Below are 288,358 nucleotides of genomic sequence, written 5' to 3' on the forward strand. Positions count from 1 at the left end.
ATAGCGAAGCGCAGGAGCTTGTCTCTCATATAACAGCTGGGCTCCTACTCTAATGGCCCGGACCGGCAGAAACGCTGATCTGGGCTGATTAGCCCCTTAGTTGCAGAGGTTTATAATTTCAGAGGGAGGGAGAGGGGGAGACAGAGACAATCCCACTGACAGTATAATACATTGCACTACATAATTAGTACAGTTTACTGTCTGAGCGCTTAAAGGGAACCTGTCGTAAACTTTATGGTGTCCATACTAACGTCAGAATAAAGTAGAGACAGGTGAGTTGATTTCAGCGGTCTGTCATTTATAAGTTAAAACAAAGTGGTTGCCGAGAACCAACATCACAATCATTGCAGACTGGGCCTGGAAAAGAGTCCCGGCCACCTGAGAAGAGTCCTGGTTATTCCTGAATTCCTGCCCTCCATACCGACCTGCTGATGACTGACAGTCTCCTACCTAGTTTTCTCCCTAGGAGAGAACTGCCAATCATCAGCAGATGGGTGAGAGAGCAGGAGATTATGGATAACCAGGACTCTTCTCAGGTAAGTTTGACTCTTTTCCAGGCCTGTGCTGCAATGGTTATGATGCTGGTTCTCAGCAACCACTTACTTTTAGCTCATGAGTGACACACCGCTGAGATCAGCATTTCTGTCACTATTTTAGGCTGCCCTCAGTGAGGTCAACAGAAAGTTGATGACAGGTTCCCTTTAAAGGATCACATGTTCAAGTTCCCTTATAAGACTAATAAGTGGTAAAAAAAAAAAAATCTGCAAGTTTAAAAAAATACTCCTTTTCCATAAAAATAATTGAAAAAAGTTTACAAAATAACAACCCTTCTACATACTTGGTATCATCGTATCTGTAAGGACCTGCACTGTACAATTATCAGATAATTTATCCTGCACAGTGAACCCTGTAAAAAGAAAAATATGCCAGAATTGTTTTTTTCACCACACAAATGTACTAAAAAAGTAGTCAAAAAGTGTTATGTACCCCAAAGTGACAGCAATGAAAACTACAAGATGTTCCACTAAAATCAAGCCCTTAGACATCTCTGTAGAATAAAAAATTTAATCTTTTAAGGATACGGAAATGCAAAACATTCCCAGAACCGTACATGTACAGTGGAAGGAGGGGTTTTAAATATGGTGTCCACTCGCGAGTTATGCTCAGGAAGCATAAGTACACAATAAAAATAACTGATCCGTTTTTTTTTGGAGCTTCAGTTATGGTCAGTTTGCATCAGTGTATGTCACTTCAATCAGAGATCTGCTATTTTTTACAGGAGAAGGGCGAGCTTCCATCTGAGATCCGTTATTTTAGACGGGAAAAAAAAAATCTTGCATGCAGGCTGTTTCACGCAATAACATGATCGGCCCGGAAAAACAGGCAGTGTGGATACTGGGCCAACCGCGCTCCCCTGAACTGAAGGTATCATAGTGTTTTTGTGATACGGTGCAGTACCCCAGAGCATGGCGTAGTTGCAAATTACTTGCTGCTTAATGCTTGTCATGTTATTTATTATCATTTTATGCTCTGTATTATTAAAGGGGTTATCCAATTTCAAGAAAACTCCCCCACATGTGCTGGGCCTCTGACCGGTAATTTACTTTCCACTCTCCTGGCTCCGCTCCTTGTCCCCGCACCACCGCTGCTGCTTCTCCCTGCACACGGATGAAAACATCCAGTGTCGGGGGGAAGCAGAGCTGACATGCTCTAGTACAGGGTTGGCCCGCGGCTCTTTGCTCCTTCGTTTGCGGGTTGCAGGGGAGCGGTCCGGACAGCTCTTACTTTCTAGGCTGCGCAGCCTAGTATCTCCTCTTATAAGAGAACATGGCGTGAAAATCACGGAAAACGGAACAACGGGGACGGAACACAACAACGGTCGTGTGCATGAGGCCTTAGTGTCCTGTCCTCAGCCCCGGAGTCAGTGTGCATTAGTGCCCAGAGCAGCCAGCATAGCAGGTACCCCACACAGTGCAAGAGTAGCCTGCCTCAAAATAGAGGCAGGCAAAAAACATATGTATCAGGCAGCCAATAAAATTGGGGTCAATGTGACTCATTAACTACAATCTTAACACTCCTCCCCTTAACACTCTGAGTAAAGTTCTGTGTAGAATTGTGATAGGGCGGAATCCCTCTACTTGATGTCAGGACTTCCCAGGGGCGGTCTGGAGTATTAATATGAAAAATGCATTGAAAACGCATCCGACCGCATGTGCGTTTCCTTTGCGTTTTTTCTATTGTATAAGTGTTTATGTTTGTGCATGTAGAGCCATGCATTTTTATGTAGAGCCTTATATTTTATCTATGTCTTTTTATATGTTTTTGCATATACTGAGTGATGGACTTCTCTATTGGAAGACTATTTGACCCAATGATTGGGGGCTGATCAACAATATGTGGGGTAAGAATCTGGCTTTTATGTGGACCATAATGGGAGTAGAACTCCAGATCGGACATTCCAGGTTTCCAATTAGGCCAGTTCCACCTACAGCTTGCCTCTGGAGATGTATAAAAGGGTGCTAAGTGCTCACTGTCACCACCACTGAGGAAGGGGTGTATACCCTGAAACGCGTCTGGATCTGTTGGGACAGTGAGCCGTTTCCCATTTACCAGGATTTACCTACAGAAGATACCTAAATTCGTAAAGGATTATTCCCCTGTAGATCATTCACATTGTCTCTAATTGGGTCCGATCCCCTGAGAAGAGGCAGGATCACAGGAAGCGTCTTACACTACACCGCTACTAAGCCGAGGAGTCACGTGAGACGTCACGTTAGAGACTCCATACCACGTGGGACGCCACGTAGGGTAAGATCGGCAGGAGGATTGAGCGAAAGATCCAGCAGGTGACGACATGTGGTAAGGGATATCCTTCACGATTATTAGTACCTGGCTATTCGATTGAGTTAGTGGGACATATCCCGGACATTGTGTGGCGCTATTACTGCCTTGAGCACGGAGTCCTTCGATACTATTTGGTTGAAGCCTCCTATTGGGCTGAAGATAAGGACTGCCATTCTGAGATCGCTGACATTTTTGTGATTGCTTGCAAGTAGAGTCGCATTGCTTTTTTTTTTTTTTTTCGATTATTTACAAAATAGAGTTGTATTGGGATCTTATCCATGATTTGAGGTCCAGACTTACAGAATACACTGTTTTATTTTATGTATGTTTTTATTATTGTCATGTAATTTTATGAATTGGCTCACCATATTAAATATTTGATTTATTCATATAGTACTTGCTGCCATTTCCTAAATTTGGAGTGCCCCTCATTATCTATTGCTATTTCATTAACTACAATATTGCCACTGCCTTGTTAGGATACTTTCACACTAGCGGTTTTGCTGGATCCGGAAGGGTCCAGCAAAAACGCTTCTGCTACTGATAATACGACCATCTGCATCCGTTATGGACGGAACCAGTTGTATTATCTTTAAACTAGCCAAAGCGGATCTCTCTTCACGACCAAAACCTTTACAGTGAACCAAATACTGCAAAGAATTACAAACTTTCCTCACATCAAGGATTCTAGAAATCTCGTATTCTAGTTGACCGGCAACTTCCACTGGCTGTGGAGATTCCTGCGCAGGAGATATGAAGATCCGTCTCAGTACAGTATTACAATGAATGGGCTCCGATAAGCCGAAGTTAGATAATCGTAAATTTGCGTGAGACTTAGGGTACTTTCACACTAGCGTTTTTCTTTTCCGGCGCTGAGTTCCGTCCTAGGGGCTCAAATCCGGAAAATAACTGATCAGTTTTATCCTAACGCATTCTGAATGGAGAGTAATCCGTTCAGGATGCATCAGGATGTCTTCAGTTCAGTCTTTTTGACTGATCAGGCTTTTCAGAAAAACGTAGCATGTTGTATTTTTACCTCCGGCCAAAAATCCTGAACACTTTGACTGAACGCCGGATCCGGCCTTTTTCCCATTGACTTGCATTAACGCCGGATCCGGCTTTTGCATGTTAAACCTGAAAAATGTGAAAAAAAAAAAAAGTTAAAGTCCATAAATGGCGGATGCGTTTTTTCCAATGCATTTTTTCATTGTGATCAAAATCCTGATCAGGATTCAAATGTAATCCGTTTTCACACGTTTTTCCGGATCCGGCGGGCAGTTCCGGTGTCGGAATTGAACGCTGGATTAAAACAACGCTAGTGTGAAAGTAGCCTTAGTTGAATAACTGCAGTAGTTGAATTTTAACGTGGAAAAACACTTTAAAACCAAACTCGGCTTTGGGTGCGAGTGGTACCTTGTGAATAAGTAACTTCGGCTCATCTGAGCCCATACATTCTAATACTGTACGGAGACGGATCCGCATACAGTATTGGATGTAGTATCCGTAGCTGGCTTCGCTCATCTCTACATGGGACAGACTTGGAGTACAGTTTGTATCTGGAGGCCCCAGCCAGTGTGGTCCATGTGGCCCTGGCAGTGGTTGTACTACATCTTCCCAGACAGATAATTGTGAGGTAAAGTGAAAGGAGCAGCTCCGTCCCTAATACACTAGCCCAACGTGCGGCGCCGCTTTGTTGTGGTCAGGTAGCCAGTGATGGGGGCGCCCAGGCTCCATCTCTTTCCCGCCCCCTGCCATTCCTCCGCACGGCCAGGCTGTAACCCGAGCCCGAGCTGAGAGGAGGAGGACTCATCTCTCCCTCGCTCCCTCTCTCTTTTCTCGGCTGGATTTTTTTTTCCGTTTCCTGTCTGGTATTGTGCTGGGGAGCGGATGTGTGCATCGCCCACAGGTGTGTCTGTGCCTGGCTCCTCTCATTCACCAGAAGGAATTCGCCGCACGGAGCTCTCCCCTCAGCTATGGGCGCCGCCGGCTGACTGACGCTGGACTACACAGGCGGGTGAGTGGTCATGTCGGACGGGTGCTGTCACCTGTTGGAGCCGTGTGTGGCCGGGCTCTCCTTCCTGGACTTTGACATGAACTTCTAGTGAGCGGCAGTGTGGCGCTCCCTCAGGGGGTGGGGAGAATGGGCAGCGGTTGTGGCTACTTACCTGGAGTCATTGGGTTGCATGGTGCACGGTCGGTGTGGGAAAGACATGTACTAACAGGGAGCCATCTGTGTGCGGAGTCTCTGGCAGGCAAGTTCTAATGTGGGATTCTTCTCCCCCCATGTACGTGAAGAGAACTTCTGGAGAACGATCGTCTGCTGATAATCCAGTGTCACAGTCATGTCACCCGAGGCTCGGGGACGTGTCTGGTGCCGGGCAGGTTACAGCAAAATGTCTGTGGCTGGATTTTATAAGAATGCCCTGTTATACAGGCAGGGTGACTGAGTGAGGGGCATGTTATTATCATGGGGTGGGTGTCAGATTGGTGAAACATGTGGTTACAGGGGAATATGACCCTGCCAGACTGGGGGGCATACAATTGTGAGGGGGATACCATGGCAGGTGAGGGTCACGTATGAGGGATGAATAATGAGGGCGATGCCATGGCAGGCGGGGGGCAGCTATAAGGGGTGAATAATGAGGGGGATACCATGGCAGGCGAGGGTCACGTATGAGGGATTAATAATGAGGGGGATGCCATGGCAGGCGGGGGGCAGCTATAAGGGGGGAATAATGAGGGGGATGCCATGACAGGCAGGGGGCAGCTATAAGGGGTGAATAATGAGGGGGATACTACCATGGCAGGCGGGGGGCAGATATAAGGGGTGAATAATAAGGGGGATGCCATGGCAGGCGGGGGGCAGATATAAGGGGTGAATAATGAGGGGTATACCATGGCAGGTGGGGGGCAGATATAAGGGGTAAATAATGAGGGGTATACCATGGCAGGCGGGGGGCAGATATAAGGGGTAAATAATGAGGGGTATACCATGGCAGGTGGGGGGCAGATATAAGGGGTAAATAATGAGGGGGATGCCATGGCAGGCGGGGGGCAGATTTAAGGGGTGAATAATGAGGGGTATACCATGGCACGTGGGGGGCAGATATAAGGGGTAAATAATGAGGGGTATACCACGGCAGGCGGGGGGAAGATATGAGGGGTATACCACGGCAGGCGGGGGGCAGATATAAGGGATGAATAATGAGGGGGATACCATGGCAGGAGGGGGGGCAGATATAAGGGGTGAATAATGAGGGGGATACCATGGCAGGAGGGGGGGCAGATATAAGGGGTGAATAATGAGGGGGATACCATGGCAGGAGGGGGGGCAGATATAAGGGGTGAATAATGAGGGGGATACCATGGCAGGAGGGGGCAGATATGAGGGGGATGCCATGGCAGGCGGGGGGCAGATATAAGGGGTGAATAACGAGGGGGATACCAGGTGGGGGGCAGATATTGAGGGGTGATACCATGGCAGGCGGGTGCAAGATGCAGGGGCATAAAACTGGGTTACAGTTGAGAGGTCATATCATTCCAGTGGGTCAGACCAAGGGGCATACAGGTCTAGGGAGTGAAGGAGGAAGAGGAACACAGTCATGGGGGTGAAGTTGGCAGAATGAAGGTCGTGTTATTACATGGGGTCACCAGAAAGATGGCGGCACGTCCTCTGACCAGCTCTAGAAGAATATCTTGTGCTGGGATTGTGGGTTTGTTTTGGAGGGTTGGGGGAGGACATCTGTGTCTGATGTGTGTAGACATGCTTGGTCTTGTTTGTTTTTTACCATTGCTGAAGTGTGATTCTCCCCCCCCCCCCACCCCCCCCCCCAATCCTAAACTTTGCAGTTTGACAAGTTCAGAGAAATGCAGATGTCATTTTCTGTTAAATATGTAAAAATATTCAGGTTTTGAGGTGGATTTTTACATGGTAACGGAGCACTTTGCCCATCTCTGCCCTCTGTGTGGGGGTCTGACTACAGCAGTGTTTCCCCCCGCACTGGTCATGTCATACACACATGGCTGTGGTGGGATTTTCAGGGATTTCTGGCGGACAATGGGCTTGTAATTAGTCTGAAATCTGTATTATCTGATCTGCCTGCATCAGGCCGGCTCTGTCTGAGCCTTCTCCTATGTTGTTGCAGCAGGAGGACATTTACACAGTACATTCACATTGTGGATGAAGATATGAAATACAGGCTGAGATCGCAGATCTTCTCAGTCTCTTCTGAATTTGGAGGGTGAAGTACAGTAAGTTAGGAGTGTCCTCCAGATATCAGAGGTTTTCCTGCCATGCAAGGTGATGGTATATGTATAGGAAATGCCATCATAGTGTGGCACCAGAGCAGGGCTTTACAGTAGTAAAAAGCAGCAGCCCCTTTGATGTAGGGCTCGTCAGGGGTTGGACCCCACCAGTCAGATCCCAGCTATACGTTATCACGTATGGTGATCATAGGTACTAGGTTGATGGTAACGCTGATGCAGCCATAAAGTGTCGGTACTCGGACGTGTTCTGGGACACCAGGCGTTAATAATGTACATACTCAGTCTAGAGCTAGTGTCTGTCAGGAACATTTCAGCATCCAGATTTGGTTATTCTTGTAACTGTCATAGAAGTGAAAGGAGAATTCTGGGAGTTGTAGTTTCAGAACTGGAGTGCTGGAGGTTGCTGGTCTGTCATCAATCGGCTGAAACTATTGTTTATTGTTAAATTTCATCCCATGAACAGTCGTATTAGTATAAATTTTCTATTAAAGGGATTAATATAAACATTTAAAAAATCAAACATCATATAGTAACAAAGCTAGAACCAGCCCTGTACCTCACATGGGTCCAGATCTCCCCATTCATCGCTCTGCTCGATTTATATCAAGCTTGCAGCTCAGAGGGCGTGTCCGTTCTGCTGCAGCTCAGAGGGCGTGTCCGTTCTGCTGCAGCTCAGAGGGCGTGTCCGTTCTGCTGCAGCTCAGAGGGCGTGTCCGTTCTGCTGCAGCTCAGAGGGCGTGTCCGTTCTGCTGCAGCTCAGAGGGCGTGTCCGTTCTGCTGCAGCTCAGAGGGCGTGTCCGTTCTGCTGCAGCTCAGAGGGCGTGTCCGTTCTGCTGCAGCTCAGAGGGCGTGTCCGTTCTGCTGCAGCTCAGAGGGCGTGTCCGTTCTGCTGCAGCTCAGAGGGCGTGTCCGTTCTGCTGCAGCTCAGAGGGCGTGTCCGTTCTGCTGCAGCTCAGAGGGCGTGTCCGTTCTGCTGCAGCTCAGAGGGCGTGTCCGTTCTGCTGCAGCTCAGAGGGCGTGTCCGTTCTGCTGCAGCTCAGAGGGCGTGTCCGTTCTGCTGCAGCTCAGAGGGCGTGTCCGTTCTGCTGCAGCTCAGAGGGCGTGTCCGTTCTGCTGCAGCTCAGAGGGCGTGTCCGTTCTGCTGCAGCTCTGTGTATTACAGCTGATGGGGTGTGCCCGTTCTGCTGCAGCTCTGTGTATTACAGCTGATGGGGTGTGCCCGTTCTGCTGCAGCTCTGTGTATTACAGCTGATGGGGTGTGCCCGTTCTGCTGCATCTCTGTGTATTACAGCTGATGGGGTGTGCCCGTTCTGCTGCAGCTCTGTGTATTACAGCTGATGGGGTGTGCCCGTTCTGCTGCAGCTCTGTGTATTACAGCTGATGGGGTGTGCCCGTTCTGCTGCAGCTGTCTTCCTGTAAGGCTACATGCACACGACCGTATGTGTTTTGCGGTCCGTAAATTGCGTATCCGTAAAAAAGAAAATGGATGACATCTATATGCCATCCATTTTTTTTGCGGATCCATTGTAACAATGCCTAAAACGGACAAGAATAGGACATGTGATATTTTTTTTGCGGGGCTACAGAACGGACATACTGATGCGGACAGCACAAGGTGTGCTGTCCGCATTTTTTGCAGACCCATTGAAATGAATGGGTCCGCATCCTATCCGCAAAAAAAACGGAATGGACACGGAAACAAACAACGTTTTGTGTGCATGTAGCATTACTGTCACAGTTTCTAACTGTAGATACAGCTGGTGGCAGTTGAGGGGTAGAACTGAGCATGTCACCTCTTTTATGCTTTATTTTAAGCGCAAAAACATCATAATTATTTCTGTAAGGCAATATTTCAGGCTAATTCCATGAATGTTTCTAGAAGACCTGTCATCTCTTCTGACATGACTGTTTTAGCAAGAACTTGCATTCCTTAAAACAAGTCTGGTGCATCTATCCTTATGACTGTATGATGTGCCATTGCTTTATTATTTCTACTAGAAGTTATGAGTCAATTGCGAGCAGTTTGATGGTCTAGCTGGGTATTACTGGGGGGGGGTTCCTGCACAGTCTGACATTATCCAATCAGTGCTGCTAGTGTTGGGCCTCTTGCACATGCGTGTGTCCCCCGTGGCCGTATTGTGGCCCGCATATGGCGGGTCTGCAATACACTGGACACCGGACGTGTTCATTCCGCATCACTTGAATGGGTCCGCAAATCCGGAGATGCACTACGGAGTGCTTCCGTGGAGTTCCGTTCCGCAAAAAGATAGAACTTCTTTTTGCGGAACAGACGAATGGCAGACCCCATTCAAGTGAATGGGGTTGCGATACGAATGCGGCTGGCCCACGGTCGGTGCTCTTGCATTGCGGATCGCAATATGTTTGTGTGCAAGAGGCCTTAAAGGGGTTGTCCAAGTTATATTTATTGATGACCTATCCTCCTGCTAGAAGTTATGAAAGAATTGCTAGCAGTTTGCAGTAAATGTCCAGATGGATGTTACCAGTTGGAGGTGTGTTTCTGCACCGATTAAAGGGGTTGCCCAAGTTATATTTATTGATGACCTATCCTCAGGATAGGTCATCAAATTCAGATCGGCTGGGGTCCGACACCTGGCACCCCCGCTGATCAGCTGTTTGAAGAGAAGGCGCGCGCCGTGCCAGCGCTGCCTCCTCTTCACTGTTTACCTTCTAGCCGTTGCATCTCCAGCGGTGAGCAGGTGTAATTACACCCAAGCCGTCCCATTCATTTCAATGGTACGGATCGCTGTATAGGAGCAATCATTCTTGTGCTGAGGTCCAGATCCTTGTGGCAGATCCAGATGCTTTATGATATTCTGTGGTTTGGTGAACACTGGCAGAATATAGTCTGTCTGCACATTGCAGGCTGCTGTTTATGCCAGATACACTGGACAACAGTATTGTCAGATTGCTTCTGCGGCCAAAAGGGACAAATCCATGCAAATGTTGTGTAGATTTATACACCATCCAGGATTCTACCTATGACGCTGTATTGACTACCACAATGTAAATTCAGTTCTAATAACAGGAGACACCTCCAGGAATTTTCTTACTGTAAGTGATGGCAGATGGCTAGAGTATACCATCACTGGGGGTCCCCACGCACATGAATTTGGTGGAGTGGACTTTATCGCACCCTGGACTCCAGATTTCTGGCTTTTAAAAAGTGACAATAGGGCTTTGCACAACTTTTTGGGATTTATTTTTTTAATGCCAAATATTTTCAACATTTTGCAGTTTTCCAGCATTCACTGCGGTTTTGAAAGTGGGAGAGAACATTGGCATTGTTAGCCTGTCAAGCTGTTTTAAACCAGATTTATTAACTACAACTTTTTAAAAAGTTCACAAAAATTGTCACAATCGTACTCCAGTAAAGGAGTATAGAACAAAAGACGTAGAACATGAAGTAACGTCTCAAGACAGAAGTTTTAGATTAAGGGCTCATTCAGACGGCCGTATGTTGCTTTTCGCTTTCTATCCGCAATTTTGCGGATTAGATGTGGACAACTATGGGGCCCCAAAAGATGCGGACAGCACTCCAGCTCCGCAAAACAAATTAAACATGTCCTATACTTGTAAGTGAAAATCAGGACGTGGCCCCATTGAAGTCTATGGGTCCGCAAAAATGTGGAATGCCATCAGTTTTTTTTTTGTTTGTTTTTTGCGGACATGCTGAACTTTTATGGGTTTTGTCCCTACGGCGTTCTCTATGCAAAAAAAACTGATGTAAAAACTCAGTGGCAGTATTGCTGTTTTTTCCTATTCCCCTCCCAGAAAGAGTTAATAAAAGTTAATCAGTACGTTATGTGTACCCCAGAATGGCACCATAAAAACTACAACTTGTCCTACAAAAAAAGGCCGTAAATGACTACATCAACAGTAAAAAAAAAAAAAAAAAGTTACAGCTCCTGGAAGGAAAAAATTCTTGGTCAGTAAAGCCCAAATCTGGCTGGTTAAAAATTCCCGTCATGATAAATCTTCCCCCAGTCTATAGATCTGAAATTCCTTCATACCTGCATAAAAGGTCCTTAAACAACCATCGATTGACTATGTAAGGGTACTTTCACACTAGCGTTATTATTTTCTGGTATTGAAATCCTCTAAAGGGTCTCAATACCGGAAAAAAACGCATCAGTTTTGTCCTAATCCATTCTGAATGGAAAGCAATCCGTTCCATCCCTTGCACGGTATTCAACCAGACAATTTATTTTTGTTTCAGTAGTGTTTTTGTTCCGTTTGTGATCCGTTTTTTGCGGATTGGAAACGGAAGCATACAATAATATTTAAACAGTAAGTACATAAAAAAATTGGACTGGGCATAAAATTTCCAATAGATGGTTCCGCAAGAACGGATACGGAAGATATACGGATGCATTCCGTTTTTGTTTTTTTTTTGCGGAACCATTGACTTGAATGGACCCACGGAATGTGATTTTCGGGCAATAATACGACAAGTTCTATGTTTGAATGGAAATACGGAAACAGAAGGCATACGGAGTACCTTCGTTTTTTTTTGCGGATCCTTTGAAATGAATGGTTCCGTATACAGAACGCAAAAAACGGAACGTAAACCGGAAAAAAAAAAGCAATCTTGGATCCCTGCAGTCTCCTGGATCGTCAGGACAACAGCAGGGATCCAAGATTGCTCATGTCCCACTAGCCGGTAGTGAGTTGTCACTGAGTCACCCTGTATTGTGCTATGCGTGGCCTTCAAATCCATGATCTAGACCATATGTTGCTGGTCTGTGGTTATACTAAATCTGTACACAAATCAGAATGATGTTTACAATGCGATCTCATGGACACAGCTGAATTATGTACTTGGAGCGCTAAACTGATCACTCTTTGGATAAAGGATTGGTATGTGGTGAGCATGCACATGGCTTTTTTATGGCTCCATACTACCTCAGAGGCGTCATAAAGCGACCATAGAAGTGTATGAGGCCTCAGTCAACCTCAAAGTACTTCCAGTTTCCGTTGTGACATGTTCCATCGAACGCTGTGCCATGGTACTATTCTCCCCTAGGAACACGGGGCACCATGCAGCCTCCTTCACATGGCTCTGCTGTGTGGATGTGGTCTAAGGGTACCCTGCAGGAGTACCAGGCTTTGTGCTGGAAGGCCCCCCCCCCTCCTTCAGGATGGCTGGCATTGCAACAAGCACTTGCCTCCGGATGCAATGCCTTTTTTCACTGAAGCCCCATTCACTTCTGTGCGGCCAGGGCTGCGTGAAAAACACAGAATATAGAACATGCTGCGTTTTTCACGCAACGCAGAACTGATGCGTGGAAAAAAAAAACCGCTGATGTGCACAGACCCATTGAAATTAATGGGTCAGGATTCAGTGCGGGTGCTATGCGTTCACGTCACGCATTGCACCCGCGCGGAAAACTCGCTTGTGTGAAAGGGACCTTATTGTGAATGACAATACACTGCAGTACACTATACAGTGTACTACAGTGTATTGTAGAGGCATCAAAAAAGTGTAAAAAAATAACCTAACTTCTTCCTATATCCGCTGTAAGTGCACTTAGATCCCTGGGCGCCGCTCTATCATAAAATGGCCAGCCTCTGTACTTACTTTCACAATGAATGCACTGCAGAGAGCGGCAGAGAGCGAGCCGGCCGGCGCGTGACTGACGTCACTGTCACGCTCCTCCCACTTAATTCAGGAAGCAGGAGCGTGACTAAGTGACGTCAGTCACGCGCCGGCCGGCTGCCTCGCTCGCTCCCGCTCGTCGCTGCAGTGCATTCATTGTGAAAGTAAGTACAGAGGCTGGACCTGTTATCAATAGGACAGAGGACTTTTTTATCAATAGGGGCCCCTTCATATATAATAATCGCGGCATTTTCGGCTCGGCCGAATCGCCAAACCGCATTTTCCGTTTATCGCGATTCGATTACTTTTGCGATATATCGTGCAGCCCTAATGGAAATCAAATTTTTCAACCCCTGGAAGTCTGGATTTGGAGTCCACACCTCAAAATTAAAGTGGAAAAACACACTACAGGCTGATCCAACTTTGATGTTAATGTCCTTAAAACAAGTCAAAATGAGGCTCAGGAGTGTGTGTGTGGCTCCACGTGCCTGTATGACCTCCCTACAACAGCCTGTGCATGCTCCTGATGAGGTGGCGGACGGTCTCCTGAGGGGATCTCCTCCCAGACCTGGACTAAAGCATCTGCCAACTCCTGGACAGTCTGTGGTGCAACGTGACGTTGGTGGATAGAGCGAGACATGATGTCCCAGATGTGCCAATTGGATTCAGGTCTGGGGAACGGGCGGGCCAGTCCATAGCATCAATGCCTTCGTCTTGCAGGAACTGCTGACACACTCCAGCCACATGAGGTCTAGCATTGTCTTGCATTAGGAGGAACCCAGGGCCAACAGCACCAGCATATTGTCTCAAAAGGGGTCTGAGGATCTCATCTCGTACCTAATGGCAGTCAGGGCTACCCCTGGCGAGCACATGGAGGGCTGTGCGGCCCTCCAAAGAAATGCCACCCCACACCATTACTGACCCAATGCCAAACCGGTCATGCTGGAGGATGTTGCAGGCAGCAGAACGTTCTCCATGGCGTCTCCAAACTCTGTCACGTCTGTCACATGTGCTCAGTGTGAACCTGCTTTCATCTGTGAAGAGCACAGGGCGCCAGTGGCGAATTTGCCAATCTTGGTGTTCTCTGGCAAATGCCAAACGTCCTGCACGGTGTTGGGCTGTAAGCACAACCCCCACCTGTGGACGTCGGGCCCTCATATCACCCTCATGGAGTCTGTTTCTGACCGTTTGAGCAGACACATGCACATTTGTGGCCTGCTGGAGGTCATTTTGCAGGGCTCTAGAAGTGCTCCTCCTGTTCCTCCTTGCACAAGCGGTCCTGCTGCTTGGTTGTTGCCCTCCTACGGCCTCCTCCACGTCTCCTGATGTACTGGCCTGTCTCCTGGTAGCGCCTCCATGCTCTGGACACTATGCTGACAGACACAGCAAACCTTTTTGCCACAGCTCACATTGATGTGCCATCCTGGATAAGCTGCACTACTTGAGCCACTTGTGTGGGTTGTAGACTCCGTATCATGCTACCACTAGAGTGAAAGCACCGCCAGCATTCAAAAGTGACCAAAACATCAGCCAGGAAGCATAGGAACTGAGAAGTGGTCTGTGGTTACCACCTGCAGAACCACTCCTTTATTGGGGGTGTCTTGCTAATTGCCTATAATTTGCACCTGTTGTCTATCCCATTTGCACAACAGCATGTGAAATTGATTGTCACTTAGTGTTGCTTCCTAAGTGGACAGTTTGATTTCACAGAAGTGTGATTGACTTGGAGTTACATTGTGTTGTTTAAGTGTTCCCTTTATTTTTTTGAGCAGTGTATATATATTATATAAATTTCAGTCTATAGAGCTGTATGAGGGCTTGTTTTTTGCATAACAAACTGTAGTTTATATTGGCACCATTTTTGTGGCATGTAAGACTTTTTGATCACCGTTATTCAATTTTTTTTGGGGGGGGACGGGACGGACAAAATGACAAAAAACACGCAATTTTATTTTTATTTTTTATATGTAATTATTAGCCCCCTTAAGAGCCTAGTACATGGGATCTTTTGATCCCCTCTCCTATTACCCTAATAGAGATCCATTAGGGTGAATAGGATTTTTAGACTCTCCATTCTGAGCTATGCCTCGTGCATAGCTCCGTATGGAGAAAGCCATGGTAGGCCTGGATAGCTTCAGCAGCATGCAGGCTGCCATGGCAACCGATCAGAGCCCCGCAATTTCACAGCGGGGGCTCTGATCGGAAAGCTGAGGGAGCCTCAGCTTTGATCGCGGCGCCTGAGGGGTTTAATGACAGTGTGGGGAGGGTGCCGGCTATATGATACAGCCAGCACCCGCCGTGTATGGAGTGAGGCCGCAATCCCGAAATAATACCGCACTCTCCGGATCCAGCATTAATTTCAATAGAGATGTATTAAGGCTGGATCCACTAAGGGTACTTTCACACTAGCGTAGCGTTGCTGGAACTGCCTGCTGGATCCGGTAAACAGGATGCAAACTGATATCTTTTTTTTGTGGATCCTTTAGATGGATCTGGTGAAATTCCGGATTCGTCTCATCCGGAATAACGCATCCGGTATGTACTGCATTACGACAAAACTTACTTTTTTTTCCAGTATTGAGACCCTTTACCGGATTTCAATACCGGAAAAGAATAACGCTAGTGTGAAAGTACCCTAAGGCCTCACTCACAGTTGAATGCAGCAGCTTTTGTCCTGCAAATCCAGTTCTAGTTGAATGGGGATCTAGCGGTACACTGTATTAACCAATGCCAGATACGGTGAGCTCCGGTAGCCTGATCCTCAGCTGGATCAGGCAACTGTGAACCGGGCCTTAATCTAGGTCTGTGCAATAAATTTAGAGTTGTATATCTGAAAAACAAAGCTCTATCCCTAATAAAGAAACATAATGAACTGAATCTACATTATGCATGTATATATAAACCAATAGTGGTCAGTGGTGGAAATTCTCTAAATTATTCAAAATTCCTCCGCGCATTGTGCGGCGGTAAGAATCTCCCCACACCCCTGTAGACCTGTGAGAATGAATCCTCCCATCCAGAATAGGAAATTGTACAGTAAGGACCCATCTGAAGAAGGAGATAGACTTTCTTGTAGCCATTACCGGGTTGTAAGAAAGGGTAATTCTGGACACGCAGCTGTTCAGCTGGCAGTTTACATGCTAAATCCGACCTTCCATTTCTGTTCCACCCAGCTGACCTGTGAGCTGACATAGTGTCCCTTTATAAGAAGGGATATAGCTTGGAAATCTCTTCTACAATCTGTACTCATGGTCTCGGTTTTCTACATGCCGATTGAATGCTGCAAAGCCATGGTAGGCCATATTCAGCTTACAGAGAAGTTCTGTAAATTAAAAGAGAGAAAGGCGCTATCGTAAAATGAGAAAATAAGTATTACCTGGAAAATTCACCATTGCTCTGGTGCTCCTGGCTGTGACCACTGCAGCAGTCACATGCGGGTGGTCACAGTGCCATCACAGTAGAACAGCAGAGGATTTCTAGGTCAGGAATACATTTATTTAATTTTTTATCTCCTTATCTAACCTTTTTAAAGGTTCTGGACAAGCCCTTTTAATTAGGATACATTTGCACATAGTAATTATGGTAATCGCTGAGCCTGGGACATTTTTACGAGCGCTTTTTTTGATGTTTGTAAACCTTCCGTTTTTTATGACGTGCGTGAAAAAAAACGCATTGCACCCACGTGGAAAAAACTGAAAGCAATCGCAGACAAAAATGACTGAACTTGCTTGCAAAATGGTGCGAGTTTCACTGAGGCTGGTTTCACTTAGGCTGGTTTCACACGGGCGTTGCGGGAAAAGGTGCGGGTGCGTTGCGGGAACATGCGCGAGTGGAAAACATTGTAATGCGTTTTGCACACGCGTGAGAAAAATCAGCATGTTTGGTACCCAAACCCAAACTGCTCCACAGAAGTTTGGGTTAGGTGTTCTGTAGATAGTATTATTTTCCCTTATAACATGGTTATAAGGGAAAATAATAGCATTCTGAATACAGAATGCTTAGTAAAATAGGGCTGGAGGGGTTAAAAAAAAAAATATATTTTTTTTTTTTTTAACTCCCCTTAATCCACTTGATCGCGCAGCCGGCATCTCTTCTGTCTTCTTCTTTGCTGTGCACAGGAATAGGACCTTTGATGACGTCACTGTGCTCATCACATGGTTCATCACCATGGTGAGGGACCATGTGATGTGACGTCACCACAGGTCATTAGCCGGCAGCTCAACATTACAGAAGAAGAGATCCGCAACTACGCGATCAAGTGGAGTTAATTTTTTTTTATTTTTAACCCCTCCATCACTATTTTACTTTGCATTCTGTATTCAGAATGCTATTATTTTCCCTTATAACCATGTTATAAGGGAAAATAATACAGATCGGGTCCCCAGCTCGATCCTCACCTAGCAACCATGCGTGAAAATCGCACCGCATCAGCACTTGCTTGCGGATGCTTGCGATTTTCACGCGGCCCCATTCACTTCTATGGGGCCTGCGTTGGATGAAAAACGCTGAATATAGAGCATGCTGTGATTTTCACGCAACGCACAAGTGATGCGTGAAAATCACCGCTCGTGTGAACAGCCCCATAGAAATGAATGGGTCAGGATTCAGTGCGGGTGCAATGCGTTCAACTCACGCATCGCATCCGCGCGGAATACTCGCCCGTGTGAAAGGGGCCTTAGTCTTTCAAACGCTTAAAATGATTATGTACAAGCGTTCAGTTTTCATCAGCTTTTATGGTTACTCTGGGTATAAATCACCTCTTAAAGAGCACCTTTCACCTGGATATCCTTAATCTAATTATTATCCAGCCCCCCACTGATGTCTCTGCACTTTTTTTTTTTTTCATCTATAGAACCCCCCGTTCGTCCACTGTGGTCCCCGTCTCTTGGCGCCTCATATGCTAATATACTAGGCGTGGACTGTGAGCGCATCCAATCAGAGCTCCCCGCTCTTAGCCAGGGAGGAGCTCAAGTTCTGGCGAGAATCGCAGCTCCTTCTCCCACGAGAACTTGAGCTCCTTCTCCCTGGCTAAGAGCGGGGCGCTCTGATTGGATGCGCTCACAGCCAGAGAGAAGATAACCGCGCCCAGGAGAAATACAAGTCCACGCCTAGTATAACAGAGTCGCCTCATGGATGCCATATTTTCTCTGGCCAAATACCGTAAGAGGGACTGAACTGAAGACATCCTGAACGGAATGCTTTCCATTCAGAATGCATTAGGATAAAACTAAACCGTTGTTTTCCGGTATTGAGCTCCTAGGATGGAACTCAATACCGGAAAACTTTAACGCTAGTGGGAAAATACCCTTAGAGGCTGGAGCAAGCTCGAAGCTACCAGCCCATTTAGCTACGTTTGCAACACTGTGTCAATAAGTGCTCATGCACACAAACGTATTTTCTTTCTGCTTCCGTGTTTTTTGGGTTTTTTTTGCGGACCGTATGCGGAACCATTCACTTCAATGGGGCTGGAGAAAATACTGAAGTTACTCTGTGTGCATTCCGTTTGTCCGCATGGCCGTTCCACAAAAAAGTAGTGCATGTCCTATTATTGTCCTCAAATCACGGTCCGAGGCCCCATTCAAGTCAATGGGTCCACAAAAATAATATGGAAAGCACACTGAACACATCCGTATATCATCCGTATTTTGCGGATCTATATTGTAGAAATGCTATGCCCAGACCATATTGTTCATGTGTTTGGTGATTAATAAGTTACTGTTTCCGATCCTCAAAAAACAGATCAAATACAGAAACCATACGGATATGTTTTGTGCAGTACCGGAATGGAAGAGGACTTAAATCGGAGAAAAAAAAACCTCAGATACTGAACAACGGATCTGTGAAAAACGGACCGCAAAACAACAGCTTTTGTGTGCATGAGCCCTAACAGTGTTGTATTCAAGTAATGCGATGAACAAAATGAAGCAACACAACTGAGGCTACTTTCACATTTGCGGCAGGACGGATCTGACAGGCTGTTCACCCTGTCGGATCCGTCCTTCCGCTATTTCGCCGGACCACCGTTCCGTCCCCATTGACTATAATGGGGACGGGACGAAGCTCCGGCGCAGCACGGCAGTTCGCAGTGAGAGGCCACTGGACTAAAAAGTTGGACATGTAGGACTTTTAGTCCGGCGGCCTTTCGCCGTGCACTGCCGTGTTGCGCCGGAGCTCAGCCCCCGTCCCTATTATAGTCAATGGGGACGGAGCGGATATGGCAGTGATCAGGCAGGCAGTTCAGGCAACGGAACTGCCTGCCGGAATCAAACAACGCAAGTGTGAAAGTACCCTAAGGCTGTTGTTTGAATCGGGCGTTGAATTCAGTCACCGGAACTGCCCGCCGAATCCGGAAAAACGTGTGAAATCGGATTACATTTGAATCCTGATCAGGATTTTGATCACAATGAAAAAATGGATCCGCCATTCATGGACTTTGACTTTTTTTTCACATTTTTCGTGTTTAACATGCAAAAGCCGGATCCGGTTTGACGGAACACACGGCACCGGATCCGGCGTTAATGCAAGTCAATGGGAAAAAGGCCGGATCCGGCGTTCAGTCAAAGTGTTCCGGGTTTTTGACCGGAGGTAAAAATACAAGATGCTACGGTTTTCTGAAAAGCCTGATCAGTCAAAAAGACTGAACTGAAGACATCCTGATGCATCCTGATTGCTCTCCATTCAGAATGCATGGGGATAAAACTGATCAGTTCTTTTCCGGATTTGAGCCCCCAGGACGGAACTCGGCGCCAGAAAAGAAAAACGCTAGTGTGAAAGTACCCTAAGACAGACCTAGGTTTTAGAGGAGGAAAATAAGAAACAGGCCTCCAATTTAATGAAACTTCAGATCAGATCCTCATATCAGACCCCCATATCAGACCCCATCAGATTAACTTACCGCTCCGCCTCCACTCTGCAGACACCGCTCCCTGGTCTTCTCTGGGCCTGCGCTGCTTACAGCATCAGATCATAGTGTGAGCCCTACCATCCTGATGCTGTACAGTCAGGACACGTGCAGCACCGCAACCAGAGGAAGAGCGGGGAGTACAGCAAGCGCTAGCAGTGCTACAGTCATGGCTCCCCTCGCCTCCTGCATAATAGAGAAGCGTTCACTAGTATTCGCTTTAACAGACGCATTGCTATTTCCCCTCCACTTTTTTGGGGGAAAAGTGTCTTATTAAGCAAAAAAAATGGTACTTTGCACCATTGCTACAGTGACAGTCTAGACGGGGCAGAGGGACACCACTTGCCTGAGCGCTCCCATCAGCTAAGTTCAGTTGTGCTGCACTCCACCACCATCAGTGTAATAGTACACACAGGAAGACAAGTGTACAAACATCTTAGGCTACTTTCACACTGCCGTTTCTGGGTCCGCCTGTGAGATCCGTTCAGGGCTCTCACAAGTGGCCCAAAACGGATGAGTTCAGCCCCAATGCATTCTGAATGGATAAGGATCCGCTCAGAATGCATCAGTTTGCCTCCGTGCAGCCTCCATTCCGCTCTGGAGGCGGACACCAAAACGCTGCTTGCTTCCGTCTGACGAAACTGAGCCAAACGGATCCGTCCTGACTTACAATGTAAGTCAATGGGGACGGATCAGTTTTTACTGACACAATATGGTGCAATTGAAAATGGATCCGCCTCCCATTGACTTTCAATGTAAGTCAAAACGGACTGGTTGCATAATCATGGTAATGTTCATGGTAATGCAAACGGATCCGTTCTGAACGGATACCAGCGTTTGCATTATAGGTACGGATCCGTCTGTGCAGATACCAGACGGATCCGCACCTAAACGCAGGTGTGAAAGTAGCCTAATAAAGCAGTCCAAATTAGAAGGAGCAGAATTATTTAAAGGGACTACTCCAGCCATTACATGTTCAGCATTGGTTATTGTATAGTTGGTAACAGTCCCAAACTATGATCGCCATATCTCTCCTTTTCAGAGGCTAGTTCGGGCTGCCCTGGTCAAAAATCAATGGGGCTTATGTAAACCTGACCAGAAATGGTCATTCCTGTGGGGGTTAGTGTATACGGCTTTCTGGAACCGGAGACTAACAGAACGGTCTAGAATTTCATCTCCACCCACATTCCTTTCTGTGCATGCTTTATTTCTCAACATTGAGTGAAGGACAATGAAGGCAAACAACCGGGAATTCACTTTCATTTTGTAATCTGCATTACCCTGGTAAAAGTTCATGGGTTGCTAGGCCTCTGGAATAGGTTGGCTCTATTAATCAGTATAGTATACGTACAGAAGCTGCTCTCCTCCAGCTACTCCGAACCATCAGAAACCGCGTCCTGGAGCTGCTAGAACTCCTGTTACTGCCGAGTGGCTTCCTTTACAGGAGCCCTGTCTGGATCCCAGCTCAGACTTGTCAGGTTAGCCATAGAGAATTGAATTTCCCTTGGAGTCTTGTCACTAGATTTGTTCTCTTTCATGTTGTAGCCATGTTGATTTTCAGACCTAACTCGGAGATCGCTCCTGAGTGAATAAAAAAATAAATCTATAAAATCCTAGCTAAGGGTACTTTCACACTTGCAGCAGAGGATTTCAGCAGGCAGTTCCGGATCCGGCAATACGGATGCAAACTGATGGCATTTGTCAGACGGATCCGGATGTGGATCTGTCTGACAGCATTTATTTTTTTCGATCTGAGCATGCGCAGACCGCAATGCCGGATCTGTTTTGCCGAAACACTCGGGGGCCGGCATTAATGCATTTTAATGGGAAAAAATTGTCCGGCATTCCGGCAAGTGTTCCAGAATTTTGGACAGAGATAAAACTGCAGCATGCTTCGGTATTTTCTCTGTCCTGAAAAGTCAAAAAGACTGAACTGAAGACATCCTGATACATCCTGAACGGATTGCTCTCCATTCAGAATGCATTAGGATAAAACGGATCATTTTTTTCCCGGTATTGAGCCCCTGTGACGGAACTCAGTTATAGAAAGTACCCTTAAAGGGGTTGTTCGTGTTCACAGCTGAACCCGGACAAAAGCCCATTTTCTCCCCTCCGATGCCCCTGACATGAGCATTGGAGCATTTCATGCGCTAAAGCCCACCCCTTAGTACCGGTGACGTCACCAGGCTCACTGCTGAACGGAAGCATCCCCATAGCAGTTCCTATGGAGAGCCCGGTACGACACCGGATCTCCTAAAAAAATAAATAAATAAAAAAGCCTTTGCCCTGTGTGATTCAGCACAGGGCAAAGATGCTCATACCAGGGGGGCTGCCTGGGTGAAAATGGGGGTACGTCCGGGTTCAGCTCTGAACACTGACAACCGCCTTTAAAGGGCTTCTGTCACCCCCAAAACTCATTTTTCATTTTTGGGCATACACATTAGATGAACACTGGCTGAACCTGCTGATTTCAGTATCCAACTCTCACGCGATGGCAGATGTTGGGAAAAGAAGGGCCAAGGCTAGATGAGAAAGTCAATGCAGTTCTGCACTTGTGACGTGGTGTCCCTGAACGTGAAGACATGTCCACTTCCACTTGATTGACAGGATTGAACTTCTTAGCCGGCCCTGACACTCAGGCACGCAGGTGTTCCACTACTGGAGCAGTGACTGTGCATGTGCTGCTACACAGTCGCTGTGCTGGAAGAGGAAGTAGAGCCTCTGTGCTCAGAGCAGCGGCACTGGTGCAATACTGTCAGGGCCAGCCAAGATGCCCAGCCAGGTCAATCAAGTGGCAGAGGGCGTTTCCTCGCCGCCACAGCTGCAGAACTTAATGAGATGAATCGATTTGCTAATCTTTAGACATATTGGTTTTCAGCATGCTCAATCCTTTGTTCTCAGGGAAGATTAGTCAGCGTCAGAGGTGTCTGACAGCGGTTCATTTCCCTCTCCCCATTTATTTGAGCACGTGTACTGGGAGTCGGGAGGAATTGCTGTCGACCAAACAAGTATATATGGTGTGTGGTCGCTTTAAATGTGTATGTGAATAGAGAGCAGAGGCCATTGTTACTTGGATCTGACTCCATGCAAAATCATTCTGTGTAATTCGAGTTAACTTTTTAGATTAGATTTACACATTCAGGTTTTTAGATGCAGTTTCTGAAGCAAAAAACAGGAAGGAATGGGAAATAAGTCCCAAGGCTTTATGATCCATACCTGGTTTTGGCTTTACAAACCGCATCTAAAACCCTGATTCTGTAAATCCGCCCTTAAAATACTACTTTGTGGTCATTCATTTCTAAATCTTCCTCTCTGACCACTTTTAGATATACATTGCGTGCTTGTTGTTGGAGGAGTGAACTGGATTCCTTAACAGTCGGCCAGGCAAGGCGGGGGATTTCCAGATGGAATGCACTGGGTTATGTTATGAAATGGTTAATCTTGCGCTTGGGTAGGGCAAGATATGAGAGACCGGACCTGTAAGGACTTGCCTGCTTTCTGTTACTAATGCACTTCTAGGATTCTCCCGTATTTTTAACCGTCTTTAGATCTAGAGGAAGTTACCAGTTGCCCTGTCTAATCACCTTTAAATTGTGCAATTGTTTTGGGATATATTGGGAAAATGGAGCAGCAAAATCCCATACTGAGGAATTTGGCCCAGCATCTGGATGTGTGTTGCTGCTTGTAGAGACAACCCTTTGCACAATCGGGTCAAAGGGCTCAACTGAAGATGACCTTGTATATTTTGGTTATTCCATTCTAGGACCAGTGTCTACAAATTCAGTTTCTTAGTGCATGTTGATTGTGGTTTTTGTGTATACATCGCCGTCTCCCTTGTAGCGACAGTGCCCGTGTAATTACAGCTGTTTGGACCATTCAGATGAATGAGAGGAAGCTGTAAATACCCTTCACCGCCACTACAAGGGAGACAGTGTGCAGATTATCCCATGAAGAGGATGCAGCTCTTACGCGAGAACACTCTTGGCCCCTTTAAATGATCGAAGGGGTTACTGGGAGTTAGACCCCATCTGGGCATTACTGCAGAGAAGGGGTCACAGTGTGGGCATTACTGCAGAGAAGGGGTCACAGTGTGGGCATTACTGCAGAGAAGGGGTCACAGTGTGGGCATTACTGCAGAGAAGGGGTCACAGTGTGGGCATTACTGCAGAGAAGGGGTCACAGTGTGGGCATTACTGCAGAGAAGGGGTCACAGTGTGGGCATTACTGCAGAGAAGGGGTCACAGTGTGGGCATTACTGCAGAGAAGGGGTCACAGTGTGGGCATTACTGCAGAGAAGGGGTCACAGTGTGGGCATTACTGCAGAGAAGGGGTCACAGTGTGGGGCATTACTGCAGAGAAGGGGTCACAGTGTGGGCATTACTGCGGAGAAGGGGTCACAGTGTGGGCATTACTGCGGAGAAGGGGTCACAGTGTGGGCATTACTGCGGAGAAGGGGTCACAGTGTGGGCATTACTGCGGAGAAGGGGTCTCAGTGTGGGCATTACTGCGGAGAAGGGGTCTCAGTGTGGGCATTACTGCAGAGAAGGGGTCTCAGTGTGGGCATTACTGCAGAGAAGGGGTCACAGTGTGGGCATTACTGCGGAGAAGGGGTCACAGTGTGGGCATTACTGCGGAGAAGGGGTCACAGTGTGGGCATTACTGCGGAGAAAGGGTCACAGTGTGGGCATTACTGCGGAGAAGGGGTCACAGTGTGGGCATTACTGCAGAGAAGGGGACACAAAGGGGAAATAATTACTATGTGGGAGCGTTAAGGTTACTGGGTGGGATTGGGTGTCTATAGTTATGTTTTGGGTGGAGTTAGTCGTGGCCTAGTATGAAAAGATTTGACACAGGTTGTCCCTCTTTGTGCTTTTCAAAAGTTGGGAAGTATGTATAATGCACAATACAGAAATCGCTAGTATAAGGCCTCTTTCACACAAGCAATACAGATTGTGTCAGGGTCTGTTCAGGAAAAAACTGGTTTTGCACGCAAGTTCCGTCAGTTTTGTCTGCCATTGCGTTCAGTGTTTCATTTCTTTCCCCTTGCGTGTGCAATCAGTTTTTGCTGCACAGTCCCATTAAAATGAATTGGTCTGGATTCAATCCAAATGCTGTGCGTGTGCTTCACGCATTGCATTCGGGCGGAAAACTCGCTCGGGTGATGGAGGCCTAAGGTGAAAATAGTAAGACACCCTAGCTACAGCAGAGATAGAGATATAGATAGAGATATAGATAGAGATATAGATAGAGATATAGATAGAGATATAGATAGAGATATAGATAGAGATATAGATAGAGATATAGATAGAGATATAGATAGAGATATAGATAGAGATATAGATAGAGATATAGATAGAGATATAGATATAGATATAGATATAGATATATATATATATATATATATATATATATATATATATATATATATATATATATATATATATATAATCTATTTCTATCCAATTTTTTAGTGATTCATTTTTCCATTGCGTTATACACTGCTTGTTTCCAGGGGTTGCGGCTAGAGATGAGCAAATTTCATATTTTGAAATTCATTTTCGCTTTGTGTTGTGGTATTTACTGGATTCCGTTACCACGGACCATAACGCAATTCTATGATGGAATGCCTTTAGAGGCATTCCGTTATTCATTCCGTCATAATAGAAGTCTTTGGGCTGCAAAACGGATCCGTCTAGTTTCCGTTATGCAGGAGAGGACTTCAGCATAACGTAAACCGGACGGATCTGTTATGCAGCCCACAGACTTCTATAATGGAACTGCCTTCCGGATTCTAACAACGCTAGTGTGAAAGTACCCTTATAAGTGAGCTTTAAGAAGTGTCAGTAGAATATTTCTTACATCTTTTTTTTAGGTCTCATGCACACAACTGTAGCCTATTTTGCGGAACCTAGCGCCCTGGCCTCTATAGAACAGTCCTTTCCTTGTCCATAAAACAAAAATAATAGGACATGTTCTATATTTTTTGCCATGGAATGGACATACGGTTGCGGATATCACATGGAGTGCTGTCCACATCTTTTGCGCCCCCATTGAAGTGAATAGATCCGGATCCGATCCGTATTTTGTGTGGATGCGGACTGAAAATAGTCATGTGAATGGGGCCTTATGTGCATAGTATTAAAAACACCACCAAAATGTTTCCAAAAGTATGTTGTTAATGTAATTTCTTCATGACACTTACCCTTTAGGAAACACTTTGTACAAGTGAAACTGTAAAAATTTTTATATTGTGCAAAAGTCCTTTTATTTCAGTAATGCAACTTAAAAAGAATTGCATTAATGCAACTTAAAATTAGAATGTTGTGAAAAGGTTCAATATTCTAGGCTCAAAGTGTCACTCTAGTCAGCTAATTAGTCCATACCCCCTTTCATAAGCTATAAGCCATAATCATCCAAATTATAACAAATAAAGGCTATAACAATAAAGTTGCATTACTGAAATAAATTAACTTTGCACGATATTCTAATTTTTCGAGTTTCACCTGCATATGGTGAAAATACACATAACTTTTCACATGCGTGTTTGTGGTTCCAGCCTAAACATTTGTCAAGTCTTGTCCTTAAAGGGAACCTGTCATGTGGATATTTGATTATAATCTAACTAATTATATACAATCATTAACTACTAAAAAGTACCTTAGATGTATTCACTTACTGATGTGACAGATGGTTATCTCATAATATACACACAAAGATGCCACATGCTAATGAGCTGATTTGAGTCCAGCGTGATGTCAGTGAGTCCAGCGTTTATTTAATTCAGAGCTATAGCCACTCCCCTGCCCACCTGCTGCTGATTCATATGGAAAATAACTGTCAATCAGCAGCAGGTAGGCGGGGAGAGTCAGGAGCTCATGAATATTCAGGACTCATCATTATCAGCTGGAGCTTTTCAATACAAGATGGCAGATTGACTGGGTCAATTAAAGAAAGTGACCCAGCCTTGTGCTAAGAGAATCAGTCACTTATTTATGTTGCCCTTAGTTAGGACACCATAAAACTGGTGACAGGTTCCCTTTAAAGGGGTTCTGCACTTTGTTTTAACTGATGATCTATCCTCTGGATAGATCATCAGCTTCTGATCGGCGGGGGTCCGACACCCGGGACCACCGCCGATCAGCTGTTTGAGAAGGCAGCGGCGCTCCAGTAGTGCCACAGCCTTCTCACTGTTTACCGCCGGCCCAGAGACGTCACGACTAGTATCAACTAGTGTGGGCGGGGCTAAGCTCTGTTCACTTGAATGGAGCTTAGCCGCGCCCACGCTAGTTGATACTAGTCAGTGGGCCGGCGGTAAACAGCGAGAAGGCCGCGGCGCTACTGGAGCGCTGCTGCCTTCTCAAACAGCTGATCGGCGGGGGTCCCTTGTGTCGGACCCCCGCCGACCAGAAGCTGCTGATCTATCCAGAGGATAGATAATCAGTTAAAACAAAGTGCAGAACCCCTTTAAATCTAATTCAGTGGATGATAAAAATGTAACTGAGTAAAATAATATCTGGATATTTTCCTGTAACAGTGGTCTGGTACAGGACTGCGTCTGACGGATGACTTGCACACCACAGAGTGTTTTGTACCATGCTGCCCAGCTATGCAGATTAGCATCAACTCATCATCTCTTCTGGGCTTCATGTAGTCTCTACTCATGCATATGCAATTGAATTGCAAACCTTAAAGTCTCTTCCCGGTGGTAACGCTGACAGTTGTTTAATGCAATCTGATTGAATGGCTGCAGCTATTTTACAGTCAGCATAATGCACTACAAAAAACCAGATTAAGTGCGGATGTCAGGCCAGTGGGTCACCTTTTACCAGGGCCTACAATTGTGTGTTTTATAGCTACCGGTAAGTTTTAAAGGTTTTGTCCAGGACTTTTTTTTTTTTTTCCTTCTCTTGGTACCTGCATGTAAACTTCTTGCACGGATAGGGTCATGTGCGTCGCTGCAGCCATTGACTGGACTCAGTGGTGACATGTTCCCATCACTGCTGGCTCAAGGAACATGTCACTGCTGAGGTCAGTCATTGGTTGTACTGCAGCAGCACACAAGACCCTGTCCATGCAGGAAGTTTACAGGCGGGAACTGGAAGTCAAGACATCATGGGAAACACAGAGCCATAAGAACTTGGTAAGTTTAGCTCTTTTCACACGTCTTGCTGGGTGGGATTTTAAGAAAATCCTGGACAACCCTTTAAGGACATGAGAATATGCTGGTTTATCTGTTTATCCACAAAAAATTATGAATACCGCACTATATAGCAGGTCTTCATTGTTAATGGCCACACAACACCTTCAATACCGCGTGGCTATTAACAATGAAGACCGGCTATACAGTGCGGTGTTGTGCGACCATTAACAATGAAGGCCTGCTATACAGTGCGACCATTAACAATGAAGGCCTGCTATACAGTGCGACCATTAACAATGAAGGCCTGCTATACAGTGCGACCATTAACAATGAAGGCCTGCTATACAGTGCGACCATTAACAATGAAGGCCTGCTATACAGTGCGACCATTAACAATGAAGGCCTGCTATACAGTGCGACCATTAACAATGAAGGCCTGCTATACAGTGCGACCATTAACAATGAAGGCCTGCTATACAGTGCGGTGTTGTGCGACCATTAACAATGAAGACCTGCTATACAGTGCGACCATTAACAATGAAGGCCGGCTATACAGTGCGACCATTAACAATGAAGACCTGCTATACAGTGCGACCATTAACAATGAAGGCCTGCTATACAGTGCGACCATTAACAATGAAGGCCTGCTATACAGTGCGACCATTAACAATGAAGGCCTGCTATACAGTGCGACCATTAACGATGAAGACCTGCTATACAGTGCGGTGTTGTGCGACCATTAACAATGAAGACCTGCTATACAGTGCTACCATTAACAATGAAGGCCGGCTTATACAGTGCGACCATTAACAATGAAGGCCTGCTATACAGTGCGACCATTAACAATGAAGGCCTGCTATACAGTGCGACCATTAACAATGAAGGCCTGCTATACAGTGCGACCATTAACAATGAAGGCCTGCTATACAGTGCGACCATTAACAATGAAGGCCTGCTATACAGTGCGACCATTAACAATGAAGGCCTGCTATACAGTGCGACCATTAACAATGAAGGCCTGCTATACAGTGCGACCATTAACAATGAAGGCCTGCTATACAGTGCGACCATTAACAATGAAGGCCTGCTATACAGTGCGACCATTAACAATGAAGGCCTGCTATACAGTGCGACCATTAACAATGAAGGCCTGCTATACAGTGCGACCATTAACAATGAAGGCCTGCTATACAGTGCGACCATTAACAATGAAGGCCTGCTATACAGTGCGACCATTAACAATGAAGGCCTGCTATACAGTGCGACCATTAACAATGAAGGCCTGCTATACAGTTGCGACCATTAACAATGAAGGCCTGCTATACAGTGCGACCATTAACAATGAAGGCCTGCTATACAGTGCGGTGTTGTGCGACCATTAACAATGAAGACCTGCTATACAGTGCGACCATTAACAATGAAGGCCGGCTATACAGTGCGACCATTAACAATGAAGGCCGGCTATACAGTGCGACCATTAACAATGAAGGCCTGCTATACAGTGCGACCATTAACAATGAAGGCCTGCTATACAGTGCGGTGTTGTGCGACCATTAACAATGAAGGCCTGCTATACAGTGCGACCATTAACAATGAAGGCCTGCTATACAGTGCGACCATTAACAATGAAGGCCTGCTATACAGTGCGACCATTAACAATGAAGGCCTGCTATACAGTGCGACCATTAACAATGAAGGCCTGCTATACAGTGCGACCATTAACAATGAAGGCCTGCTATACAGTGCGACCATTAACAATGAAGGCCTGCTATACAGTGCGGTGTTGTGCGACCATTAACAATGAAGACCTGCTATACAGTGCTACCATTAACAATGAAGGCCGGCTATACAGTGCGACCATTAACAATGAAGACCTGCTATACAGTGCGACCATTAACAATGAAGGCCTGCTATACAGTGCGACCATTAACAATGAAGGCCTGCTATACAGTGCGACCATTAACAATGAAGGCCTGCTATACAGTGCGACCATTAACGATGAAGACCTGCTATACAGTGCGGTGTTGTGCGACCATTAACAATGAAGACCTGCTATACAGTGCTACCATTAACAATGAAGGCCGGCTATACAGTGCGACCATTAACAATGAAGGCCGGCTATACAGTGCGACCATTAACAATGAAGGCCTGCTATACAGTGCGACCATTAACAATGAAGGCCTGCTATACAGTGCGACCATTAACAATGAAGGCCTGCTATACAGTGCGACCATTAACAATGAAGGCCTGCTATACAGTGCGACCATTAACAATGAAGGCCTGCTATACAGTGCGACCATTAACAATGAAGGCCTGCTATACAGTGCGACCATTAACAATGAAGGCCTGCTATACAGTGCGACCATTAACAATGAAGGCCTGCTATACAGTGCGACCATTAACAATGAAGGCCTGCTATACAGTGCGACCATTAACAATGAAGGCCTGCTATACAGTGCGACCATTAACAATGAAGGCCTGCTATACAGTGCGACCATTAACAATGAAGGCCTGCTATACAGTGCGACCATTAACAATGAAGGCCTGCTATACAGTGCGGTGTTGTGCGACCATTAACAATGAAGACCTGCTATACAGTGCGACCATTAACAATGAAGGCCGGCTATACAGTGCGACCATTAACAATGAAGGCCTGCTATACAGTGCGACCATTAACAATGAAGGCCTGCTATACAGTGCGACCATTAACAATGAAGGCCTGCTATACAGTGCGACCATTAACGATGAAGACCTGCTATACAGTGCGGTGTTGTGCGACCATTAACAATGAAGACCTGCTATACAGTGCTACCATTAACAATGAAGGCCGGCTATACAGTGCGACCATTAACAATGAAGGCCTGCTATACAGTGCGACCATTAACAATGAAGGCCGGCTATACAGTGCTACCATTAACAATGAATGCCTGCTATACAGTGCGACCATTAACAATGAAGGACTGCTATACAGTGCGACCATTAACAATGAAGGACTGCTATACAGTGCGACCATTAACAATGAAGGCCTGCTATACAGTGCGACCATTAACAATGAAGGCCTGCTATACAGTGCGACCATTAACAATGAAGACCGGCTATACAGTGCGACCATTAACAATGAAGGCCTGCTATACAGTGCGACCATTAACAATGAAGGCCTGCTATACAGTGCGACCATTAACAATGAAGGCCTGCTATACAGAGCGACCATTAACAATGAAGGCCTGCTATACAGTGCGACCATTAACAATGAAGGCCTGCTATACAGTGCGACCATTAACAATGAAGGCCTGCTATACAGTGCGACCATTAACAATGAAGGCCTGCTATACAGTGCGACCATTAACAATGAAGACCTGCTATACAGTGCGACCATTAACAATGAAGGCCTGCTATACAGTGCGACCATTAACAATGAAGGCCTGCTATACAGTGCGGTGTTGTGCGACCATTAACAATGAAGACCTGCTATACAGTGCGACCATTAACAATGAAGGCCTGCTATACAGTGCGACCATTAACAATGAAGGCCTGCTATACAGTGCGACCATTAACAATGAAGGCCTGCTATACAGTGCGACCATTAACAATGAAGGCCTGCTATACAGTGCGACCATTAACAATGAAGGCCTGCTATACAGTGCGACCATTAACAATGAAGGCCTGCTATACAGTGCGACCATTAACAATAAAATGCAGCTGTGGCCTAATGCCGAGGACGCTGTGTCTGACAGCACCCCTGCAGCATTTCAGGCTGGGAGTTGAACGGATTTTGGGAAGTCGAATTCCCTTGGCTGCTCAACATAATGCAGTAAACATAAATGACAACCCATTAATGACGTGTGTATTCTGTGGTTATGGACGCCTTCACATGTGGCAGATTGTGTTGCAGAAAATGTCTGCCCCTGAAAATCCGTTCAATTCATCTGAATGAGGCTTGCAGAAATCCAGACATTTTCTGCAGCAAAATCTGCCATGTGTGAAGGCACCTGAAAGAGGGCAGTGGGGCTGTTGCATTGTACCCATGGACATTGATAGTTTCATTGTAGGGCTAGATTGAATATTCCCTCTTTTCCTCCTCACTGGACTAGGATCACCCATACATGGTGTGGTGCCGATTGCCATGCTGAATTTACCTTGTAAAACAATAAGGAGCACCCCAAGTCACATAAGAACTTGTACCTCATTTTTATTTTTTTATCTTTTTGTTGGATATTTGACAGAAGAACATTCAGACTCTGCTCCAATGGAGAGTATACAGTGGTTACATACATAGCATTGGGTCTGCATGGTGTATCACAATCATATCCAAAGTTTCCAATAGCCATATTAAAGTAAACGACAGAAAATACACCATTCCCCAGTGCATCTCCTCGCCAATAAGTGTACCCCTCCTCTCTAGTCTCTCAATGTCTCTGCCTTCTCCACCACAGTCCAATTACTAGAATCTACCTCTGTCCCACTGGTCCAATAAATAGCCGTGTTGGTGTTAAGTAAGCTATCCATTTGGTGAAGTAAAGGAGTTCCCAGGCTAATTTGCAGAACTTACCCCCTTCTACAGACCCTGCACGGAAATAGACAGCACTGTGGGGTTCCTACAAGATATCGTTTAATTAGGAATGCGGCCTATAATTTGTGATTCCTCTCAAATGCCGCTTTCTTTGTTGCTGAGATATTCTTGGTTTTGTAAATCTCTTAATCTTTTAAAATGTACGTGTGATGAAGCTCTGGAAAGGATACATTAAGATACATATCGCTTGTGAAATACGGAGGTTTATGCAGGAGCTCATGTATGGGCTTAGCAACGCCAACTCCTTCATGTGGAGCGGTTTTATAGTGTCATTTGTAATGGATTAAAATAGAAGTTTGGAATTATGAACTCCAGAAATGATCTCGCTCACCCATAATTAACAGCTTTGGCAAGCGATTGTTCTCAGTCCAGCCCTTTATTATTCTACAGCACGACATTTCCATATTGTTTTACAGCCAGATATTGTCCCTTAATCCAGGGCTAAGGGTGTTCTTAGCTCAATGGGGTGGGTTTGTACTGCTATAATGCCATTGTACCATTTGACAGGGAACTTGCCAAATTGAGCCTGAGCTGATTGATTTAGTTTTGTGGGGAAAGAGTCAGCAAACTTTTATTAATTTAAAATCTAAAATCCCGTTCACTGTGTGTTTTAGGAGTCCAGTGAGTGGTCCTACTCGGTGAGTGACAGCCTTCCCTGTATATAGGTGTCCATACACTTTTTAATAGCTGTTGGCCTGCTATTATTCTGCTGACAGATATCTCTCCCGACTCGAGCTGAAAATCCATTTGTTTTCTTTGGGGATTGGGGAGAAAGCTGCAGCGTTTTTGGTATTTTCTTGAACAGACACGCTAGCAGAAATTCTGCAGAGAATACAGGGGTTAAAACCTGTCACCACAGAATGCTATGCTATCTGCAGAAAGCATGTAATAGAGCAGGAGGAGCTGAGCAGACTGATCTATAATTTTATGTCAAAAGGCTTAGCAAAACTGCAGATCTCCAAAACACCGATACCGGCCGTGTGTATGCTGACTTATTTTTTTTTTCCCCACTTCTGTAGAAGTGTCCTGCACAACGGACATGAGGATGTGTACACTTGTGTACAGAGATTGCTGTCATTAGCTTATCATTAGAGATGAGCGAATCGACTTCGGATGAAACATCCGAAGTCGATTCGCATAAAACTTCATTCTAATACTGTACAAGGAGCAGGAGCTCCGTACAGTACTAGAATTTATTGGCCGATGAGCCGAAGTTACTGCTTCGCAAAGTCTCGCAAGTCTTCAGGCAGTAACTTCATAAATGAATTTGTACTGTAGAAAACTGATTTCCCGAACCAGAGTTCGGTTCCAAATGGTACCTACAGCTCATCGGAGCCAATACATGCTAATACTGTACAGAGCTCCTGCTCAGTCTACAGTATTAGAACGAAGTTTTATGCGAGTCAATTCGCTCATCCCTACTTATCATAGCTGAATGGGCCGACTTGAGCTCAGAAATGGCAGAGATTAAAGGATAACTGTCATGTTTTCATAAAAAAAAATCTATTTTGGCATACGTTACTGCTGCAGCAGCATTATGCATAAAGCAATCTTTAGTTTATTCACATACCATTGTTGTACTTGAGTTTTCCCCTTAGTTACGGCTGTCTAGAATCCTACAATATGAGGATCTTCTCAGGATCGCTCTTCTGCCAGTTCTCTGAGGCCAAAACTGCCTTCCCTTACTTCCCATACTTCCCATACACACTTGCTGTACCTAGCAGCTTCCTGCCAGCCAATCAGATTGGATTACTGAGAGACATGCCTCCTCACTCTGAAGCCTAATGTAGGCATGCAGTGTGAAGGACCGCCCCTCTGTCTTCTGTTTACATTAAGTTGGGAGACAGATGAGCCATAGCAACGGTCTTTTAAGGGAGCAGTGGAAAGGGACAGAGGACATTAATGAAAGCTGTTATTATAAGGTAATTAGAGATCTTTTAGCAATCATTGACAGACTAACTCAGGTATACATGCCTAGCTCTAATAAACTAGCAAATAAAAAAAAAATTAGTTATCCTTTAAAATCTATAAATTATACATTTTATTGAATATTTTCCCACAAAACTATAAATCAATCTGCTCTATTGCACTGCAGTGGATAATAATAGATTTGTTCCTAATAACTGCCTGCTCGTCACAAGAGATGAGCGCTGCTTTTATATCCCGCAATCATATCCGCTGTTTGATTTATTGTTTCTGGGCAGAAGATCCCTATTTAGACAGCGCAATTTGCTGCCCAGAAAAGCTATGTACACCTTTGGTGGCATTTTTTTTATTATTATTATTGCATTGTATTCATTTTGGGCTAAAAATAATTTTTCAATTGGTCTTTATTAAAAATATTGAGCCATTTTCCCTGCACAGCTTTGAGTTTATCTAGTAGCTGGTTCAGAAATTTTTCTCTACTGTCAGGCAGGGAGCTGCTCCTTATCTGTGACCTTATAAACACTCATTATAGCTCAGTCATTATCTTACTGATAAGAATGTGGTTTAAGTGTTCATGACCTTTTAGTAGTTTAGAGATGAGGGTTATTAGATGACTGGCACAAAGTGAAAGTAAAAGTACCATTCCCACAGCTAGAAAAATGGTTAACCCTTTGTGACAGACTGGCTCAATATTTGTAATAAATATCAATTGAGAAAACTATTTTTATCCCAAAATAAGTAAAATGCATTCATAAGGAAAAAATTTCCCCCGAAGGTGTATATAGCCTTTAAAGGGATTATCCTGGAAAACATGATGACTATTTATTTATCCTCAGGATTGGTCATCATTATCACATCAGCGGGGGAAATTAGATGAATGTCCATTGAACTTGCTGAGTTTGGCAGGACTGGCTGATGTAAGGGAGCGCTCCCCACGTTAGACAATGGCGGTTATCTGGTAAGAAAAGGATTGGGCAGTTGGGTTTTGACGTGCCTTAATTTTTTTGTTCTTTAGTAGGGATGATTGACAGTGGAGTATTCCCAATCCCCCATGATGTACACCTGGATATCACAGTGGCTGATGCTAGAAAATAAATTTGATGCTAGAAAAGTTGACTGTGTAGCCTAACTTTACACCACCTATACGTTAGCTTAGTTTACTGGGGCATGCCCCATTGTGCAAAAGCACACCCGGGCGGAAAAAGTGACAAAAAAAAAAGTTCTGGTGCATTTTCAATAATTCAATCTGCCCCAATGACGTGAATAAATCTCAATCTTTTACCAAGAAGCTCCTGTTAGGATCCTCCTAGACCTTTTTAATATGGGATATTGTGGCTGTCTGAATATTCAGGTATTGTTGTAATATTCTACATAATTTGTTTTATATGCATCAGAAATCGTTTGCAGATTTGTGTGTTGGAAATAATTTTAAAGAAGGTAGAACTAGTTAGCATTTTTCATGTACTAGTCATTCCGGTTTACAAAATGTACCAATACTAGCATAGTGTGACTAATATTTAATTACAGTGTACAGGTAAACGCTATGTACTATCCATGACCAGGCTCTTCACCTCCCTCACTTACAGATTGGGTAAAGTCTGATCTGAAGCCATGGAAACTATTTTACAATAGTCTGGAATGCAAAGTGGAGTGAATGCCATTTAAACCTAAAGAGACATGTCCCACAAATAGAAGACTGAATTTATATTTTAAAAATTAGAAATTTGTTATACCTTTGTGTCGTTATTTGGCGACTACATAATTACAGTAAATTTCTTTCTGAGCTCCCAGAGAGACAATGTCATCGGTTCTGTTGATTGAGCATTTCTTGCTTTCCTATGAAGGGTAGTTTGTGAGCAGCAGATCATTTTCCTCCAGCTCAGTGTTGAAGCTGGAGGGAGAGGTGTGAGATGTGAAAACCATCACGGGGAGGTGTATGGCTGTTGCTTGTGGGAATTCCTTTTCGGTTGCCCATATCCTAAGTGAAATGACAGCGGATATTTGATGGTAGATTCAGCCGGCTGTGATTGGATATGCTGACTCATAGGCCCCATCTACACAGTGAGGACATTTTTGCACTGAAATTGAAATCCAGTGCATGTTAATGGTTTGTGCAGATCTGTCAAAATTCACAAGTAATACATGCGGAAGTGCAGCGAAATCTGCATAAACTTTACTGCTGTGCTCATGTATCCTAAGGCTTTGTTCACATTTCTGTTTTACACTGATGTGTGCTTTTTCTTTGGGCAGCACACATAGCCATTGGTTTTAATGTTTCTGTTCACATATCAATAGTTTTTTTTTTATTTACTGTGAGTTAGTGAAAAAATCACGGAGATAAGCACTACCTGATGTGGACCAAACGCGCCCATAGAAATCTATGGGTCCATGAAAAATCACTGACACAAGAGGGATGGAATCTGTTAGGTCCCTTTTTCCCTGACCACTGGTGGGAAATGCTCTGGAAACTAATTTTCAGCTGAGCAGTGTCCATGGAATATGGATAACACAGGGAGGACAAAAAACGGACACACCAAGCAAATACAGATGCTTGACGGACATCTTACCAACACAGAAATGTGAACAAGGCCTTATGTTCCTACACAGACATTACATTTGTTGGCATGCTTATACACACAGCAGATTTTTTGCAGAAATTTATCTGACTAAAAATCAGTTCCATTTATCTAAATCGGATTGTTTTCGTGGCAAGCACAAGGATTTCTAGATTCAGTTAAGTGGAACAGATTTTCAGCACAAGATCTGCCACATATTAAGGCTCCATTACCAGATTCACTCATTGAACGGGATTTGCGAACAGAGTAAGTTATTCTGATAATGACGTGTAGATTTAAAGGGGTTGTGTGCAAGAATGTGGTTGTTTTTTTTTGGGGCCCCCCCCCCCCCATTTGTCCAGACCTGTAAAGCTTAAAGGGAACCTGTCACCGGGATTTTGTGTATAGAGCCGAGGACATGGGTTGCTAGATGGCTGCTAGCACATCCACAATACCCAGTCTCCATAGCTCTGTGTGCTTTTATTGTGTCAAACAACCGATTTGATACGTATGCAAATTAACCTGAGATGAGTCCTGTACGTGAGATGAGTCAGAGACAGGACTCATCTCAGGTTAATTTGCATACGTATCAAATCGGTTGTTTGACACAATAAAAGCACACAGAGCTATGGAGACTGGGTATTGTGGATGTGCTAGCGGCCATCTAGCAACCCATGTACTCAGCTCTATACACAAAATCCCGGTGACAGGTTCCCTTTAATTACCTGCTTCCCATTACTGGCTCCCCGCTCTAAACATCCAGTTTGACATCACCTGCAACCAATCACAGGCCCGGGTAATGACAGACTGTCATTAAATCATGACAAATGTCACATGATGACAGGCCAGCCCCCCCCCCCCCCCCCCCCCCCCAAATTCTTGCACAACCCCTCTTTAAACTGATGTAAGATACACAGCCTAATAGGGAATCCAACTGTACCTATGCTGATGGTATTTTACGGACAAAAGTCCCCCAGATGCAGTAGGTAGGAAAAGGTAAAATCCTATAATATTGTCCACTTGGCCATTAACCATCAAAGCATAGCAAACACTAATGGATCGTAGCCTCATCCAAAGGAAACAAGTGGCCTGTGAAACGTGCAAAAACCGCACCAAATGACGTGTAACAATATAGGCGGTGTACTAAGGCATAGGAGTCGTACAGTTTTAAAGTCCCCCCATCTTTCCACCTCAGTGTGACTTCTCAGGGGTAGCCTTATTTTGTGGTTTGCATCAGGCCATCATATAGAAGACTTCCCAAATGTGACTGGAATGGATAGGTTCTGTATAGTGTGACTGTTTATATGCTATTAGTTTTAATTTAGAAAAATGTGAGAGTCTTTCAGGTCGCTGTTATGTAGAAACACTTGACATCCTTTCCAGATTTAGTTTCTCTTTTAGACTTGTATATCACCTGCATTATGTAGTTAAGCTTGGCACCTATAATTTCCAGCCTGAAGACTGTGGAAAGTATGATTATTATGGCTGCCAGCTCATGTCAAATCAAGTGTTGCTCTCGCCGGGAATGGTGGGAGGCTTCGTTAGAAAAGGTGTGAAATTGCTCTTCCTTTCGGAAGTGAGAAATCACCATTTTTATAAGCTTCAAATTGACATGACTGATGAAAATGGATTCTCCGTTTATTGCCTAGGAGTCAGGCCAATTTTTTTCTTATAGTTGGTTGGTCTGTCAGCAGAAAGTTTTGGAGGGGTCATTGTCCAGTCAGACATTAGCAGCAGTGCCTTGTCTTTGTCTTGGTTAAAGGAACGCTTTATCAGAAAGGGGGTTTTCTTTTTAAACTCAATGGGGGAGATTTAGAATGAGGGGAATTTTTTAAGTCCATTTTGCAATAGTCTCCATTGCTGTAATTTGCTCCAAATTGTGACATTGCATGATGGTGGCGCATCTTAAGGCTAGCACTTCTGGCTTGAGATGTTGCTCCACTATCTATATGACAAATTTACTGACGGTAAGATTCAGACAATTTTTGGCGTTTTTAAAAAAAGTCAGAGTTGATAAATCAGTTCGGCAGGCTAAACAAGCTCACTTTGCCACTTAGTTTTCAAAAAAGGGGTGGTGGGTTCACATCACGTTTTATGCCTCAAAAAAGGTACAAAAGCGCACCACAGCACGTTCTTGTATCCTGCACAGTCTGGTAAAAAAAAAGTGTAATATTTATTTATTTTCTCTATGGTGAATGGATGTCACTGTATGGCATCAGTCTGAGGCATCCGTTTAGCGTATACGTTTTTTGTATACATTAAAAGGATGGGAAAAACATGACGTGAACCCACCCTAAAATGCAAAATGTCTCCTATTAAAAAAAAAAAAAAAAGACTCTTTATACACCCAGATAAAGATGCAGAGGAGCAGTGCACTGATTAGTATAATGTGTAAAATCTGACCAGCCACACTGCCGGCCCTCTCTCTTCTCTGTTCTGATGAACTCTCTACCATGCCAGACAAAGAGGAACTTAAAGCTTGTCTGGGTGCTAGATATTTATCAGATCAGTGTGGGTCTGACAGCCAGGACCCCCACTGATCAGCAGGTCTCAGTAGGAGGTTCCAGAAGCAGAAAGCTCCATCCACTGTATAGTAGGCATGCAAAGTTACTGCAACTCGTGTTCTGAAGGTAGAACCCAGACAACCCCTTCAAGGACTCTGGGCAGGAAGTAGTGTATAGACGGTGCAGAACCATTCACCCAGTTTTTATCACAAGTAAATTACAATAGTATATTCCCATAAAGGTGGTGAATATGTTCTAAAACCTTTTGATGGAAGTGTTCCATTTAGACCGGGTTCACGCTGCTTTCTTGCTTATATGCAATATAATGGAGGCACTCTGAACAGTATTGCTCTTGGCAGAGATGAAACATAAGCAAATCACTTTCCAGCATATGCATTTGTACATCAAGTAAATGCATTAAAACCTATTCCTGGAGCATCTATAACATAGTCCAGAAGAGCACTCCTTTAACCACATTTGTGTAGACCTACTGTGTTCTTAGCATAGCATAGGACATGAGCGGGATCACAGCAGGGCTGCTGAAAGCTGGGGATTGAGATCGCACAGCACAAGTCGGTTTACAGTGGATTTTTTTGCAGTGTGTGGAAGTTCTCATCCACTTTGGCGCTGTCGATTTTCCACACGGAATTCCTCTATGGAGAGTCTGCAACATTTCCATCACGTGTGGCTGTAGCCTAAGATCTAAGGTCACCGAAGTGCAGTGAAAATGACGAAATATTGGCTGCGTTTAGCGGCTTCACTGTCTTTTATAAAGTCCTTGCAAAGAAGAGCTTATTGCGGAGCTCAAGAGACATTATGGTGAAGTGTGTCATATAGAAGGTCCAGGACATTTCTTCGTTCCCATGATCCCAGGAAATAGGAAGAGGTTTTTTTCTGAAGTAGCCGGGTCACATTGAGAGGCCTGTGATTTTGTAAAATAAACTATTAACTACTGTAAACAGGAAGGCCGGGTCATTCATATCATCATAGAGGCTTTCATTTACTTCAGTTTGTGGTCCTGCTATGAATAGCACCAGCTGCCTCCTGTAAGAGCCCTGACTAAAGGCTCGCTTAAGGTGCATTTACGCTCACCGACTTGGTAACCTCCACTGTGTGAGGATGAGCCATGGCCACTGCGACCTCTTGTCCTCACAATCTGCTGCCCAGAAACCATGATTTCTGCAGGAACTTTACACGATTATCGGAATTGGCATTAGTTCCCGATAACCTGCCCAGTGTAAACCCACTTTTACAGTGGCCACGCTCACGTGTATAAATCTACAATAAAACTCATAGCTTTGGTCGGATTGTGCCAGGGTATAAGCTTTCATCGTAGCAACATTTTCATCTACAATAACTATTGCTGAATAGTGCTTGGCAAGTGGCAGGCATCAGTGACCCTCCTGGCCTGAGGGAAACTCCTTCCCAGCGAGGACTCGCCACCATTCATGGATGAAAATGACTGCTCTGCTTGTTACTGATGCTGCTTTCTTGTTGTCAAACATCTACTGCATGCGTAGGAATGACGACGACTTGTCACCATGCAATTCAGGTGATCCACGTGACAGCTGTCAGGCGAGGAGCGTTCAGATGAGCGCTATGTATATGGTCAGCACTGGTGAAAGGAAAGGGTCAGCGCCCTCTGCCTTTTCACCAGTTCACTTGCCGCCTTTACAAGCTGAAATGTTGCTGGAAATGAGGGAGAGAATATGGAATATCATGGCAGACTAACCTACAAGCCGCACTGTTAGGGCTTGTTCACCTCAGCATTAAGGAGAAAAAAAGAAGAAAAAAAAACAGTTTTAATTCCCATTTGATTGAATGGGGTATTTTGAGCATCAGTTGTGCTCAGCTTTGTCCGTTCTCGCAGATGGAAGAAGTAGTCCTGTCTGCTGCCCTTTTTTTCTAGGAAGCGTGTCAGTTTATACCCCCCCCAATATACAAGTCAATAAATGAAAGTAACAGAAGGCTTTCCACTTGTATCCATCACTCCATCTTTCTAACACATCCACATCCAAATACAGAAAATAAAATGCTGATGTGAACAAAGCTCTAAGCTGAAACCCTTTGTTTCAGAAACCTGCTTCACAGTCCGGCGCCCGCATTTGGACGTTTCTCTGGCCACCTGCAGCAGTCAGCGGGCACACAATTTTACCAGCAAAACTGTGCGCCAATTGAACTTGTGTCCAGATGCGGTCACCGGAGCGTGTAAACGTAGCCTCCCTATAATCACCAGTATAAAAAAAAAAAGAAAGAGAAGCCATGCTGCCATTGGCATAGATGCGGTGGTCTTGTGCTGCCGTCTAACAATTTCTCATTAATACACTTGATCAGGTCCAGGCGCTTTCTCTCGCCGGCCGTGATCGGCACATGACTGTAAAGTCTGGTAGTAGGGAGTTAACAAGGCTGTGTTTTACTGTTGTGTTAATCCGCTGAAAGCAAGGGAGAAAATTGCCTTCACTTTGTTAAATTGATTCCCATTTTGTCTGTCTGGTACAGTAGCTGTAGTGTTGAATAACAATATTCGCCGATCTATAAATCAGACGCCTATCATGAATGCGTTTTTGAAGTGCTGCCGAATGATCTGTTCTCACTTGATGTTCTGTGAACGGCCAGGTGATTCCTTTTGATACCAGTGCTCCTCTAAAGCAAATGATGTTCCTGACCTCCCCGAGACGCCATCCTTATTGCAAATGCATGAGATCTCTAATTGGCTTTCATTATGGCTTCTCTTTCTTGTGCCGGAGGGTTGTTTAGGTCTCCGCTATAACCGATTCTTCTCCATCTAAATTGAATTATGCCATATTAATTAGACTTTTCCAATTGAACGGATAAAGATGAGAATTCGATTAACGATTGCTTGCCTAGCTTGGCTTGCATTAATCTTCTAGATTTTCTTCACAAGAACAGAAGATCTGCTGTGGATCAGGGTTCAAAAGGCTGGCTGATCATAACGTTATTAGAAATGTCGGATTAAGGGAATTAAACAGCATCAAGACAATGATATGTGAGCTAGAAGTAATAGCTCAGTGTGGCCCCTGAAATGTCCCCCTGCAGCTGTAGCGGTAGTGTTTGATGGGCAGGTTCAGTACCGTGTCTGAGAAAACTGATGGTCTGTTTTGTCTGCGATTGCGTTCAGTGGTTCCATTATTTTAATTTTATTTTTTACGCGGATGCTATCAGTTTTGATGCATTTTTTAAGCACGTGAAAAAATATATTAAGAATTTACAAACAACATTTCTTAGCAACCATAAGTGAAAAGCGCTTTGCATCCGGACTCGAGGCGTTTTTCATTAACTGCGTGAAAGAGCTGCGTGTAAAACGCAGGATATAGGACTATTTTCTCGTAGCGCAGAGATAAACGCTCATGAACACAGACCCATAGAAATGAATGGTTCAGGATTCAATGTGGATGCAATGCGTTCAATTCTTGCGTTGCACCCGTATGGGAAAACTCGCTTGTGTGAGAGGCCGTACTGGGGTGTGTATGAACCAACAGCATGGGAGTGAAAATCTGGGCTATAGCCTCTATGGATCTGTGTGGCCGTTCCGCAAATTGTAGAACATATCCTATTCGGTTCCATTTTGGGGATGTGGAATGCACAGGTATTTTGCAGATCCGTGGATTATGGACTAGCGGGCAATATTGGGACAGAGTGGTGGAGGATCAGTGAGATGAGTATCACTTTATAAAAATTATTTTTTTTTTCATGCTATTCTGTTCCTTTCTTCAAGAAAAAAAAAGAAATATTTTTTTCCACAAATCACTGAAACGTACACACACTTGAAATTCCTTTTCTATCATTTTCTTAAGTTATAAAAAGAGTTTATCTTCTATAAATCTGTCAATCTTCAAAGCCAAGACCAGCTCAGTGTGATACCAGTAAGCACCTTCAGCGGAGCTGCTCTTTCCAAGTTTCTCTCTAAGGATATTCTGTTTTATTATTCATAAAAGCCGTGTAATGGACAAGTCTCATAGTAGTTTCTTCAAACCGTTCAGTTTAATGCATTTGCTTTCTAAGGTGCACATAGGTTTACTAGACAATGCAGAGAATGTGATGTGAAACACGATGCTCAAGTAATGTCACAGATATCTTCCCATTGATTGAAAAAATCCCTTTAGAATGCACGCTTTACAACTGGGACATTTTTATGGGAGTGGGACGTACACAGAAACCTATTTTTGCCAGTCCGAACATTTTCAAGCCAGTGATATAATTGTATGGTTTAGATAATTGTGCAGAGAATTTATTTCTGCTTACTACTGTAAAATAGTCTATGGCTGAATATACTGTACGTGAGCAGATAGGGATTTTATGGTCGAGATGGCAGCTGTTTGGAATAGAAGTGGAAGCTGGCCAGATACCTCCAAGCCCTGTGAGGAAAGGCTGCCGGTAATGACTCACCACCCGCTTACTGATCAGTAACTAGTCATAGGCCATGAGCAGAAACTTTACTGATTAGCAGTATCTAGCAGCTTTTAGTTTCTCAAACAGGGAGTGGTAATCGGTCAGTACCCATGTAGCCGCCCCGTGGCTCTGCTAAATCCTATGTATGTTTTTGCATTCTAGGCAACCAGCCTAAGTGATGGCATCTTATTTCTCATCCCGTCTTACTCCCAGTAAACCATAATTATTTTTCAGCAGAAAATATCTATAAAGCTAGCTGCAAATTGGATATGTGTTGGTAAAGCCTGCCAATTTCAGCCGGACCAGTGGGTAATCCTGTGTGTATGGGGCCTCTCAACTCTCCCCCTGATGGCAGATGTTTGGGGAGAGAAGTGTCAGGCATATTGGATTTCAACATGTCCCTACTCATACACATGCATACATGGCTAAGCCCACAAATGTATGAGGTATAGTCATAAGGGCTTATGTTGTTTTGCGGTCCGTTTTTCACGGATTCATTGTTCTGTATCTGAGGTTTTTTTTTCTCTGATTTGTCGTCTTCCGTTGCGTTATTCCGCAAAACATATCTGTATGGTTTCCGTATGCGTTCTGTATTTTACGGATCAGAAACAGTAACTTATTAATCACCAAACACATGAGCAATATAGGCTGGGCATAGAATTTCTACAGTATGGATCTGCAAAATACGGATGACATACGGATGTGTTCCTTGTGCGTTCTGTATTTTTTGCGGACTTGAATGGGGCCTCGGACAGTGATTTGCGGACAATAATAGGACATGCACTACTTTTTTGCGGAATGGAAATACGGAAACGGAATGCACACTGAGTACCTTCCGTTGTTTTTGCGGACCCATTGAAGTGAATATTTCCGCATACGGTTGGCAAAAAAAAAAAAAAAAAGCGGAAAGAAAATAAGTTTGTGTGTTGTGCATGAGCCCTAAGAGATGGCTATCGGCTGAATAGGCTTTTGTCTTACAGCCAGATGAGTATGGCCAGCCTTGGTGATGGCTTCTTTAGCAGAATGTTAGAGAGAAAGTTACGTGATCTAATGACAGACCTGCAAGACAGAGGAAAGGATCTTGCTTAGTGTTTGGAAGGGGTTAAAAAGGGGTCAGTATATCTACAAAAAGAAATATAAACTACATCCCTCAGTAACTTTTGATGCTCTAGTTCTGACACTTCCCACATTGCCTGCCTTCTCTACATCTTGGCAGTAGAGACCAGTGGGGGCCTAAGAATAGGAGCAGGGGGGATTGGTGAGGTTACTACTCGCCGCTAGGGGTCTGCCAGAAATGGCCAAGCTCAACTTAACTCCCATAACCATGAACTGATGGTTCCAGCACATGAACAGCTGCTCTCCGTTCACTTTGAGGGTCTCACCTCTGGGACCTGCACCTATATGACATTGATGGCATACCCTAGCGATATGCCATCAATGTCCTAGATGGGCCAACAAATTTTAAGGCCTCTTGCACACAACCGTATGGCTTTTTCAGTGTTTTGCAGTCCGTTTTAAACGGCTTCGTTTTCATTTCAGTAGTGTTGCCGTTCCGTTTTTCCATTTGGTTTTAGTTTTTTGCGAATCTCAAACGGAAATGGAAGCATGGCCTATACCAGGGGTGGCCAACCTTACAGACACAAAGAGCCAGAAAAAAAAAATCGTATGACTGCCAATAGCCACAAGCTATCCGTTTACACAAATATGCGTGCACACGAAAGTATTACTGCAATTGAGTTATCAAACATTTAAAAGTGCATTTAAACCACCCTTCCTACCTGTAGTGTAGACAGCTTTAGTGAGAATTCTGGCAATCTTTGTTTTTCACAATGTGTTTCAAGATTTCTCAGATGACCGCCCCCTGCTCAGATGACCGCCCCCCTGCTCAGATGACCGCCCCCCTGCTCAGATGACCGCCCCCCTGCTCAGATGACCGCCCCCTGCTCAGATGACCGCCCCCCTGCTCAGATGACCGCCCCCCTGCTCAGATGACCGCCCCCCTGCTCAGATGACCGCCCCCCTGCTCAGATGACCGCCCCCCTGCTCAGATGACCGCCCCTCTGCTCAGATGACCGCCCCCCTGCTCAGATGACCGCCCCCCTGCTCAGATGACCGCCCCCCTGCTCAGATGACCGCCCCCCTGCTCAGATGACCGCCCCCCTGCTCAGATGACCGCCCCCCTGCTCAGATGACCGCCCCCCTGCTCAGATGACCGCCCCCTGCTCAGATGACCGCCCCCTGCTCAGATGACCGCCCCCCTGCTCAGATGACCGCCCCCCTGCTCAGATGACCGCCCCCCTGCTCAGATGACCGCCCCCCTGCTCAGATGACCGCCCCCCCTGCTCAGATGACCGCCCCCCTGCTCAGATGACCGCCCCCCTGCTCAGATGACCGCCCCCCTGCTCAGATGACCGCCCCCCTGCTCAGATGACCGCCCCCCTGCTCAGATGACCGCTCAGATGCTCAGGGGTGATTTGACATAGGGGAGATGTGAGCATGGGGTGTCAGATTTTTTGTGTCTTATGTGAGCACTGGGGAGACTTATTTTGTGGGTCTGATGAGGATTTGGGGGTCTTATCTGAGCTCATACTACCCCCATGTCAGATAAGACCCCCAGATCAGTACTTTAATAAAATAAAACTGTGTAGGAGGCTTATCCTACCTCTGCTGCCGCTGCTCTGAAGACTGTGGCGACCTCTCCACAGTGACCTGACGTGCACAGCGTCAGGTCAGAGCGCGGGCCTGCATGTATTAAGGGGGCGGGTGCCGGCAGAATCACATAGCCGACACCTGGCCTCTATGCTGCGTTCCCCGGCACTTAACCCCTCAGGTGCGGGCTATATGATTCTGCAGCCAGAACCCGCCTCCTGTATTTGAATAAATGAGTGAGTTAACTTCATTGGTGGCAGTGGAAACAGCCCCTCCCCTCTGCATTCTCCTTGGTGGCAGCGGCAGCACAGGGGGCAGGAGGGGACTGCTTTCTTCTTCTTTCTCCCCTGTGATGCTAATATTTTGAAACCTGCGACATCCCTGGAGTCGGGTTCCCACCCCTCGTATAATAAAGAAGAGAACTCCAGCAGTTGTGTTGCAAAATAGATGAATTGTTTATTTGAAGTGCGGCTTTAGCATACAGTAACTGCTGCCGCTATGTAGAAGATGGAGATGTGTAGTAGAAAAGGCTGCGCTCAGTGGGTGATGTTGGCGTGCAGTTGCACAACACAACTGCTGGAGTTCTCTTCTTTACTATACAGTATACAGTAATTACATAGAAAAATTGGGCCAGACATAAAATTTTCAATAGATGGTTCAGCAAAAACGGAATGGATTCAGAAGACATACGGATGCATTCAGTATCCGTTCCGTTTTTTTACAGCCCCATTGACTTGAATGGAGCAACCGAACTTGATTTGAGGGCAATAATGGGACATGTTCTATCTTTGAACGGAAATATGGAAATGGAATGCATATGGAGTACATAGGTTTTTTTTTGCGGATCGATTGAAATCAATGGTTCTGTATACAGAACACAAAAAACGGAACGTGTGCAAGAGTCCTAAAGCCATTTTGACTGGTCGGACAACTCATTTGTAGTTAGCAGCTTTTGATTCCTCAAGATGACAGGGATCTTATATGCGGCAGAAAGTGGAAAACGGTTATGGTGTATTTGTTACTGCTAACGTATAGCAGGAGCATACATTGCAGCATGTATTAAATTACAATGCTTGTTTGGAGTAGGGATGGGAGAAATGGGCTAGGTAATTAGTTGGTCACAGCATTGATCTGTAAAGAACATTGCACAGTGTGGAAATAATGGATTAATCGTTCCTCTCTAGCTGGAGCTGCCAGTCTTCTTCAGTCAGATACCTGTATGTAATGGTCTCCATACATTTTACATTGTATACCTGCTCTTTTTTTCTTTTTCAGCTCCCGCCGGTGTGGCATTTGGTAATTACATTTCTGATGAGTGACACACACACTAGCAATCTAATTAGCTTGGCTTGAACTGTATATTTCAACATGTCTGATAAAACACAGGCCTTTCATCTAAAAACAGCTGAAATAATAAACTTTCCATAGTCTGCCTGTGGAGGAAGAAAAAAGACTAAAATGGCCTTTATTGTTTGAACAAGATTAAAATCTAGATGTTAAGTGTTCTGGCCCTAGAAAAGGTTGGCTTGTGGTGTGGTCATGATGTGACCCTAGAATATGTATACCATTTAGCAGATATTCTACTACCACAGAGGTCAGGAATGTAGACGGTTGATGCAAAACACATGCATTGGTGACCTAGCCAAAGTGTCCCATACCAAAGGTCCTCATGTCTGACCAGACTTGTTACACACACACAGATATATATATATATAGCCAAATCTATGATGATCCCCAGGAGCACCATCAAATCTATCATAACCAAATGAAAAGAACATGGCACAACAGCAAACCTGCCAAGAGACGTCCGCCCACCAATACTCACGGACCGGGCAAGGAGGGCAATACTCAGAGAGGCAGCACAGAGACCTAAGGTAACCCTGGAGGAGCTGCAGAGTTCCACAGCAGAGACTGGAGTATCTGTACATAGGACGACAATAAGCCGTACGCTCCATAGAGTTGGGCTTTATGGCAGAGTGGCCAGAAGAAAGACATTACTTTCAGCTAAAAACAAAAAGGCACGTTCTGAGTTTGCGAAAAGGCATGTGGGAGACTGCCAAAATGTATGGAGGAAGGTGCTCTGGTCTGAGGAGACTAAAATTGAACTTTTCGGCCATCAAAGAAAATGCTATGTCTGACGCAAACCCAACACATCACATTACCCAAAGAACACCATCCCCACAGTGAGACATGGTGGTGGCAGCATCATGCTGTGGGATGGGACTGGGAAACTGGTCAGAGTTGAGGGAAAGATGGACAGGGATTTTCTTGAGCACAACCTGTACCACTCTGTGTGTCATTTGAGGCTAGGACGGAGGGTCACCTTCCAGCAGGACAATGACCCCAAGCACACTGCTAAAGCAACACTTGAGTGGTTTAGAGGAAACATGTAAATGTGTTGGAATGGCCTAGTCAAAGCCCAGATCTCAATCCAATAGAAAATCTGTGGTCAGACTTAAAGATTGCTGTTCAAGTGCAAACCATCCAACTTGAAGGAGCTGAATCAGTTTTGCAAGGAGGAATGGGCATAAATCCCAGTGGTAAGATGTGGCAAGATCATAGAGACTTATCCAAAGATACTTGGAGCTGTGATTGCTGCAAAAGGTGGCTCTACAAAGTATTGACTTTAGGGGGTGAATATTTTGTCCTATTTGTTTGCTTCACAATAAAAAATCTAAAAAATCTTCAAAGTTGTGGGCATGTTCTGTAAATTAAATGATGCAAATCCTCAAACAATCCATGTTAATTCCAGGGTGTGAGGCACCAAAATATGAAAAAAGTCAAGGGGTAAATACTTTTGCAAGGCACTGTGTGTGTAGATATATATATTCACAGGGAGCGAGTGTACCATTGTAAGTTAGGCTTTTCACTTTGGCTGTGAGGAGATGTAGCACTGTATGCAGAAGTGCCGTCAGTGGTGTACTCTTATGTGCCAATGTGGTCATTTATTCCTCACCGAAACGACCAATCATGGCACACTTTCATTTCTTATAGTGCCCTTGAAGCTGCACTGTGATTAAATGCAATGGGCAACAATGGCAGTTTCTCTTTTACACATTTCAAAAAATGTACTCCATTGAATTCCTTTGGAGAGATGCCCTAAGGCCAAGAGCAGAGGTCATTGTGCAGGAAGGACGATAAGTTGTGACAATTACCTATAACAAATGGTGTGATCCTGTGTCCTCTACATATAGCTCAGGGCTGGCCAACCTGCGGCTCTCCAGCTGTTGTAAAACTACAACTCCCACCATGCCCTGCTGTAGGCTGATAGCTGTAGGCAGACTGGGCATGCTAGTTGTAGTTTTGCAACAGCTGGAGGGCCGCAGGTTGGCCATACCTGATATAGGTGTTCCCCTCCATTGTAGTCCTACCTGTGGTAATAATGAGATGACTGCTGAGAAGTGATCTGTAAAGAACAGGCATAGTCAGCCTAATATGAGGCTCTGTGGCTATTATGAATGCTGGAAGATTTAATGATTACTTATTAAATACAAATAGACATGAAAAATGAAAAAATAAGAATAATAATCTTAAGAATATATGTATCGTATAGATGCTGTAAAGCAAATCTCTAGGTGATGTTCACAGGGCTATCCCTGTCATCATATAGAAGCAGAAAATAGTATTTAAAAAAATCTTAGGGGGAGATTTATCAAAGTGGTGTAAAGTAGGGCTTGCTTAGTTGCCCAAAGCAACCAATCAGATAACACCTTTCATTTTCCAAAGGAACTGTAAAAATGAAAGGAGGGCTAAGAGCAACTAAGCCAGGTCTACTTTACACTAGTTTGATATCTCCCCCTTTGGTAAATATAAAACAGATTGTAAGAGAAATAGTGTTAGGTTTTATCCAGTTTACAACCATGGTGTGTGGTGCTGGCATTTAATCCTGTGGGTTTAAAGGGCATCTGTCAGCAGATTTGTACATATGACACTGGCTGACCTGTTACATGTGCACTTGGCTGCTGAAGGCATCTGTGTTGGTCCCATGTTCATATGTGCTTGCATTGCTGAGAAAAAAATGAAGTTTAAATACATGCCAATGAGCCTTTTGGAGCAATGGGGGTGTTTCCATTACTCCTAGAGGCTCTGCTCTCTAGTGCTGCGCCCCCTGGCACTCAGTCTAGAAGAGAGACCACAGGCGCTTTCTTTACCGCCTTCTTATTGGGTCCTATTCAGTGCCTAGAGGAAGCAGCTTTCCTGCTTGTTCTATTGGATTGCGTGATTGCCGGGGGTTCTCAAGCATAGCAGAGCTGCTGGGTGTTAGCAGACCCAATTCTGTACTGCCCCTACAGGCTCCTATGGAGGCCCTAATTACAGTGGAACAGTGAAGAATAAAAGTCATTTTGTGACCTCTTGGAGGACATATTGTGTATGTACTAAAAAAAAAAAAAAAAAAGGCAACTGAAATGGTTGCCATAGCCGTCAGTGCACACAAGGCTTTGGGTATTATATACCAAAATAAAGAACCCCTTTTAATAATTTGTTTTGGTGTCAATTTGCACATTAAATAAATAAAGAGCTATGCATTTTCTGCAGTTTTCCCCAAAATAAAACTAAAAGATGGGAAAAATTAAAAAAAACATCAATATATCAGATATCAACATCAAATATTAATAAAGAGCCATATGGGTCACTTGAGAAAACGTTGCAAAAAATATTTTGTTAGCCCAACAACTGAAAGTCACCACATGCACTAAATGACAGTGTCTAGTCATAATGCCCTTTTAGGCCCGGTCATTAAGGGGATAATTACTCTAAATCTAGAGGAGACACATGCCCTTTAAATCGGCTCTCTTTCTAGGCATAGTAATGCTCTGTTGCGTAGAGGTCGGCCCTCTGGAGATGAATCCTCTTGATTTGACAGCACAATTTACATTACCAGAGTCTGCATATTATTTGAGCCCTTTACTGTCAGAAATCTTGTTTTCTAGCTTGAAAGTAGAATCTAATATTTTCCTAAATGTTCATACCTTCCTTATATATTCCGAGATTCCATTTTACCTGACAGGTTGTGCTAGTCTTTGTGGTTTATTAACTAAACCTTTCTATTTTATTTGTTTAGGGGTTATTGAGAATCCCAGAGAGACTCTAGTTTTCCTGCCTGATGTATGAAACTAGTCTGTAAATGTGTCTGTTGTCTACCGTACTTGTACCTCTCCCCTTTTCTGTGCCCCCGTCAATGTATCTACTTCAGAGTCCTGCCATTTCTGGAATGATACCTAGATGGGTAAAGGGGGAAACTAACTCTCCTTAGGGAGAGAGCACCTTAATCCGTGTGCGGAAACTTATAGGCCATACATGCTCTTCTGGGAGGGAAGGGATGCAAGTGAGCTCTTAACAAGCTCTGCCTCTAAGGCCACCAGATGTAAGGCAGCTATCCTAGAAGTCAATGTTCAGCTCTTAAAATAAGCCTTGAGACATCCCTAAGGAGAGTTAGTTCCCCCCCCCCCCCCTTACCCGGACACAGGCCTCTTACCCACTTAAGCCAGTACTCTCTTCTCTGCACTGATGAGGGGCAATTACCCCCGAAACAGCGGTCTGCAGATGAGGTGCTGGCTTATTTAATATCAAAGTCATATCTCAAGGCTTATTTTAAAAGCCGAACATTGACTTCTAGGATAGCTGCCTTACATCTGGTGGCCTTAGAGGCAGAGCTTGTTAAGTGCTCACTTGCATCCCTTCCCTCCTAGATGGGTAAATTCATGCTTGTGCCTGAATCATTTGGGGGGGGGGGGGGCGCAATATTTCATGTAGATGTTTGTTTGGATGTCATTCTGCTGAATCATCAGACCCTTTGTACAAGTAGTTAGTGAAATGTTTAAAGGGAACCTGTCACTGGGATTTTGTGTATAGAGCTGAGGACATGGGTTGCTAGATGGCCGCTAGCACATATGCAATACCCAGTCCCCATAGCTCTGTGTGCTTTTATTGTGTAAAAAAAACGATTTGATACATATGAAAATTAACCTGAGATGAGTCCTGTCCCTGACTCATCTCAGGTTAATTAGCATATGTATTAAATCGGTTTTATTACACAATAAAAGCACACAGAGCTATGGGAACTGGATATTGCGGATGTGCTAGCGGCCATCTAGCAACCCATGTCCTCAGCTCTATACTCAAAATCCCGGTGACAGGTTCCCTTTAAAGTTGGGGCAGGACATTTGTGTAACAGGCTAGAAAGCTTTACGCCTCCTCCACACGTTGCGGAATACATGTGGTTTATCGGCGTAGATTCCCATGCAGAAAAACCGCAACATATTACAGTACCAGCAAAGACAAATCTCATGTACACGTTACAGGTTTTTTCAGTGTGGATTTCAAAATCTGCAGTGTGTCAATTATGTTTGCAGTTTTAGCTGCGGATTTCACGCTTTTTAATGGAAGGGTGAGATCTGTGGCAAAACCGCATCTAATCCGCACCAAAAACGGCAATTAGACATTGCCGTTTTTGGTGCATGAATGCTGCAGAAACGGCAACGTCTGAAACTACAGCTCCTATAATCCTACTTTCACCCCTATGGGAGTTACAAGAACAGATGAGTAAGGCCTCATGCACACGACCGTTGTTGTGTTCCGTGTCTGTTGTTCCGTTTTCCGTGATTTTCTGCGGACCCATTGACTTTCAATGGGTCCGTTGAAAACTCGGATAATGCACCGCTTGTCATCCGCGTCCGTGATCCGTGTTTCCAGTCCGTCAAAAAAATATGACCTGTCCTATTTTTTTCACGGACAACGGTTCGCGGACCCATTCGAGTCAATGGGTCAGTGAAAAAACACGGAGGCACACAAGATGGACATCCGCGTCCGCGCGTCCGTTTTTTTCCTATCATTTGCAAGGCAAACTTGACTTAGATTTTTTTCCACTTTCCTTCATGTCTGGTGATCCTCCAAAAATCAAGGAAGACACATGGAAACGGATCACGGAACAACGGAACCCCGTTTTGCGGACCGTGAAAAAACACTGTCGTGTGCATGAGGCCTAAGAGTGCATGCTGGGAGTTGTAGTTTCACAGCAGCTGGAGTGCTGAAGGTTGCTGATCCCTGTTCTAGACCAAGCAAGGTCTTCTGTCGAGTCTTTTTCACTATGCTCTAGAACATGTTTATTAAAGGGGTTCTTCGGGCTTTTTCTATTGATGACAGATCCTCAAGATAGGTTATCAATATCGGATCGGCAGGGGTCTCCCTTCTCACATCCTGTCTGCTGCTGCTGTCCCATAGACATACAGCAGCGGACAGGAAGAGCGATTGGAGGCAGCACTGTGCACGCCGACTCCTCATACAGCTGATTAGTGGAGGTGCGGGGAGTCGGACCCCTGCCAATCTGATATTGATAACCTATCCTGAGGATAGGTCATCAATATGAAAAAGCCCGGACAACCCCTTTAAGTTAATCGATCTAGATAGAATCATTTTACATTAATAATGGTTATTTGGAATCCAGAAGTTATTGCCATACAGTGCTTGCACAATCTAATTAGTCTCCGCACCACTTTTGCTCACACTAGAACAGTTATGTACTGTAGTTTTACACCAAGACCGTATATCTCCTGTCAACAGTTCCCCAAAAGAACTCCACCCATTAGTGCAAACTTTTTACTGGGGCCCATACACCTTCAATTACGATCTATGCTGACTGCCTCACAACCCGCCAGTATATGTGTTTTTCAATGGAGAGAGAAGGGCACCGACAGATGCCTCTGGTGGCAACTTACCCCCCAGGAGAACAAAAGGTTCGGCCAACAATACTCTGTGTATGGAGGCCTTTGTCTGTAATATTGGTCCAGGTAAAAAGCAGATGCTTGACAAACCAGTTGTCAGGCAAGGGGTAGAATGATGGATTAGACCAGGTCCTTCATCTTGGATCCTTGATTAGTCGTTAGCTGTTCAATTATGGGTCCAGCAAAACTGGACCTGTGTAAACGGGGCCTAACTGAAGACTTGTTTTTTGTGTATTCATTTGCGATACTGAACTTTGCTAGATCTGTACACTGACATTTTTATATTTTAATTTTGCTTCTAGGTTTGAATCTACACAATAAAACTGGATATTACATGTCCAATTTTTCAGAATTTTTAAAGGTAGGTGTATTTTTCATTTTCATTTTTTTTTGCTTTTGGTCTTTTATGTATTTATGAAATCCTCATAAGATATTGTAAGAAAATTAAACTGACATTTTAGAACTAGGAGGATTTTGTGTGCAGTATATTCGAAGAGGACTTGTCCCCATTTCTGACATGTCCGTTTTAATAGATACTTGTATTCCCCATGAAATGACATTGGGCACTGTCAGACTGGGTAGTGACAAAGCTTTAAAGGGATTCTGTCACCTCTTTTTACCCTATAGAGATGCGGACATGCACGGCTAGATCGCTGCTAGCATGTCTGAAATATACCTGTCCCATATCTCAGAGTGGTTTTATTGAGTAAAAAATAATTTTATATATATGCAAATCAGCCTGGTAAGGAGCCCAAGGTGCTGCACTAACCGTTCTGGAGCCCAGCCACACCCCCTGTGAAGGAGACAAGCACCGCCTGTATCCAGGAATCTCCTCCTTGCTCACTAAGTCAGAACGCCGTAATCTCGCGGTGCGCAAGCTCGCGCATGCGCAATTCCATCCCTGAGGCTGATACCAGCACAGGGAAGGAACACTATTAAGATTACGGCGATCTGACTTCGTGAGCAAGGAGGAGATTCATTGATACAGGCGGTGCAGGGCTCCTTACCAGGCTGATTTACGTATATATAAAATCATTTTTTTTACACTCAATAAAACCACTCGGAGATATGGGACAGGTATATTGCAGACATGCTAGCAGCAATCTAGCCGTGCATGTCCACATCTTTATAGGGTAAAAAGAGGTGACAGAATCCCTTTTAACTGGTAATCATAAATGTACTCGACAGGGGAATAGCGCAATACAGAGTTATGAGAAAAGATGCTGCAGAATTGTTAATTTCATAGGACTTATAAGTATTTACTGAAAATAGACCTGTTTGGAGTGGTGACAGATCCTCTTTAAAAGGGGTTATCCTGTAAAAAATGATGACTTACCCTTAGTATACGCCATCATTATCACATCAGCGTCCCCGCCGATGAGCTGTTTCGGGGAGCTGCTGTGATCACCGGAGCTCTGGTAATCGATGCAGGCACCCGGCAGCTTTACGAGAATAGTGCCGTACATTCTATAGTGGCTGTGCTTGGTATTGCAGCTCATTGACTTGAATGGGGCTGAGCTACAACTAGGCCATATGACCAATGTACAGTGATGTCACTGGGCCATGATGAGGCTGCAGTGCTCAAGGCCTCTTCTAATAGCTGATCGGCGGTGGCCCCGGGTGTCACACCTAGCAGAGGATACTGATGACCTATCCTGAGGATAAGTCCTAAATATCTTTTCTTGGATAACCCCTTTAAGGATGTGCATTGCTTGCAATCTGCTGTGTAAAGCGTCTTCCATTCATTCAGTAAACAAAAAACTAAGTGCAATTAATTGTACAAAAGGGCTAAAAAATGTCCTGTCAGATTTGTATGGAATAAACTGTATGAAATGGTAGACATATGGAGGAACAGTTGAGGTCTTGTGGACCTGTTTTGCTATTTTATAGTCCTCTAGCAGTTGGTCATTGCGGAACCTAGCAAAAATAGTTGTCCAACTCCACATGTAAGTCTCTAAAGATCAAAATGTGGCAGTGAATCCTTAAAAGAAACGTGTCATCAGAAAATTACCTAATGTTTAAAGCACCTTTTTTATGTTTAAACAAGTTTTTAAAGAATTTTTTGTTATTTTTCATTTTCCGTGTCAATATCTATATTTTAAACAAAAAAATTTAAAATCCTGAAGTTTTTGCGCTGGCCAGTAAGCCTAATAATAGGAGCCACTTCTTGGTTATATATGGTATATATTTGTTATATATTGGTATGTGTGTGTATAATATATATACACCCACACACACAACACAGGATCCACCATTCACAATAGGTGATATCACAGCTTATCAGCTTCCTCGTGACCTGTACAGGTCACAGAGCATGCCTAGGAAACTCTCCCATAGAAGTCAATAGGGTTCCCTTCTGACCATTGTGTCTATAGTCCATGTGGCTTCCATAAAGCAATTTTCCTAATGCTTTGTAAATTCTGTTAAGAACAGCTCAAGGCAAAATGGAAGCCCCCATAATCATGTTAAGGAAATAGAATAAACAAATCTACAGTCTGAAAATTAACAGATGAGTAAAAAAAAAGGAGATGTGTTGCGATCTAGTTTTAACTGGCAGAAAGAAATTCCTTTTAAAGTGGTTGTCCGGGTTCAGAGCTGAACCCGGACATACCTCCATTTTCACTCCGGCAGCCCCACTGACTTGAGCATCGGAGCAATTCATGCTCCGATGCTCTCCTTTGCCCTGCGCTAAATCGCGCGGGGAAAAGGCATTTTTAGGAGTTCCGGCGACGTACTGGGGCTCTCCATGGGGCTGCCAGGAAGCCCGGGGACGTCAACGCCACTGATGGTCGGGCTTTAGCGCTGCCCTAGCAAGTAAAACGGCTAGGGCAGCGCTAAAGCCCGCCCATCAGAGCCGGTGATGTCACCGAACACACTGCTGGGCGGAAGCTTCCGCCCGGCAGTGTGTTATGATAAACAAAAGAGCCCGTGCCCTGCGCGATATAGTGCAGGGCAAGGGAGCGCATCGGAGCATGAGATGCTCCGATGCTAACCTCAGGGAGCTGCCTGGGTGAAAATAAGGGTATGTCCGGGTTCAGCTCTGAACCCGGACAACCCCTTTAAGTCGCCCAGCACAACGTTTCAGCAAGTTACATTGTTCAGGTTACAGCCACCCCCTGAAGAAGGGCTGATGAAGGGCTGATGGACTAAAAGATTCAGTACAAGCCTTTGGCTTTGTGGCTTTCTACATTGAATACTTTGTTCTACTACTGCCTGGATGACTACTCTTATATGATAAAAATACTGAAGGTGTGATTGGCAAGAAATGTGGACTCTTTACTGATGTACTCAGCGGCCTTCAAGAGCCTTCCATAAGCGCCAAAGAAGTTTCACGGTGTGTGGAGCATAATTGTGATTACTACGCTATTAGTGCTCTTGTTTTTTTCAGAATCCTGCCCAGTATCTTTTGTAAAAGAAATTAACATTCAGATGCATGCTTGACACCTTATGGAAATAAGAGGCATGCCATTATGCTGTGATCATTTTGGGTGAGGCGGCAATGCCATAGCGAACAACACTTGATTATGATTGTGTTTGTTCCCTAAGATATGAAAAAATGGTCTAACTTGTATTTTCAGTCTATTTTGCCTAGACTCACACTGATCAGTCTCAAGATAGAAGCACAAGATATGGTTGCATATTGTAGTAATGTAACAGGTTGCGCCTCACTGGTTTTCTATAAAGTATGGCTGTTATTGTGTCATTAGACACTACAATCGCTTTACAATCACTGTATCTAATTAGAATTGGAACTATACACAACATGGAGATCATTAGGCCATCACTGTTTGTGTTCAAGTGATTTAATATTAAAGTGCCTGCAGCATTCTTGTAAACTTTCAGGATGAGCTTGTGTATTATCTATTTATATATCTGAGATTATTGGCTTGGGATTAATTATACCGTCGTTAGTTGATTTACCATTGTAAATCTAACATTTGTCTCACATTCTGGAGCAGGTTTCTGCGTGTGTACTCCAGCCCCACAGTATTGCTGTTGGCCTTCAGCCTCTCATGACTCCTGCACTCTTTAAGGCTACATGCACACGAACGTTATTTGTTTCCGTGTCTGTTCGTTTTTTTTTTTTTTTGTGGATAGGATGCGGACCCATTTATTTCAATGGGTCCGTAAAAAATGCTGACACACGGTGTGCTGTCCGCATCAGTATGTCCGTTCCGTAGCCCCGCCAAAAAAATAGAACATTTCCTATTCTTGTCCGTTTTAAGCATTGTTACAATGGATCCGCAGAAAAAAATAAAAAATGGATGGCATAACGGATATCATCCGTTTTATTTATTTTTTTGCGGACCGCAAAACACATACGGTCGTGTGCATGTAGCCTAAGGCTCTGGACACCTATTGACATGGCAAAGAATGATGATTTATTTTATTTTTTTCATATGTTAGTGGTCAAAAAAACTAAAATATTTCAATGATCATTTCTTCACTCCTTTTCAGACACTGGCTATTCAGTTTACAACTTGCTTCTGGTTTCAGACTTTTTGCATTTGGATGTGACCTTTTATGTAGTTCATGCTGGATGGGAGGTCTGTAACTCCAGGATGCTATAGATTTCATATAGCGACACAGCTTCATCCCTGTATTGCTTTCCTCTTACAGTCTATGAGGGATCACCTCTCACTTGTGCTAACAGACACTTCTTTAGTCCTTACCTGCCTCTGAACTTCCTGCGCACTGCCATATGTGGTGCCCTTATATCTACACTATGGAACAGCTTGTGTTATCTGCCCTCTTTGGTTACTTTCCACCCTTTCCACCCTCTGATCTGCCATTTACAAGCAGTGACCCAACACTGTTAGGAGCAGTGTGCTGTCCGATCTAGGTTAAAACCAGTGGACAACCAGCTGCTATGTGAAAGGATTTGCTTAGGCACTACAACAGCAAAATGGCGGTGGAATAGTTTATTGAACACGTTTTTATAAAGTTACTTAATTTTTCATAACAAAAGCAAATTTACAATAGGAAAAGTCAATGCAAAGGTGCTTTAAAGTGTAGATTTGGCCAGAATGCTTGTTTAGGCATTCAGCCTTTCCGTTCACCTTCTCAGTTTAGGAGCAGGAGAACGGAAGGACGGATTCGGCACATAACTGAGCCAAACGGATCCTAAGGATCCCATAGACTATATTAGGGTCTGTTAGGTTTCCGCTCAGAGGAAGATTTTTGAAGTGGAGACAAAAGTCCTGCATTCACAACTTTTGTCTCCGCTCCAAAATCATCTTCTGAGCGGAAACCTAACGGACCCCATTATAGTCTATGGGTTCCTTTATAGGGTTGGGCGATATACCGGTGTTCACGATATACCGCTGTATTAAAAAACGGCGATATCGCTGTTTCCTAATTACCGCGGTATTTTGTGATGTCATCGAAATCGGTCATGTGCTCTGACCGCTTCTAAATCTGCGCCCGCCCCTGCACCTTGCATAGCGCTGAGAAGTACAACACATTACTTCCACTCGCTCCTGGCTCCTTCTTGCTCCGCCTCCCTTATTCAAGTCTCCAGACTCCACCTACCATCTGACATCACCGTCCGTCACCCACCCGTTCCGGTTTTATGTGGCGAACTCTGTGTGAGTAGGGTGTCTCTGGAGAGACTTTTCCTGCGGCTGCCTCGCTCGTGTGCTCTGATGACAAAATTAGAAACATACTACTTCCCGCAGTGGGCCGCCCCCGACTCTCCCTCCTCCTTGCTCCCATATTCAAATCTCCGCCCACCGACATCTCATGTCAGAATCAGAGCACACAAGGGAGGCAGCCGCGGGAAAAGTATATTGTAAAGTATTATTGTATGTGGCCCCCGCCCCATACAGTGTAACGTCTCCTTGTGGCCCCCATACAGTGTAACGTCTCCTTGTGGCCCCCATGCAGTGTAACGTCTCCTTGTGGCCCCCATGCAGTGTAACGTCTCCTTGTGGCCCCCATACAGTGTAACGTCTCCTTGTGGCCCCCATACAGTATAATGTCTCCTTGTGGCCCCCCCATACAGTATAATGTCTCCTTGTGGCCCCCCCATACAGTATAATGTCTCCTTGTGGCCCCCCCCCATACAGTGTAATGTCTCCTTGTGGCCCCCCCATACAGTATAATGTCTCCTTGTGGCCCCCCCATACAGTATAATGTCTCCTTGTGGCCCCCCCCCATACAGTGTAATGTCTCCTTGTGGCCCCCCCCATACAGTGTAATGTCTCCTTGTGGCCCCCCCCATACAGTATAATGTCTCCTTGTGGCCCCCCCCATACAGTATAATGTCTCCTTGTGGCCCCCCATACAGTATAACGTCTCCTTGTGGCCCCCATACAGTATAATGTCTCCTTGTGGCCCCCCATACAGTATGTCTCCTTGTGGCCCCCCATACAGTATAATGTCTCCTTGTGGCCCCCTCCATACAGTATAATGTCTCCTTGTGGCCCCCCCCATACAGTATAATGTCTCCTTGTGGCCCCCCCCATACAGTATAATGTCTCCTTGTGGCCCCCCCCATACAGTATAATGTCTCCTTGTGGCCCCCCCATACAGTATAATGTCTCCTTGTGGCCCCCCATACAGTATAACGTCTCCTTGTGGCCCCCCATACAGTATAATGTCTCCTTGTGACCCCCCCATACAGTATAATGTCTCCTTGTGGCTGACCCCCATACAGTACAACGTCTCCTTGTGGCTGACCCCCATACAGTACAACGTCTCCTTGTGGCTGACCCCCATACAGTACAACGTCTCCTCGTGGCTGACCCCCATACAGTACAACGTCTCCTTGTGGCTGACCCCCATACAGTACAACGTCTCCTTGTGGCTGACCCCCATACAGTAATGTGCCGAATCCGTCCTTCCCATTCTCCTGCTCCTAAACGGAGCAAGAGAGCGGAAAGGCTGAACAGTGATGTGAACGAAGCCTAACAGGACATCATTATTTGAAATGGTCACTTGAAAGATCTTTCTGCCAGAAGCGTATGTCTGGCCAACTTTAGTTTTCATTTTTCCTTTTCATTAGTGGTGTTTTTTTCTCTTAAGACAAAATGAGCTTTTTAGATTAAAGTCTGAAACATTCTGGAATCTTGTCAAATTCTTTTTGTTAAACTCTTTGGATCAACAGCATTTGCTGCTATAAAATAGTCTGTTTCCCTTCTCTCAACCATGTAAATTGATCTTGGCTGAGGATATGAAATTGGAATACCTCATTTTCTCTCACTCTTGGTGGTGAAATGAGGGGACTTAAACAGCTGGGACATCTTGAGTGCAAGAGTCTGGCAAGTGTAATGCTTTAGTCAAGGTGTTTCTTCTTCTTGGGAACATATTTAAGGTGCAAAGGTTGTCGCCAAAAACCGAAAATGAATTAATTTTTAACCTGAAGAATGCTGATACTTGGTATCCAACATTCTTTACAAGTCTTAGCGATAAGCAGACTGCTGATTTTGAAAGAAAAAACAAAGTATTACCTGACTTTATTATCTCTACATTTGAATACCGATTCCGGTTATACAAATGTATGATTCTGATGGAAAGGCCAGTGGGGGCAAGAACATGGTCTAAGGGCTGTGAAAATAAGTGTGTTCTTATTATAGAGCAGGGGCTGACTACATCCTTGTGACCAGACTCCATTGTCCATACACATTGGATGAAAGTAGATCAAACCCACTGACGTTGGCAGCATTGGCCAACTATCTAATATGTATAGGGATTTTTTGCGGACCCGTTGAAATGAATGGGTCCAAATATAGGGTCATGTGCATGAGGCCTAAGTGAATGTTCACAAGATGGATTTTGAAAAGTTTTTTCCCATGTTTTTCGTGCAGTGTTTGTCCAATTGGGGGTTCACTTCTATACAAAGTTGCATTTTCCACTCAAGGTTTTTGGATCCGTGCCAAAAATCGCATGGAAAACACACCAAAAAAACACTGACTAAGGCCTCCTGCACACGAACGTTGTGTGCACCCGTGGCCGTTGTGCCGTTTTCCGCTTTTTTTCACGGACCCATTGACTTTCAATGGGTCCGTGGAAAAATCGGAAAATGCACCGTTTTGCAGCCGCATCCGTGATCCGTGTTTCCTGGCCGTGAAAAAAATATGACCTGTCCTATTTTTTTCACGGCCAACGGTTCACGGACCCATTCAAGTCAATGGGTCCGTGAAAGAACACGGATGCACACAAGATTGGCATCCGTGTCCGTGATCCGTGGCCGTAGGTTAGTTTTTATACAGACGGATCCGAAGATCCGTCTGTATAAAAGCTTTTTCAAAGCTGAGTTTTCACTTCGTGAAAACTCAGAACCGACAGTATATTCTAACACAGAAGCGTTCCCATGGTGATGGGGACGCTTCTAGTTAGAATACACTACAAACTGTGTACAAGACTGCCCCCTGCTGCCTGGCAGCACCCGATCTCTTACAGGGGGCCGTGATCAGCACAATTAACCCCTTCAGGTGCGGCATCTGAAGGGGTTAATTGTGCTGATCACGGCCCCCTGTAAGAGATCAGGGCTGCCAGGCAGCAGGGGGCAGACCCCCCCCCCCCTCCCCAGTTTAAATATCATTGGTGGACAGTGCGGCCCCCCCCCCCTCTATTGTAATTATTCGTTGGTGGCACAGTGTGCGCCCCCCCCCCCTCCCTTCCTCTATTGTAATAATTCGTTGGTGGCACAGTGTGCGCCCCCCATCGCCCCCCCCCCCCTCCCTCTATAGCATTAACAACATTGGTGGCCAGTGTGCGGCCTCCCATCTCCCCCCCCCATCATTGTGGCAGCGGAGTTCCGATCGGAGTCCCAGTTTAATCGCTGGGGCTCCGATCGGTAACCATGGCAACCAGGACGCTGGTTGCCATGGTTACTTAGCAATAGTACAATAGTAGAAGATTCATACTTACCGGCTGCTGCGATGTTCGTGTCCGGCCGGGAGCTCCACCTACTGGTAAGTGTCATTGCTAAATGAACTGTCACTTACCAGTAGGAGGAGCTCCCGGCCGGAAGCAGACATCGCAGCTCCCAGGTAAGTATGAATCACTACTGCTAGTAACCCGCTGCCACCAATGAGGGGGGGGGGGGGGGGCTAGATGGGAGGCCGCACACTGGCCACCAATGTTGTTAATGCTATAGAGGGAGGGGGGCCAATGGGGGGCGCACACTGTGCCACCAACGATTACAATAGAGGGAGGAAGGGGGGGCGGCGCACACTGTGCCACCAACGAATTATTACAATAGAGGGAGGAAGGGGGGGGGGGGGGGCGGGGGGGGCGCACACTGTGCCACCAAGGAATTATTACAATAGAGGGAGGAAGGGGGGGGGGGGGGCTGCACTGGCCACCAATGATATTCAAACTGGGGGGGGGGGAGGGGGGGGTGTCTGCCCCCTGCTGCCTGGCAGCCCTGATCTCTTACAGGGGGAGATGATAGCACAATTAACCCCTTCAGGTGCGGCACCTGAAGGGTTAATTGTGCTGATCACAGCCCCCTGTAAGAGATCGGATGCTGCTAGGCAGCAGGGGGCAGTCATGTACACAGTTTGTAGTATATTCTAACTAGAAGCGTCCCCATCACCATGGGAACGCCTCTGTGTTAGAATATACTGTCGGAAATGAGGTTTCACGATCTAACTCATATCCGACAGTATATTCTAACATAGAGGCGTTCCCATGGTGATGGGGACGCTTCAAGTTAAAATATACCATCGGATTGGAGAAAACTCCGATCCGATGGTATAAAAGGGACTCCAGACTTTACATTGAAAGTCAATGGGGACGGATCCGTTTGAAATGGCACCATATTGTGTCAACGTCAAACGGATCCGTCCCCATTGACTTGCATTGTAATTCAGGACGGATCCCTTTGGCTCCGCACGGCCAGGCGGACACCAAAACGACTTTTTTTTCATGTCCGTGGATCCTCCAAAAATCAAGGAAGACCCACGGACGAAAAAACGGTCACGGAAAAACGGGACCCGTTTTTGCGGACCGCAAAAAAATACGTTCGTGTGCAGGAGGCCTAAGGACTCTTTCACACTTGCGTTCTTTTCTTCCGGCATAGAGTTCCGTCGTCGGGGCTCTATGCCGGAAGAATCCTGATCAGGATTATCCTAATGCATTCTGAATGGAGAGAAATCCGTTCAGGATGCATCAGGGTGTCTTCAGTTCTGGACCGGAACGTTTTTTAGCCGGAGAAAATACCGCAGCATGCTGCGCTTTTTGCTCCGGCCAAAAATCCTGAACACTTGCCGCAAGGCCTGATCCGGAATTAATGCCCATTGAAAGGCATTAATCCGGATCCGGCCTTAAGCTAAACGTCGTTTCGGCGCATTGCTGGATCCGACCTTTAGCTTTTTCTGACTGGTTACCATGGCTGCCAAGATGCTAAAGTCCTGGCAGCCATGGTAAAGTGTAGTGGGGAGCGGGGGAGCAGTGTACTTACCGTCCGTGCGGCTCCCCGGGCGCTCCAGAGTGACGTCAGGGCGCCCCACGCGCATGGATGACGTGATCGCATGGATCACGTCATCCATGCGCATGGGGCGCTCTGACGTCATTCTGGAGCGCCCCGGGAGCCGCACGGACTGTAAGTATACTGCTCCCCCGCTCCCCACTACTACTATGGCAGCCAGGACTTTAATAGCGTCCTGGGTGCCATAGTAACACTGAACGCATTTTGAAGACGGATCCGTCTTCAAATGCTTTCGGTTCACTTGCGTTTTTCCGGATCCGGCGTGTAATTCCGGCAAATGGAGTACACGCCGGATCCGGACAACGCAAGTGTGAAAGAGCCCTAAGGCTACTTTCACACTAGCGTTTGGGGCTCCGCTTGTGAGCTCCGTTTGAAGGGGCTCACAAGCGGCCCCGAACGCATCCGTACTGCCCTAATGCATTCTGAGTGGACGTGGATCCGCTCAGAATGCATCAGTCTGGCAGCGTTCAGCCTCCGCTCAGCAAGCGGACACCTGAACGCTGTTTGCAGCGTTCGGGTGTCCGCCTGGCCGTGCGAAGGCAAGCAGATCCGTCCAGACTTACAATGTAAGCTAATGGGGACGGATCCGTTTGAAGATGACACCATATGGCTCAATCTTCAAACGGATCCGTCCCCCATTGACTTTCAATGTAAAGTCTGGACGGGTCCGTTCAGGCTACTTTCACACTTAGAATTTTTTCTAAACTATAATGCAGACGGATCCGTTCTGAACGGATCCAAACGTCTGCATTATAGGAGAGGATCCGTCTGTGCAGACATCAGACGGACCCGCTCTGAACGGTAGTGTGAAAGTTTTACATGGAGCTCTTTTTCATGCTTCCCATTCATTTCGGTGGGAGATTCAGTGCAGATTCCGCACCAAGATAGGGCACTCTGCTTCTTATTTCCACATGGGGGGGGGGGGGGGGCCATTGAAATGAATGATAAGCTGTTTTGAGGCTTTTTCTTTTTTTTTTTTGGCTGGTCGGATGTGGATCCAAGTGCTGTCCGCTTTACGGGCAAGGATAGGACAGTTCTATAAAGGGCAGGACGTTGCGCAAAATGTGGAACACACAATGCCGGTATCTGTGTTTTGCAGATCTGAAAAAATAGCAACAGCCGTGTGCATGAGCCCTTAGACTGAAACCGGTCACTTTTTAATTTTTTTTTTTGCATTGATCACACCTTTTATGTTAAAACTAGCTTTTTGTTTTTGTCCACTTTTATCTTGTAAAATCTTAGGACAGTCTGCCAAAGAAATCTGACAAGTGACACCCAGACTCGGAGAGAATTTAGTCTTTTTATGGCTGGGGAGATAGATCCAGGACTTCTCGGTGACGTGCTATGATATTAATGACAATGTATACATGACTTGTCTGCGGCCTGGATTCCAGAGTTAACAGAAAACATCTGTCCAGCATTGTATACGCCACTTTGGCTTTGCAATATCTCTTGTCCTCAGGATGTATACTCGTGAATGGCTTCCTGTATTGTTCAGCTCCTTTGTCTCCGATTCTGTATGTTTGTTCCCTTTCAGTCGAATGGATGTAGCGTAAATTACAATGCTCCTGTGATTTGTTGGAACCACAGGGCGCAGGCGAATATTAATGTGGTGTTTTGTGGTAGAAAGTTGCAGCTGAAAACTACAGTACAACTGCACATTTCCACTGACTTAATTGCAGAGCTAAGCCTCTTCATTATCCGCTGACAAGTAGCAATGATGCTCTGACTTCCTTGATAACATAAGAATCTGCTCATGATAATGACCATTAACTCGCTTGACAGGGTGATAACGAGATTACAGGGTTCACTTTCCCTTTATAAATTTGGGCAGCACATGTGTTTCTGGAGGAGACGAGCTGTAATGTTTTGAGAGCATTGTGTGACTGGTAAAACAAAGTGACAATTCCGGCTTCTCCGTTCTCCTAGGCTTTTTGTTTGTGGATGAGCAGTTTGTCCCTTAAAGGGACATTTAACATAAAGGCTGCCTCATTTTCCTGCGGTGTCCTTCAGTGGATTACGGTCTGCCCCATAATCACTTTTTAACCTCTTAATGACACTGCCCGTTTTGGCCTTTTTATTCTTCCCCACCTTTCAAGAGTCATAGCTTTATTTTTCTGTCCACATTTGGGCTCGTTTTTAGCGGGATGAGTTGTGGTTTTTAATTGCGCCATTTTAGGGCACATTTCACAGACTCTGCAAAATCCTTTATTTTACATACATTTTTTCTTTTAACATTTTAGTTAAATGATAACTACTTTCACACTTGCGTTCTTGTCTTCCGGCATAGAGTTCCGTCGTCGGGGCTCTATGCCGGAAGAATCCTGATCAGGATTATCCTAATGCATTCTGAATGGAGAGAAATCCGTTCAGGATGCATCAGGATGTCTTCAGTTCCGGAACGGAACGTTTTTTGGCCGGAGAAAATACCGCAGCATGCTGCGCTTTTTGCTCCGGCCAAAAATCCGGAACACTTGCCGCAAGGCCGGATCCGGAATTAATGCCCATTGAAAGGCATTGATCCGGATCCGGCCTTAAGCTAAACGTCGTTTCGGCGCATTGCCGGAGCCGACATTTAGCTTTTTCTGAATGGTTACCATGGCTGCCAAGACGCTAAAGTCCTGGCAGCCATGGTAAAGTGGAGCGGGGGAGCAGTATACTTACCGTCCGTGCGGCTCCCCGGGCGCTCCAGAGTGACGTCAGGGCGCCCCAAGCGCATGGATCACGTGATCACATGGATCACGTCATCCATGCGCATGGGGCGCTCTGACGTCATTCTGGAGCGCCCCGGGAGCCGCACGGACTGTAAGTATACCGCTCCCCCGCTCCCCGCTCCTACTATGGCAACCAGGACTTTAATAGCGTCCTGGGTGCCATAGTAACACTGAACGCATTTGGAAGACGGTTCCGTCTTCAAATGCTTTCAGTACACTTGCGTTTTTCCGGATCCGGCGTGTAATTCCGGCAAGTGGAGTACACGCCGGATCCGGACAACGCAAGTGTGAAAGAGGCCTAAACCTTTGTTGCTCCTTCAACTTTCATCGGTTCTGCACGACTTTACAAGTGAAGTACGGCTCTGATATGCTTCCTATGGATCCATACTCCAGACATTTTGAAAAGCAAACAGGAGGGCTTCTCTGAGCAGCACTTTTGCACCTTTTGATCACTTTGCCACTTTGTGTCTGCAAACGATGGAGGGAATTTATCATGTTGGGACTTTTTGAAGTCAGTCTTGTTTTGAGTTTGCGTTGGCGAAAGTTGCTCCAAATTTATCAAACGCTGCATGTTTGGTAAATAAAGTTAAAACCTACTTTTGTCTAGAAATTAAACTCTACCAGCCCTTCCCCCAATGGAGACTTTTTTGTGACTTTTTTATTTTTTATTTTTATTTTTTTAAAGTGACAGATAAATCTGGACTCTGGAGTGAAACTACTTAACATAGCGACACACAGCCACTTTCCAACCCAGTTTGTAAAAGTGGTGAGAGCAGTGTAAAACAGCAAAAAGTGTCAGCCCGATGTCAGTCAGTAGCAGGCCACGATGGGGACGAGCCTCCCTAGCATCGTGGGTGACACTAGGGAGGCTCGTTCCCCGTTTCGGCCTGCTATTGGCTGCCAAACCAGATCAACGCCTGTCATCATTGTCTGATGTTTTGATCTGCGAGACTGGGAGATGCAGGGCCGGCCGTGTAGCCATCAGAAGCGACGTGGGTGACAGGGAGCAAGGTAAGTACAACCCGTGTGAGGGGCCTGGGCATTTTAGGGGTTCTCGGGGAACGATTTAAAATGGCTTCATTCAACCTGCCCTAGAATTGGAGCAGGACTGGTTGCCTCCACTTGTAGAACTGGCTAGGGAAGGTGAGGTTGTTGGGCCTCACTACACACTATGCTCTGGTATTGCACACTGGTGAGCATTCCTGTCAGGCTGCTCAGCCATGATGGCATATTGTAGGCTGCATCACATTACCATCTAGTGTAGAACAGTGTAGCGAGGAATCCTAGGCAGCTGTGCAAGTGGAGGCAACCAGTCCTGCTCTCATTCTAGGACGGATTGGTGGCAATTTTAAATCATTTCCCGAGAACCTCTTTAACAAGAAGTAGGGACCAGAATAAAGGGAATATCACTGCAACATGAGACTACACAGGGTCACTTCAAGTCTGTTTACAATGGAGGTGCATAGATGGGCCTGGGACATGTAGATGTAAAACAATAGGGGCCTCTATAATCAACACAGTTTGCAGAGTTGCTTAATTTTGGATGGATTGAGGCGCTGCAAGAACTTTGGCTCTGAAGGTTTACATATCGCCTCTGTCATATGAACGAATATCTTATTCACATCCACACGTTTATAAACTGCATTGTCAGTGGATTCTGCTATTTCTCCGGGGCACATGTTAGACTATGACTTTATTCCTCTGCAGCTGTTGGTGGACTTTAGACTTTATACTGAGAAAGGGTTTTCTTGGGTCTAATCTTGTGTTTTACCATAAATATACCGCGGAGCAGTATTATGTCATTGTGCACTCAGGTGCAGTCGCATACGATGGAGACAAGAATATTCCTGCTGCTCCTGTCATTGACCATCTTAGAAAATAAAAAGCACTCAGAGCTTAGCTGTAAGCCAACAATCATTCTTACTATTGCTAATTTGCACCATAATATAATTAAAGCCTAAGCTGGGAATTAAATGGGACTTATTTACTTAGTTATTAATATGGCATTCTCTTGGCATACATTTTATGAACCCTCCAAGATGTTAGCATTAAAATCTGTGGAATTTTCACGTTAAGGGCTTATGACCGTATTTTTTTGGTCCATGTCAGATACGCATTTTTTTTTAACAATCACACACAGACCAACTAATGAGAAAGAAGAAAGCAGCAGTGTGGGACCCCCGTTCTCAGAATTGGTGTGGGTCCCACAGTTTGGACACTCCGTTATCAGCTAGTTATCTCCTATACTTTGGATAGGGGATAACTTATATACTTGACACAACCCCTTTAAGATAGTTTGCATGGAGTTGGACATCTGATATTGATGAATAATCCTGAGGATAGGTCATCAGTATAGTAGTGCTGTACAAGCCCTTTAAAGATGGGATCAGGGAGGGTTCGGGGGATTTAAAAAAATTTGTCATGAGAAAAGCCACCCATAAAAAAAAAAAAAAAAAATTGTAAAAACACATTAATTTCATTTTTTTTATACAAGGCAGAAAAAGCACACACATTCAGCTGCTTTTATGAAAGAGTTTGTTCCCTGCCGATTCTGCTAAATATAACGTATTGATGAGCTGTCGCACACTGGATGTTTTTATGAAGTCCCTTAACTGGGGCCGGCTTAGGGTACTTTCTAGCGTTTTTCTTTTCCGGCACTGAGTTCCGTCATAGGGGCTCAATGCCGGAAAAGAACTGATCAGTTTTATCCTAATGCATTCTGAATGGAGAGCAATCCGTTCAGGATGCATCAGGATGTCTTCAGTTCAGTCTTTTTGCCTTTTCAGGATGGAGATAATACCGCACGTGCGGTTTTATCTCCGTCCAAAATTCCTGAAACACTTGCCAGAATGCCGTATCTGGCATTTTTTGCCATTGACATGCAGTAATGCCGGATCCGGCCCCGAGTGTTCCGGCAAAACGGATCAGTTTTTGCGGTCTGCGCATGCTAAGACTGCAAAATAAATGCCGGATCCGTTTTTCTGGATGACACTGGAGAGACTGATCCGTCATTGTAATGCATTTGTCAGACTGATCAGGATCCTGATCCGTCTGACAAATGCCATCAGTTTGCATACGTTTTGACGGATCCGGCAGGCAGTTCCAGCGACAGAACTGCTCGCCGGAATCCTCTGCCACAAGTGTGAAAGTAGCCTTAGTGTCCATTACAAGTGACAACCAGTTTCATGTAGTCACGTTTAATGCATTTGGAAAGTGTTGGTAATTGGGGAGGATGGCTGTTTATACATTCAGTTTCTTAGCCGTTAGTTTCCTTTTTTGCACGTACAGATATTTCATACATATTTTGTGGAATAATCACTGTGGTGATAACGAAGAGAGAAGTTGTTGACACCTGTGGATAAATAAGTCTCCTGCTGGAGATATCGAATTGTGGAACTGGATTCATTAAATGGAGCCTCTACCACACATTGTGCTGCCTAATAGCATTGTGTCAAGGGATCGGTGAATGCACAGCCCATTACAATATATGTAAATAGCACTTAGGCTTGCCGTGTGACAAAGCTGACATCTGGCACATGAAATTTACTGCAAAGACATGTAAATTTGGTGAAATTAACGCAAAAATAAAAGATTTTTTTTAAAGTCATTGTAAAATTTGACACATTTTGTTAAAATATACAAATACTAGAGAGGCTGAAGGAACCAATTAGTGTAAATGGGGGGGGGGGGGGGGGGGGGGGGGGAGAATGATAAAAAGCCTGCATTTTAGACAAAAGATCATTATTTGAAATTTCTGGTTTATTGCTGGCAGTGGTCTACACATCAACAGAGCGTGGTAGAGATGTTGGATACAGTGCACAGGACTGTTCGGTGACGCTGTTAATTCATATATACAGTTCATAAGGTGATGTGTAGCATCCCTCTAAGGGCTCTTTCACACCTGCGTTATTGTCTTCCGGCATAGAGTTCCGTCGTCGGGGCTCTATGCCGGAAGAATCCTGATCAGGATTATCCTAATGCATTCTGAATGGAGAGTAATCCGTTCAGGATGCATCAGGATGTCTTCAGTTCCGGTACGGAACGTTTGTTGGCCGGAGAAAATACCGCAGCATGCTGCGCTTTTTGCTCCGGCCAAAAATCCGGAACACTTGCCGCAAGGCCGGATCCGGAATTAATGCCCATTGGAAGGCATTGATCCGGATCCGGCCTTAAGCTAAACGTCGTTTCGGCGCATTGCCGGAGCCGACATTTAGCTTTTTCAGAGTGGTTACCATGGCTGCCGGGACGCTAAAGTCCTGACAGCCATGGTAAGTGTAGCGGGGGAGCAGTGTACTTACCGTCCGTGCGGCTCCCCGGGCGCTCCAGAGTGACGTCAGGGCGCCCCAAGCGCATGGATCACGTGATCGCATGGATCACGTCATCCATGCGCATGGGGCGCTCTGACGTCATTCTGGAGCGCCCGGGGAGCCGCACGGACTGTAAGTATACCGCTCCCCCGCTCCCCGCTCCTACTATGGCAACCAGGACTTTAATAGCGTCCTGGGTGCCATAGTAACACTGAAAGCATTTGGAAGACGGTTCCGTCTTCAAATGCTTTCAGTACACTTGCGTTTTTCCGGATCCGGAGTGTAATTCCGGCAAGTGGAGTACACGCCGGATCCGGACAACGCAAGTGTGAAAGAGGCCTAAGCTGTAAATCCAGAAACTACTCTACAAGTGGTTCCCTGGTACTGGTCCTAGCAGGCTGAATGTCTGACCATCTTCACACAGTACAGTTTTTGTTCACTGTGGGGGGCTCATGTTAACGGTGATAATACTTTTGCCGCTTTTAATTTGCTGTACAATTTGTACAGTTTAATAGACATTCCTTTAAAGGGACACTAAACCTGGATATGGATCCTAAAGGCAAACAAGAACTACAGCATTTCTGTATTATCCTGCCGGCAATACAGGGGTTAATCTCCTGCAGATCTCTTCCGTGTGTTGATCTGAAGGGGGTGGCTTAGCAGAGGGGTAGGGCTTAACAATATTTTTGGCCAATTGGAGAAAGGGCACAATGGGGAGGCTCCCGATCCAGCCAGTAAGGAGGATGGGGGAAATGTATATAGACTATTTCTCATTTTTAATTGTAGTATGAAACAAAATAGGTTTGACGGAAAGGAGATGAAGGGAGGAAGTATTGGCATATTTTTTTCATTCTTTCGAATGCATTTTCTGTGTTTCGTGTTGCTTTAACCAAAACGAGGTGCATTACTTTTAATTTTTAGCCATATTCAGTCTTTTTTTATCCTCGATTCTCCTAGGAAATATGTACTTTGTCTCCCTCTTCCATTTTTACAGGCTTCCGATGAGTTCTATTTGTGACTGGGAGGGATTCTACTACATAAGGAACCCCTACTGTCAGCTATGCTGGGCTAGGCTAAGCACCCATATGGTGGTCCCATGTTCAAAAGGGAGGAGTTAGAGGAGTTTTAGGGCATGTTTACATGGCAGGAATACAGTACATTTTTTGCTGTGGAACCTGTTGCATAAAACTGAGGCTTTTTTTTAAACCCTTTAATGACCACCCACTGACTTTTGTCGTCGCTGTTTTTGCAGGAAGCGCTCCTGCTCGATGAATAAACTGTAACTACCGTAACAGCTCAGAAGCTGAGTTTGGTTCCTAGTTTTAAAGTTTCCAGCTAGTCCCTCATGACGGCACAACAGGAGGTTGTTCACCTTTGACCTTCTTGGGACAGGAAACAGAGAGGTTAAAAGGTTCTCCCACCTCCACCCACCAGTGTTCTTCCAGTCCCTACAGGGGATAGACACAGAGAGGTTCCCTGTTCTATGGTTGAAGAGATTCTACAAGAACTTTTAGGGCTTAAGGCTGGGACTAGGATCGGGGGGGGGGGGGGGGGTGTCCGGCCTCTCCTTCCAGGTCTCGAATAGCCTTGTTAGCACCTCTCGGGGTAGAGGTCCCTTAGCAGCCCGGAACCCACCTGGTGGAGTCCGAGCCAATAGGTGAGTTCTCTGATGGCCTAGGTTCGATAGTTGGGTTCATCCTCATCCTTCCTACCCTATAAGTGGCCAATACCTCTTATGTGGAGGTCCCCTGGCATGTGCGCCTCATGGCCTCGGTGCCTGGCGTGTGCGCCTCATGGCCTCGGTGCCTGGCGTGTGCGCCTCATGGCCTCGGTGCCTGGCGTGTGCGCCTCATGGCCTCGGTGCCTGGCGTGTGCGCCTCATGGCCTCGGTGCCTGGCGTGTGCGCCTCATGGCCTCGGTGTCTGGCGTGTGCGCCTCATGGCCTCGGTGTCTGGCGTGTGCGCCTCATGGCCTCGGTGGCTGGCGTGTGCGCCTCATGGCCTCGGTGGCTGGCGTGTGCGCCTCATGGCCTCGGTGCCTGGCGTGTGCGCCTCATGGCCTCGGTGGCTGGCCGGCTGACACATAAAATTACCAAGGTAGGAGGCAGGAAGTTAAGTTAAAGCTAAAGGGGTCCTAAGGTCACGAACATTAGGGACCCTGCCTTCACTGCACCGAATACCCAGAACCTCAAGGGCACATCTGTTGCCTCCAGGAAGGAGACTCCCCTCACTGCACGCCAACCCAGGGAGCTACAAAACGGCAATAGAGACTGTGCATTCCTTTGTCCACATTCCCACTTACATCCATGCTTACACATATAAGCTGCGGCTATGTACGCTGCACAGGTCCTGTAACCTTTTGCCACTCCTCAGTCCCTGTGTCTCCTGGCTAGTGCCATTTAAAGATCTTGTGAAACCCTTAAGACTGCTTCTGACCTTGAAGCTATGCGGGCAGGTGGGTTCTCGGTTGGCCTGGTTTCGTCGGGAGGGTTCTTTCTCCTTTCTTCTCCCTTGAGTTCATACCAACGCCTCCTAGTATGGGGTCCCAAGCTTGTCCTGGACCGGTATGAAGTTAATAGTACAGTTTCGGTTACCTCACCGTTGATGTCCATGCTTGTCGTGTGCCAGTGCTGTCAGCTTGGCTTGGTTTCTTACATGTACCTTGTAGACATTTCAGAGTTAGTTGTTTATCGTATTATAACAATTTAGGCTACTTTCACACTTGCGTTCGGGGTTCCGCTTGTGAGTTCCGTTTGAAGGCTCTCCCAAGCGGCCCCGAACGGATCTGTACAGCCCCAATGCATTCTGAGTGGATGCGGATCCGCTCAGAATGCATCAGTTGGGCACCGTTTGGCCTCCGTTCGCTCAGCAGGCGGACACCCGAACGCAGCTTGCATTGTAAGTCTGGACGGATCCGTTTGAAAGTTGACACTATATGGTTGCAATTGCAAACGGATCCGTCCCCCATTGACTTTTTAGAAGCATTATACTTACCTGCGATATCTGTGACCGGGCCGGGCGCTCCTCCTACTGGTATGTGAAAGGTCTGTGCGGCGCATTGGCTTATAGCACAGACCTTTCACTTACCAGTAGGAGGAGCGCCCGGTCACAGACATCGCAGGGTAAGTATATACTTAAAATTCTAAAAGTAACCATGGCAGCCAGGACTGCAGTAGCGTCCTGGTTACTGATCAGAGTCCCAGCGATTAAACTGGGACTCGATCGGAACTCTCCGCTGCCACCAATGATGGGGGGGGGGGGGGGTCGGTCATTTTAATTAGAGGGGGGGGGGGGGGGGGGCCGGCCGCACTGGCCACCAATGAGTTAAATATAAGGGAGGGAGGGGGGGCCGGCCGCACTGGCCACCAATGAGTTAAAAAAGGGGGGGGGGGGGGGGCCGCACTGGCCACCAATGAGTTAAATACGGGGGAGGGGGGGGGGGCCGCACTGGCCACCAATGAGTTAAATACAGGGGAGGGAGGGGGGCAGTCATGTACACAGTTCTTTTAGTATATTCTAACTTGAAGCGTCCCCATCACCATGGGAACGCTTCTGTGTTAGAATATACTGTCAGATCTGAGTTTTCACGAAGTGAAAAATCAGATCTGAAAAACAGTTATGCAGACGGATCCGTTCTGAACGGATGCAAGCGTTTGCATTATAGGAGCGGAACCGTCTGTACAGACACCAGACGGATCCGCTCCGAACGCAAGTGTGGAAGTAGCCTAAGCTCTTGGGAATGAACTGCAATGGGGGTCTACAGTAAATTTTAGAGCGAGTTGCTTTTATGCAATTGTACTTACCATATAGACTAGGCTTAGAGGTAAAGGCATCCTTTTTATGGCCGATGTCTAAGACCATTTTTTCTTCCTCTAAGTATCCAAAAATTTCTGTCTCAGGTTTATTCCTGATTCTATGAAATTGTATTTTTATCTAATGATAAATATCCGAGATATGTTGTCCTTAGACTTGGTCCCCCCTAAATTATAATTTGGTACGTCTCCTGTTGTGCTGTCACGAGGGATGAGCTGGAAAATAGGAATTAGACTTGGGGTACTTTCACACTAGCGGTATTCTTTTCCGGTATGGAGTTCCTTCCTAGGGGCTCAATACCGGAAAAGAACTGATCAGTTTTATCCTAATGCATTCTGAATGGAGAGCAATCCGTTCAGTATGCATCAGTTCAGTCCCTCTTACGGTATTTGGCCGGAGAAAATACTGCAGCATGCTGCGGTATTTTCTCAGTCTAAAATTCCGTAACACTTGCCGGAATGCCGGATCCGGCATTAATTTCCATTGAAATGTATTAGTGCCGGATCTGGCATTAAAATTGCCGCATTGACCGGCCATCTCTAATCAGGTCTTTATGACGCAGCAAAACCAAACTGTAGTGTATTTAATTGTTTTCATTTTTAACCAATTATGAATATGCGGATATAGGAAAAAGTTATAATTTTTTTTTTTGGTTTTAACACTTTTTGTACCAGAGCCACCTGGTTCTTGATGGGCCAGTCAGGGTTAGATACCATGGCAAGCCAGGATGCCTGTCTAAGGTGCCCAGTTGCCATGGTAATCATTCGGGACGCTGCAACAGTGGTCTTGAATGTCCCGCTGTTAACCCCTTCCATACAGCGCTCTCTACAGACCGCGGCATGGAAGGGGTTAAGCAGCCAGCATCGACGTCGGGCGTTGCAGCAGAGAGTCAGCTGTATATTTGCAGCTGGCAATCCTGCTACACCGCTCGGCCACCCTGATGATGATTGAGGGGGGGGGGGTTTTTTGCTTTTGGGCCGCCTGCCCGATCGAGGACATTGGGGTGGGAGTTATATATACATTTTTACAGGTTCTGATCCCCACAGTGCAAAGACTAGCCAATCGGAGAGATCACCGGCTCGGGATCGCCCTCATTGGTTTCGGTCCGGTTAGCTGAGATAGCTGTCTGTATGTAACAGCCGCGATCTCAGCACTGTTACCAGGTACATAAACCTGGACGTCATGGTGGCTTAATGCACTGTAGTCTATGATGTACAGGTACATCATGGTGTCTTAAGGGATTAAAGTTTAGTAATCCTGCTGTGAGGTCCTGTTCACATGACCATTTACGTTTGACTTCCGTGGAAAAAATCTGTCCGTGTGTCCCTTCCCCCCCCCCCCCCATACATATTGCGTATTCCATGGACATTGCTCAGCTGAAAATTAATTCCCTGAGCATCTCCTACCAGTGGTCCATAAAACAGACCAAACACTGATACCATCTGTGTTCTGTCAGTGGTTTTTGATGGACCCATAGACTTCAGTGGGAGTGTTTTTGGCCCATAGACTTCAGTGGGAGTGTTTTGGTCCATATCAGGGACCAAAGTAGTGCATGCTCTGTAATTTTTCACTGATCTGAGAGCAGAGATAAGGTGCCATCAGCTCCCTGTCTGATGGAGCAGAGAGAAAATCAGATCCCTCTATGAAGACAATTTAAACATAATTTTTAGCTCAAAATGAGTACAATGCAATAATAAAAGAAAATTGCCCCAAAGCCTTTAAAATGTAAGACATTAATTCTTTTAATATGATTTTTTTAAGAAAATTAAAATGTTTAAAAAATGTTTATTTGAAAGCTTGCAGAAATAATAAACAATCATTTTACATAAAATAACACTTTCTTGCATACATTACCTAAAAGCAAAAAATAAAAATACGCTTATTAGGTATCCAGGTTTCTGAAATAACCTAAACTACTCACAACAGGTGGTTCGGTGTGAAATATGTATAGTGTAAACAATGTAAAAAATATATAAAAAATCTCAAAAATAGCTTTTTCTATATTTGCAATGCAAAACAGTATATAAATTACAAAATAATTTATATATACTCTCCAATCATAACATGGATACAGACCATGTGCCTGCCGTGCAACTGTGCGGACCCATTGACTTCCAGGTGAAGTATAGGGACACGTTTGTGGCATGGACCCTGGATGTAGAGGCACACGGCTGGTGTCCGTTACATAAATATGATCTAATATTACTCTCCATATTTCAGGACCCAGTCAGCAGATCTGCCATTGGTTTGGGTCCAGCCGTATGTACTTGGATAAAATCCACTTCTTTATCATTGAAGCAAGCTGGGTAGCAGCAGCTTGTAAAAAAAATTGTGCTTTACCTCCACAACTGGTGCACTACAAACTTGTGGCAAAGCTGTCCACCAAAACTGGGAGGCCCAGGCCCTGGGCAGTAGTTGCTGAAGAGCACAGTTTTCTACTACTTGCTGGCATATACTTCTGCTCTGTGGTGCAGTGATGGAATGCACACGAATCAAGACTTGCTGGAGCATAAGAGCTATAATTTAGCCAAGGGATTGCTGACTTCTCAACACTGGCGGTAGAGCATGCTTTTTCTGCTTACTAGTGACTGACGCAGAAGAAAATGCATTAATCCAACACGTCGTATTAAAATCGCTTTTCCAAATAACTCCTTAAAGGGGTTATCCCATCTTAGACAATGGGGGCATATCGCTAGGATATGCTCCCATTGTCTGATAGGTGCGGGACCCACACCCACACCTACAACGAGAACGGAGCCGGGGAGAGTTGTGGCTGGAGGACCCCGGGTTTCCCAGATCGTCCACCACCAGCGCAGCTCCCCGCCTCTCCCATTGAAGTGAATGGGAGCGCACCGTGCATGAGCGGCCTCGCTCCCATTCATTTCTATGGGGCCGACGGAAATAGCCGAGCCATCGCTCGGCTATTTTCGGCGGCTCCATAGAAATGAATGGAGGGCGGCTGCGCGTGCGCAGGGCGCCCTCCTCCACTTTCTCCGCCCCGTTCTCCTTGTAGGTGCGAGTCCCACCTCTGGGACCCGCACCTATCAGACAATGGGGGCATATCCTAGCGATATGCCCCCATGGTCTAAGATGGGATAACCCCTTTAAGGACACAGCCTTATTTCACCTTAAAGGGCTTCTGTCAGCCCACTAAACCGTTTTTTTTGTTTTTTGTTTAATAATAATCCCTACATTGCGATCTCTGCATACATAAGTAAAATAATAATTTTCGTTCAGTAGAATTTGATAAAACGCTATTTTTATAATATGTAAATTGCCTTGCTACCAGCAAGTAGGGCGGCTACTTGCTGGTAGCAGCCGCATCCTCCGATCCTAATGACGCCCCCTCCGCATTGTGATTGACAGGGCCAGGGAACGGAATCGTTCTCTGCTGGCCCTGCCTGTTTTCATTCAATATCTGGCGCCTGCACCGCGGCCGTACCTATCTTCAATCTGCGCAGGCGCACTGAGAGGCGGCCGCTCGCTCCTCAATGCGCATGCGCCGGGTGTAGATGTGACGTCATCGGCGCATTGAGGATGGAGCGGCCGAGTGAGTGGCCACCTCTCAGTGCGCCTGCGCAGATTGAAGATGGGTACGGCCGCGGCGCAGGCGCCAGATATTGAATGCAAACAGGCAGGGCCAGCAGAGAACGATTCCGTTCCCTGGCCCTGTCAATCACAATGCGGAGGGGGCGTCATTAGGGTCGGAGGATGCGGCTGCTACCAGCAAGTAGCCGCCCTACTTGCTGGTAGCAAGGTAATTTACATATTATAAAAATAGCGTTTTATCAAATTCTACTGAACGAAAATTATTATTTTACTTATGTATGCAGAGATCCGCAGTGTAGGGATTATTATTAAACAAAAAAAAACAACTGTTTAGTGGGCTGATAGAAGCCCTTTAAGGACCAGGCCATTTTTTGCAAATCTGACCAGTTTCACTTTAAGCGGTGATAACTTTAAAACGCTTTGACTTATCCAGGCCATTCTGAGATATTTTTTTCGTCACATATTGTACTTCATGACACTGGTAAAATGAAGTAAAAAAATTTCATTTTTATTTATAAAAAAATACCAAATTTACCAAAAATTTGTAAAAAATTGCTAATTTCCAAGTTTCAATTTCTACTTCTATAATACATAGTAATACCTACAAAAATAGTTATTACTTTACATTGTCTACTTCATGTTTGGATCATTTTGGGAATGATATTTTATATTTTGGGGATGTTACAAGGGTTAGAAGTTTGGAAGCAAATCTTGAAATTTTTCAGAAATTTTCAAAAACCCAATTTTTAGGGACCAGTTCAGGTCTGAAGTCACTTTGTGAGGCTTATATAATAGAAACCACCCAAAAATGACCCATTCTAGAAACTACACCCCTCAAGCTATTCAAAACTGATTTTACAAACTTTGTTAACCCTTTAGGCCTCTTTCAGACGGGCGGTTGCGGGAAAATGTGCGGGTGTGTTGCGGGAAACACGCGCGATTTTTCTGCGCGAGTGCAAAACATTGTAATGCGTTTTGCACTCGCATGAGAAAAATCACGCATGTTTGGTACCCAAACCCCAACTTCTTCACAGAAGTTCGGGCTTGGGATCGGTGTTCTGTAGATTGTATTATTTTCCCTTATAACATGGTTATAAGGGAAATAATAGAATTCTGAATACAGAATGCATAGTACAATAGCGCTGGTGGGGTTAATTTTTTTTTAAACTCACCTTAGTCCACTTGATCGCGCTGCCGGCATCTCCTTCTGTCTCCTTCTTTGCTGATTGTAGGAACAGGACCTGTGGTGACGTCACTCCGGTCATCACATGATCCATCACCATGGTAAAAGATCATGTGATGACCGGAGTGACGTCACCACAGGTCCTGTTCCTACAATCGGCAAAGAAGGAGATGCCGGCAGCACGATCAGTGGACTAAGGTGAGTAAAAAAAATTTTTTAACCCCTCCAGCGCTATTTTACTATGCGTTCTGTATTCAGAATGCTATTATTTTCCTTATAACCATGTATAAGGGGAAATAATAATGATCGGGGTCTCCATCCCGATCGTCTCCTAGCAACGGTGCGTGGAAAACCGCACCGCATCCGCACTTGCTTGCGATTTTCACGCAACCCCCATTCACTTCTATGGGGCCTGCGTTGCGTGTGAAAACGCAGAATATAGAGCATGCTGCGATTTTCACGCAACGCACAAGTGATGCGTTGAAAATCACCGCTCATGTGAACAGCCTATAGAAATGAATGGGTCGGGATTCAGTGCGGGTTGCAATGCGTTCAACTCGCATATCGCATCCGCGCGGATACTCGCCGTGTGAAAGGGGCCTTAGGTGTCGCACAAGAGTTATTGGCAAATGGGGATGAAATTTGAAAATTTTTTTTTTTTTTTTTTTGCCACATTTTCCATTTTAACCATTTTTTCCACTAACAAAGCAAGGGTAACAGCCCAAACCAGACTGTATCTTTATTGCCCTGACTCTGCCGTTTACAGAAACACCCCATATGTGGCCGTAAACTACTGTATGGGCACACAGTAGAGCGTAGAGGGAAAGGTGCGCCATATGGTTTTTGGAAGGCAGATTTTGCTGGACTGGTTTATTAACACAATGTCCCATTTGAAGCCCCCTGATGCACCCCTAGAGTAGAAACTCCATTAAAGTGACCCCATTTAAGAAACTCCACCCCTCAAGGTATTCAAAACTGATTTTACAAACTTTGTTAACCCTTCAGGTGTTGCACAAGAGTTATTGGCAAATGGGGATGAAATTTGAAAATTTCATTTTTTTTGCCACATTTTCCATTTTAACCATTTTTTCCACTAACAAAAGCCCAAACAAGACTGTATATTGCCCTGACTCTGCTGTTTACAGAAACACCCCATATGTGGCCGTACACTACTGTACGGCCACACGGCGGGGCGTAGAGGGGAAAGGAGCGCTGTGTGGTTTTTGGAGGGCTGATTTTTATGGACCGGTTTATTTACACAGTGTACTGTTTCAACCCCCTGATGCAGCCCTGGAGTAGAAACTCCCTAAAAGTGATCCCATTTTGGAAAACTACGGATAAGGTGGCGGTTTTGTTGAGGACTATTTTTACGGTACATATGATTTTTGGTTGCTCTATTACATTTTTGTGAGGTAAGGTTACCAAAAATTGAAATTCTGAAATTTCATCTCCATTTGCCATTAACTGTTGAGGAACATCTAAAGGGTTAATAAAGTTTGTAAAATCAGTTTTGAATACCTTGAGGGGTGTAGTTTCTTAGATGGGGTAACTTTTAGGGAGTTTCTACTCTAGGGGGGCTTCAAAAGGGACATGGTGTCAATAAAAAAGGCCATCAAAATCGGCCTTCCAGAAACCATGTCGGTCCTTTCCTTTTGCGCTCTGCCTTTTAGTGATACAGTAGTTTACGACCACAAATGTGGCGTTTCTATAAACTGCAGTATCAGGGTAATAAATATTAAGTTTTGTTTGGTTGTTAACCCTTGCTTTGTTACCTGAAAAAAACGGATTGAAATGGAAAAGTGGCAAAAATAGCTGTTTTGGCACCATTTTTTTATTTATTTATTTTTGACCGTGTTAATCTGGGGGGTTAGGTCATGGGGTATTTTTTATAGAGGAGATTCTTACGGACGCGGCGATACCTAATAAGGTATCTCTAAAGTCTGAGTCATTTTTATTTTTTAGCCAATTATCTTATGTAGGGGCTCATTTTTGGCGGGATGAGGGGACTGTTTTATTGGCACTATTTTGGGGGCTATATGACTTTTTGATCGCTTGCTATTAAAATTTTTGTTATGTAAGGTGACAGTTTTTTTTGCACCGTTTTTTTTTTTTTTGTTTGTTTTTGTTTTTTTTGGACCATGTTAATCTGGGGGGGTTAGGTCATGGGGTATTTTTATCGGAGATTATTACCGACGCAGCGATACCTAATTTGTATACTTTTTTTTAAAATTATTTTAGTTTTTACAATTTTTTTTTTTTTTTTTTTTTGGTGTCAAGTCTGAGAAACATTTTTTTTATCCGATAGTCAGTGGCTAAATTGGGATATAAATTTAGTACTCCATGGAAGTGTGATACTCCCTGAAGCAACCGTCAATGCAAAGGCCCGGATGATCGGGGCACGTGTCGCACTGAGTAGTGGTGTCCTTCCGTATCCCCCTCCTGCGACACACTCTGCACTTTTTTTGGGTTCGTCCCTTCTTTCCAGTATGGGGGACCACACCTGGAAAGTGTTGGCCAGGGACGATCCGGCGCCTCCAGTTCCCGAGATACTCTGGCCTGCTCTTTCCCGGTCCGAAAAGATCAGGGCCTTGAGGACTGCCTCCTACCAATCAGGATCACCATCACCATGTCACCATCACCACTCAGGATCGCAATATGGTGATTGGTGGGGTAAAATCACACCACTGATCACCATCCTGTTCCGGGTTATCGGGTCCTCAGAGACCCCCCAGGTGCCTGCTCAATGATTTGAACAGGCACCGGGTTCTGATCACCGCCCGCCGCGCGGCGGTGATCGAAAATACACAGGGCGTACTGGTACGCCCTGTGTCCGGAAGAGGTTAAGGACCGCTACATGTTTTTTGCTGGACAGGTTGTACTTTCTAATAGCACCTTTTTATATTTTAATAGTTTTGGAACATGACGATGCCAATTATCTTAATTTTTTGGGTTTGTTTATTTTTGTTACAGGAAATGGGTTGATTCGAATTTTTGAACCTTTAACTTTAAAAAAATAAAGCCTCTCCAGGTGTCTGCTGTGTAAAACAGCAGGCACCTGATGACTACAGCGTCCGTTCAGCTTCTGAGCAGGTGCCATGTTTAAAGAGCAAGCTTAGTCGCACATGTACGGTGGAGGTCCTTTAAAGTGGTTTTCCAATGAAAAATATTCTACAGTTTTCAAACCAGCACCTGGATCTGAATACTTTTGTAATTTCATGTAATTAAAGACTTATTATATTCACTGAGTTATTCAATGAAATATATCCGTATAGCACCGCCTGCGGTTTCTTATTTCTTTGGCTCACTGAGATGGCTGCACACATTCAGTTCGATCCTTCAACTGCCTCCTGTGCTGTGCTTGTGAGAGAACTGCAGCAGAAAGGACACACTCCTTGAGCTGCCAGCTTGATATGAACCTAGTAGAGCCATTGGAACAATGATTGTGGCGAACTCTGGTTCCATGTGAGGTACGTGGCTGGTTCTTTGTTAGAAAGCCCTTGTCATGTACTGTATGATGTCTGATTCTTAATTCCTTAATAATAATAAGCGGTTAAAGGGGTTGTCCCATTACAGAGCCGAGCTCTTGTACTCTATCTCCAGCAGTCCCATACGGTGGAGTTGTAGCACTCGCTCGCATCCACCACTTCATTCAGATGGTGAAAATAGGCTGACGCATGGTTATTTTTGGAACTCCCATAGCAGTGAACGGAGGGTGGCTGTGCGTACGCAGCCTCTCTATGTTCATTTTGGATCCTCTGCACTGGAGATTGGAGCAGGTCACAATGGTGGGACCTGTGCCTCTTTTAAGAGCCCTTTACACTGAACAATTTAGCAGGCCATTGTCGGTAGGGAAGCGTTCCTTCCTGACAAGCGCCTGCTTGTTGGTGAAGGAGACTGCAGCATTTACATGCAGCGATCTCCTCCACAGTATGGGAGGGACAATCACTAATGCCATCACTCATTCTCATAAAGAATCGTTGTTAGCCGGCAGCAGAGTGTGATTAGACAGTACAATCTGCCGCAAATGATGATTTAGGTGTCTGCACACAAACAATCATACCACCTCATGACTGAGCCATTATCTGGCCGATGGTTCAGCTAGAGTAAGGGTACTTTCACACTAGCGTTTTTAAGTTTTCCCGTATGGAGTTCCGTCATAGGGGCTCAATACTGGAAAAAAACGCTTCAGTTTTGTCCCCATTCATTGTCAATGGGGACAAAACTGAACAGAACGAAATGCTCCAAAATGCATTCCTTTAATTTACCGTATTGTTCGCCCTATAAGACGCACCGCCCCATAAGACGCACCTAGGTTTTTGAGGAGGAAAAAAATAAAATAAATTTTAACCAGAAGGTGTGCTTTTGGTGGGTTTTGAACGAATGGTGGTCTGTGAAAGACACTTATGGGGGATCTGTAGATGACACTGTTATGGAGGGGATCTGTAGATGACACTGTTATGGAGGGGATCTGTAGATGACACTGTTATGGAGGGGATCTGTGGATGACGCACTGTTATGGAGGGGATCTGTGGATGACGCACTGTTATGGAGGGGATCTGTGGATGACGCACTGTTATAGGGGATCTGTGAATGACGCACTGTTATGGGCGGCATCTGTGGATGACGCACTGTTATGGAGGGGATCTGTGGATGACGCACTGTTATGGAGGGGATCTGTGGATGACGCACTGTTATGGAGGGGATCTGTGGATGACGCACTGTTATGGAGGGGATCTGTGGATGACGCACTGTTATGGAGGGGATCTGTGGATGACGCACTGTTATGGAGGGCATCTGTGGATGACGCACTGTTATGGAGGGCATCTGTGGATGACGCACTGTTATGGGGGCATCTGTGGATGACGCACTGTTATGGGGGCATCTGTGGATGACGCACTGTTATGGGGGCATCTGTGAATGACGCACTGTTATGGGCGGCATCTGTGGATGGCACATATATAGATCCCCCCCTATAACAGTGTCCCTGTGTAAATAGTTAACGACCCCCAATACAGAGCGTGGGGGCCGGCTACCCGTGTTGGAATGGCAGTGGGGCCCGGTGCAGTCACTGTATTCTATTACACCGTGTCCCACTCGCTGTAGTATTCATATGTAACGTGTAGGCATGGGAGCTTTGTTAAACTATAGAAATCTTCTGCAGCAGTAGCAAAATCCACCTAGTACTCACTTGAAACTCCCGTAGCAGGCAGGCCGGGTGGCAGCGTAACGTCACGCGCCTGCTCCTCCCACTGCCAGAACTGCTGTTATGTTGCAGTAAGCTCTTCGGGTTCCTTGGAAAGGCAGGCGAGTAATTGCAGTTGGCTACACTAAGGCTACGTTCACATCACCGTTCAGCCTTTCCGTTCTCCTTCTCCGTTTAGGAGCAGGAGAACGGAAAGGACGGAAAAGGCACATAACTGACGCCAAACTGAGTCAAACGGAGCCCTTAGGACCCCATAGATTATAATGGGGTCCATTATGTTTCCGCTCAGAAGATGATTTTTAAGCGGAGACCAAAGTCCTGCATTCACTACTTTTGTCTCCGCTTAAAAATCATCTTCTGAGCGGAAACATAACGGACCAACAAATTCCTCAACAGAATCCATTTGGTGTGAATTTCCAACAGATGAGCTGCGGATTGTACCTTGGATCAGAAGAGAACACAGGGTTTTGAACTTTATGGGGCACAGTTATTAAGAGCGACGTCTTAATAAGCCCTATAGCGGGCAGTGGATCCGCCGTGGTTCAGTGCATCCAGCGTTGATTCTAAATGTAAGACGGCTTCCTAAAACAGGTGTAGAAAATAATGAATGAGACGGGCCTGCCGACCCGCCCATGCCACACCCAGTTTTTTTTAGACCTGGAGTGAGCGGGGAGAAAAGTCGCAGATTCTGCCGCAACATGGCGTGTGACAGAATATGCGCCAGATATACACCACTTTTGTGGTGTGTCTGGTGATAAATGACCCCCTATATTTTTAGAAGGCACATTTAGTTAGACCTTGTGCCTGAGTCCTGTACAATGTAGCCTATATGTACAAAGGTTTAAACTGGGGTGCAGCGTAGCTTATTGTCAGTTGTGAGTGCAGACAGTGTAACGTAGGCTATGTCTAGCGCGCCCGCCATGAACGGGTTAATGCGTGGACTTACTCATCTGCTTGCTTTGCTGCTTATTGGCTCCCAGTAGGATTGAAGCTTGGGAAGTGTGAAAGTCCTTCCTGCAGTCTGCTCCAGTGTGCTGCAGATTACTCCTCAGCCTTCTCCACCCCAAACTTGTTGTGACACATCTGCTATACATTACAGAGACTGGTATTCTCAGCAGCCGGCCTCCCTGCCCTCCTCCTCTCCAGCAACTTTCAGTTTCTGCAGAACGCCGGCTTATTGTCGCCTACAGATGGTGGGATCTTATTGTTTCTCCTCCTGCGAGTGGTCATGGATAGGGACGCACAAGGTATGAGGCAGTACACAGAAGTAGTCTCTTCTCTGCTTGTCTGGTTCCATGCTTACAATTCAAGCTGGGGGGGCAGAGGTCAAAGGAAAATATGCAGTCCCCTTTGCCTTCTGCTCCCAGTTGTGAAAGGCAGTAAATAGTCCTCACATGGTCAGCTCATGTTTGTTTCCTTTATTATGCTTGTATTTCCTCAGCAAGCCTCCTTTCACATGTAATATTCAGGATTCTCGTGTAGATAGATTATGATCGGCCCCAGCAATGAGCCTTATTATAGCAGATACGTTTTGGTATAGTACATATTGTTTGTGTTTTAACTATTGAGAACCAGTAGATGGGATGAGGGACGTGTTGTGTGGCCTCCTGAAGACCTGGACATAGGGTATGTGGTTTCCAGTGGATAGTTCATGAAATCCAGTTATACCAGTAGAATTAACTGGGAATGTTTGACTCTCCTGCTGTTTTCAGGCATTCGCTTGTCTCTGTGCTTATTACTTACCGGCTATAAAATTACCAGGGGGTGGTTGCCCTAGTTTCTGAAGTCACAATAATTTAGCTCGCAGTAAGGGGTAAAGGTAGGGTTCAGCATTTTAATGGTTTTCACTTTTAGTGGTTAAATATCATTGCTCTACCCACATGCTGTGTTCTTTTCACATCACTCTGTAGTACAGTGATCTGCAACCTGTGGCTGTTGCAAAACTACAACTCTCATCATGTTATGATAGCCTAGGCAGAGATCACTGCTATAGTATGTATGTATGTATGTATACGGTAAATCCTAGCACTGGAGTGAAAAGTGAAGAATTAAAGGGGTTGGTCATTTATTGGCCTTGTTGAAATTTTGTGCCATTTTCTATAATTTGTAAGGTATTTTTCCTTTTTGGCTAAGAGGTCCTGTCCATAAGATGGTTCCTTCCTTCCTGGTGGTCCTATGGCTCGGCAAATTGCCTCAAATGCTCCGCACCGTACCGTTGGGAGTTTAGTGCAGTGTGTTTGAATCGAGGAGGTTTAGTGATGTGTCTGGTCATCTTATGGACCCAGTTGTAAATAAGAGAACCTGTCACCATGAAAATGCAGTGTAATCTGCAGGCAGCTTGGTATAGAGCAGGAGGAGCGGAGCAGATTGATGTATAGTTTTATGGGAAAGGATTTAGTAAAATGTGTTCTCAGTCTAAGCTACACTTTCTGAGCTCAGTGGTCATGTGGGTGGTCTTACCAGTGATTGTATATGGATAATACTGCCAGTCACTGCTATGACCACCCACATGACCTCTGAGCTCAGAAAGTGTCGTTTTGTGGATTATTTCCATGAAACTATGTAACAGTCTGCTCGGCTCCTTCTTCTGTTCTTCATCATGCTGCCTGCAGACTGCACTGCCTCATGGCAACATGTTCTCTTATTTGTTGTTGGGGTACTTTCACACTAGCGTTATTCTTTTCCGGCATTGAGTTCCGTCCTAGGGGCTCAATACCGGAAAAGAACTGATCAGTTTTATCCCCATGCATTCTGAATGGAGAGCAATCTGTTTAGGATGCATCAGGATGTCTTCAGTTCAATCTTTTTGCCTTTTCAGGACGGAGATAATACCGCAGCATGCTACGGTTTAAACTCTGGCCCAAAAAAAACTGAACACTTGCCTGAATGCCTGAATGCCGGAGCCGGCTTTTTTTTTTTACATAGGAATGTATTAGTGCCGGCATTAAAAATGCGCAGACCGAAAAAAAATTGAGAATAAATAAATGCTGGATCTGTTTTTCCAGATGACACCGGAAAGAAGGATCCGGCATTTCAATGCATTTGTAAGACGGATCAGGGTCCTGATCAGTCTTACAAATGCCATCAGTTGGCATACGTTTTGATGGATTCGGCAGGCAGTTCCTCTGTCGCAAGTGTGAAAGTAGCCTTAGAAAAATAGAATAGTTTTCTCGTCAGCGCAAAACTTTTGCTGATCCACTTTTTCCTGCTCTCTGCACTTCTTTTTTTTTTTTACGTAACACAACTTTATTGATCCCGAAGGCATGGCACATAGATGGAAAAAGATAGCATCATGTAACTGACAGTATGAATTGGACTTGTAGGGTAAGGTGCACAGTTCATATAGCAAGAGATCAATAGTAGCCCTGCAATAAGGAGGCTCGTTGTAGAGTCTTAAAGGGAACCTGTCACCATGAAAATGAGAAATAATCAGCAGGCAGCAGGTTATAGAGCAGGAGGAGCAGATATATCGTTTTATGGGAAAGATTCAGTAAAAGTTGCTGCACAATTTGGGGTTATAGCGGTCAGTCACTGATAGGACCGCCTAGTTGACTTTAAACCCTAGAATGTGCAGAAATTTAAATGACTGAAATACAAGTTTTTCTGAATCTTTCCCACAAATCTATAGATCAAGCTGCTCTGTAACATGCTGCCTGCAGATCACATACATTGCTCAACCTGACAGCTTCCCTTTAATGACTACCTCGTAGACCCTGCTTTCCATGACAGGCCAGCAGAAGACAAGTTTTGGGGTGGGTTCAATTGGTACAAAAGTACACTAAATGTAAGTGAGGCTTTTCCAACCACATTTATGTGCAGGGAAGAGCACCGGCACAGCATTGTGGGCACGTTGAGGACATTTCTGTTGGAATGTGAGGAATTTGCAGCACGGTCTGCAGGCTGGTAACGGTTTCTCTGCAGATGTGTTCCATGGTAATTTGCCCGTAATGTTATCCTTCTTAGGCTTGCTCCAGATTAAAAAGAGGGCTTCTAATCCATGGATTTTGTCGTTGCCTGCGCTGGCAGCCAGATGTTGGCTAACTGCTACAGGTCTGTGTCTTATGTACCATCTCAGGGTGGTTAATAGCTCATCAGAGCGCCAGTGTATGACCAGGCCACGTTCTTCAAATTAAACGTTTTTTTATATGGGTTACTCAACTTGTTTTCTACAATTAATAATGGAATACTATTTTACCGACCAATCAGTATCTTAGATGGCAAACCACTGCTGATATTTAAGTGGCCAGCCGACAGTCCACCTTTTTTACCATGATTTCCCCTGATTTTGTATGGCTACAGTACTACTTACTACAAGAGGCGTTCGGGATATGTTCACACAGTGAAATCTGAAGCTGACCCTTGGATTCCTGCCACCATGTTCCAGTTTGAATGGAAAACAGTCCGTGGCCGTTTGATCGACAGTGCGGATTCTCTTTGGCAGCTAATATAGGAGGATTCCATGTGAAAATCCATGCACAAAAATGCTTCTAGGCACTTTAAAACTGCATGCCATGATTTTTGCTTCATTATATATTTGTGTGGATTTCCTGAGGAAAAGAAACCCCTCTTTGTATCTCATTTGTGGAATATGGAGGTACAGTATGGGCTCCTGGTAGGCTGTGGCTATCATATTAGGGGTGCAGGTAATATGATTCCAAATATGTCTATGGGCTCAAGACCCGAAGGTGTGCTAAAAGTATATATTTTAATTGGCTCGTGATGCGTATATAGATGAGGAATAGTCCTATAATAGAAGTGTATTTCCCTAGTCCTGGAACACCTTTTTCGCATTAGCTGTATTTTGTCTTGATCAGCAGGGTGCCGCAATATATGCACTGTCCAAATGAATACAGATCTCGTAAAACCCTAAGTGCTATACAAAGGCAAGGTTTGATGCTTCTTCATTTCAGTGTAAGGCTGGCTAATGGGGAAGCATTTCATTTTCTTGCAGTGTAACGTTGTCTTTAGTAACACTCTGAAAGGTGCCAGACTGAATACAGATGCAGAGCTGCAGCAGAACACCTGCTCCTGGATGACACTGAGCCTGCAGCTAGAGCTTCATCCTAGCACAGACAAAGTGTGCCGCCATTCTGTCAGCTGCTTTATGTCTTTGGACTCGCACTGTAAAATGAGTTGTTCCATGAAAAATATTCAACTGTTTTCAAACCAGCGCCTAGATCTGAAAGCTTTTATAATTGCATGTAATTGAAAATTTGGTGTGACCACTGAGTTTTTCTATAAAATGTATCTGTATAGCGCCACATGCTGCGTTCTTTTCCTTTTTTCTCAGTCCACTTCACTGACGTGGTCACACATGCTCAGTTCCATCTTTTAACTGCCACAAGACAAAAGTGATAGAAACTGTGACCATTACAGGGAGAGGGCTACGGCAGAAAGGGCACACCCCCTGAGCTATGATAGGCAAAGAGCTGGAGGAAAAAGACACACCCCCTAAACCTGTGAAAGGGAGAGAGCTGTAGCAGAAAGGACATCCCTCCTGAGCTGCCAGCCAGAAAAAATATTAGCACAGCAATGAATGAGTGGAGATCTAGATCCCTGTGAGGTACAGGGCTGGTTCTAGTTTTGTAAGGACTTTTTCTCATGGACAAATGTGAGCACATACCATCTGGACTGAATCCCGACTCAAGCATTGTTTTTCATGCATCATCTTTGCGCTCAGAAAAAAATCGCAGCATTTCCTATAGTGTGCGTTTTTCACGCAGCTCTGGCTCCATAGAAGTGAATGTGGTTTGCGTGAAACACCAAATGACGCCCAGATGCAATGCGTTTTCCACTGATGATTGCTAGGAAATATAGATGGTTATTCTTCAGGTGTTTTTTTTTTTTTTTTTTTTTCCCCCATGCCTTAAACTCATGTAATCCGGATTCAATCCAGAGGGAAAATACACAGAAACTGATTGAACTTGCGTGTAAAACCGTCAGATCCTGGCGCAATCCATATTGCTCATGTGAAAGAGGTTGACATGTACTGTATGATGTCCGGTTTTCATTTTTTATAGTAATCACAGGATAGCCCCTTTTAATGTCCAGCAGCAGAGTATAAGCTGTAATTTACTGTGCTCCACTTTTATAGAGAGAAGCCTGTAATCTGCTGACACCAGGGGCGTAGCTATAGGGGGCCCCAGACCCACAAGGGGCCCCCTCAGTAGGAAGACTATAAAAGATTTTATTGTCAGGGCCCCCTCAACAGTATTATACAATGAAATGATATACAGACACTGTAGGAAACGGTCGGAGGGGTATTTTCCTTGTCTAGGTTAGGCTACTTTCACACGAGCGTTCGGGTGTCCGCTCGTGCGCTCCGTTTGGAGGGGCTCACGAGCGGCCCCGAACGCATCCGTCTGGCCCTAATGCATTCTCAGTGGAGGCGGATCCACTGAGAATGCATCCGCCTGCCAGCGCTCAGCCTCCGCTCCGCTCAGTGAGCGGACACCTGAACGCGCGGTGGCGAGCGGATCCGTCCAGACTTATAATGGAAGTCAATAGGGACGGATCCGCTTGAAGATGACACCATATGGCTCAATCTTCAAGCGGATCCGTTCCCCATTGACTTTCAATGTAAAGTCTGAACGGATCCGCTCAGGCTACTTTCTGACTTAGAAAATTTTCTAAGTAATAATGCAGACGGATCCGTTCTGAACGGATGCAAACGTCTGCATTATCGGAGCGGATCCGTCTGATGAAACATCAGACGGATCCGCTCCGAACGCTCGTGTGAAAGTAGCCTTAGTCCTTCAGTACCGTCCTATTGCTTTTTCTCTCAGTATGCATTTAACAATGTCCCTCAAGTTTCTATGTTAATGAAGTGGTTAGGTCTTGACATTACAGCAGTAATTCTTTTGTTACCTCTAGGATAGTGTGAGAGAAGCACTTTAATTTGCCATATACCTTACAGGTCCTCTCCTTTGGGAACAGCAGTTAGAAATGTTAGTTACCAGAGAACATCAGGCAGTCAGATTGGCAAGCTTAAACGCTATATGCCTTCTTATAGCTATGATTAAGGCCTGCGTATAGGTCAAAACGCGTGAGCGCTTTACAGTACAGGTTTCTTGCTATAGATTTTAGCTTCCTTCAATAAAGGTTCTATATTTTACAGATGCCGGGTGCCTCCTCCATTTATGGAAGCAGATGAGCTGGTTACTGCTATTTTCCGAATACTGTGCACTAATAGGACATGTTCACACTTGTCAGTAAAGATGTATTGCTCATTATTGCCGTACATCTCAGCATGCCATTAACTAAGCCAGTGCTCCAGACTAAAAAAAATACCTAGTAGCCATTGGCTCCTGAACTGAAAAATTTAGGAGCCAAATTAAATTTTTAGCCGCCAAATCGAAACCGAATCAAAATTTTGGTATCGTGACAACGCTACGCCGATCAGATCGGCGTAGGGTTGTTTCGATACCAAAATTTTGATTCGCTTTCGTCACCGTAAGGCTACTTTCACACTAGCGTTCGGGTGTCCGCTCGTGCGCTCCGTTTGAAGGGGCTCACGAGCGGTCCCGAACGCATCCGTCTGGCCCCAATGCATTCTCAGTGGAGGCGGATCCACTGAGAATGCATCCGCCTGCCAGCGTTCAGCCTCCGCTCCGCTCAGTGAGCGGACACCTGAACGCTGCTTGCAGCGTTCGGGTGTCCGCCTGGCCGTGCGGAGGCGAGCGGATCCGTCCAGACTTACAATGTAAGTCAATGGGGGCGGATCCGCTTGAAGATGACACCATATGGCTCAATCTTCAAGCGGATCCGTTCCCCATTGACTTTCAATGTAAAGTCTGAACGGATCCGCTCAGACAACTTTCAGACTTAGAAAATTTTCTAAGTTTTAATGCAGACGCATCCGTTCTGAACGGATGCGAACGTCTGCATTATCGGAGCGGATCCGTCTGATGAAACATCAGACTGATCCGCTCCGAACGCAAGTGTGAAAGTAGCCTTAAAAGTATTGCGATACTCAATACCGCGCAAAGAAAAAAAAAAAGCCGCGTGCATTTCGTATTTTAGGAAACGTTCGGCCCATAATAGAACAGTCCTATCCTATTTTTGGGGGTGACAAGGTGACTAAAAAATGGCAAATGCTCACCGCATAGGAGATATTTTTAAATAATTTAATAGTTTGGACTTTTCGGACGCAGCGCTATGTAATATGTTTATTTATTTATTGTTTATAAATTTTATATGTAAAATTGGGAAAGGGGGGGATTTAAACTTAATATTTTTAGTGTTTGTGTTTTTTTTTTGCTTACTATTAGCCCCCTTAGGCCCCTTTCACACGAGCGAGTATTCCGCGCGGATGCGATGCGGGAGGTGAACGCATTGCACCCGCACTGAATACTGACCCATTCATTTCTATGGGGCTGTGCACACGAGCGGTGATTTTCACGCATCACTTGTGCGTTGCGTGAAAATCGCAGCAGGTTCCTCTTTGTGCGTTTTTCACGCAACGCAGGCCCCATAGAAGTGAATGGGGTTGCGTGAAAATCGCAAGCATCTGCAAGCAAGTGCGGATGCGGTGCGATTTTCACGCATGGTTGCTAGGTGACAGTCTATTCACTGTATTATTTTCCCTTATAACATGGTTATAAGGGAAAATAATAGCATTCTGAATACAGAATGCTTAGTAGGTGATCAATTGAGGGTTACAAAAAAATTAAAAAATTAACTCACCTTCTCCTCTTGTTTGCGTAGCTCCGGGTCTCTTCTTTACTTCTCAAAAGATGAACTATCGGCTAAAGGATGGTGGTGATGGACCATGTGATTGGAGCATGTGATCTGACGTCACCACAGGTCCTAGCCGATAGTTCATCCTTTGAGAAGTAAAGAAGAGACCGGGAACTACGCGAACAAGAGGAGAAGGTGAGTTAATTTTTTAAAAAAAAATTTTAACCCTCAATTGATCACCTACTAAGCATTCTGTATTCAGAATGCTATTATTTTCCCTTATAACCATGTTATAAGGGAAAATAATAAAATCTACACAACACCTAACCCAAGCCCGAACTTCTGTGAAGAAGTTCGGGTTTGGGTACCAAACATGCGTGATTTTTCTCACAAGAGTGCAAAACGCATTACAATGTTTTGCACTCGCGTGGAAAAATCGCGGGTGTTCCCGCAACGCACCCGCACCTTTTCCCGCAACGCCCGTCTGAAAGAGGCCTTAGGGGCTGAAACCCTTGTCCTATTCACCCTTAGGCCCCTTTCACATGGGCGAGATTTCTGCCCGGGTGCAATGCGTGAGGTGAACGCATTGCACGCGCACTGAATCCGGACCCATTCACTTCTATGGGGCTGTGCACATGAGCGGTGATTTTCACGCATCACTTGTGCGTTGCGTGAAAATAGCAGCATGCTTTATGTTGTGCGTTTCTCCGCTACGCAGGCCCCATAGAAGTTAATGGGGCTGCGTGAAAATCGCAAGCAAGTGCGGATGCGGTGCGATTTTCACGCATGGTTGCTAGGATGACAGTCTATTCACTGTATTATTTTCCCTTATAACATGGTTATAGGGGAAAATAATAGCATTCTTTAATACAGAATGCTAAGTAGAAGGTCAATATAATAAATATTATATACACCCCAGTATAATAAACATTGGTGGCGCAGTGTGCCCCCCCCCAACACCCCAGTATAATAAACATTGGTGGCGCAGTGCGCCCCCCCCAACACCCCAGTATAATAAACATTGGTGGCGCAGTGGGCAGTGCCAATGAGGGTTAAAAAATAAAATGAACTCACCTCCTCCAATTGATCGTGTAGCTGCCGGTCTCCTGTTCTTTCTTCAGGACCTGTCAAAGGACCTGTGGTGACAGGACTGTGCTCATCACATGGTACATCACCATGGTAATTGACCATGTGATGAGCTCAGTGACGTCACCACAGGTCCTGAAGAAAGAACAGGAGACCGGCAGCTACGCGATCAATTGGAGGAGGGGAGTTCATTATATTTTTTAACCCTCATTGGCACTGCCCACTGCGCCACCAATGTTTGTTATACTGGGGAGGGGGGGGCGCACTGTGCCTCCAATGTTTATTATAATGGGGTGTTTGGGGGGGGGGGGGGCGCACTGCGCCACCAATGAAGATAACTGAGCTGTTAATACAAATACAGGAGGCGGGAGCCGGAATCAAATAGCCGGCACCCGACCCCTATGACAGGGAGCTGCTATCCGCTGCAGTTAACACCTCAGCCCCTCAGGTGCCACACCTGAAGGGTTAACTAAAAAGTCTTGTCGCCATTTGTAAATTCTAAGTCTCATTGGCGACCATTTTGGTCGCCATCTGGAGCCCTGTAAGCTGTAAGAGAGTTCACCTGCTGGATAAGCATTAAAATGGCTTATCGATAAGGGTTTCAACTCTGGGACCCTGCTATTTGGGTTCATCACGCAGATGACTTTTCTGTAGGCTTTGTGTGAAAAAAGTTTGGGATCCAATCAGACAAACAAAGCTGTCCTTTGTGATCTTATCCACGCCTCTGTAAATGGACAGACACCTTCGAAAAAGTATTTTCCATATAATGAGTAAGAGATCCCCTCCAATGCCCGGCCCCCTCCTAGACATTATACTTACCTGCTCTCCAGTACCTGCGTCGCTACAGATCACTGCACAGCCACCCCTGCATCTTCCCGTCTGCGGATGAAAACACCGGGCAACAGCCAATAGCAGGCTGCAACTGTGATGAGCCCCCTTGAGGTGGGTCACAGTCACGGCCTGCTATTGGCTTGCCTGCCCCCCCTCCCCAATCGCCAGATGGTTTGATCCACACGATGGGGAGATGCAGAGGCGGCCATGCAGGGATCCGAAGCGACACGGGTGTCGGGGAGCAGGAAAGTATAATCCATAAAAGGGGCCCGGGCATTGGAGGGGATCTTTTAGAATTTAGGTAACCCTTTTAACCTTAAATGATTTGACATGAAATCCATGTCAGGCAAGTTAGGTTTGATTCATATTAGATAACCAATAAGCATTTTAAAATTTATTCTGCTGGAAAACAGAATTTTGTGTTTCCTGCGGGGCTCATTGATTAGTTACCTCTGATATAAAATAGTATTACTTACTATAGAACTACTACCGTACAATTCTTTTTATTTTTATTTTATTTATTTTTTTAATCCTTCAAAGATAAAATAGGTCCAACATTATGGAGAAAAAGGTATAGCATTTTATTTGGTAGTCCTGAGACTGAATTTTTTTGGTCTTCCACCATACAAAGGAAAAAATAAAAAATTATTAAAAAAGAGCAATTTTTACATATTTCCTGTCCACATGTTGACTGTAGATGTAGCATCCCCTACTGGTGTGCTTAAGCAAACTTTTATAATACGCTAACGGGTCACCGCATGTTGTGATTGTGTATGAAGGGACACGTCCGTCAGAAAAAGGTATTTTCGTAAACTCCATATTTATAGGAAACTACTTTTTTTTTTTTAAAATTCAGTTTTTTATTTCTGCAGTACTATGCCACTGAAAATTAATACATGATATTTTATTTCTGTAGTAGTCAACACAAATGGTAAGGGTAATCCATTGTCAATTTACTGCAATGGTGAGGGGAAGATATTATCTGAAATGTAATCCTCGTGATAATAGTAGTCATAGAATTGTGATAACCAAATGACAACCTTAGGCCTCTTGCACACGACCGTATGGCTTTTTCAGTATTTTGCTGTCCGCAAAAAACGGATCCGCAAAAAAAACGGATGACGTCCGTGTGCATTCCCTTTTTTACGGAACAGCTGGCCCCTGATAGAACAGTACTATCCTTGTCCATTATGCAGACAATAATAGGAAATGTTTTATCTTTGAACGGAAATACGGAAACGGAAGGCATACGGGAGTACCTTCCGTGTTTGTTTGTTTTTGCGGATCCATTGAAATTAATGGCTCCGTATACGGACTGAAAAAAACGGAACGTAAACGGGGGGGGAAAAAAAGGGTGAATAGGAGCTCACACTGTCCCTGCTGCTCTGTGCTTTGTGCACACAGCAGCATGGAGCTTACCATGGCAGCCAGGGCTTCAATAGCGTCCTGGCTGCCATGGTAACCGATCGGAGCCCCAGGATTACACTGCTGGGGCTCCGATCGGAGGAGCAGGGGAGAGGGGATCCTGTGGCCACTGCCACCAATGATTAATGGTGGGGGGGGGGGGGGCTTGGGTGGGGGTGCGCACTGCGCCACCAATGTTTTTAATACTGGGATGGGGGTGGGGGGCGCACTGCACCACCAATGATTAATACTTGGGGGGGCGCACTGCGCCACCAATGAAGAGAAATCTTTCATCAATTCATATACAGGAGGCGGGAGCTGGCTGCAGAATCACATAGCCGGCTCCCGACCTCTATGAGAAATAGCTGCGATCCGTGGCACCTGAGGAGTTAACTACCGCAGATCGCAGCTACCGCTCATAGAGGTTGGGAGCCGGCTATATGATTCTGCAGCCAGCTCCCGCCTCCTGTCTATGAATTAATGAGAGATTTCTCTTCATTGGTGGCGCAGTGGCCATAACCCCGCCCCTTCTCTTGTCCTCCTTCCTCTCACTGGCTGCAGCGGCAGCACAGGGGGAGGGAGACACTGCTTCCTTCTCCCCTGTGCTGCTGAGGGAACACGGAGAGCGCTGAGCAGCGCGATCTGTGTTCCCCATACATTATCGGAATAACGGCAAAATAGATGCCGATAACGATAACTGTCAAAATACTGAATATCGGCCGATAATATCGGTAAATCCCTAGGTTTTTCCCCGTCATTCTGCACTCAGTGTCCCATAATGAGAAAGTGAAAACAGAATGTTAAAAATCTTTGCTAATTTATTCAGACGCTTTACGTAGTTTGACTTAGTTGAAGCACCTTTGGCAGTGTCTCCAGTCTTCTTGGGTATGAGGCCACAAGGTTTGCATCTCTGGATTTTGGGGATTTTCTACCATTCTTCTCTTCAGATCCTCTGTCAGTTTAGATGGGGACTGTCAGTGGACAGCCATTTTCAGGTCTCCCCAAGTTAGGGCTCTAGCTGTGCCACTCAAGGACACTCGCAGAGTTGTTCCTAAGCCACTCGCGTTGTGTCCCGGCTGTGTGCTTGGGGTCATTGTTTTGTTGGAAAGTGAACCTTTGGCCCAGTCTGAGGTCCATGTTTTCATTAAGAATATCTCTGTCCTTTGCTCCATTCAGCTTTCCCTCAACCCTGACTAGTCTTCCTGTCCAAGCCCCTGAAAAACACCCCCACAGCATGATGATGCTGCCACCACCATGCTTCACCTCTCTGCCATAAAGCTCAGATTAGTGGAGTGCCATAGTGATGGTTGATCTTCTGGAAGTTTCTCCCATCTGCATACAGGATCTTAAGAGCTCAGTCATAGTGACCACTGGGTTCTTGGTTACATTTTTTACATAGGCCTTTCTCCCCCAATTACTTGGTTTTGAGGAGCAGCCAGCTCTAGGAAAAGTCCTGGTTGTTCCAAACTTTTTCCATTTAGGAATTACGGAGGCCAACGTGCTGTTGGGAACTTTTAGTGCAGCAGAATTTTTTTGTACCCTTTTCTGGACAATCCTGTCTCGGAACATTTTTTTAAATGCCCATTAAAATGGATGATTTTTATTGGCTTTTTTAATAAAATCCTAACCCCTGCAGTATTCATAATGTCCCCAGCAATAATAATGTCCGTTATAGTGTCTCCTACCAATAATAATGTCCCCTAGAGTGGCCCCCAGCATTCTAGGTATAGATAAGGTGATTTATTTTTTATTTATTTTTTTAACCCCCTAAAAGGCCATTTTGCTCTAGTGTACCAGTTTTTAACAGCCATTAGACAGGTGCACTCCTGTCTAAGCAGCCATTAAAAACAATCCCATTGATTTCATTGGGGTCCATCTGACTGTGCTCATGGACAAAAGCCTATTTTTGACGGCCGCTGTTCACTGGCTTTAAAAAAAAAACTGGATCCGGCAGGGTTCAGCAAAAACGCTTCTGCTACTGATAATACAAGCATCTGCATCCGTTATGAACGGATCCAGTTGTATTATCTTTAACATTGACAAGACGGCTCAGTCATGAACTCTATTGAAAGTCAATGGAGGACTGATCTGTTTTCTATTGTGGCAGAGAAAACTGATCCATCCCCGTTGACTTGCATTGGGAGTCATCCGTCTTGCTCGCCCCCCCCCCCAGATGGAGAGCAAACTACAACATGTTGCGGTTTGCTCTCCATTATGGGAACGCAACTAAATAGAACGGAATGCATTTTGGAGCATTCCGTTCTGTCAAGTTCAGTTTTGTCCCCATTGACAATGAATCGAGACAAAACTGAAGTGTTTTTTTTCCCCGGTATTGAGCCCCTATGATGGATCTCAATACCGGAATACTAAGGCCACTTTCACACTCACGTTTGGTGCGGATCCGTCATGGATCTGCATAGACGGATCCGTTCACATAATATAAATGTCTGCATCCGTTCAAAACAGATCCGTTTGTATTATCTTTAACATAGCCAAAGTCAATGGAGGACGGATCCGTTTTCTAATGTGCCATATTGTGTCAGTGAAAACGGATCCGTCCCCATTGACTTACATTGTGTGTCAGAACGGATTGGCTCAGTTTCGTCAGACGGACACTAAAACGCTGCAAGCAGTGGTGTCCACCTCCAAAGTGGAATGGAGACTGATCGGAGGCAAACTGATGCATTCGGAGCGGATCCTTTTCCATTCAGAATGCATTAGGGCAAAACTGATCTGTTTTGGACCGCTTGTGAGAGCCCTGAACGGATCTCAGAAATGGAAAGCCAAAACGCCAGTGTGAAAGTAGCCTTATCTCTAAACTACTAAAGGGTTCTAAACACTTACTTAAACCACATTCTTATCAGTAGGGTAAGGATTGAGCTATAATGAGTGTTTGTTTATAAGGTCAGAGATAAGGAGACCCTCTGCTCCCCAGATGACTGAAAAGACAGAAAATCCATAGGCTGCTACTACAGCATCTCAGCTCTGTACACAAAAAAGAATTCCGTATTGTTAATGAAAACCAATAAAAAAAAAAAAGATTTTTAGCTCAAAATAAGTACAATGCAGTAGTTAAAAAAAAATTCCCTCCAAAGGTGTACATAGCCTTTAAGTCAGGCATCTCAAACTGTGGCCCTCCAGCTGTTGCAAAACTACAACTCCCACAATGCCCTGCTGTAGGCTGATACCTGTAGGCTGTCCGGGCATTGTGGGAGTTGTAGTTTTGCAACAGCTGGAGGGCCGCAGTTTGAGATCCCTGCTTTAAGTGGTGTGGGTTGGAAGACGTTAAAGAAATTGGGGGAAATTTATCAAAACTGGTGTAAAGGAAAACTGGCTCAGTTCCCTGTAGCCACCAATCAGATTCCACCTTTTATTTTCCAAAGGAGCTGTGAAATGAGATTCCACCAATCTGGTTGCAATGGGCAACTAAGCCAGTTCTACTTTACACCAGTTTTGATAAATATCCCCCACTACTTTTTGTACAGCCTGAGATCAGACCCATCTCTGTATGTTTCCACATCATGACGGCAGGCTTTCCTCTTCCATTTGATTTTCATTGCTCCTTAGTTTACCATGAAGTCATTATGCATGAATAAAACCCAACACCAGGCGTGTAATTAACGCTTGATGTAAGGGTTAAAAAGGCATTCTTTCTGGTAATGATACATTTGTAAGGCCTAAACAAAGGCTTACACAAATATGAACTTAAAACGGCAATTTGTCTGCTCCAAGTCTTTTCAGCCGCGCTGGCTGGCTGCTATCATGGTTAATGAGTCTGCGCTCGCAGGCAGATGTGCTCGAGCTTGGTTTGTTTTAGCCGAATGTGGAATTATTATTAATGCTAACTTGAGAAACGTGTAATTGCAGCTGTCGGAATTGTAATAAAATCAGCCGCACGTGTAAATGAAAAGTGCGCATCGGAGCTGGACTGCTCCACAAATATTGCAGCCCAAAAGCAAGTATTATGAACTGCGCTTCTTCTCCAGTGTTTCACGCATGTTATTGGTCTCATCAGATGAGACGTTGGAGAAACGAGACCAAATGTTGATTTTTGTTTTCTTGCTTTTAACTGTTCACAACCGTAAAGCCTCATTCACACATCATGGACGTGTGCTGTGCATGTTCTCCAGTCACCATTCGTTTTAATGTAAGTATTCAGACATTAGTATTTTAGCACAGTCCATGTTTTTGGCACGGATACATGCTCTATTTTGTCCGTGTTCACGGATCTATCACGCCCATTATATTCTATGGGTCCGTGAAAGCCACAGATGTAACACTGATGCCATCTGTTTTGCATCCGTGTTTCACAGATCATTAGGAATAATTTTTTAGCTGTGCAGCGCCAGTGAAACACGGATGGCACAGGGACAGCAAAAAACGGACACACGGATCCTTCACGGACATCTTCACGGAGGAATCACTGACCAACCCCTCCCAGATTTGGGCACGGACGTGTGAATGAGGCTTTAGTTTGCACAGTGTTCTGCTCCCTTGCCTGTGAGATTAGGGTTATCGGGCAGTTTTTTTCCCCCCAGACTGTTAGATACTGGGTCATGGGAATGGTACTTCCATCCACAGTATCAGAGACTGGTATCTGAGCAAAGTTAGGCTGGGTTCACATTGCGTTCAGCATATATTTCAGAAATTACCCTACGTCCTCGCTAAACGTGTGCACAGGGTTACATTACCAGGTATGGAGTGTCTGGGACTTTATGGGTGACAAGTATCACGATCTGTCCTGATCTGCATAGGCCCCTCTACACTGCTCAATGGAGCAGACGATTATCTGGAAAGAAGCTTTACTTCCTGACAATCATCTGCTCCACAATGGAGGTGACCACTGCATTTACATGCAGCGATCTCCTCCACAGTCTGGGGAGGTGCCACGACTAATGCCATCGCTTGTCCCCATCCAGCCATACATACTGCCACGCCCTCTACACTTTATGGGTAAATGCACACGTTCAGGATTTATGTGCGTACAATCCGCACTGAAATCTGCAGGTGTTCGCAGGGTAATCCATGCGGTCAATCTGCAACAATTAGTGCGGATTTACTTGCGGATTTGCTGCGGATTTTACTCTCCCTATTGAAGTGAATGGAGAAAATTCAAGCAGGAAAAATAAAATTGACATGCTGCGTTTTTGAAAATCCGCATCGTAGTTCAAAATCCGCATGGAAAAAATCTTGCATCGTGTGCATGCGAATTTCAAATTCTCATAGAATACAATGTACAGGGTGGGCCATTTATATGGATACACCTTAATAAAATGGGAATGGTTGGTGATATTAACTTCGTTTGTGGCACATTAGTATATGTGAGGGGGGAAACTTTTCAAGATGGGTGGTGACCATGGCAGCCATTTTTAAGTCGGCCATTTTGAATCCAACTTTTGTTTTTTCAATAGGAAGAGGGTCATGTGACACCTCAAACTTATTGGGAATTTCACAAGAAAAACAATGGTGTGCTTGGTTTTAACGTGACTTTATTCTTTCATGAGTTATTTACAAGTTTCTGACCACTTATAAAATGTGTTCAATGTGCTGCCCATTGTGTTGGATTGTCAATGCAACCCTTTTCTCCCACTCTTCACACACTGATAGCAACACCGCAGGAAAAATACTAGCACAGGCTTCCAGTATCCGTAGTTTCAGGTGCTGCACATCTCGTATCTTCACAGCATAGACGATTGCCTTCAGATGACCCCAAAGATAAAAGTCTAAGTGGGTCAGATCGGGAGACCTTGGGGGCCATTCAACTGGCCCACGACGACCAATCCACTTTCCAGGAAACTGTTCATCTAGGAATGCTCGGACCTGACACCCATAATGTGGTGGTGCACCATCTTGCTGGAAAAACTCAGGGAACGTGCCAGCTTCAGTCCATAAAGATGGAAACACATCATCATGTAGCAATTTCGCATATCCAGTGACCCCCTTAGACTTTTATCTTTGGGGTCATCTGAAGGCAATTGTCTATGCTGTGAAGATACGAGATGTGCAGCACCTGAAACTAGGGATACTGGAAGCCTGTGCTAGAATTTCTCCTGCGGTGTTGCTATCAGTATGTCCGTTCCATAGCCCCGCAAATAAAAATAGAACATGTCCTATCCTTGCCCGTTTTAGGCATTGTTACAATGGATTTGCAAAAAAAAAACAGATGTCATCTGTTTTTTTATTTATTTGCGGACCGCAAAACACATACGGTTGTGTGCATGTAGCCTTACAGTAGAAAAACCTCAGCTCTTTCCGTCCGCCTACCATGGGAAAAACGGAGCACCTCTTGAGGTCGTGTGCCTGGTATGCGTTGCTGCTTCTTGTACATGCTCTTCTGGGATGTACGGCCTCCTCCATAGCATTAGCTCTGGCGTTCCCCTTGTCTTCCTGACTCATGAAGTTGACAGGGTGAGGGAAGAAACAACAGCTTCTGTTTATCCCTTCTGAAAGCCGACATCTGTTGCACTTCACAAGAGATTTCATAACCAATCTGGAGGAAATTCACAAATCTGTAATCTCTTTTAAGAGGATAAAGTAGATTTCTTATGCTCAATGTGTAGTGTAAAGTGTTGGAATATTGTCCGTGGTGACTTTAATGGCCTGCAATATGGCATTGAGGCTGAGGAGTGCTGCAGACATGTTCACATGCTGCCTCTGGTGGCTTGCCTTCTTCCCATGTGCATTCTAGTGCCATCTCGGCGCCCGCACCCGGCCATCCACATCATGTAAAAGGCCAGGCCACCTTCTTTCATTGCTTCATGATGGAGTCAGCATGGGCATAGCCCCTGTATTTTACTGCGTATTCTGGAACCATTCTTATAATGGGTACAGTTGTACAGAATAGTGTAGTACTGTACTGAATTATTCTGTGCGGTATATTAATGGATACTGACCAAACACAGGCGGCAGAGGGCACTCTTTTGGCCTCCATCTAGCTGATCACAGATGGAGTCCAAAGTTTAATGGTTTGACCTCTTTTGTTTCATTGACCACACAGCCGCTAACTGTCCACATCATCACTTCCGTACAGCAGCGCCAGGGCCTGGACCACATCGCTGGATTGGAGGAACCTTTAGCGGGTGAGTAAAGCTTTTTTTATCCTCAGATAATTTAAAAAACTCAGACAACCACTATAAATTGGGTTTTATTGAAAATTCACTCCATACAAATGGCAAGTATTTTTTCCCCACACCCATGACGGCACCCATGTGACCAGGACCTCCCATCCAGGACAGGAAACCTGAGAAGATAAAAAAAGGTTCACACCCGCACTACACCTCAGTTCAGGTTTCCTGTCCTCCGCATAGGAGGTACCTGAGGAGCTCTGGCTTTTTTTTTATAAGTTGGTTCTCCCTTTCGGGGGCTGGGGAGGTCCGGGTCTACCCTACCGTAAAGGGACCTATCCCTGGCTGCGTCAGTCTCTTTGGGGAGCCGTTGCCTGAGCCTGTTTCTTCCTCCTGCATCCCCGCTAGCCTCCCGGGGAGCCGCTGTGGCCGTGTTCAGGCGGCTCCCGGTCTGTTTTTGCAGGATGCCCGGGTCCCGCTTCCAAGATGGCAGCAATTTTTTTCCTCAGCGTTCTGCACATGCATGCGGGGACAGCCTCTTCCGGCGCTTAGACGTCATATCCGGGTACCTGCCGGAGGAGGTGTGGGCATTCTTAGGCGTGGATTTAGGTGTTCTCTGGGGACCTATGAGTTTAAAGGAGCTGAGGCGCGGTATATAAATCGACAGCAGGAGAAGACAAGCCAGCCTTGGATGCACACAGTGCTGTGCAGGATCTGGGTTTCCACCAGCATCACCTGGGTTTCCACCAGGTGATACAGGACGTGCTGACCCCCTGGAACCCTCAAGGTATTGGTCCTGAGGAGCGGGGAAAATCCTGACAGGAAATTTTTCATTCCTAATTATAAGAGAAAATATCCATTTGAAGAATCTCTAGGAGGAATATTGGATAAAGCTCCCTCCATAGATGCTCTAGTAGAAAAAATAGCTAAAAGATCGGCTCTACCTTTTTATGATTTGGGCTGTTTAGCATCCCCTTTAGATAAGAAAGCAGACGTCTATCTTAGACGTGCTTCGGAGCCTTCTTCAACTTGTCTTAGGCCGGCGATTGCCGCCTCTTGGGTCTCCAGGTCCTTAAGACTATGGTTAGATCAACTGGAGACTCATATTAGGGACAAAAATCCTAGAGAGGAATTATTAGCTTCCCTCCCTACCTTTCCCAAAGCTGCTGACTTCCTCTCAGACGCTTCTACTGATGCGATCCGTTTTTCTGCTAGAGCAGCTGCTATGTCTAATGCTGCTAGACGGGCTATTTGGCTCAAATCATGGAAGGCGGATCAGGGTTCCAAATCTAGACTCTGCTCTCGTCCATGTGAAGGATCTAGGTTGTTTGGTTCTTCCCTTGATGACAACCTAGAGGAAGGCCTCAGATAGAAAGAAGGGGTTTCTGGTTCCTCAAAAAAAAATAAAAAAAATTCCGTAAACCCCAAGCCAGTTTTAAAAGACAGAAGGGTAGACAGAGTGACAGGAGAGATAAGGATAGATTTCCTAAAAGATCTGGGGGGTTTTTGTCCAAGCCCCAGGACAGTCGTCCAAAACAACAAACAACAATGATGCCAGGTCGGGTGGGGGGAAGGCTGTCCCTTTTCTTCCCAGCCTGGAAAACAATCTCTCAGAACAAATGGGTCCTAGGTGTGATAGAAAATGGATTCCAGCTGGAATTCCTTTCTCGCCCACAATTTTTTTTGCTTAGACAGCTTGTCCCAAAAACCCGGACAAGAGAAAACCATTGGAATTGGAAGTTTTCTCCCTCTTAGACAAAGGGGTTGTCTGCCCGGTCCCCAAACCAGAAAGGGGTTCTACTCCCCGTTATTTTAGGTAAAAAAAAACAAATGGGACATTCAGAGTGATTTTGAATCTTAAGAAACTAAACAGATCCCTGATTTTACAAAAAGTTCCGGATGGAGACAATAAAGTCAACTGTGGATCTCCTCTTCCAAGATTGCTAGATGGAGAGCTTGGATTTGGAGGATGCATATTATCATGTTTCTATTCATGCATCCTCACAAAAGTATTTGAGAACAGCAGTGTGGGTCCGGGGAGAATTACTGCATCTCCAATACAAAGCACTACCCTTTGGGGTCTCGCTGGCTCCCAGAGTCTTTACCAAAATAATAGCAGAAATAGCAGCCTTTCTCAGACTGTCCGGAATTACTCTAGTACCTTATCTAGACGATTTTTTTTATAATCTCCCGATCAAAAGAAAAACTAGAAAAAGATATAAGATTCTTTTTGCTCCCTTTTAGAAAATCTAGGATGGAGGATAAACTGGAAAAAAAATAATGTCTGACTCCTTCGCAAGTTAGTACTTTTCTGGGGATTCAGCTTGATTCCCGTCTGCAAAGAAGTTTTCTTCCGCTTTCAAGAAAATAATTAATCAGCGAACACATATGGTCAGTGTTCCTTTCCTACCAGTGTACTTTTAGGGAAGCGATGGTGGTACTTGGGCAGATGACAGCAGCAATCCCTGCAGTACCTTATGCACAGATTCACTCAACAGAGCTGCAAGCAAACATCCTAAGATCATCAGTCTGCTAGACTTCTTTTGGAAATTCGGGCCTTCTCTGCCTTTCCTCCCTACACTACCATTTTAGATTTATTAGACCACTTCCAGCCTAAAGTGGTCTCAGATTTTCATAGAAGTCAGGATGTGATTCTACCCTCCTTCTGTCCAAATCCAACCAATCTGTTGGAAGAAAGATTCCATTGCCTTGATGTCTGAAAGTGTTTACTTTTCTACCTAGAATCCACGTCATCATGGAAGATAGACGAGAATCTCCTTATTCAGTTTGTGAGTAAAGTAAGGGGGCACAAAGTCTCTACTAGTGTTTTAGCTAGATGGGTAAAGAATTCCATTTCCCTGGCTTATTCCTCCCTTAGCCTGACTCCTCCTTCAGGATTCGGGGCTCATTCCACCAGAGCTGTGGCTGCCTCTTGGGCAGAAGAGGCGGATGCTTCTCTGGAGCTCTCCCCAGACATTACAGACTGCATCTTTACTCAGATGCAACCTTTTGGGAGAAAAGTGCCACAAGCTGTAGTCCCCCCTCTCTCTCCCCCCCCCCCCCCCCCCCCCCCCCCCCCCCTTCCTAAATTCTCATAGTTTATTCTCACATGGGTGACGGGAAAACAATCATTTATCTTACCGGTAATTGTTTTTCTTAAATACCCATGGCGGCACCCCAAAAATGTTTCCCTCCTTTGAAAAACAACAAAACAACAACATATATATTATTTTTTCATACTCGGTAACACAGTTTACCTTTCTAGTAGTTAGAAGGGAGATAATTTACCAGATTGGTTCCCTTCGTTTCCACTTTGGGTGTTTTTCTTCTTTTTCAACTTTCCTTTTCTTGGTAGTTGGCACGCCTCCGGAGGTCTGTTTATTAGAATCACTGAGGGGTGGTGGGGGTGTGAACCTTTTTTTTTTTTATGTTCTCAGGTTTGCTATCCTGGATGGGAGGTCCTGGTCGCATGGGTGCCGTCATGGGTGTAAAAAAAAAACTATTACCGGTAAGAGCAATTAATGTTTTTTTTTTTTAAGAAGATGTCCTTTTTTCAGGTTCAGAAGAACACATCAATAAAGAAACTTAAACGGGTTATGTAATGACTGATGTAAAAAGTGAAAATTAGACATTATACAGTACATGGGTCCATAATCACTGCTCCAATTGCTGTGCTAGATTATCTTCAGCCTGGCAGCTCATGGGGTGTGTCCTTTCTGCTGTATCTCTCCCCCTGTAACTGCCACAGTTTCTAGCAGAACATATGGTGGTGGTTAGTGTTGAGCGAAGCGAGCTTCCCATGCTTCATCCAAAGTCGCTTTGTTCAAAACTTTGGAATAATATTATACGGAGATCCATCTCCATACAGTATTAGAATGTATGGGGTCAGATGAGCCAAAGATGGTACCGCGTAACCGAAGCAGAGTTCGTTTTCAAGTGGTTTTCCACTTTAAAAATCAACTGCTGAGGTTATTAAACAAAGTCACGCACAACCTTATGAATAACTAACTTCGGCTCATCGGAGCCCATACATTCTAATACTGTACAGAGACTGCTCTCCGTATAGGATTATTCCAAAGTTTTGAACGACGCGACTACGGATGAAGCATCCAAAGCTCACTTCGCTCAAGACTACAGAAATACACACATGGGCAGCACAGCCTCACACCTTCAGATTCTGCATTACATTGTGAGACATTTGTTTTAAAAAAAAAATCTGTGACTTTTTTTTCTGTGCGGCATTTGAATTTAAAGATTCCCAGTCACCTCTCCTGACAGGTCTGTTTCAGTAGCTACTTGCATTCCCCATGTAATAACAATTGTGTTGCATCTGTTTTTATGACATGATTTCATTTCTCTATTATTCCTACTAGAAACTGAAGTATTTCCAGCAGACAGCAATAAAGGTCCAACAGCTTCATTCCAGTTGGGGGCACGTCCATGCACAGTCTGACACTATCCAGTCCGGGTTGCCAGTGTCGGACTGTGCAGGGACTTAGAGAGGAATGGCATAACATGCAGTTATAAGCATAGATTTTCCAGAATTGTGATTACACAGGGAATGCAAGTAGTTACCCAAATAGACAGGTCAGGAGAGGTTCTCTTTAAATGATGCATTCATATCAACCAGAATCCTGGGGCTGACTGTAAAGGGGAGCACAGTTATTGTCACTTGACACTTAATCTCCAAAGAAAACATTTTCCTGCAATTGGTAGCAGTACCATAGAGGCCACGTGGCATGTCCCACACTTTCTGGCTTTCCACAGTCTATGAGGGGGATATACAGTGGGATGCGAAAGTTTGGGCAACCTTGTAAATTGTCATGATTTTCCTGTATAAATAGTTGGTTGTTACGATAAAAAATGTCAGTTAAATATATCATATAGGAGACACACACAGTGATATTGGAGAAGTGAAATTAATTTTATTGGATTTACAGAAAGTGTGCTATAATTGTTTAAACAATTTTAGGCAGGTGCATAAATTTGGGCACCACAAAAAAGAAATGAAATCAATATGTAGTAGATCGTCCTCTTGCAGAAATTACAGCCTCTAAACGCTTCCTGTAGGTTCCAATGAGAGTCTGGATTCTGGTTGAAGGTATTTTGGACCATTCCTCTTTACAAAACATCTTTAGTTCATTCAGGTTTGATGGCTTCTGAGCATGGACAGCTCTCTTTAAGTCACACCACAGATTTTCAATTATATTCAGGTCTGGGGACTGAGATGGCCATTCCAGAACGTTGTACTTGTTCCTCTGCATAAATGCCTCAGTGGATTTTGAGCAGTGTTTAGGGTCGTTGTCTTGTTGAAAGATCCAGCCCCGGCGCAGCTTCAGCTTTGTCACTGATTCCTGGACATTGGTCTCCAGAATCTGTTGATACTGAGTGGAATCCATGCGTCCCTCAACTTTGACAAGATTCCCAGTCCCTGCACTGGCCACACAGTCCCACAGCATGATGGAACCACCACCATATTTTACTGTAGGTAGCAGGTGTTTTTCTTGGAATGCTGTGTTCTTTTTCCTCCATGCATAAGGCCCCTTGTTATGGCCAAATAACTCAATTTTAGTTTCATCAATCCACAGCACCTTATTCCAAAATGAAGCTGGCTTGTCCAAATGTGCTTTAGCCCACCTCAAGCGGCACTTTTTGTGCTGTGGGCGGAGAAAAGGCTTCCTCTGCATCACTCTCGCATACAGCATCTCCTTGTGTAAAGTGCGCCGAATGGTTGAACGATGCACAGTGACTCCATCTGCAGCAAGATGATGTTGTAGGTCTTTGGTGCTGGTCTGTGGGTTGACTCTGACTGTTCTCACCATTCGTCGCTTCTGTCTATCCGAGATTTTTCTTGGTCTGCCACTTCGAGCCTTAACTTGAACTGAGCCTGTGGTCTTCCATTTCCTCAATATGTTCCTAACTGTGGAAACAGACAGCTGAAATCTCTGAGACAGCTTTCTGTATCCTTCCCCTAAACCATGATGGTGAACAATCTTTGTCTTCAGGTCAATTGAGAGTTGTTTTGAGACCCCCATGTTGCTACTCTTCAGAGAAAATTAAAAGAGGAGGGAAACTTACAATTGACCCTCTAAGGCTACTTTCACACCTGCGTTTAGGTCGGATCCGTCTGGCATGTGCCCAGACGGATCCGCACCTATAATGCAAACGTTTAGATCCGTTCAGAACGGATCCGTTTGCATTACTATGAACAAAAAAAAATTTTGTTCATGATAATGTAAACGGATTCGTTTTGACTTTACATTGAAAGTCAATGGGAGACGGATCCGTTTGAAAATTGAGCCATACTGTGTCAACTTCAAACGGATCCGTCCCCATTGACTTACATTGTAAGTCTGGACGGATCCGTTTGCCTCCGCACGGCCAGGCGGACACCTGAACGCTGCAAGCTGCGTTCAGGTGTCCGCCTGCTGAGCGGAGGACAAACGGAGCCAGACTGATGCATTTTGAGCGGATCCGCATCCATTCAGAATGCATTAGGGCTGGACGGATCCGTTCGGGGCCGCTTGTGAGCCCCTTCAAACGGAACTCACAAGCGGAGCCCGAACGCTAGTGTGAAAGTAGCCTTAAATACTCTTTCTCATAATTGGATTCACCTGTGTATGTAGGTCAGGGGTCACTGAGCTTACCAAGCCAATTTGAGTTCCAATAATTAGTTCTAAAGTTTTTGGAATCAATAAAATGACAACAGTGCCCAAATTTATGCACCTGCCTAATTTTGTTTAAACAATTCTAGCACACTTTCTGTAAATCCAATAAACTTCATTTCACTTCTCAAATATCACTATGTGTGTCTCCTATATGATATATTTAACTGACATTTTTTATCGTAACAACCAGCGATTTATACAGGAAAATCATGACTATTAACAAGGTTGCCCAAACTTTCGCATCCCACTGTGTATGTATGTGTATATATATATATATATATATATATATATATATATATATATATATATATATATATATGGGAACACTTAAACAACACAATGTAACTCCAAGTCAATCACACTTCTGTGAAATCAAACTGTCCACTTAGGAAGCAACACTGAGTGACAATCAATTTCACATGCTGTTGTGCAAACGGGATAGACAACAGGTGGAAATTATAGGCAATTAGCAAGACACCCCCAATAAAGGAGTGGTTCTGCAGGTGGTGACAACAGACCACTTCTCAGTTCCTATGCTTCCTGGCTGATGTTTTGGTCACTTTTGAATGCTGGCGGTGCTTTCACTCTAGTGGTAGCATGAGACGGAGTCTACAACCCACATAAGTGGCTCAGGTAGTGCAGCTTATCCAGGATGGCACATCAATGCGAGCTGTGGCAAGAAGGTTTGCTGTGTCTGTCAGCGTAGTGTCCAGAGCATGGAGGCGCTACCAGGAGACAGGCCAGTACATCAGGAGACGTGGAGGAGGCCGTAGGAGGGCAACAACCCAGCAGCAGAACCGCTACCTCCGCCTTTGTGCAAGGAGGAACAGGAGGAGCACTGCCAGAGCCCTGCAAAATGACCTCCAGCAGGCCACAAATGTGCATGTGTCTGCTCAAACGGTCAGAAACAGACTCCATGAGGGTGATATGAGGGCCCGACATCCACAGGTGGGGGTTGTGCTTACAGCCCAACACCATGCAGGACGTTTGGCATTTGCCAGAGAACACCAAGATTGGCAAATTGGCCACTGGCGCCCTGTGCTCTTCACAGATGAAAGCAGGTTCACGCTGAGCACATGTGACAGACGTGACAGTCTGGAGACGCCGTGGAGAACGTTCTGCTGCCTGCAACATCCTCCAGCATGACCGGTTTGGCATTGGGTCAGTAATGGTGTGGGGTGGCATTTCTTTGGAGGGCCGCACAGCCCTCCATGTGCTCGCCAGAGGTAGCCTGACTGCCATTAGGTACCCAGATGAGATCCTCAGACCCCTTGTGAGACCATATGCTGGTGCGGTTGGCCCTGGGTTCCTCCTAATGCAAGACAATGCTAGACCTCATGTGGCTGGAGTGTGTCAGCAGTTCCTGCAAGACGAAGGCATTGATGCTATGGACTGGCCCGCCCGTTCCCCAGACCTGAATCCAATTGAGCACATCTGGGACATCATGTCTCGCTCTATCCACCAACGTCACGTTGCACCACAGACTGTCCAGGAGTTGGCAGATGCTTTAGTCCAGGTCTGGGAGGAGATCCCTCAGGAGACCGTCCGCCACCTCATCAGGAGCATGCACAGGCGTTGTAGGGAGGTCATACAGGCACGTGGAGGCCACACACACTACTGAGCCTCATTTTGACTTGTTTTAAGGACATTACATCAAAGTTGGATCAGCCTGTAGTGTGTTTTTCCACTTTAATTTTGAGTGTGACTCCAAATCCAGACCTCCATGGGCTGAAAAATTTGATTTCCATTTTTGTATTTTTGTGTGATTTTGTTGTCAGCACATTCAACTATGTAAAGAACAAAGTATTTCAGAAGAATATTTAATTAACTCAGATCTAGGATGTGTTATTTTTGTGTTCCCTTTATTTTTTTGAGCAGTGTATATCTACAGTACAGACCAAAAGTTTGGACACACCTTCTCATTCAAAGAGTTTTCTTTATTTTCATGACTATGAAGGCATTAAAACTATGAATTAACTCATGTGGCATTATATACATAACAAACAAGTGTGAAACAACTGAAAATGTCATATTCTAGGTTCTTCAAAGTAGCCACCTTTTGCTTTGATTACTGCTTTGCACACTCTTGGCATTCTCTTGATGAGCTTCAAGAGGTAGTCCCCTGAAATGGTTTTCACTTCACAGGTGTGCCCTGTCAGGTTTAATAAGTGGGATTTCTTGCCTTATAAATGGGGTTGGGACCATCAGTTGCGTTGAGGAGAAGTCAGGTGGATACACAGCTGATAGTCCTACTGAATAGACTGTTAGAATTTGTATTATGGCAAAAAAAAAAGCAGCTAAGGAAAGAAAAACGAGTGGCCATCATTACTTTAAGAAATGAAGGTCAGTCAGTCAGCCGAAAAATTGGGAAAACTTTGAAAGTAAGGGCTATTTGACCATGAAGGAGAGTGATGGGGTGCTGCGCCAGATGACCTGGCCTCCACAGTCACCAGACCTGAACCCAATGGAGATGGTTTGGGGTGAGCTGGACCGCAGAGTGAAGGCAAAAGGGCCAACAAGTGCTAAGCATTCTCTGGGAACTCCTTCAAGACTGTTGGAAGACCATTTCAGGGGACTACCTCTTGAAACTCCTCAAGAGAATGCCAAGAGTGTGCAAAGCAGTAATCAAAGCAAAAGGTGGCTACTTTGAAGAACCTAGAATATGACATATTTTCAGTTGTTTCACACTTGTTTGTTATGTATATAATTCCACATGTGTTAATTCATAGTTTTGATGCCTTCATAGTCATGAAAATAAAGAAAACTCTTTGAATGAGAAGGTGTGTCCAAACTTTTGGTCTGTACTGTATGTATATATGTATGTGTGTGTATATATATATATATATATATATATATATATATATATATATAATATGAGAGGTCTAGCGGTCCAGTTTATGTGCACTCCCATGATGTGGTCACTGAATTAAAGGGGTTGTTCGGCACCCCTGATCATCAGCTGTGTGACGGGGCCATCTGCTATGTATACACTATCTTAGTAGTGGCTTCTCACACGGGTAGATGGCCCCATGTCACAACCATGCAGCGTGGCTATTGAAGCGGCTGCTAGGCAAGGGTGGAGAGTGGGAGCACCACTTTTGATATTGAAGACCTAACCGTGGATAGACCCGCAGTATCCTGAACCTGGAAAGCCCCTTTACACTGTAGGCTCTGCATATTCTATAGTCCTGTTAGGTAGCCAGCGTTCTTCCTTCTTGTGCAGCCTGTTGGCCTGGGTGTGCATGGTTAATACAGCGTGAAGGTGACATTCTGTACAGTTGTCAGCAGCCCAAGGGACATGTTGACTTTCTTGAGGTCAGGAGTTCTTAGTTTGTGAAGAGATAATTTGTTTGCTGTCTCACTTGGCAGACAAGCAGCTAGTGATTGATCTCCGAGTATTCAGTAGACATGCTCCCATAACCAAACACAACGGGCACAATTATTAAATTATCTCACACTCTTAAAGGGGTTGCCCACTTTTTTAAAATATTGATGACCTATCCTCAGTCCAACACCCGGCATCCCCACCGATCAGCTGGTTGAAGGGAAGGTCCCGCTCCTACGAGCGCTGCCTCCTCATTGTTTACCTGCTCACTGTTGACATCTCAGCGCTGCGCAGGTGTAATTACAAGAGGCCGCGCCATTCACTTCTATAGGACGGCTCTGTAGTATCCACTTAAATAGGAAGGAGACGTCCCATAGAAGTGAATGAGGCAGCTTACACCTGCTCAGTCCTGCAACGACAAACAGGTAAGCAATGATGGGAAGACTGCGCTCGCAGGAGCATGGCATTCTCTTCAACCAGCTGGTCGGCGGGGCTGCCACGTGTCAGACCCCCACTAATCTGATATTGATGAATTATCCAGAAGACCAGTCATCCGTATAAAAAAAGTGGACAACCCCTTGCATCAAATGTACGTTAAGTGCTGCAGGCTGTCCTATGAGCAGGCATACATGTCGTCTTTTTTTTCTGTTTGAACATTTTATTATTTTTTTTTATTGAGGAAAAGAAAACATTCCTCCTCCAGAGCAAACAGTGTAGGATGAGTGGCGGCCATCCAGGGACTGTGCTCCATAGAAAACGCCATTGTTCTGTGTCCGGACATTGCCGCTGAAGTTATATTGCTTAAGAATTCCTCATCATAAATGCATTTCTAAAATAAACTTTTTTTTCAATTTTTGGCCCTTAATGTTCATATCTTTGTGTGGATGTGTTAGATAGATTTTAAAGCCGTGTATTAACCCCTATTGTAACTTTTGATTGTTCCTTTTAAACTTTCCACACCATGAAAACGCGCCTGTCTATATTCATATACTGTATATAGCGCACGCTGTGTACCGTGTCTGTCTATCTTAAATCAATGTATATAGTGGGACAAATATGTTAAATGTGCCTCCGAGTGCCACATAGTGTCCTTTGTTCCCCATAGGGTACCATAGTAAAAAGAGTATACGTTTAATATACCATTATATGTTTTTATCTTGTGGTATACTGATATATACCAGTCAGTTGGAGGACAGGACACTTTTTGGATGTTTCAGCGAATGTAACACTACGGACATGTTTTGTTTAGCAGTAACAAACTGTACGGCAACTGAACCCGTCTGTCTGTATCTATATCTCTCTGTCTGTCCTATCTAATATCTGTCTGTCTTGTGTATGTAGGTGCCTTATTAGGTATTGTGCTGCACGGTTTGTGTTTCCGCTGTTAGGAATAGTAGCGCCGTGGTTTACATTGGTGATATGGTGCAGACGTTGATTTAATTCACCATTACTTAATGCATTGTCTAAATCCATAAAATGCATCAACTGCTCTGCAGAACCAATGGCATTAAAGGCAGCGATTTACCATGATAATGAGCAGCTCTGCCTCCGTGTATGACTGACATAACCATTAGACAAGGGCGATTTAGCTTTTGAATGGTCTGCTGTGAGCTCTGCAGCTGAAGAAAATGGTTTGAGAAATAAAATCACATCTGCAGCCAACCTTCCTCCAGGGAAGGCCGGATGGCCTCTGATGTGTGCGCCAGGATATGTTTCACTTTTATTGGCCTTTTTTGGAGTCTCTGTTGTGACCTGTGATCTCTTTGGAGGGTATACTTCAACTTTATGGCGCAACGTGAGAGTGGAAAAGCTTAGCAAGCAGTGTTCAGATCCACAGGGGATGTGGTGATTGTGGAGTGCATGCGGGTGTATGTATGTATGGTAGGACTGAGGAGTAAGACTAGTATCATTTGGCTGTTGTGTTCTGCTTTCCTTTGCGGACTATGTGGACTCTTATAAACGTTGATTTGTCACATTAAAGGGTCACTGAGTTTTCAGGAAACGTTTGTTATGTCAGGGAGACGTATCAAAAGTTTTGATCAGTGGTGGTGTGCTGAGAAGCCCACCGTTCTCCAGAACAAGGAGCCAGAAGTGCTCGTTGGGGATGAGCGAACTTGTCTTTTTTCAAGTTTGGCGTACAACGTTTCAGGTGATCTAAGAATTCCGTTATGGATTCCGCTACCACGGACCAGAAGGCAAAAAAACGGATCCTCGAAAAATATGCATGACGTCCGTGTGCATTCCATATTTTGCGGAACAGATAGCCCCTAATAGAACAGTACTAACCTTGTCCATAATGTGGACAATAATTATAGGACATGTTCTATTTTTTTGAGGAACGTAAATACGGACATACGGAATGCACACGGAGTAACTTCTGTTTTTTTTTTTTGCGGACCCATTGAAATAAATGATTACGTATTCGGTCCACAAAAAGAAAAAAACGGAAAGAAAATAAGTTTGTGTGCATGACGACTAACTTGTGGTCCGTGGTAGCGGAATCCGTAACAGAAATCTTAGATATCTCGAACCTGAACCCTTGTATGCCGAACTTGAAACACAAGTTCGCTCAACACTAGTGCTCGTGTATGTCGCACTCTCTCCTAAAAAACCCTGTGTGAACCTACACATACTCTTGCCCAAAAGAACTGTTCCCTGACTGACTGCCAACTGACATGGTGTAATTATTATTATTTGTCTTCCAACATTAGTCAATTTCCGATCTGTTCAGGATGGAGAAGCTGCAGTGTTATGGATGAGCTGTGTGGCCGGGTTTATGTGAAAATGGGGCCTGAATGAATACATGTAGCGTACCTTCAGACAGGACACCGTTTCATTTTCTGTTGTTGTGATCCTTCAGAAGAAAATAAAAGTTTGATCTATTTCCATCCGAGATCCATTATTTTAGATGAAAAAAAAAAAAAAAGTACGTATGCAGGACTTTTTTCTTTAAAAAAAACTGGATCTCAGATGGACATGCCTCAAACGGCTGCCAAATGTGCATAACTCATGCTCAGGATCCCTTTTTTTCTCTTTTGACGGATCAAAAGATTTGAAAATGAAACGGTTATGTGAACTCAGCCTTAGGCTTATTGCACACGAACAAGTGCGCTCCGTGACCGTATTGTGGACCACATTTGCGGATCCGCAATACACGGGCACCGCTCCATGTGCATTCCGCATCACGGATGCAGACCCATTCACTTCAATGGGTCTGCAAATCTGCAGATGCGGAATGGTGCAGAACGGAAGCACGGAACGGAACTCTACAGAAGCACTACGGAGTGCTTCCGTGGGGGTTTCGTCCTGTACTTCGTTCCGCAAAAAGATAGGACATGTTATATCTTTTTGCGGAACGGCAATCCGCTGTGGCTGCCCCACGGTGGGTGTTCGTGCATTGCAGCCCGCAATTTGCCACGGGGCGCACACAAGAGGCCTTACACTTTGTATTATACACTGAATTAAAGTTTACAGATGATGTGAAACCCCTTAAAGTCTGCTTTTATTTATTCTTTGCTGTCTGTCCATTGCATCAGTCTAATCTAACCCTCGTTTTTAGATTTTTGGGCACCAAACTGATGGCATGGTGCTGTAGGACTTTTAACAGTAATCCAAATATGCCGTTGTTAAAGACTTTTCTGAAAAAATGGTTTAATTACTGCTTGCACTGTAAGTAGGCAGGATACCTGACGTCATGGGTGACTGCGTAGCACCGTCTAGTCATTGCGGTGAGCAGCCTATTCCTTGGTTATTGACATCTTAATTGTAGAAATCACTATTATCTATGGTAACATGTCCAACGATGCCTCGCCAGGCACCACATGGGGACGTGCTCACATTACAGTTCTATTGTATGGCTAGTTTTAGTGCTACATCTGTGGCCACCCGACATTCTCGTTCAGCCGACAACTGTTTCCCCTAACCCTACTATTAACTTCAACAGGGAAAAGGAAATAAGACGTATATGAGACATGCAGATGGAGCAGGCGATTGTCAGGAGGGAAGCGTTCCTTCCCGGCAGTCCTCTACTCCTTAGTAGAGGAGACTGCTGCTGTTACATGCAGCGATCTCCTCCTCGGTATGAGAAGAAGCGATCGTTATACCATCACTCGTTTCCATACTAAATCACTGTTTGCCGGCAGCAGATTGGGATTACACGGCATAATCTGCTGCTGGCAAAAGAGGATTTTTAAACCTGCTAAAAGATTCCAATTACCTGATGAACGAGCGATTGGTTGTTTATCAGGTAATCGGCGGCAGTATTACACTGCCAGATCATCGCTAACGAGGGTTCATACGAATGCTGTTAGCGATGATCTCCACAATTATCTGAACGTGTAACCACCTCTGACAGCAGAGATCACCTTCCAGAGCAAAGGGTCAGCCATATTAAAACCCAAAATGCCCTATCTCTCTTTTTGCACGGATCTGTGCCAAAAACCACAGGCTGAAAATGCGGGCTTGTATTGAAATAAACACCCATTGGTTTAAAAAAAAAAAAAAAAAGTGTTAAAAAAACCATGTCAAAAAACGGTTTCAAAAAATCGCCTGAAAAAAAATGTGCAGATGCCACGCTGAATTTTGTAGGCAGATTTTCAAAATACCTTGTGTGAACATACCCTGGTCAGGGGTGGATCTTTAAAGGAGAGACAAGTATAAACGGCAGATGTTTTTTTTTTTCTTCTTCTGGTTTTGGCTTCAAAAACTGCAGCAGAAACCTGAATGTGGTCGTACCCTGAAAAGAAGAAAAAATAAATGTTGCGGTGTCCTGTAATCTTTCTGACCTCGTGTCCAGGCTTGGTGTATATGTAATGTAATAATGCTTGTTGTGTTGATCAAGTCGTAATGGATTTGCCTAGCTGTTTAATGTCCTATTCTTGCTGTGACTTAATTTAGAGACTGTAGGGTTTTTTGTCTGCAAACTAATTGGCATTGACTGGTTTTTCGAGAGTTTAATTTTAAGCTGCAAATGATTCATAATTGCAGTAGTTTTTTTTTGTTCTGAAATTGTTTTTGCCACCTGCTGTTTGAGCTCCTTTTTCCTCTGCGCAGTCAATCATGAAGTTTGAGTCTGAATAAAACTTCACACGCAGACCTGATGCAGCACGTATTATACCGCGCGTTTCCATCAATGGGGTTAGACGCAACAATTTTCTTGTGATCCGATTTTAATTCCAATCTCAATGTAAATTACCTCAAGCAGTTTCCTCTGGCGATGATCACGGTCATCAGAATTTAACCCCTTCATTTCCGTTTGTGCGGTTTTGTTTTCCACTCCCTGCCTTCGCAAAGCCACAGCTTTTTTTTTTTTTTTTTTTTTTTCTGTTAACATAGCTCTATGGGGACTTTTTTGTGTGTGACAAGTTGTACTTTCTTACAGCACCATATAATATTGCATACAATATAGTGGGAAGCTGGTAAAAACTTCAATGGGCTGGAATTGGGGAATAAAAACACAACTCTACCATAGTTTTATGGGTTTGTTTTTATGGGGTTCGCTATGGAGTAAAACTGACCAGTTCCCTTCTTTCTGCAGGTAATCTATAGTTTTCAGTGATACCATTTTGGGGTGTGTATGACTTTTTGATCTTTTATTTTTTATTTTTTGAGGAAACGTGAAGAAAAACAAAGACAAATAAGTCATTTAGATTTTTTTTTTTCTTTTATCCTGTACATTCATCGTACAGAATAAATACATTTATCTTTTAATAGTTTGAGCGTTTTGGGACTCGGTGGTCTTTATTTTCTTTTATATTACATTTTTTTTATGCAACCCCCCCTAGGGATCCTAAACATGCGATGTTTAGATCGCTTCTTCCATATAGTACAGTTATTTACTACTGTAGTGTATGGAGCACTTTCACCTGCAGGCATCCCTGAGATTATGGCAGTTATAGGCTGGAGCCTACCAGGCCTATCACCGCCAATGAACGTCTTCCTCCTTAGCGTGGGTTAGCTGTTAGGGCCCTGGGAGTGCAACACTCCTGGGAAAGCCACCTCAGATGTCTTGCTCACAATTGACTATGGCATCTGAGGGGTTAAATGCCTGAGCTCAGCATTATCTCTGATCAGATACATTAGTCCCAGGTGTCTGCTGTGTTAAACAGCATAAACCCGACAGCTATGGTGCTCACTCCACTCAGAGGTGGACGCTATCTTTAAAGTGCCAACATCCGCTGTACGTGTACTGTGGATGTCGTGAAGGGGTTAAAGACTAAGTAGCGTCTGCACAGTTATGTGGATCTGGAAATTCCTGTGATTGATCCTGATCATCTTTTGCAGACCTGGTACAGTACTTCTCCACTGTGACCGACCACAGACAAAGGGCTCATGCACACAACTCTATTTTGCAATCATATTCAATTCTCATTTTTGTGTATTGCACGTGAACCTTTTCATTTCTATGGGTCCACCCAAAAAATACAGCACACAGGCGTTATCTGATTCCCCTTTATTAAAAGCTCAGGCAAGATGGCAGCCACCTTGATCAGTATCAGGTAACAGAATAAGAAAAATCTACAATTGAAAAACAAAAACAGAAACAAGGACCTGTGTCACAATCTGGTTTAATTAGTAGAACATTTAAGTGACGTCTCCCATTTAATGCAATGGATTGTTCAGAACTTTCTTACATAAATCAGTAACGAGATGCCCTTCGCCCATGTAAAGGTCAATTTTTTTCATTTATTCTTTACAAACTAAAATATCTTGTTCCTGGCCTACATTTTAATTGCTACTTCACCTATTGTACTATTATTTAAGAGGACAAAACATTTTTGTTACAAAACTCTTACTTGAAAAAAAAAGTGAACCAGAAGAGGTGTCTTACAGTAATTACATAAGTTGGCAGGTTGGCGCGGGCAGCTGAATTATACTTTGTACTGCATACTGCCTCCGTTATTGAGCTATACCATAGTAATTATCCAGCGTGAATGAACTCCTATAAAACCCTATGCTGAGTGTATGAAGTTGTGCCTCTTTCTTCACTCTGTAAAACTATCTGAAAAGGTTATTTTTATTACTAAATAGCTGGTAAAGTGCAATATACCAGTGGTTCCTGGGCGGCTGCGTCTTGAAGAAAAGTAACCTCTCATTAAAAGCCCAGGAAGGCTGAAACACAGATTGATTTACCATGAAAAAGTGGCTCTTCACATTGAAAGAACTCCACATTAAGGCAGTTGATGTTCCTTGATTGCTTGGCATTGTTTGACTTTGAACCAGTGTCCCTGCCATCTATTATCCAACAATATCAGACACATCCGTCTTTTCTGAAATTAAACAAAAAGAATGTATGTAGTTCTGATGAATACACTTAAAGGGGTATTCTGGTTTTTAGAAGTTGTCCACCTATCCACCAAATAATGGATAACTATTAGATCAGTGGGGGTCCTACTGCTGGAATCCCCACAGATCTTTAGAATGGTGACCCACCATACCTCTTGGTGACCCCCAAAATGAATGGAGCAACAGGTCGGTCATGTCCGCAGCCACTTCATTCATCTCTATGGGAGTTCCAGAAACAGCCAAGTGCTGTACTCTGCTGTCTCCAGGACTTCCATAGAGATGAATGGAGTGGCAGTTTGCATGACCAACCTGCCACTCTGTTCATTTCGGGAGGGGGGGGGGGGGGGGTCATTTCGGGGGGTCCTATCCGTAGGTATGTGTCTACCGTGTTCAATAAATAAAGCCTACGTCCTTCATTTGAGCTTGAGCGTATGTGTTTATGGTGGCATTGGGAGGAACGTGTGTCAGCCAAACGAGTGATCTTCAGGCTGACTGCTCGCATTTGGTATATTTGAGGCCAACCACACCAATTTCAATACCTACTGGTCTGAGTTTGCCGTTTACACAGTGTTGGAATAGATCTTTTTCTTGTCATTCTGTTTCATTCCTAAGCTTTGTAATGGAGCTGTGTGTAGCTCACCATTTACTAATGATTTTAGGTGTCTGTAACAACCAATTTGGAACAATTTTGTAATTCGGAGATTGTGTGACTTATGTATTCTTGGTTGCTGCTTGGGTGTTGTCTTCATAATTGAGAAATCTGCCATAATGAATGTCAGATAGGCGTAGGTATAAACTATCATTGCCTCACAAATATTCTCTTGTTAAGCCTATTCACCCATGCAAAGATCTAACGCCATTTTGGCATTGTAAAGATTGGCATGGTCATCCATACCCACAGAGAAACCAGATCCGCAGTGAAAGAGAAGTCATTAAAGGGCATCTGTCAGCAGATTTATACCTATGAAACTGGCTGACCTGTTACATGTGCACTTGGCTGCTGAAGGCATCTGTGTTGGCCATAGTGTTCTGTTATGGGTAGATCATGGAACACACCATATACAAATACAGTACTGCCACCTTCTGGCCTGTATTAGTATCAATCAGTGATAGGTATTGGAGCCTGCTTGAGGCTCTAAACTATCACAGGCATATAACGGGTTCCCCGATTTCATCCGGGGAACACTGTTACCGGAGTGAACGGCTCCCACGTCTGCACTACTCAGATGCCGTGGTCACATTTGACCACAGCATCTGAGGGGTTAAATGTATGCAATCAGCCTTATGGCCCCAGGTTTCTGCTGTTTGTAACAGTAGAAATCCGGTGAGCTATGGAGCCCGCTGTACTTGCAAGAGGGTTACCATCTTTAAAGTGCTGACTTTGTAAGGCGGAGGTCGCCAAGGGGTTAATGGCTACTTGGTGCAGAATCATGTATTGGTGATTTTTTTCAAAAGCTGTTTGCAGGTTAGGTGGGCCATACACATTATATTGGAGTAGGGTGATGGTTAAACAACCATTTGAATGAAGGTTGCACAGATACACATTTTAGTCCTGCTTCGCAGTTAAAGTCGGGGGTTATAGGATGAACATCAGGTCTCTCATCAGCTAGCCATCTGCCTCATTAACGAAGCCGAGTTCAGCTTCGCGTTTTGGCATTGTAATTTATGCGAGTAAATTAATTCTGCAAGTTAGCAAAGACACCTCCACAGAGCCCATACCTTTTACACTAGGACGGAGGCTATATTGTTAACAAAGTTTTCAGTCCAAACACAATTCGCTCAACACTAGTATCTGGCCACGTCTTCCTGCCTCTCTTCCTACTGAGAGCGCATGCATATTTGTCTGAGCCAAGCAGATGTGAGAGTGATACTGTATGAAAATGGTGATTGATCAATAGCCCATCAAGGATATGGTCACACTTGTGTTAGAAAATCCCGCCGTTTCTAAAAACCACTTGTGCCGTAAAAAAGTCACAAATTATTGTGCACTCCATATGTGCGCCATAACTTACAACTTTGTAACCTTCTCAATACTTTTCCGAAGTGTCAAGGAAAGGGGTCGTGGCTTATCGGGAGTGGGGAGCGGGGGCTTAGTGCAGCCCACCAGATTTACTTTAACTTGTTCCAGAAACTGGCAGACCTTAGGCTACTTTCACACCTGCGTTGTTGTCTTTCGGTATTGAGATCCGGCAGAGGGTCTCAATCCTGGAAAAAAATGTTTCCATTTAGTACGCACGTATTCTGAATGGAAAGAGATCCCTTTGGGATGTCTTCCGTTTTGTGACCCGATACAAAACCGCTGCTGTTCTGTGTCCGGTCTTAAAAACGGATCCGGCACTGAAAACAATGTAAGTCAATGGTAACGGATCCGTTTTTTTAGGAGCCTAAAACACCAGATCCGTCATCCATTGACTTTCAATGTATTTAGTGATTCATCAGTTTCTTTTACATTTTGATTTTTCACAATCCCATCCTAAAGGAACAGATGCATCCTGATGTGCAAAATGAGATCCTCTGCCAGTTCTCAATACTGGAATTAACAACGCAAGTGTGAAAGTAGCCTTCTAGCTGAAGTCTGCACCAGCTTCCAGCGTAGCCTGACATAGACTTCAGTTTCCGGCGCACAGAGTGCCAGAGGTGCGACTGATTTATTAAGAGGCACTTGGGATCAAGACTTGATAAATGTCCCTCATTGTGTTGACTTACCTCAATATTGCGCCGATCGTGGTTCATTAGACTACATCCTTGGTGGTCTGTTTATCTGTTTCAAAATAATTTGCATTATATAATTAGTGTCACTTTAAGCAGGAAAATTAAAAGTCGGTTCTCCGCTTTTCTAATTACAAGGCACTTGCAGACTGACAGGGGAACATTAAATGCAAATGTTACTATCCGCTTCTATCTTTAGTGCCCATTCAGATTTCTTAGGCTCTCAATACTTGGCTTTGTGAAGAGAATCATTTCTATGAAATAAAAATAAACGCATCCTGTTTTATTACTTACCTGTCACTTGTTCCCACAATGTTTTCTTTTCAGAAATGCGACTTTTTGACAAAAATTCGCAGTCTTTCTGCCATAAATGTGACTTTTTACACAAAACACCACGACATAAGCTGGCTTAATTGTCCATAACAATTTGAGCTATTTCTGTCAATAAGAGGATGATAAATGAGGAGTTATATGCGCCAATTTGATAGCCCCGCATTTATAACTCATTTCTGCCATGATGCATTCTTTATGCTGAAAATTCTAGAGAAAACTGTTGATTATATTTAGCGCAAATCAAAACACCATTATTTTTGGCGCATTTTACTCCATAATTCTGATACAACATGCTTAGTAAATGTCCCCCAATGCCTTGTAGACCTAGCTCACTTGGGCTAGTTTCACACTGCCGTTATTAGTTCCGGAACTCTCTGGAACCAGCATTGACGCAGCAGTTTTTCTCTGGCTGAATCCCGGCATATTTGCCGTGCAGTGGCCGGATCTCTGCTTATCCCCATTATAGGGGTCAGTGGCCATTCCAGTAACACATGGACATGCCGGATCCAGAGAGCAGTGGCAGGCTGTTATAGATTTAGTAGTATAACTTACATCTCATGCCCTCTTGCTGGCATAGATATAAGCCATTTTCCACAACAAAAACCAGCGTGGAAAATGATAAATGAGCCGGCCTACCAGCCCGCCCGCTTCCCTTCCCACGCCATTCCCCTTTTCTTGGCACTTTGGAAAAGTGGCGTGAACAGGGAAAAGTCGCAAGTTATTCTACACATCAGCTCCAAGACTTGCGACACCTTTTCGCCACTTTTGGCATGATAAATGTCCCCCGTACTCTGTTGGTAAGGATATTTTGTTGCTTTGTGTGGCCGATGACAACCTAGTAAAGTATTCACTTGTGTTTTCTTTATAGGGTGAAGTGCTGAGAACCAACTGAGAAGACGAAAATTAAGAAAATAAGAAATGTAAGTACCTGAACATTAGGCTACTTTCACACTCGTGTTTGGTGCAGATCCGTCATGGATCTGTACAGACGGATCCGTTCAGATAATTCAACCGTCTGCATCCGTTCAGAATGGATCCGTTTGTATTATCTGTAACATAGCCAAGACGGATCCGTCTTGAACACCATTGAAAGTCAATGGAGGACGGATCCGTTTTCTATTGTGTCAGTGAAAACTGATCCGTCCCCATTGACTTACATTGTGTGTCAGAACGGATCCGTTTGGCTCCGTTTTGTCAGACGGACATCAAAACGCTGCAAGCAGCATTTTGGTGTCAGCCTCCAGAGCGGAACGGAGGCAAACTGATGCATTCTCAGCGGATCCTTATACATTCAGAATGCTTTAAGGGCAAAACTGATCCGTTTTGGACCGCTTGTGAGATCCCTGAACGGATCTCAGAAACGGAAAGCCAAAACGCCAGTGTGAAAGTAGCCTTAGAAATTCCACTGAATACTTTTGTACTAGATCATTCAATAAAAACTGGACTTTAACTCCACATTTTAAAATATACTGAAACAAAATGGTTCTAGAACAACTTGTAGAAGCTTCATGCAGAGTAGCCTGATGTGCACAGAGCTAGCACTCAAAAATGTTCTTGAATCGGTCTGGTTGATTTCGGATTACATTCCCAGATATTTGTGCTCCTACGAAAGTACTATTGTCAAATAACTATAACTCACATTAACTACAGTTTGTACCGTACCTACGCGTTTCATCCTATTAGCTGGAAGTCATTAATGGATGACTGTTATACATTTTTGTACCGTAACCATCATTTTTGATGAAGATTGGTTTTGTTATACCCACAAGCCACATATTAGGTAAAGTTCACACCGAAGAGAAGCGAGAGCTCACAGATGGCACTTTATACTTATTTTGGTCTTGACCAGGCTTATTTGTAGCATATTAAAGTCTTATCACAGAAGAGCGTGTTCATTGGACAGAGGAGGGAAGGATGTGTCAGTCTGTTAGAAAACCGAAACAAAAAGCAAGGCCCCTAGTGAGTCCTCGTACTAAACTAGAGCTGGCCTTGACCACTAATTGCTGTCAGTCACCCTTTTACATGACAAGAAAGACTGCAAGACACTGACCACAGGACATATTTGTGAAAAATAAGTCTTGGCTGTTTTTTTGTCTACTGAGGTTGTACAGTATTCTGTGACTGCGATATCTAGGCTTCTTCCTGCATCCTTTTTGTAGTTAAAGGGGTTCTGCAGTTTTTTAAACTGATGATCTAGCTTATTATACTGGGGTGTTGGGGGGGGGCGCACTGCGCCACCAATGAACATAACTGACCTGTTAATACAAATAGAGGAGGCGGGTGCCGGAATCAAATAGCCGACACCCGACCTCTATGACAGGGAGCTGTGATCAGCGGGAGTTAACCCCTCAGGTACCGCACCTGAAGGGTTAACTGCCGCTGATCGCAGCTCCCTGTCATAGAGGGGCCACAGCCCCTCCCCTCCTCCTGTCTCTCTTCTCATTGGTGGCGGCGGCAGCAGCAGCACAGGGGGAGGGAGAGACTCCTTCTCCACTGCGCTGTTGAGAAGAACATCGGCGGTGGGGAAGAGAACTATCATCTCCTGTGCCACAACGCTGTATCCAACTGCAGAGCTGCAGCGGCGGGTCTAGTCACAAATGGAGACAAGACTAAAAAGTCTTGTCGCCATTTGTAAATTCTAAGTCGCTTTGACGACCATTTTGGTCGCCATCTGGAGCCCTGCAGTGACGTCACAACTAGTATCAATAGACTGGGTGGGGCTAAGCTCCATTCAAGTGAACAGAGCTTAGCCCCGCCCAGGCCAGTTGATACTAGTCGTGACGTCACTGGGCCTGCGGTAAACAGTGAGAAGGCGTTCTCAAACAGCTGATCGTGGGGGTCCCGGGTGCGGGACCCCCACCGATCAGATGCTGATGATCCAGAGGAATAATCATCAGTTTAAACAAACTGCAGAACCCCTTTAATGAGACACTGACCATCATCAAGAATCTGCATGACATGTGTGAATACTCTCGACAACTGAGTGGGTTGTGTAATGCTGTTCCTGTAGCTTCTATTGACTTGTATAGGAGTTACGAAAACCATGCAGAGTAGCCTATTTGTCTGCTCCAGGCTAGACGGGTCAGGGAGGGAGCCCATTCTAAAGATGGGTGTGCATCCCAGAGGTGGGACCTCAGAAACTTATCATGTACCTTGTGGATATGCACGCTGACAGCTGTCGTGGTCAAGATCACAATGCCCCTGCGATCCTGGTCACAACAGCTATCGCTGTCTAGCCGTACCCTGAATGTCTGAGATAGGACTGACCAAAGAACCCTTTCAGTACCGGGCCACTTTTCACCTTAAATCCCAGGCCGATTTTTGCAAATCTGACGTGTCACTTTGTGGTAATAACTTTGGAACGCTTTTACTTATCCAGGCCATTCTGAAATTGTTTTTTCATGACAGTGGTAAATTTGAGTCTATATATTTCACTTTTATTTATAAAAATAATAAAAAATTTACAAAAATTTGGAAAAATTCACAATTTTCTAAATTTGAATTTCTCTACTTTTAAAACAGATAATAATTCCTCATAATATCGTTATCAATCAACATTCCCCATATGTCTGCTTTATGTTGGCATAATTTTTTTAATGTCATTTTTTTTTTTTAGGACGCTAGAGGGCTAAGAAGTTACATTTCCAAAACCATTTTTTTATCCACCAATTCAGTTATGAAGTGATTTTGAGGGGGCTTACATAATGGAAACCACCCATGAATGACCCAATTTTCAAAACTACACCCCTCAAATTATTCAAAACTTATGTTAAAAACTTTGTTTACCCTTGAGGTGTAAACAAGATTTAAAGGAAAATGGAGGTGAAATTTCAAAATGTCACTTTTTTGGTTGATTTTTTTATGTTAATCAATTTTTTTCTTGCAACACAGCAAGGGTTAACAGCAAAATAAACCTCAATATATATTACTCTGATTCTGCAGTTTACAGAAATACTCCATATGTGGCGGTAAACTACTCTATGGGTACGTGGCATATGGCTTTTGCAGACCAGATTTTGATGGATAGGTTTATGGGTGCCATTGGTTTTTATCTTTTAAGTGATTGCCTTATGTGGGGCTCATTTATTGCGGGATGAGATGACGTTTTGATTGGTACTATTTTTGGGTCCATAAGACTTTTTGATCACTTGGTATTACACTTTTTGTGAGGCAAGGTGACCAGAAAATAGCTTTTTTGCCCCTTTTTTTTATTTTTTATATGGCGTTCACCTGACCGAGTGGATCAAGGGATATTTTTATAGAGCTGGTCGATATGGACCCGGTGATCCCTAATATGTCTACTTTTCTTTTTTTCTTTTCCCACTCTGGGACTTCAACTTTTGGGGGTCTGATCCCCTTTACAATGCATTACAATACTTCTGTATTGTAATGCATTGGCTGTAAGTGTATTACACACTGTAATACACTTACAGCCTGCATGCCTGGGGGCTGGATCTCACAGGCTCTCACGGAGGGCAGCCACGATGCCTAAGGAAGGCATCGGGCTGCCTTCCCTGCCATCGGTCCCCTTCACAGCTGCGCGGGGACCCGATGGACACCCCGCACCCGGCAGGATACCGCACGTGCCGTGGTCAGCGCTGACCGCGGCAGCGCAAGGTTTAATGTGCGGCATTGGTGTTTTTACCGATGCCGGCCCATACAACAGGGCTATCAGTGACTGTCGGACCCCTGCAGCTGCCGACCCACGCCCAATCGGAGTGCCGTAGCTGTATGGTGCTGGGATTTCTGTCCCAGTTTCCAGTGCCGTACATGTACGGCGCTGGGATTCTACTGGTTAAAGGGGTTGTCCCACCAAAAATTTTCTATAGTTTTCAAACCAGCACCTGGATCTGAATACATTAGTAATTGTATGTAATTCAAGAGTTTAGCATAGCCACTGAGTTATTTAATAAAAAGTATCTGTATAGTGCCACCTGCTGTTTGTTTTCTTTATTTCTTTATCCAACTCACTGAGATGGCCGCACATGCTCAGTTTCGTCCTTCAACTGCCTCCTGAGCTGTGATAGGGAGAACATGAACACGCCCCCTTATCTGCAGCAGAAAAGACACTCCCCTTGAGCTGTCAGTATGAATGGGGAGATCTTTGGACCCATGTGAGGTACAGGGCTGGTCCTAGCTTTGTTAGAAAGAGACTGTTGTGAACTGTATGGTGTCTGATTTTCATTTTTTACATTAGTCCTGGGATAACCCTTTTTACTACTGATATAGTATCTGCCATTACTACCTCTTGTTTGACTGCTCTAACTGTAAAGAATCCTTTCCCGGATTGATGTCTAAAACGCCTTTCCTCCACACATAATGAATATCCCTTGGAATGGATACATCCTGTGCCAGTACTATATACTGACCACACGTACATTAGATCACCTCTAAGGCGTCTTTTTTTTTTTTCCTAGACGAACAAGCCCAATTTTCTAAAAGGGTTATCCCATGACTAATGTAAAAAATCAAAATCAGACCTCATATACAACATAACTATTGCATCCTAACAAAGCTAGAACCAGCCCTGTACCTCACATGGATCCAGAGATCTCCCCATTCATTGCTCTGCCAGATTTATATCAAGCTGAGGGGAGTGTCTTTTCTGCTGCAGCTCAGGGGGCGTGTCTAGGCTGTGCCTATCACAGTTCAGGAGGCAGAAGAAGGATGAAACTGAGCATGTGCGGCCATCTCCGGGAGCAGGTCAAAGAAATAGGAAAAACAGCAGGTGGCGCTGTACAGATACATTTTATTGAATAACTATATTAAATAACAGAAATTTAAAAAACATTTTTCATTATATGCAATTACAATCATAATCAGATCCAGGTACTGGATTGAAAATATTTTTGGGGGAACAATACCTTTCCTCTCATAAGTGAGACCTTCCTTCCTATTTAGTAATCTGGTCTCATACCTCTGGACTTTTTCCTATATACTTTTTTTTTTTTTTTTTAACTATGTGAATCCCAAATTCAAGATGTAGCCTTGCCAGGGATTTATAAAAGGGTAACATTACACACACATATCTTGAGTTTTTAGCTCTTTATACACCCTAAAATGTTACTTGTATTTTCAGCTGCTTGCTTGACATTTTGGGTGGGTGGAAAATGTGCTGGTTTCCTGGCGAAAAATGAATTTTCAGTGTTTGGCCAAAAATTCAATTTAAGTTGCTGTTATCAGTCCAGGGTTTGACAACCTTTTCTGAAAACTGTGTGCACCAGTAGATTTAGCTCTCCGCAGTGCAATCATTGGAGAGGCATACTGAATTTCAGGAGCGCTCAGCCAGTCTGAACGTGCGGATTAAAATAACATGGGCCAACGCACCAACAGTAGGAAGCAAGCGGATATGGAAAAATGCCTTTTAAAATGGCTGTGTGATATTTTTCTAATTTAGTAGATAATGGGTCTCCTGGTGCGGTTGTGTGTAAAGCAGTGGCAAATGCCGTGTTTCTGAGCCGTCGGTAAATTGATTCCATTATTTGTGACTTAATATGAGGGCCCAATAACATGAATAAAGGGCCTCATAGCAAAACTTCTAATAAGGGCTTCCACATGTGGGTTTAAACACCATGCACATATACAGGTAAAAACGGCCTACAGATTTGTGCATTCACTCATACACGATTCCACATACTTGCATGTGTGTTTAAAGGGGCTGTCCAGCTTTTATAAAGTGGCCTATCCTACCACCGAAATACAAGTTCTCGAGTTGGGTCTTTTCTTTTGTGCCTACTGTATACCGAACTTTGACAGATTCAATATAATCAAGGATTTGAATCTGTTTGTTCGCAAGTTACGGTGTCACAAACATTTTCAGCACCAGGAGAGAAAACAGTGCTGAGAACTAGGCATTCCGTTGGACATTCTGCCTGATTTTCGTCTCTTATATGATCTTGAATCAGAAACTTTTCGTAGTGAGGGATTGGGTCCATTTACTAATCTCAAGCTAAAAAGTTACAAGATGCCACCTCTAACAGGGGAAATCTCCTTTATAGACTTTTTTCTAGAGCTTGTAACTAAACAGATTGAGGGATTAAGACTTTACCCTCTTCAATGTCTAACTGTGATCATGCCACAACTGTTGCGATCTCTGACCTGGAAAATGACCACTCTGTGGTAATCAAGCCATCTGATAAGGGTGGGAATACTGTCATGATGGACAATGATTAATTTAATATAGAGTCATGTGTGAGCCTTTCTTGAAGGACCCTGAGACTTATGAAGTACTCACACAGGATCCTACTGACAGATCTAACGGTGAACTTAAAGGGGTTGTCAGGTTTTTTTTCTTTTTTTTTCTTTCTATGTTTCTAACTAATCAAATGTAACAGCTTTACCATGCACTTACTTCATCTGTAGTTGCTCCTTTCTCAGATTTCACTGAGGGTCACATGACCTGTGATGTCAGCTTCTCTCCCTGCTCTGATCAGTTTTGTGCACAAGCCTGAGAGATCTGTACACAAGATGTCGCTGTGCTGGCCACGCCCTCCTGCACTGCCGACTGCTGCTTATTGCTCTCTCCCATGATTCTTAACCCCTTCAGCTGCACAGACTCAGGGCTGAAGTGTTTACTGTGTAGCTGCAAGCAGTGAGGAGACAAATGCTGGTCACAGGAGCTGAAAGAGAAGTTCTGCAGAGCATTGCAGGTAGTGGGAAGATCCTGTGTGTATTAGCAGTGTCATTGTACAGCTAGGACTTGTAGTTCTATGCATACAACATGCTGCTAAGTCTCCCAGCAGGCAGACATGTCATTCAGGGAAGTACTTGTATTCACTCCCTTAGCAGTGCAGGGGGAGGGGCAGAGATTGTTTTTATTGCAAATAAACAAAGGGCCATAAGAGAACCAGGAAAATGAGGAAATAGATTTTTTTTTTTTTTTTTTTTGCCTAAAACTTGCTTAGCTCGGTTATATATCTCTGACCATCAGATTTACAGTGCTATGTCTTTTTTTTCCCCATAACTCTGATAACCTGTGACTGGCCTCATCCAGAATGCTCTTAAAGGGGTTGTCACTCAGGATGAATATGATTATTTTTTTTGTTACCTTCATTCCTACGTATGTCTACTTTCTACTGTCTCCCTAAACTGCATAAGGGGGTTTCACCCCTTAAGGGTAGACAGATTGTCTCGGGTGTTGGGAATTTCTGTCAGAATTTGGGCATCTATCAGGTACTGGCCCCCTTCATGACCGCCTTACCACCATACACACGGGATACAACGGATCTGTTGAAACGTTTAGAAGGGGTCCAAGTTGAAGAGGGTAGTGTGCTCTGTAGCATTGATGTAAAGGCCCTATATTCTAGATCCCACACACCCTAGGGATTAAGGCTGTAGACCACTTTCTACAGTCTCGTGGTTGTCAGTACAGTGCCCACAGCCTTTTCATTCTCCGTATTCTGAAATTTACTCTGACCAGAAATGTCTTCTCGTTTAATAACAAACTATACCACCAGCTCAGGGGCACCGCGATGGGGAGTCCGTGTGCCCCGTCGTATGCAAACTTGTTCCTGGGCTGGTGGGAGGAGACTGTTTTTTGCGGAGGAACGGGTGAATGTCACAGATTCCATAGGACTGTGGGCACAGTACTTAGATGACATTTTTGTCATCTGGAATGACAACAAATTGGCCTTTCAATCCTTTAAGGATTTGAATGAGAACTGTATCAGTCTACGGTTTACCTGTGAAATGCATGAGGCGTCCCTACCTTTTCTTGATGTATTTATAACTAGGAATGAGGAAGGTGAGTTAGACACCTCAGTGTACAGTAAACTGAGCTCCACCAATTCCCTTCTGAGATGGAAGAGTAGTCATCCACTCCCACTCAGAAGAGGAATTTCTAAGGGGAAGTACCTTTGCCTTCGAAGGAACTGTTCCACCAAACAGGAGTTTATACGACATGCCTCTGATTTACATGAGAGATTTCTACAGCGTGGATATCCGGATAAAGTTCTTAGACTAGCATTTAGATCTGCTTTACAGGAAGAAAGATTAAATCTTCTTTCCCCCAAATCAGTGGGGAATCAAGATGTGAAATTGATCCGTCTCATCACTACATATGATAGGGCGGTGGCGCAGATACGGGGGTGGTGAACAAACATTGGGAGATTCTTACCATGGATCCTGACTTGAAGGCGGTTGTAGGCGACTATCCACACATTACTTACCGTCGTGGTCGAAGCCTACAGGATTGACTGGTGCACAGCAAATTTTCACCTTTGACCCCTTCTGGGTGTTCGTCGCTACATGCGCGCACAAGGGGTTGTTTTAGGTGCAGTGGCTGTGTTGCTTGTAAATATATCCAGACCGGTAAGACCTTCACAAGTAACATCACTGGGAGAGAGTATACCATTCAGTTATAGGAAAAGTTTCAAGCTGCTCATCCACCAAAGTAGAGATGAAATAGGTGCACTACCCCTCTGGCTCACCCACAGCCTGTATATATATATATATATATATATATATATATAATATATATATATATATATATATATATTAGGGGTGCACCGAAATTCCGGCAGCCGAAAATATCGGCCGAAAATGCACCTAATCCACTTCGGCCGATATTATTACATATCGGCCGAAAATATGGGGTGTGGGATTTGTCACCCACCATCTGCGGGCGGGCGCCGGGCGGGCGGTTTACTTTGTCAATGCATCTTTATTTTACCTTACAATCGTGAGGCTCCAGTAACTAACAACTCTGCAGGCAGAGCGGAGGCCGGCGTAATGTCACTTACTCACGTGACGCGCCTGCTCCGCCTCCTTCATTCATAAAGTGGGCGGAGCAGGTGCGTCACGTGAGTAAGTGACGTTACGCCGCCCTCCGCTCTGCCTGCAAAGTTGTTACTGGAGCGTCACGATTGTAAGGTAAAATAAAGATGCAGTGAGTGATGCTGTGAGCAGCAGGGCCGGGGCTGTTATGGGTAGGGGGATCGGTCTATGGCACTGCTATGGGGAGGGGCGATCTGTGCACTGTTATGGGGAAAGGGATCTGTGCACTGTTATGGGGAAAGGGATCTGTGCACTGTTATGCCCATAACAGTGCACATATCCCCTTTCCATAACAGTGCACAGATCCCCCTCTCCATAACAGCGCCACCCACAGATCCCCCTCTCCATAACAGCGCCACCCACAGATCCCCCTCTCCATAACAGCGCCACCCACAGATCCCCCTCTCCATAACAGCGCCACCCACAGATCCCCCTCTCCATAACAGCGCCACCCACAGATCCCCCTCTCCATAACAGCGCCACCCACAGATCCCCCTCTCCATAACAGCGCCACCCACAGATCCCCCTCTCCATAACAGCGCCACCCACAGATCCCCCTCTCCATAACAGCGCCACCCACAGATCCCCCTCTCCATAACAGCGCCACCCACAGATCCCCCTCTCCATAACAGCGCCACCCACAGATCCCCCTCTCCATAACAGCGCCACCCACAGATCCCCCTCTCCATAACAGCGCCACCCACAGATCCCCCTCTCCATAACAGCGCCACCCACAGATCCCCCTCTCCATAACAGCGCCACCCACAGATCCCCCTCTCCATAACAGCGCCACCCACAGATCCCCCTCTCCATAACAGCGCCACCCACAGATCCCCCTCTCCATAACAGCGCCACCCACAGATCCCCCTCTCCATAACAGCGCCACCCACAGATGAAATTCATTCATGAAAAAGAATTATTAATAAAATCATTTAAAAAAAAGTATTTTAAAAGTATTTGGGCAAAAAGGCAGTTTCGGTTTCGGACCAGAATTTTCATTTCGGTGCACCCCTAATATATATATATATATATATCTATATCTATATCTATCTCAAAAGTTAAAATAATGTGTGTGAGGCGGGCACTCTGTTATCAGGGCCACATAGACCATCAATCATAGATTAGATAGAAAATTTATTTATTGTGATGGTAAATACAAAAAATCAGCAGCAATAATTATAAATCAATGTAACCAGTTCAGCAGCAGATATCAAGCAACAATAGAAAAAGTTCTATATGAATTGGCAGCAATATACACTGCTCAAAAAAATAAAGGGAACACTTAAACAACACAATGTAACTCAAAGTCAATCACACTTCTGTGAAATCAAACTGTCCACTTAGGAAGCAACACTGAGTGACAATCAATTTCACATGCTGTTGTGCAAATGGGATAGACAACAGGTGCAAATTATAGGCAATTAGCAAGACACCCCCAATAAAGGAGTGGTTCTGCAGGTGGTCACCACAGACCACTTCTCAGTTCCTATGCTTCCTGGCTGATGTTTTGGTCACTTTTGAATGCTGGCGGTGCTTTCACTCTAGTGGTAGCATGAGACGGAGTCTACAACCCACACAAGTGGCTCAGGTAGTGCAGCTTATCCAGGATGGCACATCAATGCGAGCTGTGGCAAGAAGGTTTGCTGTGTCTGTCAGCGTAGTGTCCAGAGCATGGAGGCGCTACCAGGAGACAGGCCAGTACATCAGGAGACGTGGAGGAGGCCGTAGGAGGGCAACAACCCAGCAGCAGAACCGCTACCTCCGCCTTTGTGCAAGGAGGAACAGGAGGAGCACTGCCAGAGCCCTGCAAAATGACCTCCAGCAGGCCACAAATGTGCATGTGTCTGCTCAAACGGTCAGAAACAGACTCCATGAGGGTGATATGAGGGCCCGACGTCCACAGGTGGGGGTTGTGCTTACAGCCCAACACCGTGCAGGACGTTTGGCATTTGCCAGAGAACACCAAGATTGGCAAATTCGCTACTGGCGCTCTGTGCTCTTCACAGATGAAAGCAGGTTCACACTGAGCACATGTGACAGACGCCGTGGAGAACGTTCTGCTGCCTGCAACATCCTCCAGCATGACCGGTTTGGCATTGGGTCAGTAATGGTGTGGGGTGGCATTTCTTTGGAGGGCCGCACAGCCCTCCATGTGCTCGCCAGAGGTAGCCTGACTGCCATTAGGTACCGAGATGAGATCCTCAGACCCCTTGTGAGACCATATGCTGGTGCGGTTGGCCCTGGGTTCCTCCTAATGCAAGACAATGCTAGACCTCATGTGGCTGGAGTGTGTCAGCAGTTCCTGCAAGACGAAGGCATTGATGCTATGGACTGGCACGCCCGTTCCCCAGACCTGAATCCAATTGAGCACATCTGGGACATCATGTCTCGCTGTATCCACCAACGTCACGTTGCACCACAGACTGTCCAGGAGTTGGCAGATGCTTTAGTCCAGGTCTGGGAGGAGATCCATCAGGAGACCATCCGCCACCTCATCAGGAGCATGCACAGGCGTTGTAGGGAGGTCATACAGGCACGTGGAGGCCACACACACTACTGAGCCTCATTTTGACTTGTTTTAAGGACATTACATCAAAGTTGGATCAGCCTGTAGTGTGTTTTTCCACTTTAATTTTGAGTGTGACTCCAAATCCAGACCTCCATGGGTTAAAAATTTGATTTCCATTTTTTTATTTTTGTGTGATTTTGTTGTCAGCACATTCAACTATGTAAAGAACAAAGGATTTCAGAAGAATATTTAATTAACTCAGATCTAGGATGTGTTATTTTTGTGTTCCCTTTATTTTTTTGAGCAGTGTAATATATATATATATATATATATATATATATATATATATATATCAAAAAATCTGCAGCAATGGAAAAGTGCTATGTGCAGTAACTGCAATGCAATCAAGTAGATATCAAGCAACAATAGAAAACTTGCTATATATGTTGGCCGCAATATATCAAACAGCACCCACAATGCTATATATACTAGCAGCAATTAAGCAGCAGCAATGGAAAAGTGCTGTGTGCAATAGCAGCCATATAAATCAGCAGCAATATCAGTGGATCAACGGCAGTCTCATGTGCATCAAGATAGGAGAACCAGCAGCATCAAAGTCCCAATATAAAAAAATCGTGATATAGACAGAATCGTAGTAAAGACTATCCAGTAATAGTTAAGGTGCAATGTCCATCTGTATAAAAACCATGTAGTAAATCTATATCTAAATAGCCTTCTCTGTTCTATATTCGCATCCAGAATTATATTGCAAAGTTCGTATGTACTTTACCACTCCACGTCGTATGTAGCTTCTCAGATAATCTTTCTAACTTTTCAGCCTGCTAGGACCTCCGCGTGACGGCAGCAGGAAGCAGGGCGTGGTTTAAAGATCTCGTAAACTTCTCCGCTGCGCTATATCGGATCGATTAATAATTGTTAATCGCTCCTGTATCTGAACTGTATATCGTGGAGTGTAAATTCGATTGCTGTCCTTTACCAAACGCGTTTCAGTGTCAAAAGAACGCCCCTTCATCAGTGGTGGACAGCAAATGTGATAATGTTCTTTTTATAGGGTCAGCAATCTTTTCCTCACAGGTGATTTCGAGAATGGATAATCCACCAAATCTGGATTAGCGATCCAACTACTGGCATTATGTTCACCATATCACCCTCATTTCTTTGTCTTTCACTCATATATCTTTCATATTGTTGCTTATTCATACACATATAATAATTATATTGAAGATAGTGATTAAAATAAACATAGTAGTTATATTAAAAAATAGCACACATGTCAAGAGTCGAGTCCAAGAGGATTTTTGAATTTGACAGTATGATACCAAGAGGTTTAAATGGAGATATTCGGTTTCCTGTAGGTGGGGTGGCAGTCCACTGGTGACGAGACATCGGGTGTCTATCAGCACCCCGATCTCTCCTTCCCGGTGGACTACCCCCCATATTTACATATTATCAAAAGATTCATAGGCAGGAAGAAAATTGACAGAATATAGTGTTTATAGCTTTTTATAGTTTTTTTTTTTTTTAAATGTATGGATAACGCACTAAAATAGGCATGTGCGATCGTAGAGGTTTAATGGAATGAAAAATGAGAGTTGTATTAATATCGAATTTTAGAGATTGGATAAATATTACATCAAATTTTTAATTGAAATATATAAGTAAAAGAGCAACAAAATTGATACGAGTATATGGTGATCTAAGAACTATGTGAACATGGAGAGTGAGCGATATGGACAGGAAATTAGATATGACAAGAATGAGATTGAGACTAGAAAGATGAAGAGTGTCACAAAATTCCTGACTAACGCATCAAAAACGCACAAAAAACGCAGGTGCGGTTTTTAGTATAATTATTGATTAATATAACTACTATGTTTATTTGAATCACTATCTTCAATATAATTATTATGTGTATGAATAAGCAAAAATATGAAAGATATATGAGTGAAAGACATAAAGAAATGAGGGTGATATGGTGAACATAATGCCAGTAGTTGGATCGCTAATCCAGATTTTGTGGATTATCCATTCTCGAAATCACCTGTGAGGAAAAGATTGCTGACCCTATAAAAAGAACATTATCACATTTGCTGTCCACCACTGAGGAAGGGGCGTTCTTTTGACCCCGAAACACATTTGGTAAAGGACAGCAATCGAATTTACACTCCACGATATACAGTTCAGATACAGGAGCAATTAACAATTATTCGAAGCTTAACAATCGATCCGATATAGCGGAGAAGTTTACGAGATCTTTAAAACACGCCCTGCTGCCGTCACGTGGGACGCCGTGGAGGTCCTAGCAGGCTGAAAAGTTAGAAAGATATCGGAGAAGCTACATACGACGTGGAGTGGTAAAGTACATACGAACTGTGCAATATAATTCTGGATGCGAATATAGAACAGAGAAGGCTATTTAGATATAGATTTACTTCATGGTTTTATACAGATGGACATTGCACCTTAACTATTACTGGATAGTCTTTACTACGATTTTATCTATCACGATTTTTTTTATATACGATTTTTTTCTACAATTTTTTTATATTGGGACTTTGATGCTGCTGGTTCTCCTATCTTGATGCACATGAGACTGCCGTTGATCCACTGATATTGCTGCTGATTTATATGGCTGCTATTGCACACAGCACTTTTCCATTGCTGCTGCTTAATTGCTGCTAGTATATATAGCATTGTGGGTGCTGTTTGATATATTGCGGCCAACATATATAGCAAGTTTTCTATTGTTGCTTGATATCTACTTGATTGCATTGCTGTTACTGCACATAGCACTTTTTCATTGCTGCTGATTTTTTGCTATATATATATATATATATATATATATATATATATATATATATATATATATAATTTTTTTATATTGCTGCCAATCATATAGCTCTTTTTCTATTGTTGCTTGATATCTACTGCTGAACTGGTTACATTGATTTTATAATTATTGCTGCTGATTTTTAGTTTTAGTATTTACCATCACAATAAATAATTTTTTTATCTAATCTAGGATTGATGGTCTATGTGGCCCTGATAACAGTGTCCCCCTCACACACAGTATACCATTCAGCATTACATCAATTGTAGAACGAGTGGGGTCATTTACCGCTTCTCTTGTGAATGCGGTAAAGAATACATTGGCAAAACCACTCGCGAGTTTCGCAGGAGAGTTGGTGAACACCTTAACAATATTGCCAATATAAGGGACACACCGATAGCCCAACATGTTCATCGCCATCATAATGGCTAGGCCCGTGTGTCCTTTAGGCTCCATTCAAACGTCCGCAAATGGGTCCGCATCCGTTACGCAATATCGGGAATAGGTGCAGACCCATTCATTCTCAATGGGGCAGGAATGGATGCGGAGAGCACACTATGCGGACAAGAATAGGCAGTTCTATGGGGGGTGCCGGCCGGGTGTATTGCGGATCCGCAATACACTACGAATGTGTGAATGGACCCTTATGGGCATTGAGAAATTCATACCACCCAGAAGGGGTGGCAATTGGGATAGGGTAATCCTCCAGAGAGAGACTCGCTGGATCTATTACCTCAAGACTACAACCCCAATGGGTTTAAATGAACATCTCAACTTGGTTGTTTTGTTTGAGGTGTTTTACTCAGTATCTAGCCTCTCTCTAATATCCACCACCTCCTATCATCACTTTACACCCATCTCTATTTCTAATATCATTTCTATTATTAGTCTACATATCTCCCTTTTTTACCTTTCTATCTATTTATTCTATCATTATTTATTTTATTTTTTATCACTTTGGCTGAGTTGTCCTGTGATATTGGCCTCCTCCAGCCTATGTGCAATTGTATGTGGTCGGACTTCTGCCCGAAATGCTCCCCATTTATTGTTTTAGTGGAATATAGGCGGCACTATTAATTTGTGCCTATTTCGCAGCACCTGGCGCGTCCTGGACTTTGTCTTCGGGCATCCTGGGTTGCCAGGTATCCACCCCGCCTCCCTATTGCGATAGTTCTGCCCCTTGTGACCACTGTTGCATTCTTCCACGGGATGCTCTGCCGTTTTGGCCTATATTCTCTGGTGTGCGCCGTATAGGTCATGTGCTCCGAACACCTGATTGGATGGGCGGTTCCTGGGTTAAGGCCCGCTGGATGCGGCCTTTAAATACACTACACCGCACTCTGTCAGCGTCTAGACATGCAGCCCCTACCCACTGGCAGGACATGTATGTACAACCTTTATGGTAGCCCTTCTTTCACTGTAGGGCATGATTGATTAGGGGTTTACGTTGATCTCCCTTAGTGGATCCATTGAGCCTCAGGGAGTACTATGGGATGATTCTCCCAATTCCCCTTATATTATATATGTTTATTTAACCCTTGTTTTTGGGCCCTTTTTTGTTCAATCCGCATATCCTATATTGTATTCAGCATACCCTAACTTTGTCCATGTTCACTGATTCAATGAAACGTGGCACGCCGGGAACGTCTTTTAGGGTTTATTAGGGTTACTGTCCGGGTCTAGGGTCGGGTATCCGGACGGGGTCGCTCTGTATAGATAGGCGGGGCATTCCTAGTTCCTTCCGTCATCATAGGCTGTAATAGGGCTAGTTGTTCCTGGTGCCGTCTATACACTGAAGAAATGAGCAACCCACCCATTTGCCGGTTCTAAAATTCAGAGTACAAGAATCGCCTGTCTGTATGCCTATATCGAGTCTATTTGAGCACAACTGGGTACCATCTCAAGCTGGGGGTCCGTGAATAATCTACATCTTCAGGAAGACCTACAGCGTCTGGATTGGTGAGATTATTCCAATTTCCTTTTTCCCCCTCCATTGATTTCTATGGGCCCTGAAAAACTTAATGGCTGCGCAACATTCTAGGTGAATTTCTGATACATGATTTATGTGATTCTGTGTTCGGTATGTCTTCTACTGGTGCAGTTTTTGTTTTTATCTTAGTACTAGTAAAAGTTACGTTTTATCTCCCTTTTGCCTTAGTTTCCTGGGGTTTTGGTTGTTATATATTTGCTCTGGGAGTACTAGAGGGGTTCTTATTGCCTCTCTATTATTGTTTTTATATTTTATCCTAGGGACGGGCCATCACTAGCTGGTCAACAAGGGCCCGACACCTCGCACCCTGTCCAATCAGCTGTTAGGCAGTAGCACTGTCTGCTTTGTAGTGGATGGAGCTCTTCACTGCAGAGCTGCTCCCATTGTCTTCAGTGATGCCCTCAGTCCATGGAGCTATTGCCGAACATTTGGGAGGCAGGGGCGGCGTTCCATCAGACCCCTTAAATCAGCGAATGATGGCCTGTCCTGAGAATAGGCGATCACTGAATAAAAGGTGGACGACCCCTTTAACACCCACAAAGACCGTGTTGTAAAATATCAGATTGCAAAACCACTGTGTAACTGCAGTAAGTTGTTTTCCTCCGCAGGCCAAGCCATACCTTGCCCAATACGCTTTTCAGATTTCAGATCCGTAAAATAGGTCACATTGACTCAGTCAATTCATCTTGGACCCTGTAGTGAATACTTTGACACCAGTGTGAACAGGGCCTTATTGTCTTGCACATCTACACAGATGCATGTACAAACAGACATATACAGAAATGTTTTTAACAGTGATATTTCAAGAGGATCTGTCGCCTCTCCTGACAAGTGGTTTTAGTAACTACTTGCATGTAATATAACAGTTCTCTAGCATATTTTCTTAAAACTTTATGAATGAATCAGTGCTCAGTGTCAGACTGTGTAGGGAGTGGGACACATATATAAACCTACAATGTTGTTAACAAACAACAACAAAGAATGCCCAAAATATATAATTTATTTATTATGTTCCAATAAATACATAGCGCATCAAATATAAATAAAATCACCAGGAAAACCAGCAGTCAGGCATATGCCGGAACCCACTGGCCTATGCCACTAGCACCCACCAAAAGTTGTAGAACATGTCGAGCACAGATATATACATACCGTATTTTTCGCTTTATAAGACGCAGCCCAGATTTTAGAGTAGAAAAATAAGAAAAAATATTTTTCATCAGACCTCAGATTAGCCCATCAGTACCCCCCAATCAGACCTCAGATTAGCCCATCAGTACCCCCCAATCAGACCTCAGATTAGCCCATCAGTACCCCCAGACCTGAGATTAGCCCATCAGTACCCCCCAGACCTGAGATTAGCCCATCAGTACCCCCCAGACCTGAGATTAGCCCATCAGTACCCCCCAGACCTGAGATTAGCCCATCAGTACCCCCAGACCTGAGATTAGCCCATCAAACCTCAGATCAGACTAAAATAAAAAATCATCTTACCTGTCCTGCTCCGTGGCTCCTCTTCAGCTGTCGCGCTCCCATCTTCCCGGCCTGTGCGCTGCACTGTCACATGACTGCGTGCATCGTCAGGTCATAATGCGCGCACTACGTCCTGACGCTGTACGGGGTCAGGACAGAGCAGCGCAGGCCAGAAAGATGGGAGCGCGACAGCTGAAGAGGAGCCGTGGCGCAGACCAGGGAAGGTAAATATTACCTGCCCTTGTGGCGCTTCGCTCCCCGCTCCTAATACATACTACTGAGTGCTTCCATAATGGAAGCGCTCACTAGTATTCGTTTTATAAGACGCACAGACATTTCCCCCCCACTTTTTGGGGGGAAAAAGTGTGTCTTTATAAAGCGAAAAATACGGTAATACAATCATATTGATATAAACCAAGAATATAAGTAAAAGGCCCAGTATATAGCCTGCAAATGTCTACTGAACAAATAACAGTCCCAGAAAAAGAGGGGAAAAGAGAAAGATCTATCGCTCTGTGGAGACAATAGCTGAGGACAAAAGTATCATCAGAGCTTATTGTAAAAGCAGGAGGGGCAAAAATAAGTCCCTCAGAAAATAGTACTGCAAAACCTTATGGTATAAGGGAAAACTGAGCCAGATAAATAATTATGATGGAGGGTGAAGAGAGTAGCACAGGTCAGGGAAGGAACCTCGACGCACATTTCGCCCCAGCTTCATCAGGAGGTGAGTAACATGTAGCCATCAGCCCCTATTTATACCTCCCACAGACGCCGGGTACACATGATAGTAATATAAATCAAGATCAAAAGCAGCTGGTGCCTACTATCGAGTGCTTCATACCTGGTTCTTAACATTTTTAAGAGGAATAATAGAGGAACAGAACAATGCAGAATTCTAAGAAAAGATGCCCCAGAATTGGTATTTCATGCGGAATTCTAAAACGGACATATCAGGAGAGATTTAAAGCTACTCAACATTTCCATACAGGATCTGGCCACGTGTGTAAAAGCTCTCGATTTTCTTGTAAAGTACCATCCTTAACAATAAATGTGCCTCAGTCATTTTTACTGACTGCATTTTTATCACATTTTTCTGTGGCTGCATAATATGTGCCTGTCGTTTATTCCTTTTCCGTAACTTGTAGAATATTCCCCTTGGATACATGGTCTTTGCATTGCACTCATAATGCCTTTTTGGCTCCACCCTAAAAAAAAAAATATATATAAATAAATATATATGTATAGTAGAGGTAGTTCATAGATCATCGAGGTAGTATCATAGAAATCAAAGTGCTGGAAACAAGCAGTGTATAATATTATGGAAAAATGAATCCAGCCAGCAAGACATGGACACTCACTATACATTAGTAAGTGCCTTGTATTAACTTTCTCTACATGATAAATACAATTTGCTGAAGTGACAACCCCTTTAAGCACCTGCAGGTACTGGAGACTTTTTAGGGGGATGGAGCCATTGTTCACACTTCAGTTATTTAATCAGTTATTTCATCAGTTATTTCTATCAGTTAGGGCTCATGCACACAAACATATTTTCTTTCCGCTTCCATTCCGTTTTTTTTTGCGGACTGTATGCGGAACCATTCACTTCAATGGGGCTGTAGAAAATACTGAAGTTACTGTGTGCATTCCTTTTCCGTTTGTCCGCATGGCCGTTCTGAAAAAAAGTAGTGCATGTCCTATTATTGTCCGCAAATCACGGTTCGAGGCCCCATTCAAGGCAATGGGTCCGCAAAAAATACGTAACGCACACGGAACACATCCGTATGTCATTCGTATTTCGTCCGTATTTTGCGGATCCATACTGTAGCAATGCTATGCCCAGCCCATATTGCTCATGTGTTTGGTGATTGATAAGTTACTGTTTCTGTATACGATCCACAACAACGGATCAAATACAGAAACCATACGGATATGTTTTGTGCAGTAACGGAACGGAAGAGGACTTAAATCAGACAGAAAAAAAACCTCAGATACAGAACAACGGATCAGTGAATAAAACGGACCGCAAAACAACAACGTTCGTGTGCATGAGCCCTTATTGTGGGGCAAAACCAGGTTTGAATAAAAAAAAAAAAGGTACATATCTTTCCATTATACCTTTTCTCTGACTAGGCTTCACTACTGATTTTGGCTTACAATAACTGATGGAAATAACTGAAGTGTGAACTTATCCTTAACCCCTTAAGGACCCAGGACGAGAGTGCTTGTCCTAAATGGCCGGTACTTTGTGCCCGAGGATGAGCATTCTCGTCCTGCGGTCCTTCTCCCCACCATGTGCGGTGCCGCGATCAGCAGCAGGGATCCAGCTGTTACTGACAGCCGGATACCTGCTGCATCCACCAGCATCGGTGATAATGCCGGTGGTTTAACCCCTCATATGCCGTGGCCAGCGCCGAACGTGGCATATGGAAGGTTTGTGCTCCCTCTCCTCATACATCGGGTTGCCATGGCAGCCCCAAGCCATTCAAAGTCTTTGGGGCCCAGCAACTACGGAAGCTTATGAGGTCCAGTCCCCAAGCTGGGTCTCATAGGCAAACTATCAGTGTATTAGGCTTGCACACGACTGTAAGGCTTTTTTTTTGTATTTTGCGGTCCGTTTTTAACTGATCCGTTGTTCCGTTTTTTTGTTTCCGTTCCGTAGTTCCGCAAAAAATCTCTGTATGGTTTCCGTGTGCGATCCATTGTTTGCGGATCCCAAACAGAAACATAAAAATTTTAATCATTAATGTAATGTACAGTAATGTGTTTTAACAGTATACACATGGGCAAAGTGGGCATGGATCCGCAAAAAACAGATGACATACGGATGTGTTCCGTATGCATTCCGTATTTTTTGCGGACCCATTGACTTGAATGGAGCCACGGATCATTATTTGCAGGCAATAATAGGACAAGTTCTATCTTTCAGCTGAACGGATATATGGAAATATGGAAAATGAATGCATACGGAGTACATTCCATTTATTTTTTATTTATTTTTTGCGGAACCATTGAAATGAATGGTTCTGCATACGGACTGCAAACTGAATCTGCAAAAACTGAAGGGAAACAGGAAAAAAAATAAGGTATGCAAGAGGCCTTACACTAATAGTCAATGCAGTACAATACAGATGTATTGTGCTGCATTTTAAACAGGGATCAGACCCTGTAATGTTGAAGTCCCATAGTGGGACAAAAATAAAAAATGATAAAAGTGAAATAAAAGTGTTTTTAGCAACAAAAAAAAAGCTTCTTTCCCATAAAAAGAGACATATAAAACTGTAAAAGAAAAAAACAGGCTTATTAGGTATCGCCGTGTGTGTAACAACCTGCTCTATAAAAATATCCCATAAATCACCCCGTCTGGTCAATACCTTAAAAACAAATTCATAAAAACTGCTAAAAAAGCCATTTTTTGTCACCTTTCATCACAAAAAGTGTAATACGAAGTAATCAGAAAGTCATATGTACCCAAAAATGTTACCAATCAAACAGTTATCTCATCCCGCAAAAAATGAGACCCTAACTAAGACAGTCGGACAAAAAATAAAAAAGATATGGCTTTTATTGTTTAAAACCAAAATCTAAAAAACAAAAAAAAGACATATTAGGTATCGCTGCGTCCGTAACAACCTGCTCTGTAAAAATATCACATAACCTAACCCGTCTGTGAACACCGTAAAAAATTAAAGTGCCAAAAAATCTATTTTTTTGTCACCTTACATTACAAAAAGTGTAATTCCAAATGATCAAAAAGTACTATGTACCCAAAAAATAGTACAAATCAAACTGTCATCTCATCCCGCAAAAAATGAGAGCCTACCTAAGACAATCGCCCAAAAAATAAAAGATATGGCTTTCAGAAAATGGAGACCTAAAAACATGATTGTTTTTCTTTGAAAAATGCTTTTCTTGTGTAAAACCAAACTAAATATAAAAAAAATAGACAAATTAGGTATTTCCGCATCTGTAACAACCTGCTCTATTAAAATATCACTTGATTTACCCTGTCAGGTGAAAGCCGTAAAAAAAAATAAAAAACGTGCCAAAAAAATCTATTTTTTTTTTGTCACCATACATCGCAAAAAGAAGTAGACATATTTGGTATTGTCGTGTCCATAACAACCTGCTCTATAAAATTGCCACATGATGTAACATGTCAGGTAAACACCATGAAAAATAAAAACGGTGCCAGAACAGCCATTTTTTTGTTACCTTGCCTCACAAAAAGCGTAATATAGAGCAATCAAAATCATATATACCACACAATAGTACCAATAAAAGTGTCACCTTATCCTATAATTTCCAAAATGGGGTCACGTTTTTGGAGTTTCTACTCTAGGGGTGCATCAGGGGGTCTTCAAATGTGACATAGCAACTTAAAATTATCCCAGTGAAATCTGCCCTCCAAAAACCATATGGCGTTCCTTTTCTTCTGTGCCCTGCCGTGTGCCCGTGCAGCACTTTACAACCACAAACTGCAGAATCGGGGTAATAAAAAATATTGAGTTTTATTTGACTGTTAACCCTTGATATTACAGGAAAAAATGAATTCAAATGGAAAATCTGCCAAAAAAGTGACATTTAAAAATGTTATCTCCTTTTTCCTTTAATTTTTGTGGAACACCTAAAGGGTTAACAAAGTTTGTGAAATCAGTTTTGAATAACTTGAGGGTTTTAGTTTCTACAATTGGGTCATTTATGGGTGGTTTCCACTATGTAAGTCCCACAAAGTGACTTTAGAATTGAAATGGTCCTTAAAAAAGTGAGTTTCGGAAATGTTCTTAAAAATGTAAAAATTTGCTTCTAAAATTCTAAGCCTTATAAGATCCTAAAAAATAAAATTACATTTACAAATTGATGCAAAGATGAAAGTGGACATATGGGAAATGTAAAGTAATAACTCTTTTATGATGTATCATTATCTGCCTTCGGTTCCATTCACACGTCCGCAATTTTTTTCCGGACAAGAAAAGGCATTTTTTATTATAGTGCCGGCGATGTGCGGTCCGCGAAATGCACATGGCCGGTGTCCGTGTTTTGCGGATCCGCAAAACACCTGCGGACGTGTGAATGGACCCTTAAAAGCAGATAAATTAAAATTTTGAAAATTGCAATTTTTTCAAAATGTTTCGGTAAATTTGGGATTTTTTAGTAAGGTGAATTATATCTACTACAATTTTTCACTATCGTGAAGTACAATGTGTTGCGAGAAAACAATCTCAGAATGTCTTGGATAAGTAAAAGCATTTTGAAGTTATTACCACATAAAGTGACACATTAAAAAACAGCCTGGTCCTTAAAGTATAACTGTCGTATTTTTTTTTTTTTGGAGTATGGATTGTGGTGATTAATATCACCTTGGTGGCCCTATTTCAACTTTTCACTGTGCATTCAATTACCCCTTAAAGGAGTATTCTCAACACGCTATTTGATACTTACCTGCTCCTGGTGCGCTGTCCACCTCCTGGTTTCGGCACTCGGCAGGGGGCGGGCTCCATCTTGATTGAAGTCTTCTCCCGGCCGGGCCGCGCGCTGTACTGAACACGCACGTTCAGTACAGCACGCGGCCGGCCGGGAGAAAAGAAGTCGTCTGTGCACGCACGGCCACCGCGATTCCTGAGAAGAGCGGTGGCCGTAACCAGGGGAGCCAGAAGACAAGAGTCAGGTAAGTATATGTTTATTTACTTCTAAGGGGTGGGAATTTGTTAATTAAATATATTTAGAAAAATGATCACTGTTAAATCATTAACAGTTTTAACAGTGATCATTAAGATGAGAATACCCCTTTAATTCCACATTTTTGTTCCCTGTACTGCCTACTTTTACCTGTGCTTAAAATAGGGTGGCTAGGCATGGTCCGTCTATCTGTTGAAGGATGGAGGCTTCTGCGTGCAAGGTCAGATTACTGACAGCCAGGGACTGTAAGTAAATGATTAAAGCCAGGTCCTCCCCAGCAGCTGATAACAGTGCCTGGGCTGTGTGCACTTCTCCCTGTCCCTGCGCTTGGCAGATGCTCCCTCACTCAGCAGAGTTGGAGCAGCGCAGAACTCGGAAGGGAGATCTGCCGTCTGCTCAGTGTATAAATGAAAGCAACATGTGGTAAGAGGACCCCTTTGTGCTGCAGGAGATTAACCCTTTATGGGGGAGTGCTCTGGTTACTGACCCTTTTGGGGGGCTATTGTTACTGGCTAAGAGGGCAGGATGGGTTAGCCTCAGGGTGAGGGCAGTGGCGGCCATCTTAACTGAATAGTGAGATTGCAGTTTTATGCAGACTGGTTGCTAAGGGCTGAATCTTATTAAATATAGGGTAAGTCAGTCTAATAGTAACTGATTCTGGAATATCATGTTATTAGTAACTACATATATCAAAATTGAAATTAGGGTCTAAATGTGACAGTTATCCTTTAAGGTGAAAAATGGCAAGGTCATTAAGGTGTTAAGCCTCATTCACATGTCTATGTCCGTGCTCAAATCCGTGAGCAGGTGGTCAGTGATGCATCCGTGAAGGATCTCTGTTGGGTCCGTGTGTCCGTTTTTTGCTGTCCATGTGCCATCTGTGTTTCACTGACCCTGCACTGCTGAAAAATAATTTTCACAGTATCACTTCCTAATTATCCGTGAAACACGGATGGCATCCATGTTGCATCTGTGGTTTTCACGGACCCATATACTATAATGAACGTGATGGATCCGTTAGAGCATGCATTCGTGCTAAAACACTGATGTCTGAATACACACATGTGCAGTCCGTGGAGAACACGTACAGAACACATCCGTGAAACACTGATGTGTGAATGAGGCTTTACTCCCTTGAGCCTAGGATAGGTTTATTTTCCTTGTGCCTTTAGTAAGTTTTCTGTGAGCAGAAACTGCCATTTTCCCTCCTTTGTCAAACAGGAGTCTTGCTGGACTGGTTTATATTTGTCTAGTGAAGAATGTATGTGTAGGATTATGACACCCTTCACATTGTAAGCTGCAGCCCGGTTTACACCTGCTAGTTTCCTGTACTTACAGTATGCCGTTTAATAGCATTTTCTGGTGACTATTATGTCTCGGTTACATGACATGTTGATTTCCTAAAATTGTGGTGTAATTAAGGCTGGATTTACTTAACATATACAATAAAATGTATATGTTAAACGGATGCCATACAGTGGCATCCGTCACCGTACAGTTCCATTGTTCTCGTGATCGGTAGGGGTGCCAGTGGTAGGACCCCGACTGATGTAATAGTTATCCCCTTTCCTATCCTATGGATAGGGGATAACTTGAAACAACTGGAATACCCCATTAAACGTAGGGCAAAAACTTGATGTGAACCCAGCTTTAACCCCTGATGTAACAGTATGTCACAGTGGTTGGGGGAATGTATTGAGTGGGCTGCTGCATTGAGCCGCTCCATACACGGCGGGTGCCGGCTGTATCATACAGCAGGCATCCGGCTGCAATGACTGGGACCAGCAATTCCACCAAACCCTGTCATTTAACCCCTCAGGTGCCGCAATCAACACCTGTGAGGTAAGGCAGAGACATGTGGCTCCCTCTACTTTCGGATCGGAGCCCCTGCAGTGCAGTCGTTACCATGGCAGCCTAGACCCGGCTGAAGCCTTCCATGGTAAGTTCCCTGCTGCACTCTGCACGATACACAGCTCAGCAGAGACAGTGTAAGAATCCTATTCACCCTAATAGATCTGTTTAAGGCCTCTGTCACACGGGCGTTGCGGAAAAATGTCCGGGTGCGTTGCGGGAACACCCGCGATTTTTCCGCGCGAGTGCAAAACCTTGTAATGCGTTTTGCACTCGCGTGAGAAAAATCGCGCGTGTTTGGTACCCAAACCCGAACTTCTTCACAGAAGTTCGGGCTTGGGATCGGTGTTCTGTAAATAGTATTATTTTCCCTTATAACATGGTTATAAGGGAAAATAATAGCATTCTGAATACAGAATGCTAAGTAAAACAGGGCTGGAGGGGGTTAAAAAAAAAAAAAAAATCATTTAACTCACCTTAATCCACTTGCTCGCGATGCCGGGCATCTCCGTCTGACTCTTTTACTGTCTAGGACCTGTGGAGAGCATTAACTATAGTTTAAGGACCTGGGATGACGTCACTCTGGTCATCACATGGTACGTCACATGATCTTTTACCATGGTGAATCACCATGGTAAAAGATCATGTGACGTACCATGTGATGACCGGAGTGACGTCATCCCAGGTCCTTAAACGATAGTTAATGCTCTCCACAGGTCCTAGACAGTAAAAGAGTCAGACGGAGATGCCGGCTACGCGAGCAAGTGGATAAAGGTGAGTTAAATGACTTTTTATTTTTTTTTAACCCCTCCAGCCCTGTTTTACTTAGCATTCTGTATTCAGAATGCTATTATTTTCCCTTTATAACCATGTTATAAGGGAAAATAATAAGGTTCGGGTCTCCATCCCGATCGTCTCCTAGCAACCGTGCGTGAAAATCGCACCGCATCCGCACTTGCTTGCGGATGCTTGCGATTTTCACGCAACCCCATTCATTTCTATGGGGCCTGCGTTACGTGAAAAACGCACAAAGAGGAGCATGCTGCGATTTTCACGCAACGCAAAAGTGATGCGTGAAAATCACTGCTCGTGTGCACAGCCCCATAGAAATGAATGGGTCAGTATTCAGTGCGGGTGCAATGCGTTCACCTCCCGCATCGCATCCGCGCGGAATACTCGCTCGTGTGAAAGGGGCCTAAGAGTGAATAGTAGGAGAAGGGATCAAAAGATCCCAAGGTCTAGTGGGCTAATCATTATTAAATAAAAAGTGGGGAAAAAAGTAAAAAAAAAAAAAAAAACATTAAAATTTGAAATCCCTGTTTCCCAATTTCACATGTAAAAATATATTAGCAATAAAAAATAAACATATCAGGTATCGCCATGTCCGAAAATGTCTGAACTATTAAAATATTTAAAAAAATTCCAGTGCTGTGAATGCCATTTTTTTTAGTCCCCCTTTTAGAATAGTGATCAAAAAGATGGATCAGCAAAAAACAAGCCCTCATACAGCTCTGTGGACAGATATATTAAAAGGTTATGGCTGTCAGAAAATGACAATGCAAAGAAAATTTTGATGCAAAAAAAATAAATAAAAACCTTTACAAATTGGTATCGCCGTATTTGTATTGAGCTGCAGAATAAGAACGTCATGTCAATTTTACACCGTGATGTCAAAACTCCAAAGACCTTGGTGGAATTATTATTTTTATTTTATTTTTTTCAATTTAATTCCACAAAGGATTTTTTTCCCCCGCATTTTTCCAATAACAGATTTATCCCACTAAAAATAAGCCCTCATATGGCTATATGAACGGAGAATAAAAAATTTAAAATGCATAAACTTAAGGGGTTAAGGTAGTCTATCTTGTAGATTTTACATCTGTAACTAATGCCAATGTACTGTGATGCACTTATACGCCACTAAAACCATCCCATTTATTGCCCTTTTCCAGTTTCCGATGCCTAGAAAAATCACTTTAACCGCTTGCCGCCACGCTAACGCCGAAAGGCGTCATTGCGGCGGCTCCCCCAGGCTACGCTAACGCCAATAGGCGTCATCTCGGGTGAGCCGAGATTTCCTGTGAACGCGCGCACACAGGCGCGCGCGCTCACAGGAACGGAAGGTAAGAGAGTTGATCTCCAGCCTGCCAGCGGCGATCGTTCGCTGGCAGGCTGGAGATGTGTTTTTTTTAACCCCTAACAGGTATATTAGACGCTGTTTTGATAACAGCGTCTAATATACCTGGTCCTCTGGTGGTCCCCTTTGTTTGGATCGACCACCAGAGGACACAGGTAGCTCAGTAAAGTAGCACCAAGCACCACTACACTACACCCCCCCCCCGTCACTTATTAACCCCTTATTAGCCCCTGATCACCCCATATAGACTCCCTGATCACCCCCCTGTCATTGATTACCCCCCTGTCATTGATCACACCCCTGTAAAGCTCCATTCAGACGTCCGCATGATTTTTACAGATCCACTGATAGATGGATCGGATCCGCAAAACGCATACGGACGTCTGAATGGAGCCTTACAGGGGCGTGATCAATGACTGTGGTGATCACCCCATATAGACTCCCTCATTACCCCCCTGTCATTGATCACACCCCTGTAAAGCTCCATTCAGACGTCCGCATGATTTTTACGGATCCACTGATAGATGGATCGGATCCGCAAAACGCACACGGACGTCTGAATGGAGCCTTACAGGGGCGTGATCAATGACTGTGGTGATCACCCCATATAGACTCCCTGATTACCCCCCTGTCATTGATTACCCCCCTGTCATTGATTACCCCCCTGTCATTGATTACCCCCCTGTCATTGATTACCCCCCTGTCATTGATTACCCCCCTGTCATTGATTACCCCCCTGTCATTGATTACCCCCCTGTCATTGATCACCCCCCTGTCATTGATTACCCCCCTGTCATTGATTACCCCCCTGTCATTGATTACCCCCCTGTCATTGATTACCCCCCTGTCATTGATTACCCCCCTGTCATTGATTACCCCCCTGTCATTGATTACCCCCCTGTCATTGATTACCCCCCTGTCATTGATTACCCCCCTGTCATTGATTACCCCCCTGTCATTGATTACACCCCTGTCATTGATTACACCCCTGTCATTGATCACACCCCTGTAAAGCTCCATTCAGACGTCAGCATGATTTTTACGGATCCACTGATAGATGGATCGGATCCGCAAAACGCATACGGACATCTGAATGGAGCCTTACAGGGGCATGATCAATGACTGTGGTGATCACCCCATATAGACTCCCTGATCACCCCCCTGTCATTGATTACCCCCCTGTCATTGATCACCCCCCCTGTCAGGCTGCATTCAGATGTCCGTATGATTTTTACGGATCCACGGATACATGGATCGGATCCGCAAAACACATACGGACATCTGAATGGAGCCTTATAGGGGGGTGATCATTGACAGGGGGGTGATCACCCCATATAGACTCCCTGATCACCCCCCCTGTCATTGATCACCCCCCCCCCTGTCATTGATCACCCCCCCCCCCTGTCATTGATCACCCCCCCCCCCTGTCATTGATCACCCCCCCCCCCCCCTGTCATTGATCACCCCCCCCCCCCTGTCATTGATCACCCCCCCCTGTCATTGATCACCCCCCCCCCCTGTCATTGATCACCCCCCCCTGTCATTGATCACCCCCCTGTCATTGATCACCCCCCTGTCAGGCTCCATTCAGACATTTTTTTGGCCCAAGTTAGCGGAAATTATTATTTTTTTCTTACAAAGTCTCATATTCCACTAACTTGTGTCAAAAAATTAAATCTCACATGAACTCACCATACCCCTCACGGAATCCAAATGCGTAAAATTTTTTAGACATTTATATTCCAGACTTCTTCTCACGCTTTAGGGCCCCTAGAATGCCAGGGCAGTATAAATACCCCACATGTGACCCCATTTCGGAAAGAAGACACCCCCAGGTATTCCGTGAGGGGCATATTGAGTCCATGAAAGATTGAAATTTTTGTCCCAAGTTAGCGGAAAGGGAGACTTTGTGAGAAAAAAATAAAAAATATCAATTTCCGCTAACTTGTGCCAAAAAAAAAAAATTTCTATGAACTCGCCATGCCCCTCATTGAATACCTTGGGGTGTCTTCTTTCCAAAATGGGGTCACATGTGGGGTATTTATACTGCCCTGGCATTCTAGGGGCCCCAAAGCGTGAGAAGAAGTCTGGTATCCAAATGTCTAAAAATGCCCTCCTAAAAGGAATTTGGGCACCTTTGCGCATCTAGGCTGCAAAAAAGTGTCACACATCTGGTATCGCCGTACTCAGGAGAAGTTGGGGAATGTGTTTTGGGGTGTCATTTTACATATACCCATGCTGGGTGAGAGAAATATCTTGGTCAAATGCCAACTTTGTATAAAAAAAATGGGAAAAGTTGTCTTTTGCCAAGATATTTCTCTCACCCAGCATGGGTATATGTAAAATGACACCCCAAAACACATTCCCCAACTTCTCCTGAATACGGCGATACCACATGTGTGACACTTTTTTGCAGCCTAGGTGGGCAAAGGGGCCCATATTCCAAAGAGCACCTTTAGGATTTCACAGGTCATTTACCTACTTACCACACATTAGGGCCCCTGGAAAATGCCAGGGCAGTATAACTACCCCACAAGTGACCCCATTTTGGAAAGAAGACACCCCAAGGTATTCCGTGAGGGGCATGGCGAGTTCCTAGAATTTTTTATTTTTTGTCACAAGTTAGTGGAATATGATGATTTTTTTTATTTATTTTTTTTATTATTTTTTTCTTACAAAGTCTCATATTCCACTAACTTGTGACAAAAAATAAAAACTTCCACGAACTCACTATGCCCATCAGCGAATACCTTGGGGTGTCTTCTTTCCAAAATGGGGTCACTTGTGGGGTAGTTATACTGCCCTGGCATTCTAGGGGCCCAAATGTGTGGTAAGGAGTTTGAAATCAAATTCTGTAAAAAATGACCAGTGAAATCCGAAAGGTGCTCTTTGGAATATGGGCCCCTTTGCCCACCTAGGCTGCAAAAAAGTGTCACACATCTGGTATCTCCGTATTCAGGAGAAGTTGGGGAATGTGTTTTGGGGTGTCATTTTACATATACCTATGCTGGGTGAGAGAAATATCTTGGCAAAAGACAACTTTTACCATTTTTTTTATACAAAGTTGTCTTTTGCCAAGATATTTCTCTCACCCAGCATGGGTATATGTAAAATGACACCCCAAAACACATTCCCCAACTTCTCCTGAATACGGAGAATACGGAGATACCACTTTTTTGCAGCCTAGGTGGGCAAAGGGGCCCACATTCCAAAGAGCACCTTTTGGATTTCACCAGCCATTTTTTACAGAATTTGATTTCAAACTCCTTACCACACATTTGGGCCCCTAGAATGCCAGGGCAGTATAACTACCCCACAAGTGACCCCATTTTGGAAAGAAGACACCCCAAGGTATTCGCTGATGGGCATAGTGAGTTCATGGAAGCTTTTATTTTTTGTCAGAAGTTAGTGGAATATGAGACTTTGTAAGAAAAAAAAAATAAATCATCATTTTCCGCTAACTTGTGACAAAAAATAAAAAGTTCTATGAACTCACTATGCCCATCAGCGAATACCTTAGGGTGTCTACTTTTCGAAATGGGGTCATTTGTGGGGTGTTTGTACTGTCTGGGCATTGTAGAACCTCAGGAAACATGACAGGTGCTCAGAAAGTCAGAGCTGCTTCAAAAAGCGGAAATTCACATTTTTGTACCATAGTTTGTAAACGCTATAACTTTTACCCAAACCATTTTTTTTTTACCCAAACATTTTTTTTTTATCAAAGACATGTAGAACAATAAATTTAGAGCAAAATTTATATATGGATCTCGTTTTTTTTGCAAAATTTTACAACTGAAAGTGAAAAATGTCATTTTTTTGCAAAAAAATCGTTAAATTTCGATTAATAACAAAAAAAGTAAAAATGTCAGCAGCAATGAAATACCACCAAATGAAAGCTCTATTAGTGAGAAGAAAAGGAGGTAAAATTCATTTGGGTGGTAAGTTGCATGACCGAGCAATAAACGGTGAAAGTAGTGTAGTGCCGATTTGTAAAAAAGGGCCTGGTCTTTAGGGGGGTATAAACCTGTGGTCCTTAAGTGGTTAAGGCTCCATTCACACGTCCGCAAAATGGGTCCGCATCCGTTCCGCAATTTTGCGGAACGGGTGCGGACCCATTCATTCTTTATGGGGACGAAATGGATGCGGACAGCACACAGTGTGCTATCCGCATTTGCGGAGAGCAGCCCCGATCTTCCGGTCCGCAGCTCCGTAAAAAGATAGAGCATGTCCTATTCTTGTCCGCAGCTGCGGACAAGAATAAGCATTTCTATAGGGGTGCCGGGCGGGTGTGTTGCGGATCCGCAATTTGCAGGTCCACAACACAGCACGGACGTGTGAATGGAGCCTAAGCCTTTGTGGGGAAAATTGTCCTGGCTACCAGAGGTGCAAAATATCCAGATTTGACATGTTCAAATAAACACTAAGTAACAAAATAAAATATAAAAAACGTACAAAGGGTCCATTCACACGACTGTAAAAATTGCGGATCAACAAAACACGGGTAATGGCCGTGTGCACCCCAGCACATTCCGAGATGTCTTAGATTTCTGTTTAGGACATGGACTGCCAGAGAATGCACCTAATGTATGACAAGCGAGCACCACGTCATAAGGCTCCATTCACACGTCCGCAATTCTGTTCCGCATTTTGCGGAATGGAATTGCGGACCCATTCATTTCTATGGGGCTGCACGATGTGCTGCCCGGATACGGAACTGCGGGTCTGCAATTCCGTTCCCGAAAAATATAGAACATGTCCTATTCTTGTCCGCAATTGCGGACAAGATTAGGTATTTTCTATTAAGTGCCGGCGATGTGTGGTCCGCAAATTGCGTAATGCACATTGCCAGTGTCTGTGTTTTGTGGATCCGCAAAACACTTACGGACGTGTGAATGGACCCTAAATTAGGTGCATCCAGCAGCAGCGCAGGGGATAGATCTCACCCATTGTTCTGAATTCGAGGTGGTTCTAACCAAAAAATACCTCCTATATTTACTTAGAAAACATAATAGTGGGGCTTAATTTGACAAATTTTATGTGGTTTGAATAGTTTAGGACGTTTTTATCCCCAGTCAAAAATGAGAAAATATATGATGCATGAATATTTTAATAACATATGCAAAGTGGATATCCTACTAAAGCCTCAAACACATGTCAATGTTTCTTCACGGACAGCACACGTCCCTATTCATTTCAATGTGTGTATTCACACATCAGTGTTTAGCACGGTCCGTGGGTCAGTTTTTTTTAGCATGGATGCATGCTCTATTTTGTCCGTGTTCACGGATCCATCACGCCCATTATAGTCTAAGGGGCCGTAAATACCATGGATGCCATCCGTGTTGCATCTGTGTTTCATGGATTATTAAGAAGAGATTCTTTGAAAATTATTCAGCTGTTCAGTGTCAGTGTAACATGGATGCAACACGGACAGCGAAAAACGGACACACTGATCCTTCACGGACAGCTTCACAGATGCATCACTGACCACCTGCTCATGGATTTGAGCACAGACGTGTGGATGAGGCTTAAATGTGGTTACCAAAACCCATATACCACTATATTTTACCACCGTTCTACACATGCCCTGAAAACCATTCTGATCCTGTTACCACCAGTGTGGAAAATCCATGCGCAATCCCGATTGTGTGCATTTAGCATAAAGGGGTTATCCCATGAGTAATGTAAAAAATGAATCATACAGACCTCATATAGTACATGACAATACCTTTCTAACACAGCTAGAACCAGACCTGTACCTCACATGGATCCAGAGATCTGGAGCTAAGCATGTGCGTCCACCTCAGTGAGGTGGACAGAGAAATTAGAAAGAGAGAGAAAACAGCAGGTGGCGCCATACAAATCTATTTAATTGAATAAGGGCTCATGCACACAGCCGTTGTATGCCCGCGTACGGCGGGTCAGCAATACATAGGCACCGGCCCGTGTGCACTCCGCATCACGGATGCGGACCCATTCAATTGAATGGGTCAACAATCACGGAGATGCGGAACGGAAGCACTATGGAGTGCTTTCGTGGTGTTTCTGTCCGTGCCTCCGCACCGCAAAAAAATAGAACTTGTTCTATTTCTTCGTGGTGCGGAAGGATCACGTCTTGATCTGTCCCGGCTGCTGCACGGATGTTGCCTGTGCATTGGGGATCGCAAATTGCAGTCCCCAATGCACAACGGCCGTGTGCATGAGCCCTAACTCGGCTAAACTAAATATTAAATTATATGCAATTGCTAAAGTATTCAGATGGTGGTGCTGGTAGAATATTTTTCATTGGACAACCCTTTTAATGTAGCTTGTGACAGTTTGATCATTTTGGCACGGTGACTTGTTTTTCCTGTGAAGTGTCGTCCTTTGATAAATGTGCCGGTTATAGCTCTGCTCCCGATGGCTTCTTGTTCATCCTGAATATAGATCATATTTCAGACTGCATTTATTACTTTCACTTTCATTTCTGGAGCTGCCTGCCGTGTGTTTCCTTTTCTTCTGGTGCTATGTAACAAGACTAGAATTTCCCCTGGATACATGCCTGGATTTTAGGCTTGTACTATATTAAGGCCCATCATGTGCTGTAGGGTGCTGTTGTAGTACTTTCTCTATTACTACTTGTGTGTTAATACTTAGGTTTTAGATGGTGCTTTTTCCCACATCTTTGCATTGCATAACCTGAATTATTCTATTATTCCGTTTGCTTCTTATGCTAGTGCTCTGTGGAAGGTCATAACTAGGGATGAGACAACTTGTGTTTCAAGGTTCAGGTTATCTAAGCATTCCGTTATGGATTCCACTAGAACGGAAATCTTAGATAACCCAAATCTTTGAAAGGCATAAAACACCCGACAATGCAGTGTGTTACTAAACAGGCTGTTTGTTACAACCCACAGCTATGCTGTATACGCCACTGTCAGTTTGACATTACTAATGCTTTCTTGAATCCCATCCGCAGAGCTTTATGCATAGATTTTCAGAGCGATTGGGGGACTTTGGATGCAGGTCAAATTTATTCGGATCAAATCTGATGACCTTATAGAAATTTCAAGGAATTTGCTTAACTTTCGATCCAGTGTTCCCCACGGTCTGTCAGTCTGACAACTGGTATTTGCCAAACACACTGACATGCCTAAATATTTAATAGACTGTTTTGGGTTCTCATCCTCTTGGTATTGACTGAGTAGCAATGCATAGCTATAAATTCAGACTGCTTGCATTTTGATGGCAGCATTTCTAAGGCATTTAATTAACCCCTTAATGCATTCACATACATGTACATGATAATGTGTGAGGCAATGTATGGAGCAGGCTGCTGCAGTGAGCCTGTTTCATACACGGTGGGTACCAGTTGTATAATTCAGCAGGCACCCAGCCGCAATGATGGGATAATGATGTGATCACGCCAAACCCCATCATTTAAAGCCTCCGATGCCGCGAATTTGGCATCTGGGAAGTAAGGCAGAGGGATGCGGCTCCCTCTGCCTACCGATTGGAGGCCCTGCAGTGAAATCGCCGGGCTCCAATTGGTTACCATGACAGCCTGCTGGCTTCCCAGGGCTGTCATAGTAAGGCTACATTCACACGACCGTATGAATGAGTCCGCAAAATTGCGGAATGGGTGCGAACCTATTAATTTCTACGTTGACGCAAAATCCACAAAAAAAATAGAACATGTCCTATTCTTGTCCGCAATTGCAGACAAGAATAGGCATTTTCTATGACCGCCGTGGCATGTGCGCTCTGCAAATTGCGGAACGCAAATGGGCCGGTGTCCGTGTTTTGCAGATCCGCAAAACACTGCGTTCGTATGAATGTAGCCTAAGGCTGAGTTAACGCTTCAGTTACTTGATCAGTTCATCAGTCATTGTGAGCCAAAACTAGGTGTGGGTCAAAACACAGAACGGGTGCATATCTTTCCATTATACCCGATCTCTGAGTAGGCTGACAATAAGGCTACTTTCACACTTGTGGCAGAGTCATCCGGCAGGCAGTTCCGTCGCCGGAACTGCCCGCTAGATCCGTCAAAATGTGTGCCAACTGATGGCATTTGTAAGACTGATCAGGATCCTGATTCGTCTTACAAATGCATTGAAATGCCAGATCTGTCTTTTCAGTGTCATCCGGAAAAACGGATCCGGCATTTATTTTTTTCACCTTTTTTTGAATGCTGGATCCAGCACTAATACATTCCTATGGAAAAAAATGCTGTATCCGGCATTCAGGCAAGTGTTCAGTTTTTTTGTCCGGAGATAAAACCGTTAGCATGCTGCGGTTTTATCAGTTCTTTTCTGGTATTGAGCCCCTAGGACGGAACTCTATGCCGGAAAAGAAAAATGCTAGTGTGAAAGTACCCTAACTGGTGCAAATAACCATTTCCTAAACCCATTGCTCCATATCATATTAGAGACCACTGGAGAAGGAGGAAAGGAGGTGGCAGCTATTGATAGCCACCATAGAGGGACAGTTTTTGGGAGGTTTTTATGCTGCATTGTGGTATTTGGTTGTGTTATAGTATTCTGTGCTGCGCTATGGTATTGGTGACTCTGGCAACTTGTATTGGCCCCATCTACATGTGTTGCCCCACCTCTGTCAATTTGGACCCACCTACAACATTGGGGCCACTTTTTTTTTTCCAGGGCCACTTTAAGTTCCCAGACCTCCCCAGCATACATACAACGTAATAAAAGTTAAAGCTCCTCCCAGGGAAGGTGTTGCAAATAGCAAGGCAGTTCAACTAAAATATTTGAAAGCAATCATAGTTAAACAGTATAATATCGTAGCAAGGCATGTTGAGTGTGTTTTAAGGGCTTTTACAGTAAAATAGAGCCACTATATGTCACTGAAACTGCTAGCTGAATGTCGCATGACACATCATCCTATTTCTGTACCAATTTCAACCACTCCCGTGTTTTGGCATGTGGATTGGGGGACATGCGGCACGGTATATTGATACCTTGCTATATGTGGTGGTATGCTTTATCGCAGCCCATTATCTTTCACTTGGTCCTGTACTGGAATGTACTACCTAGTAGACAGGCCGAACCGTGTTTGTTATCTCTCTGTAGAATCTCTAAGACCAGCTGGGGCACAGTAATAGTTTCTTATTTTGGATTAGTTATCTTCCTTAAAGGGGTTGTGTCATCTCATACATTGGTGGCATATTGTTAGGAGGTGGGACCCGCACCTATCTCTAGAATGGAGCCCGGAAAGTAAATGTATGGGAGTTCCGTGCGCTCGGCTATTTTGAGAAGTCCTATAAAAATGAATGGCAAGCCTGGTCACCGCTCCAGTAACTTCTATGAGGCTGACAGAAATAGCCGAGCAAGTGCTTGGCCATTTTCGGCACTCCCATAGAAATGAATGGAGGGCGGCCACACATGCACAGTCTGCTCTCCTTCACTTTGTGGGCTCCGTTCTAGAGCTAGGAGTGGGACATGCAAATATCAAACATTGGTGGCATGTCCTAGCGATACGCCACCAATGTATGAGATGGACCAACTCCTTTAAAAACCCGGACCACCCTTTAAGTCACTTTCCAGTATTTTGATTTGTACATTTTGTCATTTAACATGTATCATATAATATGCTTTAATAAATCCGTTAATAGCAGAGAAAACTTCATCTCTATTCTCTAGGTAAGATGGTGAAAGCCCATCTCCATTGCTATATGGAAACCATCAAGAAGCAGGGCAGCTGCTATTGCCAGATCTTTATTTTTTTATTTATCCTAGCCATATGCCATAACTTTATAATGTGAGAATACCCCTTTAAGCCATGACACCAGTGTTAACCCATGCCTATACAAGGCCTCCTACTGAGGCTAGCCATATATAAATACACTATATTAAAACATAAAGTGCAAAATCTGGGTAGATAACATTGGAGCAAACCATTCCTGGCGTTTCTTCACTCCTATGTGAATAGCACTAAATCAGCAAGTAGTAGGCAGTTTGAAGTTAACACTAGTAATAAATGTGGCATAAACTCCATGTTTTATGGCTTTCAGAGTGCGCAGCCTGTACGCTCTTCGGCACTGCCGTGTGAAATATGATGGTCTGAAGTTGGCATAGAAGTAACCATAACCTGTCCAGATCATACCGAGAATTATTTTGTCTCCGGTCCCGAGAATTAAATCTTTGCCTCAGGGCTCATGTATTTTGCAGTCTGCAAAAACGGATCCGCAAAAAATACGGTTGACGTCTGTGTGCATTCTGTATTTTGCGGAACGGAAAAGCTGACCCTTCATAGAGAGCAGTACTATCCTTGTCCGTAATGCGTACCATAATAGGACATGGAACAGAAATACAGACATACGGAAATGGAATGCACACGGAGTAAGTTCCATTTTTTTGGCGGACCCATTGAAATGAATGGTTCCGCATATGGTCCGCAAAAGATGCGTGAGCCCTAATGGCGAACAGTTTCCCAGCAGTTGAATGGATTTAGTTTGAAGGTAATGTAGATGTAGTGACTCGGCAGGTGAACATGAACTTCTCCTCTGTGCAAATGTTTTGTGTGACGGGCGGGGACTGAAAGCTTTGTGCGTCTGTATGGCTGCCGGCTGCTTGAATAACTTTTTGTTTATTTTTCTTGCAGAAATTTCTCCAGAAATGGCCACATGGATCCAACTTGTAAACTTTTGCATCTGTATTGCTCACGTATTAACCCTAGAACAGGCTCGTTCTTTCTTGAGCGACACAGAGTTAAATCATCTAACAATTAACGTGGACTCAAGCAATGTATACATAGGGGCAGTGAACCGATTATACCAACTTTCTGCTGACCTGGAGTTACTAGTCAACGTTACTACCGGACCAAGGCTCGATCACAAGAAGTGTACGCCGCCCATCGACGCCACCCAGTGTCCTTCTGCAGTCCAGACAGACAATTATAATAAACTCCTCCTGCTTGATGTGCCACACGACAGGATAGTTGTTTGCGGGAGCCTGTTTAAGGGAATTTGCTCCCTGAGAAGTTTAACGAACATCTCGAATCAGATCGCTTATGACGATAGCCGAGGAGAGAAGACCTTTGTTGCCAGTAACGATGAGAAGGTTGAAACTGTGGGACTGGTGTCTGACATGAAAGACGGGGGCCGTCGGGTTCTGTATGTTGGGAAAGGCGCCAGCCAAGATGATAATGGAATAATTATCAGCACGCGAATACTCGATGAAATGGAAGATAAATGCCCCTTTGAAGCGTACATGGATTCCGCCACCCTTAAGTATAGTTACTCCTCTATGAGCATGCAGCAATTTGTCACCGTTTTTGAGGATTCTCAACGGATTTATTTTATTTCTAGTCTTCTCGACAAAAACAATGGTAGAAATCGGACATTCATTACCCGCCTCTGTAAAGCGGACTACAACTACTATTCTTATGTTGAGATGACTCTTGTATGTACAGATGGGAACATCCCTTACAACATCTGCACCTCTGCCTACCTTGAACGCCCAGGACAAGAGCTGGCAAATGCTATGGGGATTTCAGATACGAACGATAAAGTTCTCTTTGGGGTTTTCAGCACGTTTGACAACAATCAGGAGAAATCTGCTCTTTGTATGTTTTCCCTTGAGGATATTAACAAGAAGTTTGAAGAGAACAGAGAATTGTGTTACACTAGTACTTCAGAGCCAGTGAACCCCGATGGAGAGGCTATTTTCTCCAAACAGTTTGGTGATAAAAAAGGCTGTAGTGGGAAACAGGTAGAGTATCATAATCACGTTTCTTAGTCTTATTTAAGCCAGAAATGAGTCCTAAAGAGAGGAAAATTATAAAGGAAAGACTTGTAGAATTGTGCAAGTATGCCCTTATTAACGTAAAGGGGTTCTCTCATCTTGGACGTTAGGGGTATATCGCTAAGATATGCCCCCAATGTCTGATTGGTGCGGGTCCCACCGCTCCATTCACTCCTATGGGGCTTATGGAAATAGTCAGCGCCCCCATAGGAATGAATGGAGGGCAGCCGTGCATGCGCTCTGGCACTTTGTGGGCTCCGTTGTAAGTATAGGTACATCAGAACTTGGGGGCATATAGCTTCCGAATGTCCAAGATGGGAATACCCTTTTAAAGTGGTCGTGCCAAGTTTGAGTAATCCCCTGTCCAAAGTATAGGGAATAACTAGCTGATTTCTGGTGGTCTGACCCCTGGGACCTCCACCAATCCCGAGAACAGGTGTCCCGTTCTGATGGCGCAGCAAGTCGTGCCTGCACCCTGCAGCTCCATTCATTCTCTATGGCAGCGCTGGAGGTTGAGTACAGCACTTGTCACTTGTCTTGTGCTCCCATAGAGACCTGCCACTCCATCAAAACAGGGGAACAGGCCCCCATTCTCAGGATCAGTTGGGCTTCCAGCGTTGATCACCCCAGCGATCAGATAGTTGTCCCTTATCCTGTGGATAGGGGATAAATTATAATCTTGGCACAACCCCTTTCACTCTCTTTTAGGATTAATTTCTTTTGGATCCAGTCTCATTTTGGCTAAATGGAAAAAAAATGGATAAAAAATATAAAATTTGTACCCTTTGATTAAAGGGCATCTGTCAGCAGATTAGTACCTATGAAACTGGCTGACCTGTTACATGTGCACTTGGCAGCGGAAGGCATCTGTGTCGGTCCCATATTGATATGTGCCCGCATTACTGAGAAAAATGGCATTTTAATATATGCAAATGAGCCTGTAGGGAGAGTGGGGGTGTTACCGTTACACCTAGAGGCTCTGCTCTCTCCAACTGCCGCTCCCTCTGCACTTTAGGAGACGTCAGGGCCAGGGGTGATGATGTTTCCACTGCCTGGTCCTTTCTATCAAAATGCAGAGAGCTCAGCAGTTGCAGAGAGAGCAGAGCCTCTAGGATTAATGGCAAAATCCCCTTTGCTCCTAGAGGCTCATTTGCATATATTCAAACATCATTTTTCTCAGCAATTCGGGCACATCTATAGATGGGACCAACACAGATGTCTTCAGCTGCCAACTGCACATGTAACAGGTCAGCCAGTGTCATATGTACAAATCTGCTGACAGGCGCCCTTAAAAGCCTTATTGTGTTTTGTTTTTGTTTTTTTTTGTACATTGGCTGTAAGGGTATGTCACGTGGTGATTTTTTGCAGAAATCTCGGCTGGAAATTTCTCTGTGGATTTCTGCAACTCCTATTAAGATGAAATGAACAGTCTAAAGGTGCATGGGGCAGGCAATTATCAGGAAAGGACGGTTCCTTCCCAATAACTGCCTGCTCATCATTGGAGGTAAGAGCTGCCTTTACATACAGCGATCACCTCCATTGTATGGGGACGAACTGTGACTACTGCAATCACTTGTTCCCATACAGATTGACTGAGGGACATTTACAAAGGGCATTACCCCACTTTTGTGGTGTAAAAAAGTTGCAAAATATAGCACATGGCCTATATGCACCAGAATTTGACTTTTTTTAAGTTTCTTGGCACCTTCCTGAAGTGTTGAGAAAAGGGACGGGACTTTGCGCTGCCTACCTGGTTCACTATAACTTTTGCCAGAAGGTGGTGTAAGTTATAGCTGAAGTCTGCACCAACTAGTGGCAGGGCAGAGATGCATCTGCCTCTTAATAAACTAGGCGCATCTCACACCAGTGCGGGGAGATCAGGACGACTGGTTTATGGGTCGGCCAGTCTTGAGAAATGAAAAAAGGTAGCGGATCTGCGCAAACAATCAAAAGTGCAGTCTGTCAGTGTATGCTCATGCTCAACACAACTAACCAAGTCTGCGTGCTTTAAGAAAAGATGCATACATAGTGCTCACCGCGTATTCGGGACGTCACAAATGAGGAGGTTTAAATGCACCTGTACCAGAAGTAAATCTCGGCACGTCCCTGACGAAGCGGAGCGAAACCCCAGTCGGGCAGTGCTGTTTTACCGGTATATGATTTGATTAAAGGGTTTCTGTCACCAGATTTAACCCTATTAATCTAGCTGACATTAGCGATGTGCTAATGTCAGCTAAACCTAACTAGCCTATTCCTACTTTTATCTATGCCCCCGTTATGCCAGAAATCTAACTTTTATAATATGCTAATTAGCCTCTAGGAGCGGGGAGTGAGGGGGCGTTGTTCCTGCTCCTAGAGGCTCCGTTCTCCCACCTTTGTCGCCTCCCCCCAAGTCCTGATTGACAGGGCCAGGCAGCGCTCGCATCTGTCTGCCAGCCCTGTGCTCTGGTGAAATCTCGTGCCGTTCAGTATTCGGCGCAGGCGCGGTGAGGGAAAGACGCTCACAGGCTGCCAGCTTCCTCACCACGCCCCTGCGCCAAATACTGAACGGCGCACGATTTCACCAGAGCACAGGGCTGGCAGACAGATGCAAGAGCTGCCTGGCCCTGTCAATCAGGACTTGGGGGGAGGCGACAAAGGTGGGAGCACGGAGCCTCTAGGAGCACGCAGACTTTGTTAGTTGTGTTGAGCATACACTGACAGACGGCACTTTTGATTGTTTCACCTTCACCACTTGTCCAGTTTGCGCAGATCCGCTCCCATTTTTCTTTTGCTTTCTATACGGAGGACTGGGATACTCCAGACAGGATCTTGCAGCATTCAATACGCATGTGTTTTAAGAAATCGCCAATAACAGTCTTAATAAACAATCATTTAATGTGCTGCATAAAAGATCATTTCACCCGACGAACAGGCGTTTTGCTTGCAGCACCTTTATATGGGATTGAGCGTTTGTAGTAACATTCATTCCTGATAATCTGCCCAACAATCTGGCAATGTAAATCATTCGATTCCTGCAACAAATCTGCCACATGTGTCCATAGACCAAGAGTTATTGTTGGTGGTGGTACCGTTTTTCTTGCTGCTGCCTGTAAACACAGACTGGATGTTGGCATATGTTCTTTTTTTATTTTAACGTTTTTTAAGGGTTTTCCGAGATTATTATACTGATGATATATCCTTTGGAAAGGTCCCCCCGGGACCCCCACCGATCAGAAATCTGAGCGCCGTGGCCATCTCTCATCTTTTCCTAAGCCAGTGACGACATGTTCATGCGTCACGTGGCCTAGAAGCAGCTCAGTCCCATTAAAGTGAATGGGGCTAAGTGTAAAACCAAGCACAGCCACTATACAATGTATGGTGGGCTGCGAGAAGGCAGCGGGGCTCACATGAGCATGGTGCCTTCTCAAACAGCTGATCAGGCACGTTGAACCTCCACCAATCAGATACTGATCTCGAGGATAGGTCTTTGGTATTAACCGTCCTGCAATATCACATACATGTACGTGAGGGAATACAGTCTCTTGCCGCATCCTCACATGCATGTACTTGATGTGACTGGGCGGGGCAGGATGCATCCGCCAGCATCCCTGTATCCGGCGATGCCGGCGGATTAACCCTTCACATGCCACAGTCAGCGCAGCACGTGTGGGATTTACAGAGGGAGTGTACTGTATTGAAACGGGGATCAAACCTCGAAAAGGTGAAGTCCCACAGTGGGACAAATAAAAAAGTTTTTTAATAATAAAAAAATGTAAGTAAAGGAAAAAAAAATCCCTTTTACCATAAAATCGTGTATAATAAAAAAAAAAAAAAGACATATTAGGTGTTGCTGCATCCGTAACTACTGGCTCTTTAAAAATATCACATGATCTACCCCCTCAGAGGAGCGCCATTAAAAAAAATAAAAAAAATTGTGCCTTTTTTTGTCACTTTACCTCACAAAGTGTAATACCAAGCGATCAAAAATATATATGTACAAAATAGTCAAACCACCATCTCATCCCACAAAAATTGAGCCCCGACATAAGACAATCACCAAAAAAATAAAATAAAAAAGGCTTTCAGAAAATGGAGACACGAAGACATGATTTTTTTTTTCTTCAAAAATGCTTTTGTGTAAAACTGGACTAAATTTTAAAAAAGTAGGCACGAAGCACAAGGAAATTCAGCTTTGTGGTGAATTGAATTTTTCCTGAAATTCGGCACTTCGTGAACTTCAATTCGCTTAGACACTAATCCTGACACTATAATGTGCGGCCTACAGTAGCGGATTACTCTTTATAGAAATACTTTTTAGCAATAACATAGACATACTGAACTGTAGCCAAGCATTAAATGTTCAATTGTTTGCTAAAGAAGTCCCACAGGGGGTCATTTATTATGCCTCTTTTGCCAGAAACCGGTGTAAAAAAGTTGCAGATTGTGGGTTTATAACTTTTTAAATGCCACTGCGATTAAATTTAGTCCCAATTAGCGGTTTTACGCTTTCCTTACCTCTTTCTGAAAAGGTAGTGTGGCGAGGGAAGGGCCATGAACCCTGGCACAGTTTTCTGGGGTAGATGATGACAGAAACCTATGCCAGCCACAAACTAGTGTAGATTTCAATTAGACGCATGGACTGATGGAGGATGTGTTTATTTATGACAAGGTGTGCACCAGCGGCACGGGCAATATCAAGACCGGCGTAGAACGAATCCCCCCCATGTGTGTAAAACCAGTGCTGTAAGATTACACGCAACTTTTCAGAAAGAACATGAAAAGCTTTTATTCTTGTATCCGAAATGTTATTTTTAGGCCGCGTAATGGATAGATCTCCATAATAAAACAGCACGTAAGTGGCTCTGATTCATTTAGTACATGGTACAATCCTGGGAAGATGGACACATGAGAAGCAGACATGAGTGTTAAGTATCACAACTGGCTTTGCTTCAAAGAGAATCTGTCATCAGAAAATTCACTGTTAAATCAGGCACAATAAGGTGGGTGTACAGATCAGTCAGCGGCACTGCCACTTCCTGTTATGGTCCCAGCCATCACATGATTGCTGGGTCCTGGGCAACAGCATGAACTGCAGAGTCTTAGGCCCCTTTCACACGGGCCAGTTTTCCACACGGGTGCAATGCGTGAGTTGAACGCATTGCACCCGCACTGAATCCGGACCCATTCATTTCTATGGGGCTGTGCACATGAGCGATGATTTTCACGCGTCACTTGTGCGTTGCGTGAAAATCGCAGCATGCTCTATATTGTGCGTTTTTCACGCAACGCAGGCCCCATAGAAGTGAACGGGGCTGCGTGAAAATCGCAAGCAAGTGCGGATGCGGTGCGATTTTCACGCATGGTTGCTAGGTTACGATTGGGATGGGGACCCTTTCTTTTATTATTTTCCCTTATAACCTGGTTATAAGGGAAAATAATAGCATTCTTAATACAGAATGCTAAGTAAATTAGGGATGGAGGGGTTAAAAAAAATAATAATAAAACTCACCTCATCCACTTGTTCGCGCGCTGCCCGGCTCGTTTTCTTTCTTTCTTCTTTGATGACCTGGGAGGAAAAGGACCTTTGATGACGTCACTGCGCTCATCACATGGCCCATCACCATAGTGATGTACCATGTGATGAGCGCAGTGATGTTATCAAAGGTCATTTTTCTCCGAGGTCCTCAAAGAAGAAGAATGAAGACGAGCCGGGCTTCGCGAACAAGTGGATGAGGTGAGTTTTATTTATTTTTAATTTTTTTTAACCCCTCCAGCCTTATTTTACTATGCATTCTGTATTCAGAAATTTACACAACACCGATCCCAAACCCGTACTTCTGTGAAGAAGTTCGGGTCTGGGTACCAAACATGCCGATTTTTCTCGCGTGCAAAACGCATTAAAACGCTTTGCACTCGCGCGGAAAAATTGCACATTTTTCAGCAATGCACCTGCATCCTATCCAGCCCTCACACGCGACGCCCGTGTGAAAGAGGCCTTAGCAGACCCAGATTAGCTTCAGCTCGGTAGATATCATGTTAAAATACCCCCCAGTGTCTTAAAAGGTGTAAAATAAAAAATAATAATAACAAAATAACAAAAAGTTCATCGCCACTAGCCCACTCTGCAGCTACAAGCCTTGTCCACCACCGTAAACTGTATATAACCGTAACTGAAAGGGGAAATAAGGTGAAAATGTATTTTAGTTCCACAAAAAAAAGTGAAAAACATACTTTTTTTTTTTTTTACGTTTTCCCAGGTCTAATAAAAATAAAACCAAAAACACTGTAATGAAAATGGCATACAAATAGAAGTCAGAGGCGTCACCAAAAACCTGCAAAAAATAAGGAAATAATCAACCTGAAAAAAATAAATCGCTTTTCAAAGCCAGATGTACGGGGAAAAAAAGCGAAAATGTGTCTGGTCAGAAAAGGGGGTAAATAGCCAAGTTCTGAATTGGTTAAAATGTTCTAGATATATTGTAGACCTCTTTTACTAGAGATATAGATATTTATATCTATAGTTTAAAAGATTTCTCCTTATTGTTCTTAATCGACTCCTCAATTTGGTCGAAAAAACTTTATGAAAAACCAAATCTGTGAGTCTAGCCTAGTAGATACAAACCAGTAGGACAATTTTAATCAAAACCATTTGCTACGATGCTTAAAGTTTTCTTTCAGAAGTATTTGGAAGTTGTAACAATTCGGTGCCAACGTGGACGTGTAAATTACCAGAAAATGAAAAAAGATCACAGGCAAAACTTAATGTGATTGAGCTGAGATTGGTAAAGTGTGAACTGCTAGTGGTGCTTGGTGAGTGATCACACAACCAAGGTGGTGCCCCCAAAGTTCTGCAGCAACCCAATCCATCTGGTATTTGTGGAGGGAGTGCTGAGCAGCCTTTGCTATGTCCAGGACATTGAAGACAACAAAAAAGGCAGTAGGGCTGGTTCCACAAACAAGATAACACCCGCCCACACAACGTGCTCTTCAGGGTATTCAGCAGCTCAATCACCAGATCTCTCCCCATTGAGAATGTCTGGGACCAGATGAGGAGACGGATCTCCCATGCACAGCAGCCAACAAACACCTTGGCTGAATTACCGATCCAAGTATCCAGCATCTGTATGGCCATTACCATGCTAGTGTGGCAACCTGTATCACAGCAAGGGGAGATGCCACCCAGTATTAATGTGACCCTGCCTCAACATACTGCAGAACCCAAAATAAAGGGGGCACCACCTTGGTTGTGTGATCATTGACCAAGCACCACTAGCAGGTTCTTCTTTGTCAATCTCAGCTCAATCACATTGTTTTTCTAGGTGTTCTCTACTAGTGTATATTATGTAGTGTGTTCCTCGCTTCTTCTTTTTTTGGTTTGTAATCATGTGAATGAGAACTAATATGGTTGCCATTCCAGGATCCATAGGGTTTGTCACCCACTGTCTGTATTTTCACCAGCATGCCACGTGGCCTCTTGTTCCCCAACTCTGTCAATCAGGTTAACAGATTTGCTGTTGTTTGGAGGATTTGACTCGTCATTGTCTTACTTTACAGAATCCCATTCCAAATGAGTCTATCAAGTACCCATGTGGATCAGAACATTTGCCTTACCCTTTGCAAAGCAGGAATGGTGTAGAGGCGAAAGCTGTTCTTTTACGTGAAAATAACCCCTATACGTCTGTGGCAGTATCTGTAGAAAATGAGCACACTATTGCATTCCTTGGTACAGCTACAGGAAAACTGGTCAAAGTAAGTATAGATCATAAAGAATTATATATTTGCTCCTCGTCTAGAACAGGTATTTCTCACCTACATAGTCCTTATTTCTTCTGGCTTTTCTGTGATCTCCTTGCTAGGTTTTCAGAAAGATGCCATAGTCTTCTCACCACACTGCATTATATGGGGGCCCATTATAGCTTGGCGTGGTGATTGAGGGCACAGAGCAGGTTCAGGAGCCCTGGTCATCCTTGGTGAAGGACAGTTTCTTCTTTTCAGCCCATTTTCTTATCAATCTCTCTTTTGTTTTGCGAGGGAGCCTCTCAGTTGTGTAAAGCCGTTTTCTACCAGTAAATTGTGCTCCTGATTCACAATCAGTCTCTGAAAAGCCTTCCAACAATCGTATGATTTTGGATCTGGATGAATCTCGAGCTTTTCAGTGTATGGAATACATAAGAAATCCTTTAGGAGCCTGCAGTTGAGGTGCAGTACAGTGTGACTTGTCTTAAAGTACTTTTCTGTGAGGTCCCTGAGCGCGAAAATGAGAACAATAATTATGCAGATCTTCCTTTCATCCCACATTCTGCACAATCACCCCGTGTGCCAAGGACTAAATATAGCATTTTCTTGGCACTGATCAACCCACACAGCCTCTGTATGCCTAAAACAGAAGGATATCGGGTTGATCAGCAACACGTTTTAATCCAGAATATGCTTGTAGTAATGCAAGGGAAAAACACTAGTATAGCATCTCTGTTCGAGTCTCTGAATTGAAGCTGAAATTGTTGATTATTTTAGGCCTTCCTAGGCAAGCAGTCACGCGAGTACAGAGCTGTGCCATTTGAAACCAAAAGTACAGTGAAGAATGGGATGTGTTTTGATGCTACCAAAGAACACCTCTATGTCATGACGAAGAAGAAGGTTGGTAGAGTCTGAAGTTGACATGCCCATACACAGGCTGTAAAATCTTTCTTGAATGAGAAAAAACTGATCATAAAAAGGCAGCACACACTCCGAAAATATATACATTTTATTATAAGTGATGGCCTTTCCTCAGGATAGGCCATCACTAGCTGATCGACACGGATCAGACACCACACATCCCCGCCAGTCAGCTGTTCACTACACAACAGTCGTAGGGGATAACGCTCATCACTGCAACAACAGAGCTACACCCAAACAGCTGATCGGTGGGGTTGCGGGGTGTCGAACCCCTGCTGATCATCTAATAATGGCCTAGTCTGGCCCATCACTTAGTACAGGCTAGACAAAAACTCCTAATGTGGCCTGCACATCCCCGACAGAATTCTGAAAGTAGCATAGTAATGTGGGCATATACTTCCATTTCATATTTCATTGAGAAGTGGTTTTCACATTAAATTAAATTGTTCATTCTATTGTGGTTCCATGTGGATATCCATATGAATATCAACACATCACTGACATTATATCATCTTTAATGATCATGTCTCCTAGAGCTGTTAAGTTGACCATACATATAGCCTTCAGCCATCCGTTATTTCTACCAACCTCCCCAAACACGCTCTCCTGAGAATAAAGGTCAGCACACCACCATACACATTAGAAGGTCACAGGTTCAGCTGACATTGCTCTATGCATATGTTCACACATGGTGAATACAATGCAACTTTTCTGCCATGGAATTGCGTGCAAAAATCCCACAGCATATTATAGTGGGGGAGATTCAAGAAAATCTCATCCACAGGCTACTAAATGAAAATAAAAGTCCACAGCATAAACTGAGCAGCGGTATGGATTTTAAGTAGGCAGAGTTCCACTGCGGATTTTACGCTTAGCAATGCGGGGTGAACTCCATGGCAAATCTGGATGTGACTCATGCGGATTTTGCAGCAGATCCACTGTGAAATCTGCAGCTGTTGTTTTTGCTTTGCAAATTACGTCCCGGGTAGAAATACCCTAAGTATAGTTAACTGTAGGTTGATTTGTAGATTCCCAGTATTAGGCCTCATGCACACGGCCGTTGTTTGGGTCCGCATCCGAGCCGTTGTTTTTGCGGCTCGGATGCGGACCCATTCACTTCAATGGGGCCGCAAAAGATGCGGACAGCACTCCGTGTGCTGTCCGCATCCGTGGCCCCGCAAAAAAAAACTTGTCCTATTATTGTCCGTTTTGCAGACAAGAATAGGCATGTCTACAATGGGCCACCCGTTCCGTTACGCAAATTGCGGAAGGCACATGGGCGGCTTCCGTTTTCTGCGGATCCGTGGTTTGCGGACTGCAAAAAACGGCATGGTTGTGTGCATGTAGCCTTAACAGAATCGAAGTATACCCTAGTACATGTGGAATAGGACATTGTTTTATAGATTAGCGATATCACATTGTCTTGTCTGTATTGCACTGTAATCATTACATTACAGCTTTTCCTGTGTCTATAGGTGCATCGTGTTCCTGTTCAGGACTGTTCCCGATATTTGGACTGCACTGACTGTACTCAGGCAAAGGATCCTTATTGTGGGTGGTGTGTGATAGATGGAAAGTAAGTGAAGACTATTTCATTTTATTGACAGTTATTATATTTATTGGTTGATAGCGCCATGAGTAAATGGGAAAGAGCCCCTGCTGAGGGAAATGGGCCGAACATAATGTGGTGTACTCAGAAACCAAGAGGAGAAAGTTTGTATTGTTAGATGAGACTGACATTGTCCGTGCTGAGAACCACTTACCACTGGAAATATACCATTCCTTCCATACAGGTTGATGGCGGCATCATATTTTTAAAAAATATTTCTCTGCAGTGGGCTCTGGAAAAGTTATGAGGCAGGGCTTAATAGGAACTTTACAGTGGCAAGCCTGGGAGCCTTAAAAGGCCCTTGGCAACCATAGTAACCAAGCAGCGCCGGTGATCTTGTCCTGCGGGGGCCATTTGGTCACCAGAGGGAATCTCTTCCCCCTAAATGACCCCTCAGATGCCTTGGTCTCAATTCTCCATTGTTAACACCATATTTAAACACCTGGCATCTTTTGTACATGTACAGCCAATTTCTGGAAGGGGTTAATAAACCGCAGCTGGGTGTCACCAGTTTAGGGGGTGGCCTTGCAGTCTTCCACTGTCCATGACACTTGTATGTCTTGCAAGAGATAATTTTGTATAAGAAACGTTTCCCACCATAACAGGACATTAGCTACCTGCTTTATCCTCCACATGTATTGTTACTGAATTACTCATCCGTTTTTTTCCACACTATTACTTTCCTATTTTTAGATGCACCTTAAGAAAAGACTGTGGTCGCGCCAATGAGCCATACCACTGGCTGTGGAGTCCTGATGGTGTCTGCTTGAAGATTGAAAGTGCACAGCCAAGTAATATGAGTGTTAAACATCTCAGTAATGTAAGTAGTTAGCGTTCATACAGACCTGTACCACGCAGACATTGTCCTAATCGGGAGGGGGCTTCATCATAACCTGTACAACCCAAAACTCATTAGTTTTTCTCTTATAAAAGCTACTCTGGAAAGATTTTTACCATAGAAATAGGCTTACTTCTATTTTACCACTCGCTTATCTATGATCAACGTATTACGTGTGTTGCTGTGTGGAAATTGCCTCCTTCTTCAGAGAGTCTTTAAAGGCCCCAGAACTATCACAGTGGCTCATCTGTGGACTGCCTGTCTAAGGGCTCTTTCACACTTGCGTTGTTGTGTTCCGGCATAGAGTTCCGTTGTCGGGGCTCTATGCCGGAAGAATCCTGATCAGGATTATCCCAATGCATTCTGATTATCCCAATGCATTATCCCAATGCATTCTGGAGAGAAATCCGTTCAGGATGCCTTCAGTTCCGGAACGGAACGTTTTTTGGCCGGAGAAAATACCGCAGCATGCTGCACTTTTTGCTCCGGCCAAAAATCGTGAACACTTGCCGCAAGGCCGGATCCGGAATTAATGCCCATTGAAAGGCATTAATCCGGATCCGGCCTTAAGCTAAACGTCGTTTCGGCGCATTACCGGATCCGACGTTTAGCTTTTTCTGAATGGTTACCATGGCTTCCAGGACGCTAAAGTCCTGTTTGCCATGGTAACGTGTAGTGGGGAGCGGGGGAGCAGTATACTTACCGTCCGGGCGGCTCCCGGGGCGCTTCAGAGTGACGTCGGGGCGCCCCACGCGCATGGATGACGTGATCGCATGGATCACGTCATCCATGCGCATGGGGCACCCTGACGTCTTTCTGGAGCGCCCCGGGAGCCGCACGGACTGTAAGTATACTGCTCCCCCGCTCCCCGCTCCTACTATGGCAACCAGGACTTTAATAGCGTCCTGGGTGCCATAGTAACACTGAACGCATTTTGAAGACGGATCCGTCTTCAAATGCTTTCAGTTCACTTGCGTTGTTACGGATCCGGCGGGCACCTCCGGCAAATGGAGTGCATGACGGATCCGGACAACGCAAGTGTGAAAGAGGCCTAAAGCTGTTTAGTTGGCAAAGTTTTTCAGGTTTTTACAACAGAAATTTTGTTGCAAAAGGTCACAATTTAGGCCACGTATCCTTAACCACTAAGTCATGCCGCCTTGTAGAACATGATGTGACTTTTTTCACAGAAAATTTAAATAAAGTTAAGGCACAAAGTCTAACATGATCTGTGGTCAGAATTGTCATAGCCCATTAGATGAGATGCATTTATAATGGGAGAACTGCCTCCTCGTGTGCCCTCTTTCACACTTTGTTCTCTTCCACTAGGGCTGATGGTTGCATCTGAGCAACATATTAAGTAACAAGATAGGATTTTTATGTTCAGTTTAGTATCTTATTTCTTTAATTAACTTTCCTCCAATCATATTGAAGGTTCATTATTTTAAAAGGGTTTAATACAGGTATATTATTAGAGCCATAAGATATTAATTTCTTCTGCTGCTACAGGTTATGTTAAGAGTGGCACCACCCATAGCGTTGCATGAAGATGACAAGCTGAAATGTGACTTTGGAGGAAATGTCCAAACAGCTATTCTGGAAGAGGATGGATCTATTTCTTGTCCTCACCCTGTTCATATTCCTAATGTTGTGACTGGCCAGGGTAAGTAACAGTGGCATTAACACCATAAGGATGCAGCCTAGTCTGATACTTAAGGCTGAGTTTCTAAGAATTTCAAAAGCCATAACTTTATTACATAGCCATATGAGGGCTTGGTTTATGCGTGACACATTGCATTTTTTGTGCCATTGCACCTCTCTTCCTCTGTCTAACCACTGAAGTGCCACGGTGGCTATTGAGTAGTTAAACTGCTGGGATCTGAGTTAAAACTGGCGGGATCAGAAACAGCAATGAAAGCAGGGTGCCAGCTGTATAGTACAGCTGACATCTGTGAGTGGTTGCGCAGGCCTAGCTCCTGACTGTGTGTCATCACTGTGACATACTATCACGGCACTGAGTGTTAAGTTCATACACTCAGTAACTTAATAGTATGCCACTAAGCGTGAAGGGGTTAATGAAAATGTAAGAAAAATAAACTGCTTTGTACTGCGAAAAATAACATTTCTCTTTAAAATCTCTTTTTTTTTTTTATGCAGATTATGTTAATGTCACTATTGAGCTCTTTCTGCCCGGACAAGTGTTCTTTGCCGATTATACCTATCAGTTCTACAACTGTGAAGAGTCCATGAATCTTTCAGAAAATTTACCGTAAGTAATTTTTTGTATAATCTAGCTTGGAGCTTGCTTTGTCTCCTCTTTAGAACATAAGGTATAATACCGAGTATGTCTTGATCCCCAGATGCATTTCCTGTGTTACTACTCAGTGGGAATGTCGATGGGACATAAAAAATTATAGATGTGTTGACGCATCTCCAAGTAATGAACAGTCTACAATCAGCCAGGTAAGAACATTTCTAATGATTCACAAAGCACTATGCCTCAGTGGTTAGTGAGTTCGATTCCAACCAAAGTCAACACCTGCATGGAGTTTGTATGTTTTCTCCCACACTCCAGAAATATACTGATAGGGACCTTAGATTGTGACCCCATAGGGCACAGAGTGATGATAATGTCTGTAAAGGGCGGCAGAATATGTCAGCACTATATAAGGGAGTACAATAAATAAATAAAGACGTGTAACATGTTGTACATTTATGGACACATCAACCAAAACATTTTGAAATCTGACAACCTTTTTACACTAATTTCCAATTTAAAGGATAACTGTCACATTTAGACCCTAATTTCAATTTTCATATATGTAGTTACTAATAACATGATATTCCAGAATCGGTTACTATTAGACTGACTTACCCCATATTTAATAAGATTCAGCCCTTAGCAACCAGTCTGCATAAAACTGCAATCTCACTATTCAGTTAAGATGGCCGCCACTGCCCTCACCCTGAGGCTAATCCCGCCTGCCCTCACTAGCCAGTAACAATAGCCCCCCAAAAGTGTCAGTAACCAGAGCCCTCCCCCCTAAAGGGTTAATCTCCTGCAGCACAAAGGGGTCCTCTTACCACATGTTGCTTTCATTTATACACTGAGCAGATGGCAGATCTCCCTTCCCTGGTCTGAGCTGGTTCAACTCTGCATTCTCCAGCTCTGCTGAGTGAGGGAGCATCTGCCAAGCGCAGGGACAGGGAGAAGTGCACACAGCCCAGGCACTGTTATCAGCTGCTGGGGAGGACCTGGCTTTAATCATTTACTTACAGTCCCTGGATGTCAGTAATCTGACCCTGCACGCTGCGTGCTCCATCTATCAACAGATAGACGGACCATGCCTAGCAACCCTATTTTAAGCACAGGTTAAAATAGGCAGTACAGGGAGCAAAAATGTGGAATTAAGGGGTAATTGAATACACAGTGAAAAGTTGAAATAGGGCCACCAAGGAGATATTAATCACCACAATGCAATACTCCCAAAAAAAATATACGACAGTTATACTTTAATGACAATTAACTTACAGAATATAGCCATAGGTTAAGTTCTTTGCTAACATGTTTTTATTCAGGGAAATGTAGGTGTTTATAAATCATTACCAGACAGATCCATCATAATGTTATTCCTGGAAGCGATCCAGCAGTGCTGGTCTTGCTGCAAGGGAAATGTAGGTATGTTGTGGTTAGCGCTCTGTGTGACGAGCTTTTGGTGAACAGGGCAGGTAACCTAAGGGAACAGTATTTCCCAGACACCTTTGGAGTTCTCTGGCTTGGCCACCTGTGGTGAACATCTACCACACTTTCGGCGTGCATGGTAATCGCACTAGGTCAGAACAGGTGCACGTTTACACAGTCCTCTTCTGTTGTTTCACTTCTGCTTGCATGCACCCTAATTCCGGCTTCTCCATTTATCTTTCCCAGGAAGAGGATTGTCCACAGTTCTACCAACCAGATCCATCATTTATCCCAATGGAGTTAAAGAGTACTATCCAATTTTATGGGAAGAATCTTGAATTTTTCCAAGTAATGTACCAATTACTCTTTCTGTTTTTTGGGGAGGTTTCTTTTTAGTTTAACTCTGAATATAAGTATAACAACAGATAGACCTTTGGTAATGTTACATTGAAGTATCTATTTTCTAAAGTTTTCCCAAAAATACTATTTGGATCATTCCCTCCCCTCATTCTACCCCTAGGGAGCTGGTCTTTCTGTAGTTATGGAGTGTAAAAGGCAGATTTTTTTATACAAGGAGATCTGTCAGTCCCTATGTGTGGTGAGACCCATCACCATTTCATCAGCCTTTTACTTATCCTGCCCTAAGGTGGCATACCAGACCTGGTATAGCCGATGTAACTTATAAGTGCCAGCATTTCCCTGGGATATTTCAACATTTGAATTCTTCTTTTTGTTTTGTTTTCATTTCCATTCCTGGGAACATTTACAAAACATAGATATACCTACATTTGGAGAAATGTATATAGCTGATAAACCATGAACCCATATCAACTTAGAACCTGTCACGGTGGGGGGTCTCTTTAAATCAGAGTATCATTGTGATATCTCAAAGGTATGTTCTTGGTGGATTCTTTTACTGGAATGTCTCGGTGAAGTTTGTAGTTGTACACTGGTAGACCTCTATTGGTCCATCATACTAATGATGTTAATATTTGAAAATGTCTGTTATAGTGACAGGTTATTGTCAGTTGGTGAAATGCCTTCCAGTCTTACCTTAGTGGAAGGTTCACAAATTCTGTTGCCCTAAATGTATTCTTTTGTCTTCATAACTGCAGAGAAAATCTTTTATTGCTGGGAATGATAAGCTCAAGTTTAAGGCTCCTGTAGAACAGAAAGAGGACATGTTCTCACTCTCTATTCCAGAGGTATTCATTTTAAGTGTATTGCCTTACCTTGATGCACCATGTTTAGAGGTTTTCTAATGAGTGTTAGATGTCTTCGCTCTTCTTTATATTCACTAATAAAACTGTGTACATAAAAACTAAGTAGGTGGAACTTTTTTTTTTGCATAGGGTTGCCTGTACATGGCACAGTCCGGCTATGGAATCCGCATGCTGATTACCGCTAATTCCGAGGCTGCACCTGTACTCACTGTTTCAAATAGCAAGTACAGTTGCAGCCCAGCAATTAGCGGTAATCCATGGTCAGATCACATGTATGGGCACCACCCTAACGCAGTGTGGTCAGTCATTTCTCCTAATTAATAAGTTAAAGTGTTTTAGCCACACTCATTGAAAAAATGCATAAAATCAAGCACACAGTGATGCGCACCCCATATACAAACATTGTTAAAGTGCAGTTTCATGCGTACGTTTGAGTCGTGGTGACCTTGTACTTCCAGATGGAGAGGACAGTTATAGGTCAGAAACTCAAGGTAACTGTGGCTCAGCTGCACATATAATAGCACCTTTGGTATTATTAGTAAAAATATAATGCCTAGTGACTTTAACCCCTTAGTGACCACCTGTATGTGTTTACCGCTGGTCACTAAGGGCCTTTAGCTAAGCCACTGTAAAAAAAAGAAACTTTGTCTAGTCCAAGTGTTGCATAGGTGTCTAATGACAGTTGAGTTGCTCCTATTCCACCTTTTTTATTCCCTTAAAGGATTTCTGTCATCAGGAACATGGTTACTAAACTGGCTGACTTTAAACATGTCGTATTACCAGCTGAAGTTAACAGTATTTGTCCCTTCTTTCTATGTGCTTCCATTTTTGTGAAAAAGGACCTTGTGTTTTATGCAAATTAGCCTCTAGGAGCAATGATGGTGTTGCTCCTACTCCTAGAGGCTCTGTTCTCCCTCCTCTGGCCACGGCCTCATCATTTTCATTCACAGAACCAGGCAGGATGATGTGAACACTCAATCCACATGATGAGTGCACGGCTAGAGGAGGGAGAACAGAGCCTCTAGGAGTGGTGGCCACAACCCCATTGCTCCTAGAGGCTCATTTGCATAAAATAAAAGTTCATTTCATTTTTCACAAATACGGAGGCACAGCATCTAAGGGGTCTCAGATGGAGGGGGTTCCCACTGTCGCCTGATGGCCCAAACCCCCACTACCACCTTTTCATGCAATTGTAGGGAGTGCTGTTCGCTTGCTGTTTTTCATGACTGAACAGTTTCACTGTGTCACTCCAATAATAACACTCACTACGATTACGGCATTACCAAGTGGGCCAATCCACTCATTGGGAACGAACTGTTTCATTCCTGATAATTGCCTGATTCCCAGCAGAGCTGAGAGCTGCATTTACATATAGTAATGTATGGGGACGAGTGATCACTACTGTGATCACTGATCCCCATACAGTTTTATTGTTTCTGGGGAGAACATCCTCGTTTACACAGGGTGATCTGCTGCTGGTAAACAGTGATTTTATGTGTGCATGAAAGATTCGTCGGATGATCAGCTGTGTGTTTAAACAGAAATTATAGGGCACCAACACCGTTCCTTAGAAAGCTGGTTCCCGATAATTACTCAGATCCTCAGCCTCTGTCAAAGGATCTTTGTATTGTATTTTTTTGTTGTCTTTAAGTTTTACTTTTTGACTATAAATGTTTGCAACTGTTCTTAATTCCTGTTTAGTTACCTGCTCAAAATGAAGAATCTGTTGCCCTTGATATTTATGTTAAAGTGAATGATCAGAAGATTGACAGCAAACTGAATGGTATGTTTATTTGTCAGTCCATTAGACCTGAGGTAATCAGAAGGTTAATGCCCATTTATATCTGCCAGTTTTCCATAACCGCTATAAACATTTAGCGGTCTGCAAATCAGGATGCAGTCGTCATAAGCAATGTTTACACACTACAGTGTTTGGTCAGATGATGATGTTTTCTGGGGATAAATGATTCATTTTTGCAGATGATACTAGGCTGTTAGGCCATTTCCATAATTTATAGGGTGTCATTATTTGGTCTGATCGAATCTAAGTAGTCCAATTGGTACAATTACTCGGGGCACCTGTGGACTGAATTAACCCCTTCCCCTGCTCACTGGATATATACGTCCTATCTGCACATACCCCGTGCAGATAGCACATATATAAACGTTCAGGCAGAACTTTAATCCCAGCGCTGATCAGTGCTGGGATTAAAGCTCCTGCAATCTATCAGGTGCAGGTTGGGTCCCAGCTGTGAGACACAGCGGGGACCCTGAGGAGAGATACCTCTTCTGCCTTCTCCAGGAGCTGCTTCCTTTGTTAAGCCTCATGCAGACGTCCGTGGAACACAGTCTGTGAGATACCGGACTGGCATTGCAGGAGCGCACGGCGTCATTGTTGCTATGATGCCGTGCGCTCCTGCAATGCCAGTCCAGTATCTCATGGACCGTGTTCCACAGATGTCTGCATGAGGCTTTAGTCCCAGCGGTCACGTGACTTCCAGGGGTGTCTGGAGAAAGAGCAGAGCTGCAGGGTCTAAGGAGACCCTGAGCAGCTCTGCCTGTGTGTAATGCCCCTACAGGGGGCTGTTTTACCCCTCTAACTGGGGCTCCTGTGGATGCACCAGTTACAGTGGAAAAAAAAGTCTGTGTCCTCCAGAGGTTGTTTAATGGCATCCTGGGGGACATATTATGTGCCAAAAATAAATTAAAATAGAAGTATAAACTAGGGGTGCACCGAAATGAAAATTCTGGTCCGAAACCGAAAATTCAGGATGCCCTTGACCGAAAACCGAAACCGAAACTGCCTTTTTGCCCAAATACTTTTAAAATACTTTTTTTTTAATGATTGGCGCTGTTATGGAGAGGGGGATCTGTGGGTGGCGCTGTTATGGAGAGAGGGATCTGTGGGTGGCGCTGTTATGGAGAGGGGGATCTGTGGGTGGCTCTGTTATAGAGAGGGGGATCTGTGGGTGGCGCTGTTATGGAGAGGGGGATCTGTGGGTGGCGCTGTTATGGAGAGGGGGATCTGTGGGTGGCGCTGTTATGGAGAGGTGGATCTGTGGGTGGCGCTGTTATGGAGAGGGGTATCTGTGGGTGGCGCTGTTATGGAGAGGGGGATCTGTGGGTGGCGCTGTTATGGAGAGGGGGATCTGTGGGTGGCGCTGTTATGGAGAGGGGGATCTGTGGGTGGCTCTGTTATGGGGAGGGGGATCTGTGGGTGGCGCTGTTATGGAGAGGGGGATCTGTGGGTGGCTCTGTTATGGAGAGGGGGATCTGTGGGTGGCGCTGTTATGGAGGGGGGGGATATGTGCACTGTTATGGGCATAACAGTGCACAGATCCCTTTCCCCATAACAGTGCACAGATCCCTTTCCCTATAACAGTGCACAGATCCCCCCTCCCCATAGCAGTGCACAGATCCCCCCTCCCCATAGCAATGCCATAGACCGATCCCCCTACCCATAACAGCCCCGGCCCTGCTGCTCACAGCATCACTCACTGCATCTTTATTTTACCTTACAATCGTGACGCTCCAGTAAGAACTCTGCAGGCAGAGCGGAGGGCGGCGTAACGTCACTTACTCACGTGACGCACCTGCTCCGCCCACTTTATGAATGAAGGAGGCGGAGCAGGCGCGTCACGTGAGTAAGTGACGTTACGCCGCCCTCCGCTCTGCCTGCAGAGTTCTTACTGGAGCGTCACGATTGTAAGGTAAAATAAAGATGCAGTAAACCGCCCGTCCGCAGATGGTGGGTGACAAATCCTACACCCCATATTTTCGGCCGATATGTAACAATATCGGCCGAAATGGATTAGGTACATTTTCGGCCGATATTTTCGGCTGCCGGAATTTCGGTGCACCCCTAGTATAAACAAATAAAAAATATACAAAAAAAAAAATGCAGTCGTATACAGAAACCGTCACTATAGTTGCCCCGTTCGATAAAACCTATGAATGTTATATATAAAAACGATCGATCGTCACAAAATAGGGAACCCATTGCAATAATTTATTTTTGTCAGTTTTAATATTTAAAAAAAAAAGCTATAATTAAAAAAATATACTTTTTAATAATATTTTGCAGTTTAAAAATATACTTTTTAATAATATTTTGCAGTTTTCCGCCAAGTTAAACCTAAAAAATTAAAAAATAAAAACATTCTAATAAGTCCTAAGTGTCAAGTAAAAAAAATCACAAAAATTATTTTGGTAGTCAAACAAATAAAAACCACCACATGCACAAACGTTGCCTGGACATTCGGGCCTTTTCTGAGCCTGGTCATGAAAGGTTTAACCCGTTTAAGACCGGACGTATATTCAGTTTTTTTAATACATGCTTTGGCTGTTTTTTCCATTTGGTTATGTAAATAATTTTTATGCCTTTTTTCAGTCATGCATGGGACTTTGTCATTCTTATGTTACTGTTCTTCTGTTGTCTTTTTTATACCCTGGGAAGTGTTTATGAAATGGAAAAACCTTCTGCTTTCACTTTTGTTTTTTGCGTTTTTTTTTTTTTTTTTTTTTTACTAGCACATAGTGCAACTAAAATTATTTTTTTAAAGTTGCCGTATGTCCCCTCGTTAAGGTAGTTTTGATATTGGGGATGTATAGGTTATGGTCACCAGGTGCAGTTTGGTGCATGGTGGCTTTTTGTCATGGGATCCCTCTTTGTGATCATGCAAGTTATAAAGAGCTGCTATAAGAGTTTTTAGTGGTGTTTTTCAGCACTGTTACTTTTTTGTTTGTTTTTTGCATGTGTAGTGGATCACCACTTCTCAGTGTTCTTGACTCTTCACTGCACCTCTTTTAGTAAAGTTTTAGGTCCCATTTAATGTTAAAGGACTCTAAACCGAGAGTTTAAACCTAAACTTTTTTTAATCAGAAATTTTTTATTGCACTTTAGCATATAAAACAGAATTCCACAAAGCAAAACCCCAGCCCAAGAAAAAAAAGTAGAAAGCTTTTACATGTAGACCTGTTAACATTAAAGGGTTTCTGTCACCTGAAAATTGTTATTAATCTGGCTGACATTAGCGATGTTCTAATGTCAGCTGAACATAACGATATTAGTGCCACCTCACTGCGTGCCGCCGTTATTGAGAAAAACAAACTTTTATAATATGCTAATTAGCCTCTAGGAGCAGTGGGGGTGTTGCTCCTGCTTTTAGAGGCTCCGTTCTCCCACCTCTGGCCACGCCCAGTTACACTAGATTGACAGGGGCAGGCAGCGTGGGTCTCCTACCTCCAGCCCTGTCTGCAGTGTAAATTTCGCACCGTTTAGTATTCGGCGCAGGCGCAGTGATTAAGCTGGCAGCCGGCGAGCGCCCTTCACTCACTGCGCCTGAACGGCGCTAGATTTACACTGCAGACAGGACTGGAGGTAGGAGACCAACGCTGCCTGGCCCTGTCAATCTAGTGTAGCAGGGTGTGGCCAGAGGTGGGAGAACGGAGCCTCTAGGAGCAGGGGCAACACCCCCCCTGCTCCTAGAGGCTAATTAGCATATTATAAAAGTTTGTTTTTCTCAATAACAGAGGCACACAGTGAGATGGCACTAATATAGTTATGTTCAGCTGACATTAGAACATCGCTAATGTCAGCCAGCTTAATACCCATTTTTCAGGTGACAGAAACCCTTTAATTAACCCATTAATGATCAGCCTGTATTGGGCCTTACTGACCAAGCGTTTTTCTTCCTTTTTTCATTTCTGCCTTCCAAGAGCTATAACTTTTATTTTATTTTTTGTCTATGTAGCTGTAATGAGGGGTTGTTTCTTGGTTGTAGTATTTAATGGCGCTATTTTGGGGTACACATATCTTTCTGATCAACTTATTAACTCTTTGTGGGAGGGAGATGGGGAAAAAAAACTGCAATACTGCCACTGAGTTTTTACGTTATACATTTTGCAGTGTTCATTTTTCGGCATAAATAACATAATATCTTTTATTCTCTGGGTCAGTACGATTATAGTGCTACCAAATACATATTGTTTTTTTTACTTCTTACTATTTTTGTGCAATAAAACCCCTTTTTAAAAATGAAATGAATCTTTTTGCATCACTGCATCCCAAGACCCAGAGATTTTATTTTTGCAATTTTTTTTCATTGAAAAGTGGAATTTCTTTTATTTAATGCATTATATTTTTAGTTACTTTTTTTTTAACCACAAGGGGACTATACCCTATAGTGCATTGCATTTTAATGTCAGTGCTATACTGACATTCACCAGTAGGCTGTACCAGAGAGGCACAGCCTGCTGGAGAGCACTCAAGGCTGGCTTGGAACCTACACCAGGTCCCAGCCAACCTATACAAACATCGGCACCCTGGGATCTCACTTGCGGGGTGCCGACGAGAGACAGAGGGAGTCTCTGTCAGCACTAACATGCGTCGAGTTCCATTGCCCGTGGCATGTAAGGAGTTAAACAGCCCATATTGGCACTCCTGCTGGTCCAGGCAGTTAGAGCAGAAGTGCGGCTCTCGTGTGAGAGCCGAGCCCCCACTCTGCGCTGCACAGGGGAACCGTAGCGCTTAGACTGGGCCACCGTGAAAAGGCGGCGGCCCAGCCTAAGGCCCCTTAGTGACTGACGTAAAAAGGGGTGTGGGTGGTCACTAAGGGGTTAAGTAACCTGAAGGAAAGATATAATTCTATTAAAGGGAATGTATCATCAGAAAATGATGTTTTTAATTTTCCATATCAATATCTGTAGTTAATCAAAATCTATACAATTGTGCAGTTCTTGCACTGGCCACTAAGCCTATAATAGGCGCCACTTCAATGTAGTTACCTGCTTCTGTCATTCTAATTTTGCCTGTAACGATATCACCTCTGTGTATAGATGAGACAGGATCCACCATTGACAGTAGGTGATTATCAAAGCTGATCTAATCTTTCCTTGTACAATGACCTCTGCACAGGTGACAGTGCATGCCTAGAAAACTCTCCCATACAAGTCACTGAAGTCCCCTCCTGACCATCATGTCTGTGTCCTATGGGCTACTCTAAAGCAATTTTCTTAATGCTTTCTAAATGCTTTTAGGAACAGCTCAGGCAAGATGGCCGCCCCCATGATCATGTTCAGGATATAGAATAAATACATTTACAATCAGAAAATAAAAACTGATTAGAAAAAAGGATATGTTTTGCTATCTCTGTTTTTAACTAGCTGAAAAAAGTTTCCTTTAATGTTATGTTGTGTTTTTATATCTAGTAAGCCTATACAACTGCTTCTTTGGAAGAACGGATTGTAGTTTGTGTTTGGCCGCTGATCGAAAGTACAAGTGTGTCTGGTGTAACAACAAATGTGTCTACGAGGATATGTGTAAAGTACGAGCTGCAACAGAGTGCCCTGATCCTCTGATCACAGATGTAAGAAAACCATGTAGTATCTTTATCCTTCCTTTGTTTAACAGAAACCAATAATAATTGCCCCTATAATATCATTCTTACTTGAGTTAAACCTGCTTCAAAACTACTTTCAGTAATGTATTCAGAAAAGTTTATTGACGCCTCTAAATTTTTGTGGTGGTCGGTGCTGAAAGTCTTACTCTGAGAGTTAATTTTCTGAAATAGTTCTCCTAGTAAATAATTCATGCAGAGTTATGTTTTCCCCATTTCCCCTGCCTTGGGATTTCCACAGGCAAAGATGCTGAATTTTGTCTTAATTTAAAGCGGATCAATACAGTTGCCTGCTGATAAGTAGAGGAACAAACCTGAAGAGCCGCTGCACATCATCCATTTCACAGTACCACTGTGAGCCCCTTCTCAGCCTTGGGGAGCTGCGCTATGCTCCACTTAATATTCTGCAGTATTTTTTTCAGTTGTTGGAAGCTTCAGATGGGGAATATGGGAACTAGATCCTACTTTGAGTCTTGTCAGCAAAATCAGGGGTAAGCAACCTGCGGCACTCCAGCTGTTGTGAAACTACAACTCCCAGCTTGCATACTTGCTGTGCTCTTCTAAGAGCTCTCATAGAAATGGAGCATGCTGGGAATTGTAGTTTCACAACAGCTGGAGTGCCGGAGGTTGCTGACCCCTGGGTTACATCATTTTGTATGTATGAATTCTCAATTGCAATATTTTCTAAGCTATGGATATTTTATAAACTCTGGTCCTGGGTTAGGTGAGTGTTCACTGCAGTGTAGTCAGGATGCTTAAAGGGGTTTTCTAATCTCAGACAATGGGGGCATATTGCTAGGATATTCCCCCATTGTCTTATAGGTGCGGGTCCTCCAGCCACAGCGCTCCCCGCTCCGTTCTCGATATAGGTGGGACCCACACCTATCAGACAATGGGGCATATCCTAGCGATATGCCCCATTGTCGAAGATGGGAATACCCCTTTAAGGTTTGTTACAGTTTTGCCTACTTGTCACGATGAATATGCAAGTCAATCTGCAGGGAGCGTTACAGAACAAGAGGAGCTGAGCAGATGATTGATATATGGTTGATGCCTGTGGATTCAGGCCAAAGAAACTAGACCATACGACGTGGGTGAACAGGGATAGTTGCCATATGGTTGAGAACCACGCAGAAAAAGGCGTGGCTGGTTTACAGCAAGAACAATTGAAGTACATGAAAACCAAGTGATTCACTTGTACTTGCCATAAAACCACCGCAGTTGTTGGGAAGCTGCGTGGTTCTGGGCCACAAAGCAATTACAGTGTTCAGCATCTTTATATCTATATTCTCTTAAACCTACAAATTTGGTAGATTTCTGATACAAAATGTTTGTCTTCAGTTTACACCAAAAGCCGCACCCCTGAATGGAGGCATACTGCTCACTATAATGGGATCAAATCTGGGAATAACTGCTCAAGATGTGGAAGAAATTAAAGTTGCAGACGTGAGCTGTACATTCAAGCCAGAGAGCTATTCTGTCTCTACCAGGTGAGCTTATCTGTACTAATCTCAATCTCATTGTGTATGGCAGTAACTGAAATATACATTGCCCTCCCTATGTGCATGTTGAGCCCCGCCATATAACCGTCCAGAATTTCCCAGTGCGGGCGTTAGCTGCCATTCCTTTTGAGGTCTATTGCTCCTAGCATTCATAATGACACATGACTGAGATATTTCCTCTTGAAGGAACCTACCTAGCCTATCTTTATTCAATATCCTACAGTACTGCTCTCCTCCTGTCTGCTGTATGAACAGTTTCCAGATAATGAAGCTGACCATGCACATTCCCTTAGGGCTTATGCACATGAACGTATTTTCTTTCCGTGTCCGTTCTTCCTTTTTTTTTTTTGTGGACCATATGCGAAACCATTCATTTCAATGAGTAAGGATCTGAATTTGTAGATCTGAAACGCGTAGACCTGGTGTACATGTCCGGATTGTAGCACGTTTTTTCATTAAAGCATTCATATGGTCGCCTGGGAGCTAGATTTCCTTTTTTCTTGCATTCATTTCAATGGGTCTGCAAAATACAGAATGCACACGGGCATCATCCGTATTTTTTGCGGACCGCAAAATACATCCGGTCATGTGCATGAGGCCTTATATTGCAGAATAATTCTATTTCTCACATTGATCTACCAACACAGAGAAGAATTGTTTTGTACAGACATCCCAGGAAATCATTTATAATTGTCAGTAAAATAGAAAATGTAAAGAATGTGCCTAATTATTATGCGTGCGGTGGACTGCGGGCGTACTAGAAACCTGTGCAAACAGTACACGATGTTACATGTCCTGTGTGCGTGGTTCATGTCTGCCCCAGCAGTCCTTATAGCCTTCCAGTGTAGAAATAGACGGCAGTATCAAAGGCGTAATATTTTCTCGGCTGGTTTTTGCTACCTGATGCACATATTAATGTCATGTACACTGCTTATTTTACGTTTTGCTGCATCCTAATGTAAGTCATGCTTTGAGCTAAGAAAACGTAGCAGTGGATTGTGGGCTTTTCCTTTTGTAGCTGTGAGTCACAGGATGAAAAAAAGGTGTCTGTGAAGGGACTGAATAATTTGGTACATTTTCAGGAGAGGATTTGCAGATATCTTGCTAATTGTGTAATTTCTGTTGGGAATAACTTTACAGCATTTCGAAGTGAGAGACGCTGCCCTGATCGGGGAACTAACACCTCCAGAATTTCAGTCTGTCGCGGATCTATCTGTGGTTAATGAGCTACTACTATTGTAACACATCTGAATGCAGTGGAGGGAAGGCATTTGATCATTGCCATTGTTAACGCGACGCTTAAGAGGGATAGTGATTAAGTTTAGTGACGACTGTATTTTTCTTGCAGTTCTGTAGTTTAAAGTATGGTAAATGGCATCGCTATTACTTAGTCTTAGGTCAGAAGAGGGTAAGCACTTCTGTTTCTAATGGATACTACTGAATCAATGGTAACAAATAATGCAATGTCCTGTTTCCGTTTTCTGGGTGAAATGACACCATCTGTTTAGCTGTAAAAATCTCCCGGAACCATGATATTTGCCATCCCAAATATCTCACAGCCATTAACCCCACCAGGACGAAGCAAATTTTGGAAATAACATGTTTGATTTTTATTTTTTTTCCCCTTCCTCTCCTCCCATGGGCTGTAACGTTTTTTATTCTTTTGTCATTATAGCCGTATAAGATCATATCTTTGCAGGATGAGTTTTCATTTTTAATGTCACGGTTTAGTGTTTCATGTGTAATCCTTTATCATGACACTGTAAACAGACTATTTGTGGGGTGAAAAGAGACAAACACAATTCCACTTTTCTTGTTTGGGTGTTGTTTTTGCAGCTTTTACTATGCAGTCAAAAATGACAGTCCTATTTTGCAGGTCAGTATGATTATGGTGATGCAAGCTTGTAGTTCATTAGATACTAACGTGTTTTACTACATTTAAAAAATGAGAAACTTTTTCAAAAAAAATAAAAAATTCAAAGGTTTGCAGTGTGTTCCAATAGCTTATTATTTTCCCATTGAACAAGTAACATTTCATTTTTTTGATCTTTTTCAATTCCATCTTTGGAGAAGGTGCGGTGGACAAAAAAGTTTTTGCTTATGTTTTTTTTTTTAATGGGGCCACCATGCGGGACAAATCACTTGATATTTTATTAAACTGGTCATTTTTTGACTTTGCAATTTTTTTCATTTTTAATATGATAAATGACATATGGGCATTGCTTTAATTTGTAATATTTTGGGCTTTTTTTTATTTTTTTAGTAAAAAAAAAAAAAAACTGATTTTTAATTTTTTTATTTTATTTTTATTAATCACTTTAGGGAACTTGAATGTGCCATCATAGAGAGAGGCAGAGTCAGCCACAGACGCTCCTTCTATCTGTTTGTGTTTAGGGGAGAAAATTCTCCCTGTACAGTATATAGGAGACATTATAGCAGCTAGTGTCTGCCTACTCTGGAGCTAGCTGAGCTCAAGAAAACAGTTGATTAGTGATAAAGCCTGTATAGCATATAGGAATATAAAATCATGTAATGGGTAAATTGCTAATCTACACACAACAATTTATTGTTAAAAGTCACAGTAAGGATGTTGTCACACACAGCTTTTTTTGGCAGTTTTTGATGCAATTCTTGAGCCAAAGCCAGAAGTGGGATGGAAGGGAATGAGAATTATAAACTCATTTCTGCAGGGCCCATTTCTGGCTTTGACTTAGGCTACATGCACACGACCGTATGTGTTTTACGGTCCGCAAATTGTGGATCCGCAAAAAAAAAAACTGTTGACCTCCATATGCCATCTGTTTTTTTTTTTTTTGCGAATCCATTGTAACAATGCCTAAAACGGACAAGAATAGGACACGTTCTTTTTTTTTTTTTGCTGGGCTACGGAACGGACATACGGATATGGATAGCACACGGTGTGCTGTCCGCCTTTTTTGCGGACCCGTTGAAATTAATTAAAAAAACGGAACGGACACGGAAACAAAATACGTTTGTGTGCATGAGGCCTTAAACTACTGCTTGGAAAACTCTCATAAAAAAGCTGTGTGTGACTGCACCCCTATGTTTTAATACTGTACATTATGTATGAGGATGTCACATAGCATGACAGTATTTCTGAATATTGGATTGTTGTTTTGCCTGCATTTTATGTGTTTACCAGTCTTATATAATTCTCTGTTTTATCTTAAGGGTTGTGTGCGAGGTTGGACCAGCACATTTTGCTCAGTCTGGAATCATTAATATAATGGTAAATCAAAAGGAAGGAATCTCGCCGAACAGTCTTACCTTTACCTACCAGGTACAATTTTCTGATCTTTTATTTCTAGTTGTTTCTTATGTGTTACATCTAACCTATGAATATAATTTTAATAAGGGATTTGTCAAGTTTACAACACTGAGACTCTGCAGCATCCAGCAAACATCAACACTTTAATCTGGAGTTTGTAGTTTCCATATACGTTTGTAAGTGTTAAAGCGGTTATCCCATCTTAGACAATGGGGGCATATCGCTAGGATATGCCCCCATTGTCTGATAGGTGCGGGTCCCGCCTACAAGGAGAACGGAGCAGAGAAAGTTGAGGAGGGTGCACCACGCATGAGCAGCCGCCCTCCATTCATTTCTATGGAGCCGCCGAAAATAGTGGAGCGCTCCTTGGCTATTTCCATCGGCCCCATAGAAATGAATGGGATAGGTGACCCGCACCTATCAGACAATGGGGGCATATCCTAGCGATATGCCCCCATTGTCTAAGATGGGATAACCCTATCAAGTGCAATGCAGATATGACCAAGAGGAAATTGGGTTATGTTTGCACTTACTGCACGTCTGTATTTTCCTTTCATAATTCTTTTGGTCAGTATACTTCTTTGGCATATATTATTTCTGTTCTATCAAAGGTTTGTAATGTAAAACTTGAGCAGATGAAAGTTTAGATTTTTCAATGGCAGTCCTGTTGTATCTTTAACATTGCCGGGGAAGTGACATTAAAGAATGTCCCAGGATGTGATCTACGATGATCAAGATTCAGCTGCAGTTACGCTTCCCCAATCCCTATCATGACTAGAGGCAATGCAAATGAGTATGTGAGTTGCAGACTGATGCTGACACCGCTGCAGTGGCTGCTTCCGATCTGAGCTCTGTGCATCCTTTGTGTCAGAGGATACTGTCAGCCTCAGATGAGGGTACCAACAAGCTGTCTACTTCTCTTGGCTCCCCTCCTAGTACATACAGGAAGTGTGGAATTTCTGATGCTCTCTGGCACGGTAGCTTCAGATCAAAGCTGACATCCGCCCTTTTGGGATTGCTCAGAGCTTCTGTGTGCCTCTTCTTTCATTTATAAGATATGATAATATGGTTGTGTGTAACTTTACTGAAAGTTTTCAATTGAATGCATAATTTCTTCCAGACAATTATGGATAGGGAAAATTAACAGAAAGGAATGATAATAAAGTGTTTTCTGGAAATATATAACTTTTATATTCCAAACCAAAGAGGTGAAAATTGAGCTGTCCCTGTCAGTCAGGTGCATGTAGTTGGTTCATGCTATGTATAATTAACCCACAAGCCAACTTAAACTGACCGGTAATCAGTTATCAGGGATTTTCTATAAAACATTATGATTGCTACTGCAGAGGTGACTGCTCCATGGAAATGCAATCCCCATCTCTGCTGACGATCAGGCAATTATTGGGAACACTTGGTTTGTTCTTGGTAGTTTCCTGTAAAACATTGGTCTGTGTAAAAGGACCTTAAAGGGGTCGTCCCACAAAAAACATTCTTTAGTTTTGAATACTGAATACTTTTGTAATTGCATGTAATTAAGGATTTGGCATTGCCTCTGAGGTATTCAATAAAAATGTATCTGTATGGCGCCACCTGCTGTTTGTTTTTTTCTTATTTCTTTGTCCTGCTCATTGAGATGGCCGCACATGCTCAGTTTCACCCTTCAGCTGCCTCCTGAGCTGTGATAGGGAGAGCTGAGACACGCCCCCACGAGCTGCAGCAGAAAAGACTCTCCCCTTGAGCTGTCAGATTGATATTAATCTAGCAGAGCAATGAATGTGGAGATCTCTGCATCCATGTTAGGTACAGGGCTGGTTCTGGGTTAGTTATAAAGAGATTGACATGCCCTATATGATGTCTGATTTTCATTTTTTACATTATTCATGGGATAACCCCTTTAAGGCTGCAAGTACACATTCAGGTTTTGTTCAGATTTTCTGATGCAGTTTTGAGGCTAAAACCAGGAGTGGATTCACATAAGAGAAGTAGAATCTCCCTGTTACACTTTCTCTACCTTAACCCCTTTGCAACCAGCCTGTTTTGATCCTTGTGACCAAGTAATTTTATTTATTTATTCGTTGTGGCATTCCAAGAGCTATAACTTTATTTTTCCTTTGGTGTAGTCATAGGAGAGCTTTTTTTTTTGCAGGACAAGTTAGTTTTTAATGGTACCATTTTAGGTTATACATAACTTACTGATCAACTTTTATTAAAGGGTGGTCTAACCTCAGTCATTGGTGGCATATCTTAGCAATATCAGAGCTAAGACCCACTCCTATCTCCTTAAAGGGACCCCGAAAGTGAACAGAGAACTGCCGCACATGCGTGGCCGCCCTCCATTCATATGGGAGTTCTGAAAATAGCTCAGCTATTTCTGGCAGTCCCTTAGATCTGAATTGTGCTGTTGCCGCGCCTGAGTGGTGCACTCTCTATTCAATTATATGGAGCTTTCGAAAATAGGCGAGTGCACTTGCTTGGCTATTTTCGTAGCTCCCAAAGAAGTGAATGGATTGCACACTGTTCATACGCAGTGAACTCTTATTCACTTTGGGGACCCCATTCTAGAGATCTCTGCTGGAACCTACACATATCTGACATTGGTGGCATTCTAGTGTTTTACTGCTTTTGCACAATAAAAAAAAAAATCCATCGCCACAGGACGCCACAATAACAAATATGTGGTGGAAATTTTACTTTTGCAGTTTTCTCTGTTGAAAAGCTGTATTTTAAAATGTTAGATTTTTTTGTTTACTTAGTGTTACCGTGCCTCTGTTCCGCACCGCAGTTCTGGATTGCGAACCCATTCAAGTAAATGGGTCTACATCCGTGATGCAGTGAGCACACGGCCGGTGCCTGTATATTGCGGACCCGCTATTGGCGGGTCGCAATACGGGTCACGGCTGTCAACGGCCGTATGCATAAGGCCTAATACAGATATACTGCTCGCGTTCTCCCATTTCAATGGTATAGAAGCGCTGATCCGGGTCATTAAACCCCTTAGATGCCATAGTCAATAGCTATAGCAATGTCTCCTATATATTTGCATGTCAGCCTGGGGCCTAATAAACTCCCCAGGCTGACATGCAAATACATAGGAGACATTGTTATAGCTATTGGCCATGGCATCTAAGTGGTTTAATGACCCAGATCAGCGCTTCTATACCTTTTTGAAATGGGAGACCGCGAGCCCCCATTTCCACTTCACCACCATGACGGCCCAGAGAGATTGACCCCTGACCTCTGTAGGGGCAGGAACAGAGATAGGTTAAAAGGACCCCTCCCACCACCATTCACCAGTGTGTTCCTACCCCTATAGTGGCCAGGACAGAGAAAAGTCCTCTCTGGCTTTCAGGGAGGTGAAGTGGATAAGGACCTCTTTTTATTATTTTTTCTATACCTGGGTGACCGCATCGGTGGTGAATTATTGCCTCCCTTGCGGGCCTTCCATCCAGGATGCGTCCCCTGCTCTCCGGCGGACTTAGTTCCAAAAGCTGACAGGGAGACGCCGGGGTCACGCTCCCTGTTGTGGGAAGCCTGCCCTGAGCTGCCGCTGGGTCGCCTACCTCCCCGTGTAGGTAGCTGACCGGAAGGACGTTCTGAGCAGGCGCGCACGTCTGACGTCACTTCCGGGCCGCCGGACGAAACCCGGAAGTGGATGTCTATTACAAAAAAACTCACAAGCACTTTCCCGCTGCGCTCTCTGCATTGCTCTCCGCATCACCGGACATGTTGGACCAGGAGAAGGAGCAGACCGCTTCAGAGCGCCCCTGTGTGAGTAGCCCACCTGGGCATGCCAGCAGCTTGACAGATGTGGGGCCAGTGGGGAGGGTGCCTAGTATACTGTTCTGATAACCACTGGTATGAGCACCCCTCCCCTGGGGGCTTCTGGTATACTGCATCTAATGTTTATGCACCTATACTGGATCGACACAAAATTGATGGGCTGCTCTCTCACTTTAGGCCACTTTCTTTAAAAAAGCCCAGGAAGACCGCCAGATGCATCCAGTGCTCCGTCAGGCTTCCCGATGTTTATGCAGGAGAAACTTTGCAAAGATTGTATTGCCAAGTTGGTGAGAGAAGAACAACCCTCAATTATGCAGGAATTTAGAACTATGATTCAGGAGGAAGTTAAATCTTCTCTAGCCTCCCTCCGTGAAAGATACCCTGGGGGCTCGCCCACCCAAACGGCCCAGAATGGCGGACATCTCCTCCTCAGACTCCGAGGATTTGGAGGGCGAAGCCTCATCCTCCAAAAAGGAGGACGACTAGTACCCCCTATCAGAGGGCGAGATCGTCGAGGACTCTAAAAAATTCTTCTTCACTCCTAGCGAGATGAGTGACCTTCTAAAGGCGGTCAGGGATACAATGGGGGTGGAGGACATCCAGCGACCCCATACAGTTCAGGAAGAGATGTTTGGGGGATTGAAGGTCAGACGCTCCCGTGTATTCCCCATAAATGAAAACATTAAGAAGATGGTGATGGATGAATGGGCCCATCCAGAAAAGAAACTAGGGATTTCCAAGGAATTCAGGAACCGCCTTGTATTTGACCTGTCGGACTCTAAGATCTTTGACGAAGTCCCCAGAATTGACGTCCAGGTGGCCAAAGTTAATAAAAAAAAACCTCGCTACCATTCGAGGACTCCTGTCAGTTAAAGGACACCATGGAAAGGAAGGCAGACAGTCTATTAAAAAAATCCTGGGAGGCAGCTATGTTTAGTGTTCAGACCAACATAGCCGCTACTTCATTCGCCAGGTCTATTTACCTGTGGCTGAATGAGTTAGAAAATCATCTAATTAACAAGACATCCAGGGAACAGATACTAGACTCTTTTCCCTTGTTAAAATCCGCCACGGGGTTCCTAGCGGACGCCTCCGCCGAGACAATTAGATTCTCGGCCAAGGACGCGGCTTTGTCCAATGCTGCCCGGAGGGCACTTTGGATGAAATCTTGGTCAGGCAACATCTCTTCCAAAATGAAGTTGTGTTCTATAGCCTTCTCGGGCGCATACGTGTTTGGTCCTGTATTGGACAAGATTCTCGAGAAGGCTACTGATAAAAAGAAAGGGTTCCCTAAAGAGAAAACCCCTAAAAAGAAACCCTCCTTTCGTAGTCAATACTCCCAAAATAGCTCCTTTCGTGGAAAAGGTAAATCCGGACGTTGGAGTTACCAAGAGGGGGGAAAGGTAGAGGGTACCTCCTTAATCCCCAGAACAAGGGCGGTGAGAAACAGTGACGCCAGGATAGGGGGAAGACTATCCCAATTTTTTGCTCAGTGGCAGCAGACTTCTCCCAACCCCTGGGCGCAAAAACTTATCAAGAACGGTTACAGGATACAGTTATCTCCCCCCCCCCCCCCCCCCCCCCCTCCGAATGTATTTCTGATATCTCACCACTCTTCCCCTTTTCAGCAGAGCCAAATTTGGAAGGAGGTCCAGAATCTTCTGGACTTAGGAGTAGTGGTTCCTGTTCCCGAGCTTCAACGGGGGCAGGGATTCTACTCCAACCTTTTCTTAGTAAAGAAGCCGGGGGGGGTTCCTTCCGCATGATTATAAACCTCAAGAGGCTAAACAAATTTGTAATTTACAAAAGGTTCAAAATGGAATCCGTAAACTCTACCATTCTTTTAATTCAAAGAGACTCGTTCCTTTGTACAATCGACCTGAAGGACGCATATTATCATGTTCCTATTCACATCCAGTCTCAGAGGCTCTTGCGTTTTGCATTGAGGGATCACAGAGGGTCTGTTCACCATTTCCAGTTCGTGTCTCTCCCCTTCGGGCTGGTGTCAGCCCCAAGGATTTTCACGAAGCTGGTGGTAGAGATGGTCGCCTCCCTGAGGTCTCAGGTGGTGACTGTCATTCCTTACCTAGACAACTTTTTGCTGATTTCAGACACGGTGGATCAGTCTATAGCGGATCGAGAGATCTTCTGTTCCCTTCTGACAGCTCTAGGTTGGGTGATAAACCTAAAAAAGTCATCCCTAGTTCCAGATACCAGGGTAAAATTCCTAGGAGTATTGCTGGATTCGGTAAAACAGACAACCTTCCTTCCAGCAGAAAAAATTCAGAACCTTCAGTCATTAATCAGGGCCTTCCTAGGACGTCGCTCCTTCTCTTTCAGAGAAACAATGAGCCTTTTAGGTCAAATGACAGCCTGTATGGTAGCAGTCCCTTGGTGCCAGGCCCATTACACGGCCCTTCAGTCCTGGCTTCTAAGAAGATGGGACAAACATCTGTCCTCTTTGGACAGGAAGATCCTGATCCCGGGCCACATAAAATCTTCAGTCCGGTGGTGGCTTCAAACAAAAAATCTAAAGAAGGGCATGGTCTGGCTCAAAACCCCAGCAGTGCATATTCAGACAGATGCCAGCGTTAAAGGATAGGGCGCAAAAATATACTCCGACCTCTACCAGGGAGACTGGTCTCCGAAAATTGCAGCTCAGTCCTCAAACTACAGGGAGCTCAGGGCAGTTTGGAGACAATACAAGCAGCCGCTCCAAAACTAAAGAACCAACATATAAAAATCTATTCAGACAATGTAACGACCGTGTCCTACCTCAAGCATCAGGGGGGCACACGGTCTCAAAAACTAGAAAGTCTGTCCAGAAGAATCTTCCTTTGGGGGGGAAAAAAGTAAAATCAATATCTGCAATTCATTTAAAAGGAAACCTAAACAGCGCTGCGGACTTCCTCAGCAGGACCACTATAGACCAGGGGGAATGGTCTCTAAGCATTGACATCTTCAATCTAATTGTCCAGAGATGGGGCCTCCCTTTGCGTATTCGCTACAAGGAAAAACGCAAAGGTATCAAACTTTTGCTCCCTAAACCCGAGGGACAGGCCTCTGGCGATCGACGCCTTCTCCCTGCACTGGAACTGGGATCTTGCATATGCCTTCCCTCCGTTCCCGTTAATCCCAAGGGTTCTCCAAAAAATCATCAGGGACAAGTCCAGAATAATTCTGGTCACCCCGTACTGGCCCAAGAGGGGCTGGTTCTTAATTCTAACCAACCTCTCCCCACAAGAAGCATTTATTCTCCCAAGGAGGAAGGATATCCTGATCCAGGGGCCGGTTCTCCATCCTCATCCGGAAATCTTCAACCTCTCGGCTTGGATCCTGAGTCCGACCTTCTAAGACGCAGAGGTCTCTGAGAGGGTGTGATATCTACCTTGAAGGCCAGCAGAAAGAAGGTGACTAACTCCATCTATTTAAAAATCTGGAGAAGATTCTGCACCTGGTCAGGTGACAAAGCCCCAGACCAGACTAAACCAAATATACAGAGGATCCTGGACTTCCTGCAAAAAGGACTAGAGTCAGGGTTAAGTCCTTCTACCCTTAAAGTCCAGGTCTCAGCGCTTAGCGCCTATTTCGATTCTGAATTAGCCAGCCATAGATGGATCCAAAGATTCCTGAGGTCTGCAGCCAGACTAAGACCATCTCTCAAATCAAGGGTGCCTACCTGGGACTTAAACATTGTCCTTAGGGGACTCACAGGTCCGCCTTACGAACCCTTGGACTCAAGTTCCCTAAAGCATCTTTCTCAGAAGGTGGCTTTTCTTATAGCTATAACATCAGCAAAAAGACTGTGCGAGATCCAGGCATTGTCAATAAGACAACCATACCTCAAAATCCAGGAGGATCGAATTACCTTGAGGCTAGACCCGACGTTTTTGCCAAAAGTAGTAACAGACTTCCATAGAAACCAGGAGATCGTTCTTCCCTCTTTTTGTGAGAATCCTAAAAATTCTGGGGAGGAACGATTCCATACCCTGGACGTCAAACGAACAGTACTAAAATACCTAGAGGTCACTAGGGACCTAAGAAAGGTGGACAATTTACTAGTACTCTTCTGTGGTAAAAATAAGGGGAAAGCAGCTTCCAGATCTACCATTGCCCAAAGGGTAAAATAGGCTATTACAGACTGCTACAAGATTGAAGGCATCAGTTGTCCAGACGTCATTCGGGCTCACTCCACGAGAGCCGTATCTGCCTCATTCGCTGAAAAGGCAGGAGCTTCCCTAGATCAGATATGCCGGGCCGCAACCTGGTCCAGTGTAAACACTTTCATCAAACAATATAGACTCAACTTATCCAGGTCTTCCGACGAGGCCTTTGGTCGCAAGGTCCTACAGGCCATTGCCCCACCCTAAGACGTATATAATCTGTTATGTCTCTCTGGGCCGTCATGGTGGTGAAGTGGAAAGCCGGAATTAGACTTATCGGTAATTGATTATCCACAAATCCACCATGACGGCATGATATCCCACCCTAAAATTATTATAATGACTTGGTATGTGTTAATACCAAAAAATAACTTTGAGTTGTTTCACTTCTTAACCGGTGGTTGTGGAACTATAATCTGGAACTCACTGGTGAATGGTGGTGGGAGGGGTCCTTTTAACCTATCTCTGTTCCTGCCCCTACAGAGGTCAGGGCTCAATCTCTCTGGGCCGTCATGGTGGATTCGTGGAAAATGAATTACCAGTAAGTCTAATTCTGGCTTCTCATGATTGGCGGGGTCTGACCACTGGGGCCCTGGACAATCAGACACTTATTTGCTATCCTGTGGATAGGGAATAAGTTGTTGTGAGGACAGATCATAACACTTGCCATGAAAATGCAGATTGCAGAATGTTATAGAGCAGGAGGAGCTGAGCAGACTTATATATAGTTTTATGGGAAATAATTCAGCAAAATTTGTAATTTATTCATTTGAACCTCTGCTATTTCTTTGATTAGTTGCCCAAGTGAACGGTCTTGTCAGTGATTGAGAGCCTTCCCCGTATAAAAGTGTATTCATACATAGCTGTCAATCACTGATAAGACCTCACACTTAGGCAACTGACCTCAGAAACAGCAGAAATTGTAATAAATTACACATTTTCCTTGAAGAGAAGTGGGACAGAGGAGCTGTAATTACACCTGCTCACCTCCGCAATGTCGATGGTGTGTGGGTTAAAAGTGAGGAAGAAGGCAGCACTCGCAGGGAACAGCTTATCAGCGACTGTGCCGTAGTCACTATTGACCATGGCATTTAGGGGGTTAAATGATCGGGATAGGAGTTATCTCCAATCCCAGTCATTGCTAGGGAGTCGGCTATATTACACATCTGGTACCTGCTGTGTAAGGAGTGGGCCTACCTCACCACTGACATGTGTTTAACATGGTGCATTTAGGATGGGGTCAACTCCAGAAAGAATGAATGCAGTTACTTTCCAATTTCCATGCAGCCACTACAGGGAAATAATAGGCATTACACAGTGCCCATTCCAGCCAGTGGTCTACAGCAGTGTTTCCCAACCAGTGTGCCTCCAGCTGTTGCAAAACTACAACTCCCAGCATGCCCGGACAGCCTTTGGCTGTGCGGGCATGCTGGGAGGTGTAGTTTTGCAACAGCTGGAGGCACACTGGTTGGGGATCACTGGTCTACAGGACAGTTCCAGAGGGAGCGACCTTCTTTTCAAACACTTTCCACCTTAGCGAAGAGATAAGAATTCAAATCAGAGGACCCCTCTCTAATAACTCCCTATAGGGTGCATGAGAAAGTGCTATCTACATGGGAGAACTCCATTAATTTGATATGAAATATAACTAAAGGACTTTTCTTCTTTTTTTTTTCCCCCTACTTCTAGGAACCAGAGCCGACATCTCTGAGACCAGTTGAAGGAGTGCTTGCTGGAGGAACGCATGTTACAATATCCGGAAATAATCTAGAAACTGGATCAAAAAATGATGTCCAAGTGTCCCTCGATGGTTTCCCGTGTAAAGTGTATGTAGTATTTACCTTGCCTCTATACTATGTAGCACTCTTTCTTTTAAAATACTGCCATTCTAAGGGTACTTTCACACTTGCGTTGTTTGATTCCGGCAGGCAGTTACGTTGCCTGAACTGCCTGCCTGATCAGGCAAACTGTATGCAAACGCATGTCATTTTTTCTGACTGATCAGGCATTTTTCAGACTGATCAGAATCCTGATCAGTCTGAAAAGTGCCTGATCAGTCAGAAAAATGCATTGCAATACCGGATCTGTTTTTCCGGTGTCATCAGGCAAAACGGATCCGATATTTATTTTTTTCTCATTTTTAAAGGTCTGCGCATGCGCAGACTGGAAGGACGGATCCGGCATTCCGGTATTTTGAATGCCGGATCCGGCACTAATACATTCCTATGGAAAAAAATGCCGGACGGCATTCAGGCAAGTCTTCAGTTTTTTTTTTCGCCGGAGATAAAACTGTAGCATGCTACGGTTTTCTCTTTTGCCTGATCAGTCAAAATGACTGAACTGAAGACATCCTGATGCATCCTGAACGGATTAATCTCCATTCAGAATGCATGGGGATATGCCTGATCAGTTCTTTTCCGGTATAGAGCCTCTGCGACGGAACTCTATGCCGGAAAAGAAAAACGCTAATGTGAAAGTAGCCTTATCTTGTTCTGTACAAATACACTCTAAATTTGAAGAGCAAGCAGGCAGAAGTACTAGGAATGCTTCATATATGGGTCATACTCTTGCATAGAGTTGCAGAATCTTGACTAGGACATGAGAATTAATTAGGAGAGAAGGGAATTCACAGACTGCCTGGATAGACAGAGGCAAGGAACTGGTTAGAGCAGTGTTTTGGGAAGTTTACAATGGAGATTGGCTGCACACCAAATGCCAGCCAAATTATGTCTGAGAGGTTCCACTAATCAGGGCAGCAAATTGCGGGCACATCGAAAACACACTACAACTACTTTTTAGACCTGGTTTAGGGTTTTGCCTTTTACAGATATTTTAACTCTAGATGATAGTTACTTATGGATTTAATACTGTTTGCCAACAGAGACTACATAAATATCTTGACAGGCAACCAAATCTCATTGGCTTAAACAAAGACATTTTGTTATAAGAGCTGGTTATAATTACAATTAAGCGGCATGTGTCAGCAATATGGCAGTGGTTGTATTTTAGGATTGAAGACGATGCATGATGTAGTTAATTCTGAGAGGGTCAATAGCTAATTGGAATGCTGTGTGAATGAAGGGGTTACTGTGCTGCTCACCAGAACCTTTGACTTCAAGCTGTGCTAGAGAACTTGCCAAATTGTTCCAGCTGTCCCTGTTGTATTCCGAAGCTTTGCTTAGAGATTTGCCAATTTGGCTGAAGAGAGATACAGTGATTAGTAACAAATGCTCCATGATTTTCAATTCCCTTTTAAATTATAAGTAACATCAGCCAATCCCACTCCAGCTAATTTTTACGTCTGCACATCAAACAAGGCATTTTAGATGCTCTGGTCCCCAATATGTAAGGGGACATGGTGCTTCATTATCTTTGTCTACAAGAAAAAGAAGAAAAAACTTTCTCAAATCGAAAGTGCAAACTATCATTTAGTACGGTGATATTCCTTACTCCAGCATCCCATAATCCAGGAGGTCCTGTAATCCAGCTCTTGTTTTTAGGACAGTACTGCAGTATACTGTGGATTCAGAACACTGAGCAGAAACCGTCTAGAAAGTATGTGTCGCTAATATTTCTCTACCCTTAGCTTTCTATGGCCATTTTAAAAGGTCTCCTGCAGATGGCAGAGCTCTGTGTATGAAGCCTGAAAGACAGCACTGTACAGATCTATACTGTGTATAAGTGGAGGTATTCTCTACTTGAGCCAGTGCTTCTAAGTGGAGAACATCCTCAGTAGAAGCCTCAAGGGTTTCTGTGTCTATAAGGCCTCATGCACACGACCGTTGTTGTGGTCCGCATCCGAGCTGCATTTTTTGCAGCTCGGGTGCGGACCCATTCACTTCAACGGGGCCGCAAAAGATGCGGACAGCACTCCGTTGCTCCGTTCCGTGGCCCCGCCAAAAAAATATAGCATGTCCTATCCTTGTCCGTTTTGCGGACAAGAATAGACATTTCTACAATGGGCCACCCGTTCCGTTCCGCAAATTGCGGAAGGCACACGGGCGGCTTCCGTTTTTTGCGGATCCGCAGTTTGCGGACCGCAAAAAAACAGAACGGTCGTGTGCATGAGGCCTAATTCTCATAATCCAGTAGTTTCAGGTTCCCCTATGTGAATTTTACTGTTTTGCTTGTATAATTAAAGCCTTCTTCGCTGCATATCCTATCATCTGTTTGAAATTGAATTATCCTAGAGGAAAAGTGAGAAAGATAAAGGAAACGCCATGAAAAGCATACGTAGCCGCCAATAGTTTGTCCGACAGACATCTAGTTTCTGTGACCAGCTTTAACTCGAAAGTCTTCAGCGTCAGGCAAACCTAAATGAAATTATATTGATAAATCATTTATATACCTAGATCATGAATACACCTCTTGACAGCTTATTCATGTATTTAATGATAGGATTCTAAACTTCTTGTAGGGAGGGATTTTTCAAGAAGTCTTTGACTTCAGCGGTCTATGACACAATTCAGTGTATTTCTTTATTACTTTCAAATTATGATGCTTGCTAAATGTTTAGCATGACCTCAAAGACCCCCAAATCTCTAAGCTTAGGGCACTACCTTACTTACTCTTTAATCTTCTGAAATCCATACGTAGGTAGCGTTGGCCCATGTTTATCAGTGTATTCCTGGATTATTTTATCTTACAATTATCCCAGCTAGCCTCAAGGACTTACTAGCTGCCATATGGTTTGTCTGTTTTGTTTGTGGAAGACATGAAGCGTGAAGGATACACATATTTATTGCCTTGTGCTTATTCACCAGTCATTTTATGGAAGACAATTACCTGTTTAGCATCGCCCACCTGACATGTTTTTTTTTCTTCTTCATAGCATTTCATTTGGTGAAGAAATAATATGCATTACAAGTGAGGCAAAGAAAGAAGGAAACGTCAAAGTGAAGTTGTCCTATGGTACTAACACCGTAAAAGAAGCCGGAAAGTTTACATACAGAAGCAATCCCATCATTTCCCAGTTTTACCCTGATCGCAGTTTTGCCAGGTATTTAGCATTGTTTTCTGCTGCAGTATCATATCTTGCTAGACCATACAATGTGCACCCTTTATTACAATCCATGAAAAAGACTGTTAAAAGGATGATTAAAAAATACACGGCGCAGAAAATCATTAAAGGGATTCTGTCACCAGGTTTCACCCCTGTCAGCTAAACATATGCTGATGTTCAGGGCCTCATCAGGATTCCTAATGTGGGCTTCTAAATGTGATCTGTGGGCTTATTTTGCTAAAAATCAGGTTTTACTAACCTGTCACTCAAAGAAATAAGGTGCCCAAGGGGATGTCAAGGGATGCAAGGTGCCCGCCACACCCACCGCCGTTCGTGCCCAGCGCCGCCTTTCCAGACTTCTGCACCACCTCCTAATCCTCTGTGCCGCCTCTCGCTCTCCCTCCCTCCCCCCTCCTCCTGCTGTAAGATATCGCGGTGCGCACAGGGCTCTGAGAGGCTGGCACCAGAATGCAGGTCATACCTGGGTTGAGCACTTCGCTTCAAGAAGCCAAATGGAGAAGTCACCACGGGCGCATCAGGCAGAGCCCAGTGCGCACGCGCGAGATCTTACAGAGGGAGGAGGGGGGGTGTAGGGAGGGCGAGAGGCGGCACAGAGGATTAGGAGGCGGTGCAGAAGTCTGGAAAGGCGGCGCTGGGCACGAACGGCGGTGGGTGCGGCGGGCACCTTGCATCCCTTGACATCCCCTTGGGCACCTTATTTCTTTGAGTGACAGGTTAGTAAAACCTGATTTTTAGCAAAATAAGCCCACAGATCACATTTAGAAGCCCACATTAGGAATCCTGATGCGGCGGACACCTTGCCTCCCTTGACATCCCCTGTTTTTTAGCAAAATAAGGCTACGGATCACATTTAGAAGCCCACATTAGGAATCCTGATGAGGCCCTGAACATCAGCATATGTTTAGCTGACAGGGGTGAAACCTGGTGACAGAATCCCTTTAAATAAGCATAAACCATATGGGGTGAAAATAAACATGTACTAGTAGAAATCACTAATGATATATTGACAGACAGCTGTGTCCCAAAAAATGAGGGCTCTTTCACATCTGCGTTTAGCTTTCCATTCTTCTGATCTGTCAGAAGAACATGAAAATGAAAAATAACTGATCCATCTTTTGAACATCAGTTTGTATCAGTCTGTGTCACTTCCATCAGTGATCAGTTATTTGTGGCAGAAGCAGTACTGCATGCATTTCTTCAGTCAAAAATAACTGACCTGTGACGGAAATGACAAAAACTGATGTTGGCTGATCACAACTGATACTTAAAAAAAACAGACAAAGCCATTGGCAAAATGCATCAGGTCTGGTGGGTCTGCGGTCTAATGAATATGGAGAGCTCCCGGTTCTCCCCCAAAAAGTGATGTCTGGGGAGAGAAGGATTGGGTTAATAGAATTTTTTTTTTTTTGTTCTCCCAGGAGATGAGCCACAGCCAGAGGTGTCTCAATTAGTGTTGAGCGAACTTGTGTTTCAAGTTTGGCGTACAAGGTTCCGGTTATCTAAGAATTCTGTTGTGGATTCCACTACCACAGACCAGAAGTTATAGTCCGTGATAACCAAATCCATGACGGAAATCTTAGATAACGCGAAGCTTGTACGCCGAACTTGAAACACAAGTTCGCTCATCCCTAGTCTCTATGTGTATGGGGGAGTTATGAGAGAGAGTGGTCAGCTGAGAAAAGCTGTATGTACGCCATTAATTGCAGCAGCAATGCTTGCCAACAGCATTCAGTTTTATAATGCAATATATAGCAGCAGAGTGCTGGTGCCTTCCACTCACGGCACCACAAATGCTAACACCCTGAAATAAATGAATGTGTTAGTAAACTCAGAAGTAAGGCTCCTATTCAGAAGACCAGAACCTGTTATCCTCCCGTGAGATGTATGTCTCGATCTTTCTCATTGCGACTGGTATGTGCTCCCAATGGCTGCTTTCAGCTGGGTCAGTACAGTCTTAAAAATCCACAAGGTTTCTTTGCTTAGCAAATCAAGCAGAGGAGCCCTGGCTGGTGGCTCACCTCACAGACGGTAACGTCCAGCAGATGTGTCCACTAGTAGTGGCAACACGTAGAGCAGACAGTGGGGATGCACATAATCCACACATTTTGGGGGCTCCTAGCACGGTTTGCTACACCAGGAAACCTTGTGGATTTTTAAGAGTGCGCTGATCAAGTTGGGAAAATCAGGAGTATGTATAGTCAGAATTAGAAAGATCGAGACCTACATCTCAAGAGAGGATAACTGGTCTTCTGAATAGGAGCATCACTATTGTGTTCATTGCAGTTCAATGACATATTGTTTATGTCAGACAATTAGCACAAGTGCGGTCTGTATATTGCTCTTACTAGCAGTTTGTAATTCATAATATACCTGATGTGGGGATGCATTGATATCAAGGTGTTTGCACTGATTTGCAGTTTTTACTTGTAAAAAGCACCAAATAACAGTGTATGGCCCCTTTCACACGAGTTGGATACGGATGCGTTCAATGAAACTCGCACCATTTTGCAAGCAAGTTCACAGAATTTTGTCTGTTTTTTTAAGCGCGGGTGCAATGTGTTTTGATGTGTTTTTCACGCGCGTGATAAAAAACTGAAGCTTTACAAACAATGTCTCTTAGCAACCATCAGTGAAAAACACATTGAATCCGCACTTGCCTCCGGATGCAATGCGTTTTTCACTGAAGCCCCATTTATTTCTGTGCGGCCAGGGCTGCGTGAAAAACACAGAATATAGAACATGCTGCGTTTTTTCACGCAACGCAGAACTGATGCGTGGAAAAAGAAACGCTGATGTACACAGACCCATTGAAATGAATGGGTCAGGATTCAGTGCGGGTGCTATGCGTTCACGTCACACATTGCACCCGCGGAGAAAACTCGCTCGTGTGAAAGGGGCCTATAACTAGTTAGTCCTCATTCACTTGAAATGCCTAAAGCTATGAACAGCAGGAATGCTCGGCTTAGAATGGCTGTTTATCTAAACTAAGACTTGAACTGTGACTGTAGTACGCAGTGGTGATGTACTTTTTTTTTATTTATTCAGTGGAGGAAGAAATATCACCATTTCTGGGATAGGATTTAATCTTGTGCAGCATTTCAGCATGATGGCCACATTGCAAACAAGAAGAGAGAAAAGAGAACTGGAGGATCATGGCTGGCATATAGTAAGTATTAGGGTACTTTCACACTTGCGCTGTGAGGATCCGGCAGGTTGCTGGAACTGCCTGCCGTATCTGGAAATCCGTATGCAAACGGATATCATTTGTAGACTGATCCAGATGCGGATCAGTCTGACAAATGCATTGAAATCCTGGATCCGTCTCTCCGGTGTCATCTGGAAAAACGGATCCAGTATTTATTTTTTTCGCATTTTAAAGGTCTGCGCATGTGCAGACCGGGAAACCGGATCCGGTTTTACGGAACACTTGGTACCGGATCCGGCAATAATAAATTTTAATGGAAATTAATGCGGATCCGGCATTCCGGCAAGTGTTTTGCCGGAGAAAATACCGCACCATTCTGTGGTATTTTTTTTCCGGCCAAATACTGTTGGAGGGACTGAACTGAATGCGTTTTGGACTTTTCCACATTTTTGCACGTTACAACAATAAACTTAAAGGTATTTTATTGGGATTTTATACGATAGACCAACACAAAGTAGTAACTATGTGTGAAGTGGAAAGATAATGATACATGGTTTTCAAAATAGTTAATAAATAAAAATCTCAAAGGTGTGGTGTGCATTAGTATTCAGCCCCCCTTAGGGTACTTTCACACTTGCGTTGTTTGATTCCGGCAGGCAGTTCCGTTGCCTGAACTGACTGCCTGATCAGGCAAACTGTATGCAAACGGATGTCATTTTTTCTGACTGATCAGGCATTTTTTAGACTGATCAGGATCCTGATCAGTCAGAAAAATGCATTGCAATACCAGATCCGTTTTTCCGGTGTCATCAGGCAAAACGGATCCTTTTTCTTTTTCTTCTCATTTTTAAAGGTCTGCGCATGCGCAGACCGGAAGGACGGATCCGGTATTTTGAATGCACTAATACATTCCTATGGAAAAAAACGCCGGATCCGGAGATAAAACCGTAGCATGCTACGGTTTTCTCTTTTGCCTGATCAGTCAAAATGACTGAACCGAAGACATCCTGATGCATCCTGAACGGAATGCTCTCCATTCAGAATGCATGAGGATTATACCTGATCAGTTCTTTTCCGGTATAGAACCCCTGTGACGGAACTCTATGCCGGAAAAGAAAAACGCTAATGTGAAAGTAGCCTAAGTCAATATTTTGTAGGACCACCTTTTACTGCAATTAGAGCTGCAAGTCTTTTGGGGTATGTCTCTATCAGCTATCTGCACATCTAGAGGCTGACATTTTTGCCCATTCTTCTTTACAAAATAGCTCAAGCTTAGGCTACTTTCACACTGGCGTTTCTGGGTCCGCTTGTGAGATCCGTTTCAGGGCTCTCACAAGCAGCCCAAAACGGATCAGTTCAGCCCCAATGCATTTTGAATGGATAAGGATCCGTTCAGAATGCATCAATTTGGCTGCGTTTGGTCTCCGTTGCGTTTTTTAGACTGTCACTAAAACACAGCTTGCAGCGTTTTGGTGACCGTCTGACTATGCGGAGCCAAACGGATCCGTCCCGACTTACAATGTAAGTCAATGGGGACGGATCCGTTTTTCACTGACACAATATGGTGCAATTGAAAACGGATCCGCCCCCCATTGACTTTCAATGTAAGTCAAGATGGATACGTTTTGACTTAGACTTTTTTTTTTTAATGAATAATGCAAACGGATCCGTTCTGAACGGATACAAGCATTTGCATTATACCAGACGGATCCGCACCAAACGCGAGTGTGAAAGTAGCCTTAGTCAGATTGGATGTAGAGCGTCTGTGAACAGCAATTTTCTTGCCACAGATTCTCAATGGGATTTAGGTCAGGACGTTGATTATGCCATTCTAATTCATGACTATGCTTTTATCTAAACCATTCCATTGTAGCTCTGGCTGTATGTTTAGGAACCTCCTCAAGTCTTTTGCAGCCTTTACCCGGTTTTCCTCCAGGATTGTGTTTCACTCCCTCCATCTTCCCATCAACTCTCACCAGCTTTTCCCTGTCTGAGCTGAAGATGGTGTGTTCAGGGTGATGTGCAGTGTTAGATTTCTGCCGCCCATTTTTGCTTTTAGGCCAAAGTTCTTCTTTGGTGTTATCTAACCAGAGCACCTTCTTCCATGTGTTTGCTGTGTCCCCTACATGGCTTGTGGAAAAATTGCAAATGGCTTTCTTCTTGCCACTCTTCCATAAAGGGCAGTTTTGTGGAGTTCATGGCTAATCGTTGTCCTATAGACAGATTCTCCCACCTGAGCTGTGGATCACTGCAGCTCCTCCAGAGAGACCATGGGCCTCATGCCTGCGTCTCCAATTAGTGCTGTCAGTTTAGGCTACTTTCACACTAGCGTTCGGGTGTCCGCTCGTGCGCACCGTTTGAAGGGGCTCACGAGCGGCCCCGAACGCATCCGTCTGGCCGCAATGCATTCTCAGTGGAGGCGGATCCACTGAGAATGCATCCGCCTGCCAGCGTTCAGCCTCCGCTCCGCTCAGTGAGCGGACACCTGAACGCTGCTTGCAGCGTTCGGGTGTCCGCCTGGCCGTGCGGAGGCGAGCGGATCCGTCCAGACTTACAATGTAAGTCAATGGGGACGGATCCGCTTGAAGATGACACAATATGGCTCAATCTTCAAGCGGATCCGTTCCCCATTGACTTTCAATGTAAAGTCTGAACGGATCCGCTCAGACAACTTTCACACTTAGAAAATTTTCTAAGTTTTAATGCAGACGCATCCGTTCTGAACGGATGCGAACGTCTGCATTATCGGAGCGGATCCGTCTGATGAAACATCAGACGGATCCGCTCCGAACGCTAGTGTGAAAGTAGCCTTAGGTGGACGGCCATGTCTTGTTAGGTTTGCCGTTGTGCCATACTCCTTCCATTTTCGTATGATGGATTGAACAGTGCTCTCTGAGATATTCAGAGCTTGGGATATTTTTTAGAACGCTGCATTACTCTTCTCTACAACTTTATCCCTTCATTAATGAGGCACGAAGCAGAGTTTCGTATTTTGATATAGTAATTTCTGCAAATAAATGCATTGCTACAACTTTGGAAAGGCCTCCGCGGAGCCCATACATTTTACAGTTTGACAGTGCCCATATTCTTAATAAAGTTTTTAAAAGAATCTGGTTCGTATACAGCAATCCGAACCTGATTTGTATCGGCTGTCTCCGGCGATCCCATAGAAATGAATGGATCCGCTCTGTCTATTTCAGGGGGCCTCCACTGGGTACAAGGACCCCGTTCCCATGATTGGTGGGGTCCAAGAGATGGGACCCTCAACAATTTGATAATTATCCCCTATACTGTGAATACGTTTTTATAACTGGAATTCCCCTTTAATCCACATCCCCCATAGTCATTTCACTGCCAAAAATGGAAGAGATCAGCTGGAGATTAACTCCTGTTTTGTCGTCTGGATTTTTAAAAGCCTATTTGTTTCAGAAAATGCAGGAAGTTCTGCACATTACAAAACACTGGGGCAAGATTATTTGCTGTTTTCTTGTATGATTAATTTTTTGATTTTTCGTGTTGGTTTAAGTATTCATGCAGTTTTTCTGTGGTTTGTGTTTTGTTAGTATATTCTGCATTTGGTTCAGTTTACCTGTTTGTTAACAAGCCTACTGTTATTCTGGAAACAAGAGCTGGTCATTTATCAGCTATCCTCCACACGGTGAAAGAAGCATTGTTTGAAACCGGTTTTATATACAGTATACCAAAACGTGGCTAAGGCTACTTTCACACCTGCGTTCAGGTGTCCGCTCGTGAGCTCCGTTTGAAGGGGCTTACGAGCGGCCCCGAACGCATCCGTCCAGCCCTAATGCATTCTCAGTGGACGTGGATCCGCTCAGAATGCATCAGTCTGCCAGCGTTCAGCCTCCGCTCCGCTCAGTGAGCGGACACCTGAACGCTGCTTGCAGCGTTCGGGTGTCCGCCTGGCCGTGCGGAGGCGAGCGGATCCGTCCAGACTTATAATGGAAGTCAATGGGGACAGATCCGCTTGAAGATGACACCATATGGCTCAATCTTCAAACGGATCCGTCCCCCATTGACTTTCAATGTAAAGTCTGAACGGATCCGCTCAGGCTACTTTCAGACTTAGAAAATTTTCTAAGTTATAATGCAGACGGATCCGTTCTGAACGGATGCAAACGTCTGCATTATAGGAGCGGATCTGTCTGATGAAACATCAGACGGATCCGCTCCGAACGCTAGTGTGAAAGTAGCCTAAATGAGGTCTGTTTTACTAGTACCCAGGGCTGGCATCGTTCTGGTCGTCGATACGTTTTACTGTGCTCTATTAACTGTGTATAAATGTCAGTTATCCATAGTATGTTATTTGAGAGGTCAGCAGTTTTCTCACTTTATTCTTAACAGATAGAAAAGGAAGACATCCTTGAGAAAGTTGATGACACCGTAATAATATTCTCCTCTCCTCAAGTACCGGAAAATTACCAGAACTCGGAGGTTATTGTAGTGATTCAAATGGATGGGTTTGTGACACCTCTGCAGACAACTGATCTCTCTTTCAATTATCTCCATGATCCTACTTTTGATAACTTCACAGATGGGATCAAAAAACAAGTGAACAATCTCATAAATGCCAAGGTAACTATACTGAATACCTTGCTGATGGTGTGGATATGGTAAGCTTGTCTGCATTTGATCCTTGTGAAGTCCTCGCTTGTGTGGCTTAGTTGTTGAGGGCAAGTGTTCTATCATTACTATTTTATTTTATTTTTTTAAAACGTATATTACATTTCACTTCAACATTGGGTCAAATTAAGGTGAATAAAAAAGATTTCCAGGCCAAGAACGTGAACATGTTAACTAATTTGCTTATACTGCCCTCTAGTGTCTATTGACTTTTTTAACTATGTAAATTATCGTAAGCTAACCAATGGCAAATTCCATTCTTCTAGAAAGAACATTTTCCTTGGTCATAAATGTATAATTGAAGATGCTTAGAAGGCTTATTGTAGACTAGCCACCCATTCTGTCTCACTTGATGCGTAACCGCATCCAAAATGTACCCCAAAAAAAGGCAAACATTTGTCTACATTTTTATGACAGTATTGCAGTTTATGTATTGGTTTATTCACTTTCTGTTCTTGGTATTTAGGGCAATAACCTCAATTCCGCAATGACCATAGAAGAGGCAAAAGCTTTTGTTGGTGAAGGCGTTTGCAAGATAAATACTTTAACTGCAACAGACTTGTACTGTGTTCCACCTGAAGAACAACCTCCGCCCAGAAAGCGCCATAAGAGAGACACCACAGACAACTTGCCAGAGTTCACGGTATGGACATCATTGGGGTCTTTTATCGAACTGGTGTATAGTAGAACTGGCTTAGTTGCCCATCGCAACCAATCAGATTCCGCCTTTCATTTTCCAAAGGATCTTTCCAAAATGAAAGGTGGAATCTGATTGGTTGCTATGGACAACTAAGCCAGTTCTACTTTACACCAGTTTGATAAATGACCATACATGTTTGCTCGGGTATCTTTTCCCCTCTCATGTTGCCATCTGGTTACTGTAAATTCTTTCCCCAGTAAAGGTGGGCTGTGAAATGGTGGGATTTTGTTTTTAAATGTTTAACATTTTTGTCTTGCATAGGTTAAATTTGGAAACCGAGAATGGATACTGGGAAAAGTAGAATATGGACAGTCCCCAGCAATTCCCTTACACATAATTATTCCAGTAGTGCTCATACCAATGATCCTAATCATTGTCATAGCTGTCTACTTCTATAGGTATGTAGTGCCTCAAGTTGACCTAATACAAGTATGGATATAATAACCTGAATGTGCGTGACCACCTTGGTAGTCTGTATGCGGCTTGTGATACAATGAACTGCAATCCTAAAGGGGTTTACGGTTATAATTCTATAGCCTGCCGCTGGTAAAAGAAAGACCGGGGGAACATGGAGCAGGTAAGTGTGAAACTTCTTCTACAGGCGGTATGCTGCTGAGGGGGATTACTTAAAGGGGTTGTCTCACTTCAGCTAATGACATTTATCATGTAGACAAAGTTACTACAAGACACTTACTAATGTACTGTGATTGTATTGCTTCCTTTGCTGACTGAATTCATTTTTCTATCACATTATACACTGCTCGTTTACATGCTTACGACCACGCTGTAGTCCAGCAGCAGTGGCTGTGCTTGCACACTATGCAGTCTGGGCCACCAGAGAAGCTGGCATTTTTTTCCTATAGTGTCCAAACATGACCACTGCCGCTGGATTGCAGGGTGGTCGTAACCATGGAAATGAGCGGCGTAAAAATTGATGGAAAAATGAATTGAGCCAGCAAAGGAAGCGATATGGGTAATAAAAATATATTAGTATGTGGCTTGTATTAACTTTCTCTACGTAATAATTGCCACTTGCTGAAGTGGCAAAACCCCTTTAAGATATTTATAACTGGAAAACCCCTTTAAAAGGAACCTGTCACCACAAAATGCAGTGCAATCTGCAGACGGCTTGTTATACAGCAGGAGGAGCTGAGCAGATTGATATATAGTCTTATGGGAAAAGATTCAGTATAACTTGTTCTGTCAGTGGACAATACAGCGTGCATGACATTAACCCCTTTCAGATGCAGTGATTTAAAAAAAAAAAAAAATATTCACTTTCCTTTTTTGCACCATGCTTTCCATGAGCCATATCTTTATTATTTTTCCGTTCACTTTTATTTTTTGCAGAACAAGTTGTACTTTTTAATGGCACCATTTAATATTGCATATTATGTAGTGGCAGGCTGGGAAAAGATTTTAAACTGGGTAGAATTGGAAAAAATAATGAAATTCTGCCGCATGGGTTTTATTTTTACAGTGTTCCCTATGCGATAAAAATGACGTTAATCTCATTCTGCTGGTCAGCACGATTACAGCAAATCAAATTTTTATAGTTTTTATTGTTTTAATCCTTAAAAAAATAAAAATAAAAAATAAAAACTTTGAAAAGAATACTTTTTCTTTGCATCTTCCGAATATGACCTCATATGTTTTTTATATTCATATCTGCGGAGCTGTGTGAGGGCTCATTTTTTGCAGGGTGATTATTTTGATCACCTTTTCTTTTCTTTTTTTTTTTTTCTTTTTTATATTTTTGGGAGGTAAAGCAACCAAAAAATGGCACGTGTAGAAATGCACTATAGTAGACTCTTGCAAAACATTTTGAAATACATTATAATAGTTTAAAGGGGTTGTCTGCATTTGTAATATTGATGACTTACGGCTCATGCACACAAACATATTTTCTTTCTGTGTCCATTCCGGTTTTTTTGCAGACCGTATGCGGAACCATTCATTTCAATGCTTCGGCAAAACAAAGAAAGTTACTCTGTGTGTGTTCCGTTTCCGTATGTCCGTTCCGCAAAAAGATAGAACATGTCTTATTATTGTCCGCATTACGGACAAGGATAGGACTTTTCTATTAGGGGCCAGCTGTTCCGTTCCGCAAAATATTGAATGTACGTGGAGGTCATCCGTATTTTTGGAGGATCTGTGGTCATAAATATCAGATCAGCGGGGGGCAAATGCCAGCACCCCTGCCGATCAAATCCAACAAGTGAGTACTCTGCCTATGAAAGGCTTGTGTGAATCGACCTTTGGATCATAGATCCGAAATCGATTTGTTCAAAAACTTTAATATTAATGCTGTTTCCATACAGCGTTAAAATGTATTTGCTCTGTGGAGCCAAACCTCGTCTCACCCAAAGTCGCACAAGACTTCAGTGAATTACTACTGTATTCCTATCTGCATATTTAAAAACCTTTTTAAAATAGGAATCTAAAGTTGGCTGAACAGCTCCAGCACATGCCCATGAGTCCTCAATATTCATGAGCTCTTGGCTTTGCCTGTCCATCAGAGGCAGGTGGGCGGGGAGAGCCGTGAGCTCATGAATATGGGGACTCATTGGCATGTGCTGGATCTATTCGGATTTAAAACTGAGGGCAGCAGAAAACTAGTGACAGATTCCTTTTAAAATCCTCCTGTTTTTGCTCTAAGCCTAATTACAGGCACCCTTTCTTGGTCTGTTCAGATGACTTTACAATGCAATATACACCTACTGTATATATTGATAACACTGAATCCACCATATACAGTAGGTGATATCACAGCCCTGCTACTTCTTTCATGCACAATGATCTCTGTCTGGAAACTGCCATAGACGTCAGTCTGTGTTAACAGCTCAGGCAAGATGGCAGCCGCCATAGTCATGTTCAGGAAACAGAATAAACAATCCTAAAATGAAATCAGATCCTAAAAAAAAAATTGTGTCCGAGACTAGCTGGTTTAAATTGGCAGAAAAAAATGACAGGCGACACATTCCCTTTACACCTGAAAGTCAAAATGAGCTGTTGTTTTGGCTGCACTGGAATGGTAATAGATCACAGCAGATCCTGTTCCTGTTGAGTCCTTAGCGTTTGTGTCTGATGTTTGATATTTTGTCCAAAGGAGGAAAAGTCAGCAGGCAGAGCGAGAATATGAAAAAGTTAAACTGCAACTAGAAGGACTAGAAGAAAGTGTCCGAGACCGCTGCAAGAAGGAATTCACAGGTAAACCAATAGTATCTGGTTGTGGAAAGACTCTGTATAGTTACAAATGGAAAGATATGCAAGAAAGGCAGCCCAAAGGCTCATGCACGCAAACGTATTTTCTTTCTGTATCCAACCGTCTGCGGAACCATTCATTTCAATTGGTCCGCAAGAAAAGGAAGTTACTCCGTGTCCATTCCGTTTCCGTATGGCCGTTCCACACTACGGACAAGGATAGTACTGTTCTATTAGGGGCCGTCTGTTCCGCAAAATACATACGGTCGTGTGCATGAGCCCTAATGTTGAGATGTCCGCTCTGATCCCAGTAACCCTGCTTCCACATAGACTTGCATGTGTCAGTGACATGTATGGTTCATTTCAATTTGAGCCCCATTCTCGTCATGGCCTATGTGTGACTGGCTTGGCTTTTAAAATGAGTCAATCAACCAGCCACCTACAAACATATCACAACACATCGAGGGGAGAAGGTGCTGAGGCTGCCGCTGACATCTTGACATTGGGGCCCCTGTTAGAGTTATTTAGGTTTTTAAACGTTTTAAACGTTCTCTGTTTCAATTCATTTTATCCTTTATTATGAAAAGATGTGAAAAAAGTAATGTTTGTCGCTTGCATGTTTCTATTTTGGATGTATTTACATTTTTGTATCTTTTGGATGTATCCAAAATGTATCCATTTTATTTCCTTAGATCTAATGATAGAGATGGAAGACCAAACAAATGACCATAATGAAACTGGAATTCCGTTTCTGGATTACAAAATGTACACTGACAGAGTATTCTTCTGGCCGTCCAAAGATGGGGAGAAAGATGTAATGATCACTGGGAAACTTGATATTCCAGAAGCAAGGAGACAAACCGTAGAGCAGGCACTGAACCAGTTTTCAAACCTACTGAACAGCAAATCATTTCTCACAATTGTGAGTTCATTGCTGGTTTTTGTCCCTCTATTCCAATCGCCCTGATTAGAAGTTTCAAACACTCTCTTGTTCATATATCACTCTCGTTCTTTACTTCCAATGTCTAGGTTCATACCTGCGGTGGTTTTCAATTTTCTGTTCCATATATGCACATAAAAAAATAAAGCAATGGAAGCCCAGTTCTGGTTTCCATCATTCTGCTGCATGCAGTGGCAGTTTGTCCTCTTTTGGCAGAATCTGTGATTGAGGCTCCGAACAGAAACTCTGCTGCAGATGTGAACCTAGCCATAATGCTGACTAGTCCATTGTACTCTGTAATCCTTCTTTCTTTCTTTTTTTTTGCTTTAAAAACTAAATTTTTTGAATTCACAAAAAAATGTTTCATCTGCAAATTGATAGCTTTCATGAATACCTTCTACAGAAATACTATTTGATAATGACCTACTTTATGTTAACAACTTTTCCTCTGGGGCACTAACAGTATCAAAAAACTGAACTCTATATTATATCATAGTAATTGCTTTTATTGTTTCTTAGTTTATTCACACGCTGGAAAACCAGAGGGACTTTTCTGCCAGGGAGAAGCTTTATTTTGCCTCCTTGCTTACAGTTGCCTTGCATGGAAAGCTGGAGTACTACACAGATATCATGAGAACCTTGTTTGTGGAGCTGATGGAGCAGTATGTGGCCAAGAATCCCAAATTGATGCTTCGAAGGTAAAGCAAACTATACTAGTTTTACAGTTACTGAGAAGATAGCCTGATCCAAATTCACAGCATCATAGATCCCTGTGTGTGAATGTAGCATAAGGCACGAAAAACTCCTTTAACCACCTGTTTTGCCTGAGTCCAGCTCGGGCAGTGGGAAAAGTTGCTAACTGGAGGGGGGAGGGCTGCTTCAGATGCTACTATCTCCTGAATGATAGCAGCTAAAAACTGATCTTGTTTGGAAGCTGATAATCCAGGCTTTCATACAAGACCAAAATGACAGCTAAAGTCCAACAGAGGAGAAATCACTGTTAGAAATCGAGTCTGGAATAATCGCAGGTAAAACCTGCTTTTACTTTCACTTTCAGCTGCATTCACAGCATCCCGATTTCTATCAGTGATATCTTCCCATGTCCTGAACATTTTGCTGTCATTCTGGTATTGGAATGCCAGCTTTCAAACAAGACCAGTTGCATGTTTCTAGCTGCTACCATTTAGGACAGTGGTGCCCAACGATTTTTCGTCTGAGGGCCGCACTTGACATGGTATAAATTTCGCGGGCCAGAACCAGGTATCTTTGCCAGAAAGAAATGCAAGCACTGTGAGGGGGCACGTGTGAGCATTACTACTGTGAAGGGGCAAATATATGGGCATTTTTACTGTGAAGGGGCACATATGGGCATTTTTACTGTGAAGGGGCACATATGGGCATTTTTACTGTGAAGCGGCACATATGGGCATTTTTACTGTGAAGGGGCACATACGGGCATTTTTACTGTAAAGGGGGCGCATCTGGGCATTACCCCTGTGCAAGGGGGCGCATCTGGGCATTACCCCTGTGCAAGGGGGCACATCTGGGCATTACCCCTGTGCAAGGGGGCACATCTGGGCATTACCCCTGTGCAAGGGGGCACATCTGGGCATTTCCCCTGTGCAAGGGGGAACATCTCTGGACATAGCAAGACTAAGGAGTGGAATGCAGGAAACTCTCTCTAGAAATGCCTTGTGATGCAATATTATGAGTCCTCTCTCCCTCATTAATATTGCTAAGCGCGTTCTGAGGAGCGGCCCACACGGCCACTAGACATAGTGATCACATATTAATAAATAGGCTCAGGTCCAATCACTTCCACTACCACGCCTCGCCAGTCACATCCTTCATAGACCTTCTGCTCCCATCAGACTCGTCCTCATCTTCTCCTTGAACGTGCTCTGATGCCTGGCTGAGAGTCCAGAGGGGGTCTGTGTAGGTGGGTGGGTTGGTTTCATTTTTTGCCTCCTCTGTGTATATAGATGTCCATTTTGCCCCCTCTGCATATATATATATGTCCATTTTGCCTCCTCTGCATATATATATATGTCCATTTTGCCCCCTCTGCATATATATATATATATATATATCCATTTTGCCCCCTCTGTATACATTTCATTTTTTGCCCCCTCTGTATATATTTAATTTTTTTTTATTTTATTTTTTATTTTTATTTTTTTTGCGTTTTGCCCATATATATTTCATGATTTTGCCCCCGGGCCAGGCCCCTATGAAGGATTTAGTGCCAGTGCCATGCCGGCGTGCCACCGTGCCGCACTGCCAGGTGCCCCCCTGTGAGTATAAAGCCGGCGGTGTGTGCACATTTACACATACAAAAAAAATATTTAAATACTTACCTACTCTGCTTCGCTCCCGCCGTCTTGTTCTCGCACAATCCAGTCATTCAGCGTGTGCCGAGGGCCCGCGTGATCCCGCGAGACCCAGCGTTGATGGGTGGGGGTGGAGCCGGGGGTGGTGGTTAGGTTACTTATCTAACTGGGCAGTGCTTTGCCGCCGGCCAGGCCCGACCCGACTGGCCATTAAACCATTAAAAGCATTTGCGCCGCAAAACTGATAGTACTGCAACTGTGTGCAAGCACGGGGGCCGCATGACACATCTTTGCGGGCCATAGGTTGGGCATCACTGATTTAGGAGAAAGCAGCATCTAAAGCAGCCCTCCAGTTAGCTACTTTTCCCATTGCTGGAGCTGGACTAGGGCAAACAAGTTAGGTGGTTAAAAAGAGAAGCAGTCACCACAAAATGCAGCACAGTCAGCAGGCGGCATGTTATGGAGCAGGAGGAGCTGAGCAGACTGATATATAGTTTTATGGGAAATTATTCAATAAAACTTGTCATTTATACATTATACATATCTTCATTGGAGGCAGACCACGTGATTGCTGCAGGGCATAAAGGAAGGAGGGGCTATGTACTGAACTTCCTCTCTACCTGACATGAAAGTACTGCATTGTTATGCAGCTGCCACTTGGTGAGATTATTACAGTAACTATATGCACAGAGCTTCCCCCAGTGTTTGCTACAGCAAACAGTTTTGTAGTATATTATGTGAAGGGAGACTTAAAGCTGTATGGGGGAGATTTAGCAATGTCAGTAGTTTTGTGTAAATATATTCAAAAATACGCTCAAAACAGAAGTTGGATAGACATTGGGTAAAGTCGGTGAGGCCAAGGACAATTTCTTTTCCTTACAATTTTTTTAATAAAAATTTCTACAGCTCAATAAAAAGAAACACAAAACATAAATTCATCAAAAATCTGGGGCGTTACGCTTTGCTGTGCTGCAGCCTATACTAAATTTTGTTATGAGACCGTGTGAGATTTGTGTACAGCTCTGATGTTTCTGACTTAAAGGGGTTGTCCAAGTTATTTTTTTATTCTTTCTATGTTTCTAACTAGGCAAATGTAACAGCTTTCCAATTAACTCACTTTATCTCCAGTGGCTGGTTTCTCAGATTTCACTGAGGGTCACATGACCTGTAATGTCAGCTTCTCTCCCTGCTCTGATAATGTTGGTGCACAAGCCTGAGAGATCTGTACAGGAGATGTCACTGTGCTGGCCACGCCCCCCTGCACTGCTGGCTGCTGCTTATTACTCTCTCCCAGGATTCTTAACCCCTTCAGCTGCACAGACTCAGGGCTGAAGTGTTTACTGTGTAGCTGCAGGCAACGAGGAGACAAATGCTGGTCACAGGAGTTGATAGAGAAGTTCTGCAGAGCATTGCAGGTAGGGGGAAGATCCTGTGTGTATTAGCAGTGTCATTGTACAGCTAGGACTTGTAGTTCTATGCATACAACATGCTGCTGAGTCTCTCAGCAGGCAGACGTGTCACTCAGAGAAGTACTTGTATTCACTCCCTTAGCAGTGCAGGGGGAGGGGCAGAGATTGTTTTTATTGCAAGTAAACAAAGGGCCAGAAGAGAACCAGGGAAATGAGGAAATAGATTTTTTTTTTTGCCTAAAACTTGCTAAGCTCAGTTATATATCGCTGACCATCAGATTTACAGTGCTATATCCTTTTTTTCCATAACTCGGACAACCCCTTTAAGTTGTACACTGGTCTATTAGTTATTGATGGTAATCTCTGTGTAAGTGGGCATACACAGATAGCTGTCAGTCACTGATAGCTGTACACGGGAGGTGTTATCAGTGATTAATGGCATTCTCTGTGTATACATAGATAGCTGTCAGTCACTGATAGTTGTACACGGGGAGATGTTATCAGTATTTGATAGAATTCTCTGTGTAAGTTTTATATGAATAGATAGCTGTCAGTCACTGATGGCTGTACACGGGGAGGTGTTATCAGTATTTGATAGAATTCTCTGTGTAAGTTTTATATGCATAGATAGCTGTCAGTCACTGATAGCTGTACACGGGGAGGTGTTATCAGTGATTGATCGCATTCTCTGTGTAAATGTGTATACATAGATAGCTGTCAGTCACTGATAGTTGTACACAGGGAGGTGTGGATTTAAGTGAATAAATTACAATTTATACTGAACCTATTTCCATAAAACTATATATCAGTCTGCTCACCTTTGCCTGCTCTGTGTCATGCTGCCTGCAGATTGCACTCGATTTTGTGGCGACTGGTTCTCTTTTAAGGCCCTACATGCAACTGTATGCCATATCGGTGTGTCTATCTCCTGTTGACTTTTAGGAAATGTAGTCATTTGGCATGCATCAGGTCTATAGAAGTTTATTTATACCTTTAGCACGTATGTCATCAGTGGTGTGAATAGAGCCTACGTGACGTAGTGTTTGCTGATGGGTACCAATTATGAATGTTTTTGAATTACATATGCGATTTCTGCCAGAGAAATACGGGTTAGATTGTAAATCTGCCATGTGAACATAAACTTTTTTTTGTTTTACCCACAACATGGAGAAACAAGAAAATACTTTTCCTCTAACACCTCAACGTTGAAACTGTTGATGAAACTATTGTTCCCTAGAATTTCAAGAACAGTATATGACAGTATGAGCAATTAACAACTTAAAGGGTTTGTATAAGTTTAGAAAAAGGGCTACTTTTTAATCCAGAAGCAGAAATCTGTCTTGTCCTGGCACTAAGCTGCAATATCAATAATAGTCAATTATCTAGAATGGTGCAGTTTCAGAAAAATAAATCCTACTTCATTTTTTTCCTAATATATTTCATATAGCCTCTTTAACTAAATCAAGTGATGTCATATTATTAGGGTATACCGTTGTTTGCTAATCATTGGGGGTCACACTGCCCCACAGCACATTCACTTGAGTGGCCATGAGTGCTGATGTTCAGGAGAAATGCTAAAGAGGACCACTGTCCCAGATCAGCAGGGATCCCATAGGTTTGACCCCACCAGTCATAATGTTATGGCATAGTTACATTTTATCTCATATTTTTTTTTTTTATGGAATGATGTCCTCATGTGGCTATTTTTTGTGTTATTCTTTTCTTCCGCTGAATATTTTCATTGGATGAATCATGGAATAACTCAGCAAAATGGAGGTATATTTGTACTAACGCTGATATGAAAGGAACAAATCATCTATCGCTTTATCTCTCTCTTTTTTTGCAGATCAGAAACTGTTGTTGAGAGAATGCTTTCTAACTGGATGTCTATTTGTTTGTATCAGTACCTAAAGGTAGGTAATGGATCTGGAGGCATTGCACAGTGCGGCCAGTTTGAGAACACGCTGCTCCTTAGCGTTTTGTTATATTGCTTACCCATGCCAGTTTAGAGGCAATATTAAAGACTTGGCTTCCATTTCCGCTATAATAGAGCAGCCGCTGCTCATGCATGAACAAAGAATAGTTTCCACTGGGGATAGGGATTTGAGATGTTAACCATGCCATTAAAAGCTATTCCTAGATCGGTTTAGCAGACATGTTTTTCGTTGTATTTCACATGCAGGACACAGCTGGTGAGCATCTATACAAACTCTTCAAGGCAATCAAACACCAAGTGGAGAAGGGCCCTGTGGATGCTGTGCAAATTAAAGCCAAATACACCCTGAATGATACTGGATTACTGGGGGATGATGTTGAATACACACAGTTGGTAAGTGGCCTGTTTTGGAAATGAATAGATACAGTTGCACAGACTGCACACTGGGCTTGTAATGTTGACCAAAGCAATCATTGTGAATTACATCCCAAGGAGAATTAGATCTCGTGTCTTGTAGAATCACTTTTGATGGAGGAAAGTGTAGTGCTAGAAATTTGGATGAAAACTTCTGTTGAAGAGTGAAGTAACACTTTAACACTAAGAACACTAAATATATATGCCCCCACTAAACAAATACATATTTCTAGCTGCTACTGTGTTACTATCATTTCATTTGATCATATGGTGCGATAAACCGGAGAAAAATATATAGTTCTCCTATATGTGCCATCCTCCTCACTAACCACAGTCTGGCGGCCTCTCCCCTGCTTGTCTATAACTGGACATCCGAAATTCTTAGTACTACCCTTTATTAGGCTCCTGTCACCTGCCAGGAGAACTGGGAAAAGCAGGAAATTAACACTTGTGATTTCTACAAGAGTCTTTGCTTCTGTTGCAAATGGACAGCCATTATGGACCGTTTATTTCCTGGTTCCCTTTATCAATGTAATGTTTGGTTGTACTGGTTTAATATTCCTTTACACCCCATCCTGGAATACCCCTGGAAAAATCCATACTCTCTTGTCCTTCACTGCTCTTTTCCAGCTCCCCGCCTCTCACAAACACATCTATTTTTTTTTTTTTTGTTTTGTTTTTTATGGACACAGGAAAAAAATTGCCAATTTTTACCGACTGTCTGGAAATATCTGGATGATTGGCAACCCTGCTAGTCTCTTCACTGGTCTTCCTGTCCCCATCTGTCAACTTCCACACAGACGGGATGATATGCACCAGTGCAGCCAATGACTGGCTTCATCCATAGCATGTTCCCAAGCAGAGCGTAATCCAACATTGACGTGACACCGTGGAGACCAGTCATTGGCTGCAATAGTGCTCGTGCCCTGTCTGTGCAGAGGTTGATAGAAGACCAGTGAGGAGAGGCGGGGAGCAGATGCGGATGGATTTTTTCACAGGTATTCCAGACAAATAAAAAAAATAACTAAAAAATGGAAACCCCCATTTAACCTTTTTTCTTAATTGCAGTTGAAATGGAGATTTGCAATGCATGTCATGACATTTAAAATGAAGTCAGTTCATGACAATCCTGCATAATTATGAGGCCAAATAAATATTTCTCCATACTGATGTAACATGTCACTGGAACCACGGAGTTAGTCATGTACCATAACACTAGTCTAAATTCATATAACTTGAAGATTGAAGATTATCTTTCTCTAAACAATACATGCTACATTTCATAACATCTTTCTTAGGCTACTTTCACACTAGCGTTTGGGGCTCCGCTTGTGAGTTCCGTTTGAAGGCTCTCACAAGCGGCCCCGAACGGATCCGTCCAGTCCTAATGCATTCTGAGTTGAGGCGGATCCGCTCAGAATGCCTCAGTCTGGCAGCGTTTGTCCTCCGCTCCGCTCAGCAGACGGACACCTGAACGCTGCTTGCAGCGTTCGGGTGTCCGCCTGGCCGTGCGGAGGCGAACGGATCCGTCCAGACTTACAATGTAAGTCAATGGGGACGGATCCGTTTGAAGTTGACACAGTATGGCTCAATTTTCAAACGGATCCATCCCCCATTGACTTTCAATGTAAAGTCTGAACGGATCCGTTTGCATTATCATGAACAAAAAAAAAAATGTTCATGGTAATGCAAACGGATCCGTTCTGAACGGATCCAAGCGTTTGCATTATAGGTGCGGATCCGTCTGTGCAGATACCAGACGGATCCGCACCAAACGCAGGTGTGAAAGTAGCCTTATCTGCACAGTTCCTTTCAACAACACTTTTTTGCATTAGTTCATGTGCAGATTTGGTTCTGTGCCTATGATATGACGGTAATAATGGTCTATAGAAGACAGTTGGGCATCTGCTAGTAGTAGACCTTAATATCCCTTCTGTTTTTCCTCTTATAAAACTATGAATCTGAACATCATCTTTTGTAAACTTCAATTCCATTACATCATGATTAACCAGTGGTATTGAACTTATTACAGTGTAAGGCTACTTTCACACTAGCGTTTCTATTTTCTGGTATTGAGATCTGTCATAGGGTCTCAATACTGGAGTAAAAAGCTTCCATTTTGTCCCCATTCATTGTCAATGGGGACAAAACGTAACTGAACAGAATGCTCCAAAATGCATTCCGTTCCGTTTGGTTGCGTTCCCATACCAGAGAGCAAACTGCAGAATGCTACGGTTTTCTTTCCGTCATGGGATGAGGAGCAAATGCAAGTCAATGGGGACAGATCCGTTTAACTCTGACACTATCTGACAATAGAAAACGGATCCGTCCTCCATTGACTTTCAAGACGGATCGTCTTGGCTATGTTACAGATAATACACCGGATCTGTTCATAACGGATGCAGATTGTTGTGTTATCAGAAACTGAAGCGTTTTTGCTGAGCTCTGCCGGATCCAGCGAAAACGCTACTGTGAAACTAGCCTAAGAATGTAATTGTGCAAGAAGATAAAAATATTCGTATTAATAATAATTTTCTTTGCAGACTGTTAATGTCATTGTCCAAGATGAAGGTTTGGAGCCTGTCCCAGTTAAAGTATTAAACTGTGATACAATTGCCCAGGTCAAGGAAAAAATTGTTGATCAGGTTTACAAAAACCTTCCATATTCACATAGACCAAAAGCCGACAGTTTGGCATTAGGTGAGTGCATGTTAGTTGGTGAGCTATCTGGCCACACTGTATAATTGGCATTTTTTATTTTTTATGTCATCTATTTACACATGTTGAAGTTAATGGCGATTGTGATCATCCTGAATGACCTGTCCTTCGTGTTTTGTTTTAGAGCAAGATTAGCTAGTTGTTTTATACATCAGCAGAAACCAGGTCAATGAAGCACACGCATCTTATCACGCATAGTCACACTTTTATGCCAGTTGCCTTCCTCTTAGGCCGAATGCACACGGCCGTGATCCGCGGCCGTGAGCGGTCCGTGGTATGCCGGGCTGGATTCCTGCTGACAGCAGGCGCGCATGGCGTCATTGGTTGCTATGACGACGTGCGCTTCATGCCGCCGCTGCACTTCAGTAATACACTCGTATAGATCATACGAGTGTATTACTGTAGTGCAGCGGCGGCATGAAGCGCACGGCCATGTGCATACGGCCTTATTTGATTAAAGGGAGTCCGTCAGCAGTCTTGACAATGCAAAGCTGCCGACAGTACTGCGTAGCGGCTGGGGAAAGCAAGTCAAACATACCTTTTGTGGAGCTTTTTCATCAGGAGTAATGTGCATATGAACTTTTATTCTGCCAGATACTACTACTGTAAGTGCCCTGGAGGCTTGACTGTGAGGAACTCTGTTTTGAGCTGCATCACAGCCCCTAACAGCTGTAGCGTCCAACCAAGAGACCAGTACAGATGTCGCGCAGAGTGGAGGGGCTGTGGAGCAGCTAAGTGCAGAGAGCACTTCACAGTGAAGCATCACCTGCTGGGCACTTGCAGGCACAGAACCTGGCAGAATAAGGCTACTTTCACATATGCGCTTATGCTGTACGGTTTTGAGATCCAGCAGTAGATGTCAAAACACATCAGTTTGAATAATACAACCGGCTGCATCCTTTCAGAATCGATCTGGTTGTATTATATTGAAAATAAAGAATACAGATCCGGCACTAAAACCATTTGTGTCGAGCGTGGGAACACAACAAACCAGAACGGAATACATTCTGATGCACCACTCCAGTTTGTTCAGCTTTGTCCCCATTGGCAATGAATGGGGACAAAGATGAAGCATTGAGCTGTGGTTTTGAGACCTTGTGCCAGATCTCAAAACCGGACAGCACAACGCAAGTGTGAAAGTAGCTTTCATATTCACATTACTCCTGATGAGCAAGCACCACAAAAAATATTTCTCCCCCAGCCCCTACCTAGTGCTGTCACCAGTTTAGCATGGTCAAAACTGCTGACAGACTGGGTGATAAATGTATCATCACTGGAGTTCTGATTGCTGAGACCCCCCTTATTTAGGTGATGTGGTGTTTATGGGTTAGAATAAAATCTTTAAAGAAATTGTATGACTCAAAAGAAATAAAAATAAAATAGGGTCAGGGAAATGTTAAAAAAAAAGTTAGTCACTTATTAAATGCTGCTCAGTTTCAGGGCCAATGCTCTGTCCCCACTTCTTCCAATCTCCATTAGACCACAGTTGTAACATAGCGTACATGAACTTTTGCATTGCTGTAGCCATTTACTGGCCTCAGCAGTGATGTGTCCCCTGGATACTCACATCATAACTGTAATAACAGCTTACATTGCTTTTTTTTGTCTGGGAACAGTGGGAAATAAATAAAATTATGTAGCCAATCAATGCTAGAGCATCACATTAAACGGGTTTTCCAAGAATTTCTTTTACTGATCCATGGGGGTATGACACCTGGACCCCTGCCGATCATCTGTTTAAGAAGGCATCGGGTCTTCTGTGAACGCCACGACTTTCTCCATGCTTATCAAGCACAACGCCGTAAATTATATAACTGCTTTGCTTGGTATAATGCTCAGCCTTATTCACTTGAATGAGGGCTAGCTGTTATTAGGCCACGTGACACATGAACATGTCGTCACTCGGCCTAGGAAGAGGAGAGAGAAGGCCCCTGTGCTCACAGGAGTGCTGCTGCCTTCTCAAACAGCTGATCGGCAGGGGTCCTGGGTGTCAGACTCCCACCAATCAGATAGTGATGACCTATCCAGAGGATAGGTCATGGGTATAAAAATCTCAGAAAAGGCCTTTAAAGTAATGGTCCCTTTACACTGCCCGAGCAACAGGCAGATCATTGCTAACAAGTGTTCATTGGAACACTCATTTGAGATAATCTGTGTGTAAAGGTGCCGCCGATTACTCGAACTAGCACTCGAACGCTTGTTCATTGGGTATTCAGATCATTCATGCGGTCACCCAAATCTTTGTTTGCCGGCAGCAGACTGCGCAAACATTGATTCTGTATGGGGAAGAGCGATGGCTCCTCCCCATACTGTGGAGGAGATTGCTGCATCTGAGCGCGGGGGTCACCTCATTGACAAGCAGACTATTTTCAGGAAGGAATGTTATTTTGATACTGATGACCTATCCTCAGGGCCAGCTGTTTGAGAAGGCAGCACGGCACTCCTGTGAGCACCGGGGCCTTCTCTATGCTTTTCCTAGGCCGACTGACAACACTTTGATTGAAAATAGAATTTATTCACAATCAGTTGTCAAGACAAATGTTATAACGCGATGCAGCACAGGTTGGAACACAGTACAATACTATACGTAAACATCTAGTGCATGGGTGTAATGTACTGCACAGGCACAGATCCTGTACTATACACTATGCACAGCACCACACTGACATTCTAATCAAATAAAAATATAACACATCAACCAACAAGCATCGGAGAAGTGACAGGGGAAAGTGAGGGGAGTCACAGGCCCGAAGCTAGAAGGAGAGGCCGAGTTATAACATGTGGTCTAGGAGTAGAAGTGAATGGGGCTGAGCTGCATTACCAAGCACGGTCACTATACAATGTACGGCGCTGTACTTGGTAAGCATGGAGAAGGCCGTGGCGCTCGCAGGAGTGCTGATGCCTTCCCAAAAAAACTGCTGATCAGCGGCAGTCCGGGGTGTCTGACCCCACCGATCAGTTACTGATGAGCTATCCTGAGGATAGGTCTCAGTATCAAAATCTCAGAAAACCCCTTTAAGCTATCACCATAGGATAACTGTACTCACTGCAGTGTACAGTGGAGGCAAACTCTTTATATAATTGTACTACAGTTGAATACATATCAGTAGTTTGATCCCTGGGGAAATAGATATGCAGGCCTAATACAACAAAGATTACAGTTTGGTCACAGCATGTATCAATACATCCGTTTTAATCTGCTTGTGCTATACACTCATTACTGTATCCTTTTAATTTGCGTAGTATTTTGATGCAAATAAAGATAATGTGATGTGTACTCTGATATTCTATTCAGAGGGAAATGCCTGTGTTATGATAAAGGCCAAATGTAATTACTGATCTGTGTGCTTCCCTTTTAGAATGGAGACCCGGCTCAACAGCACAAATACTGTCTGACTTGGATTTAACATCCCAGAAGGATGGCAGATGGAAGCGGATTAATACACTGATGCATTACAATGTAAGCAAGTTTCACGATTTATTGCTGATTGTATTTGAAGTGCATAACATACAAGTTAAAAGCAGTTGACATTGTAGGGCCCTCTCTTGTAGATAGTTGCATATCCTGTATGTTCCAACCAGCAGCGCTTAAAAACTTTGTGCTCATATTTGCAGGTTAGAGATAATGCCACGCTTATTTTATCAAGAATTGGAATCACCCAGCACCAAGAGGAAAATCACCAAGACTTCCCGGGAGAAAGTATGCTTGTTCTGTTCAGTATTTCCTTATAAAATCTTATCTGAAGCATTACCTTACTTGTACAGCAATATGTAGATAAATGTGTCTGTCAGTGCATAATTTGTCAATTTTTTCCCATTTTAAGAAGAATTAGACAGAGCTCCTTTTTTTTTTGCCACAAAAAAGTGTATCACGCCACACAAAAAAAAAGTGGTCATAGGGATCTGGTATATCACAAGCCTCTCTCCCAAAAAAGAGAAGGGGGTTCAACATATTCATCAACTGTCCAAGCTTGGGTCGAGAACTAGTGTCCCCGTCCCCCCCATCCCCTTCACTGAAGCTTAGGAAGAAGGTTGCATAGGTTGCCAAAGCTGAAGACTCCTATGACAAACAATATGCATTGTTGTTTTCTCCTTATGCTTAGGACATGCACTACTAGAAGATGAAAACAAAGTATGGCATCTTGTACGTCCAGCAGATGAAGTCGATGAAGGTAAATCCAAAAGAGGAAGTATGAAGGGGAAAGATCAGACAAAGGCCATAACTGAAATCTATCTGACAAGGCTTCTGTCTGTCAAGGTAAAGTTGCATTACGTGCTGTTTTTTTCTGTACTAGCGTAGCTTAGTGTGTGATGACGAGTAGCCAATCATATGCATTTCTTTCATCTAGGGTACGCTCCAGCAATTTGTAGATAACTTCTTTCATAGTGTCCTTAATTCAAATCAAGTGGTACCTCCAGCTGTGAAATATTTTTTTGACTTTTTGGATGAGCAAGCAGTGAAATATGATATCAAAGATGAAGATACAGTCCACATTTGGAAAACAAACAGGTATATTTATTCATGATCACAGTCAATGGGGGGAGATTTATCAAAACAGGCGCTTTCGGCACTGGCAGAGAATGCGCTACATTTATGATGAGGTGCATGCCTCGTTATAAATTAGGTGCATCCTCCGGGCAGTCAGTGCGCCTAAACAGAAATCTACCACAGCTGCTGTCAATTTCTGGCTTCATTTGCACCAGAAAAATTGGCGTAAATTAAGATAAATTTGCTGCTGACCGTACTCTCTTTTTCACCCTTGCCATGCCCCCTTTTGGAAAAGTGGTGAGGGGGATGTAAAAAGAGGCATTTGCAACTTTTTATTTTATTTTATTTTTTCAAAAGGTCACAAATGCACAGCTTACGACTTTTTGAAGCCTTTTAATGTCATATAGCTTATACTTCAAGAATACAGTACTGAGTCTACTCTACACTTGACAATTAAATAAAAGGGTTAAGTGGCATCTGTTTCCCAAGCGATCAGTGTCTTTTATACAGGAACAGATTGTAGCTTGGGCAAAAGCGACAAATGCCCTGATGTCAACATCCGTTTTGACATCGCCACAGCCAATCACTGACCATTTGTCATGACACACGCCGGTGAGCTGGACACCGCCATGACTAGTGATTGGCTGTGGCAATACCAAACTGGATGTTGATATTGATAGAGCCCAGCGAAGCATCGCAGGCCTGGAGGAGGAGTGGGGAGCCGACACTGGGAAGCGGCAAAATCATCTTCCCCTTGCAGGCCTGGCAGAATAAGGGTGTTTGCCAAAAGAAAAAAATAACATTCTTGCACAACAATATTAAATGCAATATACTGTCACATATTATATGATAGAAATGGAAGACCCTTTGGGTGAGATTACCAAATACTCTAGGGAACGGCTAATGATAGAATTCTTACTTTCAGTTTATCGCTGCGGTTTTGGGTTAACATACTGAAGAACCCTCATTTCATCTTTGATGTTCATGTACATCAAGTCGTGGATGCTTCCTTGTCAGTCATTGCGCAGACTTTTATGGATGCTTGCAGCAGAACGGAGCACAAACTGAGCAGAGTAAGTGAACCGACTCATTGATGTCTGTTATCTGCATCCAATCCCCAGTTTGGGAGAATCAACAAGGATATGTCATGTTTGGTGTGCATGCAGGTAGAATCACTGTTCTGTTAGGGAAAACTGAAGCATTTTACGATGTCCATGACAGGACCACGGAGTGAGTACATGCTCTAGATGACAGCTTGTCTACGCGGAGACATTCCATTCCTAAAATTGCTTTTGATTTTCTTGTTACACACTCAGCATATCTAGTATATGTAATCATCAATGGAAACATTGTGGGTTGATACATGCGACTATAAAGCTGCATTTGTATCACCAAAAACATAGAACCGGTAGTACTAAATATGACTTCTAAGTAACATAAGGTCTTTGTTAATTGTTAGCACCCCATTATTTAATGTAGGCAAGTTGTTTTAAAATGGTCTTCGGGGATCAAGAAAAAATGGGCCAATGGTGGGAAATTGTATAAAACGTAATTGTATAAGAGTTGCCGAACAGATCTTTAGTCTCCTAATGCTACTGTTAAAATAAATGTAGCCCTGCCAATTTCAGGTAATCTTCACAACAGTAAGGATGGGTATGATATATGGAGTGAGCGGTGTGTGATAGACAACATGGTTTTATACTTTGATTTTCGTGTCTGCAGGAATCCCCCAGCAACAAATTGCTCTATGCCAAGGAGATCTCAACATACAAGAAAATGGTGGAAGAGTAAGTCCTTATATTTTATTCCTTCTTGTAAATTCTAGCACACATCACTGAAAACCTAAAAATTACGTTTGGACCGGGGTGGGCAAACTGACTGCTCAAGCATTTGGGCATTGCCTAATGGCCTGAGAACTAGGAGGGCCCACATCCAAACTGCACCATACATTGCTTTAGAGGTCTGAGTTCTGTTCAGTATGATTTGTGTTCTATAAGGTGTGTCATTTTCAACGAAACATTTTCTTTTCTTAAATTTTCAGCTATTACAAAGGAATCCGTCAGATGGTACAAGTTAGTGACCAGGACATGAATACACATTTAGCAGAAATTTCAAGGGTATGTTTATTTCTTAATGCATTTGAGAAAGCCACTTATATTTTAAAGGCATCATGTATAGCGTGTGTTGTGTTCGAGTGTACTAAATGTAGTCATGGTGGCAGAAGTATTATAGGCGGATGGTTTCATCTGGACAAGGACCTATTTAAAGGGAAAGATCTGGCCGCTGAAACCATTGCTATTAGCAGCAATTACAGGAAGCTGCCAACATGTGCAGCACTAATGCAGTATTGCTGCAGCAGCTCCTATATCCTGTATTGGGCAAGCATATAAAACGTAACACAATAGGTCACTGCACTATGTCACAGGACATCAGAGAATGTTTTCCTTGAGATATTCTATTACTACATTATAGCATATTAGCTAGGGATCGACCGATTATCGGTTTTACCGATATTCAGTATTTTGACCGTTATCAGTATCGGCATCTATTTTGCCGATAATCTGATAACGTATGGGGAACAAGGATTGCGCTGCTGTCAGCGCTCTCAGTGTTCCCTCAGCAGCACAGGGGAGAAGGAAGCAGTGTCTCCCTCCCCCTGTGCTGCTGCTGCCGCTGCAGCCAGTGAGAGGAAGTAGGACAAGAGAAGGGGCGGGGTTATGGCCACTGCGCCACCAATGAAGAGAAATCTCTCATTAATTCATATACAGGAGGCGGGAGCTGGTTGCAGAATCATATAGCCGTCTCCCGACCTCTATGAGCGGTAGCTGCGATCTGCGGTAGTTAACCCTTCAGGTGCCGCGGATCGCATGCTACCGCTCATAGAGGTCGGGAGCCGGCTATGTGATTCTGCACCCAGCTCCCGTCTCCTGTATATGAGTTAATGAGAGATTTATTTTCATTGGTGGCGCAGTGCGCCCCACCCCAGTATTAAAAACATTGGTGGAGCAGTGCACAAAGCACAGAGCAGCAGGGACAGTGTGAGAGCCTATTCACCCTGATAGAGATCTATCAGGGTGAATAGGACAAGGGTTCTAGTCCCTAAGGGGGCTAAAAGTTAGTAAAAAAAAATTACTTAAAAAATATTAAGTATAAATGAAAAAGAAAGATTTACAAAAAAAACTACACGTTAACAATAAACATATTCATTTTCAGCGGATTTGTGTAGGGATTATTTATTTTTTTTAAATTAAAATTCCCAGAATATCGGTATAAATTATCGGCTATCGGCCTGAAAGTTCGGTATCGGCCCTAAAAAATCAATATCGGTCGATCCCTAATATTAGCTCTAGAGCTTGAAAAGGACCCGTCACAATGAAAATGCAGTGTAGTCGGAGAGCAGCATATTATAGAGTAGGAGAAGCTGAGCAGATTGATTATATAGTTCTATGGGTAAAAAATTCAGCTAAACTTATACTATACTTGTACTAATTTAAACATTTATATCTCTTATTTTCTGAGCTCAGTAGTATGCTGGTGATATTATCAGTGACTGACAGCTATCTGTGTATACACCCTTATAGAGGGAAGACTGATAAGTCCGTCTACATGACTACTGAGATCAGAGAGAGCAAAAATATTAATAAAGAGCTTTTGCTGAATAATTTCCCAAAAAACGGTATAACAATCCACTCAGCTCTACCTGCACTATAATATGCCGATTGCATTTCATGTTGATAGGTTGGCTAAATAAACAGTAGCATTTTAAAACTGTTTGCATTGTGTTTTTATTTTGTTATAATAAAGCTTGAACACAGTTGTTCGGGTTTTAACCATTCGGCTCAGTCTACAAGAATACCTATTCACTATGGTCTATGAAATTAAAGGGAACCTGTCACCGGGATTTTGTGTATAGAGCTGAGGACATGGGTTGCTAGATGGCCGCTAGCACATCCGCATTACCCAGTCCCCATAGCTCTGTGTGCTTTTATTGTGTAAAAAAAAAACTATTTGATACATATGAAAATTAACCTGAGATGAGTCCTGTCCCTGACTCCTCTCAGACCCCATGTCCTCAGCTCTATACACAAAATCCCGGTGACAGGTTCCCTTTAAGTACCTCCTGTGTTTTGCTGAAGAGTTGGGAAGTCCCAGATGTTTAAAGGAGTTTTCCGAGACTTAATAACTGATGACTTATCCCCTGGGTGTTGGGACCCCCACTGATCATCTGTTTGAGAAGGCAGTGGCGCTGTGGCCCTCTCTCTGCTTTTCCTAGGCCGAGTGACGACACATTCATGTGTCACGTGACCTTGGAGTAGCTCAGCCGCATTCAAGTGAATGGGGCTGAGTGCGATAACAAGGACCGATACCGCTGTGCTTGGTAAGCTGCGAGAAGGCAACGGCGCTCACAGCCTTCTCAAAACAGCTAAGTCCCAAATGTCGGACCCCCACTGATCAGATACGAATTACCTATCCAGTAGATAGGTCATCTAAAAGCCCGGCGCATGCGCAGAGAGAGGAAGGCGGTGACAGGACAAGGAGCGCACCGCGCATGTGCGATCACAGTGAAGGGAGGACGGGTAAGGGACGGGCTTAGCTTGACTTGAAGCAAGGAGGCTGCTGCCCTCTTGACTTCAAGCTGACTCTGAGGATGGCGAAAACGCAGATTAAAATAGCGTTTTTATAAAGTATACAACAACCAGTGGAGGAATGAAAAACATGATTAGGAACACACTGGGGGCTACTGTAAGGTAATGATGACGGTTTAAAAGGTGTTTTGGAGGTGACCGGTTCCCTTTAAACTATAGCTAGATTTTTCAGTGAATGTATGTTATGAATTCCCCTTGTGTACTAATAGTTTGGTCTGTCCTCCACAGTCACATACAGAGTCATTGAACACATTGGTAGCTCTACACCAGCTCTATCAGTATACAAAGAAATATTATGATGAGGTAAGTGCTGAGTGTCCTGTTTACTTTGTATGTGTTGGGCTTTCTAGTAATATATTGGATTCCGATTAAATGTTTATTCCTTCTTCATTCACGGAATTAGTACAGGTGATTTGGATGTAAGACAGTAAAAAATCTACCGTATTTTTTGCTTTATAAGACACACCTACGTTTTAGCGGAGGAAAATTAGAAAAAATTATTTTTCATCAGAACTCAAATCAAACCCTCTTTCCCAATCTACATCACACCTTAAGGCCTCTTTCCCACGAGCGTGACCGATTGGCTCTCGGATGCGTTCAAGGTGCGTTCAGTAAACCTCGCACCATTTTGCAAGCAAGTTCAGTCAGTTTTGTCTGCGATTGCATTCAGTTGTTCAGTTTTTCTCCGCGCGGTTGCAATGCGTTTTGATGCGTTTTTCACACGCGTGATAAAAACTGAAGGTTTACAAACAACATCTCTTAGCAACCATCAGTGAAAAATGCATTGCATCCGGACTTGCAATGCGTTTTTCACTGAAGCCCCATCCATTTCTATGGGGCCAGGGCTGCATGAAAAACACTGAATATAGACCACGATGCGTTTTTCACGCAACGCAGAACTGATGCATGAAAAAAAACACGCTGATGTACACAGACCCATAGAAATGAATGGGTCCGGATACAGTGGGGGTGCAATGTGTTCACATCACGCATCGTACCCGCGCAGAAAACTCGCTCGTGTGAAAGGGGCCTAAATCAGACACACAATCTTTATCACGTGCACTATGTTGTAACGCTATACACAGTCAGGGCACAGTGCAGCGCGGGGAGTTCTCCCTGTGCCTCCTGCATACTTATGAGCGCTTCTATAAAGGAACGGCTCATTAGTATTCACTTTATAAGACTCAATGGCATTTTTCCTCCACTTGTTGGGGGGAAAAAAAGTCTTATAAAGCGGAAAATATGGTATGTGCATGAATTAAAGAGGACATTGCAATCCTAATGAATCAAATTATTTAATACAGTATGACATTACATACACAAAAGTCAAAAAATCTGCAACAAATAGTCCTCACATTTTTATTTTCCCTCAGATTTTATTAATCCTGTGCAGCCATTTCTGGGTCTCATATTATAATACAGCATTCTAGTCTCAATGGCTTCAAAAGTGTCTGTCTGATTGGCTGTTCACATTATTGTCTTTTAAGGGTTAATCTAAGTTAATCAAGAGGGGACAGAGCAAGAAGCTTCCGACAGATTTATTATTTTTAATGACAGAAAATGGTGCTAATTTTAGGACACACCTACGCCTTTATAGCAGGCGCGCACCTCTTAATAATTCTGGTGCATTGTACTTGAGAATAAGACTGGCATATGAATATCACTCTCCAGCAGTGTATATGTGAAGCTATAATGGGTAATTCTGGGTAAGTGTGACTGACCATTGGACTCTCTGCATTGCAGATAATAAATGCTTTAGAAGAAGATCCCAGTGCACAGCGCATGCAGTTAGCAATCCGGTTACAACAAATAGCAGCAGCATTAGAAAATAAAGTCACCGACCTTTGATTGCAATGGCGGGAGAGAAAGAAGGATGGAAACGAAGACTTTTTTTTCTTCCTAAGGAGCAGAGTGTTATATTTTTTAAATGCCCTTTTTGCCTTTTTTTTAATTAGACCTATTTGTCTTGCACAATATGAAAAGGAGAAAGATGTTTTTACTGTAAATTATGCCTCTAATATAACCTGTGTTCAACGAGGGAAGGGACATTTTTTTATAGTCAATGTAATGTTCTAGACAATGCTGACAAAAGCATTTTCGTTTTTAAATTCATTATGCAAGCATCCTAAATCTGCGACGTCATTTATAGTAAAGCAATACATATGTCAAGCAATCATTTCAACACTTTAGGACATAGTTATTCCTATGCTTCCTCCATATTTTCTGTTTCACCAACTGGACAAGTAATGTGAACAGGTGACGATATTTCCATTTTCCACAAAGTGCCATGAGGGATCATGCAATGCAGTGTATTGCTGCCCAGCTATCAATGGAGGTCTGAACGCTGCCAATAGGAAGCACAAACTGATTTTTTTTTTTTTTAATCTTCTGAAATTTATTTTATATACATTCTAATGTGCCTTACATGTACCAGTTGATGAAAGACTGAAGATACATGATTTTGTAAAGAATATAGAAAATTTTATTTATGTCACTGATTTTTTTTTTCTGTGACCAAATGTAATTAATTGTGTGTCAATGGCGTACTCGTTGACATGATTACTATGTAAAGTTTTAATATGTTTATCATGTATTAAAATGTTACCGGAATTTCACATCTCCATCTGGTAGCCAATCCAAAAAGCACCTTTTCATTGTATCTCTACAGTAGGAATGTAAACTGCTATATGTGATGTTAGACCACAGCCAGCATCTGATTGTACATTTCAGTACCCAATAAAGAGTCTTACATCCCTTTAGTATTAATGTAGCATCTGCACTAGTTGCATTGCTTGCCGTACATGAAGACAGTTGTGTCAGTGACCTGCAATGTGTCTTGGAAAAGAGTTGAGCACAACAGAGACCTGTATAGGCCTTGTGACTACCCATCACTTGGATCTTCTTCAGTGTACCTACATTAGTAGTGCTCCACTCTTCGGAGGTGATTACGCTGGAATTCTACAATGTAGCTCTCTCCATCTTTTTTGCCTTTGTACAGAACTAGAATGTCACACAGGCAGGTCAGCAGAAGGAAATGGGGGGGTTAATGTATAATAATGCAGATTGATGTGGCATTTATGCCTGAATGACAACCCCTAGGTCAATGTAATGGCTGTCATTACCGGTTCTTACCCTGCACTTTTAATGACAGTTCAAAATAACAACGAATACAGTATTTTATATTCTAAAGGACAACTTAAACTTGGTTTTTACATTTAATTGTATTTTCATAAAACGCTCACTTGCAATATCACCTTGTATATCTCCATACAAAAATGGAGCTGCTAACAGAAAGAAATGTCCAGTTCCTCTAAAGTCTCCAGTTCAATAAATCCAAAAGTACTTTTAAAGTTGGTGACTTAAAAATCCCCATGGAGGAATTGCTCAACCACCACCTCCTCAGGGTAGGATGTGATGGAGTAATAAAATGTCTGTGAAAACTGAAGACCTGCCAAGAGAAGTTTGTAGTCCCTGCAGGAAACCCTCCGCAATTCATAGCACTCCACAGAATCCATGACTTTCAAATGCACTGCAGTATGACTAAACTTGGAGCTGGGTATAAAGATTAAAGTAAGAAAGAATAACAGTGTGAAGAAGGGGAGAATAAAACGCAACGTGCATCACGCATCTTCCGAAACTAGGTAAAATGTGTTTAGTCTGATCTGGTCTCCTCTTGATTCTTCCATAGCTTGTTAATAATGCTCATGCCCCTCTAATACCATATATCAGGCATCCTCAAACTGCGGCCCTCCAGCTGTTGCAAAACTACAACTCCCAGCATGCCCGAACAGCCTACAGGTATCAGCCTACAGCAGGTGATACAACAATTTAAGCAGAGGCTATGAACACTGGAGTAGTTGCGGGTGCAGATGCACCCGCCACTACTCCAGTGTTTATAGCCTCTGCTTAAATTGTTGTGTTACCTGCTGTACACGGTCACATATCCCCTATTGTGATTCTCCACATTGTAGAGCCCTATTGTGGCCTAGTCTCCATTTCCTGTCCCCTTGGCTTTTGCCTGTATTGATCATGTTATTTGTATTGAATAAAATGAGATTTTTTTACCATGGAAAATCCTTGCTCTTTTGTTGTATAAGTTGTGATAGGTTGGGGAGTTAGGTATTATATTGGGGTATTGTAGGCTATAATCAGACTACAGCAGGGCATTGTGGGAGTTGTAGTTTTAAAACAGCTGGAGAGCCGCAGTTTGAGGATGCCTGATATATATATTCAAAAAAACTGAATATGTAATGTAAAAAAATCTGCAGCACTCGCCAGTGTGGAAAATCAGGTGGTGATTTATTCACAAATCAGCATGGTAAAAGCGACGTTTCGACCTTCATCGGTCTTTCTCATTGCTTGAGAAAGACCGATGAAGGTCGAAACGTCGCTTTTACCATGCTGATTTGTGAATAAATCACCACCTGATTTTCCACACTGGCGAGTGCTGCAGATTTCTTTGCATTTTCCTAGACGTTGGGACCATTAGCCAGGATCCCCATCTGCATGCACCACCACCTTTAAAGGGACCTTTAATGGTTTTACCCATTATGGGATCAGTAGTGCTGCCAAAACCTCTGTGTATATCTGAATCTGTAATGTGACATTTAGGCCTCATGCGTCCACTAAAAAAAAACTGATGCGGCATCCGTTTTTTTTGATAGATCCGTTTTTTTTTCACAGATCCCTTGTAATAAATGCCTATCCTTGTCCGCAAATATCAAAAAAGTAGGACATGCACAATTTTTTTTGCTGAAGGGAAACACGGACAACGGACGCGGAACACAAACGGATGAACTATCAGCATTTTTTGGCTGACCCATTGAAATGAATGGGTCCCCATCCTATCCGCAAAAAAAAAACGGAACGGAGGCCGAGAAAAACAACTGTCGTGTGCATGAGGCCTTATGCTGCAGGTCCTAATGAGTCTTCATTCACTTGGCCACAAATTTTGTACTGAATTTTAGCTTTTCAACAGAGAGCAGCACTAGTAGCAATATTATTGGCATGGGAGGCATTTGTCACGTCTGGTGATTGACACATGGATGAATACAGGAATGCTTACCTTTTAAGACAATGCAAGGTGCAGCGGATTCTTCTCTTGTGGCCTTTCATACATGATTGTGCTTGTTTTTTTTATTTACACTACTATATACACTCACCTAAAGAATTATTAGGAACACCTGTTCTATTTCTCATTAATGCAATTATCTAGTCAACCAATCACATGGCAGTTGCTTCAATGCATTTAGGGGGGTGCTCCTGGTCAAGACAATCTCCTGAACTCCAAACTGAATGTCAGAATGGGAAAGAAAGGTGATTTAAGCAATTTTGAGCGTGGCATGGTTGTTGGTGCCGGGCTGGTCTGAGTATTTCACAATCTGCTCAGTTACTGGGATTTTCACGTACAACCATTTCTAGGGTTTACAAAGAATGGTGTGAAAAGGGAAAAACATCCAGTATGCGGCAGTCCTGTGGGTGAAAATGCCTTGTGGATGCTAGAGGTCAGAGGAGAATGGGCCGACTGATTGAAGCTGATAGAAGAGCAACGTTGACTGAAATAACCACTCGTTACAACCAAGGTATGCAGCAAAGCATTTGTGAAGCCACAACACGCACAACCTTGAGGCGGATGGGCTACAACAGCAGAAGACCCCACTGGGTACCACTCATCTCCACTATAAATAGGAAAAAGAGGCTACAATTTGCACAAGCTCACCAAAATTGACTGTTGAAGACTGGAAAAATTTTGCCTGGTCTGATGAGTCTCTATTTCTGTTGAGACATTCAAATGGTAGAGTCCGAATTTGGCGTAAACAGAATGAGAGCATGTATCCATCATGCCTTGTTACCACTGTGCAGGCTGGTGGTGGTGGTGTAATGGTGTGGGGGATGTTTTCTGGGCACACTTTAGGCCCCTTAGTGCCAATTGGGCATCGTTTAAATGCCACGGGCTACCTGAGCATTGTTTCTGACCATGTCCATCCCTTCATGACCACCATGTACCCATCCTCTGATGGCTACTTCCAGCAGGATAATGCACCATGTCACAAAGCTCGAATCATTTCAAATTGGTTTCTTGAACATGACAATGAGTTCACTGTACTAAAATGGCCCCCACAGTGACCAGATCTCAACCCAATAGAGCATCTTTGGGATGTGGTGGAACGGGAGCTTCGTGTCCTGGATGTGCATCCCTCAAATCTCCATCAACTGCAAGATGCTATCCTCTCAATATGGGCCAACATTTCTAAAGAATGCTATCAGCATCTTGTTGGATCAATGCCACGTAGAATTAAGGCAGTTCTGAAGGCAAAAGGGGGTCCAACACCGTATTAGTATGGTGTTCCTAATAATTCTTTAGGCGAGTGTATATTGAGCTGAATATTACCTATACAATACAGAAACAAGTCATCACAAACTCTACAGGAAATGATCTACAGAAACCGGTTGTTCTTTAAAAGTAAATAAGATCCTGATAGTTGAACTATGATGGCATTTGACCTCAAATGTGTTTTATATTAACAGACACCAGATCTATATGGTGCTTGTAAAGCTTACACCTCATACATGAAGAGTGAATGGAGCAAACAGTAAATATGTAATGATAACATATAGCTACAATTACATTGTCCATACTAAGACATCTTCAGATGTAAAATCAAATATTCAAAAATGTTGTACCTTGGACCCTGATGTTCACATTGACCCTTACATGGACGCCAGTTCTCGTATGTGACCATTCCGTTTTTAGGGTCACCCAAAGATATGTTTCTTTGCTATTGTTTGCTTTTATAATTTGCTACATTAAATGGGCAGTAACTTCAACAAACTTATTCTTAAAGGTCACTTTTGGTGATCTTGAGCAAATCTGTAAATCACTTTGATTAATGTTCATGTTATCCACCCTAAATACACTTTTGACATTTTCTGCCACTAGAGGACTCCCTTATTTTTTATTTTATTTTACACACTTAGGCCTCATGCACACGAACGTTTTTTTTCACGGTCCGCAAAAACAGGGTCCGTAGGTCCGTGATCCGTGACCGTTTTTTCGTCCGTGGGTCTTCCTTGATTTTTGGCGGATCCACGGACATAAAAAAAAAGTCATTTTGGTGTCCGCCTGGCCGTGCGGAGCCAAACGGATCCGTCCTGAATTACAATGCAAGTCAATGGGGACGGATCCGTTTGACGTTGACACAATATGGTGCCATTTCAAACGGATCCGTCCCCATTGACTTTCAATGTAAAGTCCGGAGTCCCTTTTATACCATCAGATCGGAGTTTTCTCCAATCCGATGGTATATTTTAACTTGAAGCGTCCCCATCACCATGGGAACGCCTCTATGTTAGAATATACTGTCGGATATGAGTTAGATCGTGAAACCTCATTTCCGACAGTATATTCTAACACAGAGGCGTTCCCATGGTGATGGGGACGCTTCTAGTTAGAATATACTACAAACTGTGTACATGACTGCCCCCTGCTGCCTAGCAGCATCCGATCTCTTACAGGGGGCCGTGATCAGCACAATTAACCCCTCAGGTGCCGCACCTGAAGGGGTTAATTGTACTATCATATCCCCCTGTAAGAGATCAGGGCTGCCAGGCAGCAGGGGGCAGACCCCCCCCCCCCTCCCCAGTTTGAATATCATTGGTGGCCAGTGCGGCCCCCCCCCCTTCCTCCATTGTAATAAATCGTTGGTGGCACAGTGTGGGCCCCCCCCCTTCCTCCCTCTATTGTAATAATTCGTTGGTGGCACAGTGTGCCCCCCCCCCGCCTCCCCCCCCCTTCCTCCCTCTATTGTAATAATTCGTTGGTGGCACAGTGTGCGCCCCCCCCCCCCCCCCCCTCCCCCCCTCTTTTGTAATAAATCGTTGGTGGCAATCATTGGCCCCCCTCCCTCTATAGCATTTTCAACATTGGTGGCCAGTGTGCGGCCTCCCATCTTGCGCCCCCCCCCCCCGATCATTGGTGGCAGCGGGTTACTAGCAATAGTACAAGATTCATACTTACCTGGGAGCTGTGATGTTCGTGTCCGGCCGGGAGCTCCTCCTACTGGTAAGTGACGGTTCATTTAGCAATGCGCCGCACAGACCTGTCACTGTCACTTACCAGTAGGTGGAGCTCCCGGCCGGACACGAACATCGCAGCAGCAGGTAAGTATTAATCTTCTACTATTGTACTATTGCTAAGTAACCATGGCAACGAGGACTGTAGTAGCGTCCTGGTTGCCATGGTTACCGATCGGAGCCCCAGCGAATAAACTGGGACTCCGATCGGAACTCCGCTGCCACCAATGATGATGGGGGGGAGGGGGGGGGAGATGGGAGGCTGCACACTGGCCACCAACGTTGTTAATGCTATAGATGGGGGGGGGGGGGGCAATGGGGGGCGCACACTGTGCCACCAACGATTTATTACAATAGAGGGAGGAAGGGGGGGGGGGCGCACACTGTGCCACCAACGAATTATTACAATAGGGGGGGGGGGGGGGGCCGCACTGGCCACCAATGATATTCAAACTGGGGAGGGGGGGGGAGGGTCTGCCCCCTGCTGCCTGGCAGCCCTGATCTCTTACAGGGGGATATGATAGTACAATTAACCCTTTCAGGTGCCGCACCTGAAGGGGTTAATTGTGCTGATCACGGCCCCCTGTAAGAGATCGGGTGCTGCCAGGCAGCAGGGGGCAGTCTTGTACACAGTTTGTAGTGTATTCTAACTAGAAGCGTCCCCATCACCATGGGAACGCTTCTGTGTTAGAATATACTGTCGGTTCTGAGTTTTCACGAAGTGAAAACTCAGCTTTGAAAAAGCTTTTATGCAGACGGATCTTCGGATCCGTCTGTATAAAAACTAAACTACGGCCACGGATCACGGACACGGATGCCAATCTTGTGTGCATCCGTGTTCTTTCACGGACCCATTGACTTGAATGGGTCCGTGAACCGTTGGCCGTGAAAAAAATAGGACAGGTCATATTTTTTTCACGGCCAGGAAACACGGATCACGGATGCGGCTGCAAAACGGTGCATTTTCCGATTTTTCCACGGACCCATTGAAAGTCAATGGGTCCGCGAAAAAAAACGGAAAACGGCACAACGGCCACGGGTGCACACAACGGTCGTGTGCATGAGGCCTTATATAGCGCTGACCTGTTCCGCAGCACTTTACAGACATTAGCATCATGCTGTCCCCAATCCCTATCAGTATGTCTTTGGATTAGGCTACTTTCACACTTGCGGCAGAGTGATCCGGCAAGCAGTTCCGTTGCCGGAACTGCCTGCCTGATCCGGCAAAACGTATGCCAACTGATGGCATTTGTAAGCCTGATCAGGACCCTGATCAGTCTTACAAATGCATTGAAATGCCGGATCCGGCAAAACGGATCCGGCATTTATTTTTTTCACCTTTTTTTTCACCTTTTTTTCAATCTGCGCATGCACAGACTGGAAAGACTGATCCGGCACTAATACATTCCTATCCGGCATTCAGGCAAGTCTTCAGTTTTTTTGGCCGGAGATAAAATTGTAGCATGCTGCGGTTTTATCTTTTGCCTGATCAGTGAAAAAGACTGAACTGAAGATATCCTGAATGGAATGCTCTCCATTCAGAATGCATGGGGATATAACTGATCAGTTCTTTTCTGGCATTAAGCCCTTTTGACTGAACTCAGTGCCGGAAAAGAAAAACGCTAGTGTGAAAGTACCCTTATTTTAATAGAATTATTTTATCAAATGCTTGAGTGCCATTGCATGTGTTGGTTTTAGGTTGTGTATTAGGCTACTTTCACACTGGCGTTTTGGCTTTCCGTTTGTGAGATCCGTTCAGGGCTCTCACAAGCGATCCAAAACGGATCAGTTTTGCCCTAATGTATTCTGAATGGAAAAGGATCCGCTCAGAATGCATCAGTTTGCCTCCGTTCCGCTTTGGAGGCGGACACCAAAACGCTGCCTGCAGTGTTTTGGTGTCCATCTGAGGAAACTGAGCCAAACGGATGACACAATAGAAAACTGATCCGTCCTCCATTGACTTTCAATGGTGTTCCAAGACGGATCTGTCTTGGCTATGTTAAAGATAATACAAATGGACGGATCCGCACCAAACGCGAGTGTGAAAGTAGCCTTAGTCAGCATCCCTCACTGGATTGACTGCATCAGTGCTGTAATCAATGTGTCCTTGTGTTCTGGATCTTTCCTCTCGTAAACAATCCCTCTCGCCCATAAACTGTTTCCTGTGAGCTGCAATTATTTTCCCCTCTATGCTGTCATGATCATGTGTATTCTGGGTCCTAGATCTGTGTGCTAGGAGCATAAACTAACTCTTACACACCATGTGTGCTGAGGATAGGGCCTACGGGTGATATGCTTAGAAGTATGGGAAACTGTATTTGGACACGGGGGCAGTCAATATAAGCAGACCAGAACACTGGGGAGGCTGGAATGGATCCTTGCTCTCTTCCCAGCAAAAGCAGATGTTCATTTGTGAGAAGCGCTAAAACTGTTACCCTTTAAGCATATGCCAATTCTGATTGGCTAAAAGATTAGGTCCAGCCCCCTCTATAACTATTCAGAGACTTAAGATCAGCATTGTGCACACCAGTCTTATTTAACCTGCGCTGGCGTGAGAGGTGACAAATCTATTAAGAGGGTTATGCCGCTTTTTAGAGTACATGCACACTGTGTGCATAATATGCAGAAATCACGCATTCACTCTGCACCAAAACCCACATTAAAACAAACACACAAACTATTGATGATTTTGTGCATTTTTTGGTAATGAATTTCTTTTATATTCATTCTCTGTGGGAGCACTAGAGATAGCAGAGTGCTGTACTCTGTTTCTGGGTCCCATAGAGAATGAATGGAGCAGCAGGGCGCATGATCGACCTGTTGATCCATCAGAACAGGTAAACGGAACCCCCATTCCCAGGATCAGTGGGGGTCCCTGTATTCAGATCCTCAGCGATCAGCTAGTTATTCTCTATCTTGTTGATGGGATATCTCACAAGCTTAGCACAACTCCTTTAACATAAGCGATTGCTGAAGACATCAACACAATATGACTAAACTATTTGATTATTTATCTTTAAGTTACCAAACATTTGCTTAGTTTGCATGGTGATAAAGTTGGCCCCTTCTTACAATGCACACCAGGGGTATAACTATAGGCAGTGCAGAGTTTGAGGTCACATCTGGGCCCATAAAGCATTAGGGGTCCCAAATAGTCTCTGCTCTATATGAAGAGGCTAGTACTATATATATTACAAAATAGTTGGGAGGCTGTTCCAGTTTTTACATTGTGGAGATTCAATACACATTTCACATGCATACAGTGACCTTTTACATTCTTAACATTCCTACAGCTTACAGATTCCTAGCTAATCAGACCAATGGCAGTCTGAATAACTGTCTGTATTAACGTGAGGAATTTATTCATTTCTACCACTGTTCCACCTGTTTGAATGAGGTCTGCATAAATCCATGCGCATGCTGCAGAATTCTCTGCGATTAATGCGACTAGAGATGAGTGAATTTCATATTTTGAAATTCGTTCATGCTTCTTTTGGTGGTAAAAGCAGAATTGTGTTATGGATTCCGTTACCATGGACTGTAACGCAATTCTATTACGGAATGCCTTTAGAGGCATTCCGTTATTCATTCTGTCACAATAGAAGTCCCGTTTCCGTTATGCAGGGGAGTCCTCTATCCTAGCTATTTTATAATTTATTTTAAGATTATAATCAACATAAGATGATAAACAGAATCTCCATATGGACTAGGCAAAGTGTACATGCTATACAGCCAATGGAGATGTACATACATATTACAATATATAACATATAATCCAGCTGAGACACAGCCGGTTGAAAAAGAGGGGGGGGGGGGGAGTTAAAATGGACAGCCAGCTAGTCTTCAAGCCTTTTTTTTTTTTCATGGTCCTTATGTAGATCTAGTGGGGTATTATGTGTTCAATGCGACTAGAGTTGTCGCCATGGATACCAGATTTTGAGATAACTATCTCTTGTCCTATTGGCAAGGCTAGTGAGTTCTTCAAATTGACTTAGTTGGCTTACCTTTGCTTCCCATTCTTGGGTGAGGGGGGGATTGACTAAGGCAATACTGCTATTAAATGGTTAATGAGGTTTTTTTTAGATGGGTTATAGACAGAGCTAGGTCTGGCCAATACTACATAGTCAAATCTGAGAGTGAAAGAGGGAGAGCAAATCTTCTGAATGGTCTGCTCAACATGTTTCCAATATGATGTAATGAGGGGACACTCCCACCAAATATGTGAGAGAGAGCCAACATGAGTCCCACATTTCCAGCACTTGTTAGATTGAGAAAGATTATGAGCGAATGGAAATTCAGGGGTTTTATACTATCGTGCAAGAAGCTTGTAGTGGTTCTCCTGCAGTCTCACACCGGAGCAGAATGATGTTTTTAGCTATGTGTTTTGGGCCGTTGTCTTGTTGGAGGACCCATCACATGCAACTGAGACCAAGCTTTCTGACACTCAGGGCCGGCGCTACCATAGAGGCAAGGGGGGCAATTTCCCCCCGGGCCCCCAGCGCCGGCCCGGCCGCAACTACTAATTGAATAATTCTATTGTCAATTTGTGTGCCTGTGTCTGGAGAGACGCCCCGCCGCAGTAATGTAATTAATAAATTAAAACTAACTGGGCTGGTCCGGAGTCTGGACTGGAGTCAAGTGGAGGGGCCCCCCCGCCTGCGCTGCGCTGCTTGTCTCTTTAAGAGATTCGAGACTGGAGCAGCGGCATGCACGGCACAGGCAGGCATGTCTAGCGTCTGGCTGACGTACGTTGCCACAGGCTCCGCCCCCCCCCCTTCCCCCTCCCTGGATTGAACTTAAGGAGGCATTGAGGCAAGGAGCAAGCAGCAATTAAGCAACAAGCAAGAAAGCGCCATTGGCATTTGCCAGCCAGAGCCCAGTCTGACTCTGACAGCAGCGCCAGGGAAGGCCCGCCACCCACAGACAGAAGGCAGCCAGCCCACAGCCAAGTTCCAAACTTCCACTGACTGTCTGGTAGGTTCATAATTGGAGATTTTCCTAGCTATTGTAACGAAAAATATAGATTTTATTGAAGACAGGAGGCGAGCATTGTGCATTAACTTTCTTTACTACTCCCATTAGCAGCAAGAATAACTATTACAACAGGTGAAAATAATTTTTTCAAGACAGGTATTAAATATGTAAATGAGGTAGTCCAGGTAGCCAATCATAGATCTCCCTAGTGTATAAAAGGTGTTGTTGATGTAGGTTCTGCCTCTTTCTTGATGATGACTCGCGATGAAGTAACTTGAAATTAAACGGATCTTGACCATAAAAGAATATAAAGTAGATCTAGATCAGACAAATTCGGAGTAACAGGAACATTGGAGGATTGAAGAATTGAAGATATTCTAGTATGCTATGGAGATAGAAAATATATTTAAAAATGATTAGGGTTGGGTTAAAATGGGGGGACAATGCTCGCCTCCTGTCTTCAATAAAATCTATATTTTCTGTTACAATAGCTAGGAAAATCTCCACTTTTATTGCAACAGGAGGCTCCCATTGTGCAAGTTTAAAGCTAACTTTATGCTAGATGACATAACCATAATTAAATGATAGACATGGATACATGAGTGTCAGGTTTGAAATAAAATGTTTTAAAAGTGGATTCTGAAGACCAGTCCGCGGCCTTCAAAATCTCAGAGAGAGAAGCTCCTTTTTGGAATGCTTTAGTAGAAACTGCCCCTCGGATAGAGTGTGGGCCAAATACTGTCGTATTAATCCCTGCCATTTGCATGGTAAGTTTAATCCATCTTGCTAATGTAGGGGAGGATACTGGAAGATGTGGTTTACGAAAAGAAATAAGAAGTTGCGAAGATTGAGGAGAGCGTAAAGATTGGGTCATGGATTCGTATGTTTTTAAACAACGGACAATGCATAATTTATCGTTAGAAGGGAAAGCCGGGTAGAAAACCATGTGTAAGTTGGTTTTGGTTCTTCTGGTTATTTGGAAGGTTACTCCGTTAGGGGTGAAGGATCTGTGGGAAATGTCTAAGGCTCTAACATCTGACACTCTTTTTATGGAGATGAGGCATAAGAGGGTCGTGATTTTAAAAGAGAGTAATTTTAGTGAAAGATGTTCATTGTCTTCCCAGTTAGATAAAAGGTTTAGAAGGGAGGTAACGTCCCAAGTGGAATGGTACCTAGGTTTTGGGGGGTTTCTAAAATGAATGCCTTTCATGAGTCTACAAATCATTGGATGTTTACCGACTGGAATGGAGTTAATAGGGGCATGCTCTGATGATATTGCGGAACGATAAAGGTTTATGGTCCTATAAGCCTTCCCCATATTGAATGATTCCGAAAGAAAATTTAATATGTGGGTAACAGGTGCTTGAATGGGATCCAAGTCTCGTTGAGTGCACCAATGAAGCCAAATTTTCCAGGCTGATCTATAAGCCTTTTTGGTTCCCGGGGCCCATGCATCAGAGAGGATGTCGATAGTAGATTGTGAAAATCTGAGATCGATTGTTGGTTGCCTGAAATCAACCAAGCTATCAGTGTTAGGTGTCCCGAAAGGATCAGAGGGTGAAGGTGTCCCGAAGGGTCTCGGAGAAGATCTTGGGGAGAAGGAAGAATTCTCGGGATATCTATCGTCAGACTGAGTAGTGTGGGAAACCATGTTTGAGACGGCCACCATGGGGTGATGATCACTAGTGTGGAATTTTGTGCGATTGTCTGAAGTAGAACCCTGGGGATTAGTGCAAATGGGGGAAAAGCGTAGAGACGTTCCTGTGGCCATATTTGGCGGAGAGCATCTATGGCTAAGGCTTCTGGATCCGGACGCCAGCTGAAGAAGGTGGGAAGTTGGGTGTTCAGACGTGATGCAAATAGATCTATGAGGAAGGGACCCCATAATCTATTGAAAGATGAGCGGGTGTAATTGCCAGTCGCTGGAATCCGAAAGGTATCGGGAATTCCAATCGGCAACTGTGTTTATCAAACCTGGAAGGTATTCTGCTTTTAAGGTGATATCCCTGTCTAGACAGAAGTGCCAAAATTCTTTGGCAATGTCTGTTAGAATCTTGGAGGTGGTGCCCCCGAAACGGTTGATATATTGAACTGCTGCAATATTGTCCATACGTAGGAGGATGCAGCAGTGTGATTTGTCTTTTATGAAACTTTTCATGGCGAAAAAGGCGGCTAGTAATTCCAGACAATTGATGTGTAGTTGAGATTCTGAGTCGGACCATTTTCCTCCTGTGGAGTAAGGGCCACAACGAGCACCCCATCCCGATAGGCTGGCATCTGATTCTAGTATCAGATCTGGAAGGGAGTTGAATATCATTTTCCCATTCCAGATCTGAATATGTTGAAGCCACCAAAGAACTTCTTTGGCTTCCAGGGATAATGGGACTTTGTTTGAATATTGTAATCCCTCTCGTAGGTGTTGCGTTTTTAGACGTTGAAGGGCTCTGTAGTGTAATGGGGCGGGGAAGATTGCTTGTATGGAGGCCGATAAGAGGCCCACAATCCGTGCAATGGTCCTCAGTGAGACTAGATGTTTGTTTAGTACTGAACGGATTTCTCTTCGAATCAATGTGAGTTTTTTGGTAGGAAGACTCAAAAGAGCAGAGTCTGTATTGATGTTGAAGCCTAGAAACTCTAGCTCTTTGGAAGAGGATAGGATAGATGTTTTGTAATTGATTAGAAAACCAAGATTGGTTAGAAGAGAAATGGTCCATTGTAAATGCGTACGGATTAGTGAGAGTGTTTGTGCCATAATTAGGATGTCGTCCAAATATGTAATTAGACGTACACCTCGGGATCTTAGGGATGATATCACTGGTTTCATTAATTTGGTGAAACACCAAGGGGCTGATGAAAGGCCAAACGGAAGACAAGTGAACTGCCATTTCTGATTGTTCCAGAAAAATTGTAGAAAAGGTTCATGGGAAGGATGTATGGGTACAGTGAGATAAGCGTCTTTTAAATCTATTTTTATTAGCCAATCTTGAGGGAGTAAGAGATCCCTGAGAAGGTGAATTCCCTCCATTTTGAAATGATGGTAAGTCACAAAATTGTTGAGGGTTTTCAAATTTATGATCGGTCTGTGACCTCCATCTTTCTTTTTTACTAGAAAGATGTTGCTGATTAAACCTGGGGATAGGGGTGGTACCTGAATGATAGCTTTCTTGTGGAAAAGATCTAGTATCTCTGACTCTATGAGGTCTTGATCTAAGTTCGAGAAATGTATTGGTTGAGGGATGTGATTCTGTGATGGGAGGGATTGGAAATCTATCAGATATCCTGAGATGGTGTTCAGGATCCATAAATCTGAGGTTAGAGAGGACCATATTTGGAAAAAATGTTTCAGTCTTCCCCCTAGAGGAAAGTGGGAATTTGGGATAGAAAAGCTTACCTGATGAGGGTCTGGATCTAGGGAAACCTCGCTGGCCTCGGGTTCTCCATGGGCATCCTCTGGTAGGGAAAAATGGTGTGGTGGACGGTGTAAAAGTGGTAGTTCTGTCTGATTGGAAGGGAGCCTGCTGAGTTTGTCTGAACTGTGAAGTTCGGCTGGGAAAGCGGCCCCTGCCTTTCCCAGCCCTGCCAAAAATTTTGCGTTGACCTACTTTTTTCAAAGAGGTTTTGGCTTTATCAAGGGAGGAAAATACTCCCACGAATTTCCCTATCTCTTTAATGAGGGAATCCCCAAAAAGGAGACCATCGGCAGACTTATCAGGGTCAGAATTGGCCAAATGGGTGAGCTGAGGGTCTAGTTTCATCAATATATTTCGTTTTCTTTCCGCACTCAGGGCGGAGTTGATGTTTCCGAAGAAACAGATGGCCCTTTGGGCCCAGCCACGTAGAACTGATGTGTCTACTGGTAAGCCTGTAATAACGGCTTGTTCTGATAAGTCTAATATTTTAGTGAGGGGTCCTAATAAATCTAAAAGTTTGTCCTGACAAAGTTTAAATGATCTGTCCAGACCTCTTTTGGGATTTTTTCCAGTTTTATTTAAATATTTAAAAATTATGGGGTCTAACTCTGGAGTCATGGATTTTTTATGTGGCAAAGTAGGTCTAGGACATTCAGCTTTTAGTTTGTTTCTGGAGGATCTATCCAGGGATTTGTTAACCCAAAGCGTCAAAAAATTTTAAATTTGAGGTTGGGGAACCCATTCTCCAGATCTCGGGTGTTTTATCTGATCAGGGTTGAAAAAGGGGATACCCTGACTGTCTAGGACCAGAGATTCTGGGATCTGACTGGTTGAAGAGAATTCCTCAATATCCTCAGGATAGTCATCCTCATAGAAAAATGGCAATTCGTCCCTTAACACTGAATCAGAATCATCTGATGATGATGAGGGAGATATTTCTTTGTAAGAGATAAACTTAGCCCTCTTACTGGCTGTCATAACCCGGCTATTGATATTCTCCTCCCGGGTGGAGGGTCCTTTGTGGGGATTTTCGCCACCGTTATCATTACCGCAAGGTTTATGCGGATATTCCTTGGGATTTTGACCCTTTCCCGTGATGTGGGATTTTGGGTCGTCTGTAAATCTTCTCTTTTTTGTTGATTTGCCTGATTTTTTAAAACCTTTGGCAAGTTCTGTAACTGAATCTTCCGCTGAGAGGAAATTGTCAGTTGGAGTAGAAGGGTAATTTAGAGGTCTTTGGTTTACTATCAAGGAAAGGGATTTGGAAATGGAATCCTGAATGGATACCATGGCTGACTGTACTGCAACTGATACAGATTTGGAAACGGATTGATCAACCATTTGTTGAATGGAATCCGAAATTAATACCTCATAGCCAATGTGTATGGGTTGAGTGGATTGGGGGTTAGGTTGTTCTTCACAGGGATTCATATTGCTAAATAAAGAATGAGAATAGAAAAGAGAAAATGGGAAAAATTTAAATGAATGTTTTATTCATATATACATATATATATAAATATATATATATATATATATATATATATATATACACTAGTGCACGCATTCAGGAATGTACTTAATCCGCATAATATATATACAGACCAGTATAAAGTAACTGAATGTATGCAAGTGTAAAAGCCTGTAAATAAATGTAATGTAAATGTGATAGGTATACTTACAATTGGGTAGGAGATATATAGGAATATGTATATTTTTAATAATGTGTGAAGAAACTGAGGAGAAAACTGTAAGTGGGCGCTCTCTGTGAGATGACTGGCTGCTCTGAGGTAATTTGAAAAGCGCGCGCAATCACCTCACAGTCAAAAGAGCGGAGCGCTCGAAATCTCGCGATAGACGGGATTTCGGTGTTGAATGCAGGAAATGGAGCTCAGAGACCGGAGACAGGACGGAGGTAAATTTAAAAGGTATTGAGGGCTGAAATAGTTTAATGGAACGAGTCAGAAGTTAAAGGAAGGGGGAAAGAAACTACAAGTATCACAATAAAAACGGCGGCATAGAACGCGCATTTATGAACGGGGGACACGCGCCACTCTGAGTGGTCTGAACCGGACCTCAGCCCTTTATACAAATAACTCTAAAATTTAATATATTTATGCCTTAAAATACAATTGGCATTGAATTACAATTGGTGATATATAATAACGTTAAAATAACATTAAAATACGTATCTTCTCTTGTGGGAGAAAGAGGCAGAACCTACATCAACAACACCTTTTATACACTAGGGAGATCTATGATTGGCTACCTGGACTACCTCATTTACATATTTAATACCTGTCTTTAAAAAATTATTTTCACCTGTTGTAATAGTTATTCTTGCTGCTAATGGGAGTAGTAAAGAAAGTTAATGCACAATGGGAGCCTCCTGTTGCAATAAAATTCATTGGTTATATTGTTTTGTTGTTAATTAAACTGGATCGGATCCATGATCCATCCATCCATACCATTCCCAGTGTTTCCCACTCAATCACTTACTTAGTCCGGCACCATCTCACCCGTCCGGGCCGTCCCAGTGTACTACTAGCCCGCCCTGATTCTGTTTGTGTTTGGAGTCAGTTGGACTGGAGAAATGTGCATTTGAGGGGGGGGGGGGAGTTACTGGTGGTACCAGTAACTGCCCCCCAAATGCACATTTCTCCAGTCCAACTGTCCAAACAGAACCAGGGCGGGCTAGTATACTGGCACTGGGACGGGTGAGATGGTGCCTGGGATGGATCCGATCCAGTTTAATCAACCAGAGAAAAAAAACTCGCCCAGGTATAACAGTAAGTGCAGGGAGATCCCTGGGCGCCGCTCTCCATGTCTGTATGCTTAGTTTAGATTTTTATTGTAATGAAAGGTCCTCTTTAAATACATCACATCACAATATTCTTTTCTTTGTATGTTTCTGTGTCTGTGAACAAAGAGCTGATGTGACTTGCCAAAAAGCTCTAGTTTTGTCTCATCTGTCCAAAGGAAATTCTTCCAGAAGCTTTGCAGCTTGTCAATATGCATTTAGGCAAATTCCAGTCTCGCTTTTTTATTATTTGCTTTCAACAGTGGTTTCCTCCTTGATTGTCTTCCATTAAGTCCACTTTGCCTGAGACAGCAACGAATGGTGAAGTCTTACACTAATGTACCTTGTCCTTGGAGTTAATTACCTCTAATGTCTTTGGAAGTTGTTCTGGGCTCTTTGGTTACCATTTGTATTATCTAACCATCCAATTTCTCTTCAAGGGACATTGGTTACAGTCATGTAGACATTAAACTTCTGAATAATATGTGCAACTGTAGAAACAGAAACATCAAGTTGAAGATGGTCTTATAGCCTTTATCTTTAACTTGATTGTTAAATAAATTAAAGCTGTATCGAACTCTGGTTCGGTTCTAAGTGGTACCTTGGAACCAAACACGAGTTCATTAAAAAAGTATTTTACAGTAGAAATTAATTTTCAAAGTTATTACACAAAGTCTTGCGAGACTTAATGAAGTAATACATTTGACTCATCGGGTCCAATACATTCTAATACTGTACAGAGCACCTGCTCCATACAGTGTTAAAGGGTTTCTATCACTTCGTATGACATAATTAGCTGTCAGACACTAGCGATCCGCTAGTGTCTGCTCTGGCCAACCATCCTAATATAACAGCTTTTGGGGCAGCCGTTTGGCTAAAAAAAGAACTTTTATAAATATGCTAATGAGCCTCTAGGTGCTATGTGGGCGTCATTAGCACCTAGAGGCTCCGTCTACCTTCATAAACAGCCACCGCCCAGCGCGTCCCTCCAGCCCGCCCATGTCCTCCGGAATGCGATCCTCCGTGTGACGCAGCGGACGAATTCTCGCGCATGCGCCGTGCGCGGCTGTATTCGGCGCATGCGCAGTGAATGTCTGACCGCTTCCCTGCTCAGACATCTCCACTACGCCTGTTCCTTGGAGCACTATGACGTCATCGGCGCAGGCGCAGTGGAGATGTCTGAGCAGGGAAGCGGTCAGACATTCACTGCGCATGCGCCGAATACAGCCGCGCACGGCGCATGCACGAGAATTCGTCCGCTGCATCACACGGAGGATCGCATTCAGCAGGAGATGGGCGGGCTGGAGGGACGCGCTGGGCGGTGGCTGTGTATAAAGGTAGACGGAGCCTCTAGGTGCTAATGACGCCCACATAGCACCTAGAGGCTCATTAGCATATTTATAAAAGTTCTTTTTTTAGCAAAACGGCTGCCCCAAAAGCTGTTATATTAGGATGGTTGGCCAGAGCAGACACTAGCGGATCGCTAGTGTCTGACAGCTAATTATGTCATACGAAGTGATAGAAACCCTTTAAAACAAAGTTTTATGCGAATCGACTTCGGATGAAGCATCCGAAGTCCATTCGCTCGTCCCTAGTGATTGTCTATAATTTGTTTTCTAATGCCTTGAGACAACTTTCTCCTCAGCTTTCTTTGGTCCATGTTAAGTGTGGTAGCTGCCATGATACCAAAAAGCACAGTGACTATTTTTTTAAATAGGTAGACTGACTGATTACAAGTTTGAAGACACCTGTGATGTTAATTACAGGACACACCTTAGTTTAACATGTCCTCATGATGAAATTATTTTCAATCTTTTTTAGGGGTACCATAATTTTTGTCAGTTTCAATAGTTTTTATTTTTTATTTTTTTATTCTCTTGAACCACAATTCAAAAGCAATGTTTGTTCTTCATTAGCTGATTTTCTGAAAATTTTTATTTACTATTACTTTTGGCAGTTTCAAGTTATTTCAGTGACCATTGGGATTTTTCTTACTCCGTTGGTGTCTCGTTCCCGTATTGCGGATCTGCAATACACGGGCACCGTTCCATTTTCATGCCATTCATTTCAATGGTTCCGCAAATCCGGAGATGCGGAACGGAACACTACAGAAGCACTACGGAGTGCTTTCTGGGGTTCCGTTCCGTCCCTCCGCACCGCAAAAAGATAGAACATGCTCTATCATTTTGTAGAACTGAGAAATCGCGGACCCATTCAAGTGAATGGGTCTGCGATCTCCATGCGCCTGCCCCACGGAAGGTCCCGTGCATTGCAGACCGCAGCACGGGCTTCACACGGTCGTGTGAACGAGCCCTAACAGAAAGGTGCCAACAATTTTGTCCACGTGTATATGTCATAGGTCAGCAAGCTCCACCACGCAAGCTGAGAAGGGAAGGAGCAAAACTAACATGCTGCAAAACAACACATTGCCAGTGGCAACCATGCACGGCGCACAACAACCAGACTGAGATGCAGCCGTGATATTCCTCCCCCTCAAAGCTCTCCCAAACTGAAAAGGGGAAACTATGTGGAACACTAAAATAAAAGGGGGAAAACAAATATACCAGATCAGTGTCAGCGCAAGGAAGTCACCCAAAACTTTCGCCAGCACGCCCAAACCACACCTAGGAAACAGGCAGCCAGTGTCACGGCCATGGCTATGACCGTGACTCCTGAACCGCATGCGGTTGTCAGCGGTTTTCTTTGGTGTTCAATCACAGGTGAGGGCTGTGGTATTTGCCTCACCTGTGGTTGCCGCTGGCAACAGTGTGTATGTGGCAGCGTAGCAGGCTGAGCTGTGCCATTGCAGCTCGCTACGTTGTGCATGCGGTTTTGTGTTATGTGTGTATGTGTGCACTTCCTTTTATGTTATTGTGTGCACATCTCCTTTAAGTGGTGTTTTCCCTTCCCTGGTGTTGGAAGGGTTAATCTCCTTCCTAGTGTGTGTGTGCACTGGGTGTGTCCGACTGTGGGGTGTGGCTTCTTGGCCTATAAAGCCTCACTGCTTTTGCAGGCCTGCAGGTTGCTTCAGCCATGCTTAGCTGAGAGCAGCCTCATGTCTTTATTACCTGCCAGTAAGAGCCACCCCTGTGGTCATAACCATAATGTCGCTTTAAGTTATTTCTAGTTATGTGTGATGTCCGTGTGATGTTTTATATGTGATTTTGTGCAGCTATGGATCTGGGTCCCTGTGTGGGGATGCGTTTGTGATCTGCACCCTGCTAACACAGGGATCCAGTCAGCAAGGCTGTGGCAGGTAGGTGGAACTCTTTGTTCACCTGCCATATCCATAGAGCTGTTTATGTCTCCCCTTTTCCTGCAGCTTGGCCGTTGAGACTCCTGCTCCTCCGTGTCTAGGAGGAGTGGGCTTGTCTTACTCAGCTCCTAGGTGAGGGTCATCTTGAGGGCTAGCAGGGACTTTTAGGTTCCGGAGCATGGGCCCTCCTACCATCAAGGTTGGCTCATGTAGCTAGGAGCCAGGGTCAGGTTAGGGATGCGTTTAGGAGGTGACCTGCTCCCTAATCCTGTCTTCATGGCCAAGCAGCCGTAACATCACCGGGCTCCACACGGCTGAGGATTTCCCCCATCCTCAGCCGTGACAGCCAGCCAACAAACAGGAGTGACCGCACTGAACACTGCATTCAACTCGGGCCCAGTTCACACCAGGTCACTGCCAGCAAGCATCCCCAACCAGCAAACACCAAAGCCAGTACAACAAGGAATGCAGCCAGCCAAACCGCACAAGCGACAGAACCACTGAGATAAGGACGAGGGGAGGACAAGCATGCGCATCGGAAAATGGCAGGCGACACATGCCGACACCCTTTTTTGAAGGCAACACAGAACAAGGGAACAAACAAGTGGCCTTAGTGGTACATACTGTCACAGTGGGGGAAACTCCCCACCGAACACTGTGTAGAAAAGGGGATGACAACTAGGCCTGGACACAGGGAAAAAGGAGCAGGTCACCTCCTACAGCCACCCTAATCCTGGCCCTGACTCCTCACATCGTATGAGCGGACCCAGATGGTAGGACGACTCATACCCAGGAACCTCGGACCATGGAATCCCTGAACAGCCCTACAGATAATGAAAGGGCGTGAGACAACCTGTTCCTCCAAGATACAGAAGAACAAGAGTCTCACCCGGCCTAGATGCAGGGAAAAGCGGAGACCATGAACAGCTACTGGATCGGCAGGTAAGAACCAGAACAACACACTTAACTGCCGCAGCCGTACAACTGGAACCCGTGCATATGTACTGGAGCCCACACACCAAAAAGGACACAGTACAAACACCAAACATAGGAACCAGCACACCAGTAACTGCCTGGACCCCCATGCGGACAGGATGCATGAAGGCACCAGGCAGAGCTGCTCACTGATTTGCAGTTCCCACTCTGGGGCCCTCTCACCAAAGGCACAGATACACAGGGAGATATCATCTATGCAGGACTGAGCATACACCATAGACAGACCAGACATGGAACACCAAACAAGACACAACACCCACCCATACATAAACAACACCATACCACAAAACAGATAATGAATGCAAGGAGAAAACGGGAAGACATCTGAGAGATATCGGGAAGAGTAAAAGACATAGAGGAGACACGGGTGAGACATCGATGTCCCACAAGGACTGGGCAGATGGACCACCCAGAACAGGAGTAAGGCTCCAGCACCAACAGAGGCTGGAGGACAACTGACTCCAGCCTACAAGCCATAGGCAATACAAACACCAAGTAACCACACCCAGCCAGGTAGTTAACCCCTCAAGCACCAGACAGGGAAGGAACCCGGAGGAAGGAGCAAAACGCTAACATGCTGCAAAACAACACATTGCCAATGGCAACCAGCATGCACGGCTAACGTGTCATGGCGCACAACAACCAGACCGAGACACAGCCGTGACATTATGTTATTCTGAAAAAAAAGAAACAGCCCAATGACCACATAGTGATGTGGATGTAGTCTAGATTGAGCACATAAATATTTCAGTACTGGAGAATGTTACAGGAGCACACAGTACAGACTTCCAAGCCAAGAGACATTTAACACTCCTCTGCTGACACCTGCAGGATAAGATAGAGGCAAATCAGCAAGCATAAGTGTGTCTAATTACTGATACTGAGGTATGCTTATTAAAAGGAGGGCTTTCATACATAACCCTATATTCTATTCAGTCATGCTTGCTTGCTTATTTACCCTAGTACCTTGTGTACTATCCTCATGATGGATTTTTCGTAATATGAAATAATTATGTATTGCGATATTTATTTATAATATTATTATTTTTTACATTTATAGCTTGAGAAAGGGTACCACATTAGGACCCGAAACGTTGCACTAGCCGTAAATGTAATGTGTGTACTACTGCACGTATAAAACTTCAATAGCAACTTCATTTGGTGTGCTGTCTCCGCCATGTTTTGTGGAAAAATTATACAAGACTCCTGGGGTGGAAGGAATCAATTGGAGACGGGCACCCACGAAAGCCCTCTACACGAGTGCTGTGGTTACTCTTTTGATTCCTATATTCAGTCATGATGCCCCCACTCAGCCCACCGCTTATTGACACAGAGAAAGTGGCATGCCTGTCTAGTCACATCAAGAGCAACTAATTTGTATCTTGGGATCCTTTTTTTTTTTTTCTTTCTTTGTGAACATGCTAGCTGGCATAGGCGATGCTTCCTGGAATAAGGGAGTGGAAGTTAACTTTTTTACAGAAGGAAACAAGCTGAGGCTAAGGTCACCTGGCAACACCCACGGCAGAAAAATCAGATTACTAGCTGAAAACAGGTCATTTTGGTGCAGAATTGTAATTTAGTGGTAGACTTCGAGGAGTATTACAAGTGTCTTGGAAGAGTATTTGGTTGAGGATTTGGAAGAGGTTTTAGAAGTTTGCCAGTGATTTTCTTATCCAGCCCTTGGTTGAAATATAATTCATTGCAGGCGTTTTTTTTCCTATTCCCCTATTAACTTCAATCCAAAATCCTCTATCAATCCGCTTCTTAGAAGTAACATACCACTTCAGAAGTGGATCTCAATTTAGGGGCAGAAAAAAACACCACCATATGCACATGGTGACATTTTTTCCATTGAAGTCAATAAAAAGCTACTGATAGTGTTTTGATTTCAGATTTTGTGACTTTTTGCTTGTTTACGCTGTCTTCACCACTCTAAAATGTTTGTGGGGTTTACAAGGACCAACACAGTTAACTTTACGCTAGGGAACTGGTGTAAATTACACTAAAAGTTGCACCAGTTTCTAACTTGCATAGATTTCGGCTTCTGGCACAAGGACATCCTAAGATGTGCCAAAAAGACTCATGTACTACACACCAGTCTTAATGAATCAAGCCCCTGTGTCTGCAATGCCACTGATAAGTAGCTACCCTATAAGTCAGGAATCAGCAACCTTCAGCACTCCAGCTGTTGTGAAACTACAACTCCCAGCATGCTCCTTTCACTTCTGTGAGAGTTCAGAGAACAACCAAGCAAGTGTGCATGATGGGAGATGTAGTTTCACAACACCTGGAGTGCCGAAGGTTACTGACCCCTGCTATAAGTCAATGTCCGGCTTGTTAAAGAGAATCTGCCATCATTTTTATGTTGATCTGTGGTCAGTATTAACTTATAAAAGGTACCATGATTAAAATGCTGGATCACTTACTTGAATTGACCCAGTAGCTTTACTAAAATTTGCATTAATGTTAAATAATATGTGATATAATATTAATTGGTAATTAACCCCTTCAGGACACAGCCTTATTTCACCTTAAGGACCAGTCCATATTTTGCAAATCTGACCAGTGTCACTTTATGTGGTGATAACTTTGAAACGCTTTTACTTAGCCAGGCCATTCTGTGATTGTTTTTTCATCACATATTGTACTTCATGACACTGGTAAAATGGAGTAAAAAAAAATCTTTTTTATTTATAAAAAACATACTACATTTACCAAAAATTTGGAAAAATTAGCAAATTTTTAACTTTCAATTTCTCTACTTCTACAATACATAGTAATAACTCCAAAAAAAGTTATAAATTTACATACCCTATATGTCTACTTCATGTTTGGATCATTTGGGGAATGCTATTTTATTTTTTGGGGACGTTACAAGGCTTAGGAGTTTAGAAGCAAATCTTGGAAATTTTCTGAAATTTTCAAAAACACATTTTTTTAGGGACCAGTTCAGGTTTGAAGTCACTTTGTGAGGCTTACATAATAGAAACCACCCAAAAATGATCCCATGTTAGAAACTACACCCCTCAAGGTATTCAAAACTGATCTCACAAACTATGTTAACCCTTTAGGTGCTCCACAAGAGTTATTGGCAAATGGGGATGAAATTTCAGAATTTAATTTTTTTTGCCAATGTTTCCATTTTAACCCATTTTTTTCACTAACAAATCAAGGGTTAACAGTCAAGCAAGACTGTATCTTTATTGCCCTGACTCTGCCGTTTACAGAAACACCCCATATGTGGTCGTACACTACTGTACGGCCACACAGTAGGGCGTAGAGGGAAAGGTGCGCCATATGGTTTTTGGAAGGCATATTTTGCTGGACTGGTTTATTTACACCATGTCTCATTTGAAGCCCCCCGATGCACCTCTAGAATAGAAACTCCATAAATGTGACCCCATCTAAGAAACTACACTCCTCAAGGTATTCAAAACTGATTTTACAAACTTTGTTAACCCTTTAGGTGCTCCACAAGAGTTATTGGCAAATGGGGATGAAATTTGAGAATTTTATTTTTTTGCCAATTTTTCCATTTTAACCCATTGTTTCCACTAACAAATCAAGGGTTACCAGTCAAACAAGACTGTATCTTTATTGCCCTGACTGCCGTTTACAGAAACACCCCATATGTGGTCGTACACTACGGCCACACGGCGGGGTGTAGAGGGAAAGGAGCGCCGTGTGGGTTTTGGGGGGCTGATTTTTATGGACCGGTTTATTTACACCGTGTCCTATTTCAAGACCCCCTGATGCACCCCTACAGTAGAAACTCCCTAAAAGTGACCCCATTATGGAAACTACGGGATAAGGTGGCGTTTTTTTTGGGACTATTTTTAGCGTACATTCGTTTTTTGGTTGCTCTATATCAGTGTTTCCCAACCAGTGTGCCTCCAGCTGTTGCAAAACTACAACTCCCAGCATGCCCGCACAGTCAAAGGCATTCTGGGAGTTGTAGTTTTGCAACAGCTGGAGGCACACTGGTTGGGAAACACTGCTCTATATTACATTTTTGTGAGGTAAGGTTACCAAAAATAGAAATTCTGAAATGTCATCTCCATTTGCCATGAACTGTTGAGGAACACCTAAAGGGTTAATAAAGTTTGTCAAATCAGTTTTGAATACCTTAAGGGGTGTAGTTTCTTAGATGGGGTCACTTTTCTACTTTAGGGGGGCATCAGGAGGGCATCTAAAGGGACATGGTGTCAATAAAAAAGGCCATCAAAATCGGCCTTCCAGAAACCATGTCGGTCCTTTCCTTTCGCGCCTCCCTTTTACTGATACAGCAGTTTACAACCACAAATGTGGCGTTTCTGTAAACTGCAGTATCTACCCTGATAAATATTACGTTTTGTTTGGCTGTTAACCCTTGGTTTTTACCGGAAACAACGGATTGAAATAGAAAAGTGCCAAAAATAGACCGTGTTAATCTGGGGGGTTAGGTCATGGGGTATTTTTACAGGGGAGATTATTACGGACGCGGCGATACCTAATAAGTAGGGATGAGCGAGTTCGGGTTCGTACCGAATTTTGGGGTGTCCGTGACACGGACCCGAACCCGAACATTTTCGTAAAAGTTCGGGTTCGGTGTTCGGCGCTTTCTTGGCGCTTTTTGAAAGGCTGCAAAGCAGCCAATCAACAAGCGTCATACTACTTGCCCCAAGAGGCCATCACAGCCTTGCCTACTATTGGCATGGCTGTGATTGGCCAGTGCAGCATGTGACCCAGCCTCTATATAAGCTTGGGTCACGTAGCGCTGCACGTCACTCTGCTGATTCAAGCATAGGGAGAGGTTGCAGCTGCGACGTTAGGGCGAGATTAGGCAGATTAACTCCTCCAAAAGACTTCATTCTGTGATCGATCTGCAGCTGTGGATCATTGAAGTGCTATTATTGACTTGCTCACTTTTTTGAGGCTGCCCAGAGCGTTTTTAGATCACTTTTTTTCTGGGGTGATCGGCGGCCATTTTGTGACTTGTGGTGCGCCAGCACGAGCTATCACCAAGTGTATTAAACCATCGATAGTGTGGTTATTTTGTGCTATATCCTACATCAGCTGCAGGCTGAGCCTGTGTCACCGAAGTGCATTTAACCATCAACAGTCTGGTTATTTTTTGGCCATATACTACATCAGCTGCAGGCTGAGCCTGTTTCACCCAAGTGCATTTAACCATCAACAGTCTGATTATTTTTTGGCCATATACTACATCAGCTGCAGGCTGAGCCTGTGTCACCCAAGTGCATTTAACCATCAACAGTGTGGTTATTTTTTGGCCATATATTACATCAGGGGCAAGTTGAGCCTGTCACCCAGCGCCTAAAAAATAGACCTGACATTTCTATTCAACCAAATCTGCACAGTTTTAGCTGGTCAAGTTATTTGTAGTGACCGTCAAAGCAGACTTTTTGTTCTGGGTTGAAAAAGCATTCCCAAATTTGCCATTCTGAAAATAACTAGTTTGTGGTATTTGAGGCCTACTTGAAATCTATCCCTAAAAGAAAATCTTACATTGAAGTTATTGATAGTGTCATTCAGAAAAACCTAAGACACACGCTAGCATGCTGATAGAAGTGTCATTCTGTGATTAAACCTATAACTGTCACACAGCGCAAAAAAAACAGGTCTCACATCTCTATTCAACCAAATCTGCACAGTTTTAGCTGGTCAAGTTATTTGTAGTGACCGTCAAAGCAGACTTTTTGTTCTGGGTTGAAAAAGCATTCCCAAATTTGCCATTCTGAAAATAACTAGTTTGTGGTATTTCAGGCCTACTTGAAATCTATCCCAAAAAGAAAATCTTACATTGAAGTTATTGATAGTGTCATTCAGAAAAACCTAAGACACACGCTAGCGTGCTGATAGAAGTGTCATTCTGTGATTAAACCTATAACTGTCACACAGCGCAAAAAAAAACAGGTCTCACATCTCTATTCAACCAAATCTGCACAGTTTTAGCTGGTCAAGTTATTTGTAGTGACCGTCAAAGCAGACTTTTTGTTCTGGGTTGAAAAAGCATTCCCAAATTTGCCATTCTGAAAATAACTAGTTTGTTGTATTTCAGGCCTACTTGAAATCTATCCCAAAAAGAAAATCTTACATTGAAGTTATTGATAGTGTCATTCAGAAAAACCTAAGACACACGCTAGCGTGCTGATAGAAGTGTCATTCTGTGATTAAACCTATAACTGTCACACAGCGCAAAAAAAAACAGGTCTCACATCTCTATTCAACCAAATCTGCACAGTTTTAGCTGGTCAAGTTATTTGTAGTGACCGTCAAAGCAGACTTTTTGTTCTGGGTTGAAAAAGCATTCCCAAATTTGCCATTCTGAAAATAACTAGTTTGTGATATTTGAGGCCTACTTGAAATCTATCCCTAAAAGAAAATCTTACATTGAAGTTATTGATAGTGTCATTCAGAAAAACCTAAGACACACGCTAGCGTGCTGATAGAAGTGTCATTCTGTGATTAAACCTATAACTGTCACACAGCGCAAAAAAAACAGGTCTCACATCTCTATTCAACCAAATCTGCACAGTTTTAGCTGGTCAAGTTATTTGTAGTGACCGTCAAAGCAGACTTTTTGTTCTGGGTTGAAAAAGCATTCCCAAATTTGCCATTCTGAAAATAACTAGTTTGTGGTATTTCAGGCCTACTTGAAATCTATCCCAAAAAGAAAATCTTACATTGAAGTTATTGATAGTGTCATTCAGAAAAACCTAAGACACACGCTAGCGTGCTGATAGAAGTGTCATTCTGTGATTAAACCTATAACTGTCACACAGCGCAAAAAAAAACAGGTCTCACATCTCTATTCAACCAAATCTGCACAGTTTTAGCTGGTCAAGTTATTTGTAGTGACCGTCAAAGCAGACTTTTTGTTCTGCGTTGAAAAAGCATTCCCAAATTTGCCATTCTGAAAATAACTAGTTTGTGGTATTTCAGGCCTACTTGAAATCTATCCCAAAAAGAAAATCTTACATTGAAGTTATTGATAGTGTCATTCAGAAAAACCTAAGACACACGCTAGCGTGCTGATAGAAGTGTCATTCTGTGATTAAACCTATAACTGTCACACAGCGCAAAAAAAAACAGGTCTCACATCTCTATTCAACCAAATCTGCACAGTTTTAGCTGGTCAAGTTATTTGTAGTGACCGTCAAAGCAGACTTTTTGTTCTGGGTTGAAAAAGCATTCCCAAATTTGCCATTCTGAAAATAACTAGTTTGTGGTATTTCAGGCCTACTTGAAATCTATCCCAAAAAGAAAATCTTACATTGAAGTTATTGATAGTGTCATTCAGAAAAACCTAAGACACACGCTAGCGTGCTGATAGAAGTGTCATTCTGTGATTAAACCTATAACTGTCACACAGCGCAAAAAAAAACAGGTCTCACATCTCTATTCAACCAAATCTGCACAGTTTTAGCTGGTCAAGTTATTTGTAGTGACCGTCAAAGCAGACTTTTTGTTCTGGGTTGAAAAAGCATTCCCAAATTTGCCATTCTGAAAATAACTAGTTTGTGGTATTTCAGGCCTACTTGAAATCTATCCCAAAAAGAAAATCTTACATTGAAGTTATTGATAGTGTCATTCAGAAAAACCTAAGACACACGCTAGCGTGCTGATAGAAGTGTCATTCTGTGATTAAACCTATAACTGTCACACAGCGCAAAAAAAAACAGGTCTCACATCTCTATTCAACCAAATCTGCACAGTTTTAGCTGGTCAAGTTATTTGTAGTGACCGTCAAAGCAGACTTTTTGTTCTGGGTTGAAAAAGCATTCCCAAATTTGCCATTCTGAAAATAACTAGTTTGTGGTATTTCAGGCCTACTTGAAATCTATCCCAAAAAGAAAATCTTACATTGAAGTTATTGATAGTGTCATTCAGAAAAACCTAAGACACACGCTAGCGTGCTGATAGAAGTGTCATTCTGTGAATAAACCTATAACTGTCACACAGCGCAAAAAAAAACAGGTCTCACATCTCTATTCAACCAAATCTGCACAGTTTTAGCTGGTCAAGTTATTTGTAGTGACCGTCAAAGCAGACTTTTTGTTCTGGGTTGAAAAAGCATTCCCAAATTTGCCATTCTGAAAATAACTAGTTTGTGGTATTTCAGGCCTACTTGAAATCTATCCCAAAAAGAAAATCTTACATTGAAGTTATTGATAGTGTCATTCAGAAAAACCTAAGACACACGCTAGCGTGCTGATAGAAGTGTCATTCTGTGATTAAACCTATAACTGTCACACAGCGCAAAAAAAAACAGGTCTCACATCTCTATTCAACCAAATCTGCACAGTTTTAGCTGGTCAAGTTATTTGTAGTGACCGTCAAAGCAGACTTTTTGTTCTGGGTTGAAAAAGCATTCCCAAATTTGCCATTCTGAAAATAACTAGTTTGTGGTATTTCAGGCCTACTTGAAATCTATCCCAAAAAGAAAATCTTACATTGAAGTTATTGATAGTGTCATTCAGAAAAACCTAAGACACACGCTAGCGTGCTGATAGAAGTGTCATTCTGTGATTAAACCTATAACTGTCACACAGCGCAAAAAAAAACAGGTCTCACATCTCTATTCAACCAAATCTGCACAGTTTTAGCTGGTCAAGTTATTTGTAGTGACCGTCAAAGCAGACTTTTTGTTCTGGGTTGAAAAAGCATTCCCAAATTTGCCATTCTGAAAATAACTAGTTTGTGGTATTTCAGGCCTACTTGAAATCTATCCCAAAAAGAAAATCTTACATTGAAGTTATTGATAGTGTCATTCAGAAAAACCTAAGACACACGCTAGCGTGCTGATAGAAGTGTCATTCTGTGATTAAACCTATAACTGTCACACAGCGCAAAAAAAAACAGGTCTCACATCTCTATTCAACCAAATCTGCACAGTTTTAGCTGGTCAAGTTATTTGTAGTGACCGTCAAAGCAGACTTTTTGTTCTGGGTTGAAAAAGCATTCCCAAATTTGCCATTCTGAAAATAACTAGTTTGTGGTATTTCAGGCCTACTTGAAATCTATCCCAAAAAGAAAATCTTACATTGAAGTTATTGATAGTGTCATTCAGAAAAACCTAAGACACACGCTAGCGTGCTGATAGAAGTGTCATTCTGTGATTAAACCTATAACTGTCACACAGCGCAAAAAAAAACAGGTCTCACATCTCTATTCAACCAAATCTGCACAGTTTTAGCTGGTCAAGTTATTTGTAGTGACCGTCAAAGCAGACTTTTTGTTCTGGGTTGAAAAAGCATTCCCAAATTTGCCATTCTGAAAATAACTAGTTTGTGGTATTTCAGGCCTACTTGAAATCTATCCCAAAAAGAAAATCTTACATTGAAGTTATTGATAGTGTCATTCAGAAAAACCTAAGACACACGCTAGCGTGCTGATAGAAGTGTCATTCTGTGATTAAACCTATAACTGTCACACAGCGCAAAAAAAAACAGGTCTCACATCTCTATTCAACCAAATCTGCACAGTTTTAGCTGGTCAAGTTATTTGTAGTGACCGTCAAAGCAGACTTTTTGTTCTGGGTTGAAAAAGCATTCCCAAATTTGCCATTCTGAAAATAACTAGTTTGTGGTATTTGAGGCCTACTTGAAATCTATCCCTAAAAGAAAATCTTACATTGAAGTTATTGATAGTGTCATTCAGAAAAACCTAAGACACACGCTAGCGTGCTGATAGAAGTGTCATTCTGTGATTAAACCTATAACTGTCACACAGCGCAAAAAAAACAGGTCTCACATCTCTATTCAACCAAATCTGCACAGTTTTAGCTGGTCAAGTTATTTGTAGTGACCGTCAAAGCAGACTTTTTGTTCTGGGTTGAAAAAGCATTCCCAAATTTGCCATTCTGAAAATAACTAGTTTGTGGTATTTCAGGCCTACTTGAAATCTATCCCAAAAAGAAAATCTTACATTGAAGTTATTGATAGTGTCATTCAGAAAAACCTAAGACACACGCTAGCGTGCTGATAGAAGTGTCATTCTGTGATTAAACCTATAACTGTCACACAGCGCAAAAAAAAACAGGTCTCACATCTCTATTCAACCAAATCTGCACAGTTTTAGCTGGTCAAGTTATTTGTAGTGACCGTCAAAGCAGACTTTTTGTTCTGGGTTGAAAAAGCATTCCCAAATTTGCCATTCTGAAAATAACTAGTTTGTGGTATTTCAGGCCTACTTGAAATCTATCCCAAAAAGAAAATCTTACATTGAAGTTATTGATAGTGTCATTCAGAAAAACCTAAGACACACGCTAGCGTGCTGATAGAAGTGTCATTCTGTGATTAAACCTATAACTGTCACACAGCGCAAAAAAAAACAGGTCTCACATCTCTATTCAACCAAATCTGCACAGTTTTAGCTGGTCAAGTTATTTGTAGTAACCGTCAAAGCAGACTTTTTGTTCTGGGTTGAAAAAGCATTCCCAAATTTGCCATTCTGAAAATAACTAGTTTGTGGTATTTCAGGCCTACTTGAAATCTATCCCAAAAAGAAAATCTTACATTGAAGTTATTGATAGTGTCATTCAGAAAAACCTAAGACACACGCTAGCGTGCTGATAGAAGTGTCATTCTGTGATTAAACCTATAACTGTCACACAGCGCAAAAAAAAACAGGTCTCACATCTCTATTCAACCAAATCTGCACAGTTTTAGCTGGTCAAGTTATTTGTAGTGACCGTCAAAGCAGACTTTTTGTTCTGGGTTGAAAAAGCATTCCCAAATTTGCCATTCTGAAAATAACTAGTTTGTGGTATTTCAGGCCTACTTGAAATCTATCCCAAAAAGAAAATCTTACATTGAAGTTATTGATAGTGTCATTCAGAAAAACCTAAGACACACGCTAGCGTGCTGATAGAAGTGTCATTCTGTGATTAAACCTATAACTGTCACACAGCGCAAAAAAAAAACAGGTCTCACATCTCTATTCAACCAAATCTGCACAGTTTTAGCTGGTCAAGTTATTTGTAGTGACCGTCAAAGCAGACTTTTTGTTCTGGGTTGAAAAAGCATTCCCAAATTTGCCATTCTGAAAATAACTAGTTTGTGGTATTTCAGGCCTACTTGAAATCTATCCCAAAAAGAAAATCTTACATTGAAGTTATTGATAGTGTCATTCAGAAAAACCTAAGACACACGCTAGCGTGCTGATAGAAGTGTCATTCTGTGAATAAACCTATAACTGTCACACAGCGCAAAAAAAAACAGGTCTCACATCTCTATTCAACCAAATCTGCACAGTTTTAGCTGGTCAAGTTATTTGTAGTGACCGTCAAAGCAGACTTTTTGTTCTGGGTTGAAAAAGCATTCCCAAATTTGCCATTCTGAAAATAACTAGTTTGTGGTATTTCAGGCCTACTTGAAATCTATCCCAAAAAGAAAATCTTACATTGAAGTTATTGATAGTGTCATTCAGAAAAACCTAAGACACACGCTAGCGTGCTGATAGAAGTGTCATTCTGTGATTAAACCTATAACTGTCACACAGCGCAAAAAAAAACAGGTCTCACATCTCTATTCAACCAAATCTGCACAGTTTTAGCTGGTCAAGTTATTTGTAGTGACCGTCAAAGCAGACTTTTTGTTCTGGGTTGAAAAAGCATTCCCAAATTTGCCATTCTGAAAATAACTAGTTTGTGGTATTTCAGGCCTACTTGAAATCTATCCCAAAAAGAAAATCTTACATTGAAGTTATTGATAGTGTCATTCAGAAAAACCTAAGACACACGCTAGCGTGCTGATAGAAGTGTCATTCTGTGATTAAACCTATAACTGTCACACAGCGCAAAAAAAAACAGGTCTCACATCTCTATTCAACCAAATCTGCACAGTTTTAGCTGGTCAAGTTATTTGTAGTGACCGTCAAAGCAGACTTTTTGTTCTGGGTTGAAAAAGCATTCCCAAATTTGCCATTCTGAAAATAACTAGTTTGTGGTATTTCAGGCCTACTTGAAATCTATCCCAAAAAGAAAATCTTACATTGAAGTTATTGATAGTATCATTCAGAAAAACCTAAGACACACGCTAGCGTGCTGATAGAAGTGTCATTCTGTGATTAAACCTATAACTGTCACACAGCGCAAAAAAAAACAGGTCTCACATCTCTATTCAACCAAATCTGCACAGTTTTAGCTGGTCAAGTTATTTGTAGTGACCGTCAAAGCAGACTTTTTGTTCTGGGTTGAAAAAGCATTCCCAAATTTGCCATTCTCAAAATTGTGGTGAACGGGAACAATGAGGAAAACATCTAATAAGGGACGCGGGCGTGGACATGGTCGTGGTGGTGTTAGTGGACCCTCTGGTGCTGGGAGAGGACGTGGACGTTCTGCCACAGCCACACGTCCTAGTGAACCAACTACCTCAGGTCCCAGTAGCCAGCAGAATTTACAGCGATATTTGGTGGGGCCCAATGCCGTTCTAAGGATGGTAAGGCCTGAGCAGGTACAGGCATTAGTCAATTGGGTGGCCGACAGTGGATCCAGCACGTTCACATTATCTCCCACCCAGTCTTCTGCAGAAAGCGCACAGATGGCGCATGCAAACCAAGCCCATCGGTCTGTCACATCACCCCCATGCATATCAGGGAAACTGTCTGAGCCTCAAGTTATGCAGCAGTCTCTTATGCTGTTTGAAGACTCTGCTGCCAGGGTTTCCCAAGGGCATCCACCTAGCCCTTCCCCAGGGGTGGAAGAGATAGAATGCACTAACGCACAACCACTTATTTTTTCTGATGATGAGGACATGGGAATACCACCTCAGCACGTCTCTGATGATGACGAAACACAGGTGCCAACTGCTGCGTCTTTCTGCAGTGTGCAGACTGAACAGGAGGTCAGGGATCAAGACTGGGTGGAAGACGATGCAGGGGACGATGAGGTCCTAGACCCCACATGGAATGAAGGTCGTGCCACTGACTTTCACAGTTCGGAGGAAGAGGCAGTGGTGAGACCGAGCCAACAGCGTAGCAAAAGAGGGAGCAGTGGGCAAAATCAGAACACCCGCCGCCAAGAGACTCCGCCTGCTACTGACCGCCGCCATCTGGGACCGAGCACCCCAAAGGCAGCTTCAAGGAGTTCCCTGGCATGGCACTTCTTCAAACAATGTGCTGACGACAAGACCCGAGTGGTTTGCACGCTGTGCCATCAGAGCCTGAAGCGAGGCATTAACGTTCTGAACCTTAGCACAACCTGCATGACCAGGCACCTGCATGCAAAGCATGAACTGCAGTGGAGTAAACACCTTAAAAACAAGGAAGTCACTCAGGCTCCCCCTGCTACCTCTTCTGCTGCTGCCGCCTCGGCCTCTTCTGCTGCTGCTGCCGCCGCCTCGGCCTCTTCCTCTGCCTCTGGAGGAACGTTGGCACCTGCCGCCCAGCAAACATGGGATGTACCACCAACACCACCACCTGCGTCACCAAGCATCTCAACAATGTCACACGGCAGCGTTCAGCTCTCCATCTCACAAACATTTGAGAGAAAGCGTAAATTCCCACCTAGCCACCCTCGATCCCTGGCCCTGAATGCCAGCATTTCTAAACTACTGGCCTATGAAATGCTGTCATTTAGGCTGGTGGACACACACAGCTTCAAACAGCTCATGTCACTTGCTGTCCCACAGTATGTTGTTCCCAGCCGCCACTACTTCTCCAAGAGAGCCGTGCCTTCCCTGCACAAAAAAGTGTCCGATAAAATCAAGTGTGCACTGCGCAACGCCATCTGTGGCAAGGTCCACCTAACCACAGATACGTGGACCAGTAAGCACGGCCAGGGACGCTATATCTCCCTAACTGCACACTGGGTAAATGTAGTGGCGGCTGGGCCCCAGGCGGAGAGCTGTTTGGCGCACGTCCTTCCGCAGCCAAGGATCGCAGGGCAACATTCTTTGCCTCCTGTCTCCTCCTCCTCCTACTCAGCTTCCTCCTCCTCTTCTTCCACCTGCTCATCCAGTCAGCCACACACCTTCACCACCAACTTCAGCACAGCACGGGGTAAACGTCAGCAGGCCATTCTGAAACTCATATGTTTGGGGGACAGGCCCCACACCGCACAGGAGTTGTGGCGGGGTATAGAGCAACAGACCGACGAGTGGTTGCTGCCGTTGAGCCTCAAGCCCGGCCTGGTGGTGTGCGATAATGGGCGAAATCTCGTTGCAGCTCTGGGACTAGCCGGTTTGACGCACATCCCTTGCCTGGCGCATGTGCTGAATTTGGTGGTGCAGAAGTTCATTCGCAACTACCCCGACATGTCAGAGCTGCTGCATAAAGTGCGGGCCGTCTGTTCGCGCTTCCGGCGTTCACACCCTGCCGCTGCTCGCCTGTCTGCGCTACAGCGTAACTTCGGCCTTCCCGCTCACCGCCTCATATGCGACGTGCCCACCAGGTGGAACTCCACCTTGCATATGCTGGACAGACTGTGCGAGCAGCAGCAGGCCATAGTGGAGTTTCAGCTGCAGCACGCACGGGTCAGTCGCACTGCGGATCAGACACACTTCACCACCAATGACTGGGCCTCCATGCGAGACCTGTGTGCCCTGTTGCGCTGTTTCGAGTACTCCACCAACATGGCCAGTGGCGATGACGCCGTTATCAGCGTTACAATACCACTTCTATGTCTCCTTGAGAAAACACTTAGGGCGATGATGGAAGAGGAGGTGGCCCAGGAGGAAGAGGAGGAAGAGGGGTCATTTTTAGCACTTTCAGGCCAGTCTCTTCAAAGTGACTCAGAGGGAGGATTTTTGCAACACCAGAGGCCAGGTACAAATGTGGCCAGACAGGGCCCACTACTGGAGGACGAGGAGGACGAGGATGAGGAGGAGGTGGAGGAGGATGAGGATGAAGCATGTTCACAGCGGGGTGGCACCCAAAGCAGCTCGGGCCCATCACTGGTGCGTGGCTGGGGGGAAACACAGGACGATGACGATACGCCTCCCACAGAGGACAGCTTGTCCTTACCTCTGGGCAGCCTGGCACACATGAGCGACTACATGCTGCAGTGCCTGCGCAACGACAGCAGAGTTGCCCACATTTTAACGTGTGCGGAATACTGGGTTGCCACCCTGCTGGATCCCCGGTACAAAGACAATGTGCCCACCTTACTTCCTACACTGGAGCGTGATAGGAAGATGCGCGAGTACAAGCGCACGTTGGTAGACGCGCTACTGAGAGCATTCCCAAATGTCACAGGGGAACCAGTGGAAGCCCAAGGCGAAGGCAGAGGAGGAGCAAGAGGTCGCCAACGCAGCTGTGTCATGGCCAGCTCCTCTGAGGGCAGGGTTAGCATGGCAGAGATGTGGAAAAGTTTTGTCACCACGCCACAGCTAACTGCACCACCACCTGATACGGAACGTGTTAGCAGGAGGCAACATTTCACTAACATGGTGGAACAGTACCTGTGCACACCCCTCCACGTACTGACTGATGGTTCGGCCCCATTCAACTTCTGGGTCTCCAAATTGTCCACGTGGCCAGAGCTAGCCTTTTATGCCTTGGAGGTGCTGGCCTTCCCGGCGGCCAGCGTTTTGTCTGAACGTGTATTCAGCAGGGCAGGGGGCGTCATTACAGACAAACGCAGCCGCCTGTCTACAGCCAATGTGGACAAGCTGACGTTCATAAAAATGAACCAGGCATGGATCCCACAGGACCTGTCCATCCCTTGTGCAGATTAGATATTAACTACCTCCCCTTAACAATATATTATTCTACTCCAGGGCACTTCCTCATTCAATACTATTTTTAATTTCATTTTACCATTATATTGCGGGGCAACCCAAAGTTGAATGAACCTCTCCTCTGTCTGGGTGCTGGGGCCTAAATGTGTGACAGTGGCCTGTTCCAGTGGTGGGTGACGTGAAGCCTCATTCTCTGCTATGACATGAATACAGATTCTGCGCTGACATAAGGCCAGATTCTCTGTTACGGGACCTCTCTCCTCTGCCTGGGTGCCTGGGCCTAAATGTGTGACAGTGGCCTGTTCCAGTGGTGGGTGACGTGAAGCCTGATTCTCTGCTATGACATGAATACAGATTCTGCGCTGACATAAGGCCAGATTCTCTGTTACGGGATCTCTCTCCTCTGCCTGGGTGCCTGGGCCTAAATGTGTGACAGTGGCCTGTTCCAGTGGTGGGTGATGTGAAGCCTGATTCTCTGCTATGACATGAAGACAGATTCTGCGCTGACATAAGGCCAGATTCTCTGTTACGGGACCGCTCTCCTCTGTCTGGGTGCCGGGGCCTAAATGTGTGACAGTGGCCTGTTCCAGTGGTGGGCGACGTGAAGCCTGATTCTCTGCTATGACATGAATACAGATTCTGCGCTGACATAAGGCCAGATTCTCTGTTACGGGACCTCTCTCCTCTGCCTGGGTCTAAATGTGTGACAGTGGCCTGTTCCAGTGGTGGGTGACGTGAAGCCTGATTCTCTGCTATGACATGAAGACAGATTCTGCGCTGACATAAGGCCAGATTATCTGTCACGGGATCGCTCTTCTCTGTCTGGGTGCCGGGGCCTAAATGTGTGACAGTGGCCTGTTCCAGTGGTGGGTGACGTGAAGCCTGATTCTCTGCTATGACATGAATACAGATTCTGCGCTGACATAAGGCCAGATTCTCTGTTACGGGACCTCTCTCCTCTGCCTGGGTGCCTGGGCCTAAATGTGTGACAGTGGCCTGTTCCAGTGGTGGGTGACGTGAAGCCTGATTCTCTGCTATGACATGAATACAGATTCTGCGCTGACATAAGGCCAGATTCTCTGTTACGGGACCGCTCTCCTCTGCCTGGGTGCCTGGGCCTAAATGTGTGACAGTGGCCTGTTCCAGTGGTGGGTGACGTGAAGCCTGATTCTCTGTTATGACATGAATACAGATTCAGCGCTGACATAAGGCCAGATTCTCTGTTACGGGACCGCTCTCCTCTGTCTGGGTGCCGGGGCCTAAATGTGTGACAGTGGCCTGTTCCAGTGGTGGGTGACGTGAAGCCTGATTCTCTGCTATGACATGAATACAGATTCTGCGCTGACATAAGGCCAGATTCTCTGTTACGGGACCTCTCTCCTCTGCCTGGGTGCCTGGGCCTAAATGTGTGACAGTGGCCTGTTCCAGTGGTGGGTGACGTGAAGCCTGATTCTCTGCTATGACATGAATACAGATTCTGCGCTGACATAAGGCCAGATTCTCTGTTACGGGACCTCTCTCCTCTGCCTGGGTGCCTGGGCCTAAATGTGTGACAGTGGCCTGTTCCAGTGGTGGGTGACGTGAAGCCTGATTCTCTGCTATGACATGAAGACAGATTCTGCGCTGACATAAGGCCAGATTCTCTGTTACGGGACCGCTCTCCTCTGTCTGGGTGCCGGGGCCTAAATGTGTGACAGTGGCCTGTTCCAGTGGTGGGTGACGTGAAGCCTGATTCTCTGCTATGACATGAATACAGATTCTGCGCTGACATAAGGCCAGATTCTCTGTTACGGGACCTCTCTCCTCTGCCTGGGTGCCTGGGCTTAAATGTGTGACAGTGGCCTGTTCCAGTGGTGGGTGACGTGATGCCTGATTCTCTGCTATGACATGAAGACAGATTCTGCGCTGACATAAGGCCAGAGTCTCTGTTACGGGACCGCTCTCCTCTGTCTGGGTGCCGGGGCCTAAATGTGTGACAGTGGCCTGTTCCAGTGGTGGGTGACGTGAAGCCTGATTCTCTGCTATGACATGAAGACAGATTCTGCGCTGACATAAGGCCAGATTCTCTGTTACGGGACCGCTCTCCTCTGTCTGGGTGCCGGGGCCTAAATGTGTGACAGTGGCCTGTTCCAGTGGTGGGTGACGTGAAGCCTGATTCTCTGCTATGACATGAATACAGATTCTGCGCTGACATAAGGCCAGATTCTCTGTTACGGGACCTCTCTCCTCTGCCTGGGTGCCTGGGCCTAAATGTGTGACAGTGGCCTGTTCCAGTGGTGGGTGACGTGAAGCCTGATTCTCTGCTATGACATGAAGACAGATTCTGCGCTGACATAAGGCCAGATTCTCTGTTACGGGACCGCTCTCCTCTGTCTGGGTGCCGGGGCCTAAATGTGTGACAGTGGCCTGTTCCAGTGGTGGGTGACGTGAAGCCTGATTCTCTGCTATGACATGAATACAGATTCTGCGCTGACATAAGGCCAAATTCTCTGTTACGGGACCTCTCTCCTCTGCCTGGGTGCCTGGGCCTAAATGTGTGACAGTGGCCTGTTCCAGTGGTGGGTGACGTGAAGCCTGATTCTCTGCTATGACATGAATACAGATTCTGCGCTGACATAAGGCCAGATTCTCTGTTACGGGACCTCTCTCCTCTGCCTGGGTGCCTGGGCCTAAATGTGTGACAGTGGCCTGTTCCAGTGGTGGGTGACGTGAAGCCTGATTCTCTGCTATGACATGAATACAGATTCATCGCTGACATAAGGCCAGATTCTCTGTTACGGGACCTCTCTCCTCTGCCTGGGTGCCTGGGCCTAAATGTGTGACAGTGGCCTGTTCCAGTGGTGGGTGACGTGAAGCCTGATTCTCTGCTATGACATGAAGACAGATTCTGCGCTGACATAAGGCCAGATTCTCTGTTACGGGACCGCTCTCCTCTCTCTGGGTGCCGGGGCCTAAATGTGTGACAGTGGCCTGTTCCAGTGGTGGGTGACGTGAAGCCTGATTCTCTGCTATGACATGAATACAGATTCTGCGCTGACATAAGGCCAGATTCTCTGTTACGGGACCTCTCTCCTCTGCCTGGGTGCCTGGGCCTAAATGTGTGACAGTGGCCTGTTCCAGTGGTGGGTGACGTGAAGCCTGATTCTCTGCTATGACATGAATACAGATTCTGCGCTGACATAAGGCCAGATTCTCTGTTACGGGACCTCTCTCCTCTGCCTGGGTGCCTGGGCCTAAATGTGTGACAGTGGCCTGTTCCAGTGGTGGGTGACGTGAAGCCTGATTCTCTGCTATGACATGAAGACAGATTCTGCGCTGACATAAGGCCAGATTCTCTGTTACGGGACCGCTCTCCTCTGTCTGGGTGCCGGGGCCTAAATGTGTGACAGTGGCCTGTTCCAGTGGTGGGTGACGTGAAGCCTGATTCTCTGCTATGACATGAATACAGATTCTGCGCTGACATAAGGCCAGATTCTCTGTTACGGGACCTCTCTCCTCTGCCTGGGTGCCTGGGCCTAAATGTGTGACAGTGGCCTGTTCCAGTGGTGGGTGACGTGAAGCCTGATTCTCTGCTATGACATGAATACAGATTCTGCGCTGACATAAGGCCAGATTCTCTGTTACGGGACCTCTCTCCTCTGCCTGGGTGCCTGGGCCTAAATGTGTGACAGTGGCCTGTTCCAGTGGTGGGTGACGTGAAGCCTGATTCTCTGCTATGACATGAATACAGATTCAGCGCTGACATAAGGCCAGATTCTCTGTTACGGGACCTCTCTCCTCTGCCTGGGTGCCTGGGCCTAAATGTGTGATAGTGGCCTGTTCCAGTGGTGGGTGACGTGAAGCCTGATTCTCTGCTATGACATGAAGACAGATTCTGCGCTGACATAAGGCCAGATTCTCTGTTACGGGACCGCTCTCCTCTGTCTGGGTGCCGGGGCCTAAATGTGTGACAGTGGCCTGTTCCAGTGGTGGGTGACGTGAAGCCTGATTCTCTGCTATGACATGAATACAGATTCTGCGCTGACATAAGGCCAGATTCTCTGTTACGGGACCTCTCTCCTCTGCCTGGGTGCCTGGGCCTAAATGTGTGACAGTGGCCTGTTCCAGTGGTGGGTGACGTGAAGCCTGATTCTCTGCTATGACATGAATACAGATTCTGCGCTGACATAAGGCCAGATTCTCTGTTACGGGACCTCTCTCCTCTGCCTGGGTGCCTGGGCCTAAATGTGTGACAGTGGCCTGTTCCAGTGGTGGGTGACGTGAAGCCTGATTCTCTGCTATGACATGAAGACAGATTCTGCGCTGACATAAGGCCAGATTCTCTGTTACGGGACCGCTCTCCTCTGTCTGGGTGCCGGGGCCTAAATGTGTGACAGTGGCCTGTTCCAGTGGTGGGTGACGTGAAGCCTGATTCTCTGCTATGACATGAATACAGATTCTGCGCTGACATAAGGCCAGATTCTCTGTTACGGGACCTCTCTCCTCTGCCTGGGTGCCTGGGCCTAAATGTGTGACAGTGGCCTGTTCCAGTGGTGGGTGACGTGAAGCCTGATTCTCTGCTATGACATGAATACAGATTCTGCGCTGACATAAGGCCAGATTCTCTGTTACGGGACCTCTCTCCTCTGCCTGGGTGCCTGGGCCTAAATGTGTGACAGTGGCCTGTTCCAGTGGTGGGTGACGTGAAGCCTGATTCTCTGCTATGACATGAATACAGATTCAGCGCTGACATAAGGCCAGATTCTCTGTTACGGGACCTCTCTCCTCTGCCTGGGTGCCTGGGCCTAAATGTGTGACAGTGGCCTGTTCCAGTGGTGGGTGACGTGAAGCCTGATTCTCTGCTATGACATGAAGACAGATTCTGCGCTGACATAAGGCCAGATTCTCTGTTACGGGACCGCTCTCCTCTGTCTGGGTGCCGGGGCCTAAATGTGTGACAGTGGCCTGTTCCAGTGGTGGGTGACGTGAAGCCTGATTCTCTGCTATGACATGAAGACAGATTCTGCGCTGACATAAGGCTAGATTCTCTGTTACGGGACCGCTCTCCTCTGTCTGGGTGCCGGGGCCTAAATGTGTGACAGTGGCCTGTTCCAGTGGTGGGTGACGTGAAGCCTGATTCTCTGCTATGACATGAATACAGATTCTGCGCTGACATAAGGCCAGATTCTCTGTTACGGGACCTCTCTCCTCTGCCTGGGTGCCTGGGCCTAAATGTGTGACAGTGGCCTGTTCCAGTGGTGGGTGACGTGAAGCCTGATTCTCTGCTATGACATGAATACAGATTCTGCGCTGACATAAGGCCAGATTCTCTGTTACGGGACCTCTCTCCTCTGCCTGGGTGCCTGGGCCTAAATGTGTGACAGTGGCCTGTTCCAGTGGTGGGTGACGTGAAGCCTGATTCTCTGCTATGACATGAAGACAGATTCTGCGCTGACATAAGGCCAGATTCTCTGTTACGGGACCGCTCTCCTCTGTCTGGGTGCCGGGGCCTAAATGTGTGACAGTGGCCTGTTCCAGTGGTGGGTGACGTGAAGCCTGATTCTCTGCTATGACATGAATACAGATTCTGCGCTGACATAAGGCCAGATTCTCTGTTACGGGACCTCTCTCCTCTGCCTGGGTGCCTGGGCCTAAATGTGTGACAGTGGCCTGTTCCAGTGGTGGGTGACGTGAAGCCTGATTCTCTGCTATGACATGAATACAGATTCTGCGCTGACATAAGGCCAGATTCTCTGTTACGGGACCTCTCTCCTCTGCCTGGGTGCCTGGGCCTAAATGTGTGACAGTGGCCTGTTCCAGTGGTGGGTGACGTGAAGCCTGATTCTCTGCTATGACATGAAGACAGATTCTGCGCTGACATAAGGCCAGATTCTCTGTTACGGGACCGCTCTCCTCTGTCTGGGTGCCGGGGCCTAAATGTGTGACAGTGGCCTGTTCCAGTGGTGGGTGACGTGAAGCCTTATTCTCTGCTATGACATGAAGACTGATTCTGCGCTGACATGAAGCCAGATTCTCTGCTATGGCATGAAGAGACTGATTCTCTGCTGACATGAAGCCAGATTCTTTGCTATGGCATGAAGAGACTGATTCTCTGCTGATGTGAAGCCAGATTCTCTGCTATGGGACCTCTGTCCAATTGATATTGGTTCATTTTTATTTTTTTAATTTTAATTTTAATTCATTTCCCTATCCACATTTGTTTGCAGGGGATTTACCTACATGTTGCTGCCTTTTGCAGCCCTCTAGCTCTTTCCTGGGCTGTTTTACAGCCTTTTTAGTGCCCAAAAGTTCGGGTCCCCATTGACTTCAATGGGGTTCAGGTTCGGGACGAAGTTCGGGTCGGGTTCGGATCCCGAACCCGAACATTTCCGGGAATTTCGGCCGAACTTCTCGAACCCGAACATCCAGGTGTTCGCTCAACTCTACTAATAAGTGTATTTTTTTTACAATTATTTAGGTTTTAGACTATATTATCTTTTTGGATACAAAAAAAGAAATTTTTTGTATCTCTATAGTCTAAGAGTCATTTTTTTTTTTAGCCGATTGTATTAGGTAGGGGCTAATTTTTTGCGGGAGGAGAGGACGGTTTTATTGGCACTATTTTGGGGGCTATATGACTTTTTGATCGCTTGCTATTACACTTTTTGTTATGTAATGTGACAAAAAAAAACTTTTTTTGCACCGTTTTTTTTTTTTTTTTACCGTGTTAATCTGGGGGTTAGGGATATATTTACAGAGGAGATTATTACCGACGCTGCGCTACCTTTTTATGTTTTTTTGTTCTACAAAAATTATTTTTTGGGTGTCTCAAGTCTGAGAACCATAGTTTTTTTGAATAGTCAGTGGCTAAGTTGGTGAAGGGGATTATAAATTTAGAACTCCATGGAAGTGTGGTACTCCCTGAAGCAACCAATAACGCAGAGGCCCGGATGATCGGGGCACGTGTCACATTGAGTAGTGGTGTCCTTCCGTATCCCCCTCCTGCGACACACTGCATTTTTTTAGGGTTTGTCCCTTCTTTCCAGTATGGGGGACCACACCTGGAAAGTGTTGGCCAGGGACAATCCGAGCGCCTCCAATTCCCGAGGTACTCCCACCTGCTCTTTCCCGGTCAGAAAAGATCAGGGTCTTGAGGACTGCCTCATAGAACTGGAGGAATGTCCCTGTGTTGCCAGCACTCTGGAACAGTACAAAAGAGTTGTACATGGAAACCTGCACCAAGTAGACCGCAACTTTTTTTTTTTGTACCATGCCTTGGTTTTGCGCATGGCGTTATATGGCTTGAGGACTTGATCAGAGAGATCAACTCCTCCCATATACCGATTGTAGTCGACGATACAATCGGGCTTGAGGACCGTTGCCGCGGTACCTCGCTCAGGGACAGGGGTGATGCCGTTACCGTGAATTGTGGACAGTACAAGGACATCCCTCTTGTCCTTATATCTAACCAGCAGCAGGTTTCCACTGGTAAGGGCACGAGTCTCACCCCTGGGGATAGATACCCGGAGGGGGTAGGCAGGGAGGCCGCACTGATTTTTCCGCACGGTCCCACAAGCGCACGTGGATCTGGCGGCGAGGGACTGGAACAAGGGGATACTAGTATAAAAGTTATCCACATATAGGTGGTAACACTTATCTAGCAGTGAGTGCATAAGGTCCCACACAAGTTTCCCCAGAGTGGGGGGACATTCTGGGGGTTGAATACGGGAATCTCGCCCCTCGTACACACGAAACTTGTAAGTGTACCCTGAGGTACTCTCACAAAGTTTGTACAGCTTCACGCCATACCTCGCCCGCTTTGAGGGAACATACTGGTGGAAAATGAGTCTCCCCTTGAACGCAATGAGAAACTCATCAACCGCGACCTCCCTTCCAGGTACATAGGCCTCCATGAATTTGGCCCCAAAGTGATCGATGACCGGCCGTATCTTCTACAGGATCACCTTGAGGGACATGCTGCATTATCTGCATAATGCAGGCATTTCCGGATGGCCTCAAATCGGGAACGTGTCATGGCCATACTGTAGAGTGGGGTCTGGTAGAGGACGTCCCCACTCCAGTACAGCCTGACACTGGGCTTTTGACTAGGCCCATATGCAGCACGAGGCCCCAAAACGTCCTCATCTCGGCTGCACTGACCGGGGTCCAGCCACCGGGCCTAGCCAAAAACGAGCCCGGGTGTTGAGCGACGAACTGTTGGGCGTACAGGTTCGTCTGCTCCACCATCAGATTTACCAGTTCCTCACTGAAAAGAAGACTGAAAAAGTCGTATTCAGTGAAGCCCACTGTGTAAATCTGGATTCCTGATTCACCAACAAAATCAGGAATTGCGGGCTCAAAGTTCTCTGGGGTACACCAGACAAGTCCACTTGCAGGGGGCTCAGGTGGACTGACCTGGTGGGCCGGAAAACTAGTACGAGCCCCAGAGCTGCTCGTACTAGGCTGGGCCACAGGGTCCCTAGCATGGGGCCCCCTCGATCCGCCTGGCGGCGTCTCCGCCGCCTTGGGGGCTCATCATCGCTTGATGATGAGGAGGATGCAGATGACAACAGGAACGTTGTCATCTGCATCACTGGGGCTCTCGGACTCGGAGGCAAGGAGGGCGTATGCCTCCTCGGCCGAGAACGTCCGGCGGGCCATAGGGGAGTGTGTGTCTGCGTGTGTATGTGCGTATGTGTAAATCTTTATTAGGTGTGCGTGTGTGGGGGGCACGGGTGTTCACGCACTTACCCCATAATGGCTCACAGACCAAAAAATATATACCGTATTTTTCGCTTTATAAGACGCACCTTTTCACCCCCAAAAGTGGGGGGGAAATGGCAGTGCGTCTTATAAAGCGAACACTGCGATGTTTACTTTGGTGACGCTGATACATCGCAAGCCGCGATGTATCAGAGGGGTGGGAGGAGGGGACGGAGGCTGGCAACACTCACGGCGGGGCCCGATGCAGTCACTGTACTGTAATACATCGGACCCCGATCATGGCAATTATCACATGTACAGTCTATAATCTTCAAGCAGTATCTCTGCTTTTAACTAGGGCAATCCTCTGTAGTGCAACTCACTATGAAAGCGGCAGGCAGAGCGGCAGCGTAACCTCGCGATGCTCACTCATTCACGCTCCTCCCACTTCCTTCATGAATGAAGTGGGAGGAGCGTGAATGAGTGAGTATCGCGAGGTTACGCTGCCGCCCTGCCTGCCGCTTTCATAGTGAGTTGCACTACAGAGGATTGCCCTAGTTAAAAGCAGAGATACTGCTTGAAGATTATAGACTTTACATATGAAAACTGCTTCATTACAATCTGCTTTCTTCTATACCAGTACTCACTATGAAAGCAGCGGTCCAGCCGGCGCGTGACGTCACTCACTCGGTCATGCTCCTCCCACTTCATTAATGAAGCTGGCAGGAGCGTGACTGACTGAGTGAGTGACGTCACGTGCTGCTTTTATAGTGAGTACTGGTCTAGAAGAAAGCAGAGTATTTAAAAGATTTTACATATAAAGTCTACTGTGTGCCCTGAGGTGTAATGGGGGTCACTATTCGCACAGGGACAATAAACTGTGACACATATGATACTGTGACCAGCATAAGATGATCTGATGTGTCACAGTATATTGTCCCTGTGTGAATAGTGACCCCCATTACATAAGATGCTATATATGATGCTACATCCCCCATAGTAGTGTATCATCCACACATCCCCCTCATAACAATGCATCATCCACAGGTCCCCCCATAACTGCATCATCCACAGGTCCCCCCATAACAGTGTCATCCACAGGTCCCCCCATAACAGTGTCATCCACAGGTCCCCCATAACAGTGTCATCCACAGGTCCCCCCATAAGTGTCATCCACAGGTCCCCCCATAACAGTGCGTCATCCACAGGTCCCCCCATAACAGTGCGTCATCCACAGATCCCCCCATAACAGTGTCATCCACAGGTCCCCCATAACAGTGCGTCATCCACAGGTCCCCCCATAACAGTGCGTCATCCACAGGTCCCCCCATAACAGTGCGTCATCCACAGGTCCCCCCATAGCAGTGCATCATCCACAGTGCATTATCCATTAGTTCAAAACCCAGCAAAAGCACACCTTTTGGTTCAAATATTTTTTTTCTTATTTTCCTCCTCAAAAATCTAGGTGCGTCTTATCATCAGGTGCGTCTTATAAAGCGAAACATACGGTATATTTTTTTTACCTAATCTAACCCTAAACTTGCCCTAACTACCCCTGCCTACACCTCCCACTACCTGCTTGCCCCTGCCTGTCCCTGCCTCCTAAGGTGCCTGATGGCACCAAAAACTCACAAGATGGTGGGCAGCATGATCTCCTGCTGCTCTCCCCGCTCCACGGACCGGAATGAGGGAGGAGAGCAGCGGCAGAGATTCAAACTTGCCGCGCTCCGCCCACATGCCGCATAGGGACCAATCGCAGGCGATCCTGAGAGGTGACGTGGTCGCCACCTCACAGGATCGCAGGACGGTGATTGGTGGTGTATAATCAAATCAAGTCTCCATATATGACAATGTAGAAGCCCAAAAATTTGTAAGACACGTCTTTATCTATGGTATGAATGACTGACAGAGACAGACAAGGGGGTCGTCTTCTTACACTCACTCTATTGGGGGTGGTTGCTGATGAAGATCATGGAAGAAACACATGGAGCCTTAGAAGAAGATTCCTAACCTTCAACAATGATACTTTATGGACTTTCATATTCACATGGACAATAAATAAGACTTCCTAAACTATTTTTGTAAGTAATCAACTTTTATGAAGACAGAAAAATAAACCACATTATTCATATTTTTTATATAACTCTTGTTGAATCTTGGTGATGAGTGCTCCGGGTGTTCTTTACTCCAAATAACGCATACACTATATTTGGAGAGGATTACCAAATTAGTTTGATATTTTTCATACATATTTATTTTACATTTGGCGAGATATTACAATTAAGCCGCTTGGACGCAAGCCGAGATCAGTAGTGCACTCAGTACGGTGCACAAGCTCCTAGAACCCTTGCAGATGATTAGCAGCTTTCTTCCTATACACAATATAAGAAAGCTGTCAAGCAGCAGCTGGAGGGATGGCAAGTGGGGAGAGTCTGGAGCTCAGACACTAGCACTTGGATCACTCTGAAGCTGATTTTAGCAAAACGACTGGGTCAGTTCAGGCAAGTGAGCCAGCATTTTAATTAGGGTCTCTGTCACCAGTTTATGCTGGACTCACACAGGGCAGCATAAACTGGTGGGTGACAGATTCTCTTTATTTGATACATGACTAGGTGTTTTTAGTCAAAACTGAATTTTGGTTATATTAGGAGATATGCTCCCATGTATGAAAATACCTAGCACTTAGGGCCTCATGGTACAGACCATGAGTAGGGTGAGCACTTGCCTGTAGCAACCAATCATATTCCTCTTTTCTTACATGTTAGAAAATCTGAAAACGTAATATGATGGTTTCTACATTTTTTTCTGCACTTTTGACTATCTCTCCTGTGCAGAGACTTAGAACAGCCATACACATTAAGTTAAACCTCTTCTAACATATACAAGTACCTTGTGTATATATGCAGCACACTTTACATACATATATAACAAATAGTAAAATTACCTTGGAGACTGCTGCTTTCTCTGATGGGAAAGCACAGCTTGTCAATGAATTTATTAATTTCATCTCCCGTCCTGAAAAAACTCACATTGGAACTAAATCTCTAGGGTATGGTCACCATCATTACAATTTGAGCATACAGATTCCAAACAAGAGCAATATGAGGTTGTAAATAATAAAACAAAAAACATTATTACAGCACCTAATATTTAGGTGAATGCAATGCAAATTCCATTGTTAGAATTTGAAGCTGGTATAAAAGAGACATCGCTAAAAGAAGCGATGTCTTGCCAGATTTCTCCATTAGATTTTCATTTACCACAAGCCACTAAAGAAAAGATATGGAAAAAATAAAACATCAATATATTTTCTTTATTACCATCCTCTAAGGATTTAGTTAAGTGCTAAAAAGGATGAAAAATTGGATGACATTAAAAAACTTTCTCATCCTAAATCCTTTTTTAATTGGGTCCAAGCAATTTGTATATATTCTGCTGTTCTAAGCGAAAAACATCCATACCTTTGCAGCAGTTTATTTCATCATCTGGACAGCATACTAGAAGCCTATGGTAATGTCAGTGGTTTAGCATGGTGTCTTTATGACGAATCGTATAGACAAAAAAATGGCAGTGTGCCCCTTACATTGGGGATTAAAAGAAGTAGGACTGTGGTTGAATTTGATGTTGCCACAGAGGCCTTTTTGGCAATTTAGCAATACACAACATCGCAAAAAGGGGAATTTGCTTTGCATATAATGAAAAACAGTGCTGATGGCTATCCAAGTACAGACATAAATGTTCATTTTGCAACGGAGCGCACCCAGCATTTAAATATTTTAAAAAACAGGGAATCAAGAATTAATTGCATCCATTTTAATAGAGACATTGAGGGGCTGTCCAAGTATTTTTATTGATGACCTATGCTCAGGATAGGTCATCAATGTCAGATGGGCGGGGGTCCAACTCCTGGCACCACTGCCAATCAGCTGGTTGAAGAGAAAGCGCACGCCATACTGCCTTCTCTTCATTGTTTACCTGCTCGCCGTCGCAACGTCAGCGGTGAGCAGTGTAAATACCACTAAGCTGTCCCAATCACTTCTATGGGACGGCTTGTTCCAATACACTTGTATAGGTA

At 44.1% G+C, this 288,358-nt stretch overlaps 1 protein-coding gene across 3 annotated transcripts; it reads left to right on the forward strand.

Annotated features, from left to right (window-relative positions):
* Nucleotides 1–4,678: 4,678 nt before the first annotated feature.
* On the forward strand, nt 4,679–239,055 carry PLXNB2 (plexin B2). Of its 3 annotated transcripts, XM_040411954.1 has the most exons (39): nt 4,679–4,858; nt 54,406–54,464; nt 125,561–125,603; nt 163,315–163,412; nt 163,556–164,664; nt 172,234–172,428; nt 173,194–173,316; nt 174,813–174,913; nt 175,640–175,766; nt 177,291–177,444; nt 177,939–178,050; nt 178,142–178,244; nt 179,710–179,811; nt 180,579–180,668; nt 182,388–182,469; nt 187,896–188,053; nt 189,425–189,573; nt 192,778–192,886; nt 202,507–202,643; nt 205,649–205,816; nt 208,886–209,006; nt 213,348–213,578; nt 214,093–214,269; nt 214,588–214,724; nt 217,436–217,536; nt 218,223–218,452; nt 218,990–219,168; nt 224,056–224,122; nt 224,392–224,538; nt 227,103–227,259; nt 230,637–230,737; nt 230,893–230,977; nt 231,381–231,535; nt 231,627–231,787; nt 232,692–232,839; nt 233,489–233,553; nt 233,808–233,883; nt 236,641–236,715; nt 238,156–238,284. In XM_040411954.1, the coding sequence occupies exons 5-39, from the start codon at nt 163,570–163,572 to the stop codon at nt 238,258–238,260; spliced, it is 5,523 nt and encodes a 1,840-aa protein (XP_040267888.1). In that variant the 5' UTR covers nt 4,679–4,858; nt 54,406–54,464; nt 125,561–125,603; nt 163,315–163,412; nt 163,556–163,569; the 3' UTR covers nt 238,261–238,284. The 3 variants fall into 3 exon arrangements, with proteins under 3 accessions (XP_040267888.1, XP_040267878.1, XP_040267895.1); XM_040411944.1 differs by lacking the exon at nt 163,315–163,412 and having other exon boundaries at nt 4,680–4,858; nt 125,561–125,612; nt 238,156–239,055; XM_040411961.1 differs by lacking the exons at nt 4,679–4,858; nt 54,406–54,464; nt 163,315–163,412 and adding an exon at nt 86,446–86,556 and having other exon boundaries at nt 125,561–125,612.
* Nucleotides 239,056–288,358: the final 49,303 nt, after the last annotated feature.

This window comes from Bufo bufo, chromosome 1, assembly GCF_905171765.1.
Source record: "Bufo bufo chromosome 1, aBufBuf1.1, whole genome shotgun sequence".
Taxonomy (NCBI): Eukaryota; Metazoa; Chordata; class Amphibia; order Anura; family Bufonidae; genus Bufo; species Bufo bufo.

What these genes read in the sequence shown, in the direction of transcription:
- PLXNB2 (XM_040411954.1), top strand. Translation starts at nt 163,570, where the DNA reads ATGGCCACATGGATCCAACTTGTAAACTTTTGCATCTGTATTGCTCAC. An exon ending in AGCTATTCTGTCTCTACCAG is followed by an intron (nt 189,574 to 192,777) that starts GTGAGCTTATCT and finishes TTTTATCTTAAG; the next exon opens with GGTTGTGTGCGAGGTTGGAC. An exon ending in CAAAGAAATATTATGATGAG is followed by an intron (nt 236,716 to 238,155) that starts GTAAGTGCTGAG and finishes TCTGCATTGCAG; the next exon opens with ATAATAAATGCTTTAGAAGA.